Here is a 288,358-nt window from a genome sequence, read left to right on the forward strand (position 1 = left end):
CACCGCGTCAGGGGTTAGTCCCACCCCCTGATCGAGGTCCTTCAGCAGATCTGCCTGGTAGGCTTGTAACACTCCCATCGTGTGTAAAGCCGCCCCAGCATGACCCGCCGACATGTATGCCCTGCCGTTCAGACGTGATGTTGTCCTAAGGGGATCTGACGGCAGGGTGGGAGCCCTTAGTGTCGATGGCCGCCCGGAAGCGAGGTAGTTTGCAAACGTCTCGTCAACGGGCGGCAGCGACACATATCCAGCTTCCGGTAATCCCTCGACGTCAGCAAAATTAGCCCGCTGACGCCGATGGACTCGCGCTGAATAGGGCTTCTTCCATCCTCTCGCAATCTCATAATGGAGATCAGGAAAGAATGGAAGACTCCCGAGAGCTGGCTGGTCATGGGCGGGGAGATAACGGTCATCCAGTCTACTCAGACGAACGTCATCTCCCCTAGCGCGCCGCCAAGGCAGCTGCAATCTGCCCACGGCGCGCTCCATAACCTCCACCAGCTCCCCATACATGGGACAAGGTGGTTGAGAAGCCTCAAACACTTCACTCGACTCCTCAACCATCCTCTGCTCCACTGGAAGAGCCACAGACGAGGAGGAGGAGCTTAGATCCTGCTCCGCCTCCAAAGTCTGCCCCTCGCGATCTGGCTCGTTGTCCACAAGCACTACACCAGTCTCTAGACGACGAGCCAGATCCAGCTGGGAGCCCCAGGATTGAAGGCGCCGCTCGGCCTCGGCGCGAGCGGGGCCGCTCCCAGCTGCTGAACTCTCTCCCCTCGAGAAGAGAGCCAAACGAGAGCGGAGCGTTCTCAACGGAAAACGCTCGCAGTTCGCACAGGAGGCTCCCTCGAGAACCTCCCGTGCATGCTCTTCCCCCAGACAGTATACACAGAGCGTGTGAGTGTCGTCAGGTGTAAGATACCTGGTACACGGCTCTGCGCACCTGCGGAAGTGGCGCTGTTTCTCTGCACACTTCATAGCTTGGTATTTGCTTGACGTTCAGGATCCAGGCAAAACAGTCACTGAAGACGAAGAGATACTGTCATGTTGGCAAGGCGCCCTTATATACTTCCTGGTCGCACCTTGATGACATCAGAGGCTGTCGCCGGTCAGTGGAATTGACGTGATTCAATGTGATTTCAGGCACCTGTCACGCCGGAGGCGTTCCCCGTAGCGTCGAAGCTGACGCAGCGCGAGTTCCCTTTCGAAAGGGAACTATGAAAACAGTTAATGGTAAGCTAACCATTGTAAATAAGCAGTTAAAAACAATATTTTAACATGACTTAACAAAAACACATTACAAAAATAAAACATAAATATGATAAATAAAACTATTCAACAAATATTGTAACATTTTATAATTGTATTTAAGTTTATACTACTGTATATAAATTACTTTTTTAACTTCAAAAGTTTTGTTACGTTTATGCTTGAAAATAATTCTTAATATCCTCAATTGGTCTTGTTATTTTGCATTTTAGGCTTATTTTAAGCAGAAAGTATATGTATTCTGCACATGTATTGGTTGCAAGTGTAATTGTTTGAGTTTTTTTATATTTAAGTTATAGTTCAGATGTGTGGTAATCACTGCGTTGTGACTGCGGAACTTTTGGGGACAAAACAATCCGTACCTTGTTGAGGCTCTGTTATAAAGCACATACAAACAATATTACTTTAAATTAAAAACAAATAGTTAGTATGTTACTACCTTGAAAGTGATAACGAGGTTTCTTTTGATATTTGACGATAATGGCGCTCTGTCTGTTCTCGACTCGGTACGTTCTTCATGAAGTAGCGGTGCGCGCGCGCGACCAAGTAGAGTCAACGTCAAGTCAAGTCAAGTCAAGTCAACTTTATTTATATAGCGCTTTTAACAATGCAGATTGTTTCAAAGCAGCTTTACAGTGTTAAACAGGAAAATAATGCAGCATCATTTAATTCAGCCGTCTAGCCATTCTGGAGAAAACCGTTATGTCATCAGTTCATTTCAATTATCATACAGTGACAGTGAGGGCTTTAGATCAGTAATTAGATCAGTAATTTAGTTTATATGGTTAATTTAGTTTAATAATTAGATTTATTTCGATATTTAGTTGAAAAATTTAGAAAAATTTAGTGTCCCCAACTGAGCACGCCAAGCCAGAAGGCAACAGTGGCAAGGAAACCAAAACCCCAACAGGTGACCTAATGGAGAAAAATAAACCTTGGGAGAAACCAGGCTCAGTGGGGGTGCCAGTTCTCCTCTAGCCACGTAGCTCACAGCACCATCTGCTGGTGAAAATAATCACGACACGATTGCTCCTAAAACCAGCAGCTGCAGTATGATGTTGGTTGGGCGCTTTTTTTCCAATATATCTGCGGTTTGTTTGTAGCGAGCTGTAAAACGGGGACATTTCAGGGGACAACTCCAGTCGGGGACAGAACATTAAAATCGGGACTGTCCCCGGGAAACGGGGACGTCTGGTCACCCTATCGTTGATCCAAGTGACTGACAGGTTGGGTCAAATCATCCTGGTATGGGGGAGACTCTGGGTTTTTAGGATAATGAAATTGAATAGCCTACTCAATATAAAATTCATTTTATGAACTTATACTTATATATTTCCTGAAATATTTATTAAATAATTATTTTTAAAGGATTTTTGCATGGATGCTACTTTTTAAATATATGTAGGCTATATTTTAAAACACTGCCTTTTAAAGTATTTTTGACAGAAAGGGTAGATTTGAGATTGGCCTGTACTTGACTAATTTTGTAGGATCAAGTTGTGTTTTTTTAATAAGTGGTTTAATAATAGCCAACTTAAAAGTTTTCGGTACATATCCTAATGACAAAGATGAATTAATGATATTAAGAAGAGGATCTAAGACCTCTGGTAGCATCTCTTTTAATAGTCTAGTCGGTATAGCGTTGAGCATACATGTTGTTGATTTTGATGATTTAACGAGTTTAGCCAATTCTTCTTCTCCTATAGCAGTGAATGAGTGTCATCAGAGACACTACAATGCTCTGTCTGATGTGATACTGTAGTAGACGGCTGCATGGTTAAAATTTTCTTCCTAATGTTATCAATCTTACATGTAAAGAAGTTCATCAAGTCATTACTGCTGTGCTGTTTACAAACATCAGAAGTTGAAGCTTTATTTTTGGTTAATTTAGCTACTGTATCGAATAAATACAGTGTTTGTTTTCTTCTAAGAGAGTCAAGAAATAAGCAGATCTAGCAGTTCCCTTTCAGTCGGTCACTACGACGTACGTCGGTATTACCGACGAATTGGGATCACTTTAGAGAGCCCCTATCAGCTTCGAGATTTAGAGAACAGGCCAATGGACCATTGGCGTGCGAGATTTGCATCTCGCGCTCCGCCCCACGCCGCGGGTATAAACAGGAAGCGAGAGCATCGCACTGACGTCATTCACTTCGGAGCCGAACGCCGTTGATGAAGCAAGCCTGCTTTTCTAAAAGAAAGCCTATCTGCAAGAGAGATGCTCCAGAGAACGAGAAGGACGCTCTGTGTTGGCGAAAAGGCACAATCAGTGCGACCGCATGTTCACCGCTGCATCAGCATAACAAACTGCTGTTCTCACAGCAACTGTCGGTCTGGTGAGGGCGTTTGTTTCAGTGAGTGCACCACAGGACTGCACTTACCACCTGTGTGTTGCCGCGGTCTTCCCCTGGGTGCTTCAGCACTGTTTAAAGAGCGTTTCCTCACAAAAGAGCAACACGGGTGTGACACTGCGTCTTTTTCAAGACGTCATTCCACTTGTGCGTTTCTGGATGCGGTTGTTTCCTGTCCTGACGGCCACGATCCCTCTCGCATAAACATGTTGAGACTGTTCGTGGGTGATCCGTGTTCTCTTAGGGGAACGGGATCACGTCGACGCGCTGGTCATCTCGCCTTCCGCGTGAGGGTTTGAGTGTTCAGCGCGCCGTGTGCCGTCTAGCTGCCGAGTGACAGCGCGGGTTGCCACGGCAGCTCAGCGCGCGTCACTCGGCGGCTACGCATGTTGAGACTGTGTTTGTGGGTGGTCTATGCTCTCTAATGAGAGCATAGCCACGTCGGCGCGCTGTTCGTCTTGCCTTTTTCATAAGGGCTTGAGTGTTCAGCGCGCCGTGTGCCGTCTCACGGCCACGCCCACTGTCTCACATGTCTGCTGGTAGCTTACAGATGGGATTGCTGGTCCTAAAAAATAAATAAATAAAATTAAAAAAAAAAGGACCTAGCGTTTCGTTTGGGGCTCTAGCAGAGGACAGATGTCAATCGCTGCATCGGAGAGAGGGCTGTTATGTGTTGAAAATGAAGATGATGCTGAGATTCCCACTATAATAGTGGGCGCTCGTGCTGAATCCGATTCATGCTCGACAGCCATGCTTTCCCGGGTGGCTGAGGCATAGTGCAACGCATAAATCGCCTTGCCTGCCCCTTTCCTTTCCCGGATGTGCGTTGGAAGGCTTTTGCATTATGGAACTATTGGTGCCAAAATATGGAACACCAATAGGGCCATAATCTGTATAAAGTTTTCCTCTCTCTCACTACCTTCATCGGTGGGGTGGCAGTGCCACTGGCAGGCCACCTCCGCCCTGCTTAGGGCATGAGGGTAGTTCTCAGCCGAGGTTGAGCTGCGCACAGCGCTGGCCCTTGGCTAGACGATGTCCAGAAACACCATTGACCCGGATTTGGTTCGGGACTGTTCTTCCCCCGGAGGAGGGCCGGGTAAAAACTATTAGTAATTCTGTTCCGCCACTGGGGTTAAAAACAGCCAGTGGTACCCAAAAATATATATATATTAAAAAAAAAAGAAGAAAAAAAAGAGAAGAACAGTTCCAATATCTCTGGGTCTCGGGAGTTCAGGAATGGCAGCGTGTGACGCTACAAGCCTCGCCGCCCTCATTCCCCTCCCCACAAGAGGGCGAGAATGGCAGTGTGTGACGCTACAAGCCTCGCCACTCTCATTCCCCTCTTCTCAGCGGTGTGTGGACGACAGTGCGCGACGCTATGCCTCGCCGCTCTTGTTCCCCGCTGAGGAAGGAGGTGAGGCAGACCGTGTGCAACGCCACAAAGCCTTGCCACGCTCAGCCCCTCCTTCATTTGGAGAGCGCGCTGGGCGGTGTACAACGCTCCCATGCCTTGTCAGCCTCTGGTGCCTCTCCAAATCGCCAGCAGGGGGTGCCGGCTGTGGGAACGCACTCAAGCGGCACTCGCACTCGCGCACCCCCTCAGCGGATACAGGTTGTGTGTCAGACCCAGACCCCTACACGGACCACTCCCATGTCGTCCTGGGGTCCCTGCATTCCGCCTCGCTGCCCTGCTGCGGGTACGTCTGTGGTACCGATGGCCCCGCTTGTTCGGTCTCTGGGGGCCTGGCTAGCGCTCCCCAGCCCGTCTCGCTGGGTCATCTGTACCATCAGACTCGGCTTGCGATTCAGTTCGCCCGGCGTCCGCCCAGGTTCGGGGGCGTTCACTTCACGTCTATTGCGTGGGTGGATGCCCCCGTGCTTCAGGCGGAGATCGCTGTCCTACTGGCGAAGGACGCGATAAAGCCGGTCCCTCCAGCCGATATGAAGTCCGGGTTCTACAGCCCGTACTTCATTGTACCCAAGAAAGGCGGCGGGTTACGGCCAATCTTGGACCTGCCTTACTTGAACCGTTCCCTCCACAGGATGCCGTTCAGAATGTTAACGCAGAAACGCATCTTCAGGTGCGTCCGTCCCCAGGATTGGTTTGCAGCGATCGACCTGAAGGATGCGTACTTTCATGTCTCGATTCTCCCTCGACGTTTCTACGCTTTGCTTTCGACGGACGGGCATGTCAGTACAAAGTCCTGCCCTTCGGGCTGTCCCTGTCGCCCCGTGACTTCACGAAAGTCGCGGAGGCGGCCATTGCTCCCATGAGAGAGCGTGGTGTTCGTCTTCTCAACTATCTCGACGACTGGCTGATTCTTGCCCAGTCGCGGGAACAGTTGTGCGAACACAGGGACATGGTGCTTCGGCACCTCAGCCGGTTGGATCTTCGGGTCAACTGGGAGAAGAGCAAACTCTGTCCCGTACAGAGGATCTCTTTTCTCGGGATGGAGATCGACTCGGTCGCCATGACAGCGCGCCTCACCGAGGAGCGCGTCCAGTCGGTGTTGAGCTGCTTGAATACGATCAAACGCAGTACAGCGGTTCCACTGAAATAATTTCAGAGGCTCCTGGGGCATATGGCAGCAGCAGCCGCAGTAACGCCGCTAGGGCTGCTCCATATGAGACCGCTTCAACACTGGCTACACGACCGAGTCCCGAGATGGGCGTGGCACAGCGGGTTCCTCCGTGTCCAAGTGACGCCGAGATGCCGCCAAACCTTCAGCCCGTGGTCGGACCCTTCATTTCTACGGGCAGGAGTGCCTCTAGAACAAGTGTCCAGGCATTCTGTTGTCTCCACGGATGCCTCATCCACGGGCTGGGGTGCCACGTACAACGGGCTTGCAGTATCGGGTCTGTGGACGGGGCCCCAACTGCAATGGCATATCAATTGCCTGGAGTTGCTGGCAGTTTGTCTTGCTCTCAGCCACCTCAAAGGGTCGCTCAAAGACAAGCACGTTCTGATCCGGACGGACAGCACTGCGGCTGTTGCGTACATCATCAAACAGGGTGGTCTACGCTCCCGCCGCATGTCCCAACTCGCCCGCCATCTCCTTCTGTGGAGTCCGAAGCATCTGAGGTCCTTTCGTGCCATCCACATTCCGGGCCCGCTCAATCGTGCGGCCGACGAGCTGTCACGGTTGCCCGTGCTGCCCGGGGAGTGGAGACTCCACCCCCAGGTGGTCCAGCTGATTTGGAGTCGCTTGGGTCCGCACAGATCGATCTGTTTGCCGCCCCGACACAACCCACTGCCAGTGGTACTATTCCCTGCCCGGGGGAACCCTCGGCACGGATGCCCTGGCACACAGCTAGCCCCAGGGCCTACGCAAATATGTGTTCCCCCCCAGTGAGCCTTCTTGCACAGACACGGTGCAAGGTCAGGGAGGACGAGGAGCAGCTCCTCTTGGTAGCTCCGTACTGGCCCAACAGGACTTGGTTCCCGGAACTAGTGCTCCTCGCGACAGCACCTCCTTGGCCCATTCCTCTGAGGAAGGACCTCCTGACTCAGAGACGCGGCACCCTGTGGCACCCGCGTCCGGACCTCTGGAAACTCCATGTCTGGTCCCTGGACGGGATGCGGAGGTTCTAGGTGACCTACCACAAGCGGTAGTTGACACCATCACTTCCGCCAGAGCCCCCTCTACGAGACGGCTATATGCTTTGAAGTGGAACCTGTTCGTCGACTGGTGCTCTTCTCACCGAGAAGACCCCCGAAAGTGTTCGGTCAGATCTGTGCTCTCTTTTCTTCAAGACGGGTTGGTCTCCACCCTCAAGGTGTATGTTGCCGCTATAGCGCAATCATGACCTGGTTAATGGTTAATTCATTAGGCAAGCACGATCTGATCGTCAGGTTCCTGGGGGGGGGGCGAGGAGATTAAATCTGCCTCGTCCTCCCTTTATACCCTCTTGGGACTTGACTCTGGTGCTGACGCACTTCAGAGGGCGCCCTTTGAGCCTTTACAGTCAGCGGAGCTTAAGATCTTGTCTCTAAAGACAATACTCCTGATTGCATTGGCCTCAGTTGAGAGGGTAGGGGATCTGCAGGCATTTTCGGTCGACGAATCGTGCCCGGGATTCGGGCCAGGTGACTCTCAGGTAACCCTGAGACCCCGGCCTGGATATGTGCCAAGGTTCCCACTACTCCCTTCCGGGACCAAGTGGTGAGCCTGCAAGCGCTGCCTTGGGAGGAGGCAGACCCAGCCCTGGCTTTTCTCTGTCCAGTTCGCGCCCTGCGCGTCTATGTTGACAGAACGCAAAGCTTAGGACCTCAGAGCAGCTCTTCATCTGTTACGGAGGACAGCAGAAGGGAAAGGCTGTCTCCAAGCTGAGGATGGCCCACTGGATAGTGGACGCCATCGTCTTGGCTTATGAAGCCCAAGACGTGCCCTGCCCGCTCGGGTTAAGAGCCCACTCCACTAGGGGTGTTGCTTCTTCCTGGGCGCTGGCTCGTGGCGCCTCGCTGACAGATATTGTAGAGCTGCGGGCTGGGCGACACCTAACACGTTCGCTAGGTTTTATAGCCTACGTGTAGAACCGGTGGCTTCTCGTGTGCTCGCTTCCCATAGTCAGCAGCTGAAGTGCCCGTCCTAAGTGTCGGCTTGCTGCGCCATTCCCTTCCCCATGGAACGGATATGTGCGCTTATTTCTCCAGTCGAGTTCCCCAGGATTGGCGAACCCTGTTGAGTCCTCCGCACCCCTCGGCAGTCGGATGTGGCGGAGCGTCTGACGCCAGGTCTGGCACTTGTATGCATTGGTGGAACTTGTGTCGGACTGGGGTCCGTATGTCGTGACCCCTACGGCGGTCCCATACGTGTATTCTCCACGGTACAGCTCCCTACGGTGAGCTCGTGTCTTTCCCTTGGCAGAGTTCCTCTGCCGTCTCAGTTCGGTGTCGTCCCCCGCCTGTATAGGCCGGGGCCACCTCTGGGACTTCCGTATGTTGTGCTGCCCACGGCCAGCCCATACGTGTTCTCTCCACATGGTAACTCCCTCCGGGCATGATGTGGCTCCCGCAGCGTCCTTCGGGCACGCTTTCCCAGTGTTATCCAATAAGTCTGCTGAATGGGTCTTGCGGAACAGCAGTATGACTCTCCCTGCGTGAATTTCCCCGCCCGCATCAGAACGGGGTCTGAGGGGCTCTCGCTGGGCGCTGGAAGTGGTAGTAACTGTGGCGTTTTCCATAGGGATCCCAATTCGTCGGTAATACCGACGTACGTCGTAGTGACCGACTGAAAGGGAACGTCTCGGTTACGTATGGTAACCCTCGTTCCCTGAAGGAGGGAACGGAGACGTACGTCCCGTCGCCACAGTTCCTTACCATCACTGCATGGCCGAGTCACTAGTTCGGCTCCTCAGTGAAAAACGTCAGTGCGATGCTCTCGCTTCCTGTTTATACCCGCGGCGCGGGGCGGAGGCCCATTGGCCTGTTCTCTAAATCTCGAAGCTGATAGGGGCTCTCTAAAGTGATCCCAATTCGTTGGTAATACCGACGTACGTCTCCGTTCCCTCCTTCAGGGAACGAGGGTTACCATACGTAACCGAGACGTTTTTACGGCCTTTCTGTATGCGATCATGCTTTCTTTCCACAAATAAAGAAAGACCTCTAGTTTTGTTTTCTTCCAGCTGCGCTCCACTTTTCTGGCTGCTGTTTTAACCCTTAATCGTCCCTCAAGTAGGGTTTGCGTTTGAGTCCCTTGGGGTCATATAGACCCCAAACATTTACAGAGCGATTGCATAAGGAAATATAAATTTTTTACATGGAAAACTATATATCATTTTTTTTATTTACTTCTCAACTATACATTTATGCTGTGTTTTTGTGGGTATTTTGTAGTTTTTTACCTATTTACTGCACAAATACTTAACTATGTCATAAACTGGCTCATTAAAAATTATTTTTTTATGAAAAAATCACTTGATCACTTGATGATCTTAAATAAATATAAATAGTTTTTTGACATTGCTCTATGTGTTAGGGATAGAATACCGCCATCTGTAGGTTTGTGGAAAAACTTTAGGAATTATAGTTAAAGAGAAAGAGTGCAATGACCACATTATCCACTAGAGGTCCATAGGGAAGTTATGCAAAAGTTAAGCTGCCTTTAATCTTTCTTTTATTTGCCCTTTTCCCTCTCTTTCTCATGATTGTTCCATGTTGCATTTGTGCTCTTGTATTTGTCCTTCATTTATGTATGGAATTTTTTCAGATTTATGCCAGTTTTGTTGATTTTATTTGCCAGTTTCTATAAAAATGCTCTCTGTTGCAGTCACACACATGTGTGTGTTTGTGTGTGTGTGTGTGTGTGTGTGTGTGTGTGTGTGTGTGTGTGTGTGTGTGTGTGTGTGTGTGTGTGTGTGTGTGTGTGTGTGTGTGTGTGTGTGTGTGTGTGTGTGTGTGTGTGTGTGTGTGTGTGTGTGTGAGTGTGCGTGTGTGTATGAGACAGAAAGTTCGTTCCACTTTGAGTTTATGCTCTAGGACCAGATCTTGATATAAATGTAGACATTTTCAGATTGATATTGGATTTAGTTTATTTTTTTTTTACAAACAAAGTGAAAAAAAAAGCATTTTTAAAATTTTCCCATTCATTGCCAAAATCAAAAAAATGCTCCAGACACCTGTGTTTGTGTGTGTGTGTGTGTGTGTGTGTGTGTGTGTGTGTGTGTGTGTGTGTGAGAGAGAGAGTGAACATGCTTGTTCCATATTGCATTTGTGCTCTAGTATTAGTCCTTCATTTATGTATGAAAATCTTTCAGATTTATGCCAGTTTTGTTGATTTTATTTGCCAATTTCAATAAAAAATACTCTCTGTTGCAGTCACACACATGTGTGAGTTTGTGTGTGTGTGTGTGTGTACGTGTGTACGTCTGTGTGTATGAGATAGAAAGTTCGTTCTACTTTGTGTTTATGCTCTAGGACCAGACCTTGATATAAATGTAGAAATTTTCAGATTTATACTGGATTTAGTTAATTTTTTTTGACAAAAAAAGTGGGAAAAAAAATGTTTTTTTTACACTTTCCCATTCATTTTCAATGTGGGGTCAATCTGACCCCGAGGGACTTAAACGGTAAAAAAAATTTACACACCACAACCAAATCAAGCCCAGATTTTTTGTGCATGTTTAGATAGATTATTTAGGAACAGTCAGAGAGTCTCATGGCCCTGAGATGAAGGGAACACTTTTTAAAAATGGAGGAAAAGTCCTGTGGTGTCAGCTGGACCCCAAGGGACGATTAAGGGTTAAGGGTCAGAGTGTGCTCGTTGTACCACGCCGTTGGACTATTTTCTTTAATCTTCTTTAAGCGCAGGGGAGCAACTGTGTCTAAAGTGCTGGAAAAGAGAGAGTCAATAGTTTCTGTTGCAACATTCTTCTTCTAAGCTATCTGGGATGCTGAGGAGATGAAACTGATGAGGAAGTTTATTTACAAAGCAATCTTTAGTGCCGGCAGTGATAGTCCTGCCATATTTGAAGCGAGGGGACAGCTTTGCAGCCTTAGCTAAATGAAGTGTACATGATACTAGGTAATGATCTGAGATGTCATCGCTCTGCTGCAGAATTTCAATGGTATCAACATTTATTCCATGTGACAATATTAGGTCTAAAGTATGATTATGGTGATGATTGGGTCCTGACACGTGTTGCCTAACACCAATAGAGTTTAGAATGTTAGAATCCCAATGCTTCTTTTTCATTGTCTACATGGATATTAAAATCACCAACCTTCAGTGCTTTATCTGCAGACAGAACTAACTCTGATAGAATATCAGCAAATTCTTTGGTAAAGTCTATATTGTGCCCTGGTGGCCTGTATACAGTAGCCAAAACAAATGTTAAACAGGATTTATCATTTATACTACATAGCGTTACATAAAGCACCAAGACGTCAAAGGAATTATATTTGAAACTAGACTTCTGAGTAATACTGAAGATATTATTATAAATTACAGCAACCCCTCCCTCATTTAAGTAATGTAGTCGTCAGGTTTTAGCCAGGTTTCTGTCAAACACAGCACATCTAGATTATTATCTGTAATCATATCATTAACAATAAGTGCTTTTGGGGAGAGGGATCAAATATTCAGCAACCCGAGCTTTATCATTTGTTCATCTGTACTATATCTATTGTTTATTTGTTGGACATCAATTAAATTTTTTTACTGTTGAATGGTTTTTATGTTTTTTTGTATTTGTTAATTCGGGGAACAGACACCATGTCTATGTGATAATGTCTAGGTAAAAGAGTCTCTATGTGCTGGGATTTATCTGACTCCAGTGACGTAAGACAGCTAGCAGACGGTCGGTTTAGTCAGTTTGTCTGCTTCCTGACCTGGGCCCTAGTCAGTAAAGGTTTAGCTCTAAGACTATGTGCCAAATTACTAGAGAGAAGAGCAACACCACCCCAAGAAGGATGGATGCCATCCTTCTTCAACAGGTCAGGTCTGCCCCAAAAGCTTTTCCAATTGTCTATGAACCCTGTGTTATTTTGCGGACACCACTTAGACAACCAGCCATTGAGTGATGATAGTCTGCTAAGTATATCATCACTCCTTTTAACGGGGAGGGTTCCGGAGTAAAAAACGGCATTTGTAACATCGTACTTGTGAGTTCACACACCTCTTTAACCCCTAGGAGTATGAGCTGTTTTGGGGCCCTTTAGAAGTTTTGACATGCTCTGACATTTGTGTTTTTTTCAGTTGCTTATAAACACATTAATGGCAAAAGTGTAATTACACTGTATTCAGCACAAACTGGGCTACCAGAATATGTGAGCAACTTGTATGTACATGCTTGTATTTTTGAGAGAAAAATGTTTATGCACAGATAAAAAAAATAAAAAAAAATTTTTTTTTAAATTAAGCCCTCAAAACACACAATAGATATCTGTTCCCAATACTTTTGACTCCTGTCTGTATTTAAAGTGTTTTTTCTTTATACTGATGTTAGAATCATTGAGCCTACTCATTCACATAAAACAATACACTGATTTAAAATTTGTAAGACAGTTTCTCTTCACAAAGCCAATATGCGAGGAGGCGTGGTATCTAATGAATAATGATGAGATAGCACCTGAGATAACAAAGGGCTCGCATTAATGAGCTGCATAATGAATGAGCTGCAGGTAAGTCTGTGACAGAGAGCAACAGAGCAAAGGAAATATATTCTCTGCCATAACAATTTATGATTTATTAAACTATAATTTATGATTTATTACACCAATTGTTTTAAATAACCTTATGTGATCTCATTTGGCTTTGGATCAAAAAATCTGACAGAAAATATATTTTACAATATTCTGCATAATTATAAATAGAGTAGAATTGCATTATAAATATAATCTATTATGAAAACACCCAACATGGTATAAATAACACAGATAAGCCATATATTGTCGCGATTGTGTTTATTATCTTCAAACTTATCTATCTGCATGTTAGTCTAACATTGTTAGAGCGATTTCTGGAAGCTGTTTAAGTCAATGTCACATGGTGATACCATGTGACATTGACATAAACAACTTCCAGAAATCGATCAATGAATATGAAAACCGTTGGTACCTTCTAAAGATTTTAATACGATCGTCAGCTGCTCTCATTCATAAAAAACTCTTCAAAAACATATGCACGGAGCGCCCTCCGGCTGCCAGTATGAAGTATGAAGAGTTTTTTTATGAATGAGAGCAGCTGACGCTCGTATTTCAATCTTTAGAAGGTACCAACGGTTTTCATATTCATAACTCCTGACACATATTAACAAATTACGGTCACTATATGACTTTAGAATAAAACAGAGGTCAAAAATGGAAGCTTGAGTCTTAGATCTTTTAAATGATGTATAGTTTGTCATGGTAATTACTTACATCTGACAGTAATTTTGAGCTAATTTAAGCAAAGAAAGCTTCAGTGTGCCTCGTAGCACGATGTGTTTGTTTGAGTTGATGTCTGAATGAACGTCTTTGACAGAGAGGCTGCAGATTGCGCATCATGTTTGATTTCTTTATTTTGCAAAAAGGACAACCATTTGTTTTTATTGGGACTGTACTAAAAAAAATAGAAACTTAACAAATTATAATGATGTATAACACTTGCCTGAATGATAAAAAACGACAGAGTTATTTGAATCTCTTTGGCACTGATAAGAAAAAAAGCAAGCCAATCATGCCGGCGTGATTGCCGACTCGAGAGGGTTAATGTTAATTTTGGTGATCTCCGACTGGCGAAGTCGAACATCATTAGTGCCAACGTGAATAATAATCTTAGAGAATTTACGATTAGCTTTAGCCAGCACTTTTAAATTTGCTTTGATGTCAGGCACTCTGGTAAACATGTGACTATGGTGGTTGGTGTCTCGGAACGGAATAGCGGTTTTTAGATCCGCGACTCTCACAGTGACCCAGTTGCCCTGCTGCACGGGCCCTGCAGCCTGAACTGAACAATGTACAGAGTTCAATAAGCTATTCGCATCCAAATCAGTGTCTAAAGCTGTTACATTCTCACTACTCTCAGATAAAGTCTGGATGCGTGTCTCCAACAGGTCTCCAAAGTCTCCAACTCACCACCGTTGTTTAATGAACTCAGAAAACACGAAATGCTAGCGAAATGCTAACATGTGATGGTGATTTAGATTAAAAGCTAGCGATGTCAAATTTAGCATGATAGGCAATATTTAAACAATATATGGTGATGAGTAAGTTATATTTAGCAGTAGAACAAAGAAAATATATCAAATAGAGATTCAAAAGCAAGACTGTACAGAGCTACAAACACTAGCTGCAGCAGGAGGCAGACAGGAGACAGGAGTCTCTTAAAATCGATCTTAAAAACTACGCTGAGCATATTACCATATTTAATTCAGCTTTAGTGATCTCATAACACTGAGCCAATGCGGTTTCAGCTTAACTCAGTTAATCATGAAGCCCCGATTAACTGAGTGCATGTTGCTTTAAAACCCATGTTTAAGGTTTCCTTGCATTCGTGGGGAGAATGATAGCAAAATACTATCATTAACGGTAACCGGTGTCATGCGAATCATTTACGAGGCACTATGGTTAGTTTACGACACAAACAAGCAACAACAACGAGCGATCACATTGCATAAGCAGGTGCTGCGTCTCATACAATGCTTGCGTCTGCTCTATGCAGACATGTTTGCGACAAAATTGAGAAACAGAGTAAAATACTACACCCAATCGACATCAGAAATGCATAATCATATACATATCATTGCGATGAATGCTGATGTAGTGATGAAGATCGCACCAGAATAGTAATGAAGATCAGTTGGTGGCGCTATGAAAGTGACTCACAATATCACTTACATGTGATCAGACTCCTCCACCGAACATACAGGTAAAGTTTGTTCAAAATCAGTCAATGTATGTGAAAGTTATAACAAACTTCCTGTTTCTGCTTTTTTAGCTATTTTATTGCCTTTCCACAGCCAATCAGGGGTGCGTTTCCCGTACAACAACGTAACTCACTGCTTAACTAACATAGTACAATCATTGAAGAAATCAACTAGCTAGTCACGACTGTTTCCCAAAAACATATTGTCAAATTTGTCGTTCAATCACATTGGTTAATGATGTCACGCTGTATTAACTTATTTTATTTAATTAGTTTGAGATCGAATTTATGCTAGAATTTTTGCTATATATTACAGACATGACATCCGAGGAGTAATTATTATTTAGAAATAGTTATTTTGCTTTATTTCCAGATTCAATCATAGGCTAGTTTTTAAGTACTAGAGAATGTACGCACATGTGCACTCTTCAAAAATGTGCTTTAAACTAAAAGACATAAAAAATTGTTATGTATTCGAAATAAAATATATAGATTGTCCTTAATGTCAGCTTGCTCAAGATAAGGATTTATTAAGTCCACATGACAAGCAAACAAGAAACAAAGCTTCTAACCACAGGTCGAGAGCTGTCGTTCCAACCACACAACTTTGCAATGTTGTTTGCGAATGTTCGTTGGAACGATGATTTCGAGAAACAGCAACTCGTTGTACTATGTTGATAACGACGGAACTTGCGACCATAGTTGGCTAACGATTCTTTTGGGAAACTCAATGTCTTGGCATCATGTTGAGCAAGTTTGGTGGCGATCGCTTAAATCACCTAGAAGGTGTATTTAAAAGTGCGTTTCACAAAACCCAGAGTAGCCCTAGTGTTTTGTACATTTAAGTGCAATGGACAAAGTTTTTGAGCTGCTTTAAAGGGGGCACTGTTTGAGCCGCACCACCACCCCAATGTGCCCGGCACTAATAGCCAGTGTTGGGGAAAGTTACTTTGAAAAGTAATGCATTATATTGCTCCCTTAAAAAGTAACTAATTGTGTTCTTAGTTACTTTTTAAGAAAAGTAATGCATTGCGTTACTTTTGCATTACTTTTTCTCACCTGGGGTGGGCTGGGCTTGTTTTTTTTTTTTAAAGTTCTATTTTTGGGCAAAATTAAAATAATTAGACCAAATAATAATAAGCAAATAATAAGCTGAAGGAAATGCAAATTCAAACCAACCTTTCAGGTGTGCTGCCATTCTGGATAAGGGAAGAATAGGACATAGGACTTTTTTTGTTTTTTACTTCACCTATAAAAACAGAAAACTCTAAAGTAATTTATGTTTATCGTTTCACTGAATCATTGAAGGTCAGCAGCAAGACATTGGTCAATAAAGTGAGATTAAATTCATAAAAATATTTGTTTTATTTAACATATTACATTTTTGGAGGTATGCATAGTATTCTGATTTTGCATTTGATTGATTTCATTCATTTTGAGGAATACTGAATCTTTTTATTGTGCAAGTGAGCTTATTAAATGCATGCTCACATTTAGTCTAGAACTAATAACCATCATGTTTACACACAATGCACCTACAATTTTTATTAACATGGGGACAAGAGAGCTGTCAGTCAATAAATGGGAAATCATAGTAACTTGCGTTACTAATTTGAAAAAGTAACTCAGATATTTTGTTGTAAATTTCAAAAGTAATGCGTTACTTTACTAGTTACTTGAAAAAGTAAACTGATTACGTAACTCAAGTTACTTGTAATGTGTTACCCCCAACACTGCTAAGCCAGTGATTCCAGAGTGTGTGCAAAGAGTTTTTGAGAATTTAAGGGCTTCAAAATGCCCAGACACATTGAGAAGTTACTTAAAGTTGTTTGAGAAAAAATTATAGCCTCCAGGACCTAAAATATTGGAGACTGCAAATCGCACTCTTTGCACAACAGGACACATTGATTAAATTAGAGTTAAAATATATGCTACTATCTGCAATGAAAAGTTATGTTCAATAAACTGTAGGTGTCAGAATATTACAGAATAGAACATGAATACACACACACGCTCGCTCTCACGCACGCACGCACGCACACGCATGAACGAACACGCACACACACACACACACACACACACACACACACACACATAGACACTCTCTCTCTCTCTCTCTCTCTCTCTCTCTCTCTCTCTCTCTCTCTCTCTCTCTAGATTTAGTGACAAACCTGTGAGCCTTTTGTTGAAATGTTAGCCAATAGAGACGGATTACGCCACTAGGCAGCAGCTATATAAAGGGGGCTTTTAGACGCATTTGTACAGTTGAAAAAGACGTGCTTTCAACAGTGAAACAGGAAGCTGATAAAAAGATAAAAAACAACAACAATAACAACACACAAATTGGAATGCCTTAAGGAACGTTCTTTAAAATGGTCCGATTATAGACATCGCTTTGTACGTATAAGATGGAATACATCTTCTGCTGAAAAACGTCTTTATTCCTTTTTTAGATAGCTAATTCGTTGCTCGAATAAATTTTCTCAAGATAAGAACAACAGTATCTTGCAAAGCCAAGAGGAAACCATTTGGTCCTGACCATTTAACATCATGACAAGGTATAACTTTTTATTGTGCTTAACGGTTCTTATTTCTTTGGGACTGTCCGGGAGCGACGAGCCGGACCTCTTTCTGGCCCAAGTAAGCGAGATGTCCTCGGATGCTGGAGTCTCTCTTTTTGATGTGGATGATTTGGACTCTCCTGAGTGTTCCGCGTGCGTTTGGAGAGAACAGAGTAAAGTCTTACGGCTGGAAACAATCAAATCACAAATTCTTAGCAAACTGCGTTTAAAACAAGCGCCCAATATCAGCAGAGAGGTGGTTAATCAGCTTCTTCCTAAAGCACCTCCGCTGCAACAGCTCCTGGACCATCATGACTTCCAGGGGGACGCATCCTCCCTAGAGGATTTCATGGACGCCGATGAGTATCACGCCACCACCGAGTCTGTCATCACCATGGCCTCAGAGCGTGAGTTACAAAACTTTTTTTAATTTATTTAGTTGTTTAATAAGTTATACCGCTTAAGATGATCGTATAATCGAAAACACCCTCACCCACAGTATTCTTTGTTTCCTTTAACTGCATTCATAAGCAAATATTTAAAAGTAGGCCTAGTGTCAAAATGCCTTTTATTTATTTAAATATGATATAAGCGACAGTTGCCTAAGGGTGGTCATGAAAGACCAAAGATTCATTAAAAAATACAGTGCATAAAAGTAGCCTATTTTTAATAGCCTATTATATAGGCCTAGCCTATAAATATGTATAGTAGTCTAAATATTTTTAAGTAGTCTATTTTATTATTTATACAAAGATAGGCCCTATTCACAAATATAGCCTACAATAATAAACGTAATCTATGAGTGACCGCGAATCATTTTGAAAGCCGTCTTCACTTGGTTGCGCCGTGTCCGTGTAATAATTCAATAATGACAGTGTAATTTAAGACATGACAGACAGATGCGCTGAATGTGGCTTCGAACACATTATACTAGCCTATGTTAAAATCAACGAGCAGTATTTCAGCAGATGATTAATTGGAGAGTTGCATTATAAATGCTGCGCTTTAAAAGCAGTTGTGTCAGAACCGTCTTGCACAAGCAGGTTCTCTTGCCGTTAGACTCTGCTATAAAAAGTGTCCCAAAAACCATTGTTTCCCCCAAAGAAGCAGCAGTGCCTTACGACTGCACTTGCCTTTTAAATGTGAAGTTTATAGGCATAGTCCGTTTTTTCACCTCAGTGGGGACACAAAGCCGTGGAGGAGTTTGGGTCGAGGGGAGTGTGTGACCTTTTCCGCTGAGAATAGCCAGGGTTCAACAACATTTACACACATAATGTATTCCGCACAAGGCAGATGAAAAGCCGAGCAAATAATCCGTTTTTTTTCCTGACCACAGTGAACAAAGATAGGTTTGTGTTCCCCTAACTAACCTCTGCGTTGATTGTCACACAGCCCACGTTCCCGCTGGCACAATGAACACGCTTGACATTCAGGGGACGAATCACATAAATGATCATTTAACGGCTGCAAAGCTCATGGATGCCTTTTATAAATAGCTTTTTGTTATCAAAGATTATTGTTGTAGAGGTCCAGTATGAGAGCAGCATGAAAAACTGACTTATTAGTAATTTATACCAGGATGGTTCAAAGAGTGCATTTGCCCATGTAGGCCTATTTAAAAGCAAGTGCTTACTTTTTGAAATTTTAACTTACATTTTAAGTTATTATACGTTTCGTGTAGTTACATCATTCTGTTCTTTAAAAAAAAAAAAAATGATATAGTGCGTTCTTATTGGTTCTTATTTTAAAAGTTCTATTGGATATTGTAGTGTAATCTTTAACAGTAGGCCTAGTCTTGTTATGGTGGAATAATGTTTTGCTACTGATGAATTCAAGGAAGTCTCAATAGGAACTATTAGAGTTTTAAAGTTTTTTAAATTCCTTTTACCTTTCAACTTCTTTTGATGTCCTACAGGGATAATACCTTTCTAACCATAATAGTTCTATTTAGAATTGTCATATATAAAATACCAACATATTTGTTTATAGGATACTTTGTTAAACAAATATTTGTTAAAGGTTATATTAAATATCATAAAAAATAAACCATTACTCTAATCTTCCCAGTTTTGATTTTACCATTTTGATTCTTTGCAGTTTTTTCCCCAGTTTATCTTTACCTCTCCTTTTTTCATTATTTCTCAGCAATCCTTGTTTCTTCTGCTTCCCTCTCCCATCATTGTATTCTTGATCGTCCCCCATTCACTTTGTTTAAAACACGTGTACTCAAACCACCCAAAAATAAGTGACTAATAAAATAGTCCATATCAAGTTTACGATATTCAATTGTGAAATAGCCATGTACCCAAAACATTGCTGCTCTAAGTGTAAGTGCAATGGAAAGTGCCATGTATTAACATAAGATTTTCCCACTGTTACCAGCTTATATTTTGGGTGCCAGATATTGTGGTGGATTTTGTGTTTAGATGTTGCACAGGTAGGTTTTGCTCTGCCTCTGTTTTGAATTTGACTGTGTACTGGCAAGAGTAGAAAATTGATCCTTGGAACTCATTTGTCAATTGTCATATATTAAGAACAGACCTTCCTCCCTTATCAGTGTGCTTTCATAACAGTCAGAGGTTTTTGTTTTTTGCCAGTAATTTGTCGGCTTACACCCTCAACCCCCCTCCTACAGAATCACCCACCAACCTCCCTTCGACATTGATTTCACTGACTTGTTTAACTTATTTCAATGTGCTAGAATACGTTTTCAAATAGTGCTCACTATGCTCTGCTAATGGCCTGAATGTTACAAGAAATAAAATTTAAATTGCCATAACTTCTCTTTTTGTTCCCCCAAAAATTTACTCTGTAGTACACTCCCAAAAAAAACACATTCATCAAGTCAGAGAGGAAAAGGCCTCCTATTGACAAGAAGGGTCAGAGAGTTCACAGCAATGTGATATATTGGTTGAGGAGCCAATTAACCTCTTCAGGTCTTTTTCTTTGACTGCAAAAGAGAACTAGTAGATTAAACACTACTACCCCCACCTAAAATGTCAAAAAGGGATGGGTAGGAGATTAAACAACACTACCAAATGCTGCCTCCCCCACCTAAAATCTCTCTCACACACACAGTCACATAAAGACTTATATACACACACATTTACAAACACTAACCTTCTAACCACTCCCAACTAGAAAAAAACCCAAAGGTCTTTTATTGTGTTGACCCTATAAAAGGGTAATTTCCTGAAGGTTCAGGAACCATAAACATTAGGAGAGAGAATGCTAAAAAGACAAGACGGTTGTCCGACCATCCTCTGATCAATGGGAAGTGTGTGGGAAGTTTTTTAGTATTAATTAACCGTGTGAACACCTGTGTCTGAGACTACTTTCATTCTTTCCTGCTCATCTGAGGAGGATGAAAGAGGAATAGAATAAAGGAAGAAAGCTTTTTTTCTTGTTTTGTAAACATGAAATAAAAAGTGAAAAAGTTAAAGGGCTGTAGAAATAACACTACATGTAGCCCATTTTTTTGGGGCTAATAAACGTTCAATGGAACTGAAGTCCATTATACCCTGGGTACAATTTCACTGCTCTCTCAAGAATGCCTCTCTTTCTTTCATTCATTCTCTTTCCTCTTCCCACGGTTCAATGCTTCTCCTCCCCTACTGGAGCAATTCCAGACCCAGACAAGCAGGTACTGAAGTCATCACATGCGACAAATAAAACTGTATATTGAACATAATAAATACAGCTCTTTAAAGTAAAAAATATTATACATATTTATTGACAACTTATTTATTGACAACAGTTGTATCTATCTTTCCCCCCAATCAAACTACATTTAAAGACAAGGTTTAAAGGTTGCACACAGAACACAATACACCTGAACGTGGTATATAATTTGATGGTGATGAAATTAAGCACTATTATATTGACATTTGGAGAAATTCTTTTGCTATATATTTCACTCTACGTTTCTCTTGCCTTGGGATTGTTGAGGATAAGGACATTTTGGGTATTGTCTGGTAATTCGCAACCAGAAATCATAGTCCACCAGAGAGTATCCATAAACTGCAGACTTTGCAGGAATGTTTTTAAATATGCGGTTAAATATTAAATACTAAAAGTAAAAATTTTAGCACTTTCTCTCATTACAATTGTTAACAGTCTTGTTGTGTAATAAAACAAAGCAGACTATTTGTCCAATTTTCAAAATACTATTATTTAAATCAAAGTTTGTAAAGTTGTGATTCATCTCCTAGCTGGATGGTTTGGTTCAGGGCTTATGACACTTAAACAAAGTCTTTTTAAAACGTCTCGGTTACGGATGTAACCCTCGTTCCCTGAGGAGGGAACGGAGACGTAACGTTAGTGACTAACGAATGGGGGTTTCGCTTAGAAGCCTATCATCTTCGAGCATTTAGAAAACGCCCAATGGCGTGTCAATGCCATGGGGCATGCGAATTTGCATACGTAACTCCGCCTCACCACGTGAGTATAAAAGGAAGTACGTGGCAATATCGCATTATGTTACCTGCTGAGGAGCCAAGACTGAACTCTTGCGTTCCAGGTAGCACAGCTGATGTGGCAACGGGATGTTACGTCTCCGTTCCCTCCTCAGGGACGTTCCCTTTCTTTCAGTCACTATGATGTAACGTTAGTGACTAACGAATGGGGGTCCCAATATAATCCCGCCACTCAGCTGTCTTCCAGTGCCCTGCGTAAGTGTGAGTACCCTGTCGTAAGACTAGTACGGACGAAGGACTCCCACTTATCACAGGAATACCAAGGTACACTGGGATGCATATTCCAGTGAGGAAATGCCAAGATGCCTACCCGTAGGGAGGACTTAAGAGTACACATATGACCCGCTAAGGGCTGCATATGGGAAAACTTTAGGGTACCAGCCGAAGGTGGATTTTTAACCATAGGGGTGGCAGGGACTTGCCAAGGGAAAGACACCTGCTCACTGCGGAGGCTTACGGTGGAAATACACGTGTGGGGGTCGCCGGAGGGGAACCATGCACACGGGGCACCTGGCCGGACAAGAGGGTCTGGGCTCGCTAGAGGGCAGACACACAGGTATCGGCGTAAGCAGTGCTGGAGGGACTCAGGGCTCTCGGGGAGCTCACCTGAGGAAGATAATCGCACGTATCCAGTCCGTGGAGTGGAATGGCGAGCAAGCAGAGACATCCGAGCCTGGCCCATTACCGGCCCCGGGGAGGGTCGAGTACATAGTCGGACACTGGCTCCACTCGGAGATTATAGAATCTGGCGAATGTGTTTGGTGTCGCCCAGCCTGCAGCTCTGCAGATGTCTGTTAGCAAGGCGCCATGCGCTAAAGCCCAAGAGGAGGAGACACTCCGAGTGGAGTGCCCGAACCCCAAGGGGACATGGTCGACCTTGCTGCTGGTAAGCCAAAACAATGGTGTCCACTATCCAGTGAGACAGCCTTTGCTTTGAGAGAGCTCTTCCCTTCTGCTCTCCACCATAACAGACAAGAGCTGGTCTGAGGTCCTGAAACACTACGTCCTGTCTACGTAGGCGCGGAGAGCGCGTACTGGACAGAGCAGTGCCAAGGCTGGGTCTGCCCCCTCCATGGGCAGCGTTTGCAGGTTCACCACCTGGTCTTTGAACGGAGTGGTGGGAACCTTGGGCACATATCCAGGCCGGGGTCTCAGGATCACGTGAGAGTTGGCCGGCCCGAATTCCAGGCACGCTTCGTCAACCGAAAATGCCTGCAGGTCCCCGACCCTCTTGACGGAGGCCAATGCAGTCAGGATCGCTGTCTTCATTGACAAATGGGCATTTCCAGGGGTCTTCTTGGCGAGAAGAGCACCAGGTGACGAAGAGGTTCCACTTCAACGCATAGGCATGCCGAGGTTGGACTCTGCCCTAGCGGAAGTGATGGTGGCGACCACCGTAGGTGGCAGGCCACTCAAACCTGCCACGTCCCATCGAGGAGCCACACGTGGAGGTTCCACAGATCGGGATGCGGGTGCCATAGGGTGCCCCGTCTCTGAGTGAGGAGGTCTGGTCTCAGAGGAATAGGCCAGGGAGGGGCTGTCGCAAGGAGTATGAGTTCGGGGAACCGGGTCCGGCCGTGCCAGTACGGGGCGACCAGAAGGACCTGCTCCTTGACCTCCCTGATCTTGCACAAGAGCTGTGCGAGTAAGCTCACTGGGGGGAACGCATATTTGCGTAGGCCCCGCGGACAGCAGTGCACCAGTGCATCCGTGCCGAGCGTGCCCTCGGTCACGGAATAAAACAGGCTGCAGTGGGAAGAGTCGTGGGAGGCAAACAGATCTACCTGCGTGTCCCCGAACTGTTCCCAAATCAGCTGGACCGTCTGGGGATGGAGTCTCCATTCTCCCGGGAGAGGCTGAAACCGCGAGAGCTCGTCGGCTGCGTGGTTCAGGACTCCCGGAATATGGACAGCACGAAGGGACCTCAGGCGCTTCTGACTCCATAGAACGAGATGGCGGGCGATTGACATGCAGAAGGCGCTGGGGTCCTGTCCAGGAGCCCGCGGCTGCTTGTCCATTGCACATGGCACCCCAACCCGTGGCAGCGGCAACCGTCGATATGACAATATGCCTGGAAACTCATCCTAAGGGCCACCGGCCCGTAGAAATTAGGTTCGGCCACGGGGTGAGGGTCTGCAGGCAGGCCCGAGTCACTGGGACCCGGAGTGTGCCCGAATGCCATGCCCATCTCGGGACTCGATCGCGAAGCCAAAGCTGAAGCGGTCTCATATGAAACAATCCGAGCGGCGTTTTACCGTGGCTGCAGATGCCATATGCCCCAGGAGCCTCTGAAATAACTTCAGTGGACCGCACTCTTGCTCTCGAATTAACGAAGGCAAGTCAGCAGTGACTGTGCACGCTTGCTGGTGCAGCACGCACATGGCGACCGAGTCGGAAACCATACTGAGAAAAGAGATCCTCTGCACGGGGCAGAGTCGCTCTTCTCCCAGTTAACCCGAAAGCCCAGACGGGCTAAGTGCCGGAGCACTTAGACTCTGTGTTCGAACACCTGCTCTCAAGAGTGACCCAGTATGAGCCAGTCGTCGAGGTAGTTCAGGATGCGAACCCCGTGCTGCCTGAGTGGCACAAGGGCTGCCTCGATAGACTACGTGGAGTCACGAGGGGACAGAGCTGGCCCTAATGAGAGGACCGCATACTGAATGTCTGCCCCTCGAAGCAAACCGTAGGAACGGTCCGCGACGAGGAAGGAGACATGGAAGTAAGCGTCCTTCAGGTTGATCGCTGCAACCAATATACCGGATGAACGCGTCCGAGGAGGTGTTTGCTACCAACATCCTGAACGGAAGCCTGAGAAGGGATCGGTTCAGGACGGGCAGGTCCAGGATTGGCCGTAACCCACCGGTTTCCTAGGGTACAATGAAGTAAGGGCTGAGGAAGCCGGACTTCATTTCGGCTGGAGGGACAGGCTCGATTGCACCCTTCGCCAGTAGGGTGGCAACCTCCGCACGCATCGCTGGGGCCTTTTATTGGGCCCCACCATGGAGCGCGGACTCCCCGGAAGCGGGGAGGAGCCTGCGCGAACTGAATCACGCAGCCGAGCCTGATGGCCTTCGCGACCCAGCGGACAGTCCCTGAAGCTGTAGCCAGGCTCCCAGGAACTGACTAGCGGGGTCACTCGAACCACAGACGTACCCCGGGTGGGGCAGCGAGGCAGCGTGACTGGCCCGGACGTGGGGGCACAGTCAGCAGCTGCGTCTTGACAGAGGAAACCAGGGAAGGACGCACGTTCCACTGGGGTCTGCTCTGAGAGGAGGCTGGCGACAGAGAGGGACGAGAGCGGCGCGGCCCGGGGGGCGGCACACACTGCCATCACCAGTCTCTGGGACCTCAGAGATGGGGACACCAGTTCTTTCCAAGTGCCGCCAGCCCGGGGGCCAGCAGCAGAAGGATTTCCCCCCCCGGCCCTCCACCGGGGGAAGGAGAGGCCCTGCTACCATCCCCTGGAAAGAACTGGGACCCATCTCTGAGTTGTCCACCTCCAGCCTGGCATTTAACCAGGCTGGGGAGCGGACTGGCCGTCATCCTGCAACCACCTCCACCCCTCGGCGGCGAGCGGACTGAGGCAACTGAGCTGGCGGCTAAGTGCAGCAGCTGGCTGCCGGGGCAGTACGTGTTACAGCCTCAGTCCGCTCTAGGGCGGCCGAGAACCGTTGGGCGCAGTTCTCAGTCGCGCCGCTGAAGAGGCCAGCCTGGGATATGGGCGAGTTGAGGAGGCGGGCTCACGCAACCCCCCCACATAACCAGGTAAGGCCAGGTGCTTCCTTCCCCCGGACCACAGCTGTGGACATCACCCGACCGAGGGAGCATGTGGCCACCTTCACCGCCCAGAGGGCGGTAACAGTGGCGGCACGCAGCTCATAGAAGAGCCCTGGCTCGGCTCCACCCTTGTGCATGTGCAAAGGGGCGGCAGCCTGCTCCGTAGCTCTGCAGGACCACGCCACCGAAGTAGGCGAGCCCACAGGCTTTGGGTGGGTGCTTAGGACAGCCACGCCACGTCAAAGCCCTCCGTGGACACCGTAGTGCGCAACAGAGAGTTCAACAGTGGGGGGGGGGGGACTTCTGGGACCGCGTGATCTCCCCATGCAACTCGGGAGTGAAAGGCATTGGGAGCGGGGCCCAACAGCTGTCGGGTGCCGCCCCCAAAAAACAATTACGCAACCACGAGCACTCACGACAGGGCGGAGTTCCACACCAGTGCGAGGCTCGCGGCTGCCCGAGATAACATGGCTGTCAACTTTAGGTCGGATCAGGCAGCGCTGAAAAACCCGGAGGCGGAGCACAACCTAATCGTCATCCGCAAAGGACTCCAGCCCACCTTGGGATGCGGCGATCGACATCTCACTGCTATCTGGAGTGTGAACGAAACGAACAAGGCGACAGAGACGGGCCGCTGTTTCAGTCCAACACTTGTGGGAAGCGATGTGCGAGAGGGGGGCGTGGCCCGAGGAACGTATCGTCGGGGTTCTTAATACCACAGCATCGCCCTCAGGTCACCCTGGCCACCAGCCAAAGCACCACCTCACTGAGAGATGGTAGATTGGGGGGTGGCAGAGGGGACTCTCTCTCTTCACGGAGATCATTGAGTCTCGACCGCGACATCGCGATGGTCACATTCCCGCAATGGGAACATGACACATCCACAAACACTGCCCGAAGGTGCTGATGCCCAAACACGTCGAGCAGTGAATGTGCCCATAGACAGCAACGGAGATCGATCGCACCCGGAAGTGCACGGGCGAGCCGTCTTGAAAAAGATGTGCCACGCGCAAGCTCTTTTTGTGAGAGGAAGCCTCGCAGTCGATGCCGAAGCGCCCAGGGAAACACACACCAGCCGTCTAGCAGACCACTGCGCAGATCAGCAGGCAGGAAGTATGCGATCACTGGAACGCGCCGTCACACCAACACCGACTGAAAAGCCGCTCGTCTCGAAGAGGCTGACAGAGTCTCAGAAGGCTTGTGAGGAGTGAAGAGGTAGGTACTCTTGGCTCCGAAAGCAGAAACATAATGCGATATTGCCACGTACTTCCTTTTATACTCACGCGGTGAGGCGGAGTTACGTATGCAAATTCTGCATGCCCCATTGCATTGGCACGCCATTGGGCGTTTTCTAAATGCTCGAAGATGATAGGCTTCTAAGCGAAACCCCCATTCGTTAGTTACTAACGTTATGTCGTAGTGACTGAACGAAAGGGAACTAAATGCATATTTAAAAAAAAAAACTTATAGAAAAAATGCTGTTGCAGCTGCACTCTACTATGGTGCCAGAGGTTTACGTGTGTAAAACGATGTGGTATAAGAATGCAATGACTAGTTGTTTAACAACCATTAACTGATTATAAACTGAACAACAATTGCATCATTAAATATACATTGTACATTCACAGAAACTTTCACATGCGTTTCATTTCTGCATTTGAGTGAAAAATAAAAAATATCAAACAGTAATGAACATACATTCATTAAACTGAAGAAGAGAGAAGACACGGCTAATGCCTATAAACAGGATGTGTGCTTTGTTCATCCAGTCAGTGATACTGACATGCATAGATGTATGCAAATGCATGATCTCATGAGTTTTCGTGAGTATTTGTACGAAAAGTGTGGTTCTACCCCACGTACATTTATTTACATTTTCACACACACTGAAACTTACAATATTGATGAATTGGCAGCACTAAAGCATAAATTATTTACCTTTTAACTTTTAGACGTACAAATTCAATTGTCATATAAATGCAGTTTACTCATCTACTTTATATGAAATGATAACATTTTGCTCTGTTCTGTGACTTTTTCTACCAACTTGTTTGACATGATAATGTTCAACAAGACCACACTTTAAACCCTTAAAATGAATAGCATTTCTTTAATCATTTTAACCATTGTTTATCATACTATTTATTTATCTTTTTGCCGTGGGACACAAAAGACATTTTCTCAGTATATTCCAATGCTGTGACTGACAATAGAACCTTAAATAGAACCCTAATGTACTGTTTTTGTGAAGAAAAAGTACATACTTTTGAGTGTGTAGCAGAAGAGTAGACAAGCTTTGGGACATACTACTTCGTCATCCTTGCATCTTTAACGGACAGCTCTGTTGCTTAGTTACATGTATCCTGTCACCATTTAAACTGTAGTGTCAATCATCTTGTCACAGTTAAAATCCTCCACATTTAAAGTTAATGGCCAAACGTATCATGCTGGTAAAATTCACAAGGCTGTTGCAGTTGAAATATAATGTGGATAATATTGAATAAATATATTTTTGTCTGGTTAGATACACTCATTTCACAATACTACGATTTGGGACACACTAATTCTAATCTCGAATACTCTATAGGACAGATAGTGTGCGAATTGGGGCGCAGCAGCTCTTTGGCTGCCACCTGCTTTGTCGCAGATTGCGACATGCCATGTGTTGGGTGATGTGCATTTGAATGATAAATGCGTGCCTTCACAAAGTGGATCAGGATAAGATTTTCAGCCATTACTTAAATTCTGCACTGTCCTGCATAAAAACGATTTTATTCCGCTAGAGAAGGATGCGTCTGCAAAACATCATCATCACCAACTACTTTTGGTACTGCTTTTGACATTTTTGCAATCAATACATTCCACTTGATTGTCTGTTAGGCCTATGTTTTTCTTTATAACTAAATATTTTGAGAAATGGTTATGGGTAGGTTCAGAGGTAGGAATGGGATTAGTGGTTAAAAAATACTGTTGCAGCTACGTATTAACAATAAGACCAGGCTGGCAAAAAAGTGCATTATACCAGATGTATAAAGCAAACCCTGGATAAACCAAGGATTTACAGTGGGCTGTGGAAAACCATTTTAAGTGTGAATATAGCCAGTTTAAAAATTTCTCATTCCATTGTTCTGTTCATGAAGAACCACATGATAAACGAAACAGCTGCCAGAGAAATGTGAATAGCAGCTATTATTATCATTATAAAAAAAAAAAAAAAAAAAAAACACACACACACACTTTAGGGCTGGGGTAATTCAACAATGCTGAGCATATCTGTTGAGTAATATCAGCAATATATGCACCATCACATATGGGATATACAGAGAGAAAAAAAAAGAGCACAGAGGTCAGAAGATGCCCCCTTTTTCATTGTCAGTCATCTCATTTTCAGTGCCAAAAAGAAAAATAATGTCAGCAAACATGAATATAAATTAATTCATTTCATGAATTATTTATTTGGACAGATTGCCATTTAAAATTAGGCCACAACAATGATCTGCGTGCCAAAGGGGAACCAAAAAAAAAAAAAAAGGTTATGGCTCAGATGTTCTTTTTTAAAATGGAAACTGAAATGGAGGCACACATACAAATACTAAGCTTTAGTCTTATCAGCAGTCTTTAGACAGATTTACGATTTAGATTTATTATTTTAGAAACATTGCATATTAATGTCCTGACCAAAACAAAAAAGTAAATGTTGAACAAACTATATTAGGATATATCTACATTTGTAATACAAATAGTCAGAATTTAATAGATTATACATGTTTTTATTCATTAAGTTGCAGCAAAATAAAATTTTAATGTTTGTGGGCACATTTTTATGTTTTTTGTCAACTCTAAATACATCTAGGTTATTGTATGGTACCATATTGCTCAGATGGCTCAGTTTAATAAATCAGTCAAATAAGTTAGCATGTGAAACTAAAACTACATGTAGCTCTTGTATACAAGTGCACAGCTATAAACCATGTTTTTCTTTTTCTGATTTTAGGTAATACACAGTGAAAAGTACTGTACAAAATAAAACTGACTACTGTTGTATGTAATGGTAAACCTTTAAAACACACATTATTGCATTTTAATTATGTTTATAGTTTAGGGAAACTATAGTCTACTCAGTGCTCTTACCATTTTTATTGTGACAAATCTGCAAGATTTGCATATAGTTTTGGAGCCTATGGATCAGCCATCTGTCAAGATATTGCCCTTTTATACTGCTGATGTGGATTTGCTATTTAATATCAGAAATAGTCCTGTATCAAGACCGTTTTTCTCCACTAAGTTTTGTGTGTGTGTGTAGTTTTTAAAAATTGTATATTTTCTAGTTTCATGTACAATCAACTGTTAGATTGTTCTCTTAATTACCTTAATCACTGTTTCTTGATCCTGGTGTGTCCCTAAATGCATGCTGAGTCTGCATGAGCATGCTCATAAGCATTCTCATATCTGCACCTTTGTGTATTATTTTTGTTCTTGTTTAATGTATGCAGTTTGCACTTTTACACTTTTAGTACACTAGCTAAATACCCCATTATTATGGGGAGCATGTAGCATGTCTGCTTTTGTTGAGCATGGGGGGCTGCGCTGCTAAAACTGTGATAGGAGTCTTGTGCCTCGCTCTGTCCCCCAGGAGTATTCTGAATGAGGGTGTCACTTGCGGTCTGTACCCCCCATTTTCCCAACACACACCAATCCTCTGTCCTGTCCTCCCCCACTTCTGCTCTTCGATCTCCTGGGATAAGGGGGCCAAACAAAGACGGGAGCGAGGCAGCATAGGCTGGGATGGTGGGGTGGGGAGCTCTGTGGCCCCTGTCTTATTAGAAGGGTCGTGAATGTGTCAGAATGATTAATTTGCAGAGGTGCACAGGGATACCCTTGAGCCACATTTATCCTGAGCTCTACCACATACATCCCCTGATATGTTTAGTTGATATTTGGAAAATTAAGAAAAGAAAATATGTAATAATATAATGAATGCAAACAAAATTACAAAATGTATAAAACATTTGACCTAGCTATACCACTCAATAACTACAACAACAGGTGATAAGATTACTGAATTTTTAACAACATTCTCACATTCAGTCATTTAAACATTAAGATCTGTACTTTCTGTCCGTTTTCTTTACAATTTCATATAACTCAAGAATAATCTAATTGGAATAGTTTTAAATATAATAAATATATATATCATGCATTGCCTACAAAAGAAAAACAAAATACATCTTATCAACGATTGGAGCTTTAATAGATCAGAAGGCAATGTAGATATCTTTAATGAATTATCAATCTTCATGACTTAAAGGGTTAGTTCACCCAAAAATGAAAATTCTGTCGTCATTTACTACACTCATGTCGTACCAAACCCGTAATACTTTCGTACATCTTTGGAACACAAATTAAGATAATTTAGTGATTTCTGTCCCTCCAAAAATCTGAGAAAAATCGGTCCCTCCCCTTTGATGCTTAAAAAAGCTCATAAAAAGATTGTAAAACTAATCCATATGAATTGAGTGGTTTAGTCCATATTTTCTGAAGAGACATGAGTGCTTTATATGCGGAACAGATTTTTATTTAGGTTTTTATTCACATATAAACATTCATCAATGCACACATCATTTATAGTAAATGGAAGCTCAAGAAACGTTTGACGTGCGAGAACCAATGAGGTTCATTCTCGTGTGTTTGACGCAGCATGTTTGAGCTTTCGCAGGTGTTGTTGTTTGTTCTCGTTCGAACTGTTTATGTTCGCTGATCAATGTTTAAATGTCAATAACGGCCTAAATTCAATCTGTTAATCATATAAAGTGATTGTGTCTCTTCAGAAAATGTTGACTAAACCGCTCAATTCATATGGATTCGTTTTATGATCTCTTTATGAACAGTTTGAAGTCTCAAAGTGGCAGTTGCATAGCTGACAATGGAGGGACAGAAATAGTTTAGATTTCATTACAAATATCTTCATTTGTGTTCCGAAGATGAACAGAAGTCTTATGGGTTTGAAACAACATGAGGGTGAGTAAATGATGACAGAATTTACATTTTTGGGTAAACTTTCCCTTTAACTGTGACCCCCTGACCACTGGGGGTGTCCGTGAATAATCTGAGACAGGCAGCATGGTACATTTGCCATGGTCTCTGTCACTCTGTTGACAGAATCTCTGAACTTGTTGCTAAGAGCTTATAGCAAGGCCTGTGAAAAAGGTATGGTTTTGCAAAAAGCTGGCAGAATTATTGAATACTACAAATAATTGAGAGGACTGACTGAAGCTGAATAAAAAAATTGTATCTGTAGAGCTACTTAAGATTAACTGACTTTACACAAAAATGATTCAGTTTTTACAGAACTGAATCAACACTGAACGGGCTTGAGTAATGACACTATTGTCTTTTTAGAGCTGCTTAATTTGAATCTCATATTTGTTTCCCACAATACCTCATTATTCTCTGAAGAGTTGAATGTAAATTTTTTGTTTTCTTTTTGACAGAGGAACATGTATCCTTTTCTTTGAAACTCCTAAAAGGCTAGCATACCAGAGTATTCTCTTCTCTGTTGCAGATGAAGCTGTTTAGTAAAAATGAATCTGCTAGATGAGAACTACTGAGAAGTTGTACATTTTTAAAAATTCATACTCTAGTGTTTAGATGTTGTTTTAATTTGTGCCATTCAATTTCTTTCTTTATCTTGGTTAGATCCAGATTGTTTTCTTCTTTTGAGACAGCAGTGAATGACATAGCCTTCATCTCGCAAAAGAACATAATGAAAGGTTAAAGAGCATAAACAACGTTAGCTGAAAGACTAAAACTAAGTTTCTATAGAGATGTGTTTGGTCTTTTTTAAAACCAAAATTTGACTTTAAACTGTGCAAAACATACATAAAGTCATCGTAAAAGTAATCCATATCAAGTGTTCTATTCCAATTCTTCTGAAGATACATGATTGATTTTACAGATATAAAAAAAATAAAAAAAATAAATCACACATAAACATTTCTGTCAGGTCCATTAAGTCAAGAACACACATGACAATAAAAATGATTTAGAATTTTTTTATTGAATAAATTGCAATCAGTTGATGAATCTGAATAAATGCCGGTATGGCTCTGAAACAAAATTTCTTGCCACACTAAATTTTACCTCACTACCTTTATTTACTATTCAACTGAAGTACTTCATACAGAAAATTTTGCAGACTTTTCAAATGAAACAAGCCTAAACTTGCTAAAGCTGATGAAGAGTCAGAGCATATCAAAGCTTTATGCTGTCCTGCCGTTTCCACCCACCTTGATGCAGTTAATATAGTCAACATTTCTACTGTATACACCCCTAATTTATCAGATGTTCTATTTATTATTATTTTTTTAATCCTGGTATTGCAACCCCATACCCTGTTGCCTCTGTCTCTGTTTTTAGCACTGTCCGTATAAATCTGTATAAATTCACCATAGTCTGCTCCTACTCAATTATTAAAAACTTTTATCAAATTAATTTCCAACTTTGCTGTCCTTTTTTCCTCTACCACAAACCAGTCTACCTCAGGCCACACCTTCTTCCATGAAGCAATAACTGGAAAAACCACCGTAGGGCTTAATCTCAAATTCAACACTTTTATATATATATATATATATATATATATATATATATATATATATATATATATATATATATATATATATATATATATATATATATATATATATATATATATATATATATATATATATATATATATATATATATTTAAAACATGACAAGTAAATTACAAATAAATTCTTAGAGTTGAACCTGGACTAACTGTGGCCCAGGTCAGGAAGCAGACGGACTGGCTTAACCGAATTAGTAAATACAAAAAACCATGAAAACCATTTAACAGTAAAAATGTAATTGATGTCCAACAAATAAAAAACAGATATAATACAGATGACCAAATGATAAAGCTTGGGCTGCTGAATATTCGATTCCTTCCCCCAAAAGCACTTAGTGTTAATGATATGATTACAGATCATAACCTAGATGTGCTGTGTTTGACAGAAACCTGGCTAAAAACTGACGATTACTTTACTTTAAATGAGTCCACCCCTCAAGACTATTGTTATAAACACGAGCCACGTCTGAAAGGCAAAGGGGGAGGGGTTGCTGTAATTTACAGTATAATAATATCTTCAGTATTACTCAGAAGTCTAGTTTCAAATATAATTATTTTGAAGTTTTGGTGCTTTGGTGCTTTACGTAATGTTATGTAGTGTAAATGATTAATCCCTTTTGACATTTGTGCTGGCTACTGTATACAGGCCACCAAGGCACAATACAGACTTTACCAAAGAATTTGCTGATTTTATATCAGAGTTAGTACTGGCTACAGATAAAATCCTAATTGTTGGTGATTTTAATATACATGTAGACAATGAAAAAGACGCATTGGGATTGGCATTTAGAGACATTCTAAACTCTATTGGAGTTAGGCAACACATGTCAGGACCCACTCATCGCTGTAATCATACTTTAGACCTAATACTGTCACATGGAATAAATGTTGATACTGTTGAAATTCTGCCGCAGAGTGATGACATCTCAGATTATTACCTAGTATACTTAATTTAGCAAAGGCTGCAAAGCCGTCCCCTCGTTTCAAATGTGGCAGGACTATCACCGCTGCCACTAAAGATTGCTTTGTAAATAATCTTCCTCATCAGTTTCATCTCCTCAGCATCCCAGATAGCCTAGAGGAACTCGATGTTGAAACAGAAACTATTGACTCTCTCTTTTCCAGCAATTTAGACACTCTTGCTCCTCTGCGCTTAACTGTTCAAGAGGGAAATGGCCTGTGGGAAGAAACTGTTCCTGTGCCTAGATGTTCTAGTGGCCAGTGATCGGAGTCGCCGTCCTGATGGTAACAGTTCAAACAGGAGGTGTCCAGGGTGAGCGGAGTCTGTGATGATTTTCCCTGCTCTCTTCCTCACCCTGGAAGAGTACAGGTCCTGGAGGGTTGGCAGGGGGGCACCAATAATCCTTTCTGCAGTCCGGATTGTGCGTTGTAGTCTCTTGATGTCAGATTTGGTAGCTGAACCAAACCAGACAGTGATGGAAGTGCATAAGACAGACTCAATGACAGCCGAGTAGAACTGAATCAGCAGCTCCTGTGGGAGGTTGAACTTCCTCAGCTGACGAAGGAAGTACAGTCTCTGCTGGGCCTTTTTCACAATGGAGTCAATGTGATTGTCCCACTTCAGGTCCTGAGAGATGGTAGTGCCGAGGAACCTGAATGACTCCACTGCTTCCACAGTGCTGTTCATGATGGTGAGTGAGGGGAGAGCTGGGCTGTTCCTCCTGATGTCCACTATCATCTCCACCGTTTTGAGCGTGTTGAGCTCAAGGTTGTTATAACTGCACCAGACAGCCAGCTGTTCAACCTCCAGTCTGTAAGCAGACTCATCACCGTTTTGGATGAGGCCGATGACAGTGGTGTCGTCTGCAAATTTCAGGAGCTTCACAGAGGGGTCTTTAGAAGTGCAGTCATTGGTGTACAGGGAGAAGAGCAGTGGAGTTTCCCCAGTCTCACTCGCTGTTGTCGGTCTGTCAGGAAGCTGGAGATCCACTGACAGATTGAGGATGGCATAGAGAGCTGGGTCAGTTTAGCTGAGAGAAGATCAGGCATTGATCAGGCATGATGGTATTGAAGGCCGAACTGAAGTCCTGGTAGGAATGCATGTATCCTCACAGAAACTGATGTATGATGTAACAGACTCTGTGAGCTCGTCCAGATCGGTGGTAGCAGCTTCAAAAACAGTCCAATCAGTGCAATCGAAGCAGGCTTGTAAGTCCAGCTTTGCTTCATTAGTCCATCTTTTTACAGTCTTTATTACAGGTTTAGCTGATTTCAGTTTCTGCCTGTAGGTCAGTATAAGATGAACCACACAGGGATCAGAGAGCCCCAAAGCTGCCCATGGGACGGAGTGATATGCATTCTTTATTGTTGTGTAACAGTATATTACTGTCTCTGGTGGGACATGTAATGTGCTGTCTGTATTTTGGCAGTTCCAGGAGAGATTTGCTTTATTTAAATCCCCAAAAATGATTAAAAGAGAGTCTGGATACCTTTGTTCAGTCTCAGCTATTTGTTCAGCCAGCAGTTGTAGCGCCGTGCTCACACACACATTCACGAGAATGAACGAGGAAAACTCCCGCAGTGAGTAGAAAGGTTTACAGTTTATGAAGTGCGCCTCTAGATTAGGAGAGCACATCTTCTTCAGCGTTGTTACATCTGAACACCAACTTTCGTTAATGTAGAAACACAATCCACCACCTCTCGTTTTCCCTGTTAGTTCCGCGATGCGATCCGCTCGGAACAGCTGGAAGCCCGGCAGATATAGTGCGTTGTCCGGGATGGCTTCACTCAGCCAGGTTTCAGTGAAGCACAGTGCAGCAGAGTTTGAAAAATCCTTGTTAATGCAGGTGAGGAGAAGAAGTTTGTCCGTTTTGTTAGGAAGTGATCGGAGATTCGCAAGATGAATACTAGGGAGTGCGGTGCGGAGGCCGCACGCATAGAGTTTAACCAGCGCGCCTGCTCGCTTTCCCCGCTTGCATCTGGCCGCGCATTTTAAACACAGCTGCGGCTCCGACGAGAAAATCAAACAAAACGTCAGACTAATCAAAAACTGCAGAAATGTTGTCTGGTGTGTGTTTCCTAATGTCCAGTAGTTCGTCTTTGGTGAAACTGATCGGAAAAGAAGGTCTAAACGCAGAACAAACGAACAAAAACTACACAATAGCTGAAGAGCTCCATACCGAGGCTGCCATCCGCTGCGCCATCTTGTATATGTAATCTCTGGAACAGTCTTCCTAGCATTTCTCAGGAAGCAGACACACTCTAACTCACTCTGTCAGTTTAAATCTAGACTAAATCTAGACTAAAAACACATCTCTTTTCTATGGCTTACACATAGAACATTATCAATTTATATTATTTAAATCAGTTAAATGATTGTTTTAGGCAGCAATAACTAGGTCAGCCAGAACCGGGAACACTTCCCACAACACCTGATGTACTCGTTACAATATATATACATAGAGTTTGGCTTGGGCCTTTCAGGGCTTGGGCCCTAATAATCTTTAGGGGAACAATAGGGCTCTTCGCCCTTTCAGGGCTTGGGCCCTAATAATAATAATAATAATAATAAACGGAGCAATTCCAATAGGGTCCTCACACCATCGGTGCTCAGGCCCTAATAATAATAAACGAGGCAATTCCAATAGGGTTCTCACACCATCGGTGCTCGGGCCCTAATAAACTATAAGAGTGCTATGTTCACTTAAAGAAAACCTACAAATATACTTGCGTTATAAAACTACTAAACTAGTAGTTTACTGAGAGTGCACTTCAAAGTATATTTTCATAAACTACAAAAAATGTACTACAAATATTAAAATAGTAAACTACTAGTATAATAATAAGTTCACTTGTAGTACAGATGCAGTACAAATGAAAAACGTAGTTGTGAACTAGTTGTGCACTTAAAGTTTACTACGGTTACACTTTTACATACTAAAAAGTGGGCCAAATTTAGTCCCAGGCAGTATTGAAATAATACAGTAGTATTGAAATAGTTTACTACTAGTACATTGATATTAGTATACTTATTACATAAAGTATACTTAAAAATATACTTTAACTTAAGTATACTGATGGTGTGCTATTAGTATACTTCTTTTAAACTAAAAAATAAGACTGTATACTTTCAGTCTACTACTACTTTCAACTACATCGTTTTGAGACGCGTTTAATAATCCTGGAATAATTCTCCATGAAAAGCTGTTCATTTCTGAAAGCAACGGATTCCACCGCTGTGTGTAAGTAGGCTAAGTTTACTCTGTAAGCATCTCCCAGCAAACATGCTCCTTTGGGGCCCGTACGGGGCCCTTGCGGGCAGCCCACTGTGGGCCCAGATACCGGCGTGAAATGCGGGGCACGTGTGGGCCCCACACTATGGGACCCAGGTGGGGCCCTAGTGGGACAGCCCACAGTGTGGGCTGACTGTGGGCTGACCCACATGGGCCCCCAACGGGGCCCGTTGCGGGCCCACAGCAAGCCCCTTAGGGGCCCGTGTGGGCCCATTGCGGGTTGCCCACTGTGGGCCCAGATACCGGCGTGAAATGCGGGGCACGTGTGGGCCCCACGCTATGGGACCCAGGTGGGGCCCTAGTGGGACAGCCCACTGTGGGCTGACTGTGGGCTGGCCCACATGGGCCCCCGTTGGGGCCAGTTGTGGGCCCACAGCAAGCCCCTTAAGGGCCAGCGTGGGCCCATTGCGGGTTACCCACTGTGGGTCCAGATACCGGCGTGAAATGTGGGGCACGTGTGGGGCCATAGTGGGTCAGCCCAAAGTGTGGGCTGGCCCACACTAAGTAGAGTGGGCCCCAGTTGATGCCATTTGTGGGCCCACAGCAAGCCCACACTCTGGGCAAAGTGTGGGTATTCTGTGGGCAATGCACAGATGTGTCAGAATAGACCTGTAGCCATATCAAACAACAAGATTAGTTTGGTTCTACTTTGCATTTGCCACAATACACACACAAATTCACTTGTTTAAAGTAGAACAAATAAATTATAAATCATGTTTCAAATAATTTCATTTATTCACAGTCATGTAAAAAATTTAAATATACAATATATTGACATTCAAAAGTTTGGGGTCAGTAATATTTTTTAAATGCTTTTGAAAGAAGTCCTTTCTGCTCATCAAGGCTGCATTTATTTGATAAAAAGAAAATACATTAAAGAGTGTAATATTATTGCAACTTAAAATAACTGTTTTCTGTTTTAATATATTTTACAAAGTAACAATTTTTCGAGTAACTATGTAAAAGTCTTTACTGTCACTTTGATCAATTTCATACATCCTTGCAAAGAATTCTCTCTCAAAACAATAAAAAAAATTATAAAACAGAAAATTATAACCACATCACAACACATTAAGTGGATTATGAATTCTCTAAAAAAAATATATCAATCCCCACGGATACCAGTAGATCTTTGCCTCATCTCCAGTCTTCTGGTTCTTCCGCTACTTCCACCATCCCGGTCTCTTGCGTTATGGAGCCATGATTTTACAGGAGTTTCCACTTCAGATGCTCCGGCCTGGCCGCTTTTTGTGCCAGCATCTAAAGTGAAGGGGAAAAAAAGAATTGTTAAAATGATTAAAATGTTAACCTTTAAAAAAACTTAGGCTGTGTTGTTGAGAGCGAAAGATAAAGAGGGCAAACAAATTGAGGGCATAATGAACGGAGAACAATTTACTAAAATTGTCAACACAATGTAAAGAAATTGTCAACTTAAGCTTGGTATAAAATCCGCAAGAACAAAGAAATGAGTTAAGGGTGCAACATACTCCGCAAGAACAGAGAAAAAAGTTCTCGCTCCCAGGGCTCCGAGAACAAAATGACGTCATTTTGTTCTCTGAGCCCTGGTTTGGGAGTTCTCGCAGCTTGTTCTCGACACATCGTCTGAGCAGAACTTTTTTCTTGTGGGTGTCCGAGAACTATTGTGTGATTGGTCAGAATTTTAAAGTGAGGGGGGTTAATGCGGAGAAACGGAGAAGTTGGGCACCTGATTTTCTCGTGAAGTATGGAATGTCCTGGCCAGAACGAACTTTGTTCTTGTTCTTGCCACCTTGAGAAAACGAACAAATTTCTTTGTTCTTGCAGAGTATGTTCCAAGCTTTAGTTTTCTCGAGGTGGCAAGAACAAGAACAAAGTTCGTTATGGCCTGGACATTCCATACTTCAGGAGAAAATCAGGTGCCGAACAGGTGTCGTTTCTCCGCATTCCACGTCCACTTCAAATTTCTGACCAATCACACAATAGTTCTCAAAGCGAGAACTTTTTTCTTTGCTCTTGCGGAAAAAAAAAACCCACGGCATCATGAAGCTTCGAAGCGTTATGAATCAGCGAGTCGATTCAGCGGTTTGAATCGCCAAATTTCAGCAGTTTGGCGGTTTGACACACGATCCGAATCATGATTCGGCTCACTGATTCATAACGCTTCGAAGCTTCATGATGCTTTGTTTTGAAATTGTCATCACTATGTAAGACGTTATTTAGGGGTTTTTTGCGCACAAAAACTATTCTCGCCGATTTATAAAGTTATTTTAGAACCACTGTAGTGAGATGGACTTTGTAACGACGTCTTTAGTACCTTTTAAGGGTCTTGACAGTGAAGAGTACCATTGAGCCAATGGAGAACTTTCAGAGACATCAGATTTACACTAAAATATCTTAATTTCTGTTCCGAAGATGAACGGAGGTCTTACTGGTGTCGAACGACATGAGGGTAAGTAATTAATGACAGAATTTTCATTTTTGGGTGAACTAACCCTTTAACATAACATTAAAAAGTATAAAAATCACAGTTTTTTATAAAGGAACACTGTCCAACAGCGACACCCGCAGGTAAAGTTACAGCGGTTGCCTGAGCCCATTGAATTTTAATAGACCCGTGAAAGTCACGCTATGATTGGACGTCAGACAGCGTAGTGTGGCATGGGGACGTAATGACGTGCCATTAATCAAGCTATGTTCTATAACATGTAAAATGGGAACATAAACAGAATATTCTCAAAAGCAACTCATGTAAACACCTTAATCAGAATATAGTCTTATTCAGAATAAGGTCAATAATTACTGCTGTCCATGTAAACGTAGTCAGTGACTGCTAGATCGGTCCTTACAACAGTGGTGTCCAGTCCTGATCATGGAGGACCAACACCTGCAGAGTTTAGCTCCAGCCTGCCTGTAGAACTGCTGGTCCTGAAGACCTTGATCAACTGGTTCAGGTCTGCTTAACTGGGATTGGAGCTCAATTCTGCAATCAGGACTAGATGGCAATAAATACTGGAAAGAGAGAGGACAAACAACATTTAATGGTATAAATCCAGTTTAAAACTTTTATTCATAAATATGTACAACAACATCTGAGAATGTACGACACCACTGTACTGATAAATACAGTATGTTATTAAGCAATATGAAAATAATTATGAAAATTATGAAAATACAGTTATATGGTGCAAAGAAAGTTTGTCGTCTATGACAAATCTACAATGCAAAAACTGGGAACGTGTCAACTAGAAGAATACTTACAAAGCAGAACCAATGATTTGATCACACACAAGGGAAAGAGAGAAAACAAACAAGAATTAATATCTCAGTCCAATATTGCTCTGTACGAGTGAACGTGCTGATGAACTGTATTCAAGAGAAATGATTACATTCATATTTAGCCAGAATATTATTTAATGGCCTAAATGTTTTATTTGCGCTGAAGTTGTATCTTTTCATAATTGATTAAATATTACAGACAGGTGATTTCATTTGACAGTTTTCAATCATGTTCTCGGATAATATATAACGTTAGGCCAATGAGTCCTCTCTCCACTCTTTCACTCTCTCTCCCCGTGCACGCGCCAGCTTGTCTGTCTGTGTGTGTGTGTGCGTGTGCGTGTGAGACACAACGCGTACAAAGTAATAATTATACAATCTGTTATTTTTAGGTCACGTTAACATGATAGCAATATGACCGTAACTTTATAAAAATACAAATCACATGTAACGTTAGGCTATGTAAATAAGTTAACTTAACGTTATATGGTTTGCCGTCTGAACTGCGCGCAGTGTTTGTCTATCAATTATGGCATAATCATATGTAATGAGGTTTAATAAGAGTGTGTAACTTGTGTATTGTATTTACGCTGCATGAATCCTCGTTTACGTCACTTTTTAAATCTTTAAAACACAACCATGACTGACTCAGCCCCCTGGCCATATGACTAAAGTTAACTTTAGTCTAAAATAGCAACTGAAAACAACAATAAATCAAATTAACACCAAAATGGACGTAAAACAATTCAAGGTAATGAATTCAAGCAGTTTTAAAGTATATATTACCTCAGAGATTAACAGAAAATGGCCTAGTTGACCGTTATAACCGTTAGTCGTTTAAACTTTAAACAGCAGGAGAGTAAGTTATAACATTAATCAGATAAACCACTAAAATGAGAGAGTGTAGTTTAATATCAATTAATTCGTTACCACTTTGGCCTGTTTCTCTGATTAAAATATGAAACTCACATATTATTAATATGGAAACTTAAAAAGCTTACCTGTTTGGAGCAGAGTTTGGCGGTAACTTACCAGTCGATTCCGGAATGACAGCTGAGCTCATTAGCGGTGCAGTTCCAGCAGTCTCATTGGTTAGAATTGATCACGTGATGACGCCAACTAGCGTATTACTTATATGTTAACTTTTTTTTGTTGCCATTTCAGAAATGTAATAGTATATAAAAATATAACATGCATCAGTGATATTTTTATTATAATAAAAATTTAATTAAAACGGTATATAAAAATATAAATGTAAAAATATAAAAAATAATGTTATAAATAACCACTGATGAATGCCAACAATAATAATGAACAAAACAGTGAATGATCAACCATTTGCATTGTTTTATTGTGACAAATATGTTTCTTTAATTTAATTAATTTAATTATTATTTAATAAATTAATCATGGACTTCATAGAAAGTTTTGCATTACAAGATACAATTTATAGTATTATAATAATTTAGTGTTATTTATGAATGTATTCTTATATAAGTGCTGTGATTTATTGAAATCTAATGGTCTAATGGAGTTTAAACTACTATAATATGGTCCCTCTGACTTTAACAGTCTGTCTGGGAACAGCTGCAATGGAGGGTTCCCTCATGGTGGCCCCACAGTGGAAAACTACTGGTTGCCCACAGTAAACCCTCATTGGGGCTCAAAAGTGCAAAACTGCAATGGGCCCCACAAGGGCTAACCCACTAGGGGCCCGTATGGGTTTTCTGTGGGCAAGCCCACAGTGGGTTGCCCACACTAAACCCTTATTGGGGCCCAAACGGGCATAACCGTTTTGGGCCCCACATGGGCTAACACACTGGGGGCCCGTGTGGGTTTTCTGTGGGCAAGCCCACAGTGGGTTGCCCACACTAAACCCTCATTGGGGCCCAAATGGGCAAATCCACTATGGGCCCCACATGGGCTAACCCTCTGGGGGCCCGTGTGGGTTTTCTGTGGGCAAGCCCACAGTGGGTTGCCCACACTAAACCCTCATTGGGGCCCAAATGGGCAAATCCACTATGGGCCCCACATGGGCTAACCCTCTGGGGGCCCGTGTGGGTTTTCTGTGGGCACGCCCATCTGAGGGCTTGCCCACAGTAATCCCACATGGGCCCCCAAAGGGTTTGCCCTTGCCCACACTGTCCCACAGAAAACCCACACTTACCCACAGTGAGCCCACACTTGCGTGTTTGCTGGGCTGTGAATATTAAACGCAAAAACCTGCGCGAGGACGCATTGAAGCTTTCTTTGTTTAAATTAGCTCAAAATTACTGTCAGATGTAAGTAATTATCTTGACAAACTATACATCATTCAAAAGATCTAAGACCATTTTTGACCTCTGTTTTATTCTCAAAGTCATATAGTGACCGTAATTTGTTAATATGTGTCAGGAGTTACGAATATGAAAACCGCGTTGGTACTTTAGATTGTAATATGAGCGTCAGCTGGTCTCATTCATAAAAAACTCCTATATGCTCGTCAGGAAGACAACATCCCTCAGGACTTTTAGTTCAAAAGTGTGCAGATGAGGAAAAATATTGATAGATTCTCATATGTCTGTGTCACATTTCTATACAGAGTGTTATTTATTCAATCGCAGATGTAATCATTATGAGCGCTGGATACTCTGTTGTGCTGTGTTTTCAGTTCTTACTGGCAGCCGGAGGGCGCTCCGTGCACATGTCAAGTCAAGTCAACTTTATTTATATAGCGCTTTTAACAATGCAGATTGTTTCAAAGCAGCTTTACAATGTTAAACAGGAAAATAATGCAGCATAATTTTATTCAGCCGTCTAGCCATTCTGGAGAAAAAATGTCATCAGTTAATTTCAATTATCATACAGTGACAGTGTGGGCTTTAGATCAGTAATTAGAGCAGTAATTTAGTTTATATGGTTCATTTAGTTTAATAATTAGATTTATTTCGATATTAAGTTGAAAAGCTTAGTGTCCCCAACTGAGCACGCCAAGCCAGAGGCAACAGTGGCAAGGAAACCAAAACCCCATCAGGTGACCTAATGGAGAAAAATAAACCTTGGGAGAAACCAGGCCAGTTCTCCTGTGGCCAATTAACAAACAGCGTATGATTATTATTCTGGAAACTTTACAGGTCAGAGGTCATAATAGATCGGAATATTCGAAGGATCGGAGGCAACACGCCGGAGACGGGTTTATTGAGGATGACATATCGATTTAAGTATTATTAAATTGCAATATTCCAACAATCGGAGTCATCACGCCGGAGACGGGTTTATTGAGGATGCCGTGTCGACGATGTAATTTCAGGGGAGTCTAATTGACACGGTCTCTGCAGACACTTCAGGGTCCTGCGTTGGTCATGTCTGGGTGCAGGTCCACCATCTGATCTGGATACGGCCTGGATCCGGCTGACTGCAGTAAACCTCGGGATAAAACAGAGAGACTATCATTAGCGTAGATGCCATTCTTCTGATGATGTAACGAGTACATCAGGTGTTATGGGAAGTGTTCCCGGTTCAGGCTGACCTAGTTAATGCAGCCTAACAATCATTTAATTGAAAAAGTGTTTTATGTGTATGCCATAGTAAAGAGATGTGTTTTTAGTCTAGATTTAAACTGACAGAGTGTGTCTGCTTCCCGTACAATGTTAGGAAGACTATTCCAGAGTTTAGGTGCTAAATAGGAAAAGGATCGACCGCCTGCAGTTGATTTGGATATTCTCTGTATTATCAACTTGCCAGAATTTTGAGACCGCAGTAGACGTGATGGAGTATAATATGTTAAGAGCTCACTCAAGTATTGGGGAGCTAAACCATTTAGTGCTTTGTAAGTAATAAGCAAGATTTTAAAATGTATGCTATGTTTAACAGGCAGCCAGTGCAGTGTTGACAGAACTGGGCTAATATGTTCATACTTCCTGGTTCTAGTAAGAACTCGAGCTGCTGCATTTTGGACCAGCTGGAGTTTATTTATTAAGCGAGCAGGTCAACCACCCAGTAGAGCATAACAATAATCTAACCTTGAGGTCATGAACGCATGAACTAACTGTTCAGTATTTTGCATTGAGAGCATGTGCCGTAATTTAGATATATTTTTAAGATGGTAGAAGGCACTTTTACAGATGCTAGAAACGTGGCTTTTAAAACGAAAGATTGGTATCAAAGAGCACACCCAGGTTCCTCACTGATGACGAGGACTTGACAGAGCAGCCATCAAGTGTTAGACAGTATTCTATGTTACTACTCGTGGAGCTTTTTTGTCCAATAAAAAAAAATTCAGTTTTTTCTGAATTGAGTTGCAGGAAATTACTGGTCATCCAATGTTTTATATCAGCTATGCATTCCGTTAATCTTGTGAATTGGTAAGTTTCTTCAGGGCATGAAGAAATATAGAGCTGAGTATCGTCAGCATAACAATGAAAACTAACGCCATGCTTCCTAATGATATCTCCCAGTGGTAGCATGTACAGGGTGAAGAGCAGCGGTCCTAGCACTGAGCCCTGCGATACTCCATACTGAACTTGTGATCGGTGTGACATCTCTTCATTTACTGCTACAAACTGATAACGGTCACATAGGTATGATTTAAACCATGACAAAGCAATTCCACTAATACCTACATCATTTTCGAGTCTATTCAAAAGAATTTTGTGGTCGATAGTATCAAATGCAGCGCTAAGATCGAGTAACACTAATAGAGAGATACAGCCACGATCGGATGATAAGAGTAAATCGTTTGTAACTCTGATGAGAGCAGTCTCAGTACTATGATACGGTCTAAATCCTGACTGGAAATCCTCACAGATACCATTTCTTTCTAAAAAGGAACATAATTGTGAAGACACTGCCTTTTCAAGTATTTTTGACAGAAAGGGTAGATTTGAGATTGGTCTATAATTGACTAATTCTGTAGGATCAAGTTGCGTTTTTTTAATAAGTGGTTTAATAATAGCCAACTTAAAAGCTTTCGGTACATATCCTAATGACAAAGATGAATTAATGATATTAAGAAGATGATCTATGACCTCTGGTAGCATCTCTTTTAATAGCCTAGTCGGTAAAGGGTCGAGCATACATGTTGTTGATTTTGATGATTTAACGTCTGATGTGATACTGTAGTAGACGGCTGCATGGTTAACATTTTCTTCCTAATATTATCAATCTTACATGTAAAGAAGTTCATAACGTCATTACTGCTGTGCTGTTTACAAACATCAGAAGTTGAAGCTTTATTTTTGGTTAATTTAGCCACTGTATCAAATAAATACCTAGGGTTGTGTTTGTTTTCTTCCAAGAGAGTCGAGAAATAAGCAGATCTAGCCGTTTTTACGGCCTTTCTGTATGCGATCATGTGCTCTTTCCACGAAGTACGAAAGACCTCTAGTTTTGTTTTCTTCCAGCTGCGCTCCATTTTTCTGGCTGCTGTTTTAAGGGCCCGAGTGTGCTCGTTGTACCACGGCGTTGGACTATTTTCTTTAATCTTCTTTAAGCGCAGGGGAGCAACTGTGTCTAAAGTACTGGAAAAGTCAAGTCAACTTTATTTATATAGCGCTTTTAACAATGCAGATTGTTTCAAAGCAGCTTTACAATGTTAAACAGGAAAATAATGCAGCATAATTTTATTCAGCCGTCTAGCCATTCTGGAGAAAAAATGTCATCAGTTAATTTCAATTATCATACAGTGACAGTGTGGGCTTTAGATCAGTAATTAGAGCAGTAATTTAGTTTATATGGTTCATTTAGTTTAATAATTAGATTTATTTCGATATTAAGTTGAAAAGCTTAGTGTCCCCAACTGAGCACGCCAAGCCAGAGGCAACAGTGGCAAGGAAACCAAAACCCCATCAGGTGACCTAATGGAGAAAAATAAACCTTGGGAGAAACCAGGCCAGTTCTCCTGTGGCCAATTAACAAACAGCGTATGATTATTATTCTGGAAACTTTACAGGTCAGAGGTCATAATAGATCGGAATATTCGAAGGATCGGAGGCAACACGCCGGAGACGGGTTTATTGAGGATGACATATCGATTTAAGTATTATTAAATTGCAATATTCCAACAATCGGAGTCATCACGCCGGAGACGGGTTTATTGAGGATGCCGTGTCGACGATGTAATTTCAGGGGAGTCTAATTGACACGGTCTCTGCAGACACTTCAGGGTCCTGCGTTGGTCATGTCTGGGTGCAGGTCCACCATCTGATCTGGATACGGCCTGGATCCGGCTGACTGCAGTAAACCTCGGGATAAAACAGAGAGACTATCATTAGCGTAGATGCCAATCTTCTTTAAGCGCAGGGGAGCAACTGTGTCTAAAGTACTGGAAAAGAGAGAGTCAATAGTTTCTGTTGCAACATCGAGTTCTTCTAAGCTATCTGGGATGCTGAGGAGATGATACTGATGAGGAAGATTATTTAAAAAACAATCTTTAGTGGCGGCAGTGATTGTCCTGCCATTTTTGAAGCGAGGGGACGGCTTTGTAGCCTTAGCTAAATTAAGTATACATGATACTAGGTAATGATCTGAGATGTCATCGCTCTGCTGCAGAATTTCAACGGTATCAACATTTATTCCATCTGACAATATTAGCTCTAAAGTATGATTATGACGATGAGTGGGTCCTGACACGTGTTGCCTAACTCCAATAGAGTTTAGAATGTCTTTAAATGCTAATCCCAATGCATCTTTTTCGTTGTCTACATGGATATTAAAATCACCAACAATTAGAAATTTATCTACGGCCAGTACTAACTCAGATAGAAAATCAACAAATTCTTTGATAAAGTCTGTATTATGCCCTGGTGGCCTGTATACAGTAGCTAACACAAATGTTAAACAGGGTTTATCATGTACACTACATAACGTTACATAAAGCACCAAAACTTCGAAGGAATTATATTTGAAACTAGACTTCTGAGTAATACTGAAGATATTATTTTTAAATTACAGCAACCCCTCCCCTTTTTTACCTTTCAGACGCGGCTCATGTTTATAACAATAATCTTGGGGGGTGGACTCATTTAAAGTAATGTAGTCGTCAGGTTTTAGCCAGGTTTCTGTCAAACACAGCACATCTAAATTATTATCTGTAATGATATCATTAACAATAAGCGCTTTTGGGGAAATAATAAAGTTGACTTGACTTGACTTGACTTGACATGTGCACGGAGCGCCCTCCGGCTGCCAGTAAGAACTGAAAACACAGCACAACAGAGTATCCAGCGCTCATAATGATTACATCTGCGATTGAAAGGGATTGAATATTCAGCAACCCGAGCTTTATCAATTGTTCATCTGTATTATATCTGTTGTTTATTTGTTGGACATCAATTAAATTTTTACTGTTGAATGGTGTTTTTTTGTATTTACTAATTCGGGGAAAAGACACAGTTTCTATATGATAATATCTAGGTGAAAGAGTCTCTATGTGCTGTGATTTATATGACTCCGGTGACGAGAGACAGCTAGCAGACGGTCGGTTTAGCCAGTTTGTCTGCTTCCTGACCTGGGCCCTAGTGAGTCAAGGTTTAGCTCTAAGACTATGTGCCAAATTACTAGAGAGAAGAGCGGAACCACCCCAGGAGGGATGGATGCCATCCTTCTTCAACAGGTCAGGTCTGCCCCAAAAACGTTTCCAATTGTCTATGTTATTTTGCGGACACCACTTAGACAACCAGCCATTGAGTGATGATAGTCTGCTAACTATCTCATCACTCCTTTTTACAGGGAGCAGTCCAGAACAATAAACAGCCTCTGACATCGTACTAGCGAGTTCACACACATCTTTAATGTAAATTTTTAGGGATGCCCCGATCCGATTATGTGATCGGAAATTGGGCCCGATCACGTGGTTTGAGACTCGATCGGAATCAGACGTTACCTCCCAATCAGGACTCGGATGTATATATGTACAGGGCTGTTGCAAAATAATTGCCTAATAGAGTATTAACACTACTTTAGTGCTGCAAGGATATATTCTTGTCTGAGCTGCCCTGCCTGCGGTCGGTCACCGTCATCGCTCATCAATATCAAAATATTTGAGATGACCAATCAAATTAAAGTATGCAGGCTTTATATGCAGAAGCTGCTGTGCGAGTAACATGCTTCAGTAAACGGTGCGAGATGCAAGTAGCCAAACTTAACATTTCATATTTGACAGCTGTTTTAATATATAAAATGTTAAACAATGAAAAGACTATCAACCAGAGCTCAGCTTTAGGAGGGGAAGAGACAGGGCAAGAGAAGGAGACAAAAATAAAGAGTGATGTAAATGAGGAGGCTTATAGAAATGAGAGAATGATGAAAAAAGGAGAGAGGAGGTATGACAGATAATCTACTGCCCACTAACATATAGAAGTATATACTTAGAGAAGTATCGGATCGGGACTCGGTATCGGTAGATACTCAAAATCAAATGACTCGGACTCGGACTCGAGGGCAAAAAAAACAGATCCCTATTAATTTTGGTGATCTCCGACTGGCAAAGTCGAACATCATTAGCGCCGACGTGAATAATAATCTTAGAGAATTTACGATTAGCTTTAGCCAGCACTTTTAAATTTGCTTTGATGTCAGGCGCTCTGGCTCCCGGTAAACATGTGACTATGGTGGCTGGTGTCTCTATTTTCACGTTCCGTGTGATAGAATCGCCAATGACTAGGGCACTTTCAACAGGATTCTCAGTGGGTGCTTCACTGAGAGGGGAGAACCTGTTTGATGTTCTAACTAGAACGGAAAAGTGATTTTTTGATCTGCCACTATGCCGTCTTACTGTCACCCAGTTTCCCTGCTGCGGGGGCGCTGCAGCCGGAACCGAAGAATGTACAGAGTTCACTAAGCGATTCGCATCCAAATCAGTGTCTAAAGCTGTTACATCCTCACTACTCTCAGTATGGATGCGTGTTTCTAATTCTGAAATCTTCTCCGTCAGCCTAACTATCTCCTTACATTTATCACATGTGAAGCCCTGTTCGCCAACGGAGAAGCCTATACTAAACATACAGCATGTGGTGCAAGTAACATTGACAGGAGATGACATGACTTACCGTGTTTGTTGATTAATCAAACTTACCACAATTGTTTGCTGGACACTATTTACTAATCCAACTAATGAACTCAGAGAACAGGAGACCCGGTTCCATAGATGACAAGCTAACAGGCTAGCGAAATGCTAACGTGTGATGGTGATTTAGATTAAAAGCTAGCAATGTCAAATTTAACGTGATAGGCAATATTTAAACAATGTATGGTGATGAGTAAGTTATATTTAGCAGTAGAACAAAGAAGATACATCAAAATAGAGATTCAAACACAAGCAAGGCTTGCAGAGCTACACACAGGCAGGAGGCAAACAGGCAGACAGGAGCAATCGATCAGGAGACAGGAGCAATCCTATGGATTGTAGTCCATATACGGTAGACGAAGAAGATACCATGTGACATTGACATAAACAGCTTCCAGAAATCACTATAACATGCAGATAAACATGTTTGAAGATCATAAACACACAATTGCGACAATATATGGCTTATCTGTGTTATTTATACCATGTTGAGTGTTTTCATAATAGATTATATTTATAATGCAATGCTATTCAAGCTTTTATAATTATGCAGAATATTGTTCAGATTTTTTGATCCAAAGCCAAATGAGATCACATAATGTTATTTAAAACATTTGACATGTGATATAAAGTAAGTTTGGAGTAAAAACATGGTTTTAATCTCATTAATTGTTGTGTTTTAATAAATTGGTGTAATAAATCATAAATTATGGTTTAATAAATCATAAATTGTTGTGGCAGATAATATAGATTGTTTTAAGCAAAAACTCACTTCATTTTGATTTCCCCCCCAGAAATTTTAATATTTGGACTGGAAACAGGAAAAAACACCAAATAAGAAGAGCATTTTTTGCAGTGTAGTCAAATATTTTGATCATTTAAAATATAATAGGCCTTTTTTGACTACATTCCAAATAAAATAAACTACAAAAAATATATTTCCTTTGCTCTGTTGCTCTCTGTCACATAGGCCTACCTGAAGCTCATTCATTATGCAGCTCATTATGTGGGCCATTATGTTCTTTTGTCCTCTCAAGTGATCTCCAGCATTATTCATTAGCTATCAAGCCTCCTCACATATTGGCTTTGTGAAGAAAAACAGTCTTACGAATTGTAAATGAATATATTGTTTTATGTGAATGAGTAGGCTCAATGATTCTCACATCAGTTTAAAGAAAAAAGTCTATGCAAATACACCATGGAGTCAAAAGTCTTGTGAACACATATCTATTGTGTTTTGAGGCCTTAATTTTAAAACACATTTTTTTGTTTTTTCAAAAACCGTGCATAAACATTTTTCTCTCGAAAATACAAGCATATACCTGTACATTACATTTACATTTACATTTTACATTTAGTCATTTAGCAGACGCATTTATCCAAAGCGACTTACAAATGAGAGCAATAGAAGCAACTAGAACAGTCAAGGGCAACAGTAAGCAAGTGCTGTAACAAGTCTCAGTTAATCTAGCACAGAACACACAGAACAGATTTTTTTTATTTATTTTTTTATAAATAAATTAGACGGACAGAAAATGAATAGAATGATAAGTCCTATTCTTGATTGGTCAGGTGCTGCTGGAAGAGATGTGTCTTTAGGTGTTTTTTGAAAATGGCTACAGACTCGGCCGCACAAATTGAGATAGGCAGGTCATTCCACCAGGTGGGAACGGTCCAGAAAAAGGTCAGTGAGAGCGATTTCATGCCTCTTTGGTATGGCACCAAAAGGCGTCGTTCACTGGCAGAACGTAAGCTCCTGGTGGGTGTGTAAGTCTGAACGAGCGAGTTTAGGTATATTGGTGCAGAGCCAGTGGTTGCTTTGAAAGCGAGCACTAGTGCCTTGAATTTGATGCGAGCAGCTATTGGCAGCCAGTGCAGACTGATGAAGAGAGGGAGAAGAGAGACTGAAGAGAGACTGATGCGCTCTCTTTGGCTCGTTAAAGACCACCCTCTCCGCTGCATTCTGGATCAGTTGCAAGGGTTTGATAGTGCATGCCGGAAGGCCCGCTAGAAGAGCATTACAGTAGTCCAGTCTGGAGAGAATAAGAGCTTGGACCAGGAGCAGTGATGCGCGGGTCAATGTATAAACAACCCGCACCCGACCGACGTTTTCAACTAACCCGCCCGCAACTCGGACCGCAAAAAAAAAAGAAGAAAATATTGTACCCGACCCGCTTCCTGACCCGCATTTTTTAAAAGTAGTAAATGCTCATCGTAGCTCATTGGGCCATTGAGAAAATGTTTCAGGCCCTGGCGTGGTGCGCTCAGAGGTGCAGCGGCGAGAGCAGGCAGTTCTTGAGGCGGCCCATCATTTTCCATTTCAGCTCCAGATGCATATTATTGATGAACGCGATGTTTATGTTTCGACCCGGCTTGAAGAATTCATCAGCCCACATTTGGAAAACATTTGGAAAAGTGTGAAAGCCCTTAGGAGCGCAAACTGTTATTTTTCTGAATGCTGTATGATATAGCCTAGTGTTATGTAATACAGGCTTGATTTATTCATTTATTTCGTTTAATTTTCTTAACAATTAAGATGCTGCATGTGTTTATCCAGTCTAATCGAAGTGTGCGTCTCTCCCCCGACTTTCCCAACAAAAATCCCGCCCCCTCTCAGAAAATACATAAAACTGACTTTAAATGCGTTTAAAAGTAGCCTATTAAAATGGTACAATGGCATTGCTCAGTTCAACGTTTTGGGAAATCGGGCATTTTGTCCCGCGTCAGCATTTATTCAAAAGTTAATAACGCTCAACATTCAAAAGGTAAATAAGGATTTATTGACGATCCGACCGACCGTGACCCGAATATCATTAAAAATATTTTTGGATGACTCGTAACCGCGGGTAACCGCGGGTGGCCGCGGGCACCCGCTCATTTTGGATCAACCCGCGCATCACTGACCAGGAGTTGTGTGGCCTGCTCTGATAGGAAGGGTCTAATCTTCCTAATGTTGTATAACGCAAATCTGCAGGACCGGGTTGTTGCAGTGATGTGGTCAGTGAATTTTAGCTGATCAATCACAACTCCAAGGTTCCTGGCTGTCCTGGACGGAGTTATGGTTGATGATCCTAGCTGAATGGAGAGATTGTGGTGAAGTGCTGGGTTGGCTGAGACCACAAGCAGTTCTGTCTTTGCAAGGTTGAGTTGAAGGTGATGTTCCTTCATCCAGGCAGAAATGTCTGTTAGGCAGGCAGCGATACGCACACCAACCGTGGGATCATCTGGTTGAAATGAGAAGTAGAGTTGAGTGTCGTCGGCATAGCAGTGATAGGAAAAGCCATGTTTCTGAATGACAGATCCCAGTGATGACATGTAGATGGAGAAGAGGAGTGGTCCAAGCACTGAGCCCTGGGGAAATCCAGTAGCTAGATGATGTGACTTAGACACTTCACCTCTCCATGACACCCTGAAGGACCTACCTGAGAGGTAAGACTTGAACCACTGGAGAGCAGTTCCTGAGATGCCCATCTTCATGAGAGTTGACAGGAGGATCTGGTGGTTAACTGTGTCAAAAGCAGCAGACAAATCCAGTAAGATAAGTACTTTGGATTTGGAAGCTGCTCTTGCCTGTCTCAGTGCCTCCGTAACCGAGAGCAGGACAGTCTCAGTTGAGTGGCCGCTTTTGAAGCCGGATTGGTGGATGTCCAGGAGGTTGTTCTGTTCAAGAAACGTAGAGAGCTGGTTAAACACCACTCGCTCAAGTGTCTTTGCAATGAAAGGCAGAAGGTATACCGGTCTGTAGTTTTCTAAAAGTGCTGGGTTCAGAGAGGGTTTTTTAAGCAGTGGGGTTACCCGAGCCTGCTTAAAGGGCATATTGCAGGTAAAAATATTTTCGAGATTAATATATAACCTTGTATGAAAATACCATATGAAAAGGTAGTGCAGGATTTAAAATGTTTTAAAAAGACATAAGAGCACAAATTTAGTAGATAAAGTGGCCATTTCGTTGGCCGCTTGGAAAAAGCGTTTTTTTTTTCAACATCGCGTCATATTACGTCACGAGAGGGAGTGGTTCACCGAGCTCTGCGTTGGCTCAGTGCAGAATAGGTTGGTTTTCAGTAGAGTCTGTGTATTTTCGGTAGTTTTTCTAGTCCAATTTATCATTGTCATGGTAAATTATTATCCAGCCTGTCAGGGCATCGAGTCCACAGGTTTCCTATAAAAAAAAAAAGTTAGGAATTCTGCATGGTGGCGTTTTGTGCAGGTGAAGAAACGGGACTTCCCTTCGCGCATCTGCTTCAAAACACACGGTGGTGTGTATAGTGCTTTAGACCGGAGGATTATCATCCCAGCGATATGATGGAGTCAAACATTGTTATACTCATGTAAGGCCGGCTACACACTGGCTGCGTGACGTGAGCGTGGCGTTTTCTATCTGTAGACCGGCTACACACTGCAAGCGTGGCGTTTCTGTTGCGTTTCAGCTGCGTGGCGTTTTCTGTGTCTTTGCACACCAGAAGCGTGTCTGACGCGGCGCCGCTGCTGCTAGGTGACGTAGTGGAAGGCCTATACTTCATGTTAAACATAAAATATATAAATAAATATTTATATAAATATATAGCCTACTGATACAGCAAAGACAATGTCAGCACTCGGCAGTATTGACGGCCGAATAGGCTACAAAATATTTTGTTCTGCATTGGCAGGTGCAATATTTGAAAATCGATTTTATATACATTTTTTTTAATTACAATTATATCTGCATTTATGTCAAAACCTAGAGACTTTCACACATAAAAATGTCATTTATTAATATGTATTCGTGTCAAAATGACAAACAGCTTTTCCTATTCTATTTTGCCTGGAAACGCTTCCAACACACTTGCGTTTCGCATCGGTTCTATTTCTAGGATTTGCTTTCGGCATGGCTCGAGCCGTGTCACGCAGCCAGTGTGTACCTTGCCTAAAGGATGAATAAACATCTACACGCGATGCTTCTTTGCCGTCGTGTTTACATTAATGAATACAAAGTATGTACATTAACACAAATGAATACAATCTCACACTTTTTCGAAAAAAAGTTCTGAATTATGTGATATTTTATTCATGCCATTTATGCACATTCAAGTTCACTCAAATACATTCTCATAACGTCATATACATCCTCACACTAGCGGTGAATCGGCACGAAATAAACCCATAATACAGAATTAATGAATAAAGGATAAACACAATAACAAAACGTTACTGTCTGTGGTTCGGCGGCCGGCGGGAGATGTGACGGTCCCGGATCCGGCGGGAGATGTGACGGTCCCGGATCCGTCAGAGATGTAGCTCGGAGAAAACGTGAACTGTGCACCGTGGCGTGAATCTTGTAAGTTACCGAATCAGTCGTGATGAGAAACCGCTAACGTTATATCACATAACGTTTAGTGTGGACGGATATTAACGAGTGTGACTTTTCCTGATGGTCAAAGCCTATAAGTTTCTGTTATTGGTAAGTAAATCAATAACTTACTAGATGACAATAACGTTACCAGCTTTGCTATTGCCTGATACATGATAATAATCAGTACAGTGTTGTGATCTGAGCACAGTGATCATATCGTTAGCTAGCTTTATCTAGCTAACACTGGTCTCTCTCCGAGACACCTGCCGCTGTTCTCCACTGTTTCTCCTCACATAAATACTCAATCTGTCTCCTGTAATCGTTGTTCTGTCTAATCCTGGTCTGTCCCTAATTGTGTGTCATAATTGTATGGCTGTGGTCTGCCATATGAGTATTAATAAACATATAGATACAGGGTTAGGTCAGTAGCGTTTTTATTTTTACGCCACTTTCTCTCTGCCGCCCGGAGTCCAGAGCGATGTTCACTGAGAACATCAGACAGCCAGGGGGCAGAGGGGGTGGTGCGGTCTGGCCTGGATGAAACGGGACAGAAGTTGTCTAAGCAAGATGTTAGAGTGGAGCAAAGAGTGTCAGTAGCACTGTTAGTGTCTAGTGCTGAGAACTGAGCAGGTGGAGGGAGTGAGGATGAAACCATAGTGGATAGACGAGAGGGAGAGAGCGAGCGTAGATTACGCCGAAAGGTGATCTGCGGAGGAGTGCGTGTTGTGTCAGGAGTCAGTATGAGGTTAAGAGTGATGAGAAAGTGATCTAAGGTGTGCAGTGTTGTCTGTCTAAAGTGTTGTCTGTGGAGCAGTAGCGTGTGTAGATAAGGTCCAGATGGTTACCTGATTTGTGAGTAGCTGTGGTGGAAACTCGCTTAAGGTCAAATGAGGTCAGAAGAGGTGAAGTCAGCAGCCTGGGGTTTATCAAGGTGGATATTGAAGACACCAAGCAGTACCAGAGGAGTGCCATCCTCAGGGAAGTGAGAGAGTAAAATATCCAATTCCTCCAAGAAGTTACCCAGTTGACCTGGAGGGCGATAAATAACTACAACATGGATTTTAGCAGGATGAGTGATAGTGATTGAGTGTGATTCAAATGAGCGGTTGCCAGATAGAGATGGAATGGGCTTGAATTTCCAATCATTTGAGATGAGCAAACCAGTACCTCCACCCCTCCCAATCGGGTGAGGGGTGTGTGAAAAAGTGAAATTAAAAAAAAGTGAAAAAAAAGTGAGAGCCGCAGGAGTGGCAGTGTCTTCTGGTTTGATCCAGGTTTCAGTTAGAGCCATGAGACTGAGATGTGAATGAGTGGAAATAGATGAAATAAAGTCTGCTTTGTTTACAGCAGACTGGCAGTTCCAGAGACCAATTGGAATGGACATTAATGTAGCAGAGGAAATAGGTACAATACACAGATTATTAGGATTACGGCGTCTAGAGTGTACTGAGCGTGACTTACGCGTGTATGTGGTAATAGTAGCGATTTGGAAGCAGATAGTGAATACGGGTCAGAGAAACAAACAGATAAAAACAAGCAAAACACAGAAGTGGACAAAGTAGAAGGAAAGCTTTACTCAGGTGCCTTGTCGGTGTCCTTGCTCGAGTGGAGTCGCGCAGAGTAGAGTCGAACGGTCTTCACACGAGGAGGGCTTCACACCAGGGCTGCCGCTTTCAACTACTCAAGGTGGTGATTTGTGCTTTAGCCAGGTGTGTACTGGACTGTACTGGAATGTACTGGACTGACCACAGGAACTAGAGACCCACAAACGCTCAAAGTTAAAGGATAGATTTCTGTCTGCTGGCCAGGAGGAGGGACCTGAGCAACTGTCTCTCCCTTTCTTTGAAGACGAATTAACTCGTTCATGGGGGAAACTAAATACATATAGTTGTGAGACTGATGGGCCTTCTTCACATGAGACCACTTCAGTTGTGGCTCAAAGCCAGGGGATTTCATCCAAGGGCCAATCCCAAAAGCATTCCCTTTCTATGTGGCTCGGACCAAGGTGCGTGTTGTCGTCGCAAGATGCTAAAGACAGACGCTTCCCGTTCGGGCTGGGGAGCGGTCTTAGCCCAAGGGATCTGGAGAGGTCATCATCTTGATTGGCACATCAATTGCCTCAAATTGATGGCTGTATTTCTGGCCCTGGAGTTCTTACTCCGGAAGGGGCTACAATGTTCTAATACTGGTGGACAACACTATGGTAGTCGCCTACATCACCAGGGCGGACTGCTTTCGTGCCGTCTGAACAGGCTAGCACAGCAGGTTCTGCTTTGGGCTCAGGGCAAGTTCCTGTCTCTCAGGGTGGTTTACATCTCTGGATATTTGAATGTAGGAGCAGATTTATTATCCAGACTGACACACAATGAATGAAAACTCCACCCCAAGAAGCAGAAGTGGACCAATGTACCCTCTACTTCTATCTGAGATACCCAGCCCCCCTGGGTCGGGATGCAATGAATTGATAGTGCCTCGTGAGTTTGGTTCTCGGAGATAATATCCCTCCTCGACGGCTCACACTGGGTGATAACGAACAGGAGGGACCTTCTGCACAGGGGATCATATTTCATTCCCGGCCCGAGCTGTGGAACCTTCACATTTGCCCCTTGAGGGGGAACAACTGAGGGATGCTGGACTTTCAGCTAACGTTGTACAAACATTGCTACACTGGGTGAGGTATGCCATTGCCCTAGCCTATGAGGCGTGCGGTCAAACATCACCTTTAGGAGTTAGGGCTCATTCTACCAGGGGGGTTGCTTCCTTCAAGGCTTTGGCAAGGGGCGCCCCCTTGCAACAAATATATGATGTGGTAGGCTGGTCCTCTCCACACACATTCATCAGATTTTGTAGTTTGGATGTTCATGCTACTCCGGGCTCACATGTCCTTGAGTCGACATCCTCAAGCTCATGTCTGAGACCTTTCTTGTGCTTGTGATGTCATCGTCAGAGGTTATTTAAAGCCAAGTTTCTTGGCATGTTTGCCACACATACTTCACAACCGGTCAAACAAAGAAGTTTTCGTATAGCGCTATGAGCGCAGCATTTTCATAATACAAATTTAATTCCTCAAAATGATGAAACCATAACAAAACACTAAAATATTCAATGAACACAAACCTGACAAATTTTTAACCATATTTTCAAATTTTACTTAAACTGTGCAAAAGTAAGGCGCTGTCTAATATTAATTAGGGGAGGGAGACAAAAAGTTGGGAGCATGATAATTTCATGCTCCCAACTTTGTTGCTCCCAACTTTGTGGAGTTTGGGGATAACAGTTTGGGGATGGCCCCTTCCTGCTCCAACATGACTGCGCACCAGTGCACAAAGGAAGGTCTTTATAGACCTTTATAGATATATCTACATGGATGAGCGAGTTTGATGTGGAGGAACTTGACTGGCCTTGAGTTGAGTCCTCACGGTACTTTAGACTGCAGTGGAAACGCAGACAGTAGCAGGTGGGGGGAAAAAGTTCCTGTAAAAAAAGTTCCTGGTACAAATTGTTCCAGGTAATTTCGGTGGAAACGCGGCTTTAGAGACATTTAACTAATCACTCCCCAAAACGAAGTCTTTGTTCAGAATTTTCCATTCGTTTGAAACATTGTGCTGTAGTTCAGCAAAATTCAATCAGTCAATAAGTCATTCCAAAAATGATGCCACGGATGCATAGGTCTATGTCCTGGGCACCGCATCGGAGATATAGGAGTGTTATTAAGCAGTAATGGCAAGAAAAACGCCTTATAGCCTACTTGAGCACCACTTCGTTATTTTGGCTCAGAATTTCGTTTGTTGGAAATATGAACTTAATTTAGAAATGCTTTTGAAATTAAAAACTGTGCATTTAATAAGCAAAATACATTTTTGAAATGGGGAGGCAGCTGCTGCGAGCGCAGACACAGAGCGGGAGAGAAACGGAGGAGCTACTGCTGTAAGGCGTTTGTGCAAAACTGCGGCAAAACTGCATAAAACGTGCAGGTTTTGAACCCTTTCACCGGGAAAAGTGTCCCCACGGGTGCGACGCCCCTGAGCAGGTCGTAGTTTGTCCATTTTATCTTAAACTAAGCCAATTCACCAGCATACGAACGTTCGCCTATCAACTGGTTTTTCTGTTTGGCCGATGACCGCGAGAATCGATTCTGAATCGTTGGATAACGAATCGCGATGCATCAATGCATCAACCTTTCCTCCCTCCCCTAATTAATATTAGACAGCGCCTTACTTTTGCACAGTTTAAGTAACATTTGAAAATATAGTTAAAAATTTGTCAGGTTTGTGATCATTGAATATTTTAGTGTTTTGTTATGGTTTCATAATTTTGAGGAATTAAATTTGTATTATTGTGTGATGTTTTGCGGGGATATTGGGGGATAATTTGTAGTAATTTGGATTGTAGTTTTTTGATGGATTTTATGTAATTTATTTTACATTTCTGGGGGGATTTTATTGTATATGCTATTATATCGATGTTTTGGAATGTAATGTGTTTTGTTAATTTCCTGCTCAGGGACAGCAGATGAAATTTAGCTCTGTTGCTAATTCTAGGGCAGTTTCTTACTGTCCATTGTCCCTGTCAAATAAAGAATTAAATAAATAAAATAAAACAAAGAGCGGACTGAGCAGAATCTTCGGAATGGAACTCTCTGCTCAGGAGGAAATATTACCGCTTTGCTCACATACTCCGTTTTCTCATTAAATATGGTTTTAGTGGCCTTCCGATTTTGAGTGCCCCATCATGATGACATCATCATATAACCTAAATCACAGATATCGCAAGGTTTATCCCTGATCGAAAGTGTGTTAGGTCATTGAATACTTTTAATATTGCATTACTGTTACTGTGGCAAAAGAGCATTTAGAAACACACAGATATCAAGAATCAGCATATGAATTTCATGGTGACATGTTTCATGCTGCAATGCATTCTGGGAGCCATGGTGGAGTTTTATTCTATGACGATTCCCAGCATGCATTGCAACATAAAGCATGTCACCATTCATATACTGATTCTTTATGTCTGTGTGTGTCTAAATGCTGCTGAAGTTTATAATGTTTTAAGTCAAGTCACCTTTATTTATATAGCGCTTTTTACAATGCCGATTGTTTCAAAGCAGCTTCACGGTCTTAAACAGGAAAATAATGCAACAGAATTTGATTCGGCTGTACAGTTTCTCTGGAGAAAACGGTGATGTCATCCAGCTCATTTCAATTATCATATAGTGTCAATGCGGGCGGATCAGTAATATAGTGTAATATTTAGTGTCCCCAACTGAGCAAGCCAAAAGCCAAAGGCGACGGTGGCAAGGAACCAAAACTCCATCAGGAAACCGAATGAAGAAAAAAACCTTGGGAGAAACCAGGCTCAGTTGGGGTGCCAGTTCTCCTCTGGCCAACGAACAAACAGTGTATGATTATGCTTCTGGCAACAATAAAGGTCGGAAGTCATATTAGATATGAATATTCGAAAGATCGGAGTCATCATGCCGGAGACGGGTTTATTGAGGATGTTGTGTCGATGAGGCATTTACAGGGGGGAGTCTAATTTACACGGTCTCTGCAGACATTTCAGGGATGCGTTGGTCATGTCTAGGTGCAGGTCCGCCATCTGTACTCACCAAACTCGGTATATATATTGTTCTCATCGAGCCAGACAACTTTCTAATTTACAGTCATTAGCTCCGACCAACAGGAAGTCTTTGGAATATTTTGGTTTGAACGTGAGTTTTTGGATTAATCAGGCTCTGAGTTTTTACGTTCTCCTCGTAGGTGATTTATTTAATCTCCACCAAACTCGGTCAACATGAAACAAAGATACGGAAGATGCTAAAATGCTAACGGATATTGGATAACTCAAATGGTGTTGCCATGGCGATGGATTAAATAAGGACAAAAAAGGGGAACAGAAATTCTCTCATATCTTGTAAAATCATATTTTGATTTCAATTAAATTAAGATTGTATGTTCAGTAATTGAAATTGGATTAATTTAAAATGACTGTACTATTTTTCAGATCAATATATTTATTTATTTAAAATATTTCTTTGAATAATCTATTCTGTGTCTGTGTGTGCTGCCCTCCCCTCAATGAACAGAAGATGGCAGCATTGTGTTAGTTTTGAAACAGGAAAAACATTGCATCTCTCTTTCTCTCTGCCACTCTCTCTTAGGCTATCACAAATAACTATCACTTGAAACAAAAACAACGTCATGTGCTGTGTTTGCCAAAATCACGTATGATGCATATGTCTTTAAAGGAATTATTTACTGATATAATTTAAATGTATTAAAAGTAAATTTCACATGGTTTTCTAAAAGTGGCTGTTTATAATAAACTTCCATAAAATGTAGACACGTATCTTACTCTTACCTGACACTGATATTAAAATCATCTTTGCAGTTTCTGTGATTTGGCTCCATTTATTAATTTTTTTATTAACATTTTTTTTTATTGGACCACCCGTATTAAAATGAAAGCATGCTTTATGGTGCATAAGATTGGTGCACAAACGGTAGCTAAGGTAGCTCAAAAAACACATGAAGAGAAGTGTTAGAATAAAACAACATCAGCATTAGTACGATATTCTGCACTCATTTGAAATTGACCATTAACATCATCTGACATGAAATTAAATAATTTAATTTAACTGATCTCATAAATATGACCTTTGTGGTTCACGGCCATAGCAACACCAACTGCTGCAGTTAATTTGGTGAATTCAGATGACTTTGACATAGTCCTTTTATGTTTTCCCATTTTAAATACCTGTTGCCTGCCGTGCACAGATAAGCTGATGCCACCGGCGTGGCGGTGCCACCGGCTGGGCCCGTCATCGCTGCTCGCAGCTTTAATTAGGGCCCAAGCCCTGAAAGGGCGCAGAGCCCTATTGTTCTTCCTCAGATTATTCTTTGTTTTTTTTTAGGGCCCAAGCCCTGAAAGGGCGCAGAGCCCTATTGTTCTTCCTCAGATTATTCTTTGTTTTTTTTTTTTTTTTTTTTTTTTTTTTTTTCGACTTCTCGGGTACTTTTGGGGCACTTAACATGCTCGAAAACTCTTGAAACTTCGCACAGGCGTCGGAATGCGCGGCCATCAGAGCCGGGCTGAAGCTGGTACCCGGGCGTGGCAGGGGGACTCGACAGCGCCCCCTAGAACGCACTTAGAAACTTGGTCCATGTATCAAACACACTTGCACGTACATGTATGAAACTCGGTACACATATAGACCTCATCGGGCCAAACAACTTTCGTGCTCATAGTTATGCGTCAGCCCAACAGGAAGTGAGCTATAATGGGTTGTTCGGAAAACCCATGCTCTGGAATTTAATATACTCCTCCGAGGCCATTGTTTCAATCAGTGCCAAACTCGGTCAGCATGAAGTCAAGACACAGAGGATGCTAAATTGCGAGCGGATTTTTGATATCTCAAATGGTTTGGCCGTGGCGAAGCAACGAATTTATGGCGAGAAAAGGGAAACAGGAAGTGTGTTATAACGTCAGCAAACATTGACTGATTTGGATGAAACTTCAGCTGTGTGTTCGTTGTAAGAGGCCGATCACATGGATATGACTTTTGTGAGTCAAAGTTATAGCGCCACCAACTGGCAGCAGGAAGTGTGTCACTTTCAAAAATGCTTTGAATCACCATCTTATTTTCACCCCATTTACTTCAAACTTCATCAGTATAATGTGAAAACATGACAGATAGAGACGTATGAAATGGATTCCTGAAATTTCAAATACTGTTGCCATGGCAACGTGTCAAAGTTTAATAATCTTTTGGCTGTTTTGAGGCTCTTAGCATGCTTGAAATTGCTTGAAACTGCTTGAAACTCAACACACACATCAGAGATGTCAGTCAGTACACATTGGTAAAGCATCAGAAATGGGCGGGGATGAGGGGCTCTCTAGCGCCACCTTTTGAAAAAAAGTGGGGGGGCTAGTTTTATCTTCAGTCACCAAACTCGGTACATATATTGTTCTCTTCGAGCCGGACAACTTTCTAATTTACAGTCATTAGCTCCGACCAACAGGAAGTCAGATATTTTGGTTTTAAGGTGAATATTTATGTAATTCAGGGTCTGAGTTTTTACGTTCTCCTCGTAGGCGATTTATTCAATCTCCACCAAACTCGGTCAACATGAAACAAAGATACGGAAGATGCTAAAATGCGAACGAATATTGGATATTTCAAATAATGTTGCCATGGTAACATGTCAAAGTTTAATAATGTTTTTGGCTGTGTGTGTGCCCTCCCCTCTATCACCAAAAGGGGGCAGTGTTGTATTATTTTTGAAACTCCCTTTCTCTCTCTCTCTGTGCTTATGTGATTTATGAGGACACAAATGTGTATGATGACATGGGTATTACACTGGTATTACAACGTAGTGGTTAATGTGGACATGAACTATGACACTATATCACTAATAATACAGGACTAATTTTCTAAATGACATTTGAGTTATAATTCTTATCACCTGACAGCCGTGATTTCATGTACTCATTCAGACAGAACTCTTTTTTAAAACAGAGGAGTGTGAGTGTGTTTTCTATACATGTGCTTTAAGGTCATGTGCTGTGTTTGCAAAGATCACTTTTGACACATTTGTCTTTAAATTCATTATTTACTGACATAATGTGAATTTTGTTTTAAAATAAATTTGAACTATTTTCTACAAGTGTCTGTTTATAAGTGTCTTTTTTTCACATAAAGTTTTTGTTTGAACGGGAATATTTGTATAATTCAGGGTCTGAGTTTTTACGTTCTCCTCGTAGGTGATTTATTCAATCTCCACCAAACTCGGTCAACGTGAAACGGAAGCTTAACGCATTAAAAATATTTAACGCAAATAACACAGCGTCCGTTTTTATTTCCATTTTTGCTTAGCGTTACATGATCACGCTCCTATTCATGTAAATGCTTCCAAGCGCGACAAGACACAAGAGAGCGCGCTGTATGCCAGTGTCCTGTCTGTGTGTGTGTGTGTGTGTCAGTGTCCTGTCTGTGTGTGTGTGTGTGTGTGTGTGTGTGTGTGTGTGTGTGTGTGTGTGTGTGTGTGTGTGTGTGTCAGTGTCAGTGTCCTGTCTGTGTGGATGCGTCTCATGTCAGCTAATCAAGGGACACTCACACACACACACACACACACACACACACACACACACACACACACACACACACACACACACACACACACACACACACACACACACACACACACACACACACACACACCAGGCCCGTCGCGACAAGGCAGGCAAACCAAGCAATTGCTTGGGGCCCCGAGCTGGCCTGGGGCCCCAAGACAGCGACAGGTTAAGAATAAAATGAAACGACAAACTGTGTGAGCGCCCCATTGATAGTCAATGCAGTAAAGTGCAATGACACTGTTATCGGGATCCCCCTTAAAAGGCCCCCTCTCAGTAGTCGCTGACAGCAGCCAGCCAACCACGCGATCTCTGCTGCGGCAAAATACAAAACATCCTCGGATTTGAAGCGGAATTTTATGCTTCAGGAAGCCAGAAAAGAAAAAAGAGAAAGGAAGAGGAGGATAAGAAAAAAAACAAGATAGTGGTATGTGATAAATTACACTGGATAAAATAGCTCTACTTGTCTTGTACAAAAATGGTGTACGTTTGCAGCAGGTAGGCTAGCAAAAATATGTTTATGTTAGCTATCGCTACCTGCCTGACGGCAAATGCTGCTTGTAACGAACAGTTAGAGCAACTTTTTTTTTCGAACAGACGAAATTACATGAGATTGCTATAGCTTTGTAATATGTTTTGATGAAAGTGGCATAGCATGCTATACTAACTATTATTTATGCTATGCATAAATAACCTGGAATAGTTAATATAGCATGCTATATTAACAATTATTATAAACATTATTTAACCAGAAAGAGGCAGAGGAACATTATTTTTTTTTTGTCGGGATATATACGGTAGTGACAGTTTGCAAATATGACATTATTTTTTATAAGTTACCAATGGATCTTGAACAATTACTTTATTCTGTGGCAATTTTTACACTGTTACATTTTGAAGTACAGTATCAGGACAACCCACATGTTTTACTGGTACTGTTTATTAACTATTTATCAAGGTATTATAGTCATCTGTTGCAACTTTATAATAACCATCTAGATAATGTTTATAGACAGTTTACAAACCAACTAGTAACCCTTAAGGATTCCCAAAGTGTTAGGAATATCTGGTCCGTCTATCTATGTAATGTTTATAGATGTTTTAAAAAAGGTTAAAGGTTTACACATTTTTTTTTAATGATACAGTGGTGTTTTTTGCAAATGTTTTCAAATTTTATGGACAGTATATGCAACAACAGTATTTGCACTGTCTCTATGTCCATTTTGCTTGGGGCCCCCAAATTTCTTCAAACGGCCCTGTGTGTGTGTGTGTGTGTGTGTGTGTGTGATATGTAGGTTTAGGAGTAGTGTAGGGGGATAGAATGTACAGTTTGTACAGTATAAAAACGGGGTGTAACGATTCATCTACTACATCGATGTATCGATTTATTTTCCTATGATCTAACTACATCGATCTGTGCTCGGCAAGTTGGCCTTCCGGACGACATATATCGATCTAACATCGTTTTAAAAGGTAATCAATCGATTGTATCGATCATAAGAAATAACGCATTGGATTTAAGCACGTCAGACTTTATATGGATGTTTTTTCTTAGCACTTTTAATGATAAAGGCGTTAAACGTTACTCGATTCAGTCTGCCTATCTGTGACATCATCGCAACGCACCAGCAGCAGCGCTCATTGAAATGAATGGGATCGTGTCGCTTTGTCGCTGCGTGTTGCTGGCGGTGTGAACGGGGCTTGAGAAAACAAAACATAGCATGGCGCATGGCAGAGGAGAAGCCAACGAGCGAGAAATTATCAAGCCACCAGGAGAAAGCGCTACCTGTACTTTCAACCCTTGCTTGTTACCTGTGCATTCCTGACACCAGTGTGCCAGCAGAGCGAGTTTTTAGTACTGCTGGCGACATAGTGAACGCACAGAGAAGTGTTCTGAGGTCAGATCATGGTGATATTTTTGAAAAAGAAATCTGTAGAGTCATTGAAGAGTAGTTGGTTACATTTTATCTTTTGTTAAATATTGTTTGTTTATTAAACTGAGAGTAGTAGCAGGTTCAGCCAGTTTATTCAATCTGTCAATCTGTCAATCTGTCAATTCAATCTCTATCACTGTGTGTGTGTGTGTGTGTGTGTGTGTGTGTGTGTGTGTGTGTGTGTGTGTGTGTGTGTGTGTGTGTGTGTGTGTGTGACTTTCTCTCTTGATGATGATAATTTAACCCTTTTTATATAGGCTATCACAAATAACTTTCACTTGAAATAAAAACGTCATGTGATGTGTTTGCCAAGATCACGGATGATGCATATGTCTTTAAATTAATTATTTACTGATATAATATAAATGTATTAAAACATAAATTTCACATGATTTTATAAAAGTGGCTATTTATAATAAACTTCCATAAAATGTAGACACGCATCTTACTCTTACCTAACACTGATATTAAAATCATCTTTGCTGTTTCTGTGATTTGGTTCCATTTATTAATTTTGTCATTTATTTTTTATATTGGACCACACATATTGATTTCAAATATATTCAAAATAATTTTTTCAGAGAGTGAAATAAAAAAAACTTTCTCCCACCATTTAGATTTTATTTCTTTTTGTTGTTAAAATCTTGTGAATCTTGTTCAATGTGCAGATTGCCTCTCTCTCAGTCCTTCCCCTCCCCCCTCACTCTCAGGCTCACCCTGTGTGTGTGTTTGAGTGTGTGTGCGCGCACGTGTGTGTGTGGGGGGGAGGGGGGGTGTCTCTCTCACCCTGTGAGTTTGTGTGTGTGCCTTTCTCTCTGGGAATGATAATTTAACCCTTTCGTATCATAGACTATCACAAAAAACTATCACTTTAGTGTGAATTAGTAAAAAAGAACTACAAACACCTTGAATTAAATACTGGCCTTCTGGACTTACAAAATTTTGAGCAGGAAAAGATAACTTTTATCTATTTTATCCTATGACATTAAAATTAATCTAGATTTAAATTACATCCTGGGTGTGGCTTGTGGTGATAGTGGCACCAGTTGCTGCGGTAAATGTGGCATATTCGAGCGATTCTAAAATATTCTCCTGTTTAAATGCATATTGCCTGCCGTGCACAGTTAAGCTGATGCCACCGGCGTGGCGTGCCACCGGCTTGGGCCCGTCATCGCTGCTCGCAGCTTTAATTATTATTACTTTTATTTATTTTTTCGACTTCTCTGGTACTTCTGGGGCACTTAACATGCTCGAAAACTCTTGAAACTTTGCACACGCGTCGGAATGCGCGGCCATCAGGGCCGGGCTGAAGCGGGTACACGGGCGTGGCAGGGGGGCTCGACAGCGCCCCCTAGAATGCGTTTAGAAACTTGGTCCATGTATCAAACACACTTGCATGTACATGTATGAAACTCGGTACACATATAGACCTCATTGGGCCAAACAACTTTCGTGCTCATAGTTATGCGTCAGCCCAACAGGAAGTGAGCTATAATGGGTTGTTCGGAAAACGCATTCTCTGGAATTTAATATACTCTTCCGAGGCCATTGTTTTGATCGTTGCCAAACTCGGTCAGCATGAAGTGAACATATTCAGGATGCTAAATTGCGAGCGGATTTTTGATATCTCGAATGGTTTGGCCATGGCGAAGCAATGAATTTATGGCGAGAAAAGGGAAACAGGAAGTGTGTTATAACTTGGGCAAACATTGACTGATTTGGATGAAACTTCAGCTGTGTGTTTGTTGTAAGAGGCCAATCACATGGATATGACTTTTGTGAGTCAAAGTTATAGCGCCACCAACTGGCAGCAGGAAGTGTGTCACTTTCAAAAATGCTTTGAATCATTATCTTATTTTCACCCGATTTACTTCAAACTTCATCAGTATAATGTGAAAACATGACAGATAGAGACGTATGAAATGGATTCCTGAAATTTTAAATACTGTTGCCATGGCAATGTGTCAAAGTTTAATAATCTTTTGGCTGTTTTGAGGCTCTTAGCATGCTTGAAATTGCTTGAAACTGCTTGAAACTCAACACACACATCACAGATGTCAGTCAGTACACATTGGCAAAGCCTCAGAAACGGGCAGGGATGAGGGGCTCTCTAGCGCCACTTTTTGACAAAAGTGGGGGGGTTAGTTTTATCTTCAGTCACCAAACTCGGCACATATATTGTTCTCTTCGAGCCGGACAACTTTCTAATTTACAGTCATTAGCTCCGACCAACAGGAAGTCAGATATTTTGGTTTGAAGGTGAATATTTGTATAATTCAGGGTCTGAGTTTTTACGTTCTCCTCGTAGGCGATTTATTCAATGTCCACCAAACTCGGTCAACATGAAACAAAGATACGGAAGATGCTAAAATGTGAACGGATATTGGATATCTCAAACGGTGTTGCCATGGCGAGGGATTAAATAAGGACAAAAAAAATCTTGTAAAATCATATTTTGATTTCAATTAAATTAAGATTGTATGTTTGGTAATTGAACTTAGATTAATTTAAAATTACTATACTATTTTTCAGATGAATATATATATATATATTTTATAAATATTTCTTTGAATAATCTATTGTGCCTGTGTGTGCTGCCCTTCCCTCAATGAACACAAGATGGCATTATTGTGTTAGTTTTGAAGCAGGATAAAAAAAAACCTTGTTTCTCTCTCTCTCTCTCTCTCTCTCTCTCTCTCTCTCTCTCTCTCTCTCTCTCTCTCTCTCTCTCTCTCTCTCTCTGTGTGTGCTTATGTGATTTATTCGTGATCTTATGTGAAATATGAGGACGTTCCCCATGTCCTCACTTTTCAAAATGCTTATAAATCACACAGAATGAGGTTTTTTTCACAGAAAGTAAACTGCAGTCTCCTGTGATGGGTAGGTTTAGGGGCAGGTGCAGGTGCAGTGTAAGGGGATAGAAAATACGGTTTGTACGGTATAAAAACCATTACGCCAATGGAATGTCCTCACATTTCACAAAAACAAACATGTGTGTGTGTGTGTGTGTTTGGACTGGTAATCCCTACATTATGGGGACAAAATGTCCCCACAAAGATGGCAATATCCGAAATCCTCATCCTTGTGGGGACATTTTTAGGTCCCCATGAGGAAAACATCTTATAAATTAGACTAAGTGATGTTTTTTGAAAATGTAAAAATGCAGAATGTCTCCTGTGATGGGTAGGTTTAGGGGCAGGGGCAGTGTAGGGGGATAGAATATACGGAATGTACGGTATAAAAACCATTACGCCTATGGAAAGTCCCCATAAAACATGAAAACCCAACGTATTTGATATAGTTATTTTACATTTAACGGGTTTGACTTTATATTACAGCAAATGATAACTTTACATTTGAAATTAAACTATGACATATCACTATTCAGACAGGACTAGTTTTCTAAATTATATTTGAGTTACAATTCTCATCACCCAACATCTGTGATTTCAAATATATTCAAAATAATGTTTTCAGAGAGTGAAGTAAAAAAACTTTCTCCCACCATTAAGATTTTATTAATTTTTGTTGTTAAAATCTTGTGATTCTTGTTCAATGTGCAGATTGCCTCTCTCTCAGTCCATCCCCTCCCCCCTCACTCTCAGGCTCACCCTGGGTGTGTGTGTGTGTGGGGTCCCTCTCTCACCCTGTGAGTTTGTGTGTGTGCCTTTCTCTCTTGATGATGATAATTTACCCCTTTCATATCATAGACTATCACAAATAACTTGTGAATAAGTAAAAAAAGAACTATACAAATACCTTGAATTAAATACTGGCCTTCTGGACTTATAACATTTTGAGCAGGAAAATATAACTTTTCACATATTTGAAAGTGATCTATTTCATCCTATGACATTAAAAATCATCTACATTTAAATGACTTCATGGGTGTGGCTTGTGGTGATAGTGGCACCAGCTGCTGCGGTAAATGTGACATATTCGAGCGATTAAAAAAAATGATCCTGTTTAAATGCATATTGCCTGCCATGCACAGTTAAGCTGATGCCACCGGGGTGGCGGTGCCACCGGCTTGGGCCCGTCATCACTGCTCACAGCTTTAATTATTATTTATAACACAAGATGGCAGCATTGTGTTAGTTTTGAAGCAGGATTAAAAAAACCTTGTTTCTCTCTCTCTCTCTCTCTCTCTCTCTCTCTCTCTCTGTGTGTGTGCTTATGTGATTTATTCGTGATGTTATGTGAAATATGAGGACGTTCCCCATGTCCTCACTTTTCAAAATGCTTATAAATCACACAGAATGAGGTTTTTTTCACAGAAAGTAAACTGCAGTCTCCTGTGATGGGTAGGTTTAGGGGCAGGTGCAGGTGCAGTGTAAGGGGATAGAAAATACGGTTTGTACGGTATAAAAACCATTACGCCTATGGAATGTCCTCACATTTCACAAAAACAAACATGTGTGTGTGTGTGTGTGTTTATGTATGTATGTGTGTGTGTGTGTGTGTGTGTGTGTGGCCACCAACTGGCAGCAGGAAGTGTGTCACTGTTAAAATCTTGTGAATCTTGTTCAATGTGCAGATTGCCTCTCTCTCAGTCCTTCCCCTCCCCCCTCACTCTCAGGCTCACCCTGGGTGTGTGTGTGTGTGTGTGGAGGGTCTCTCTCTCACCCTGTGAGTTTGTGTGTGTGCCTTTCTCTCTTGATGATGATAATTTACCCCTTTCATATCATAGACTATCACAAATAACTTTCTCTTTAGTGTGAATAAGTAAAAAAAGAACTATACAAATAGCTTGAATTAAATACTGGCCTTCTGGACTTACACAATTTTGAGCAGGAAAAGATAACTTTCACATATTTGAAAGTGATCTATTTTATCCTATGACATTAAAATTAATCTACATTTAAATTACATCATGGGTGTGGCTTGTGGTGATGTGTGGCACCATCTGCTGCGGTAAATGTGGCATATTCGAACAATTGTAAAATATTCTCCTGTTTAAATGCCTATTGCCTGCCGTGCACAGTTATGCTGATGTCACCGGCGTGGCGGTGCCACCGTTTTGGGCCCGTCATCGCTGCTCGCAGCTTTAATTATTATTATTATTATTTTATCGACTTCTCAGGCACTTTTGGGGCTCTTACCATGCTCAAAAACTCTTAAAACTTTGCACAGGCATCGGAATGCGCTGCCATCAGGGCCGGGCTGAAGCGGGTACCTGGGCATGGCAGGGGGACTCGACAGCGCCCCCTTAGGTGGGGTCTGAAAACTTGGTCCATATATCAAACACACTTGCACGTACATGTATGAAACTCGGTACACATATAGACCTCATCGGGCCGAACAACTTTCGTGCTCATAGTTGTACATCAGCCCAACAGGAAGTGAGCTATTATGTTAGTTTATTATTACAAGGACAATGCATATTAACATGACAAGTCAAAATATGCCAGAGTTAGCCAAAAGGCTAGTTTTCATCTGCAGTCCTAGGCCAGATGTACAACAGGCAACCTAAAAATACAATGCAAATACAACAATTTAATCAAAACATAACAAAATATAACATAATAAAACAAAACCTATAATTTCCAAAAACAAAAAAAAATAAAAAAAAATAAAAAAAAAATAAATAAAAAAAAATAAAATAAATAAATAAAAATAAATAAATAAAAAAGAATTTTTTTTAATGTTGACAAATTTGCATGCTAAAAAGCCAAGTTTTAAAAGAAGAACGAAATTCATTATAACTATTTAATTCTCTAACTGACGTTGGGATGTCATTCCATTCTTTCGCGGCTTTAATCGAGAAGGCAGACTGACTAAAAGCAGTTTTTCTGAAATTAATAACACAGTCCCTTCTAAAGGTTCCTCTAGTGAGACAACTGTTTTCTGATCTTAAACTCAGAAACTCACTAAGAGGTGGTGGGGCCAGGCCATTGAGAATTTTATAAGCTAAACAGCCATTAGAAAACTTAACCAAGTTTTCCCAACTCAACAGATTATATTTTGATAAAATCTTACAATGATGAAAGTGACGTGGTTTCTTATCAAAAAATTTTAACGTTTGTTTATATAAAGTCTGTATTGGGAGCAAGGCGGAGTGGTTGGCCTGCGACCAAGTAGTTAAACAATAATTTATATGCGAAAATATCATAGAGTGCATAAACATTTTGGCAGCTTGGGTAGACATTAAATTCCTGATATATCGAAAATTAGATAAATTAAATTTTATTTTCTTAACAGTATTTGAAATCTGAGAATTAAACTTAAGTTTAGAGTCAATGATAATACCAAGATATTTAAATTCTGAGACAATTAGAATTTTTTCACCGGTAATAAAAATATCCGGATCAACTGCAGAGTTGGTGGTTTTACTAAAAAACATACCAACTGTTTTAGAAAGATTTAACTGCAGGCTACAGTGATTTAACCATTCACTAATTTTAACCATAGCCTTCGTAAGTTTGGCTGCCACTGCTGCTTTTGATGTTCCATGTATATATAAAACAGTGTCATCTGCATACATTTGAACTCTCACTTCTGGGCACGCACTTGGCAAGTCATTAATATACATGCAAAACAAAAGGGGGCCCAATATAGACCCTTGAGGCACTCCAGTGGACAACTGAAGAGGTTCAGACAGATAGCTGCCAATACGTACAGTTTGTGCTCGTTGAAAAAGATAAGATGCTACCCACTTTAGAGCATTATCTGAAAAATTAAAATGAGATAGTTTAGACAGTAAAATATTGTGATTTACAGTGTCAAAGGCTTTCCTAAGATCTAAAAAAATAGCTCCAACAACCTTGTTCCGATCAAGCAATGATTTATTATTTTCGATAAAAAAACAGTTTGCTGTCTCGGTGGAGTGATTTGTCCTAAATCCAAATTGTAATGGATGAAGGGAAAAGACTGAGTTATTCAAGTGATTCCTAATTTGTTGAGACACCCATTTTTCTAAAACCTTGGATATTACTGGCAAAATGCTAATAGGTCTATAATTGGAAATAATTTGTCTGTCTCCTGATTTAAATAAAGGGGAAACAATAGATAATTTCCAAGCATTTGGGAATTCCCCCAGAGAAATCGATTGATTAATAATTTTTGTGATGGGGATAAGCAAGGACGAACCTAATTCTTTCAACATTGTATTGTCCATACCAAAGACATCTTTCGCTTTAGAAGTATTAAGTGAACTGATTAAGGATTCTATGTTTCTTTCAGAAGCGCTAGCAAACACAAGGCTGTTCTCTGACGACAAGATAGGGCACTTACTAATATCTATGTGTGAGAAACCCTGTGCAATAGATGCAACAGAGTCTACAAAATAGTTGTTAAAAGCTGTAGCAACCACAGTTGGATCAGAAATACTTTTCCCATCCAACACGAGATCAACAGGTTTTCTGTCTTTATGTTCCTGCCCCAGCAATTTGTTTAATTGATCCCAAATCAATTTTGAATTGCCCCCTGCATTGTTTATAATGGTTAGAAAAAAGTCAGCCCTTGACTTTCTTAACTGAGATGTAACTTTATTCCTCAACATTGCAAAACGGTGTTTATCAGTACTTAATTTTGAATTGTTAGCCTTTTTTTTTTGCAAGATCACGTTCTTTCATCATATTAAGAATGTCAGCATTAATCCATGGGAGACTATTCTTATAATTTCTGTTTCTAAATTTTTGGGTAAACTCCTTAATAAAATACTGTAGTCTACTTGTAAGCACTGTACGTCCATCATGTAGATCTTTCCCAGCTAGCAAATCACTCCAGTTAAACCTATTTATTTTATCTATGAACTGATCCCATACTTTGTTGGGTATTCTAGATACTTCTTTCTCCTTAACAGTTGAAACACAAAACCTTCTGCTAGTTAACTTTCTTGTCACCAGAACTAAATTATGGTCCGATAGTCCAGTGATCAAATTAAAGGATTTTGTAATTCTTTCTGGTTTATTGCAAAAGATTAAATCAATCTGCGTTTCAGTATTATGAGTTTTTCTTGTTGGACCCTTGACTACCTGTGTTAAATCAAAATTATCACATATTTGTTTAAGATTTTTCCTGGCTACTCTGTCTTCCCAATTAACATTAAAATCCCCCATTATTAATTCCTCTTTTTCAAAGTTGCATCTAAGAAGCATACTACGAAAATTTTCATAAAAATCTACCTTGGCAGAGGGAGGGCGATAAATTACAATCAAACTAAAAAACATTTGTGGCGATACTATAATTTTCAAACCAATACATTCCAAGTCACTATTTGACAAGTTAATTTCCTCACATTGAATGCTATTTTTTATATACACCAAAACACCACCACCTTTAGATCTCACTCTATCATTTCTATAAATTTGATAACCTGGTATGGTGATGGCTGCGTAAGGTGAATTCTCATGAAGCCAAGTTTCGGACAGACATAAGAAATTATGGGTTGTTTGGACAACGCATGCTCTGAAATTTGATATACTCCTCCTAGGACATTGTTTCAATCAACGCCATACCCGGTCAGCATTAAGAAAAGACATTGAGGATGCTAAATTGCAAGCGGATTTTTGATATTTCGAATGGTTTGGCCGTGGCGAAGCAACAAATTTATGGCGAGAAAAGGGAAACAGGAAGTGTGTTATAACTTGTGCAAACATTGACTGATTTGGTTGAAACTTCAGCTGTGTGTTTGTTGTAAGAGGGCGATCACATGGATATGACTTTTGTGAGTCAAAGTTATAGCGCCACCAACTGGCAGCAGGAAGTGTTTCACTTTCAAAAATGCTTTGAATCATTATCTTATTTTCACCGATTTACTTCAAACTTCATCAGTATAATGGGAAAACATGACAGATATAGACATACAAATCAATTCCTGATATTTTAAATACTTTTGCCATGGCAATGTGTCAAAGTTTAATAATCTTTTTGGCTGTTTTTGAGGCTCTTAGCATGCTTGAAATTGCTTGAAACTCGACACACACATCAGAGATGTCAGTCAGTGGAAATGGGCAAAGCCTCAGAAACGGGTGTGTTGGGGGGCTCTATAGCGCCACCTTTTGACAAAAGTGGGGGGCTTAGTTTCATCTACAGTCACTAAACTTGGTATATATATTAGTCTCATCAAGCCGGAAAACTTTCTAATTTACAGTCATTAGCTCCGACCAACAGGAAGTTAGATATTTTGGTTTGAACGTGAATTTTTGGATAAATCAGGCTCTGAGTTTTTACGTTCTCCTCGTAGGTGATCTATTCAATCTCCAGCAAACTCTGTCAACATAAAACAAAGATACGGAAGATGCTAAAATGCGAACCAATATTAGATATCTCAAACGGTGTTGCCATGGCGAGGGATTAAATAAGGACAAAATAGGGGAACAGAAATGGTCTCATATCTTGTAAAATCATATTTTGATTTCAATTAAATTAAGATTGTATGTTCGGTAATTGAACTTGGATTAATTTAAAATAATTATACTATTTTTCAGATCAATATATTTATTTATTTAAAATATTTCTATGAATAATCTATTCTGTGTCTGTGTGTGCTGCCCTCCCCTCAATGAACAGAAGATGGCAGCATTGTGTTAGTTTTGAAACAGGATAAAAAAACATTCCATCTCTCTTTCTCTGCAATCCCTCTTTGTGTGTGTGTTTGTGTCACAGGGTGTTTTGGTGTTGGTTCATGTTCATTGTTCTTGGTTATGTTTTTAGTTTATCATGTTTGTTATGTTTGAGTATCATGTTCACAGTCTTGTCATGCACTTCCTGGTTTTGTCATGTTTCATTGTCATGTGATTCCCATGCCCTCATGTGATCTTGTGTCTTGTCCTGTCATTCGTTCATTGTTTAATCACGGTTCACAGGTGTCACTTGTCTTGTCATTAGTCTCAGTGTATTTAAGCCCTCATGTTTGCCGTGTGTCCTTGTCTGTTATTGTCATTGTAACCTGCTGTGCTGGTGAGTGTTTCTTTGTCAAGTCACGTCAAGTTAGTTTGCAACATCTTTGTTTTATGTTTGTATTTGTAAATAAAGAACTGCACTTGGGTCCAACAACTTGCCTCGTCAGTAGAAATCGTTACAGTTTGCTTGTTTGTGATTTATGAGGACACACATTTGTATAATGACATGGGTATTTCACTGGTATTACAACGTGTGTGTTTAAAAACATACTAAACAATGTTTTATTAAAATGTAACCAAATAGCTTTAAAAATATACTACACATTACAACGTAAACATGGTTTATGAGGAGATTTCCTGTCTCCCATAAAACAAATAGCTTTAAGGGGTTTGTCTGTGTGTGTGTGGCCACCAACTGGCAGCAGGAAGTGTGTCACTTTCAAAAATGCTTTAAATCACTGTCTAGCTTTAAAAACATACTAAACAATGTTTTATTCAAAATGTAAAAATGCAGAATGTTTTCTGTGGTGTTAGGTTTAGGGGTAGTGTAGGGGGATAGAATGTACAGTTTGTGCAGTATAAAAACCATTAAGTCTATGAAATGTCCTCTGCCTTTCCTTTTAACTAAGGAAGGAATGGCAGGGGGGGTGTCTCTCTCACTCTGTGTGTGAGTTTCTCTCTTGATAATGATAATTTAACCCTTTCATATAGGCTATCACAAATAACTATCACTTGAAATAAAAACGTCATGTGATGTGTTTGCCAAGATCACGTATGATGCATTTGTCTTTAAATTAATTATTTACTGATATAATATACATTTATTAAACATAAATTTCACATGATTTTATAAAAGTGGCTGTTTATAATAAACTTAAATAAAATGTAGACACGCATCTTACTCTCACCTGACAATGATATTAAAATCATCTTTGCTGTATCTGTGATTTGGCTCCATTTATAAATTTTGTAATTATTTTTTTTTATTGGACTTATTGAAATAAAAGCACACTTTATGGTGCATAAGATTGGTGCAGAAACGGTAGCTAAGGTAGGGCAATAACATGTTTAGGTATTAAAATGTAACCAAATAGCTTTAAAAATATACTACATATTACAACGTAAACATGGTTTATGAGGACATTTCCTGTGTCCCATAAACCAAATAGCTTTAGTGTGTGTGTGTGTGGCCACCAACTGGCAGCAGGAAGTGTCACTTTCAAAAATGCTTTAAATCACTGTCTAGTTTTCACCCGAATTACTTCAAACTTCATCAGTATAATGATAAAACATGGCAGATATAGACATACAAATGGATTCCTGATGTTTTAAATACTGTTGCCATGACAATGTGTCAAAGTTTAATAATCTTTTTGGCTCTCTCTCTGTGTGCCCTCCCCTCTTTCAACAAAAGATGGCAGTGTTGTGTTATTTTTGAAACTCTCTTTCTCTCTTTCTCAATTCAATTCAATTCAATTAAATTGTGCTTTATTGGCATGACAATTGTTGCAATGTATTGCCAAAGCACTTCTAATTCTTACAGAGAATCAACATATGTACATACATTAGATAAATATAATAATAAATAATAATAATATACATACATATATATAAACATATACACATACATAGATTTTTTTTATTTTTTTTTAAGTAAAAACAATCAACAATCAAACATTTAGAATTCTAGGAACAGTTTAGAATTTGGTGTGTGTGTGTGTGTGTGTGTGTGTGTGTGTGTTGCTGCGAGTGTGTGTGAGTGTGAGTGTGTGTGTGAGCGCATCACTGATTGGTCGACTCCTCCCTCTTTTTGTGGCAGGCATTAATATATCTTGCTGCTAGTGGGATACAATCTCTTTTTTCACCTAATAAATATTGAAGTTTTATTTTATAGTTTAATTTTACGAAGTCGGGGCAAAGTATTTCGAATTCTGGATAAAAAGTGTTTCTGATTTGTTGATAGTTTGGGCAGCTGGTGAGGAAGTGTGTCTCTGTCTCCACTTCTCCAGTGGTGCAGTACGGGCAGATGCCTTTGTCGAATTCATGATTTAATTGAGGACCCCAAACTTCACTGCCATATAGGGCAATAGGTTCAATCACTGATTGGAATATTTTGAGCCAGATTCTGATTGGTATTTCAAATTTAATGGATTTTTTGATGGCATAGAAAGCCCTTCTTGCTTTCTCTTTCAGTTCATTCACGGCCAAGCTGAAGTTTCCGTTTGCACTGAATTTCAACCCAAGGTATGTGTAGTCGGTGGCATGATCTACTTTGGTCATACCAAGGATGAAATTGTGCCTCTTTCCCTGACATCTGGGTCTTTTCTGGAACGTTATTATTTTAGTTTTAGTTGTGTTAATGGTCAGGGCCCAGGTCTGACAGAACTGATGCAGGACGTCCAGGTTCTGCTGTAGACCCTCTTCTGTTGGAGACAGCAGCACCAGATCATCCGCATACAGGAGGAACTTTATAGAGGAGTCATGTAGTGTGAGGCCAGGAGCTGCTGATTGGTCTAGAAGATTTGCTAATTCATTGATATATATATTGAAGAGGGTCGGTGATAGTGGGCAGCCCTGTCTCACACCACGCCCTTGAGTGAAGAACGCCGTTTGTTTTTTTTCCAATTTTAATTGAGCATTGATTGTTTGAGTACATTGTTTTAATGATGTTGTATGTTTTGCCCCCAATACCTGATTCTAGAAGTTTTGACAGAAGACCTTCATGCCAAATTGAATCAAAGGCCTTCTGGAAATCTACAAAGCAAGCAAAAATTTTGGTTTTGTTTTGGTTAATTTGTTGGTCGATCAGGGTATGAAGGGTGAAGATGTGGTCTGATGTTCTGTAATTTGGTAAGAATCCAATCTGACTTTTGTTCAGGACATTGTGCTCTGTGAGGAAGTGAACGAGTCTTGTGTTGATGATGCTGCAGAACATCTTCCCCAGGTTACTGCTCACACAGATGCCTCTGTAATTGCTCGGATCTGATTTGTCTCCACTCTTGAATATGGGCGTTATGACTCCTCTATTTCAAGGTGTCAGGGAAATGACCAACACTCAGAACCAAGTTAAACAGTTTTAGCAAAGCCAATCTGAATTTGTGTTCTGTGTTCTTCAGCATTTCATTGAGGATGCCGTCTGGTCCACTTGATTTTTTAATTTTTAGTGCCTGGATTTTATCAATCAGTTCATTTTCTGTGATGGGGTAGTCTAATGGGTTTTGGTATTTACCAATTGTATGTTCCATATTGATAATTTTTTCATAAATTTGGGTTTGTTCTGGGTTCATTTTTAGCTTGCTATAAAGTTGTTCAAAGTGATTTTTCCAGGCGTCTCCATTTTGTATGGCTGTTTGTTCATGCTGTTTTTTATTCAGAGAATTCCAGTGGTCCCAGAATTTGTTTGAATGTATAGATTCTTCAATGGTTTTGAGTTGGTTTTGCATGAACTGTTCTCTCTTCTTTCTGAGTGTATTTTTATACTGTTTAAGTTCCTCACAATATTGATGACGCAAATCTACATCGTTTGGTTGTCTGTGTTTTTGATTTGATAATTGTCTTAAATTTTTCCTCATTGTTTTACAATCTAAATCAAACCATTTTTCATTCTCTTCTATGGTTTTGTAGATTTTCCTAGAGGATTTGAGATTAGATAAAGTTGCCAAATAATCAAATATATAATTTATGTTCTCCACGGCCAGATTTACACCATCTCCATCGGGAGGATAAACTCTGCAGAGGAAGTTGTCAATGAGTGAGCACACTTTTGGATGGTCCATTGCTGCCACATATTTTTCTGTGCTGTTTTGTGCCCATCTGTATTTCTCTCTAATGTTGTACAGCTTACTGGGTTGTAGATGTATGTTTGTATTTTCTGTCCTTTTTAGATACACAGTAATTTGGCTGTGATCTGACAGGGGTGTTAGTGGTTTGACCGTGAATGCTCTGAAAGAGAATAGATCTAAATCTGTGATCATGTAGTCAACTGTTGATCAACCATGAAATGAACTGTAGGTGTATCTCCCCAGAGAATCCCCTCTCACCCTACCATTGACGAGGTACAGACCGAGGCTTCGACAGAGTTCAAGTAGAACTTTCCCGTTCTTATTTACTTGGGCATCAGAATTATATCTTGGGAAATTTACAATGTTTTGTGGGAAGTTCTGTCCAAAAATATAGTTATTCCCATTATCTGTAGTGTAGTCAGGGAGGGATCCCGTTCTGGCATTTAGATCCCCACAGATTAACACACTTCCCTGGGCCTGGAAGTGGTTAATTTGACTGTGGAGGGTTTCAAAGATGTCTTCATTATAGTTTGGAGATTCAGAGGGAGGGATATAGAGAGCACATAAGAATACATCTTTTGTTGTTTGGATAAGGTGCTTGTTGATTTTGAGCCAGATGTGTGATTCTTCTTTTTTAACTGTTTGGATGTATTCATCAATTTCTTGTTTGTGCCAGATTATAATGCCCCCTGAATCTCTCCCCCGTGTGATGCTTTCGTGCTTTCTAGAGGATAGAGATGTTTCACAGTATCCTGAGGGACAAAGAGTGACGTTATCAGTTCTGCGCCAAGTTTCCTGTAGTATAATTATGTCCATGTTTGATATGCTTTTTTTGAAATCTAAAGTATGGGGTTTGTAACCAAAACTGGATGAATTACCCTGTATGTTCCACATTGTAATAATTAATGATCTCATTTTGTCAACAAGTTTAACAATTCTACAATCTTAATAGTGCTCTAGAGTAAAACAAACCTAAGTCTAACATAGTGTCAAAATATACATGTGTGAAGGTGTTTTTTTTTGTTTTTTTTGTTTGTTTAGTTTTTACTCACGACTACTGTTCCAGCCGTGTGCATATGAGTTTGAGAAGGTCCTTAATCTCTGCTAGGCTGGTGTGGCTCGGCCCTTGCAGGGCTGCAGCATAACTCCGCTGCTCTTGTTGCTCAGGCCGGTGGGGGTGTGGATGAGGACCAGGCCGCTGTTCCGCTGAGATGCTGTTGTTCCTCACTGGAGCTGCTTTGGATCTTCTGGGGTTGTGGGGCCTGGAGATAGGGTCCTGTGGCGCATGGTGATGCTGCAGTGGTGTTAGCTGATGATGGTAGAGAGCAGGGTGTGGAGGTCCAGGCCAAGGGTGGTGGGGTCTAGGATGCAGGTGTGGAGGGGCAGGATGTGGGTGTTGAGGTCCAAGGCGGCGGTGTGGAGGTGCAGTGAGTTGGCGATAGGGTACAGGCCTCTGGGTAGGGGCTGTATTGTAGGGCTCAGCTGAGTGTGGAGAGATGATGTTTTGTGGTGCTGCGTGAAGAAAGCGTCTCGCTGGCTGAGGGGTAGATGCTGCTCTGGTGTTCTTTAGGAGGCTGCCAGGGGTTCGGCCCAGGGCCACGTCTTTAAGTGTTTTAGCAAACACATGAACACAGTCTTTATGGGGGTGGATGTGGTCATGTAGGTGGTGGACGTCCAGTGTGGGATGATGTGCCAGGTGAACATTTGGCATTCCAGCACATCTACGTGAGATGTCCATGTTTGCTTTTTGTATGGTAAAAGGATGGAAGTCTGATCTTGGTAGGATGGTGGAGATGATTACTTTTGAGGTTGGGAAGGTTTGTGTAGCTTTAATGGCCACCCGTGTCACTGATTCTGCCACTCGCTCTTGTTGTGCCCTTAGGTCATTCGTGCCTACATGGATGATGATTTGGCTAGGTTCACCCAAATTTTCCCTGTTCAGTTGTTGTAGGGCATTATCTGTTTTTGGGCACCAGAGTTTTAATGTTTTGTGGCTTGGAAAGAGCTGTTTTTTGTTGATGAACTTGCCATTTGAGTCAATTAAGATGATGACTTCTGCATTCTGTTGGTCATTTTCTTGCTCTTGGGGGCCGTGTGACATCAGTGATGCTGCTGGAGCGCTGGACTGTGGTGTCAGAGTGTGGGATTCTGCTGCTGTTGCTGCTGCTGTCTGGGTGAAGGGAGAGCTGGGCTGCTGCTGCTGCTGCGTGCAGGTGTGTGTGAGGCGTTCTGCCTGTTCTCTCAGGTTTTGTATCTCTTCTTCTCTGAGCAGCAGCTCCTCTTTGACTGTTTTTATTTCTTTACTCAGGATCTCTCTGTCCTGCTGCAGTTTTCTTATCTCTCCTCTCATCTCCTTAACATTTGCTTCGAAGTCTTGTGTGAGGTGACTGAGTTTATTTTCCAGGTGTTGTTAGCGCTCACTGGATGATGAATAGGAGAGTGTTAGTTCCTTGAGCTCCACCAGCTCCACCTCTTGTAGGGAGAGACTGTTTCTGATCTGAGTGACAGATTGTTCCAGCTGTGAGTCGCAGTTGGCAGGGTTAGGCTCCGCCTCCTCCAGCCCCTCTCTTGAGCTCTGGGCTTCACTGTCTCCTGGAGCTCCTTGTGTTTGTCTCTCAGCCTCTGCCAGAGCTTTTAGGCTGGGGAAGTTTGCCTGGACAGAGCTGAGACATGGCTCAGTCCCCTGGAACATTATGGTTCCATTATGATAGATGTTCACAGTTAAATATGCCTTGTTAGTGTCATCTTCTTCATAAATTTGAATTTGTCTGCCATTACAGATGCCTAGTTTTCTGTAGCTTTTGTAATATTTACAGATCACCTTGTGCCAAAGGTTGCAGTCTGCTGTGTAGAGGAGCAGATTAGTGATGATGGCTCTGTCCCCTTTTTGTGAAACGTCTGCCATCAGAGTCTCTGGGTTGTTCTTCAGCAGGCTGTATTTATAGGCTTTCTTATCCTTTGCACTGATAATGATGATTGATGATGATTGATGATGATAATTTACCTCCTGAACCTGGATGAATTTAAAATGAATATACTATTTTTCAGATCAATTTATTTATTTATTTAAAATATTTAATCTAAATACCCCTCTCTGTATGCCCTCCCCTCAATGAACAGAAAATGGCAGGATTGTGTTAGTTTTGAAGCAGGATAAAAAATAAAAAAAAAACTTGTTTCTCTCTCTCTCACTCTCTCTCTCTCTCTCTCTCTCTCTCTCTCTCTCTCTCTCTCTCTCTCTCTCTCTCTCTCTCTCTCTCTCTCTCTCTCTCTCTCTCTCTCTCTCTCTCTCTCTCTCTCTCTCTCTCTCTCTCTCTCTCTCTCTCTCTGTGTGTGCTTATGTGATTTATGAGGACACAAATTTGTATACTGACATGGGTATTACACTGGTATTACAACGTACACGTGGTTTATGAGGACATTTCATGTGTCCACATAATAAAAATAGCTTTAAAAACATACTAAACAATGTTTTATTCAAAATGTAAAAATGCAGAATGTTTTCTGTGATGGTAGGTTTAGGGGTACGGGTAGTGTATGAGGATAGAATGTACAGTTTTTTGTACAGTATAAAAAACATTAAGTCTATGGAATGTCCTCTGCCTTTCCTTCCCCTCACTCTCACTTTCTCACTCTGTGTGTGTGTGTGTGTGTGTGTCTCTCTGTGTGTGTGCCCTCCCCTCAATGGACAGCAGATGGCAGCATTGTGGTAGTTTTGAAATAGGATAAAAAAAATCTCTCTTTCTCTCTGCCAATCCCTCTTTTTGTGTGTGTGTGTGCTTGTTTATGTGATTTATGAGGACACACATTTATATAATGACATGGGTATTACACTGGTATTACAACGTGTGTGTGTTTAAAAACATACTAAACAATGTTTTATTAAAATGTAACCAAATAGCTTTAAAAATATACTACATATTACAACGTAAACATGGTTTATGAGAACATTTCATGTGTCCACATAATAAAAATTGCTTTAAAAACATGCTAAACAATGTTTTATTTAAAATGTAAAAATGCAGAATGTTTTCTGCGATGGGTAGGTTTAGGGGTAGGGCTAGTGTAGGGGGATAGAATGTACAGTTTGTACAGTAACCATTAAGTCTATGGGTTAAGTATAAATTACCATTAACTATAATGTAGTTGCACCAACGTGTGTGTGTGTGTGTGGTGTGTGTGTGTGTGTGTGTGTGTGTGTGTGTGTGTGTGTGTGTGTGTGTGTGTGTGTGTGTGTGTGTGTGTAAACCAAATACCTTTAAAAACACACTTAACAATGTTTTATCAAAATATAAAAAAAGCAGAATGTTTGCGTGTGTGTGTGTGTGTGTGTGTGTGCGTGTGTGTGTGTGCGTGTGTGTGTGTGTGTGTGACTTTCTCTGTTGATGATGATAATTTACCTCCTGAACCTGGATGAATTTAAAATGAATATACTATTTTTCAGATAAATTTATTTATTTATTTAAAATATTTAATCTAAATACCCCTCTCTGTATGCACTCCCCTCAATGAACAGAAAATGGCAGGATTGTGTTAGTTTTGAAGCAGGATAAAAATAAAAATAAAACTTGTTTCTCTCTCTCTCTCTCTCTCTCTCTCTCTCTCTCTCTCTCTCTCTCTCTCTCTGTCTCTCTGTCTCTCTGTCTCTCTGTCTGTCTGTCTGTCTGTCTGTGTGTGTGTGTGTGTGTGTGTGTGTTTGTGTATATGTGTGGAGGGGGATGGCTGGATATCCGTTGCATTTACATTTTACATTTAGTCATTTAGCAGACGCTTTTATCCAAAGCGACTTACAAATGAGAGCAAAAAAAGCAACTAGAACAGTCAAGGGCAACAGTATGCAAGTGCTGTAGCAAGTCTCAGTTAATCTAGCTCAGAACGCACAGGACAGTTTTTTTATTTTATTTTTATTTTTATTTTATAAATTAGACAGACAGAAAATGAATAGAATGATAAGTGCTATTCTTGATTGGTCAGGTGCTGCTGGAAGAGATGTGTCTTTAGGTGTTTTTTGAAAATGGCTACAGACTCAGCCGCAGGAAAAGGTCCGTGACAGCGATTTCATGCCTCTCTGGTATGGCACCACAAGGCGTCGTTCACTAGCAGAACGTAAGTTCCTGGAGGGTGTGTAAGTCTGAACAAGCGAGTTTAGGTATATTGGTGCAGAGCCAGTGGTTGCTTTGAAGGCGAGCACCAGTGCCTTGAATTTGATGCGAGCAGCTATTGGCAGCCAGTGCAGACTGATGAAGAGAGGCGTGACGTGCGCTCTCTTCGGCTCGTTAAAGACCACCCTCGCTGCTGCATTCTGGATCAGTTGCAAGGGTTTGATAGTGCATGCCGGAAGGCCCGCTTGAAGAGCATTACAGTAGTCCAGTCTGGAGAGAACAAGAGCTTGGACCAGTAGTTGTGTGGCATGCTCTGATAGGAAGGGTCTAATCTTCCTAATGTTGTATAATGCAAATCTACAGGACCGGGTTGTTGCAGTGATGTGGTCAGTGAATTTTAGCTGATCATCAATCACAACTCCAAGGTTCCTGACTGTCCTGGACGGAGTTATGGTTGATGAACCTAGCTGAATGGAGAGATTGTGGTGAAGTGCTGGGTTGGCAGAGACAACAAGAAGTTCTGTCTTTGCAAGGTTAAGTGCAAGGTGATGTTCCTTCATCCAGGCAGAGGAGTGCCATCCTCAGGGAAGTGAGAGAGTAAAATATCCAATCTAAGAAGTTACCCAGTTGACCTGGAGGGCGATAAATAACTACAACATGGATTTTAGCAGGATGAGTGATAGTGATTGAGTGTGATTCAAATGAGCGGTTGCCAGATAGAGATGTAATGGGCTCAAATTTCCAATCATTTGAGATGAGCAAACCAGTACCTCCACCCCTCCCAATCGGGCGAGGGGTGTGTGAAAAAGTGAAATTATTTGAGAGAGCTGCAGGAGTGGCAGTGTCTTCTGGTTTGATCCAGGTTTCAGTTAGAGCCATGAGACTGAGATGTGAATTAGTGGAAAAAGATAAAATAAAGTCTGCTTTGTTTACAGCAGACTGGCAATTCCACAGACCAATTGGAATGGACATTAATGTAGTAGAGGAAATCGGTACACTGCGCAGATTATTAGGATTACGGTGTCTAGAACGTGCTGAGCGTGACTTGCGGGTGTTTGAGGTAATGGTAGCGATTTGGAAGCACATAGTGAATACGGGTCAGAGAAACAAACAGATAACAACAAGCAAAACACAAAAGTGGACAAAGTAGAAGGAAAGCTATACTCAAGTGCCTTGTTGTGTCCTTGCTCGAGTGGAGTCATGCAGAGTAGAGTCGAATGGTCTTTACACTCCTCGGTCTTCACACGATGAGGGCTTCACACGAGGGCTGTCGCTTCCGCTGCCGCGGAGAACCGCGGCATACGCGGAACCGTTGCCTGCAGCATACGACAGCATTCTGATGGTGTAAAGTTTAACTCATACATTTGTAGGCATAAATGTGGCGTATTTAGATGACTTTGATATAGTTATTTTACATTTAGTGGGTTTAACTTTATATTGCAGCAAATGATAACTTCACATTTGAAATTAAACTATGGCATATCACTACTCAGACAGGACTAGTTTTTTAAATGATTTTTGAGTTACAATTCTCATCACCCAACATCCGTGATTTCAAATATATTCAATATATTCAAAATAATGTTTTCAGAGAGTGAAATAAATAAATCTTTCTCCCACCATTTAGATTTTATTTCTTTTTGTTGTTAAAATCTTGTGAATCTTGTTCAATGTGCAGAGTGCCTCTCTCTAAGTCCTTCCCCTCCCCTCCAGATTGTGTGAGTTTCTCTCTTGATGATGATAATTTAACCCTTATAATAACTATGACTTGAAATAAAAACGTCATGTGATGTGTTTGCCAAGATCACGTATGATGCATATGTCTTTAAATTAATGATTTACTGATATAATATAAATTTATTAAACATAAATTTCACATGATTTTATAAAAGTGGCTGTTTATAATAAACTTCCATAAAATGTAGAAACGCATCTTACTCTTACCTGACACTGATATTAAAATCATCTTTGCTGTATCTGTGATTTGGCTCCATTTATTACATTTTTTTATTAAAATTGTTTTTTTGGACCACCCATATTGAAATGAAAGCACGCTTTATGGTGCATAAGATTGGTGCACAAACGGTAGCTAAGGTAGGTAAAAAAAAAAACACATGAAGAGAAGTGTTAGCATAATACAACATCAGCATTCGAACAGTATTCTGAACTCATTACAATTGGAACTTTGACATCATCTGACATGAAATTAAATAATTTAATCTAACTGATCTCATAAATATGACCTTTGTGGTTCACAGCCATAGCAGCACCAACTGCTGCAGTTAATTTGGTGAATTCAGATGACTTTGACATAGTCCTTTTATGTTTTCCCATTTTAAATGCCTGTTGCCTGCCGTGCACAGTTAAGCTGATGCCACCGGCGTGGCGGTGCCACCGGCTTGGGCCCGTCATCGCTGCTCGCAGCTTTAATTATTATTATTCTCCCAAATGAATCGCTTTTTTGGGGGCCTAAACATGCTCGGAAACTCACAAAACTTTGCACACGCGTCAGAAGTGGCGAAAATGTACGTCTGTTATGGGATTCAGAATTAGGCGTGGCAAAATGGCTTGACAGCGCCACCTAACATAGTGCCCCTCCCGCTACGTTTCACGTACAGCTATGAAATTCGGTATATACATGTAACAGCCCAATACCTACAAAAAAGTCTCTTAGTGCAAAATCTGAAAACCAACAGGAAGTCAGATATTTTTTATTTTCTTTGCAAAATTGTTGCAAATTTTGCCATTTCCAGACGTTGTACTTTAATCAACTCCACCTAGAGATTTAATCAGATCAACATCATATTTGGTCAGTCTAATCTAAAGGCCTTTGCAACGTTAAATTGCGAAGATCTTGAGTTTTCACTGAAGGGCGTGTCCGTGGCGGCCTCGCAAAATCTGATGTTTCGCCATGAAACAGGAAGTTGTTGTAACTCGGACATACAATGTCCTATCTGCCCCAAACTTCACATGTTTTATTAGAGTCCTTGCTTGAAGACATCAACATGCCAATATTCAGTGACAGTCATAGCGCCACCTGCTGGCAACAGGAAATGGCATGTTTTACGCTGTGATTAACTCCTCATTGACATGTTACAAGATCAACATCATATTTGGTCAGTCTAATCTAAAGGCTTTTGCAATGTTACCTTGCGAAGATCTTGAGTTTTTCCTGAAGGGCGTGTCCATGGCGGCCTCACAAAATCTGATGTTTCGCCATAACACAGGAAGCTGTTGTAAGTCAGGCATACAATGTCCGATCTGCCCCAAACTTCACATGTTTGATAAGAGTCCTGACCTAAACACATCCACCTGCCAATATTCAGTTAGTCATAGCACCACCTGCTGGCAACAGGAAATGGCATGCTTTATCCTATAATTCACTCCCAGAAACACTTTTAAATATGCCATGAAATCCCAAACATGCTAGAAACACATTAAATCTTGCAACACGTGGCTACGGGCTAATGTATGTGATTTACGCCATTAAACAGGAAGTTGTTGTGACTCAGGCATATGTTACAACATCTGATCTGATCTGCCTCAAACTTCACAACTCACGAAACTTTGCACATGCATCAGAAGTGGCGAAAATGTACGTTTGTAATGGGATTCAGAATTAGACATGGCAAAATGGCTTGACAGCGCCACCTACACAATTTCAAAGAAGTGCCCCTCCCGCTATGTTTCACGTACAGCTATGAAATTTGGTAGACACATGTAACAGCCCAATACCTACAAAAAAGTCTCTTGGTATGAAATATGAAAACCAACAGGAAGTGAGATATTTTTCTTTTTCTTTGCAAAATTGTTGCAAATTTTGCGATTTCCAGACGATGTACTTTAATCAACTCCGCCTAGAGATTTAATCAGATCAACATAATATTTGGTCAGTCTAATCTAAAGGCCTTTGCAACGTTAAATTGCGAAGATCTTGAGTTTTCACTGAAGGGCGTGTCCATGGCAGCCTCACAGATTTCGTAGTTTCGCCATGAAAGAGGAAATTGTTGTAACTCAGGCATACAATGTCTGATTTGCCTCAAACTTCACATGTTTGATAATAGACCTGACCTGAAGACATCTACATGTCAATATTCAGTTATGGTCAGTGCCACCTGCTGGCAGAAGGAAGTGTGGCACATTTAAGTGAGTTTGCCATATTTCTCCTATATTTACCCACTTAAATGCATGTCACCCACTATTCACTGTTTTCCTGAGGCCACCGGGTGGCGGTGCATGTGTGAGGGCCCTTTCATCGCTGCTAGCAGCTTTAATTTATATATTATTTTTGCACTTTAAGTTTACTACTATGTTCTTATTTAGGTATTACATTTATACTTGAAATTTACCTTTAACTGTACTTTCCATTTTAAAAACTAACTCTCTCTAACATTTTATTCTAGCTTCATGGATCCTTTTTTACTCACACTTGAATGTGGGCAAGTTTCATAAAAAAAAAAAAAACAATTTAAACAAAAAGCTGAGAAAATCGCATTTTTGTCAGACTACGTCCAGATTGGATTTAGAATGGTGATCAAAACATAGATGGAGTAGATCGCATCCATCAGCTTCACAGTCGTTTCCTCTTCATGGGTTCGACATTTCATTCTGTAACATTTGGCAGTTTTGATTTATATGCTTTTTAACCCTCTGAGCCCTGAGCTGTTTTCTGGGCCCTGTTTTGACATGCCCTGACATTTGTGCTTATTTATGTTACTTGCAACATTTTCATGGCTAAAGTCTGATTACACTGTATTCAGCACAAACTCTGCTACAATAATACAGTGAGGAAAATAAGTATTTGAACACCCTACTATTTTGCAAGTTCTCCCACTTAGAAATCATGGAGGGGTCTGAAATTGACATCGTAGGTGCATGTCCACTGTGAGGGACATAATCTAAAAAAAAAAAATCCAGAAATCACAATGTATGATTTTTTAAACTATTTATTTGTATGATACAGCTGCAAATAAGTATTTGAACACCTGAGAAAATCAATGCTAATATTTGGTACAGTAGCCTTGGTTTGCAATTACAGAGGTCAAACGTTTCCAGTAGTTTTTCACCAGGTTTGCACACACTGCAGGAGGGATTTTGGCCCACTCCTCCACACAGATCTTCTCTAGATCAGTCAGGTTTCTGGCCTGTCGCTGAGAAACACAGAGTTTGAGCTCCCTCCAAATATTCTCTATTGGGTTTAGGTCTGGAGACTGGCTAGGCCACGCCAGAACCTTAATATGCTTCTTACAGAGCCACTCCTTGGTTATCCTGGCTGTGTGATTCGGGTCATTGTCATGGTGGAAGATCCAGCCTCGACCCATCTTCAATGCTCTAACTGAGGGAAGGAGGTTGTTCCCCAAAATCTCGCAATACATGGCTCCGGTCATTCTCTCCTTAATACAGTGCAGTCGCCCTGTCCCATGTGCAGAAAAACACCCCCAAAGCATGATGCTACCACCCCCATGCTTCACAGTAGGGATGGTGTTCTTGGGATGGTACTCATCATTCTTCTTCCTCCAAACACGTTTAGTGGAATTATGACCAAAAAGTTATATTTTGGTCTCATCTGACCAGATGACTTTCTCCCATGACTCCTCTGGATCATCCAAATGGTCATTGGCAAATTTAAGACGGGCCTGGACATGTGCTGGTTTAAGCAGGGGAACCTTCCGTGCCATGCATGATTTCAAACCATGACGTCTTAGTGTATTACCAACAGTAACCTTGGAAACGGTGGTCCCAGCTCTTTTCAGGTCATTGACCAGCTCCTCCCGTGTAGTTCTGGGCTGATTTCTCACCTTTCTTAGGATCATTGAGACCCCACGAGGTGAGATCTTGCATGGAGCCCCAGTCCGAGGGAGATTGACAGTCATGTTTAGCTTCTTCCATTTTCTAATGATTGCTCCAACAGTGGACCTTCTTTCATCAGGCTGCTTGGCAATTTCCCCGTAGCCCTTTCCAGCCTTGTGGAGGTGAACAATTTTGTCTCTAGTGTCTTTGGACAGCTCTTTGGTCTTGGCCATGTTAGTAGTTTGCTTCTTACTGATTGTATGGGGTGGACAGGTGTCTTTATGCAGCTAGCGACCTCAAACTGGTGCATCTAATTTAGGATAATAAATGGAGTGGAGGTGGAAATTTTAAAGGCAGACTAACAGGTCTTTGAGGGTCAGAATTCTAGCTGATAGACAGGTGTTCAAATATTTATTTGCAGCTGTATCATACAAATAAATAATATAGTAAATAGTAGGATTTTTTTTTTTTTAGATTATGTCTCGCACAGTGGACATGCACCTACGATGACAATTTCAGACCCCTCCATGATTTCTAAGTGGGAGAACTTGCAAAATAGCAGGGTGTTCAAATACTTATTTTCCTCACTGTATGTGAGCAGCATGTATGTAAAAGTTTGTAGTTTTGAGAAAATTACGTTTATGCGTGGTTTGTGAAAAATAAATAAAAAATGTAGTCACTGAAACAAGGCCATACTGAATATTTGTTCACAAGACTTTTAAAAACTGGATCACGTAGGCTAGAATTGTTTTCTTCAAGGCGATGTAAAAATCACTCTGGCCTCTCATTCACATTAAACAATATATTGATTTAAAACTTGGGTAACACTTTATGGTAAGGGTACATGAATTATCATGAATTCATGCATTAATTCATGCATGACTTATGCATTACTACATGCATTAATATCTCATGAATCATCAGGAACTAACAGGAGTTCAATGTCTTTCATTCATGACTTCATGGATGAACAACACCTTAATTAAAACATTAACTAAGGTGAGTACATCATCATGAATTATGGTTTATTACGCATGATCATGATGCTTTCTATGTTCACAAAAAAACATTGGTCTAATTCATGAATGTAAGACTACTTGAAATTAGGTTTTATTTATTTTATTTATCGGGAGGAGCACATTCATATAATTAACCTAATTAATAGGCTACTCTGGGTTCAGGCCAAAATTCCGAGCTCGGAGCCCTCCCCGGACAGCACGCCAAATACGCATAATCTTTACTCTATTTAATGTAATGTAAGTGTAAACTCGTGAATTATTAAAGGAATATACAAAAATCCACATTACTTTATGCATGCACAGGCTAGACCAGTATATTAATTAATTAATGAGAGAACTAAAGTTTTACATGAATCATTATCTCTGAATTAAGCATGTTCATGTCTTCTTCATAGTAGCCTGTAGGTAAATGGACAGACCCCAAAATTGTCTCAGTACACAGCACATGAAATCTATTGACATTCAAATACAGTAGTCATCATTAACTAAGCATTAGCTTCTCATGACTTCATCATGTGTGTGGCCCCTCAAGTAAAGTGGTGACGACTTGGTCCTTTGAAACACTGATGAACAATGTGTTATGGCATAATTGTGAAATGATATGAATTATGAACATGAAAGTTCAAGCCTTTATACACCGCTTTCTTAAGATTTTTCACAGTTTAACGTTAGGTACAGATGAATATTTACATTGTGAAATTAAAGTTCATATAAACTCTTCCACCCTCCGCTGTCACTCAGTCATTCTCCATTCAGAACTGTGTGTCACATTTGGTTATGACAGTCAACACGATGATGATTCAAGATGATTCAATATTACTATTGTTATACTTGATCTGTAGATAAAGTTCTATGGTTTTGCATAAAGGACTTTATCTTGCTTAAGTGTATTGCGGTTTCTAAATCCTGTTAGATCACAATGGAGTAGAGAGCACTATAATTGTTCATCACATGCACAGTAACAAAACTTTTAAACTGTTTACAGAAAAGGCTCAACAAACTATTGCAGAAACAGTCTATATTAGGCCTACAGTACGCTCATCAATATATCTTCCCTTTGTGCTTCGAACATTGCAAGCTATGACTCGATGTTGCTTCAAGCACATCATTCTGCGCACGGGATGCGCATTGGCACACATGTGCTTTGTGCCGCTCTATATTGAAGTCTTTCATATTACAATACTTTCGCGCAATGAAAGATTGTTATCCTTTCTTCTTCTGTCCTATCTATCATATGTTGCTGCCTTATTAAAAAGCTGCGCTATAAAATGTCTTTTAATTTTATAGTATATATATATATATATATATATATATACATACATACATACACACAGGTGCTGGTCAAATAATTAGAATATCATCAAAAAGTTAATTTGTGCCACACAATCAGCTAATTAACTCAAAACACCTGCAAAGGCCTTTAAATGGTCTCTCAGTCTAGTTCTACCAGAAAGACTCGGGAGAATAAATACTGTGACAATTATCCATTTATTAACAACCCAGCAAGCAATAAAGTACTTTGGCATAGTACTCGCAATCTGAGGGTCCGGACTCTGCATATCCTGCCTGAAGACGAAGGCAGAGGCGCAGCCGACCCCCCAGTGAGGTATGGAAGGGACCATCCTGGTGGTGGTGGGGTGGATGTAGGGAAGGATTTGACTTGGAGGTGGTGGGGAGGATGGCGGTGAATTGGAGCGTCAGCATCTGCGAACTCAGACATGAGTAAGTACCGATCTTTTATACCCAAGTATTAGAATGTGATTGGATAGATAAAAAAGTTGAAGTGACATGACCATTAAGTCTTCCCGGCAGAACTTATGCTAAAGCTTTCATTTCTGTAGGCTACACAATCATGGGGAAGACTGTTGACTTGACAGTTGTCCAAAAGACGACCATTGACACCTTGCACAAGGAGGGCAAGACACAAAAGGTCATTGCAAAAGAGGCTGGCTGTTCACAGAGCTCTGTGTCCAAGCACATTGATAGAGAGGCGAAGGGAAGGAAAATATATTGTAGAAAAAAGTGTACATGCAATAGGGATAACCACACCCTGGAGAGGATTGTGAAACAAAAACCATTCAAAAATGTGGGGGAGATTCACAAAGAGTGGACTGCAGCTGGAGTCAGTGCTTCAAGAACCACTACGCACAGACGTATGCAAGACAAGGGTTTCAGCTGTCGCATTCCTTGTGTCAAGCCACTCTTGAACAACAGACAGCGTCAGAAGCGTCTCGCCTGGGCTAAAGACAAAAAGGACTGGACTGCTGCTGAATGGTCCAAAGTTATGTTCTCTGATGAAAGTCAATTTTTCACTTCCTTTGGAAATCAGGGTCCCAGAGTCTGGAGGAAGAGAGTAGAGGGACACAATCCACGTTGCTTGAGGTTCAGTGTAAAGTTTCCACAGTCAGTGATGTTTTGGGGTTCCATGTCATCTGCTGGTGTTGGTCCACTTTGTTTTCAGAGGTCCAAAGGTCAACGCAGCCGTATACCAGGAACCAGCACTTCATGCTTCCTGCTGCTGACCAACTTTATGGAGATGCAGATTTAATTTTCTAACAGGACTTGCCACCTGCACACAGTGCCAAAGCAACCAGTACCTGGTTTAAGGACCATGGTATCCCTGTTCTTAATTGGCCAGCAAACTCGCCTGACCTTAACCCCATAGAAAATATATGGGGTATTGTGAAGAGGAAGATGCGATATGCCAGACCCAACAATGCAGAAGAGCTGAAGGCCACTATCAAAGCAACCTGGGCTCTCATAACACCTGAGCAGTGCCACAGACTGATCGACTCCATGCCATGCCGCATTGCTGCAGTAATTCAGGCAAAAGGAGCCCCAACTAAGTATTGAGTGCTGTACATGTTCATACTTTTCAGTTGGCCAAGATTTCTAAAAATCCTTTCTTTGTATTGGTCTTAAGTAATATTCTAATTTTCTGAGATATTGAATTTGGGATTTTCCTTAGTTGTCAGTTATAATCATCAGAATTAAAAGAAATAAACATTGGAAATATATCAGTCTGTGTGTAATGAATGAATACAAGTTTCACTTTTTGAATGGAATTAGTGAAATAAATCAACTTTTTGATGATATTCTAATTATATGACCAGCACCTGTGTATATATATATATATATATATATATATTATATATATATATATATATATATATATATATATATATATATATATATATATATAATATATATATATATATATATATATATATATATATATATACACAGGTGCTGGTCATATAATTAGAATTATAATATAATTATGATTATAATATATATAATATATATATATATATATATATATATATATATATATATATATATATATATATATATATATATATATATATATATATATATATATATATATATATATATATATATATATATATATTTACTTGTTTTTCATGAATGTAGCCTATTTTGTTTTACAAAGTTAGGAAAGTAATTAAGTCAAGCCTGATGCTTTGTACAAAAGAATGATCCAGGTATCTTCCACACAGTGAGACATCATTTAATTCAGCACTTTTATTATTTTAACTTTGGATCGGTACTCTGTATCAGCCAATACTGAATCCCAGATATCGGTATTGGAGGCAAAAAAAAAAAAAAAACGGATCGGAGCATCCCTACTTTTTATGCCAGCAATTTTGGGGTCTGACCATTTACCTGCAGGCTACTATAAAGAAGACATGAACATGCTTAACTCAGAGATCATGATTAATGAAAAACATTTGTTCTCACATTAATTGATATATACTGGTCTAGCCAGTACATGCATAAGGTAATGTGGATTTTTAATAATTCAAGTAGTCTTACATGACTGAATTAATGCTTTTTTCATGCATGAATTCATGATGATTCATGTACCATAACAATAGCTTTATCCATAGATAGTAAAGATAAATGTTTTTTGTGAACATAGAAAGCATCATGATCACGCGTTATAAACCATCATTCATGATGATGTACTCACCTTAGTTAATGTTTTAATTAAGGTGTTGTTCATCCATGAAGTCATGAATGAAAGACTTTGAACTCCTGTTAGTTCCTGATGATTCATGATATATTAAGGCATGTAGTAATGCATAAGTCATGCATGAATTAATGCTTGAATTCATGATAATTCATGTACCCTTACCGTAAAGTGTTACCCAAATTTTAAATGAATATATTGTATAATGTGAATGAGTGGCCAGAGTGATTTTTACATCGCCATTAAAGCAAAAATTCTAGCCTACTTGATCCAGTTTTTATAAGTCTTGTGAACAAATATTCAGTATGAAAACTACAGCAGTCTCAAAACTACAAACTTTTACATACATGCTGCTCACATATTATTGTAGCAGAGTTTGTGCTGAATACAGTGTAATCAGACTTAAGCCATGAAAATGTTACAAGTAACAGAAATAAGCACAAATGTCAGGGCATGTCAAAACAGGGCCCAGAAAACAGCTCAGGGCTCAGAGGGTTAAACAGCATATAAATCAAAACTGCCAAATGTTACAGAATGAAATGTCGAACCCATGAAGAGGAAACGACTGTGAAGCTGATGGATGCGATCTACTCCATCTATGTTTTGATCATCGTTCTGAATCCAATCTGGACGTAGTCTGACAAAAAAGCGATTTTCTCAGCTTTTTGTTTTAATTGTTGCTTTTTTTTAATGAAACTTGCCCACATTTCAAGTGTGAATAAAAAAGGATCCATGAAGCTAGAATAAAATGTTTGAGAGAGTTCGTTTTTAAAATGGAAAGTACAGTTAAAGGTATATTTCAAGTATGTAATGTAATACCTAAATAAGAACATAGTAGTAAACTTAAAGTGCAAAAATAATATATAAATAAACTACGAAGTGTGATATGTTTACTTAACCATCTGGGGCTCTCCGTTTCTGATCCAAATTTTTTAAAATATATATTTTTTTAAATCGTAGCTTCATCGGAATGGCCCGAAACTTGGTGACTTTATTGGTACTTGGTTAATGAACACCCAAAAATATTGGGGACAGGATTTGAAAAAATAGTCGTAAAAAAAATAGTCACACTCAGAACCTTCAGGTCAACAATGACCCCCATAGGAAATGAATGGGAAATTGGCAAAAATATGAAAATACAGAGTTTTTTTGTGCATACAATCTACAAATCAGCCAGGATGCAGAAAAAAAGGACTCAACAGTGAAGGGGTGAATCTCTAAAACATCAAGAGTGCAAAACAGACAAAAAAAACTCACACACACAAACACAATTAGCTTTTGGTTAATTTGTGTGTGCGTGTGTTTTTGTTTGTATACGTGTGTGTGAGTTTTTTTGTCTGTTTTGCACTCTTGATGTTTTAGAGATTCACCCCTTCGCTGTTGAGTCCTTTTTTTCTGCATCCTGGCTGATTTTTAGATTGTATGCACAAAAAAACTAATTTCCCATTAATTTCCTATGGGGGTCATTTTTGATCCGAAGGTCCGGAGTGTGACTATTTTTTTTACGACCACTTAGACTTTTAAAATCCTGTCCCCAATTTTTTTGGGTGTTCATATACCAAGTACGAATAAAGTCACCAAGTTTCGGACCATTCCAATGAAGCTACGATTTTAATTTTTTTTATATAAAACGCAAGATCCACTATAGTGGTAAAAATGTGCTATTGCGTGATAAAAATGCTCAATGTGTCCACCGGATGGCACCGATCTCACTTAAAAAATTGCTTTCATGAGGCCTAGGCTTATATACAGTATATCAATTTTTTATTATATTCAATGGGAAAAAATGGGTCATAATTATTGCATAAATATTAATTATAAAACATAAAATGATCTCAAAACACCAAAAAAGAAAAGGAAAAATATTATTGAACAAAAATATATTTCATTGATTTTACTCAAATCTTTTTTTATCTTAATCCCGCCCTCCGGGTCATTTTTGATCCGAAGGTCCTGAGTGTGACCCATAAATGAAGAACCCCAGAGGTTTAAAGAAAACCTACAAATACACAATTTAATCCTAAAAATAATTTCAACATCATATAAATGAATGTCAACAAACCATCTAAAGCTTTTGTAGCATTATACGCCGCCGTTCAAAAGTTTGGATTCAGTAAGAATTTGTTTTAAATTAATAGTTTTATTAATAATTAATAATCTTTAAGAAATAGTTTTATTCAGCAAGAATGCATTACATGTGTCAAAATTTACAAAAGCTCTCTATTTCAGATTAATGCTGTTTTTTTTTAACTTTCTATTCATCAAAGAATTCTGAAAAAAATTTATACAACTGTTTTCAACATGGATTTCTCATTAGTGTATCACCGTGCAAGTCAAGTCAAGTCAACTTTATTTATATAGCTCTGTTTACCATGTAGATTGTTTCAAAGCAGCTTTACAGTGTTAAACAGGAAAATAATGCAACAGAATTTTATTCGGCCGTACAGCCGCTCCGGAGAAAATGGTGATGTCACAATTTGACAGTAACAATGTGGCCTTTAGATTTGTAATTATATCAGTAATTTAGTTTATATGGTTAATTCATTTACTGATTCATTTTATTTGGATATAAAATAAATCCAAATTGGGATTTATTGCAACAGTGGCAAGGAAACCAAAACCCCATCAGGTTGAATGGAGAAAAATAAACCTTGGGAGAAACCAGGCTCAGTCGGGGTGCCAATTCTCCTCTGGCCAATTAACAAACAGCGTATGACTATTACTCTGGCAAGTTTACAGGACAGGGGTCATATTAGATCAGTTGATCGATTGATCTATTCATATTAGATTCATCGGTCATATTAGATCGGAATATTCAAAAGATCGGAGGCAACACGCCAGGGACAGGTTTATTGAGGATGCTGTAGTGATTAAACAATTATTAAAGTGCAATATTCGAAAGATCTGAGTCATCATGCCAGAGATGGGTTTATTGAGGATGCCGTATTGATTAAACAATTATTAAATAGGAATATTCGAACGATCGGAGTTATCACGCCGGAGGTTTATTGAGGATGCCGTGTCGATGAGGTAATTTCAGGGAGAGTCTAATTGACACGGTCTCTGCAGACACTCCAGGGTCATGCGTTGGTCATGTCTGGGCGCAGGTCCACCATCTGATCTGGATACGGCCCGGATCCAGCTGACTGCAGTAAACCTCTGGATAAAACAGAGAGACTAACATTAGCGTAGATGCCATTCTTCTGATGATGTAACGAGTACATCAGGTGTTATGGGAAGTGTTCCCGGTTTCGGCTGACCTAGTTAATGCAGCCTAACAATCATTTCATTGAAAAAGTGTTTTATGTGTATACCATAGTAAAGAGATGTGTTTTTAGTCTAGATTTAAACTGACAGAGTGTGTCTGCTTCCGGAACAATGCTAGGAAGACTGTTCCAGAGTTTAGCAGTTAAATAGGAAAAGGAGACCGCCTGCAGTTGATTTCGATATTCTCTGTATTATCAACTGGCCAGAATTTTGAGACCGCAGTAGACGTAATGGAGTATAATGTGTTAAGAGCTCGCTCAAGTACTGGGGAGCTAAACCATTTAGTGCTTTGTAAGAAATGAGCAAGATTTTAAAATGTATGCAATGTTTAATAGGGAGCCAGTGCAGTGTTGACAGAACTGGGCTAATATGGTCATACTTCCTGGTTCTAGTAAGAACTCGAGCTGCTGCGTTTTGGACCAGCTGGAGTTTGTTTATTAAGCAAGCAGGGCAACCACCCAGTAGAGCATTACAATAATCTAGCCTTGAGGTCATGAACACATGAACTAACTGTTCAGCATTTTGCATTGAGAGCATGTGCCGTAATTTAGATATACTTTTAAGATGGTAGAATGCAGTTTTACAGATGCTAGAAACGTGGCTTTCAAATGAGAGATTGGTATCAAAGAGCAGACCCAGGGTTCCTCATTGACAACGAGGACTTGACAGAGCAGCCATCAAGTGTTAGACAGCATTCTAGGTTACTACTTGTGGAGCTTTTTTGTCCAATAATTAAAAAATATTTTTTTTTCTGAATTGAGTTGCAGGAAATGACTAGTCATCCAATTTTTTTATTTCAGCTATGCATTCCGTTAAACTTGTGAATTGGTAAATTTCGTCACGGCGTGAAGAAATATAGAGCCTAATGATATCTCCCAGTGGTAGCATGTACAGGGTGAAGAGCAACGGTCCTAGCACTGAGCCCTGTGGTACTCCATACTGAACTTGTGATCGGTGTGACATCTCTTCATTTACTTCTACATACTGATAACGGTCAGATAGGTATGATTTAAACCATGCCGATGCAATTCCACTAATGCCTACATCATTTTCGAGTCTATTCAAAAGAATGTTGTGATCGATAATCGATAATCAAATGCAGCGCTAAGATCGAGTAACACTAATAGAGAGATACAACCTATACACTAAAAGAGTAAATAATTTATAACTCTGATGAGAGCAGTCTCAGTGCTATGATACGGTCTAAATCCTGACTGGAAATCCTCACAGATACCATTTCTTTCTAAAAATGAACATAATTGTGAGGACACTGCCTTTTCAAGTATTTTTGACAGAAAGGGTAGATTTGAGATTGGCCTGTACTTGACTAATTCTGTAGGATCAAGTTGCGTTTTTTTAAAAGGTGGTTTAATAATAGCCAACTTAAAAGTTTTCGGTACATATCTTAATGACAAAGATGAATTACTGATGGAAGAGGATCTATGACCTCTGGTAGCATCTCTTTTAATAGCCTAGTCGGTATAGGGTCGAGCATACATGTTGTTGATTTTGATGTTTTAACGAGTTTAGCCAATTCTTCTTCTCCTATAGCAGTGAATGAGTGTAATTTTTCCTCAGTGACATTACAATGCTCTGTCTGATGTGATACTGTAGTAGACGGCTGCATGGTTAAAATTTTCCTCCTAATATTGTCAATCTTACATGTAAAGAAGTTCATAAAGTCATTACTGTTGTGCTGTTTACAAACATCAGAAGTTGAAGCTTTATTTTTGGTTAATTTAGCTACTGTATCGAATAAATACCTAGGGTTGTGTTTGTTTTGTTCTAAGAGAGTTGAGAAATAAGCAGATCTAGCAGTTTCTATGCGCTCTTTCCACAAATTACGCTTAGTTTACGTTTTAGTAATTACTCTAGTTTTGTTCTCTTCAAGCTGCGTGCCATTTTTCTGGCTGCTGTTTAACCTGTTAGCCTGCACCCCCGCTTTTGAAAAAATCCTAAGAAATGGCATAATCAGACTAAAACTGTTACAGTTAATGATTCCTTTGCACTAAAATCATAAGTATGGCGTCATTTGAAAGCAGACACTTGGCAGTTTACTGTAAATTCAAAATAATATAATTATTTTCATAATCAAAAATTGCTATAATAAGCTTCAAAGTTTTGTAAAGTTATTAGAAATATATTTGTATGAAATATCAAAGTTGGCATTTTAGCAATCTAGAAGTGCACTACAGCTGAATCCACATGTCTGACCATGTTATATTTCAAATCTGAAGATGATAAGTTTTAAGATCATGTCATATGATTTTATTTTGAGATTTCTCTAAAATGTTAACTTATGTTTATTGCAATCTCTTCTGAGCTACCATTCAGTTTATTGTCTCTATTGTTTTGAGGTTCAAACTGCCCATTCAGTTTCAGTCTCCCCAGAACACTTTCACACCCCTCTGGCCAGGTTATGGCTCTTATTAACTTTATATTATATTATATTTATATTTATAATATTATTATATTATATATAATTTTACAATATTCTGCATTTTGATAAAAGCTATGTCAAATAGCATTGCATTATAAATATAATCTATTATGAATACACCCAACGTGGTATAAAGAACACAGACAAACCATACATCGTCGCGATTGTGTATTTATTGTCTTCAAATGTCTCTATTTGCATCTTTAGCGATCTCAGGAAGCTTTTATTATGGACTTCTATTTTGGCATATGGTATCTTCTTCGTCTGTCTGTACCATATATGGACTACATGTGCACAGAGCGCCCTCCGGCTGCCAGTAAGAATTGAAAACAACACATAAATATGTATATGCATACGTATATGCCTCCACGACGCATGCGCGAGAATATGACGTATGGCCGGCTTTCGGGAATCCATGAAATGCACACTTAAGCCCCATTTTGAGCACTACGCCGAGACCTAAAGCACGATCAACGTAGAATTCAACAGCTTAGATACGCGCGTCTTCCTCGGCTTGTAAACAAATCACTTCTGGGTCATGTGTCCGAAAGCCGGATCTGCGTAATATTCTCGCGCATGCGTCGTGGAGGCCTACACGGAAGACAAGAAGAGGTTGAATAAAGTCGTTATTTCGATTTTTGTTGCGCACAAAAACTATTGTCGTCGCATCGTAAAATTATTGTAGAGCCACTGTGGTGAGATCTTTTATGGGTTTTGTGAGTGTGAATGTACTGAATGCCAATGGAGGCCTATCTGAGGCCTGTCTCAGCCATCAGCTTTCAACAAAAATATCTTCATTTGTGTTCCGAAGATGAACGGAGGTCTTACGGGTGTTGAACGACATGAGGGTGAGTAATTAATGACATAATTTTCATTTTTGGGTGAACTAACCCTTTAAGTACTATGTACTTACATCGAAAAATAAGTACAATGTACTTACTGTGTTCAAATTGTATTGCAAAACACCTTTTATGTTTGAGGTGGGATACGGGTAGGGTTAGAGACAGGTGTGGTGGTATGGGTAAGTTTAAGGGTAGGGTTAGGTGTAAGGGAAGTGTCAACTGTGTAATTACAAATGTAACTACAGAAATTAATTACAGACGTAATTACATGCAGGTATTTTTTTAAATGTAAGTACAATGTAAGTACATGTATGTACACAATAAGTGCATTGTATCAAATTATTAATTAAAATGTTAGTACATAGTTGTTAAGGCCACCTAATATAAAGTGGGTCCATCTTCTTTAAGCGCAGGGGAGCAACTGTGTCTAAAGTGCTGGAAAAGAGAGAGTTAATAGTTTCTGTTGCAACATCGAGTTCTTCTAAGCTATCTGGGATACTAAGGAGATGAAACTGATGAGGAAGATTATTTAAAAAGCAATCTTTAGTGCCGGCAGTGATATTCCTGCCATATTTGAAGCAAGGGGACAGCTTTGCAGCCTTAGCTAAATTAAGTGTACATGACACTAGGTAATGATCTGAGATGTCATCGCTCTGCTGCAGAATTTAAATGGTATCACCATTTATTCCATGTGACAATATTAGGTCTAAAGTATAATTATGGTGATGAGTGGGTCCTGACATGTGTTGCCTAACTCCAATAGAGTTTAGAATGTCTTTAAATGCTAATCCCAATGCGCTTTTCATTGTCTACATGGATATTAAAATCAACATCAATTAGTGCTTTATCTGCAGCCAGAACTAACTCAGAAAATTCTTTGGTAAAGTCTGTATTGTGCCCTGTATACAGATACAGTAGTACACAAATGTTAAACGGGATTTATCATTTACATTACATAGCATTAGATAAAACACCAAGACTTCAAAGGAATTATATTTGAAACTAGACTTCTGAGTAATACTGAAGATATTATTATAAATTACAGCAACCCCTCCCCCTTAACCTTTCAGACGCGGCTCGTGTTTATAACAATAATCTTGGGGGGTGGACTCATTTAAAGTAATGTAGTCATCATGTTTTAGCCAGGTTTCTGTCAAACACAGCACATCTAGATTATTATCTGTAATCATATCATTAACAATAAGCGCTTTTGGGGAGAGGGATCGAATATTCAGCAACCCAAGCTTTATTATTTGTTCATCTGTATTATATCTATTGTTTATTTGTTGGACATCAATTACATTTTTACTGTTGAATGTTTTTTTTTTTTTTTGTATTTGTTAATTCGGGGAACAGACACAGTCTCTATGTCATAAAATCTAGGTGAAAGAGCCTCTAAGTGCTGGGATTTATCTAACTCCAGTGACGTGAGACAGCTAGCAGATGGTCGGTTTAGCCAGTTTGTCTGCTTCCTGACCTGGGCCCTAGTCAGTCAAGGTTTAGCTCTAAGACTATGTGCCAAATTACTAGAGAGAAGAGCAGCACCACCCCAAGAAGGATAGATGCCATCCTTCTTCAACAGGTCAGGTCTGCCCCAAAAGCTTTTCCAATTGTCTATGAACCCTGTTATTTTGCGGACACCACAAGACAACCATTGAGTGATGATAGTCTGCTAAGTATTTCATCACTCCTTTTAACAGGGAGGGGTCTGGAGCAAAAAATTGCATTTGACATCGTACTTGCGAGTTCACCAGGGGCGGATCTAGACTTTTTTTATGGGGTGACCGGAGAACTATGAGGGGTGGCAAGACTGAAGCAAGCATCCTTGCATGGTTCTTGTGGATTCAAGTAATAATATACATATTCAGTGTATATACACAGGCACACACATGGTCTATAAAGATTGAAGACTGTTGTGTGATAGATTTTGCCTGATAGCTGGACTGAAAACTTAAACTTAAACTTGTGAGTACAAGTTCATATCAATATTAATTTACAAAGCATGACAAACAATACAGATTAGCCTATATGGATATAAGCCTCAATGCATAAAGTACTGTTCCCTTTCGAAAGGGAACTCGCGCTGCGTCAGCTTGACGCTACGGGGAACGCCTCCAGAGTGACTGGTGCCTGCAATCACAATGAAAAAACTTCAATCCTATTGACCGGCGACAGCCTATGATGTCATCAAGGTGCGACCAGGAAGTATATAAGGGCGCCTTGCCAGCATGACAGTATCTTTTCGTCTTCAGGGACTGTTTTGCCTGTCTTCACGTGAAACGTCTACAAGAAGGATAACATTGAAGTGTGCTGAGGCCACTTCTGCAGAAGTGTGTTTTGAATGTGTAGCTTGCGCTTTTGATACACACACACTTTGTGTTTACTGTCTGGGAGAAGAGCATACAACTCGGCTGGACCTCTTCTCGAGGGGAGAGGTTTCAGCATCTGGGAAAGACCACGCTCAAGCTGAGGCTGAGCGGCGTCTGAAATGCGCTTCCCAGATGGATCTGGCTCGTCGCTTGGAGACAGTTATGGTTCTTGAGGACGATCCAGATCGCGAGAGGCTCGAGCAGAGGATGGGTGAGTCAGTTAAAGATGCTGAAGCTTTTCAAACCATCCTGTCCCATGTACGGGGAGTTGCTGGAGGTCATGGAACGCGCTGCGGGTAGACTGCAGCTGCCTTTGCGGTGCGTGAGGAGAAAGGCTGAGCGTCCAAACAGTTCGGACGATCGGTTTCTCTCCACCCATGACCTCCCAACTCCTGGGAGTCTTCCATTCCTTCCAGATCTCCATCAGCAGATCTCGAGTGGATGGAAGAGACCATACTCAGCCCTGCATCTGTCGACATCAGCGAGCTAAATTTCGCTGATGTCGAGGGACTGCCTGGCTGGGTATGTGTCGGGGCTGCCCGTGGACGAGATGTTATGTTTATCTCGCCTCTGGGCGGCCGGCTACACTGTGGCTCCCACCCTGCCGGTCTAATGCCTGAATGGCAGGGCGTACATGTCAGTGGGTCACGCTGCGGCGGCTTTGCACACCACAGCTGTGTTGCAGGCGTACCAGGCAGACCTGCTGAGGGACCTCGATCAGGGGGAGGGACCCCCTGAGGCAGTAGTCGAGTCGCGCCGGACCGCGGTTTTCGCTCTCCGGGCCACCGTACAGATTGCGCCGATGGCGGCGACGGTGGCCACGGAGAGACATCTGTGACAAAGGCGTGCTCGGCAGCATTTAGAACATGCATCCCGCTGAGGTCCGGGACCGCGCCCAGGCAGTCGGGTGTCCCCGGCCCGTTCCAGTCTGAGGGCTGGAGACGGGAACAGCAAGCCAGCGTCGCCCCCCGAGCGCCCCCGCCGCGGAGGACTGGGGCGCAGGGGAGGCGGGACACCCGCAACAGGAAGAGGAAGGAAGCCGGGGCTGGTAACCGGAACCAGCGCAGGCAGCGGACACCGCCCTCGAGGACGCGGAGATGAACGCTGCCTTTTTCCCTTCCTCTGGCTTTCCCCCGGGCGCTTTACATCAGGCCGGTGGGCCTATGATGAGCAGAAAATGTAAGATTCTGCCGGCCCGCCTGGTTTGTTTGTTAAAAGCGTCCCCCTCAGGATGGCGGGCGGATACTAGCTCGATGGCTGGGTTGAAGCACCGTGAGGAGCGATTGGTAAGTCCCCCTCTATGAGGGCGAAACATTTTCAAAACTATGTTTTTCAGGACTTTTTGACCGTCGCTCCCCTGAGGGGTTTCTTGGGGAAATTTTGGATCATCTAGGGATTTCGCAGGGCCTGCAGCTCCCCGTGAGTAAGCTAAGAACGATCTTCTTTGCAACATTATGTGGTTGTCTGTGAATGCCTCACTTTTGCTAGTAGAGTCTTGCTGCCTCTCCGTGTTATTTTTCCTACTATGTGGGTGATTAATTTGCGCTCTTGCCTGAGGGCTTGTAGTGTAGAGGGCGAGCTGTGTTTTTCCTAGCGTAAAAGTGGGAAGTAGTTGAAGACCGGGTACGCGCTAATGCGCGAGCTGTAGTAAGATCTGCGCCCAGCTCTGCGGGGCTTTAGGAAAAGGGGTTTCGGGGCCTCAGTGTGTAATATTAGAGGTAATAATGTTCTTTCCCGAGCCCTGAGTAGATCTAGTGCGGTCTTATGTCGCACCACTTGGCCTAGGCTTTGTCAAGGATGGGGGCGTTCCCTTTTAATGAAGGTTGTTCGCCCCTGGCCTGTCTTTTGATATAAGAACATGGCGTGGTTTATGCATCCTTGTTTCAGCCTCCTCTTGTTACAGAGTCGTCCGGCCAAGGCCCGCCCCCTTCTCTGCGTTCCGGGGTTACGAGTAACGCAGTCGGGGTGTTGCAGCAGACAGCGACTTTGCCAGTGGTCGTGGGGCGGAGTGAAGCGTCTTTCGCTGGTTTGCGATTAGACTTTATCTGCCGTTTCCGCCTTTCAGAGCTTGGTGGCCGCCATCTTTTGGCGGCCCTCGGCCTCTTCCTGGAGGAGGTTCGGCCGGTGGGTTCGGTGACCATGAAGTGCTATGAGTAGCACATTCTGGCTATTGGCGGCACGCTCTGCTATCAGGTGGAGGCATTGCGCCTCCCTGAAATCGTTCCCCGGTCCCCAGGTTCGGTAACGGACCGTAGCATGGGATGCTATCAGGCAAGCTGCACGGGGCTTCCCTGAGGGGATTCGCTTGGAGTAATAGGCCCACGTGGCCTCCTCTGAGGGCACGCTCTGGTGAGCGTAAAGTGCCGTGAGCGGCACGTTCGGCTGTCAGATGGTAGGCATGGTACCTCCCTGAGAGCGAGCTCCCGGTCCCCAGCCGCTGTGCTGAGCATGAAGTGCTACGAGTAGCACGTTCAGCTAGGCTGTGAGTGCCCGATATCTTTGCAGTTGGTAGGCCCGCTTGGCCTCCCTGATGAAGCGAGTCCCTGGTCTTCCCAGCTACCTCGAGGGCTAGCACGACTGCGATCAGGTTTCAGGCCCGTATGGCCTTCCTGAGGGCGAGCGCCGCTGTTGGACACGCGAGCAGTCGGCACGGGTTACCAGTTGGAGGCTCCTCTCGGCCTCCATGGGGAACGAGTTCCCCTGGCGGGAACGCACAACTGGCCCTACGCTGACAGCTAGTGGTCACCCGCTATCAGGCGCCGGTCTCTGGCCGTTCGTGAGACCTGGAAGCGGTGTTCTTACCCTAGCACGACGAGACGTTACTGCTGCTATGCGGTCCCCACGGGAGGGGACTTTCATAGTTTGCCTACTGCATGGCTACCTACCAGGCAGGCTTATGAGCTCCTCTCGAATGAGGGTCTACTATGAGCTTACGGCCGCTTGGCGCTGGTTAAGGGTTGTAGGCCCCTCGGGGCCTCCCTGGCATAATCAGCCTGTAAGGCCTCTGGCCTCCTAAGCACGTTTTAAAGTAGGTGCTTGGTAGATCCGAGGATCGAGCGGCTAAACTCCCCTCGCTAGCAAGGGTTATATAGCACTTCGCTGAGAGCTGCTCTCCGGGATAACCCGTCTCTGAGATCCGGCTAGTGGATGTTACTGCCTTTCTTGCAGCACCCTAGCGGGATGCCTCTTCGGAGGCGAGTACCAGAGGCTCTGTACTGTACAGACAGGGTTGACCGTATTACGTGTCCCACATTAGTCTGGGTCACCTGGTCAGGTCTCCCTGGTGGCATTCGGTGAGAACCTCCCGAATAGTGACTAGCATAGGGTTCCCTTGTAGTTCCCTTGCCACGTTCCCTTAAAGGGACCCCTTCTAAGTCGAATGGGTGGTTCCAGGCCTTCGAGCAGGGCCTGGGAAGGACCTCATGTGTGTGAAGGTTCCTTCTTGGGCGATAGCTTGGGCTATGACCGTAGGGAGCGCTGTCACTGACAGCCTAATGTGACCAGAAGGGGAGTGGTTCAGGCATCTCAGTAGAATTTGCTTGTCTTGACAGTTGTCACTGCCAGTGGGCATGCACTCCCGTCGGCATGGCGGCGTTGGTATATCGTTCCCCGTAGCGTCAAGCTGACGCAGCGCGAGTTCCCTTTCGAAAGGGAACGTCTCAGGTTACGAATGTGACCATTGTTCCCTGAGAACAGGGAACGAGACGCTGCGTCGCTGTGCCATGCCGCAGGGCCTGCCTGCCGAAAACAGTCCCTTCAGACGATTAGATACTGTCATGCTGGCAAGGCGCCCTTATATACTTCCTGGTCGCACCTTGATGACATCATAGGCTGTCGCCGGTCAATAGGATTGAAGTTTTTTCATTGTGATTTCAGGCACCAGTCACGCTGGAGGCGTTCCCCGTAGCGTCATGCTGACGCAGCGTCTCGTTCCCTGTTCTCAGGGAACAATGGTTACATTCGTAACCTGAGACGATTATTTAATCACCAACACATAGCAAATACATATAAACCACAAGTTGTAGTGCATCTAGATTAAGATGTGGTACATTCAATCACCAACAAATATTTTCAAAAATGAATCTCAGGTTTTAGTGCAACAAGAGCAACAAAATGCCCATCTAAAGTCATCAAATATCTTGTGTCACCAGTATCTAATAACAAAAGCACTGATTGTAACCATTAAATATGGTTTACAAGGTAAACATATATTGACATATGGGGCCCTATTTTAACGATCTGAAACGCAAGTGTCAAAGCGCAAAGCGCAAGTAACTTTGTGGGCGGGTCTCGGCGCTGTTGCTATTTTCCCGGCGGGATAAATGGCTCTTGCGCCCGGCGCAAATCTAAAATGGGTTGGTCTGAAGTAGCTTCATTATTCATAGGTGTGGTTTGGGCGTAACGTGAATAAACCATTCAGAGCGTTATCCAACATTCCCTGTAAAAGCAGGTGCGCAAGTTCCATTATGGATTGCTATTATTATGGCGTATTTACCAGGCGCACGCCAGGAGCGGTTCACAGCCGAGGAGACTGATGTGCTTGTAAGAGCAGTGAAAGACAGAGAAGTTGTGTTGTATGGGGATGGGAGAAACCCACCCAAAATAGCGTCGGTTAAACAGGCGTGGGAGGAAATAGCACAATTGTTTCATCAGCTGGCATCCCCAGGACGTCGCACCAGTGCCGCAAGCGCTACAATGACATCAGAAGACGGGGAAAGTCCAAGCTTGCCAGCATCAATCGGGCACGCCGTGTAACGGGAGGTGGATCTGCCTCTACTCAGGACCTGACGCCAGCAGAGGACATCGCTGCGTCCACCCTCACCGATTTTTTTTCCTGGTTCTTGACGGACAAACCAATTTGTTAGATGTCCTTATATACATATATGTCTTGCCAGAAGTTGCCACTATTGGGCAAACAGGTCTCCTTAATTATTAGACTACAATTAGCCTGAATAATTTGTAAGCTAGATTTATGCCTATTTTTTCACATCTTCGTGGCACACCACAATGATTACCGTCATCTCATGTGTTAATATTTTTTAGTGTAATAATTTATGATTTGCAAAAATAACTGTTGCATCTGTGTAGATTACATGAGCAAAGTGTATGCGCGTTGTGCACGCTATACATTATGGTCAAGCATGCGCCCTTAAAATAGCATAATGAACAACGCGCAACGCGCCACTGACTTTAGACTAGGTTTTTTCTGGTCAGTGGCGCAATTGTTTAATGGAACAGCAAAATAGCACCAGGGATTGTTTGCGCCGGAACACGCCTCCTTTTTTGCGCTGAACCGCCCAGGTAGCGCAAGTTCATTCACTAGTTTAGCGACGTGCTTCTGTGGAGGGAAAAGCGCGCTTTGCGCGGGTGCAAAATAGGAATGACACATGCGTCGGTGTACAAAGTCAATTGCGCTGGGTGCAAGATAGGGCCCATGGTCCTTTAAATCATAACTTATAGGTTATAAAAATAAATAGATTTTGACTATTTTGTGGTAAAAAATATTTGAAAAGGCTCACTGAACACAACATACCATGGGCAGCTGACACACAGGGTGCTGGTGTTTCAAGCTCTCCCTCTTCTCTTTCAATGTCTGAGCTCTCTTCCTCCCTTAGCCCTCTCTCTTCCACCTCTTCACTCACTTCATGCTGTATTTCTTCTGTCTCATCACCTCTATCCAGCTCTTTGTCATACATTTCTATCTTTCTTTCTTCCACCTCTCCATCTTCTCCTCTGCTGCCTTCCACAACTTAATTTGTACGTATACCTTTTTCTGTGTTATCTGCACCTTCCACTCCAAACATTATCTGACTCTGATTTTCCTTTTCTTTTTGGTTTAAAAAAACTCTGGATTTCAGCCTTTCTTTTCATAGTATCCCGCAAGACGTAACAACAGGTACAAAGTTTAGACTTTCTAGCTTTCTAAATGTACACTACACTTAATAGTTTAATCTCCTTAACCCTCTCGAGTCGGCAATCACGCCAGCGTGATTGGCTTGCTTTTTTCTTATCAGTGCCAAAGAGACTCAAATAACTCTGTTGTTTTTTATCATTCAGGCAAGTGTTATACATCATTATAATCTGTTAAATTTCTTTTTTTTTTGGTCCAGTCACAATAAAAACAAATTGTTGTGCTTTCTGCAAAATAAAGAAATGAAACATGATGTGCGATCTGCAGCCTCTCTGTCAAAGACGTTCATTCAGATAGTCTTCAGAAAATGACCTCTAGCTTAGTGAATTCTCGTCTTACAAACTGTTGTATTGTAGTTATTAATACGAAGCCAGGCACAGCAGATGAACGGTTACATGTTTTCTTTATTTCTCGTCATTAACACACACGCACACACCTCGTGCTCATCCTTCTTTTTCTACTCTCCTTTTTTCGTATTTCCCTCTTCATACCTACTTCCCCCTAGTGGTCTCAGTAAGTATTACACTGCATCACAGGACACCACATCTTCCCCATTACGTAAAACAATTTCACGTATTACCAATTAACGCAACAATTCTAGATTTCCAATCTGAACAAATAAACGTAAGCTTTCGTCTTATTACAACTAAGTTCCTTTACAGTAGTTAACAACTGTAATTACATCCGTTCACATCTTCATTCATAATTCCAACAGAATTACGGAATCATAACATGACTATATTCAATCTCCCTCTGCGCTATACAGTCAGTAATTCAAACCACTGCATGCTCTTATTTAGTCTCATAATCTTTCAACCAAAACGGTGGTTTGCACTGTCGAACCGAACGTCTTTCTGTGCTCTGTTCAGTGTTGGGAACATTTGCAACTGAAGCCTCAACAGCAGTCTGATCTGAGGTCGGCTTCAAGACCTCTGGAACCAAAGACAAGTGAGAAGAGTGCCACAGTCTTCCATCTGACAATCTGTAAGTGCTTGGGCCCACTTGCTTCTCTATTTCCACTGGCTGTGTGAACTTTGAATGTCCTTTGGGAACATGCGTTGGTTTGCGTACACGCACTCTATTCCCCACCTGAAATGTAGGCACTCGAGCCCCACGTTTCGCATCAGAGTATTGCTTCATTTTGTTTTGACGAATTGACACTCGTTGTCTGACTTCCTGGTCCCGTGTGTAGCTGGAGTGAGATGTGAACACAGTAAGTTTGGTTCTCATTTTCCTACCGTACAACAGTTCAAATGGTGAAACACCAGTCATTGCATGTGGAGTAGAACGATACGTTTGCAAAAAGTCCAAGACTGCTTGTTTCCACGGTTGCTTTTGCAAAATGGCCATTTGCACACAGTCCTTAAGAACCTTATTGAATCTTTCCACAGCCCCATTGGCCGCAGGATGGTATACAGAAGTTCTGATGTGTGCAATGTTTCGTTCGTCCAAGAAAGCGGTAAAGGCTGAAGAAATAAGTTGTGGTCCATTATCTGTTACCAGACATTCAGGGTTTCCATGCCTACTGAAAACAGAATTCAGGAATCCAATGACTACAGGTGTTGTAATGGAAGGCGTAAACGCAACTTCAGGCCATTTTGAGTAATAGTCAGTCAACGTAATAGCATATCTACAGTCATGAGCAGCTGTCTCAAAAGGTCCTACTATGTCCAAACCCAACTTCAACCATGGACCGTCAGGAAGAGGCACCGGCTGTAATGGAGAAGCATTAGTCTTTGCTGTCCTGTCTGACTCCTGGCACAACGAACATGCTGCAATCTGAGTTTGAACCATAGCGTCGATTCCTGGAAACCAATACAGCTCACGCAACCGCTGCTTGGTCCTTACTATGCCCTGATGATTCTCATGTGCTAAAGTAACCATGGTTCTGCGCAATGTCACTGGCACCACCAATCTTGAACCCCGGAACACTAGATTGTTCGTCACACAAAGTTCATGTCTCATTTTGAAGTACGGTTGCAGCGGGGAATCCAGAGCTTTTGCTGAAGCTGGCCAACCCCTTTCAATCTGATCACGCAGGGCAGAAATCTCTGAACATGCCATAGAAGCAGACTCAAACTCCTTTGGCGTAACTGACGTAAGAGACATTGACAGCAACGCAACTAACTCAGGTTCTGCGTCCGAGTCCATGTCTGTGGTAGATGGCAAGGGCAGTCTTGAAAGACAATCAGCTGTACAGTTCAACGAACCTGCACGATAGACCACGTCATAATTAAAGCATAACAGGCGCGCAGCCCATCTAGCTATGCGCATTCCCGCCCTGTCTGCTCCTTTCGTACAGAGAAGTGTCGTTAGTGCCTGATGGTCAGTTCGTAGTGTAAACTTACGCCCCCAAAGGTAGGTCCTCCACTTCTCCACCGCCCACACGCATGCCAAAGCCTCTTTCTCCACTGTTGCATACTTCCTTTCAGTCTGAGTTAAGGATCTGGAGGCAAAAGCGACTGTCCGCTCTGTGTTGTCTGGGTGAATCTGGGTGAACACTGCACCAAGACCATAATCTGATGCATCGGTAGAGATAATGGATGGTAAATTAGGGTCGTACAATGCTAATGCTGAACTTGCAACCAACAATTGCTTCACAGTGACAAAGCAGTTCTCCGTTTCCTCACTCCACTGAAATGGTCCCTCTTGGCGGATACATGCACGTAAGGGTTCAACTACGGTAGCATAATTGGGTATAAATTTATTATACCATGACAGCATACCCAGGAACGAACGTAGGGTTGGCGCATCCTTAGGAGCTGGAGCTTGTACAATTGCTTGTAAGTGCTCCGTATCTGGCTGAATTCCTTGAGCTGTAACCAAGTGTCCCAAAAAGCGCAGGCTCTTTTGCCTAATTTGACACTTTTGTTCGTTCAGCCTTAAACCAGCCTGCTTTAGTCGGCTCAGTACAGTGTTCAGCGCAACATCGTGTTCCGCTTCTGTGCATCCAAAGCAAATGACATCATCGAGGTAGTTCTGCACGTTTGGTACACCTTTGAGTATGCACTCCATCATCTTTTGGAATGCCGACGGTGCTGAAGCCAAACCGTATGGTACCCTGCAAAACCGGAACAGTCCTTCATGCGTGATAAACGCTGTCAAATCACGGCTCTCAGGATGTAAAGGCACTTGATGATACGCACTCTCAAGATCGATTGTGGAGAAAACTGTAGATCCAGCTAAAGCAGTCAATAATTCCTCCATGTGAGGCAGGGGGTAACTGTCTATTATTACAGCTTTATTTGGTTCCCTGAGATCTACACACATTCTTATGCCACCAGTCTTTTTCATTGTAACCACAATCGGTGACACCCATGGAGATGCATCTATTCGCTCTATAACTCCAGCAGAAAGTAATCTGTCCAACTCAGTGGACACGGCTTTTCTCACAGAAAAGGGAAGGCGTCGTAATTTCTGTCTTACTGGCATGGCTGAAGCTGACACTTTGACTTTATGCATAAACCCTGCAACACATCCAACTGAGGGTGAATCCACTTGAGTAGAAAGCTGCAACACTGGTTCCGAAGAGCAAGATGTGGAGGTTGTAGCAGGATCTGGCAGTATTGTATCTCCTTTAATGCACAGTTTAAGAGCTGTTATGAGATCCATGCCCATTAATGCAGTTCCTTTATCCACCACATAGAAGTTCACTGAGCATTCGCGGCAGTCTTTTACTACGGTTGCGTGCAAGCAGCCGATCACATGAATTGGAGTACGCGAATAAGTGACTAAACATGCTACAGGTGGCTGTAAAGGTACTTCCCCGAAGTAATCATCATACATGCTCTTTGGCAGAACTGAGACAGAAGCACCAGTATCAACAGTCAGTGTAACAGGCCTCCGAACCGCGCCAGCTTCGACTTGAACAGTACAATGGAGTTTAGCGCTTACATCCCTATCTTGTAATAACAGTAGCGTGTACTCAGGCATTACTACTTCGTGCACTGTGTGAGTTTGCGTCGATCTACAGACACGTGCAAAATGTCCTTTTTTCTTGCAATTTTTACAGGTTACCTTGGCTGCTGGACATTCAACCGCATTTGCAAGATGTTTATCTGATCCGCAGCGAAAGCAGGTACGTGAAGTCACCGTCCGAGGCGATGTGAATGAAGCAGTGGAGCGCGCGCCAGCCGTTCTATTTTTAGATCCCCCAGCGCCGCGTCCATGTACTTTTGCGTTTCTTTGCACATTCACAGTCTGAACGGAAAAGTTTGTTATTGCTTTAGCATACTCTCCAGCAGATTCGACTTGTTGTGCAATTGTAATAGCATCCGCTAATGTTAACTTATCATGCAGCAAAAGTTTCTCTCTGATACGCGGATTAGTGACGCATTCCACCAGCTGGTCACGAATCATATCATCTTCATTTGTAAACTCACAGGTAGACGAAAGTTCTCTCAGTGCAGCAACATACTGGATTATAGGCTCACCAGCTTGTTGAGTTCTTTTCCGGAATGTGTGTCTCTCCATAACCACGTTCAACTTGGGTGTAAAATGAGCATGTAAAGCAGTAATAGCAGCGGCCATTGTATCGCCCGTTTCTGGTAAAGTGTAGAATATTCTCTGCCCCTCCGTGCCCAGGCAATGTAACAGAAGGGCTCTTTTCCTGGCTTCCGACCATTCCTGTCCTTCAACGTCGATCACTAGAAGATAATTCTGGAACATCCGCTCCCATGTCTTTAAGGGAATCGCAGGATCGCCCGGAGCAGGTAAGAAGAAGTTAGGAAATGGTGCAGACGATGCCATCTTTCAGCAATAGTGGGTCGCCTCGTCGCCAATTTGTTGTATTGTAGTTATTAATACGAAGCCAGGCACAGCAGATGAACGGTTACATGTTTTCTTTATTTCTCGTCATTAACACACACGCACACACCTCGTGCTCATCCTTCTTTTTCTACTCTCCTTTTTTCGTATTTCCCTCTTCATACCTACTTCCCCCTAGTGGTCTCAGTAAGTATTACACTGCATCACAGGACACCACACAAACATGAGACATGTGTCTGAAGAAACGCTGAAATGTCAGGTTTTAAACACTGTAAACCAAATCAAAAACAAATATTCTGTGTTTATGTAATCCGTTTGAAAGCAGAGCGTTGTCAGTCGTTCCTGAGCGGCTCATTATACGTTAATGCGACCACGCCCACGAAGCGTGCGCTCTATTGAGATTCAAATACTGAGGCGACGCCCACACACACATCAGCTCAAACAAACACATCGTGCAACGAGGCGCACTGAAGCTTTCTTTGTTTAAATTAGCTCAAAATTACTGTCAGATGTAAGTAATTACCAAGACAAACTATACATCATTTAAAAGATCTAAGACTCAAGCTTCCATTTTTGACCTCTGTTTTATTCTCAAAGACATATAGTGACCGTAATTTGTTAACATGTGTCAGGAGTTATGAATACGAAAACCGTCGGTACCTTCTAAAGATAGTAATACGAGCGTCAGCTGCTCTCATTCATAAAAAACTCTCCATACTGACAGCCGGAGGGCGCTCCAAGCACATGTAGTCCATATATAGCACTCATGAAGAAGATATCTTAGTAAAGTAAAAGTAAAGTAAGTTTGGAGTAAAAACATGGTTTTAATCTCATTAGCTAATTGTTGTGTTTTAATAAATTGGTTTAATAAATCATAAATTATAGTTTAATAAAACATAAATTGTTGTGGCAGAGAATATAGATTGCTTTAAGTTATCTGGTCTACCTTTATGAAGCAACTCTGCACTGTGCCCAAGCAGAATTTCCCCTTGGGGACAATAAAGTTAACTAACTAACTAACTAACTAACAAAAACTCACTTCATTTTGATTTTCCGCCCAGAAATTTGTACTTATCTAGTAAATTAATCTTGATTTAAGAATTTTAAATATTTGGACTGGAAACAAGAAAAAATACCAAATAAGAAGAGCATTTTTTTGCAGTGTAGTCAAATCTTCTGATCATTTAAAATATAATAGGCCTTTGTTGATTACATTCCAAATATAATAAACTACAAAAAATATATATTTCCTTTGCCCTGTTGCTCTCTGTCACAGACTTACCTGAAGCTCATTCATTATGCAGCTCATTAATGCGAGTCCTTTGTTATCTCAGGTGCTATCTCATCATTATTCATTACATATCACGCCTCCTCACATATTGGCTTTCAGAAGAGAAACTGTCTTACAAATTTTAAATCAGTGTATTGTTTTATGTGAATGAGTAGGCTCAATGATTCTCACATCAGTTTAAAGAAAAAACTCAATGGAAATACAAGATGGAGTCAAAAGTCTTGTGAACACATATCTATTGTGTGTTTTGAGGCCTTAATTTAAAAAATTTTTTTTTTGTTTTTTTTTCAAAATCCGTGCATAAACATTTTTCTCTCAAAAATACAAGCATGTACATACATGTTGCTCACATATTATGGTAGCCCAGTTTGTGCTGAATACAGTAGAGCTCCAACTAACGATTATTTTTTCTGTCGACTAATCTAACGATTATTTTTTCGATTAGTCGACTAATCTAACGATTATTTTTCCGGATTAATCTTATGATTCTTTTTTACTGATTATTGTACTTCAAAGAGGGTAGTGAATTTGTATATTATTTTAACATGAAATCAATGAATGATGACAATATTAATTGTATTTCAGGAAGGGTAGTGTACATAGTAGGCTATGCCATTTTATAAAGAAATATATGAACACAAGAAGCTTTTTAAACATAATATATAATGATACTATTCATCATAAAATGTATACAGAGTAGGCCTAATTAGGAAAAGTTGTTTACTATAGTAGTTGAGTATGATTTACTTATTGATTTGTGTCAATAGTAAACGAAAATGCACTTGTATTTATCTGCAAAAGGTTCACATACAGGAGCTTTCAGCATAGTTTTAATATAGTATAACTAGTTGTCTATTTTGAAGATACATGTGCATAAACAACGACTAAAGCTGCCAGAAGTTTTAGCCCAAACTTCAAAGACACATTTAAATGATTAAAGCTAGAGGCATATCTTAACTTTAATGTTACTTTAATCATGCAAACTACCTATATACAGCATGTTATCATGCATATGTGTTTGGGACAGAGCGGAACCAGGTCGCATTAACAGGAGATATATGCAGCCCATAATAAATAAAAGCACGAGACGTACTGGGGTCGGAGAAGAACCCCGGAAAATGTGACCGTCTGTTGCAATACACGCGCCACGGTTCAGCTGCGCGAGAGAACACTGGCAGCAGGGTTGCCAGGTTTACACAACAAAACCCACCCATTCGTTACTCAAAACTAGTCCAAAACAAGCCCAATCGCGTTTCGGGGAGGTTCTCTGGTAAACATCGCGTTCGGGGGGTTAAATATGTGTGTTTTTTTGCAGGGCTGCCGGCTAAAATTCTCATTTCCGGGGCTAAATATCACATAATTGGGATCGCTTCAACCCGCGGACATGAGACACAGCCCGCGGCAACAGTGTAGAAGTAACGTTAGCCCAATTCCGCTGGAAAAACCGGGACTTGGCAACACTGACTGGCAGTGTGAAAGCTCCCGCTCTCCACGCGCACAGCACCTGCTCTGCCACCGCGCGCAATGTGAAACCGGCATTACAGAGCGAACAAAGCACAGTTTTATTCGGCTTCTGTTTAAAGTACTCCCACACTTTTGAATGTCGCGGTCTGGCTTTATATGATAAATGATCATTTTCACTATGCCCGGGAGCAGAAGCTGCCATTATTCTAGATCTTCTGTTCCATTCTAGAACGTAAATAATGTGCCGCCGACGCGTCGACGCATTTCACGCACGTCGACGTATTTTCGTAGTCGACGTCATCGACGACGTCGACGCGTCGTTGCAGCCCTAGAATACAGTGTAATTACACTTTTGCCATTAATGTGTTAATAAGTGAAAAAAACACAAATGTCAGAGCATGTCAAAACGTCTAAAGGGCCCCAAAACAGCTCAGACTCCAAGGGGTTAATGAATACAAATTTAAACATTGCGCCTGTTTCTCACATACTCCGTCTGCAGTCCGTATGTTATAGCCTATGTTAAAATCAAAAACATTTTACATTAAAACTTACAATAGACAAAAAATCTCGTCTTTTCTTTCATTTTTAAATCTTTTTACAAGAAATCCTGCAGGTCATAAAGAACTTTGTTTTTCCACCTCCAAAAAAAGACGAGTGCTCTCCATTATGTCTCCTTGTTTACCTTAAGGTGTCGTTTTCCTTGCTTTACCCGAGGCAAAAAAGCCATGTGTTGACTTTGAAACAGTGTACTTTAAGTTATATGACGCCTGGGAAAAATGCTCGCTTGCTGTGCCTGGGAAAAACGAGTGCACTGCACCGCATTGAGCGTCAAGCCGGCGTTGCTCTTTTTGAGCTCCGAAGGAGGAACTGTACCTCTCGCTGTTTTCATACGGATTACATAAACAGAGAATATTTGTTTATTTATATTAAATTACTTAATTTAAAAGACATTCCAAGCTTTATAAAGAGATATCTGTCGTTTCTGTGTGGTAAGTATTCGCTGAGTTACATTTTCAGACACATTTCAGAGTGGACTTCACAGGGAGACAGACGGGAGAACGCGCATCCTGTTTGTATTCTTTATTTAGCAAAAAGCACAACATTTAGTTTTTATTTTGAGTGTACATAAATAAAAGTAGACACTTTAAGCTTTGTAAAGACAGAGTATTTTAAGTTGTTTTACACTGTCACGTGGAAAAATCCAGCAAAATGAGGGGGCGCGTTCATCGGGATCAGAGGGTTACTATTTGATGATCATGTTATTTTACATTTGCCATCACTTGTCTCTGCTTCTTCACTTGTGTTTTGATCTAGAGATTCTGTACTAGAAGATGCATAATAGCCCTGATACTCAGAATTAGGAACATATCTGTTTTCTTTATAATTATATATTTTTAAACAACTTAAGTTTATATGTATATAAAACTATGTGAAAAAAGTATTTATTAGGCTACTCAATCAAAAAAAATTAACACAACTACAAGCCAAGTATATGTAGAATACTTAATTATACTTTTAAGTATATCCCGATCAAATGATTGAGTGCATGTATTGTACAAATATTTAGACCTGTCACAATGTCAAGTATATTTAAGTGCAATTTTAGGTACATTTCTGAGAAGTACATAAAGTATATTTCTGAGAGGTACATAAAAAGTAGACTGAATGTATATTTTTTTACTTTTAGTTTAAAAGTGTACACTTCAAGCACACTTGAATAAACTTTTTTAAAATGGCAGGCACTAGCAGAATAAATTCCTCAGATATGGCTTCTAAAAGTTGTTACTACTGTGGATTAACATTTAACTTCTTAACTTTGATCTGACTGTAGCATGGACTGGTGGATGTTAAAATGTTTGATGTGGATGTTGTCATTGTTATAATCATTACTTAATCAATTAGTGATTCGTTTTGATACATATGCTTACATGCAATACCAATAGCTGTAAGTGAAGAAATATTACCATTTTGTCACTTCAATGTTATATATTTTGATAAGTGACAGTGAAGTGACTTGGCATACAGATCCAGGTTTGAGGTGCTCCCTTTTGTGTTTCACTCAGGTTAAATAATGGATACTTTGTCTACATATCACAACCTTAAAGGGTTAGTTCACCCAAAAATGAAAATTCTGTCATTAATTACTCACCCTTATGTCGTTCGAGACCCGTAAGACCTCCGTTCATATTCGGAACACAAATGAAGATATTTTTGTTGAAAGCTGATGCTGAGAAAGGCTTCAGTTAGGCCTCCATTGGCATTCAGTACATTAATACTCCCAAGACCGATAAAAGGCACTTAAAATGTCATTACAAAGTCCATCTCACCACAGTGACTCTACAATAATCTTACGATGCGACGACAATAGTTTTTGTGCGCAAAAAAAAATCAAAAGAACACCTTTATCCAGCTTGTTATTGCCTTCCGCGTGTGCCTCCACGACGCATGCGCGAGAAAATGACGTAGCGCCGGGGCTCGGGATTCCATGAAATGCACACTTTAACCCCATTTTGAGCACTACGCCGAGACCTAAAGCACGATCAATGTAGAATCCAACAGCTGAGATACGCGCGTCTTCCTCTGATTGTAAACAAATCACTTCTGGGTCATCTGTCCGAACGCCGGATCTGCGTCATATTCTCGCGCATGCGTCGTGGAGACACACACGGAAGGCAGTAACAAGTTGGAAAAAGGTGTTATTTTGATTTTTTTTGCGCACAAAAACTATTGTCGTCGCATAGTAAGATTATTGTAGAGTCACTGTGGTGAGATGGACTTTGTAACGATGTTTTGAGTGCCTTTTATCCGTCTTGGGAGTATAAGTGTACTGAATGCCAATGGAGGCCTTTCTCAGCCATCAGCTTTCAACAAAAATATCTTCATTTGTGTTCCGAATATGAACGGAGGTCTTACGGGTCTCGAACGACGTGAGGGTGAGTAATTAATGACAGAATTTTCATTTTTGGGTGAACTAACCCTTTAAGCCAGGTGCACACAGTATGATTTATAATAGTCCTTCACATTTAAAATTCTGTTGCATTATTTTCCTGTTTAACTATGTGAAGCTGCTTAGAAACAATCTGCCTTGTTAAAAGCGCTATATAAATAAAGTTGACTTGACTTGACTTGACTTCACGATTGTTCCTCGTCAGACTTTACGAACATGATCCCGCTGTAAGGCATATCACACTGTAAGATCTAAGTTGTCATTAATGTAAGACTGTACGATAGTCAAGGTGCATTAAAAACGGACGCACGCAAGAAAACTCGGAGTTTCATATCATCAATCAATGGCGCGTTGGGTGACAGTGAGCTGCATTACACGCAGGACTGAAATGGTGGCTACAAAGAAATCTCAAGCGCTCATTTTGGTCATAGTTTTTCTTGTCGTTGTAGGAGTCACACTGCAGGATTGTGTGCCAAATCTTCTGACACTGCCAGAATTTCGTCTGAGGTGAAATTTGATCGCAACGGTCATTAATCGCCAGCCTGTGAACATGTCAAACTAAATATCAAAGACTTCAGATTTTATTCTAGGATCAGAAAAATCTTTTAGGATTTGCAAAATTTGTCTCAGACGGCCAAATCGTGGCCAAAATTGCACAGTGTGTACAAATTTGTTTAAACGTTTTTGGAGATGTAAGCTCCATCAGCAGCTGTTCAGCACTGTACCCGCCGAGAACAGCTTTATCTCGGCCAGTCCTTCGGGAATTTGCTGCTGGCTCTTATGTTGGTAGCTTAACCTAGTGGTTAGTAGTTAAACATTAGATATAATTTGTTTGGGGTATATCAAACGGGCAAATTGGTCTTATGAATCTTATACTTGTTTCAGAGCAAATCAATTTGGCTAAGGGCAAAGTTAAGTTTCATAACTTCATATTTTTATTTAAATCCTGTACTAACTAGAGTGCTGCTCTTGTACTTTTGACTGCATAGTTTGGTTGTGTTTATTTCCTATTGTACACACTTATCATTTTATAATGGTAATTATTGTTCATTTAAATATTATTGTTCAGTAAATAATATGCCGTATTTGCTATTGAGAATAGTTAATGATTGTGATTTCGACTTCAGGGAAAGTTACATTATTATTGGCAAAAAACACTGTTTTTATGAGTAAAGACATAAATATGAAAGGGACAAGGTTGTAAACAAGGCCATTATTTTTACTATAAACAACACCTTATTAGATGCAACTGACTATGTATTGACTAGCGCCGTCATGGGAAATCCCCTTAAGTGTTAAAAGGATACTAAGACAAAGATAGACATTTAAACAGATTTTTATTATGATTATAAGATGGACCTGAAGAATAAATGCTATATTATACACTCGCTTAGTCTATCTCTCTCTCATTATACAATAAGCTTCAATGAAGCAACTCTGCGTTCCTTTATTGATAGTTCTAAAGTGACATTTTAGAATTAGTAATGGAGGCTTGGGCTGATCTGTTAAACTGTCAACTTGAGATTTGAATGCATCGGCGATACGAAGTAGTTCCACACAAAAGAGGGATTTTAAAGACACTTCATTGTTATTTCTTATTTGTTTAGACACTTGTGCTGTCGAACTGTTATATAAAATCAATATCACACTCGTATAGTCTTGCGAAATGGCTCTATATCAGCATGGCTGTGATTGGCTCCAATCTATCAGCTGTGCAGATATAGACCCATATCATACTCCTACCCAAGTGAAAAATAAATATACAAAAATATATTTAAAATACATTTATTTTATGCTAAGTACACTACAAAAACATTTACATATTATGTACGTAATATAAATACTCTGCAATTGTACCTTTTGTATACTAAATTGGTATTCTTAAACTCTGCTAAATTGGAACTAATTGTGTACTAAATGCACTTTAGTTATCCGGAAACAGTGCTGAGGTCCAACTAAAGATATACTTAAGTATAGCTGATTGTGTTAAAGTGGAACTATTGCAAGTACACTTTAGGTACGCTTTAAATATCTTGCATTTAAAGACTGATATTATACAGAGATCACACTATCCTTACTAAAACACATTTTTAGGATTAATATGCATTGTACAATAAAGAAGTACTCCAAATTAAGTTTAATTATATTTTTTATATAAGTACGTCTCAAGTGATATGTCAGTAAATATGCTAATGGATTTTTTAAAGCAGGTTACTATGTGATATTGCTCATATAAACTCAGCAAAAAAAAAAAAAAAATTCAGGATACTGTATTTTAAGGATAATTTTGTAAAATCCAAATAAGCTTTACAGATCTTTATTTGAAAAGGTTTGAACAAACCTTTTTTCAGTGAATCATAAACAGTTTTTGCATATGCCCTTGTGGAATGAATTTAAAGACACTAACAGTTTACAGGCAGTAGACAAAGTAACAGTTACAATAACAATAACTTAGGACAGTACTAAATACACCTTTCTATGGACTCTGAAAAACACAAGGAGAAAGATGCCTAGGGTCCCTGATCACCTGCATGTACATGCCATAGTCCTGCTCCTAGCTCAAAGTCTAATGCCCTGCAGAGTTTAGCTCATACCTGCCTCAGCACACTTGCATGGAAGTTCTTGGGCTGCGTTTAAGTCAAAAAATTTTATTCCCTTCCCTCACTAACTTCCCTTCATCTCATTCACTCGAATGTACGTCATTGCTTAGTTTGCACGAGTGCCCACTACTGGCGGATCCCTTGAAATGTGTTTAAATGTAAAGCCCCTGATCACTTGGAATCTGCTATGGAGCTGTTTTATTGTTTACAGTTTTTCTCCATATGAATTTGTTTTATACACTATTCTTTAGGCATGTAAGCCGGCCGAACACTACTTCCAACCACTCAAGGTGCTCTTCAAAAGTGCTAGAGAAGATAATTATGTCATTGAGGTAGATAAGGAGGCTCTCAAAGTTCAGATCACCAAAGCAGCAGCTCATCAATCTTTGGAAGGTTGACGGGGCATTCTGCAGCCCAAACGGCATCCTGTTGGCCTCATATAACCCCATGGGAGTGCTGAAAGCAGTTTTGTGCTTGTTGTGTTCAGCCACCTCAACTTGCCAGTAACCAGATGTAAGATTGAGAGTTGAGAAGAACCTTGCCTGTCCCAGCGTCTCCAATGCATCCTATATTCTTGGTTCTGCGCTCTGAAAGCTGCCACAGTTCACACCAATGCAACGAGACGCAGTGCGTCATCTTGATAGCACAACGACTCTTTGTACTTCTGTCCAACTTCCGACTTTTCGGCAATTTTTTTGTAGCTGGATATATATCATTTGTTGCGTCTAAATATGAATGAGGATACAGTTATTGATAAATTGTTATTGTTGTTCTTATTATCATTTAGGGGGGCTTAGGAACATTTTGGGGTAGCTTCAGCCCCCTTAAAATAGGCCTAACGACGTCCCTGCATTCAACACTGGTAGTCTGCTGTTGACTTTGACAAGATGCTGCGATAACATCCTGCTCCTTACCAACTGGTATTCTTATTTTGTGGCCAGCATACTGTACTTAACCCACTTTACCCTTAGCTCAATCTGATTCGCTTTTACTCACAGCCACCAGTGCAGAGTGCCACTCAGGATTAGTCAACTTCACTTTGGCCAGATATTTTCTGCCATATAATGCATGGAGTTAATTTCTGGAAACTCTTACATTAGTCCAATGAGCAATGGAACACTGGATCGGTACTCTGGGACAACAAAAGCAGGAACATTTAAGTAGACCCTTCACAAAAACTTGAGGTTGAAACAAAGCACACAAACAAAAGATACGGGCTGGCCAGCGGCACCTTCAATGGGGAGTACATAGGGCAGTGTGTCGGCACCAGAACTCATCAGTAATTGTGGTTACTTGAGAGCCAGAGTCAATGAGAGCCCTACACATCTCTCCATTCACTTCGACCATCCCTTCATTACAGGGACCTACCAGCAGGGTATAAGCTGGTTTAGACTCACCCGTTCCATGTTGCTTGGGACTCTGTTGCCCCGGTAACCACAGGCCCTACACATTTAAATCCTGCCTGGACTCTGCTCCATTTTCAGCTTAGGCTGCCTCATCAGTAATCACTGTCCGACAGAGATGTGCAATGTGTCCCGGCTTTCCACAACGATAGCACACTACGCCCCTTATTGCAGTGTCACTACTCTCTTAAGAACTCTGGATCTGAGGAATGATCCAACTCTAGCTTCCAGCTGTGTCAACCTATTGATTACGAAGTTCCGCTTGAAGTTCACGAAAGCTAAGAAGTCTAGGCTTCATCGGTGCTATCCTGTGATAAACATCTTCGTCACTCAATCCTCTCATGAACTGGCGAGTCAGTTTGCCATCCCGGTCTGGAAAAGGTTGGCCTCCATACTGTACCTCTTCCACTGATCGTAAAGTGGCCTCCATAGCAATGGCATATTTCTCCAGGGCGCTTCGTTCAATGCTGATTCTCCAGGGCGCTGGTATCTCTCATAGAAATCAGCTAATGGGTCCAGAGATGTCTGCATATCACTTTACTCAGCTTGTAGTTCTTCAAAAGCTCTGCCGGTGGTCTGCTCATTAGGAGGGAGATTCAGAACTAGCCTTCTGGCTTCACCACTCAAATGTCGCACTACAGTAGCAAAGGACAGATTTGCGGGGCATTCCTCCAGCATCAAGGAGCAACTAGAAAGGCCAGTCAATTGGACTCAATCTTTATTAACATTTCATCCATGTATCAGCCACCAGAGCACCTGCCTCCTGTTGGCTCTTCTGACCATGAGACTATCTTGCTCAAGGCTGGAAGCTGGCCTTCCAAGCCTATCAAGCATTTTTTTTTGCCGAAAACGCACTTCAGAAACAAATAGGCAACTGGGCCTTCTCATGAATACTACAGATTTTTATCATATCAATGAGGCTAAGAACCCTGAGAGTAAGGTTAGTGCCTTTACTTCCACTATAAGGTCTATCTTGGATAAAACAGTTCCATTTAAGAAAGTTTCAATCACAAACAATGATAAGCCTTGGATGACTGTTCAGATTAAAGATCTGATAAAAGATAGACAGCGTGCATTCTGTTCTGGCAATAAAACCTCTTACAGGAACTTAAAATCAATTATTGCCAAAAAAATTAAGGATGCGAAGAAACAACACTATAAGCATGAGGTGGAGGAATTGCGAGGAACTAAGCCTAAACAGTGGTTTAAGTCTGTGAAGGCACTAATGGGGATGGAAGGAGATGAGAATGATGTGGTGTCTCAGTATCATAACATAATGCAACATGAGTGTGACACCTTGGCTAAGCACTTCGCCTCTGTGTGGGATTATGCAAATCACACTTCTCTGTCCGAGGAAGAAGTTACCTATAAATTGTCCAATTGCAGTACATCACCTCTGAGTATTGGACAAGTTAAGGCTAGACTCCGTAAAGTGAATGCAGCAAAGGCTACTGGTCCTGATGGCATCCCTTCTTGGGTTTTAAAGACCTTTCATGAGGAGCTGTCGCCAGTGTTATGCAATATTTTTAACTCCTACATGAAATATAATATTTTTCCAAAACAATGGAAGGAGGCCATAGTCAAGGCTGTTCCCAAAAAAGCAAAGCCCAGTTTTCCAGCAGATTACTGCCCAGATTTCATTACTCAGCTGTGTTGGAAAAGTGTATGAAGGAATACTCAGAGATGCCATTCTGGAGGATATACTTGCCAAAATTGAACCATCGCAACACGGCTTTATGGCAAACAGATCTACTGACACTGCTCTGATTCAAATTTTGCAACACTGGCATGAAGCACTCAATAGCAACCCTAAATTGGATATTCATGCTGTCTTTGTTGATTTTACTCGAGCTTTTGACACTATTGGTTGCTGTAAATTGCTTCATGTTTTAGCTGACTTGAATATCAGACGACCCCTCTGGCTCACTGTAAGAAGCTATCTGAGTAACAGAGAGCAAAAGGTGAAGTGGGGGCACCTGTGTGTCTAACTCTTGCTTAATTCCAGCTTGTGTTCCTCAGGGGGGACTTCTAACCCCCCTGCTTTTTGTCATCTGCGTAAACAGCTTGGATTCTTGTCTGCCTCCTTCAGTAATTCCTGTGAAACATGCCGATGATCTAACAATCACTGAGCTTCGAATGGGATCTCTTCCTGGGCTAACCCAGAAGGCCTTGGATTCAGTGTCGGAATGGGGACAGGAATTTACATTGGCAATGAATGGTACTTAGACAGTGGACATGATCATCAGTGCTAGGAGTGAGGAAAACATTCCCTGTCCTTCTTCTCCTGTTATTTCAGGACATGTAATTAGTAGAGTTTCCACCTTTAAACTGCTTGGAGTTCATATCTCTTCTGATCTGTCATGGGACGCCCACATTAAGTACATGATTATGAAAGTACGTCCTAGAATCTATTATCTTTGTGTTGCTAAAAAAGTGGGTCTCCCTTGTGATGTTCTAACACAAATATATTGAAGTTTTATAAGGCCAGTTCTGGAGTACACTAGCCCAGTATGGGGTGGACTACCTAACGGTCTCTCTGATGAGTTAGAGAGGGTGCAAAATCATTGCTGCCGGATAATAGGTATCCCGACTTCAACACTCCCATCACTGAGTGAGAGACGTGATGAAGCCACATTGCGTACTTTTACTAAATCAATTAAGGACAGCTCATCACCACTGCATTGCTTCCTGTCTGTGGCTCCAACACCTACTTATTGCGGCAGCGCAGGAATTTTGTCATGCCCAGGAGTAAAACAAAAAGACATGAACTTTCTTTTATCCCACGTGCTCTTAAACTGCTTTACAAATAACTTTTAGGTGTTTGATTGTATGAAGTCTATTTCTGCTGTTCTTTTTTTCCTGTGTATTTATGTTGTATTACCAGAATTATTTGATTTTATGTTTTTTAGCTTGTTTTAAACCAGGTGTATAATGGTTGTTTCTGAGTATGTGTTATGTTTGACACATTTCAGGGTTTTGTACTGCAATACCCTGCCTTGTCAAACCTTAAATAAACCTAAACCTAAACCAGGCAAGTTGGTTTGGGGTGTAACAGTCATTGCAGCAGGAGAGTGCAGGCCATATGAAGAAGTGCACATAGGTGGCGCAGTCGGCGCCGGGGGCAGGCATGGGTTATTTGGAGAAGGTGACATGTCAGCTGGCATTCTTTTGGCCACGTTTGGTGAGCCTGAGTGGAAGTTACATTGCCATGCATGTTAGGTCGGGATGAAATAGTTGGCACATTAGATGGCCGTTGGATAACAGAAGACATGTGCATGGTGGTTGGAAGTCCATAGAAGGAGTTATATGGGACTTGGGCATGAGCTAAGGGCTGATGTTGCACAGAAGTGCTGGAGAAGGTGCCAAACTTGTGCCAGCTCACTGCCGAGGGATGCACATTCTCTGTGTGTGCTGCTTGCTGTGGCAATTTTGGCCTGACAGACTGTTGGGGGTTATCGTCTGGCTGGGATACAGTTTCAATACTCACATCGACAGGCATGCTTATTTCATACTGTTGGATTTTGTCCTGCTCTTCTGGAAAACCATGGGGTGGCTTGGAAGGGCTGCCTTAGTGGTACTCAGGGATGAGGAATTTAAACAAAATTAAATTCATCAACTAAATAACTGATCTGCCGACATTGTCACTGTATGATAATTGAAATGAGCTAGATGACATCACCGTTTTCTCCAGAGTGGCTGTACAGCCAAATCAAATGCTGTTGCATTATTTTCCTGTTTAACACTGTGAAGCTGCTTTGAAACAATCTGCATTGTAAAAAGCGCTATATAAATAAAGTTGACTTGACTTGTCTTCCACTACTTTTAATTTTCTAGTCTGTGTAACACACAATGTGCATGTAGTGTGCAATACACTGTGTAGTATTTGTAAATGTAAATATAAATATATAAAAAATGTAGCAAAGTGCAAATTAATGCAGTAAATTAATGTGTTATATATTACTTATGTTTCCTATATTCACCAAAGCACAATGAAAGCACAAAAAAACTAATTTCAAGAGATTTGAATACACTTAAATACTAAACCAGGCGCGCAAAAAAGAATATGGTTTCAAAAAGCTCTGCAATCAGAAATGTGTTACTCAAATCAGCAAATTAACACTCTTATAGCACCATGTCAAAAGGTCAGAAACAGAGGGGGGGGGGGGAGGGAAATCCTCCTTAAGCAAACTCAGTTCAGTCCGACAATATATTTAACACAGCCATTTTAAGACAAAAGAAAGGATGGGGAATACTGTTCTTTACCTCTTTTTCTTTTCTTGCTTCTTTTGCTTTAGCTTTTTTTTTCTCTTGCTTTTTTCTTGCTTCTTTTTTCTTTTTTTCTTTAACTTCTTTTTTCTCTTTTGCTTCTTTTTTCTCTCTTTTTTTGCTTCTTTTTTTCACTCTACTCACACTGCTTATTTGTCAGAAAGCTTACTTCTGTTGACCAAAGAAACCAACGATCCGGGTCACGGCACCAAATATGTAACCCTCTTCGTTAGTGTGCTCCCCCAAATGTCTCTGCGTTGTGTGATGTATGCTGTATGATTTATGAGTAGGGCACCAAGATCATTGTCGTCACAGCAGTGAAGCTTTTTATTCTGCTTTCTGTCTTCTCATCCACCCCTTTTCACAGGGATAGAGAATTATATTGTGTTAATGCAATGTAACACCATAGCTGTAGCTGCAGCTAATCAAACGTGGTTGCAAACTAAGATAAACTAACATGAATAAAGAGAGATGTAAAATATAACCAAAATACAAAGATAAAAAGCCCAAAATACACAAATAAACCTTGAACACAATACAATATACAGAAAAATATAATCCACCGCATGGAATCTTAACCCTTTAGGCGCCAAAAAGAGTTTTTTTCCTAAAATGTTTGATTTTGACATCTTAATTTCAAAAGGCTATATCTTAAAAGTGATAAAAGATAGAGACATTCTGTAAATTAGAGAAATATTAAGGATGACCCAAAGTTTATGTATGGATTACATTTTCCCATATAATTAGCATATTATGACGTCATATGGTGGTGGTCACCTTGGATTATAGAATTTTCATGAAAAGTCACATGTTTAAATGATAAAATGCAGCACTTCTTTCCCCCCAAAATGTCCCTCACCTTTTGTATGCTATATTGCACAATACTGAATGCTCAAGTAAATGGTAAATAGTAAACAAACTGTGTAAATCGTTACTAAAAAATGGTAGAAACAAACCACCTGCATGTAACGGTTGGCCTTTTGCTGTAGAGACTTTCCATTTACTACATACAGTAGGCACTCTGATTCCAAGTATGGGGCACATATATATTATTCATATGACACAAGTAGACAAGACCTGTTTAGTTCAAAAGATCAACCATGCACATATCGCACGCACTTATCGCCAGCGTTTTTCGTGACGTTTTTCGGCGCGTCTTGAGTGTTCACACCCAAGCGATTTCCACTGGCGATGCGGCGAGTGAACGTGCACATTCAGTAGATAGCGCTCCCGGTACACAAGGTGGTGCTGCGGCACTTTACGCTTCTGACACTCGCTTGTCACACAGAAGAAAAGGAGAGACAGTATTTACGTGCTTGACAAAACCACAGATATATTATGTCTATGGCAAAACCATTCACACACTTTTTGCTAACTGGCAAGCAGCATTAGCAGCCCATCTTCTTCTTTGTCTACTTACTACTTCTTCTTCGTATCAATGTGTGCTCGGCAAGACCGATTTTGTGCTTGAGCGCCACCAAGTCGTGTTTTACTGTCACTTCAGCAGCTCCAGGCACGTGAACAAAAGCGCTGATCTCATTGGTCGGCCAGTTTTTAACGCGCCGCGTCAAAATAAAAAAACGAACCCGAGGCGTTTTTTTTAAATGACGCTTTTACGCCTGGCGTTTTACGCGTCGGTGTGAACACTCACATTGGCGCCCATTGTTTAGTCACGAGGCGTTAAACGTCGGCGATAAACGCGCGCAAAAATCGTCCCGGTGTGAACAGGCCTTGACATTGGGCAAAGGACCAACTACATTGGGCAAAGGATTCACCGTTTGTGCTTGGTGTAGGGCTATACTTTCACTTTCAGAATCACGTCATCTTCTGAAGGCAGATATTCCCCTTCAGAATCAGGGTCCGCGAATAGAAGACCCAACACTTCATTGCGGGTAAGCTTTATTGATGCCATTAGAAAATAATAATAATAATAATAATAATCTAATGCAAATACTCACTGACATTGACAATATTGCTCTGATAAAATGGCTCACTCGCACACTAGCTCCGGTTTTGTTCGCACTGATTCAATGCGCTCTTGCTCGAAGATTTTGTATAGAAGCATGACATTTTTTTGAGTCTGGGATGAAGTATGGTATGTCTGAAATCTAGTGGAGGGGAGGTCGAACGAAATGTAATACACCATTTTTGACAAAATCGGCCATTTTATTCAGTGCCGTATCTCGTCGAGTAAACTCGACCGTGGCGCCTAGAGGGTTAAAGACATTAAATAATGTCAAAAACACAAAACCATCGAACGAAAATACACTCACCTAAAGGATTATTAGGAACACCATACTAATACTGTGTTTGACCCACTTTCGCCTTCAGAACTGCCTTAAATCTACGTGGCATTGATTCAACAAGGTGCTGAAAGCATTCTTTAGAAATGTTGGCCCATATTGATAGGATAGCATCTTGCAGTTGATGGATATTTGTGGGATGCACATCCAGGGCACGAAGCTCCCGTTCCACCACATCCCAAAGTACATTTTAGTACAGTGAACTCATTGTCATGTTCAAGAAACCAATTTGAAATGATTCGAGCTTTGTGACATGGTGCATTATCCTGCTGGAAGTAGCCATCAGAGGATGGGTACATGGTGGTCATAAAGGGATGGACATGGTCAGAAACAATGCTCAGGTAGGCTGTGGCATTTAAACGATGCCCAATTGGCACTAAGGGGCCTAAAGTGTCCCCCACATCATTACACCACCACCACCAGCCTGCTCAGTGGTAACAAGGCATGATGGATCCATGTTCTCATTCTGTTTACGCCAAATTCTGACTCTACCATCTGAATGTCTCAACATAAATCGAGACTCATCAGACCAGGCAACATTTTTCCAGTCTTCAACTGTCCAATTTTGGTGAGCTTGTGCAAATTGTAGCCTCTTTTTCCTATTTGTAGTGGAGATGAGTGGTACCCGGTGGGGTCTTCTGCTGTTGTAGCCCATCCGCCTCAAGGTTGTGCATGTTGTGGCTTCACAAATGCTTTGCTGCATACCTCGTTTGTAACGAGTGGTTATTTCAGTCAAAGTTGCTCTTCTATCAGCTTGAATCAGTCGGCCCATTCTCCTCTGACCTCTGGTATCAACAATGCATTTTCGCCCACAGGACTGCCGCATACTGGATGTTTTTCCCTTTTCACACCATTCTTTGTAAACCCTAGAAATGGTTGTGCGTGAAAATCCCAGTAACTGAGCAGATTGTGAAATACTCAGACCGGCCCGTCTGGCACCAACAACCATGCCATGCTCAAAATTGCTTAAATCACCTTTCTTTCCCATTCTGACATTCAGTTTGGAGTTCAGGAGATTGTCTTGACCAGGGCCACACCCCTAAATGCATTGAAGCAACTGCCATGTGATTGGTTGATTAGATAATTGCATTAATGAGAAATTGAACAGGTGTTCCTAATAATCCTTTAGGTGAGTGTATATGCACATATACATTTGTAAACATCTTTAAAATCAATATATGTCTTCAAATAACATGGATGGACAAAGTAACCAAATAAATGTAACAGATGACAGAGAACACTTCCTACCTTTTCACAGGGATAGAGAATTATGAAGTAACAAAAGCTCTACCCATGTAAAGAAGGGCACACTCCTACAATGAAACACAGCTCCCCCCAAAGGCAAGGAGAACATATTACATCTTCCCTTCATCTACATGTTGAGTTGACTCACTCAATCGGTCAGAATCGAGGGGTTGAGGGTCTGTTAAAATCCCTTGTCCACTTGAACGCACTTCAAAATGCATCAGAAATTTAGTTTTCGGCCTATTCTATTTGGTCCACTTCAAGTTGAAAACCAAAACATCAAAAGCATACATATATGTTTTTTTTTTTTTTTTTTTTAAGAAAAGCACAAGTATCTCACAACACAAGCATTACATTGTTACAGAATTAAGTGGGGAAAAAAGCAAAAAATAAAATACGCGGCAGAGCGGCGTAACTGTGTGAACCAATGGATGCGGAGCCCGCTGAGCTGAGTGCAGAGCCTGCCAGAATGGGCGGGGCATCTGCCTATAAAAGACGCTCGGATTGCCATGGATTCAGGTTTAATTCAACTGAAGCGACGATCACTATTCGTATGCACCATAGCACGACCGTCTACGCAATACTCGTTCCCTTATCTCAGGTTACGTCAGTAACTGAGTATGTTCCCTTTCAAACAGTCAGTCATTTTGCATCTTGCTAGATGCAGTGAGAACCTATTCAATCATGCCATCCTATGATAAGCGCAACAACATGTACCTCTACTCAAGCTGAGATGCTAGTATAAGGGTCCCAAGCCAGAGTGTATTGACATATCGTGTAAGGAGCAAAGACCCTAATATGAAAGACCAGGCTCACAGAGGCCTGACACCATCATAATGAAGGGGCCTATGTACTTGCAGCACAGGGACATATGAGTTCTAGACCCCTAAGCGCTAACTGTGAAGGGCCAGGCTCATAGAGGCCACTTTCCTGCAGAGCAGTGACTTCCAAACTGTAAAATCTGGTAACAGTAGACGGCAACGACCAGCCAGCCGCTCTACAAATATTGCCAATAAATACTCGGCTTGACCTCGCCCAGGAAGAAGCCATGCCTTGTGGAGTGAGTCTTGACGCCTATGGGGCACTGCAGGCCCATAGAAGCGCAGGCCAAAACGATAGCATCCACCAACCATCTGGATAGTCTTTGCTTTGTGACCCTTTGGTGCGGCCACCGACGCTTACAAAAAGTTGCTCCGACTGGGTGGAGAGCTCAATATATGTTCTTAGAGCCCTGACTGGGCAGAGCAGGTGCAACTGCTGCTCATCCTCCGTGGAGGGTAGAGCAGAGAGCATGATTACTTGTGCTTTGAACAGGGTCGAAAGCACTTTCGGCACATAGCCATGTCTTGGTTTGAGGGTGACTTTAGAGTCAGCCGGGCCAAACTCCACACAGGAAGAACTCACGGAGAGTGCATCTAGGTCACCAACTCGCTTTACTGATGCTAATGCTAGCAGTAGTGCAGTTTTCAGCAAGAATGTTTGTAACAGTTCGAATGGGGCCTCTTTCAGAGCTCGAAGGACCAATGATAGGTCCAAGGAGGGCACCGTAGGAGGCTGTGGGGGGTTAAGCCTTTTGACTCCTTTTAGGAAACGAACAATCATGTCGTTCCTGCCCACTGACTGGCCAGCCATCAGTGCATGAAAAACGGCGATGGCTGCCACATAGACTTTGAGCGTGGATGGAGTACGGCCTGCATCCAACAGCTCTTGTAGGAAAGAAAGTATCAGTGATACTTCACACAAAGCTGGGTCCTGGTTCCTGGCTGAGCACCAGCTAGAGAACACAGACCATTTAAGAGCATAGAGGCGTCTAGTAGACAAAGCTCTAGCCTCGCTGATAGTGCATGCCCAGTGGGAGTACTGAGGAGGCTGAGGCCATGAGGCCTAGCATTCTCTGAAAGGTTCTGAGGGGTCTGTTGGTTCCCGTTTCGAACGGCAGCAATGCCCTCATCTGGGCTGAGTCTAATATCGTGCCCAGGAAAGGGATAATTTGCCTGGGGAGCAGCAAATTCTTGGCTGTGTTTATTCTGAGAGCCAGGCATTCTAGATGGCTGAAGAGCACAGATTTGTGGAATTCTAGTTCTGCCTCTGACCGGGCTGTATGAGCCCGTCGTCGAGGTAATTCAGAATGTGCATTACCATTTGTCTTAAATGGGAAAGTGATGCATCCATGCACTTTGTAAAAGTGTGAGGTGCCAAGGACAGTCCGAATGGTAGGACTGTATACTTGTAGACCTTCCCATCGAACGCGAATCTCAAGAATGGCCTGTGAAGAGGAATTATATGGATATGAAAGTAAGACACACCAGGGATTTCTTTCCAAGCCTCTGCCTGATTGGCCAGGGGTTTGAGTGTCGAGTGGCGGTGCGCTTAGTGCCGACCCTAATGTGGTGCGGAAGAGGAATAATGCTCTTTTGTTGAGTATTTACGTTTTTGGGTTCGCTATAACACTATTTTGGAGGGCGGTCCGGCCTCGGCAAGACTTGGCCCTCCCCTCTTTATTCTCTGCAGATCAGGGCTGCTTCTTCTGTTCAGGGTTCAGTGTTATTTTTGGCCGGGGTCCCTGACACTTGGATGCGAAGCATTTTGCCTGACTGGGGCGCTGCTGCTGCTCAGGTGCTGGGTGTGGCTGAGTGAACTGGAGCATTTTGGCAAAAAGTGTCACATAGCCTGGGACGCCTTTTGTGCCATGGTGAAGCGCTCTGAGAAACCATCCACAGCAGGGCTGAAGAGGCCAGTGGGGGAGATTGGTGCATCAAGGAAGGCGATTCCCACTGACCAGCCAAGAGCATGCGAGTAAGCTTCAGCACTGTTATGGCTGTGCAGTAGCACTGCATTATTTTATAAAAGGCTTCAGTATTTTCGAGAAAAGGAATTCCCTTTCGAGGAACAATGAATTTGGGAATGCTCCCTTAGCAACAGCGTATCTGAAGTCTGAATGAAACTATTCCAATCCTGAGTGGTGTTGCTTCATGACGTAGTATGTGACGGCATACCCGTGTAACAATCGGTCTTCCTGGTTGAAGTTACATGTATTAAAATGGGGTCAGATTCTACTGTGTGAGATAATGAAGTGTTTAAAAGGATTAGACAAACAACAGTAGTAAAGTGGAAAACCAACGGTGTATTTACAATGTACACAAGAGACTTAAAACAACACAGTAAAACTAGGAAACTTCAGTCTGTTAAAAGCATAGAATCCATAATACCCTACCCTAAAACAGTCCGAATGAGTCCCAGTGTGCTGATAGTCCTTATGCAAGTGTCCAACCGTGTATATACAATCCAAGTGAGAGTGAATCCAAATGCGTGGAACTGGAAAGGTGAGACAATAAGAACTCCACAGTCCAGGTTAGGTGATCACCAGTGCATTTGTAGCCCCCTTTGGTTTTCCATGCTGCCACCTTTATGCTGGTCTACTTCCTGTTTCCTGTCATGGGATCAGTCACATGACAGGTGGACCCCGTAACATTTAAAGACATACACACATTAAAACAGATAAGAGGACTAAAATGGACTAAAATGACTAAGACAACATGTAAACCTATTAAAACTCTAATATACATAAAATCATTATAATATATAGAGTGGTAAAACAAGCGTCTTGTGTGACAGTGTCACATAGTCCCCCCCCCCTAGCCTACGGCTCCCCGGGGAAGGTACTAGTCCCTGGAAGGTACTGTCAGCCATTGTCCATGTAGTGGGTATCCTCTTGAATGTGTGTCTTAAAATGTCTTTGTAATAAATTAGATAAAACTAGGCCGTCCCACACAGGCACTAGTCTGCCGGAGGAATCTACTGGAATGCTCGAAAGAGGTGAAAGTCGATACCAGCCTGGGTGCCCTAAGATCGGTGGCGCCACGCCTCCCAGGGTCGTGTTGCACCCAGCCTTGCTGGCCCGCCAGCCCCCCTGGCATTTCCTCCTTACCGGCTTGAAGGTCTCTTTGATGGATGATGTTGCTGCTGATGAACGGTGATGTAAATGATGAGATGGTTTCTTGTGAGGGTTGATAACAGCACACTCCCTTGTCTCCACTCCACACGCCTTGCAGTCACTGACGAATTGCCAGATGTCTCTGCGGATCGAGGGCCACCAGGCAACTTCCAGGATCTGCAGGAGTGTCTTTAGCCGCCCATGATGTCTCTCTGCTGTTCTCTGATGGAAGGGCTGTAGCGTCTGCTGGACCAGGGTCTGCGGAATGAGGAGCTGGACCTTGACCCGTCCGTCATCCTTCTGGATCCGACGATACAGCAAGCCCTGGTGTTCTTGGATCTCGATACCCTGGGTCGGTGGAGTAGAGGGTGAGATGATAAGTTGCTGGAGCTTGACGTCATCCGCCTGCATGCTGCGGAGTTCCTCTCTGGAGAAGGGAAGGATGGAGAACACAGTGATGAAATCTGGCCCTGCTGGAATGGTGGCGCAGAAATCTCCATCGGTCGCTCTGTTGTTAGTCTGTGAAGTGGGAGAGGCAGTGGGATCATTGGCTGGTGGAAAGCCAGGGGCCGATGTGGGAGGCACTGGGCTGATTGTCGCAGCAGGAGGGGAGATGGCAGTTTCTGGATCCCTTGTTTGTTCCAGCTGTTTCGCCCATTTCTTGTCTCTCCTCTTGAAACATTCAATGACCTCTCTCTCCAGTGTCGCCACGGCATCCTTTATAGAGTCCTCCATTTTGCCAAATTTAAAATCCACAGCATCTCTAAAACACACTTCACGATTAAGAGAACTTTCAACAGAGTCTTTAAAATCCTTCTCCAGTCTTAAAACAATGTTTTTAAGATCAGCAACCTCAGTGCATAGCTGTTTACACTCACAATATTGTAACCCCCGTTCATCATTCATACCAGCTGATGTATTAAAAGAAGCAGCATTAACTTGTTGTGTTGTCATCCTTAAAACACTCTTCTCAACACAGCGTAACAATCTTTAAACGTTCCCCGTACGGGCCACCATATGTAACAATCGGTCTTCCTGGTTGAAGTTACATGTATTAACCTCTTCCCTGTCACCGTCCCGCTGGCGGGACACCTGGCACTCTTTTTTTGATCGGCTTTTTTTGTATCATATATTTGAGTAATTATCATAAATTAGGTATCATTCGAAAGCTTACGAACTCAAAATTCATCCTGTGAAAACCGTTTTGAAATTGGACATTGCGTTACCATGGAAACGGTACTTTAAATTATTCTAGCGGGCTCCTCCCCTAGTGGGCATCGTCATGTTTTATATTACAACATTTATTTTAATTACTTTATAATAAAAATCTTTTCTAATCTTGACAAAACACATATCGTCGGAAAGGTCTGAGTCTCAGGGTTCCATATTTGGTGACCATTTTGTGATGGAAGGGATATTTGGACAGAAATGTACAGAAAAATGCATCAAAAAAACTATCAATGGAATATGTGTGACACCCGGTGGCTATTTGTGGTACAGCGCCTAAACAAAATCTCATGGGAACTTCAATTTTTGTGATATCAACTTCAAATTTGGAACACAACTTGGTTAGACATATGGCTTTGATTTTATAGTAATTTTAGATTAAAACATTTTTGTAAAATATATATTTTATATAAAATAAAAATATTTAGTACAGTATTTTTTATTTACAGTAAATTTAAATTTCCATAACTTTTTCATACTTTCATATTTTGAATTGTGTTCACTTCAGCAATAATCTGCCGAGTGTCTGCTTTAAAACAAGACCAAACTTAGGTCTATATTCCAAAGCATTCTTGAATTACAGCCCTTTAAGTTTGGATAGTGCATTTTCATGTTTATTCTCAAAAAGGGGGGTGACAGGTAAGGGGTTAAAATGGGGTCAGATTCTACTGTGTGAGATAATGAAGTGTTTAAAAGGATTAGACAAACAACAGTAGTAAAGTGGAAAACCAACGGTGTATTTACAATGTACACAAGAGACTTAAAACAACACAGTAAAACTAGGAAACTTCAGTCTGTTAAAAGCATAGAATACATAATACCCTACCCTAAAACAGTCCGAATGAGTCCCAGTGCGCTGATAGTCCTTATGCAAGTGTCCAACCGTGTATATACAATCCAAGTGAGAGTGAATCCAAATGCGTGGAACTGGAAAGGTGAGACAATAAGAACTCCACAGTCCAGGTTAGGTGATCACCAGTGCATTTGTAGCCCCCTTTGGTTTTCCATGCTGCCACCTTTATGCTGGTCTACTTCCTGTTTCCTGTCATGGGATCAGTCACATGACAGGTGGACCCCGTAACATTTAAAAACATACACACATTAAAACAGATAAGAGGACTAAAATGGACTAAAATGACTAAGACAACATGTAAACCTATTAAAACTCTAATATACATAAAATCATTATAATATATAGAGTGGTAAAACAAGCGTCTTGTGTGACAGTGTCACACCCGGAAGCTACATAAGGGGGGCCGGCGCATAGTAATGGAAGTTATCGCTCTTCAGCATAGCGCTCTGTGTCAAACTGTTTTGTCTATTTATTGTTGTCTGTCAAAAGAAATATATATTGTGTGAGAATGGTGACTGTGAAAGAGTTTAAGAAATGTGTGCACCCGTGTTCCCGGTTCATGTCGGGCTCGGACACACATTTGCTGTGTGTGGAGTTCCTGGGCGTTAAGCATGTAATGGCGGCTCTCGCTGACGCTCAGGGTGCTTCGCTCTTGGCTGGCCGTGTTTAATGAGGCCGGCCAGCCCCGTGAGCCCCGTGGTTCTGGACCCGCGGTCGCTGAGGCGGCTCGGTGTCACAGATCATGGGGCTCACAAATGGATCGGGACTGCTGAGGCACTTTCCCAATCCTCGTCTGACAGTTCAGATATTCTCCCTCCCCGTGTGGAAGCCCGCGCTGCGGCTTCTTCCCCCGGGATGGAGAATCCGATGTTTACGCTCTCCGGTTCCGAGGAGCCGGATGAGTTTGACATTGAGGCGGGTGGTGAAGCACAAAGTGTGTCGCCACTTCATCCACCCGCTCAAGAGGAGCTAGTTGAGGTGAATATATTTGGAGAAGTCTACGCAGTGGAGGAAATCAGAACAGCTGTTAGTGTGCTTTGGTTCACCCAAGAAAGAGCTGCCTGCTTCTACTCAGACAATCAGCAACTGGATTGTCCAGGCTATAGCCACGGCTTATCAGGTGCGCAATTTGCCTTTCGCCAATGGCCGTTAGGACTCATTCCACCAGGGGCATGGCCCCCCCTTATCATGGCCTAGCTTCCGGGTATGCCGTCACAAACTATGTCATGACCCAACATCAATCAGGATTGGAATGGTTTCATTCAGACTTCAGATTCGCTGTTGCTAAGGGAGCATCCCCAAATTCGTCGTTCCGACGCAGTGCTCGTTCCCTTTCTCAGGGAACAAGGGTTATAGACATAACCCGAGCCGTTTTCCCTCTGCGTCTAGCAAGACGCAATACGACCGTTCGAAAGGGAACACTATTTATTAGCAAGGTAACAAGATCAGCAGTTTAAGACATTAAATTTGTAAGCACATAACACAAGACTCTTCCCTTTTTAAAATATAAACAAGACTTTATTGATTATTCTTACGCATAAACTAATATCTAACACATAAACACGCACACACATTCACATGAGTTGCAGAAAAAAAGAAAGTGAGGAAAGAAACTTTATAAACATTATAAAGATAACCTGAACGATCAATCATTAATTAATTTGACCCTTCTATCGTTTTTTAGGCAAGGTTACAATGCGCCTGAACACATCTCGTTTTCAGACCAGCACACCCATGGGCGCACAAAGGGGCGCAAATGCATTTGCTATTTAAACAATGTGTGCATTGGGGTGAATTACCAAAACTAGCAAAAAACACTTGCAGGTGACCTGGCGCCGTATTGTGCCAGGTGTATGATAAGGCCCGGAGTCTTTCTCATGGCTGAAGCTTGAAGTTTTGAGGTGATTACAGCCTGTAGAGTCAGTCGTTGCTAAACTTTGCGCCTTATAAAACTTGACTTATAACACAAGACTCAACAAAAAAGATACTTAAGTAAAAGGAAGAAGAGTAAGTGAGACGAGAATAGTTAGCTGTTCGTTCTTAACCCATTTTCCTTTCCCAAATCTGTCGTCTTTCAGAATCTGACTCTTTTAACCTGAGGTATCTGTCCTTTTTGAGAGTTCTTTGATTAAGAGGTGGCTGTTTCTCCTCCCCTCACATAAATTACATGTTATCACATTGCCTCTTAACTTTCCTGCTCTTAGCAGAGTTTAGACATGTTCCCTTTTTCACTGCGTCGAAAGACACTTTAGGGAATAACACCTCAGCGTGACGTGTCTGAAATCACTATCGAATCATGGTGATCCCATTAATTATAATTATCTGGGATAGGTGAAACTGTGTATCTCTTTAATTTCATACAGATTACATTGCAGGATAATATTTGTTATAAATTAGAATTGTTTTATTAATTTCTTTAGACATACTATATTTCATGTTTGTGTGATATAGGCCATTCGTTGAAAGTTTCAGAAAGATTCTCGCGGATACAAAGACAGTTTAAAGCTCTTTATTTTAAAAAAGCACAAGGTTTTGGTGTTTTTGTGAATGTACACAAATAAAAGACCCTTTGTAGTTGTCTTACACTAATCTGTATGGCCAAAAATTGACAGAGTTGCTTCCGCTGTCATTAAGGAAAAATCCATCAGAACGCATGGGCGTTGTACAGGGTTAGAGAAAACGTAGCTAATTTAGTTTCATATTTATGTTTAAATATTCTATTTTTCCATTTTTAATTTAATCTGTGTTGATTATGAAAAGTAAACAGCATGAGTAAGATGCGCAATGTCGGGAGAACCCATGTTTCCGCCCTTAAATTGAGGCAGAAACAATAGGCCTACGTCTTTCTGTTTAAATACATTTCTTGAATACATGTCTCAATCACAGTACGCCTATAGATAGTTATGATGTGTGTGGCTTTAAAGCAATTGACTAGGCCTATATTGTATAAAGTCATAGGCTATAAATAAACGCGACGTTACTTGACTGGATAGTGCTGAATTACAGAGCTGGTGCAAACATATCCACATCGCTAAGATCAGATCAGATGCTTTCTTACTATCCCCCCCCCCCCCCCCATATTTGTAGGGTGTTTTTGTTGTTGAGAGGAAAGTGCGCATAGCATATTAATGTAAACGGCGCTCTCTGCAGCATGTGTCGGGATGTTCATTAACATGATGCTGTAAAGGTATTTCCAGTGCCGTCGCTCCCACCATGCACATCACGCGCTGTGCGTAGGGCACCAAGTGCTCAAGGGGGCACCACAAGAAAATGCTCCACCCAGGATTAATGAAAGAGAGTGAAGGTGAGGTATACGTGACAAAATAAGAGGTGTTAAAGGTAACATCATCATCATTTGGAGAGAGATAAAAAAAATATATAGGCCTATACTTGTGAAACCTAATTAGCTATACAAGGCACAGTAAGTACATAGAAGCATGAAAAAAAAAACACAAAAGAGCAATGGCCCAATCTTGTGCTCTTGAGATAAACAAAGAAATGAGGAACATATTAACCCCCAGAAGTCTGAGCGGTTTTGGGGCCCTTTAGAAGTTTTGACATGCTCTGACGTCTGTGCTTTTTTTCAGTTGCTTATAAAAATATTAATGGCAAAAGTGTAATTGCACTCTATTCAGCACAAACTGGGCTACCATAATATGTGAGCAACATGGACTGTATGTACATGGTTGTACTTTTGAGAGAATAATGTTTATGCATGGTTTTTTAAAAAAACTAAAAAATAGTTTTAAAATTAAGGCCTCAAAACACACAATCGATATGTGTCCACAAGACTTTTGACTAATGGGTGTTGTTGCTTCAAACTGATGTGAGAATCATTGAGCCTACTCATTCACATAAAACAATATATTAATTTACATTTTGTAAGACACTTTTTATTTACAAAGGCAGTATGCAAGGAGGCGTGAACGTTAATGAATAATGCTGGGTATCACACCTGAGAGAACAAAAGAATGCATAATGGGCCGCATAATGACCTGCATAATGAATGAGCTTCAGGTATGTTACTGAGAGGGAGCTAAGCAACAGGACAATATATTTTGTTGTAGTTTATTTAGAATGAAGTCAACAAAGGCCTATTATATTTTATATTATCAAAAGATTTGACTACATTGCAAAAAATGCTCTTCTTATTTAGTATTTTTAAATCATACTTCAAGAACCCTTGGCAATCTCAGGTGGAAAGTCCGGCAAGACAAACACAGTTTTGTCTCTGAACTTAAGCTGCCCACCCTGGCTCACTTTTTGCTAAATATCCTCCTTAATGTGAGTGGAGGCTAGCACCGCCTAAGATATAAAATATGTATTGTAAATGTTCGAAAATGGAAAGAAAATGGAAAGAACAAGCAGAGGGGTCATTCTATAACTGTGGGTACAGCTCATGTCCGTGATGTTTTTATATATATATATATATATATATATTTATATATATATATATATATATATATTTATATATATATATATATATATATATATATATATATATATATATATATATATATATATATATATATATATATATATATATATAAATATAAAGCCCCAGTGCTTATTTTCATGGTACAACATTATATTTTCCCCAGTCATACTACCACAGGTTGAAAAACCCATATATTTTGTTCATATCACATATAACCCTGTTATTCAACTGTCCGATTTTGTAAAGTTGCTCATTCTAATCTGCATTTAAGCAGGAAAATGATCTCAAACATAAATTAATTTCATAGTTTTACCTTCAATTAGATTACATAATCAAGACATTAGGTTGTGCTCTTCAAAAATAATAAGTGTTTATTGTGATATACCTTATTTTATGTGTCCGAAAAAACATTGTGAACTCACTAGGAAAACCCCCTTCAAAAAGAAATGAATTGTCCCAATCCCTCATAATTTGCATAGTGTGATGTAATTTCCTCTTGAAGCACATGGATGAAAGACTAAAAGTTGAGTCCTCTCTCTTTCCCATAATATTAGTTAAAAAAGCAAACCTGTGTCAAGAGTGGATTAATTGACTGTCCACAGTGTAACATAGGTATTCTTGCTGCAAATTTTAACAACATTTTACAAAACTTTATGTTATTTTTATGAAAATATATTTCTAAACATACCATGTGCTCAGTGGTTCTAGGCTTCCATGTTGAATATAGGCCAAAATGCTAAAAAAAAACGTAAACTAAGTTACTGTCAACTGTGTTACCCAGTAAAGGTAGCATAGTGGACAGTAGCAAACTGTTACGCGTGGGGAAACTCAGGGACCAAGGCGAGAGGATCCAAATGCAGATGAGTTTTAATAATAGAATTAACAGGAACCAAAACAACAGAAACCGTGAACAGGAGAGAACGAAACACATAACAGCCATCACAAGACAAGACAAGACTAGACCTAGAACATGAGCAAACACTGGGGGATTTATACACAAGTTAACCAGGGGCTGACGAGGGACAGGTGTCGATGATTTGTTTACCCTGAAAGGGTTAGTTCACTCAAAAAGGAAAATTCTGTCATTAATTACTTACCCTCATGTTGTTCGACACCCGTAAGACCTCCGTTCATCTTTGGAACACAAATGAAGATATTTTAGTTGAAATCCGATGGCTCAGAAAGGCCTCCATTGGCACAATGCACTGTACACTCTCAAGACCCATAAAAGGCACTAAAGACGTCGTTACAAAGTCCATCTCACTACAGTGGTTCTACAATAACGTTATAAAGCGATGAGAATAGTTTTTGTGCGCAAAAAAAACCCTTAATAACGACTTATATAGTGATGACCGATTTCAAAACACGGCATCATGAAGCTTCGAAGCGTTATGAATCAGCGAGTTGAATCATGATTCGGATCGCGTGTCAAACCGCCAAACTGCTGAAATACGTGACTTTGGCGATCCAAACCGCTGAATCGACTCACTGATCCATAACGCTTCAAAGTTTCATGATGCTGTGTTTTGAAATAGGTCATCACTATAAGTCATTATTTAGGTTTTTTTTGCACACAAAATACAAAATTTTATATAAAACCTACCTGCAGCACAATTGACTGGCCCTTGGTAAGTGTGGTGAACAACCCACCACTACTGCCTGGATCACGCTAAATAAACAAGCCACCATTAATAAACGGCATTACTAAAAATAATGCAGCAACATAATTCAATGCAGTAACATACCCTGAAATGCGTTAATGCGGTTGAACACCCTCAGGCCCACACCCAGGGTTAGACAGGAATTTCAGCCTTATACAGGTTCACGGCGCTTAATATGAGCTCAATGCTTAACGCAAACCAGACAGCTCTCGTGACACATGAATGCAGCCTGCATACCATGCCAGGGAAAAAAACGGAAGTAAAAGGGAAATCCCTGCGTTTTTTAAAGGGACTTTGAGCTTAACTTCAGCCCAGCTCCATTCACCCATGCAAGACAGAAAACCCACCTAAGGGGTCACCCCATTACATTAACATCATAGCGATGGAAGCAAATAACGAAGGCTCGCAGACGGCTAGCCTCTGCAGATTTCGGTGCAAGTGTACAATGAGTGCGAGCAAGGAGTGCAGGTTCAGTAAGATAACATTTTTCCTCCAAAGCATCTGCCACAAACTTCGTTAGTTGTGGGCCTTCCAAACCTCCCGGAATTCCCACCAGGTGAAGATTGGATCTGCGGAAACGACACATTTAAAATTGAAGCACTTAGCTTGCAGTCAAGCAATCTCTTTCTGAAGAGAAAAGACCGTAGGCTCAAGTGATTGAAGACTGGTCGTCCATTCTGAGGTAGCGGTCTCTAGGCTTGTTAAACACTCACTCTGGGTTCTTTTTTCAAAGATGAAAATGTGCTGTGCTTTTTATTTCGTACCAGGGAAATTTTGCCTCGAATTTCAGCAGTGTGCGTGTAAAATTTTGTGTGAATTCCACTTTCAAGCCTGCTGATGGCAGCCATAATCACCCTCAGGAGGTGATAGTTCATTACACTTAGCCGTTTCCAGAAACGAGCTGCTGGCAACAGCCGAATCTGCCTTCTTTTGTTGTTGTGCTTTTGAAGACATCATTGAAAATCAGATAAGATTATAATAATTGTTAGAAGTGACCAAAACAAATAGCTGGTTTGCGGAGACATGGCTGACTATAAAAATATCTATATTTTAACTATAAAAATCAGCTTCATTGTAAAAATGTGCCTCTACCAAAATTTTTGCAAAACTCCAAAAAATGTACATATACATACAATTCACTGCAGTTTCCAACTGTAAATAAACATTAGAGACAGTACAATACCAACAACTTTTATTTCTTTACTACGATTACAGTAACAAAATATTGATTAATAATGACTTATTTTCAGGCAGGTCTTTTACACAATACTATGTTGTGACCTCAAAACACTTAGTGCCACATAGTGCATGATTTGTAAACTGTATTTTGTATTTTGATATGTTAACTTATCACATAACCAGCTCCAAATGTTTGGCTTTTCTGTTGTAAAAAGCTTGCCTTATCGCTTTGTCGTACACTTGTGGAGCGCTTGGGTACGAGTGACATGAAACATGAATCATGATAAAAGAGCTCAAAGACTAGCAAATGCGTCTTTTTTTTTAATGTTTGCTTTTGTCAACACCATTGTTTAGGTTTAAGGTCAGGCATTTCGTTAGGCCAGACATTTCTTTTGCAAACTGCTGTGAAACATACAACAACCAACATAAAAAAACGCTGTCATATTCACATCTGTTTCTGATAAACTGAAAATGCTTTTTGCACCACTCACTGGACATTTTAGTTTGAAAATGACACGAGCCGTGCAAGAAGCAATGTAATATCATTTTGCACAAATGTCGCCCCAGGCAAGTTATTCCAATGAGCCAGGGTTGATGAAAATCATTTGAGCTCAATTACAACCATATATTAGAAACATTCACGGGTTCACGGTGACCATAAAATTTCTTAAACGTTTTGAAAACAGTATTACACAACAAAGACTTGATTGCTGAAATCAAGTGACTTGCCCCGTTTGATACTCGCTCTCAAACACATATTTAAATTAAATATTAATAATGAATTAATAAATAAAAGCTTTATGAAGCAGTGTTTCACAATGTGTTTTCATCCCTACCCATCAAAAAAATATTCCTAATAGAAGCTGGAAAGAATTAATCAAACCATTTTTGTTTGGATCATTTTGATACAATCAACTAGTCAGCAGTATGGTTTTGGGGCAGTTCTGGAGAAAACAGATATCATTGCCACAGAGCTGACCTTGACCTTCAAACTAAATCTGGTTGCACCACCAGGAATGTAAAAGGCTGCCAGTGTTGACCCTTGACCCATTTCTTAACTGGACCCACATCTCTATATAACCCCTTGACCCTTGGAGTCTGTTCAGGTTGCCTAAGTAACCTCTAATTTACCTATGAGTGACAGTCCATGTTATTTGTTCATGCAGAGGGAGGGAGACACAATCCCCTTTGTGGATGGACAATAATAAAATAAATTTTGAGCATTATATGCTTGGAGCCTAATAAGCAATAAGCAATGTACCGGTGTTTCCCTTTTAGGTTATTTCTATGGATAATATGGATCCAATTTTGCAAGCTTTTGCTGATATTTGCTGTTATAGTTCTGGTCCTAGCATGCAAAACACACCTTATGCTGGTGACCAGCAATACTAGATTTTTTAACTTCATACATTATTAGTTTTGAATAATTACTAACAAGCATTTACCTTTACTTAAGATACCTTTTCTAAACTCTTAAAACAGAAACACACCCACAACTAATTTATTAAAACACAACAAACTTGACTTAACTTGACAAAATAGTAATACATTTTCTATCCAAAAGGAACATATAGACAATCATAATTGAACATATAGACTTTCAAAATACTAAACAGTTCATGGCATTACAAAATGTATAACTTATGTGTTAGTTCTACCTATATACAATATATAATATAAAATATTGAAAATATTATAGAAATTGTAATAATTCATTTTCCCTTTACTATAATCCACTGTACATTATTGTCAGATGTGTGCATTTTTGGCAACACAATCTAAAAGTGATCAGTCATCATTACTTTATAAAATGTACAGTAGTAAAAATAGTAATTGACAGAACTGCTGAAAGTAAAAGTTTTATTAACAACATGAAATTGCTGCCAGTGATTAACAAAACAATCCAACATACAGGACCTGTGGTTCCAAATGTGAAAAAAATAAAACACAATTACAGTTATAAAAAAAACAACACAGAAGAGAAAAATTCCCTTGTTATAATCTATATGAGCTTCAGCATTTGGCCACATGTTCTCGTCTACATCACATCTTGTGTCCTCTTTTACCTCTTTTCACCTTGAAAAGGAATGCTTTTCATGACTTGATCAGTCTTCAGCTAGGATGTTTTTTTGTTTTGTTTCTTGTTTGTTTTTTATGCTCCAAACAATACACAAGTAATAACACATAACAGAATAATAAAAAAAAAACAATGGGGGAATAATATAAATGAAACATATTGATAAATTATGAGAATTACATGACACTGAAAAAAAGGAAAATAATTTGTGAACAGATAATGTTTTTATGGCTTTTTTGTTCTCAGATAATTTAATTGAAACATTTTCAAGTTCTTTCACAAATATAAGAAAGAGAGGTTTAGCATTTAGATTTATGAATGTGGAATTTAGCGAGTAACAAGATCAGATTCATTCAGCTAAGATGTCTCTGCAGTTGACATCCATTGCATCCAGCAGGGCATTTGAACATGTGGCAGATGATCACTGCCACCTTCAGGCAGAAAAAATATTCCTCAATAGGGTTGAGGAAAGGCAAGGAGGGGGGAAGGAAATTGAAAACCTTTCTTGAATGGACTACAAACTTGTTTGTGTTTTCATGTGAAAGGTGGAATGCATTGTATATTGAACATTGTACAACTACTGTATCTAAACCTAATCAGCATCATAATCATCATCGGTGGTCACTCGAAGCGAACATGAATGTGTTCCCAGTTGCTTGATGTGATATGGAATTTCTTCAGAATGGCCTTGATATTGTCCTTTGTAACATTTATTTTGCCTGCCAGTTGCTCGTCTACCTGCCTTCAGCTGGGAGTACAGGATCTGTTTAGGGGGACATGTATTGGACATGCGGATGACATGGTCTGTCCATTGAAGTTGGTACTGCATTATTGTAATGGTGATGCTGGTCATGTTGGCTTCCTCCAAGACGCTATGTTGGTGTGTCTGTCCCTTGTTAAAGAGGGCAAGATTTACCATTAAAATTAACTGTGTGCATGTATTTTAGACACTTACATTGTTTTTGCTCCATCCATGCAATAACTGCATCCTTGTATGAGCCGAGTTTTCTATTTACTTCAACTGCTCAGTGCTCTGGTAATATTAATGGTATGATCCATTTCAGAAGTAACATCCACATGGATGGCAGGACCCAAGGTTTCCCAGCAGAACATTGCCCAAAGCATCACACTGCCTCTGCCGGCTTGCCTTCCAATAGTGCATCCTGGTGCCATGTGTTCCCCAGGTAAGAGACGCACACGCACCCGGCCATCCATGTGATGTAAAGGAAAACGTAATTCATCAGACCAGGCCACCTTCTTCTATTACTCCGTGGTCCAGTTCTGATCCTCACATGCCACTGCTGGCTCTTTCGGTGATGGACAGGGGTCAGCATGGGCACCCTGACTGGTCTGAGGCTATGCAGCCCCATACGCAACAAACTGCGATGAACTGTATATTCTGACACCTTTCTTTCAGAACAAGCATTAACTTCTTGAGCAATTTGAGCTACATTAGCGCCTCTGTTTGATCGAACCACATGGGCCAGTGTAACGGATGTGGAAGGACACATTCACAAATGGGGGTTCAACTTGAGTTTATCTTTTTGGACAGACAAGAAGAAAGTATTTCACTTTGGCTGAAGACTGCAGACATTCATAAAAAAGACAGCAGCATCGACACTCAAATCTGCTGCCATACAGCTAAACTCATATTCTTATTAAACACAATATACAATTTGTTAAACGTGACAATATACCTGTAACTCTTCATTATTTGCTAAGTACCATTTGTTAACATTTATAACAGAATACACACAAAAGCTACCATACCTTTTTGGACAGACAAGAAGAAAGTATTTCACTTTGGCTGAAGACTGCAGACATTCATAAAAGACTAGAAAGATAGGAATTACACTCTTCACTCAATACAATTCACACAACTCATAATACAAATAATTGTCAGATTGTTTAGACCGACGCAATCATCACAATAAATTAACTTGTGCTCACACGTGTGACGCACATGGAAATTCAGTACATTTTATAACTCTCTCAACAACCATGTTAAAGTGTTAAATGCATTATATATATATATATGTTCAAATACATGTATGAAATATATTGAATCGAAAAGATTCACTTAAAATATATAATTTTTACATTTAATCTGTTAATGAGTTGGAGCGTGTAAAAATCGCACATACCCGCAGCATCGACACTCAAATCTGCTGCGGTACGGCGAGAGAAGAGTGACAAAATACAACATCTGCAGTACCATTAATAGCCACAGGAGGGGAGCCTTCGAACACCAATGCACACCAATACCTTATTTTATGAAATTCACACAATATTACTATATAAATGAAATGTTCTTTTTAACCCTGTTACATCCACCCCCACTGAATTACATAAAATAAATGCATGACCAGGGGAGTATCAACAACAGAACACTTTTCCTTCAGTTCACAGTAGTAAACGTAACAATGAGAAAGATCTCCTATCAAAGGACAGTAAAAAAAAAAACAATTATCCCTTAAGGATGAAGTGATGAGAGAGTAGCGCTAAGCTCTCTCACCTGCTACTGACAGCAGAACATCTACATACATTCCACAATATCCTTCCATACTCTTCTTTCCACTACAATACTCAAACAAGAAAAAGTACAAGTACACAAGGTGTACACAAGGTTTTGAAGGCACCCCATTTCTTCAGGTATGTGCTTAAAATCTGAACTGCTGCTTATAGACTATAAAACAGCCTTAACACACTTTTAAACAATATGCCAAGAGACATGAACCCAAATGTCTTCTTCTAGGCAGAGAAAGCCCTAAACATTGACTTGCAAACAGCTTGAACATTATGTTTTGTATCTTGAACCACAGCCTGTGGTGACATTACATGTATTAATCTGTCAACAGGTCTAATGATGCGACCAAAACGTGACCTGACCAGTGGGACTGGGCTAGAACTTTGTAGTATATTCACAGTGTCAGCTACATGTGTGTTGGTAGGTGCCTGAGGGTGTGGCGGAGCGGACAGGACTGACTCAGAATCTGTCTCATGCGTATCTGAACCGTCTCTTGTATCTCCATCAGAAACAGGTGTTTTTGCATCCCTTGACGTTTCAAGTACATTACTTTTTGGAGAGGCCTCAGTCATAGGATCTACCAGAACTCCACTTGAGGTATGATCAGACAAATGATGGGATCTTTCAGGCAACTCTGAAACCCAACTTATAGTTCTGTTTCTGTTATCAGATTCCTGAACTGACATAGAATCATCCTTACAGTCAACGTCAGCATCATCACATGTGGTTATCACCTCGCCTCTCATCATCACTGAGCCATCCATTGTAACACTGCTGTAGCTGTCTTCCATGTGCTCAGACACTTCTGAATCTCCTCCTAAAGACTCATCCTCCACGCAAGAGGTGGGTACGTCAGAAAGTTTATCAGACCACATTCACTGGTAGGAAATTCACCAACATCAACAGGTTTCGATGAACCACTTTTTCCCGACCTGTGGCTGGATTACAGATCCTGTAAGTATGAGTGTCTGGTTTACGGTCCACAACAGTGTAAACTGTCGACTCCCACCTGTCAGCGACTTTCTTCTTACCCCTTTCGGTTTTATTTGCCAGGAGCACCTGATCACCTATTTCAATGAGCAGTCCTTTTACCCTTCGGTTGTACAACTCTGCATGTCTTTTCTGCTCTTTCGTTGCATGCTCTTGTGCAATCAGTAATGCTTCTTTCAGATCTTTGACCAGAGTGGTTACAAACTTATCACAGCAGGTTACAGCTGAATCATTCAAGACAGAACGAAAAAGAATGTCAATGGGCAGACGGGGAACACGCCCGAACATCAGATAAAAAGGAGCATAACCTGTCATTTCATGTATTGTGCAATTATACAGAAATGTCAGTGTCTGCAACCTTCTCGGCCAATCTCTCTTCACGTCTGGTGATAAAGCTTGTATCATGTTCCCAGGGTTCTATTAAAGCGCTCCACGCTTCCATTACCCATTGGGTGATACGGTGTTGTGTGTGGCTTGTTCACCCCAGAGACCCTTAGAAGCTCTCGGATCAGTTTACTTTCGAAGCTTGGACCCTGGTCACTATGGATTCGTTCTGGGAGGCCATAAATGCAAAAATACCGGTCCCATAGGATCCTGGCAACCTGTTTGGCAGACTGATCTTTACACACGAAGGCTTGTGCTAGTCTCGTAAAATGATCGGTTACCACCAAGACATCTACAGACTTGTTAATAGAGTGCTGACCAGAAGTCTATGCAGACAAGCTCTAACGGTCTACTTGTTGAAATGCTCTCCAGGGGAGCTCTACCAGAGGGATCAGTTGTTTTGCTCACAGTGCAGCGGTGACATTGGCGCACATAGTCCCTCACATTTAGATCCATATTCAGCCAAAAGAAGCGCTGCCGTGCAAGGTTAACACTCCTCGACTGACCTTGGTGCCCACAATCGTCATGGATTCCTCTCAAGATCACACTTACTAAAGACTCTGGGACAACAAACTGATAGCGATTTGTTCTTGATAGTTGGTCACGAGACACTCTGTACAAGATACCATTTCTGACAACAAGTTTCTCCCAGTGCTTCAGTTATCGAATAACAACCATCGATTCCTTCGACCTTTCTCTTCTTGAAGGCCTACGCTGACGCTCGACATAATACAAGACTCTTGACAACATTTTGTCTGCCAGCTGTTTTTCACGTAGCTCCTGTTCTGAATATGCTGGCAATGTGTCCTGCCCTTCCGACAACAACTGAGGTAAGTGATCAATGACAGACATTGCTCGTGCCCTGGCACCAATGTTCCACTCAACATGTGAGTTTAATATAGCAGAGACATCTGCATTTGGGACAGTCAGAAGTTCTTTGGTTTATTGTATGTCTGATTTGCATGACTGGCCTAGATTAAGGACACTCTGCCTCCTATCTGAATCACATGACCGTCTAAAGGCATCTTGCACTGAATCTGTGGACATTCCTCTGGAACCAGCCAGAAGTGCTCCATATGGCTCTTTGAGCAGTCTCTGTGTGACATCAGTTTTGACAAATGGAACCCGGCTCAGGGCATCGGCGACTGTGTTTTGGGGACCAGGCACGTACTTTATGTCAAAGTTGTAGCTAGCTAATTTAGCCACCCAACGCTGTTCGCAGCAATCAAGTTTGGGTTTTGTAAGTATATGGGCCAAAGGATTATTGTCAGTTAAGACAGTGAATTCATGTCCTTTGAGCCAATGACTGAATGTATCGCATACTGACCATTTCAAGGCCAAAAACTCCAAACGATGTGCTGGATAATTTTGCTGCGACCGAGAAAGGGACTTACTGGCGAAGGCTACAGGCCTGGCTTTTGTCTCCCCCTCTGGGACCTGTGAGAGCACCGCTCCAATGCCGTCTAAGGAGGCATCTGTTGCCAGTATGAAAGGGCGATCAAAATCTGGATGGGCAAGGACAACGCTCTCGACCAATGATGTTTTCAGCCTCTCAACTGCCAGATCCTGCGCTTGTGTCCAGTCACTAGGTTTCAGTTTCCTATTCTGGCGAGAGTGATTCTGCTTCCTCAGATTCTTCGCTCTTGCTTTTTGACCCTTCAGAAGATTAAAAAGTGGCTTGGCTGTGGCAGAATAGTTTGGAATAAAGTGCTGGTAGTAATTCACCATTCCCAAGAATGATCTTATTTTCTTCTGAGAAGGAGTTGTTCCATCGAAGTCCATCAAATCCAAACTGCTCATCTGAGAGATGCTTTCAACTTTGCTTGGGTCCGTGGAAACACCCGATTGATCAATCATATGCCCAAGGAACTTCACTGATTTTCTCATAAGGTGACATTTTTTTGGAGCAAGCTTAAGATTGTGTGAGCGAAGCCTGCCAAACACCATTTCCAAGCGATCAAGAGCGGTTTTCTCATCTGGGCCGAAGACAATCAGGTCGTCCAGATAACACAGGAGACTGAGAAAGTATTCGTCCCCGAATATGTTGGTCATCATACGCATGAAGCTGCCAGGACTGTTGCAGAGGCCTTGGGGTAATTGATTGTACTCGAAAAGGCCCATAGGCATTGTAAAGGCTGTAAACTTGCGGTCCTCTACATGCAGCGGCATATTGTAAAATCCGGATGTCAAATCCATTGTGCTAAAGAGGCCGTTACCGCCAAGTGCTGCCAAACAATCTGCCTGATGAGGAAGAGGGTGTGCGTCTTTCATCGTTCTCCTGTTCAACCAACGAAAGTCAGTGCATACATGCAGGTCCCCATTCTTCTTCCAGACCAAAACGAGAGGAGAAGCATACTCGCTGGTAGATCGCCGAATTATCTCCTTCTCCTCCATTTCAGTCAGCACCTGTTGCAGTTTTTGATATTGACTGGGTGCTACTCGTCTGAATGGAAGCCTGAATGGTCTGGTGTCTGAGAGGTGTATTCTATGGACGAAACCCCTTGCTTCTCCACAATCAAGATGGCTACGTGAAAAGATGTCCTCATAACTCAGTATCAGGTTCAGCAACTGTTGCTTGCATGCATCCGAGATATCGCACGAGTCAATGTTAAGACTGTCCAGACCAACTGACTCAAGTCGCTCTTTTACAGGTGACACTTCAGCCACATCTGACAAACATGTGGGGCAGTTTACCAGAAAAGGATTGTCTGCACTGGTGTGATCAATATCTTCAAGAGCAATGCACGGATAGAGGTCGGCAATTTTTGCATTCCGTCTAAATAACACTGGACTTCCTGATGTGTTGACAAGTTTCAAGGGGACCCATCCATCTCCCACAGAGACGTGATTAATCTAGCCACCATAACACCTCTGGGAGCCGAGTGAGGAGACGTAGGTTCAGTCATGACTGCACTTCCCGGGGACACAACAGCATATTTTGGCAGCTTCCCCCATACTAAATACTCACAGCACGGCTCGAGATAGACAGCAGAGTTGCATCTGACTGTTCCTATCTTCCCAGTTATCTCTTCTCCTCTCCAGCAGTTCAATCCAGCAAGCATCGACAAGAAGCTTTCACACTCAGGGTCTGCTGAAGTTGGACTAGACAGAGCTTGCCAAAATGCATCGCACAATTTGAAGTATCTGAGAATGTGTTTAATGACATTAGTCCCAAGTATCAGCTCATCATGTTGTCCAGGAACCACTAAGGTGGGTACTACCATCTTTATACCATACACTTCCATGGTGAGATTGAATGATGATTTAGGTTTCACACGCAGCCCTCCACAGCCTACAAGGGTGACATCAGTTTTGAACTCACCACATTCATCCACTGCACCAGCTGATCTCAGTTTCATCTCGGCAGACTCATTTATAGTGCAGGCCATCGAACCACTGTCCAACATTGCACTCAGTGTCACCGTCTCTCCAATCTTCACTGCCATATAAAAGAGGCTGTCACGTCCACCCACAACATGCGTGTTCTGATAAATGATTTCTGAATGATCAAGACTTCCTTTGGCTAAAAGGTATGCATTCTCAGACTCACAATCATCAACGGCTTGGGAGTTACTATGAGGACCCGCACTGCCTCCCTCCAAATACGGGTCTGCTAGTTTCCCTCATGTTGTGTCTGGGCAGAGGAGTTTTTGGGACAGTCCTTCTTTGTGTGCCCTGGGGAGAAGCATGCGAAACACAGTTTGTCTGTCATGCAGTGTGTCACTGTGTTTGCTGTCATTACAGACTCGACAGGCATTTCTGACAAAACTGCGCCGCTGTCTAGAGCCACGTCTGGGGTTGGAAACATCACAAAATTGCACCCTGCCCTTGAGCTGCTCCATCATCTCCATCATACGAGTGAGCAAATGACTCAGCCTGTTGTGTATGTTGAGATATCGCTGGGGCTGGAGTTGAGCAGGAGGAGGGCTGAAGCTGTGCCTGACTGGGTGCTGGTGTAGGCTCTGGCTGGCGACATGCCGTGTCAGGCAAAGAACTGAATGATTGGACTGGAATAGAAGGTGACTCAGTCTTGGGGCGATCGTGCATAACATGTTCACTGCTGAACACCGCAGTAGTGTGACTCGCTGTACAGTTTCCCCGGCTCCTAAATTCCCCCTGATAATCATCAATCCTGCTCTGTATTTCCTTTGCACTCCATTCTTGAACAGGCTTGCATCTGAACATACTCGCCAAACTGGGGTCAGGACAGAATTTAACAAACATCCGTGTTACCTCCTCTCCTATGTTGTCAAAACGCTTGCCTTGTCTTCGCAGTCCTTCATCTGCCAGATCAGCCGCCTTGTTAATACGAATCCAGTAGTCCACAGGGTTCTCTTTGGCTCTGGGGAGAGTGGCATAAAAATCTGCGAGTGGCAGGCAAGAGGAGCTTCACTGAAGTACTGCATAAGAATGCCATAAATTAACTCAGGGTCCTGTCTGACGTTGAGCATATTATCGCTGCGAAGGCTGACTTTGACAACATCCCTTGCCTTTCCAGCCAGTCTACTCATTATCTCTTCGGCTTGCTCTTGAACAGGGCACATGTGCTTTCTTAAGTAAGCTTTTGTCCTCTCCACCCACTCCTCAATGCCATACTTATCAGAGCCATCACCCCTAAATGTGTCATGCTCAGACTTCATGTGCACTGTAACTTGTGGTGCCATCATTTGTGTATGCGTACACTGTTCTGTACGTGCTGGTTTTTGAATGTCACTGAGTGAATGGGTTTGGCCATCAGCATTAGCACTAACTAAGCCAGCAGACACTAGTTTTGCAACTATTGACTCGCCAATTTGCGATCCTAACTGGCCTACCATGTCTGTGAGGTGGTCGAAAGTGACTCTATCAACACCGGGTGTTGCGGTGTATGGACCCTCACCAGGAACCCGACCAACAGGAGTACCACCCAGGGTCTGACTCAACCCAATACCCCTACCATTGTCAGCATGTAACTGTGGTCGTCCAACCCCCCGGCTAACATCTTCACTGAAAATATCACCCTACTAAGTAACCATGTACCCCTTCCTCTAGGGAAACCCATGTTGCCATAACATGATGCATCCAGGTCACCATCATATTCATGTTTTTCAGCCGTAATGATTTAAAAAAAAAAAATGGTGCAAGAAAAATTGTAAAAAAGAAAAATATCAACAATATTGATAACGAGAAAACTCACTACTTCAAATTAAATCTTGAACGTGATGACAGTCAAAGAAGAACTGCATTCCATGTGTCCATGCGTTGTGTATGTGATAGACTAATGCACAGTCCCAATAAAAATGTGTGAGTATGTATATACTGTCCTCATCCAAACCATCAAAAACTTGACCCACTGACGAACTTGACCTGCTCACAGCATTGAAGACTCGATCCACCGATGAACTTGACCTGCGCACAGCATTGAAGACTCGATCCACCGATGAATCTGGCCTGCGCACAGCAACCGCGGTCGATCTGCATCAAGCTGATCCAAGGAGTCACGGCACCAGTGTAACGGATGTGGAAGGACACACTCACAAATGGGGGTTCAACTTGAGTTTATCTTTTTGGACAGACAAGAAGAAAGTATTTCACTTTGGCTGAAGACTGCAGACATTCATAAAAGACCGCAGCATCGACACTCAAATCTGCTGCCATACAGCTAAACTCATATTCTTATTAAACACAATATACAATGTGTTAAATGTGACAATATACCTGTAACTCTTCATTATTTGCTAAGTACCATTTGTTAACATTTATAACAGAATAAACACAAAAGCTACATACCTTTTTGGACAGACAAGAAGAAAGTATTTCACTTTGGCTGAAGACGGCAGACATTCATAAAAGACTAGAAAGATAGAAATTACACTCTTCACTCAATACAATTCACTCAACTCATAATACAAATAATTGTCAGATTGTTTAGACCGACGCAATCATCACAATAAATGAACTCGTGCTCACACGTGTGACGCACATGGAAATTCAGTACATTTTATAACTCTCTCAACAACCGTGTTAAAGTGTTAAATGCATTATATATATGTTCAAATACTTGTATGAAATATATTGCATCGAAAAGATTCACTTAAAATATATAATTTTTACATTTAATCTGTTATTGAGTTGGAGCGTGTAAAAATCGCACATACCCACAGCATCGACACTCAAATCTGCTGCGGTACGGCGAGAGAATAGTGACAAAATACAACATCTGCAGTACCATTAATAGCCACAGGAGGGGAGCCTTCGAACACCAATGCATACACACCAATGCCTTATTGTATGAAATTCACACAATATTACTATATAAATTAAATGTTCTTTTTAACCCTGTTACACCAGCCTTCGCTCCCCATGTGCTCCCCATATATATATATATATATTAGGCATGTGCCGGTATCAAATTTTCATGTTGCGATTAATTGCTGAAGCTTTTTTCACGGTATACGGTATTATCACGATATTTAAAAAAAAGTTGCAAAAAAGTGTTGTCATACTATAACAGGTTTAAAAACTTTCTTATAACAAAAGAACCAAATGTTTAAATACAATAAAGAAATACACAAAAATGTATAAAGTAAACAAATATTTGAAACAGATTAAAGTGCTAAAGAATTATAAAGAACAATAGGTAACACTTTACAATAATGTCTCGCCAGTTAATGCATTAACATTAACAAAGAGTGAATAGCTACATTTTTACAGAAGTTATTCTTCTTTGATAATGTTAGTTTAAAAAAGCAACTGTTAGTGTAAGCTCAGGTCCATTAAATAATACAGTTACAACTTTTGATTTTAATAATGTGTTATTAAATGCTGAAATGTACATTTAACTAAGATTAATACATGCTTTAGAAGTATTTTTCATTGTCAGTTTGTTAATGAATGAACTAATGTTAAATAATGGAGCCATATTGTAAAATGTGTGATTGAACAACAGTCAGAACATATTCAAACAATATCTAGGGCATGTAATTTAAAACTTAAAGTCATTTTCAAACTTAATTTTTTTTTTTAAGTCTTTAAGTATTAGGTTATGTTATGACGAGCACCGGATTGTGGTTACTGGGGAAACGGCTGTATTTCTGCTGTTCCATCAGCGCCCTCTGCTGTCTGAAAGTGAATGTGCACTTCAGTGCGTCTTCACGCCTTCCGCCATGTGCTCGGCTCATGAACGGTCTGTTTACATTAGTGCGCGTTCCTCTTTGACGCGTTGTTCATTTTAAACGGTTGATGGGTAAAGTATTCTTAAAATACATTCTAAAAATCTGAATAATTCTTAATAAATAATTATTCACGGTATTTTGAAGTGCTCACGATAACAATATTGTGCATGTTCATTATTGCGGTATATCGTATTACCGTTTACCGGCACATGTCTAATATATATATAATTTTATCCTTCTTCCTATATATTATTCTCATCTCACACATCAGTGATCTGCATTCAGACGTGTTTTTTATACAGGATGTTTTCTATGCTATAATGAATTTCAATGATAAAAAACATAGGTCTATGATATATCTTACCTATCAAGCAATGTGGAAGTAAAATGACTAAACAAAAAATAAACTTTTACAGCCATGATATATTTGTAAGCACAGACAGTTATTTCGTTTAATCAGTCATTCTTTTTTTTATTATATATTTAGCATCAAAAAAACTATATGGTTCTTATTCACAGTGATTAAAGATTATTATTAAAGATTTTCATTATTATTAAATGAAAAGATTGAAAAATTACTGCACAACCACCAAATAGGTGGTGATATGCACTAAGTATGTAAATATCTATTAAACAAAAGAAGAAGAAAGAAGTAGTATGGCGCGCTTTTTCTTAGTGTCCATTTCCATGGTGAGTCGTCGATTCGTTGCTCTTTTCAGAATGTCTTGTGTGTTAACAGTAACATACTCTGGGTTGGCTTTGCCTTACTCCCGGATGCGTTTTTGGAACCAGCATACAACAAATTGGTAAGCAACAGTAAGCAATAGTAAGCAACAAATTGTCCCAGGAACTTTTTTCCCAGGAGCTCTTTTTCCCCCAGACCTGCTGCTGTCTGCGTTTTCATTGCGATCTAAAGTAATGTGAAGATTAGTCCAGTGACATAGGACTGTGCGCGACTTTCCAGAGCCCACTGGATTTCGTCCTTTGCATATAAGCTTAATAAAGCCTGAACCTTGTCGTTGGATAATCAGTCGTATTTAGGGCTGTGCCGGTAAACGTGACAACCGCACCACCTGAGTAGCTGAGTAGCACCGGCGGTGGTCGAGTAGAACCGGTGGTGGTCGGCCAAAACACTTTTTTTGTATGTGAATGCTGTTTTACGTGAATATTATGACACGAGTGAAGCACAAAACTTTATTTACAAAATAAATAATAGGTTCGCAATTAATGGTTACATCACAGCCATGGAAACCGAAAGCCGTACGAGGTAGGCTTTGTGAGGTGAGCCAAATTTAAGCTTTGCGTTATGCGATCTAGTCACCCAATTTTCAATGAATTTAGCAATAGGCTTACTCCATTTTATTCTACTGGACATGGAATCTCATATTTATTTTCCCAAATCTTAATTTTCGTCTTTCACTGGGGATTATAAATGTTTCTTTCCTTTTGTTTGCTTTTAATTAGGATATTCCCATCATTTACTGTGGTAAAGTAGAAAACGTTGTAGGACAGAGACATTTTACTTCAAATTCTTTTTTACACAATTTGCACTTGATATTAGACTTAATGTGCGTCAAGTTTATGTGTATAGCGCATTTCACACACGCCGGAGATTTTTAGTTTAGCTTTCTCTCGCAGTGCATAATCAAACAAAGCCTAAAGTTCTTGACCCTGTGGAAGATAAATTCGCTGTTCACACCTTTTACTACAATCCATTTACTAATCTAGTTTTGGAACATTAAGAGAAAACATGAAGACATTAGAAAAGCGATGCTCTCTTTCCTGCTCGTGTCCCACGTCCCTTTCAGCACAAAGCGGCATGCACCTCTGTGGGGAAATATAAAATTAATATTTTATAACTAATATTTAACTTTCTTAAATGATTTATATTACCATTATTTACTGATATTTATTTAAATGTTTTACAGGTTGTGGTATGTTGTTTCACAGACGGAAGTACTAAAATAAACACGCCTTGTTTATATTTTTTTCTTTTCAAAATGTAGGCTATTTAATTTAATATAATATAATATATGTGTGTGTGTGTACCCCCCCTCCCAACTGCCGTGCCACCGCTGGTAGTTGGTCCGTTATTACCATGGTGGTAAAAAACTGCCACCGTCACAGGCCTAGTCGTATTTTTTAAACTCCATTGCTGATTCAAATAGTAAACAACTCTTACTGCACTCACCGCAACAGACTTTTAGGTTGAAATAAAATGCTGCGTGACTTCAACCAATCAGCATGTTCAGCGCCCAAGTCCCACCCCCGAAAGTTCCTGAACTTTGTAAAAGTACTACCTGGCGAGCAGGGCCGTTTTGAGGGGGAATTTTTTACCCGGAACTTTATTTAGACCCTGGTTCCTGCGGTCGAAACACACCAAGTACCACCCCAAAGTCCCTATTTCCTGGGGAAAGTTCCCACGGTGGAAACGTGGCTTAAGATTACCTTGCTTTCTGGAATACCCCCTGGAGTCATACTAGCACCAAAACGACAACATATGCTGGTCTACCAGCACACCAGAGGCCTGGTGTAAACATTCTCTGTCAACTCAGGTTTGATCCAGAGTTTGCGATTAACGTGTGTACCAGGGGGGCAATTCCAGAAAGCAGGTTATGCGACATCTCAGTTAATATATGTCACTTTGCTCACAGCTGTGTTGTCCAGTTTTGGTTTGCACTAACCCAGAATAAAACCTGCTCTGGAGCAGGTTAGCCATGTAGCGTAAGTTACCATGGCGATGAACCTCGCTAAAAACCAATCCACCTTCTTGAGCCTGAAAAAACAGAGTTTGCTCAAACTAATCTAAAATGTACCTGGGTTGCAACTGAAACCGGCTTCATGCAATAGGCCACTGAATCCCATCACAAAACATTTGTGTTTGCTGAGGGAAATGCTTATATAAGATGTGAGCACTAGGGCTTTTAAAGAAGCTCATTTGTCCTGCCCAATCAACTGCCTCCGATATATTCTAACACAACAGAAGTGTATTTTCAGTTGGACAAAGGAAAATTTAACAGGGAGCCGAATCACTGCAACCATTAACACCTGAGGTTTTCAGCTGAAAATTGGCTTAAAAGTCGAGAGTGACTTAGGGACAACTCTGTCAATGTCCATGAGTGGCCCAGTCAGAGCTTGGACCCATTCTAGCATCTCTGGAGAAACCTTAAAGGTCCCGTTTTTCGTGTTTTTTTGAAGCTTTGATTGTGTTTACAGTGTGCAATATAACGTGTTCATGTTTCATGTGTAAAAAAACACAGAATTTTTCACACAATTTACTTATCTGTATACTGCTGTTTTCACTGTCCTCAAAACGGCTTGAGGATTTCCTCGTTCTATGAAGTCCCTCCTTCAGAAATACGTAACGAGTTCTGATTGTGCCAGCGGTTCCCGTGTTGTGATTCGACAGCAGCTTAGCTCACGTTGCCCGAGAAGGTCACGCCTCTTACCATAACGGGGAGATGAATGCACTCAAACTACAGCCCCTGAAGGCCAAACAAAGGTGATTTGACTCCGGGATGAAAATAACAGCGTCTGATGGCAACAAACGCAACCGAACCGAACCGAACGCAACACTCCCTCTTCTCCACGAGGGAGCAACAAGACCACGCCCCCTTTTTCGCGTATTCTTGTGGGCGGAGGTTAGTCAACAAACTGCTCTACTGACGTAATTAAAGCAGGAAATACCAGGATGTAGTCCAAACCGGCCGTTCGCTGTAGGCTTTGAAAGGGAACTTCTGTTAAATAAAATATCTCGCTTGGCATTGAACTTTGAGCTTTATAATTTTACAGGTATTATTTATGCTCTAACAGCAACATTACACACTAACTAAAGTTTGAAAAATGGGATCACGAAGAACAGGACCTTTAAAAATGGCTATTATTTAATATATAATTAAATAAATTATATATAGTTACTTTTACTGCAATACATAACACATGGAACAATTTTGACAGTATATTGATTGTTTATGTTGCTACGGCTGGGCATTCACTGTGTGATTTTTTTCTGATTTTGGGCAGAATTCTGACTGTCCGACTTTTTTAGCATCAGGACGATTTTCAGCTTTGTCGTGCGTTGTTTGTCGTGCAGTGTTCGTGCAGTGCACAGGGGGAAACGAAACGGAAGTGTAAGAGTGGACTCCTGCAGATGGTTCAATCTGCAGGGTTGCCAGAAGACTAAAGAAACGTTAACAGAAAGATGGAAGAAAACTGTACATTTCTCGTCTATTTCCACCCACTGCAACTTATACCAACGACGGAGATAAGCGCAGTTACAATAGCAAAATATGTGGGAGAGAGTTGCTATAAGGTGACTATATTGTATTGCAATAGGAAGCACTTCAAAGTCAAAACTAAATCAAAACTAGTTAGCACAGTATTCGTAATAGAAAGGATTTAATGACAAAATCTGGTTATGGTTACACTTAAAATAGTTTCAAAATGGATGTATGAGATGATAAACTTATACCATTGAGAGAGAGAGAGAGCGAGAGAGAGAGCGAGAGAGAGCACGCGCGAGAGAGAGAGAGAGAGAGAGAGAGAGAAGAAGAGAGCAAAGAAGAGGAGCTCCAATGTTCCTCTTATTTTTTATCCTTGCCACAGATTAATCTTAAGAAAGAATCCCATATCTCTAGCTAATATTCTGTATTATGTAACTGTTACACTGAAAATAGAGTGCAATCCTCCCTGGCTCTTCCAGCTAATTGAAGAGACAGCAGAGGACTATGTGAAGCTAGCAAGAGGAATGTAGCTAAAGTTAATGATAAGAGTAAATAAATAGTAAATAGGCGATATGGCCCTGTTCTAAATTCCCCTTCATTATCATGGGGAGCTTTATGAAATCCAAAGCAGGGAACAGCAGCAGCTTCTAGGGGCAATCCTCCTATTTTATAGACTGGAGAGTGGCATAAAGCTTGCATTATGCATAGCAGCGGAGACAGGAGGCAAGCCAGGCTCTGGACACAAGCTTTCTCTACTCCAAGGCAAATAATTGATCCTGCTGACCAGCTTGTGGATGACTCCTCAGGTAGGCTAACATAGATGACATAAAAAGCAGAGTCAGATTCAGAGATAAAACGCAGTTCATCCCCTTTTCCTAACAGTTTAATATAAATGAATACATAAGAAATGTGAGGTCATGTGATCGCGAGTAAAACGTATCTTAGCAATATATCAGGATAAGGCCCAAAAAACACCTCTATCAGCTTTAATAATATCAAATTCCCATAGTGCCTATGGCTTTAAGAAAAGCATATTCCCAGTAGTGCCTATAGCTTTAAGAAAAAGCATATTCCAAATTCCAATAGTGACTATAGCTTGAAGAAAGCATTTCCAATTTTATTTATTTATTTAATTTAATTTATTTCCCAAGTCTAAGGGTGAATGAGTAATCTGTGCAAGTTGATACACCGTAAAAATAGTGCCATGGTAATCTTTAATCAAATCTGGAAAGTAACTTCTAACTCTAAAGTTAGTTATAACTTAAGAACAAGTGTGTTTCCACAGGGGCGGGGCCAGAGGGGGGCCTGGGGTGGCACAGGCCACCCCCAAAATGTAATTGGCCACCCCAAGTGCCCCCCCACCCATCAGAGTCGGAAGGTAATATGTTGTTGGACATGTCAGTTTGAATTCTTTACAAGTAGTTCCAGCGGTTTTCTTAACTAAAACTAATATTTTACAGAGCATTGATTTATTTATATTTTATTGTATGCATGCAAGTGGCCACTGTACTCCTCGCCCTGTTGTTGTTGTGGAGCGCCTCCGCACTGGAGAGGAACCACTCTACCATGACGTGCTGTTATCGGAGTAAATAGTGGGCGCAAACGGACGGCGAAGTGCGGTGGTTGGTTTCTCTACTTTAAAGCTTATAAAAAAACATTTGAGCACAAACATAAACTAAAACTAAGCCAATTCAGGAGTTAGAAAACGCGAATGAGAAGTTGTGCACGCTGTGAGAAGTGTGTGTGTGTGTGTGTGTGTGTGTGTGTGTGTGTTTGTGCTCATCCGAAGCGCGCAAACTCGCGTCTCGAGCAAATATTGAGTTCTCTTTAAAGTCTTGCGCTTAAACGGACAAATTCACACAAAAATTGTCAACATGATCGTCTTGAGTATTCTAGCAAACTAATATTCCTGCTGTCTGTGTTTTTAATGTTAATCAAACTACAAAAGACAAGTAAATCACTCACTGCTTTAGCTTTTATAACTTTAATAACAGTCTTTAATTTATACAGTCAAATATGCAATGTAATTTTACATTTGATTACTGATATTCCATTTCTGAGAACTAATGTTAGACCTACCAGAAAAACCTGAAAAGCACTGTTTATTTTATAAGTATCTTTGCTCTGATTGTATTTATTTTTGCTTTTGCATAGTTAGATTATTTGTTTTTATTTTCTTTATTTTTATTTGACAGTAGTTCTTTTTTCCCTGAATATAGCACATACAGACTGAACCATGAGTAATTTGAACAGTTAGACCCTATAGCCTAAATATTCACATAAAAAATATGTATTACAGGCCCCCACTAATTATTCTAGAAATAAGTTAACTCAACGAAGGTAACCTCTTTTACTGTATTTTTTTGATGGTTTGAATGCATACTCTCCATGTTTTACCATTTATGAACTATCATTTATGTGCCCTATACCATCACCATTCATATCTATGCAACCAATAAATAAATTACTACTAAAGTACAAAATTGTTTACAAAAAACAAATTTCTTTATGGATCTAGTCACTTAATTTTTCTCTCAAAATGCACCAGATTTATGCATTTAAATTTAAAATGAACACAATTTTCTTTTGGGGAGCAACCCCTAGCCTAGAGGGACCAATGTCTACCCAGCACAGTCTCAAAAAATCCTGTGGGAAACAAAAATAATATATTTATAATGTAATATGAATATGAATAAACACTGCTACAGCTTCTTGTTGAGCTCAAAAGCCTTTCTACTGTTGTCTAATGTTGGTCCATCTTGTTTACAACTATATATGATGGAAAAAATCATGCTTGCATTGCATTTACTACAACCAATGTTCTTCTACTACTGTTGAGTTATTTGTTATTTCATATCACATTTGAAGTTGCTCATTTTTAATTCCTTTTCACTCATTATAATACGTTTTGTTATCAATAATATACAGTGTTATTACCTCCAGTGTAGGGCTATTTATACTGGTTCACTGTTTACATGTATTTAAATGTGCCACCCCTCTCTGAGTCTGTGCCCCAGCCTGGCCCCCCCACGAAAAATTGTCTAGACCCGCCCCTGTGTTTCCAATAGCACCTACAGCTTTAAAAACAAGCACGTTTCCAACCTCTACTATAGCTTACGATATCACTTGAAGACAAGCACATTTCCAACATCTATAGCTTAAGAAAAAGTAGTTTTCCAGTAGGTTTATAGCTTTAAGATAAGCATGTATCCGACTCTATAGCTTTAACAACAAGCACTTCCAATATTAATTATAGCTTTAAGACAAGCATATTTTCAATTTCATATATTAATTATAGCTTTAAGGACAACACTTCCAATATTAATTATAGCTTTAAGAACGAGCACTTCCAATATTAGTTATAGCTTTAATATTGAATTATAGCTTTAAGAACACGCATATTTCCAATATTAACTATAGCTTTAAGAACAAGCACTTCCAATATTAATTATAGCTTTAAGAACAAACATTCCCAATATTAGCTATAGCTTTAAGAACAAGCACTTCCAATATTAATTATAGATTTAATAACAAGCATTTCCAATATTAATTATAGCTTTAATACAAGCACTTCCGGTATTATTTATAGCTTTAAGAACAAGCACTTCTGATATTAATTATAGATTTAATAACAAGCATTTCCAATATTAGCTATAGCTTTAAGAACAAGCGCTTCCAATATTAATTATAGCTTTAAGAACAAGTACTTCTAATATTAATTATAGCTTTAAGAACAAGCACTTCTGATATTAATTATAGCTTTAAGAACAAGTACTTCCAATATTAATTATAGCTTTAAGAACAAGCATTTCCAATATTAATTATAGCTTTAAGAACAAGCATTTCCAATATTAATTATAGCTTTAAGAACAAGCACTTCTGATATTAATTATAGCTTTAAGAACAAGCACTTCCAATATTAGCTATAGCTTTAAGACAAGCGCTTCCAATATTAATTATAGCTTTAATAACAAGCACTTCCGATATTAGCTATAGCTTTAATACAAGCTTCCAATATTAATTATAGCTTTAATGTAATAAAAAGCACTTCCGATATTAATTATAGCTTTAAGAACAAGCACTTCCAATATTAATTATAGCTTTTAGAACAAGCACTTCCAATATTAGCTATAGCTTTAATACAAGCTTCCAATATTAATTATAGCTTTAACCCTCTGGAGTCTGAGCTCTTTTGGGGCCCTTTAGAAGTTTTGACATGCTCTGACATTTGTGTTTTTTTCCGTTGCTTATAAACAAATGAATGGCAAAAGTGTAATTACACTGTATTCAGCACAAACTGGGCTACCAGAATATGTGAGCAACATGTATGTACATGCTTGTATTTTTGAGAGAAAAATGTTTATGCACGGATTTTGAAAAAAACTAAAAACTTTGTTTTAAAATTAAGGCCTCAAAACACACAATAGATATGTGTTCACAATACTTTTGACTCCATCTTGTATTTCCATAGAGTTTTTTCTTTAAACTGATGTGAGAATCATTGAGCCTATTCATTCACATAAAACAATGATTTAAAATTTGTAAGACAGTTTCTCTTCTCAAAGCCAATATGCGAGGAGGCGTGATATCTAATGAATAATGATGAGATAGCACCTGAGATAACAAAGGACTCGCATTAATGAGCTGCATAATGAATGAGCTGCAGGTAAGTCTGTGACAGAGAGCAACAGAGCAAAGGAAATATATATTTTTGTAGTTTATTATATTTGGAATGTAATCAACAAAGGCCTATTATATTTTAAATGATCAGAAGATTTGACTACACTGCAAAAAATGCTCTTCTTATTTGGTATTTTTTCTTGTTTCCAGTCCAAATATTTAAAATTCTTAAATCAAGATTAATTTACTAGGTAAGTACAAATTTCTGGGCGGAAAATAAAAATCATAAATTCATAAATTCATAAATATAAAATTCATAAAAAACTCTTCATACTGGCAGCCGGAGGGCGCTCCGTGCACATGTAGTCCATATAGAATGCATAAAGAAAATGTCCCTCCAGCTGCCAGTATGAAGTATGAAGAGTTTTTTATGAATAAGAGCAGCTGACGCTTGTATTACTATCTTTAGAAGGTACCGACAAGGAAAGCTTCAGTGCGCCTCACTGCACGATGTGTTTGTTTGAGCTGATGTGTGTGTGGGCGTCGCCTCAGTATTTGAATCTCAATGAAGCGCGTGCTTGGTGGGCATGGTCGCATTAACGTATAATGAGCCGCTCAGACACAGACATTTTTTTATATTTGGTTTACAGTGTTTAAAACCTGACATTTCAGCGTTTCTTCAGACACATTTCTCTTGTTTGTAAGACAAGAATTTACTAAGCTAGAGGTCATTTTCTGAATGAACGTCTTTGACAGAGAGGCTGCAGATCGCACATCATGTTTGATTTCTTTATTTTGCAAAAAGCACAACAATTCGTTTTTATTGTGACTGTACTAAAAAAAAATAGAAACTTAACAGATTATAATGATGTATAACACTTGCCTGAATGATAAAAAACGACAGTTATTTGAGTCTCTTTGGCACTGATAAGAAAAAAAGCAAGCCAATCGCCGGCGTGATTGCCGACTCGAGAGGGTTAATAACAAGCACTTCCGACATTAATCATAGCTTTAAGAACAAGCAATTCCAATATTAATTATAGCTTTAAGAACAAGTGCGTTCCCAATCTCAACTATAGCTTAAGACAATATTTCCAATAGCAATTTTAGCTTAAAACAAGTTACACATTTTACAAATACCAACTACAGAGACAAGAACAATATCCATAAGCCTAGCATTTTACTGAAAACGACTAAGCTTAAGCAATGCAGATACCATTGTCAATTACGTTGCCAATGACCTGATAGTTTTAAAACGGTGTTAAAATTAACTTAGCTTCGTGAATACAGAGATGAATGAGAGTGAAAATTGCCAGCTGAGACATATGCTTGATATACTTAACTTGTAGAGTGCAGATTTCTCTGAAATTGTTCTTGAGGCAGTCACATAACGTTATTAGTATAACTTCAGAGAGTCCATGAAAATAAATGCAGCGATGCAAACTCCAAATAGACAGTTAATGAACCATGCGACTAAATCGCGAGTTCAAGTTTACAACCTGAATGAATGCGAGGTGAACCGTGTGGGGGCGAATTGCTCTCCCTATATTTCGCACTTGCACAATTCCTTGTGATATGATTCTGTTTTGCCTGCCGAATTCCCCATTTAATTAGCTCCTGACAAATCTTGTATTAAAGCAAAACATGCATTTGAACAGTGAGTGATTTTAACTAATAAATACTTCTCTGACGGCCACCTCTCAGGAACACGTCCGTGACGATCGGCCGCCGCCCGTTGCTGCTAAACACGCTGCAAAATGGAACACCCGACGTATCCCAGAGCCCGAGACAAAGAACCCAGTGAAACGTTTGCCAAATGATAAAATTACAGCCTCGCTCATCAAGCAAGGTTGCTTTCGTTGAGAAAATAGCTTGTAACGTTAGAACTTGAACCACCACACTCGGGTAAGCTGGAAAAAAAAAAAAAAAAAATAATATATATATATATATATATATATATATATATATATATATATATATATATATATATATATATATCATTCTTACGAGACAGCAGTTCGTCTAGTAATAAGCTGACGAAAGTATCCTACACATGGTCATAATTGTTGCTGCTCCCATAGTATAAATAGTATATGTCCTGATATAATTCTGCTGAAAATGCAGCTGCTCGTGTTCGTTTGTACATAAATATTGAATACATTATTTGCAAAAATAATGCTCACATTGCGTGATTGAATCATTAGCCGACACATACTTATAGGGTTGGGTTTCGTTTGTTTTTTTTTCAATTCCGGTGCCAAACCGATACTTTTTTTTTTTTTAAAAAGGCCACAAAACGAGGTGGATGACATTAAATGGCTTTTTATTATTATTTTTTTTATTTAAATTGAACCATTTATTAAAAGTTTAATGTAAATAAATAAATACAAAACACAATTTACTTATTTACAAATTATAATTGACTTATTTACAAATTCACAGTAAAACTTAAGTCACCTAACCCAACTACAGGCCTAATATAACTCTATAAATAACAGTTACAGTAATAACAGCAGTAGTCTGTATTCTTGGTATGCTACTAACCAGCTTCGAGCTTCAGCTTTATTTTGAAATATGATTGTAGTAAAGGTTGTTTGTACGGGAAGAAGGAGGCGGGAACCGGCGGACAATCAAAAGAACTTTTAATAAATAAACACAAAATAATAATGGTGGCGACAGCCCCTCGCGGTCGACTGCCGCCTACACACAAACACCCACAAAATGAAAATAAAAAGCTGCAGCCCCTCACGGACGACTGCAGCGAACACAAAATAAAACATAACACAAAATCCAGGCCTGGTCCTCTCTCGTCCCTCACTGTCGTCGCTCCTCCTTTATAGTCCCTCACTCCTCCGCGAGGGCCGAGATCGCTGCGGCGCGCAGCTGGCGCTCATCCTCCCTGATGAGCGCCGCCTCGTCCCGCCCTCACGGTCCCTCGGCCTCGCTGTTCGCCACATACCCCCAACGCCCTTCGCAGGCCGGGGGGTACTCCCGAGCCTGCGCTCTACTCCCCCCCCCCCCCCCCCTCCGCGGGGGGGGGGCGATCACGGCGGCAGCAGGACCTGGGGGTAAGAACAGCGAGGTGAGAGAACGGAGCGAGGAACATGAGGAGCGACAGAGACGAGAGAGTGGAGAGAGGAGAAAAAAAAAAAACAATTCTGGTCCGGTTCCCAGACACACTGCCGCTCGGTCCTCAGCCAGCCGAGAGGCTCTTCCTCGCGGTGCCATGCGGTGGTACTGGACGGCCGGTGGACGGCTCGACACTCCTCCGCCCCCTGGCGGCCGGCGGTGGCTCCTCCTTCTGAGAGCGGCCGGAAGCGAGTCCCCGTCCTGCGCTCCCTGCTCCTCCCCAACCTGGCGGACGGCAGCGCTCCGGCTCCTCCCCAATATGGCGGACGGCAGCAGGCTTCGGCTCCGGGCAAGCGCTGGGGACTCCTTCGCCCCCTCGCGGACGGCAGCCACCCCACCTCGACCCAGGGGCACGGCAGCGAGCTCTTCGTCCCACCGACCTTCATCCGCTCCAGCACCACCGCTTCGGGCAGCCGCTCGCGGACTTCTCTCCTCCGCGCTGCCCGAACTCCGCGATCCCCCTCAGCTGCGAGGGCTTTTCGACAGCGTGTCCCTCCTTCCTCCCGGGCTTCGGCACCACTGTAGTAAAGGTTGTTTGTACGGGAAGAAGGAGGCGGGAACCGGCGGACAATCAAAAGAACTTTTAATAAATAAACACAAAATAATAATGGTGGCGACAGCCCCTCGCGGTCGACTGCCGCCTACACACAAACACCCACAAAATGAAAATAAAAAGCTGCAGCCCCACACGGACGACTGCAGCGAACACAAAATAAAACATAACACAAAATCCAGGCCTGGTCCTCTCTCGTCCCTCACTGTTGTCGCTCCTCCTTTATAGTCCCTCACTCCTCCGCGAGGGCGGAGATCGCTGCGGCGCGCAGCTGGCGCTCATCCTCCCTGATGAGCGCCGCCTCGTCCCACCCTCACGGTCCCTCGGCCTGGCTAAATATTTTAGAACGCATCGCCTTAATGTTTCCATGGCGACGCATCGTGCTTCTCACATGACACACAGCAGCCGCAATAGCGCTGTATGACAGCTCAGCTCTATCGGGTTGATTTCATTTTTTCTTTTTATTCAAAATATTCACAAACTTCTTAACTGTGTCACGAACTATCTGATGTTCAAATGTGTAAGTGAGTGTGTGTTAGTTGATCTATAAAGCGCAATGGGCGGCGCCATGTTAGTCTCAGAATCGGATCTGTCGGATTTACAACACTTGAGTGCATTCTCGTCTCACGAAATACATGAAAGTAAGTGACCAGTGAACTGGAAGAAGAATAGAGTAAACTATATATTTACTATATAATGTGCATATTAGTCAAATTATAACCGTCTGAAAGGATTGTCATTGCCGCTTTCATAGACATCACTCTGTGTTTTTTGCTAGTAGCCTAACTTATATGAGCATTTAAATGTCTGAAACCTGAAATTAACCTGATGTGGTTGAGAACACTGAATAGTTGTCATGAGTTGTGATGTGACCAGCGCTGAGCGTCTGTCTCTGGCTCGGTGCCAGTCAAAGCACGAAAGCACGTTTGAATTTTGGCACCGAAATGAGGAACCGAAATCTGCGTTCTGATTCGGTCCGGTACATACCGGTTATATAATATGGCACCGGGTTTCGGTACCCAACCCTACATATTTATCTTACTCAAATATACAAAGTGAAAGGCAATTGCACTTTAAAGAGCCTTGTGTATGGTTCGATGATTTGATAAAGCAGACTGCACAAAATGCATAGTGATAAAGCATAAGAAAACCAATAAATTCTTATCCTGATTGCAAAGCAGCGAGCAGCAAGTAGTAAGAGCTAACTGAATCTGCTTTAAATAGGCGCCCTGTTTTTAGCGTAGCCATTAGCAGCGAGGGGAGTTGAAACAGCTGATGCAAATCAGCGGTGTTGTTGCCAATATCGTTAGCAGCGTCTTGACTACTTGGTCTGCCAGAACTGACGCTGACGCTCAATTTCTTCATATGAACACAGAAAAATAAAGAATCTCTGCTAATGAAAACTCGTTTGGGTTCCTAAAAGTTGAAGCATCAAACAGCACATACAGCAATAACTACAGTAATCCATCCCAATGGATGAATAGATGTCTTCTGAAGTGAAACGATAAGAAAAATAACAATATCTAAAAAAAAAAAAAACTGTAGACTATCGATTCCGACCAGCAGTCATCTGCGTGTGCATGCAAGGGTTGAGTTCACGTTTGATGTAACTTGAAGCGTGACGTGAGCGCGCCAAGAAACTCTGGTCATGCGGATGTTGGATGCTGTCGGTTTTTATTTTTTTAATGCTCACAACAGTATACAAACAATAACATAATATATATTAATAGCAATGAGAAACAAACAAGACTAGAAGACAGAGACACCAGTTCTTGCGTGTGTTTCAGATGAAACTTGTGCGAGAACGTCATGAAAGCTTGAAGCTTCTTTACTCATGCAAGCTGGTAACAGTTGTCTTGGTGTACTTTTTCTTTTAATAAATAATAATACAAAATATCAAAAGACATGGGATTCCTCTTAAGATCCATCAGTGGAAATAACGAAAAGAAGAAGAGGGACAAGCAAGAGAAACAAAAAAAGGGACAAACGTGCCTCTTTCTGTCCGGACGTTATTATTTAAAATGAAAAGTTTATTTTTCAAAAAAATGATTAATAAGTGTCATAAATCTGTTTTGAATTTTTCAAATAAATAATTCCAAGTGATATCAGATTTTGTATGTGTTGTTTATTGTATTTCTGGGGAAAAAGCACAACTTTAATTTACAGCCCATAGATTCATACTTACCCTGTAACTACATGAAACGAGGGGAACAAGCACCACTTTAATTTACAGCCTGTAGATTCATACTTACCCTGTAACTACACGGATAATTACTCCTTAATTAAAATATACTTACAGTATAAATAATGTGTTAATTTTCCTGATAGTTACCCCTTTATTCCCCCAATATTACATATTATTCCCTTATACCTACTCAGATGTGCGTCATTTCTTACGTTGCATGAGTACCAACTACTGGTGGAACCTTTGCAATGGGCTGAATTGGAACGTCTTAAGCCCTTGATCACATACTTTACAGTTACACTATAATTATCGAAAGTTATGCTGTAAATTCACTTCACTTACGTAGTACTTTCCGGGCCGTAATCTAAAGCGTTACCAAAGTAGGCCTACCCTGATAATAATAATAATAATAATAATAATAATAATAATAATAATAATAATAATAATAATTGCATACATAAATTGGAAATGCTAAATCCTCTTGATATCGATAGCTGATGCTTTTGATGATATCTCGGGACAGGGGTTTATCGTGCATATTTCACACATATAGTGTGAGCAGTCAAGTCGCAGCTCAACGATCGAACTGTATAGTATGAGCACATAAATCATGAGCTTTGGCTTTACATAGCATGTGATCTACTCAGAAATCGCACAGTGTATGCCCGGCTTAAGGGTGGTTGGTAAAGGTGTTGCGCAGTGATACCCAGATCTGTTCAGTAAAGCGGTCATAGCTGTGCTTTATTGTAAACCCAGCTATTGTCCAATCAGCGCCATGGACTGGAATAAATTTGCAAAAGTACCACAAATCAGTTTTTTTTTCTTTGTCATTTTGGGGAAATGTACGGTGGTGACACAGTAGTGCACAACACAATGGAAATGCTCGTACGCTCTAGTTTTCAGGGTGTGGATGTGGGATGTGGCGAGGAATCAGACTCAGGCGCAGCGATTGCTTACATTGCATGAGTTCCCACTACTGGCGGAACTCTTGCATAAGGTTTAAAACTCCTTAACGTTCATGAGCACGTGCACGGGTTGAAGCGCTATTTTTAGCACGAGTGTAATGTTTGTTAATAGATTTAACGCAAAAAAACATCATTAATCTTGACAAACTATATATCATTCTAAAGGTCTAAACCTCAAGCATCGAGGACAGACCACTGTTTTTCAATGAAAAGCTTATAACGGCTGTATTTTTGCATGAATGTAAGCAATACACATCAAATCAAGCATAATTAAAAACAGAGCACCTACCTTTAATGTCCTAATTACGAGCCACACACGAATCCTCTGCTAAAAATTCCAGAATGAATGGAAAGGTGAAGGTCCACTGAATAACATCCCATAGAGCATTTTAATCCAACGAAACAATAACGGTGTAATATTGATGGTTAATCCTTTGTTTACATCGCATTTCCGCGGAGCGAAGTATCATACTAGACTGTTATGCAATAAAATAATGCACCAAAAACAGTCTCCCGGTAGCATAAAGTGGCATGGGTTTATACCTTAGAATGTTACGAACAAAATACAACTAACCCCACTCAAAAACATGCAAAGATAGCCGCGATATAGTCAAAAATATCCAACCATGGCACTCGTTTTATCTGATGTCATGACGTGCTCATCCAATGATAATGTCTGTTTATCTGGAGCCAATAAAAGCATTGAATCGTCATGACTGACAGAAAATGTAGCCAATGAGCACACGATTCCAACGAGATCTTGCATGTGTATATTTGTCACATGGGCGTGAATATTTATTCATTTGAATGTGCCAATGTGGCGCAATCTCCCCACGAGATGCTGCGAGCCTGACACCCCCCACTGACAGCATAAAGCTAACGGGCTAGTAAACAAACAGACGGTCTCTTTGTAGTAACTGTTTGCTAATCTTACTAACTGGACGGAATGTATTATCCAATGGATCGTCAAAAGAAGTTTTTATTGTGTTGAAGATGCTTTATTTGAGCTCACTCGAAGCAGCGGTGTGGAAAACCATTGAGAAGAGTCAAGACAGCGATGGCGGTGCTTGTTGACAGAGCTGATCCAATAACATACCGGTGAGTTGCTGTGTAGTTGTTTATGTATATTGAGAATGTGTGTGAGAATGTATTTATTTTATTGTTTCTGTGTGTTAGAAAAAATGCAATATACCAGTATGCATTATACATATGCTGATATTTTGCATTTTTCCTAGCACACATGGGGAAAAAGTATATATAATTTTTCCCCATGTGTATGTAAATAAAACATATATATATATATATAACACATGTAATTGTTTATATATATATATATATATATATATATATATATATATATATATATATATATATATATATATATATATATATATATATATATATTGAGACTGTATTTATTTTATGTTTTTCCTGTGTGCTAGAAAAATTACAATATACCAGTATGCATTATACATATGCTGATATTTTGCATTTTTCCTAGCACACATGGGGAAAAAGTATATATATTTTTTCCCCATGTGTGTGTAAATAAAACATATATATATATAACACCAGTAATTGTTTATATATATATATATATATATATATATATATATATATATATATATATATATATATATATATATATATATATATATATATATATATATATATATTGAGACTGTATTTATTTTATGTTTTTCCTGTGTGCTAGAAAAATTACAATATACCAGTATAGATTATACATATACTGATATTTAGCATTTTTTCTAGCACACACAGACGGCCGACCATCTGTGTGATTGTTGAATGCTCACTGTATCACCGGCCATTATATTGATTGTAGGACTGTGTGCGAATGTATGGGCCGCCGTCAATATGAATGCTCACTGTATAGCCGGCCGTTAGATTGATGCCTGGGCTGTGTGAGAATGTATAGGTGGCCGTCAATATGAATGCTGTCTAACCGACTGCCCATCAGTTTCATTGTTCATGGGATGGCCTGTAATTAGAGTGAATGATGACAGTGTGATTGTTGATTGAATGGGCAAACTATACAGAAATAGGACATGCAGTGCTAATTCTCTTTCCTTTCCTTGCCATTCTACAGGCATCAGGTTGAGTCTTCAGATGAGCTATGGCATCCAAGCACCAGCCAACCAGCAGAAAAGAGAAGAACGCTTTCAGATTCTTCAAGATCTGCACTTGCTGTTGTAGACCTGAATCCGACAGTAAAAGGCCAGTAAATGTTTTTTTTTTTTACATTTGCAAATTGTGTGTGTTTTTATAGCTATATATTTATATTATATTGTTATTTATATTACTAGTTATATTTATAGTTATTATACTTATATTACTTGTTGTATTTTCAGATGCAAAGAAGTTTAGCTCTTTTTTTATTAATATTTCATTTTTATTATATTTTTATAAGTTCTGTTGTACAAATAAATCACTAATACAAAGTCTTATGGTTCTGCCTATTATTTTATAGTTGAAAAAGCATTCAAGCATCATATATGATGGCTAAAACAGCTTGCAGTACACTTCATAACATTAGGTTATCAAGTCTCCTTTAGGTTTCTTGGCACCTGGACATATTCTTAGAAAAAAGCATGCAGGAACCCCATTTTTCATGATATCTTCGTCAAATTTTAAATATAAACTGATGAGACTTGTGCCTTTCAATTCATTAACTAACTGGATTCCTCCAGGCTTATTTTCATATATTTTTACATCAAATAATAAAGTGTTCATTGTAGCACAAATCATCTTCAAGACACTTCAACTTCTATAACTGTTTGTCTTTCTAAGTTTTTTCTACTTTAATGTTTGGGTAATAAACTCTAAAGTGTCTTCTTTTTAAAGATGTCTAAATTGTGCATGTAGTGCAAATTGTTCAGCAACTGCAATTGTTTTAGTTGGGAGATGTCATTTCTGGGGATGTGCCTCAAGCAGGCGGAGGGAGAAATGGAACAGACATAGTCTTGGAAAAAAGCTTGCAGGAACCACATTTTTCATTATATCTTCCTCAAACTTGAAATATAAACTGATAAGTCGTGTGGCTTTCAATCCATAACTGAACTGGATTCCTCCAGGTCTATTTTCATATATTTTTACATGAAATAATACAACATTCTGTGTAGTGCAAATAATTTTTGAGGCATTTCAACTATTATAATTTTTTATCTGTTTGAGAATTATCAACTCTGATTGCTTTTTAGTAGAGTCCCAAGTGTCTTCTTTCCAAAGATACCTTAATTGTGCCTGTAGCACACTGTTCTCAGGAGCTATAATTGTTTTAATTCAGGTAGGTCGTTTTCAGCTGTGAGCCCCAAAGTGGGGTTGCAGTTTAACAGGTTAAATGAAACGCTTGGAATTCACCATGGAGCTTATTTATTATTTAAACCCCTTTTTTACTTACAAATTTGTTTTATGCATCATTATGCACAAAATATATAAAATCCTATAGGTAAATGAGCTGTATGAGAGAAACAAAATTACACAAACGAAAAAAAAAAAAAAAATCAATACTACAAGTATTATGCGCTTAATTCTCAAAATAATTAATATATCATACACTTTAGTTAAGAGCGATCTGCTGTGACGTCCCAATCAAGTTGAATTATGGGATATAGAGCTGCTTGAAGTGTCCCTCGGAGTAAGGCAAGGCAAGGCAAGGCAAGTTTATTTGTATAGCACATTTCATACACAGTGGCAATTCAAAGTGCTTTACACAGAAATTAAGTTAAAATATTCGTAAGTGAATAAAAATAAAATATATCTAGTATAACAGTTATAATAGGAATGAAAAGAAATAAAAAATAAAGATGAAATCCCCTATCTGGGGTGGAAGAAAATGGAGAGTCAGGTTTACTTTGGGGCAGTCGTGGCCTAATGGTTAGAGAGTCGGACTTGCAACCCAAAGTTTGCGGGTTCGAGTCTTAGGTCCGGCAGGAATTGTCGGTGGGGGGAGTGAATACCAGCGCTTTCCTCCACCCTCAATACCACGACTGAGGTGACCCTTGAGCAAGGCACCAGACCCCCAATCGATCCCCGGGCGCCGCAGCAATATGGCTGCTCACTGCTCCGGGTGTGTGTTCACGGGGTGTGTGTTCACTACTGTGTGTGTGCACTTGGATGGGTTAAATGCAGAGCACAAATTCCAAGTATGGGTCACCATACTTGGCCACACGTCACTTCACTTCACTTCACTTTAAAAATATTTGTCAGGTAACTGTGCGTTTAGACAGTACCCTTACAGACAAATCTTCTTGGCCTAACTTGAGGGTATTCTCTAGATGTTTTACCCGTCAGAGCAGATCTAAACGGGTCTTCCTCGCACCGGTGGGAGTACTCAAAACAATATTTGTCAGGTAACTGTGCATTTAAACATTACCCTTACAGAGAAATCTTCCTGGACAGGAACACCAGGGCTATCTCTACTTTGTTCGACCGTCAGAGCGGATCTACAAGGTCCTTCCTCTTTCCACCAAGGCTATACAAAATCAAGGAAATGAGGGTCTGTCCATATAAACTTTCCTCATCCACTTCACAAAGTGGAACACACCTTAAAGGGTTAGTTCACCCAAAAATGAAAAATCTGTCATTAATTACTTACCCTCATGTCGTTCGACACCCGTAAGACCTCCGTTCATCTTCAGAACACAAATTAAGATATTATAGTTGAAATCTGATGGCTCTGAAAGGCCTCCATTGGCACAATGCATGGTACACTCTCAAGACTCTTAAAAGGTACTAAAGACGTTGTTACAAAGTCCATCTCACTACAGTGGTTCTACAATAACTTTATGGAGTGACGAGAATGGTTTTTGTGCGCAAAAAAACCCTAAATAACAACTTATATAGTGATGACGATTTCAAAACACTGATTCATAACGCTTCGAAGCTTCATGATGCCGTTATCACATCACTATTCTGTCATTTTTCATTGTCAGTCATTTTACTGTATGTTATAAACATGTGAATGCCCAAAACGCTTAATTAAAGGTCCCATGGCATGAAATTTTAATTTTATGAGGTATTTCAACATTAATATGAGTTCCCCTAGCCTGAATATTGTCCCCAAGTGGATAGAAATGTTGATCGGTGTAAAACCGAGTTCTGGCTGTCTTTCTCTGCCTTTGAGAAAATGACAGGCCAGACTAGCCAATTCTGAAGTCTCCTGGTTTGACGTCCAAGCAGGAACGGTTACCTCCCTTTCCTCCGCCCAGAGAATCTGGCACGCCCATGCAAGCGCTCGAGAGATCATGGGTTGTGAACGAGTGAATGCTGGCAGTTTCTCAGTGTTTGGATGTACAAATGAAAACAGAAGTCTTTTTTCAGTTCCTTCTGATCTGTGATCAGTGATTTCTTATGTGTAGCTAATTATTTATTATTCGTGCACACACTGCGGCTTCTCTCTCTCCCGACAGAACGGTGTTTTCGTACGTCCTCGTCGCGTCTATCTGTTCTTAAACGTGCATACAGTCGGGAGTTTCTGCTTAACATCGGCAGAGCCACATCTTTAGAGATAAACCTCACGCACGCCGAAGCTCGGCCTTCAACATCCCCGACCCCCAGTACTGCATCTGGCCCACAGCGGAGGCACCAAACGCGGCGTGGGATTAAGCAGAAGGGGGGTAAGCGTGAGGGTATCCGGCTAGGCTAGCCAGCTATCCCCACAATAAACTGGATTACATTCAATTACTGCTGTTGTGTCTTTGTTTGCGCTGTGTAAGTTACTCAATGCGCGTCACTGACGCTTTTCATATGATTGGAACATATCTAGAAATAATGCTTTAATCAAACTTACTAACTCGTTCATCTCGCTGTAATGGTACATTGCATGTGTTACAAAGTTGGTAATAATGATGAAGACGGACTCGGCGTGACTGGGACTGGTGTTTATTCAGAACTCTCAGATACAAACACAATAAACTCGCGCTGACAGACAGCGCTCTCACAACTCAGTAGTTACTATAAATAACTTTGTTAGCAATCGCTCCGTCTCCGTGATGTCCGGTTCGCGAACGAATCATTCTTTTGAATCGGTTCTTTTTAGTGAACCGAACCAGTTCACCAAATCGGACTGAATCGTTCTAAATGGTTCGCGTCTCGAGTCAGCGCTGATCCATAATTTACTAAAGTTACTAACTTTCTGACATGAGTGACAGCCCCTCCGACTAGAAATAAACTAATAACCTGAAGTATATTCTAGTAACTACAACAGTTCACCCTGAACTGAGACATGCTGAGAGAACTGATGTGAAGTGAACTCAGGTCCATCCGTCTCTCTGGCAGCAGCTTGTGCCTCGTAGACCTCGTTAAACCACGCCCCCTCCGCTCATTTCAAATGCAAAGATGTCAGCCAATCACAACAGTGGGCGTTTTTACTGAAGTCTCACAGCAGACACGCCTCTTGAAACAGGGCAGTCAGCCACAGGGCAAACAGCAGTATAGACAAAATGCCTTTTATTTCTAAATTATGACATTTTATAATGTAAAAATCATACTAACAATATAAGTACACCTCAGGAAACACTATAAAATAATAGAAAAATGCCATGCCATGGGACCTTTAATATTCAAGGTAGGCCTTGACTGTCATTTTCCTCTACTGTGTGCATCACTGTTTAAGATTAATTCAATATTTAACATTGTAAACGTTACATTCATTTAAGGCACGTACCGAGCATTCATTCTACTTAAGAAGGCTGGAATAAAAGCACCAGCACACACAACGATCATTTTAATTCTTAGTCAAATTCATTTAAAAATGTAAACTCAACAGGTATAAAATATGATCAGTAAGACAAAAACACTGCTAATGAGGACGAGCACTGGACTGCTGCAGGATAGTGGGGAGATATATTTATTTATTATTCAGAATGCACAGGAAATATATTTATATAAACATTTCAGTGCAAGGTGGTAAAGAGTTCCGAGTTCTGCAGCGGCAGCTCGTACGGGTCAACGTTTTTGATATCAGCCAGCTTCTCTAAATACCTCAGCTTGGCGCTGGTAGTAAATTTCTCCCTGTAAGAGACCTCTTCTTCTCCATTTCTTCTAAGTTTTCTTGTAATTTCTTCGCTTAAACGCCGCGATGATAATTCCTCGAGCCATCTTTCCTGCTCTGATCTCTGTATCGCTCTTACAATGTTGCCCCTGACAACCGATAGCGCGGGATCCCAGAATGGTGGACGGGCTCACACTCCGCCCAATTTGTCACGTGACAGCAAGCGACCATGACGTATCTCCTCATTCTTTTTTTAAAATGTATTTATTTATTTTTTATTGAAAATAACAAGATTTACAAACAAACATGGCTGCATAGAAACCGTTTCTTCAGAATAGAATACAGAAAATAAATATCCTGAGGGAGCAGCTCTTAATACAAACAGGAAAATATAAGCAGTCTTAGTGACAAAAATAAGGATGATTTATGAGGAAGAGAAAGAAAACCAAAATAAAAAACAAAACAAAAAACAAAGATTATAATATGACATTAGGAGATTTCAGTCATTGTTCAGTTACAAACCTCAGTTGGGAAGTGTTTTAGGGTATCAAATATTTTTGTGCTTTAGGATCTTTTAAGATTTTCAAAGATTTCATATACATTTTCAATTAATTTAAAAAAACAACAAATTTGGGAGATGATTTCACAATTCTACATTTGTGAATGAAAAATTTAGCTAGACATACGATTGTATTAATACAAAGCTCATCACCCTTGTTTTGTAATATCAATCCAAATGTTATGTCGTCTCTAGAGAAAGAGGTTGGGAGTGAAGACATCTTTAGCTTAACCCAATTATACATATCACACCAAAATGTCTGAATAATGAGAAAAATACATGGTCCGTAGTTTCAACATCATTTTCACAGAATGTACATACATTATCAACTATACCAAAGCGAAAATTCAGTAAATCTTTAGAAGGGTAAATATTGTTCATTACTTTGAAGTGTGTTTCTTTCACTTTAGGAGGTATAGGAAGTGTTAGATACATTGTTCTCAGCTTAATGATTGAAACTCTATCAAATTTTTGTAGGATGCTATTTTTATTTTGGCTGTTAGGGTAAAGATAATCAATAAAACATTTTCTAATAAAGTGATTAGTGCATTTTTTATCCAGAATATAGATCCCTTGAATTGATAGTGGGGCCAATTGTGGTTGAATCGTATAATATGTCAAAATGCTTCTTGTTAGAAGGACAAAACCTTGGGGTATTGCTTTATGTAATTTTAAAAAGTCTGATTTTGAGGGATTGAATTTATGTTTGATGCAAAATTGTTCATAATTAAAAAAATGTCCATTGGTATCCATTAAGTCGGAAATGGACCATATGTTTTTCCCATACCAATCCTCAAAGAACAGAGATCGGTTGCGGTGCAAAATATACCTGTTGTTCCAGAGTACACATGTATGGGGTGAGAAGTTATGTATGTATAGCATTTTCCAATACAAGAGTATTTGTTTGTGAAACTCTGACAATGATATAGGTAATTTATTAACATTAAAGTCCGCTCTAAGAAGAAATTCTAATCCTCCAATTTTCTTGAATAAGGTCTTTGGAATACAATACCAGAAGGAGTTGCTATGTTTGATCCAAGATTTTAGCCAATTTATTTTTAAGGTTCCATTAAGGCAATCAAAATCAATAACTTTTTGTCCTCTTTCTTTTGTGTCTTTAACCATATTGCTTTTTTTTCATATAATGTGGTCTGTTTCTCCAAATGAAGTTTAGGTTGATTTGGTTGATAGATTTAATCAATTTGTTTGGAATGGCATTGGAATAGGCTGGGTAAATACATCTTGATAAACATTCCATTTTAGTTAGGTAAATACAACCTATTATTGATAAGTCCCTCTGTAGCCATCTATTTAATCTTGATTTGCATTCTTTAATTTTATTTTCTACATTCAGTAGTTGGCTTTGCTTTTGGTCTTTGGAAAGGTAAATTCCCAGGTATTTGATTTCTGATTTAATAGGGATATTACAGATGTTTTTCAGTGAAGTGTTGTATACAGCAAGCAATTCACATTTTTTTAGGTTTAATGTTAGACGAGAGGCTTTTGAGAATTTTTCAATTTTGGCAATAGTTGTTGAAATTTGGTATCTATCTTTTAAGAATATCGTTGTGTCATCCGCTAGTTGGCTGATTACTATGTCTGTGCCAAGTACATTACGTTTTTTAATATCATTACAGTTTTTAATATAGATTGCTAGCATTTCTGTGGCTAGGATGAATAGGTATGGTGAGATGGGGCAACCTTGAGGGATACTCACATTAATCTTGAAGTTTGGGGTGGTACCACTAGGTAATAGGACACAGCTACTAATATCTCGATATAAGCCACCAACCCATTCTCTAAATTTGATTCCAAACCCAAAGTGTTTGAGCACCGAAAGAATAAATGGGTGTTCCACGGAGTCAAATGCTTTATAGAAGTCTAGAAATAGAAGGAAACCATCATCTTCTATTTGGCTTCTATACTCAATAATGTCCATTACCAATCTTATATTGTTATGAATTGACCTTCCTTTTAAGAATCCTGACTGTGTATCTGCAATAATATCTGAAATCCCTGTTTGAAGACGAGAAGCAAAGATGTAAGTTAGGAGTTTGTAAACTGAATTTCTGAGTGTAATGGGTCTTCGGTTATCTATAATTCTGGGATCTTTTCCAGGTTTTGGGATAGAAATGATAACTCCATGTCTCATTGTTGGTGGAAGCACACGTTTCGAATATTTCAGTAAAGACTTGTAGCAGCAGGACTCTTAAATCAACCCAAAAATGTCTGTAAAAGTCTCCTGTGAGACCATCGGATCCGGGAGCTTTGTTAAGAGAGAGACGTCCAATTACTGCGTCTAGTTCTGTAATTGTTATTTGATTATCACATGTTTGTTCGAAGCCATCCTCTATTTTTGGAATATGTTTTGCTATATTCTGAAAGAAATTCTGACAGTCCATGCTAGAGAATTTAGAGCTATAGAGTTGGCTATAGAATTTCCAGATTTCTGAAGAGATTACTCTTTCATTTGTGACCTCATTATTATCAACCATCAGGGATCTGATGCTATTTTTTTCTTGTCTTCTTTTTTCAAGACCACAGAAATATGATTTTTTTTTTTCCCCTCCTCAATCCACTTAGCTCTGGATCTAATAAACGCCCCTTGGGCCTTACGACTGTAAATTTCATCTAGTTTAGGTTGGAGGCTTAATATCTTCTGTTTATCGTCTTCAGTTGGGTTTGGTTTATTGCAGTACATATTTAACTGATTAATAATATCTACTTGTTGTTTTTCACTTTTGTTGATCTTTTTTAAGCATTTTACTGAATGAGATGGTAAATTGGCATATTTTATATTTTAGGAATTCCCATTTTTTGGTACCAGTTGTTAGCTCCTCAGAATTGGCATATTCTTTCACTAATAATTTTATTTTTTGGCAGTAGTCATTATTTTTGAGCAGACTGGAATTGAACTTCCAATATGTGTGTGTGTGGACATTGTTATCATTGGGTTTGATCTGTAGTAGAATAACAATATAATCTGTTAGTGGTGCAGCAGAAATATCAGAACTAATATTATAAACTAGCAAATTATTTGCAATTAAACCAGTGATCAATTCTGGATTTATAATTGTGGCTTGAACTAAACCAGGAGTATTTAGATATTTCTGGATTTAAGTGTCTCCAAGCATCAACCAAATTGTGTTTTTCGCAGAAGTTCATGAATATGGTGTTTGGATGACTTACAGAGTATCTACAAGGATATTTATCAAGAAAATCATCATGAACTAGATTTAGGTCGCCACCAATGATAATGTTATCAGTCGAGTGTGTTAATTTAAGATTGTCTAACTCTAAACCAATTTGCTCAAGTAGGTTTCGGTTTTGTCTACTGATGTTATATCCATAAATGTTGACTAAAATACATTTCAGACCATCTATGTTTATGATAAGAATCAACCAGTGACCAAAATCATCTGCCATATGGGACACAATATGACCTTTGAAATTATTTAGGAGGATGGCGACACCTGCTGATCTTGAAGTGCCATGGCTAAAGTAAGCTTCATCTCCCCATTGTTTAGACCAAAATATAACATCATCAATCTTAGAATGCGTTTCCTGCAAAAAAATTATATTTGATTTCTTCCGTTTACAAAATAAACAAAATACTTTTTCTTTTTGTCATGTCTCTTAAACCCCTTGCATTAACAGAAATTAATGAAATGTTACTCTTTAAACTGAACATAGAAAAAGAAAAATATATATTAATTAAAAAAAAATATGTATAAAATCTAAAACAAAGGATTACTGAACTTACTTAGAACAACAGTAGAAGCTTCCTATCAGGAACATATAGTAGCAAAACCCTGAGAATAAGTATTAATTTAAACTCACTTGTTTTTGGGAATCAAAAAAACCCTGGACAGTTGTGACTATGGTGAGACTCTGTCCATTAATGAAAGCATCTTGAATCAAAAAAACCCTGGACAGTTGTGACTACTGTCTATGGTGAGACTCTTTGTCCATTAATGAAAGCATGAGGGCCCCGGAACACTGTCTTTAGACCTGCCTTCCTTGCTTGTTCAACTTTTGGCCATACAGCACTCCGTGCCTCTCTGTCTTCCTTGGTGAGGTCTTCTGCGAAGCGGATGTTGAGATCCTTGCAGACGCGGTGAAGTTTGGTGATCCGCCAGAGTTCATCCCTGAAGTGGCGTCCTGTGAACTGCATGATTATTTGACGAGGGCGGTTGGTGTTACTCTGCCCCAGTCGGTGCACCGAATCCAGGATGAAATCTATCTTCTCCCTCCAGTGTGGCGCAATCTTCCCGATGATATCAGAGATGATTTGTCGTGTGTTTTCGTCTTTTTCCTCCTGTAATCCATTTAAATGCAGGTTCCATCTTCTCTCATAACGCTCCAACTCTACAGCTCTTTTTCCCACTTCTGTTACTTTTTTCTCCAGAACTGTGTTCTCCTCTTTCAGTTGTTTCACCTCGGCGTGCAGTTTTTGGCACTGTTCTTTACAATCTTTGATCTCGGCAGAGTTAAACTCTACCGCTTTCGCGATGTTGGCTATGGTCAGCGTGTTCTGCTTTAGCTCCGCTTTGAAGTCCTGCATCATGTTTTGAAGAGTTCAGATAGCAGCCAATATCGCAGCGTTAGAGGCGTCTTCAACATGAGCGCCAGCAGTCATAACTTCCTCTGGTTTGGACTTTTTCTGTGGTGCTGGTGTTTTGGAAGGGGATGTTAAGGTGTTTTTAGTACCTCTGGTGTTAGTTTCCATCCTTTCTGGTCCACCATAGTCGTGTTCTTGGAGAGCTTTCAATTTAGCATTAGCTTTCGTGCTAGACATGTTATGGTCTGCAATATCGTACTCCAGGAGGTGCGCAGGGTCATTTACAGGATTCTGAATTATTATGGTGAGTTCTCTACAGTTCTCTATCTGATATTTCAGGGTTTGGTTAAGTTAAAAGTTAATTCCATTGATTTACAAGGCTTTGCTACTCTGAGCTATTCACAGTGAGTCCGCTCTCTCCGCCATCTTGTCACCGCCTCTATCTCCTCATTCTCAATACAGAGAAGTGTTATTTCAATCTGTTGTGTTTTCAGTTCATACTGGCAGCCGGAGGGCGCTCCGTGCACATGTAGTCCATATATAGCACGCATGAAGAAGACACCTTGTGACATTCTCTCTGACATAAACAGCTTCCAGAAATCGCTCTTAACATGCAGATAGACACGTTTGAAGATAATAAACACACAATTGCGAGAATATTTGGCTCATCTGTGTTATTTATACCATGTTGGCTTGGCTATTTATAACATTTGACTTGTGATATAAAGTAAGTTTGGAGTAAAAACATGGTTTTATTCTCATTTATTGTTGTGTTTTAATCAGGGCTCTGAACCGGTTCAAGGAACGAAAACGGAAACCGGAAACAAACGTAATTTTAAGAGGAACAAAAACGAAATCAAAATCAATTTGAATCGTTCTGAACAGAAACGTTAATTTGAAATGGCCATTAACCGGTTAATAACGTTATTTTATCGTTCTTTTAATATTTTAATTTGGCAGTGACCAATCATGAATAGAGTAGCTACAGCATGTGACGTTGACGGATCAAGCGTGAGTGAAATGCGCACCATCATCTATGAATCTACCAGTAACGCAAGTCAGTGCAGAGCGCGCATTTACATGGCTCAAGTACATTTCTTTCCCCGCTGAGGTCTACAATGAATGTGCAGGTATTGGAGGACATTCTTTTCGTACGTTTAAATAAGCAGTACGGACTTTAAGCTCAAATAGACTGATTTAGGCTAGTTTATGGATTCCGTTTAAGCCTATCCAAGTAGGTTACTAGCATCTATCAAACATTTTTCCTATAGTCTTTCAGATTGCCAATACAGAACAGGTCAATGTTTTCTATTTAGACGAATGATGCTTCTTATTAAATGGTATATTGCATTAAATGATCAAGCTTTATTAGCTGACTGAATTTGATTATGGGATGCAAGGACGTGTTGCGCAGTGTTTGCTTTGAAATTAGCAGTTGACGGTGCATTAAAAGAGCAATGGTTATCCAGTTTATTTATTCTTTATTCATGCGATTTTTAAAACTAGTCGTGTTGAAAAAAAGTTATGTACAAAGAATGTTATCACTCTTCTGAAAAGAATTAGGCATAAGAGCCACTTTCGATTGTCTAACGCTCCATTAAAACAGGTCCCGCTGTTTATGCTTTGTAATTAATGCATGTATTTCTGTTGTGGTTTTAAAAATGTTATGAAATAAATATTCAAGTTTAATTACCATGCGTATTATTATTATTGAGTGAAAAATAAGTCTATTTATATATATTTGTATAGGCTAAATAAAAATAACGTTATTAACCGGTATTTTTTCAAATCAAACCGTTTTCGGAACAGTAATGTTTATTGAGGAACGCAAAAACGGAAACGCTATAATATCGATTCTGCTCGGAGTGAACCGATTGTTATTTTTTTCCGTTTTTAAGCCCTGGTTTTAATAAATTGGTGTAATAAATCATAAATTATGGTTTAATAAATCATAAATTATTGTGGCAGATAATACAGATAATATGTTTTAAGTTATCTGGTCTACCTTTATGAAGCAAATCTGCACTGTGCCCAAGCAGAATTTCCCCTTGGGGACAATAAAGTTAACTAACTAACTAAGCAAAAACTCACTTCATTTTGATCACCCCCCCCCCCCCCCCCCAGCAATTTTTACTTGGGCTATCTAGTAAATTAATCTTGAGTTAAGAATTTTAAATATTTGGACTGGAAACAAAAAAAAATACCAAATAAGAAGAGCATTTTTTGCAGTGTAGTCAAATATTTTGTTGATTTAAAATATAATAGGCCTTTGTTGACTACATTCCAAATAAAATAAACTACAAAAAAAATATATTTCCTTTGCTCTGTTGCTCTCTGTCATAGGCCTACCTGAAGCTCATTCCTTATGCAGCTCATTAATGCGGGCTATTATGTCCTTTGTTATCTCAGGTGCTATCTCATCATTATTCATTAGCCATCACGCCTCCTCGCATATTGGCTTTGTGAAGAAAAACTGTCTTACAAATTTTAAATCAGTGTATTGTTTTATGTGAATGAGTAGGCTCAATGATTCTCACATCAGTATAAAGAAAACACTCTATGGAAATACAAGATGGAGTCAAAAGTCTTGTGAACACATATCTATTGTTTGTTTTGAGACCTTCATTTTAAAACAAAGTTTTTTGTTTTTTCAAAAACCGTGCATAAACATTTTTCTCTCAAAAATACAAGCATGTACATACATGTTGCTCACATATTATGGTAGCCCAGTTTGTGCTGAATACAATGTAATTACACTTTTGCCATTAATGTGTTTATAAGCAACTGAAAAAAACACAAATGTAAGAGCATGTCAAAACTTCTAAAGGGCCCCAAAAGAGCTCAGACTCCAAAGGGTTAAATAATGTTTGTAACAAAACAGTTGATGGGCCTCATTGGATTCCTTAGTATGGAAAAAAAAAATTCTATGGAAGTCAATGGGGCCCATCAACTGTTTGGTTACAGACATTCTTCAAAATATCTTCTTTTTTGTTCAGCAGAAGAAAGAAATTCATAAAGGTTTGGAACAACTTGAGGGTGAGTAAATGATGACAGAATTTTCCTTTTTGGGCGAACTATCCCTTTAACATTAATTAATGCACTGTGAACATTTTATTAAATAAGGGAATATGCTGTTCTCACAGAATAAACCACAGAATAAGCTCTAAACAGGGTGATCAAGTCCCCGACACAAAGCCTTTTCAATGCAATCGATAAATATAACAGCGATGCAAGAATGCAGCACCTTTGTTTGTATGAAACAAAGCGAAAGTGTGTGTAATATGAGAGACATAAAAGACGCTTCAGATACCCAATGGGCGGTATGTTATTCAGCATTGCTATTGATGACGGTTGTTATCAGGGAATCAAGTATTCCAGAGAGCTGTGTAATAACTAACATTAACAATAAAAGCTGTAAAATATTGCCCATTATTAGTTCATGTTGGTTAATGTATTAACTAATATTAACAAATGAGACCTTATTGTAAAGTGTTACCATTATCTTTAATCTTAAAATTTGCTGTTTTCCCTGATCCTTTTTTCTTCCATCCAAAAAGTGTGCTATTTTATTTTAATGACACAGATAAAGGCCAACTGTAAGGTAAACGTGTCCTTAGTAGATTATTTCTGAAACAGGGACTGGTAAGTGCCAATATCCTATTACAAGAGCAGATTTCATTACATGCCTTTAATGAGGGGCATAATTTGGCCTAGCCGTTACAATTTCAGTTTTATTCTATTTTAGTTTTTAGTTTTTTTGTATCATACTGCTTTATTTCAGTGATTAATAGCATTTTATTTTGTTTCCTTTAGCTGAACCTCTGGTGCAGGTGGATGGGAAACCCAGCTGTTGTTTTTTCAAGTTCAGTCCAAAACTGATGTTTACCAAGGTCTTGAAAGCCCAGCTGTGGGTTTATCTGCGGCCACTACAGCAAACTTCCACTGTTTACCTGCAGATTCTTCGCCTTAAACCTATCACTGAGCAAGGAAGTAGACACATACGCATCCGGTCGCTCAAGATCGAGCTCAATTCTCAAGCGGGTCATTGGCAGAGCATTGATTTCAAACACGTGTTGCAGAACTGGTTCAAGCAGCCACATACAAACTGGGGAATTGATATAAACGCCTATGACGAGAGTGGCAATGACCTGGCTGTGACATCTCTGCGGCCTGGAGAGGAAGGACTGGTAAGGACCCTTAGACCTGCGAAACTATTCAAAATGCTGTAGTCTTAATATTTTTGTTCATCAAAGAATCCTCCATGCAAATAAATGACAGCTTTGGCATTCCTAATAATTCTACCAGTTAGTTTTCTTATTTCAGAAGTTTAAAAACGATCTTTGTAAGACTACTCAATTAAATATAAATTAAATTGTTAAATAAGGACAATTTTTTCATACTACTTCTCGTCGCTGTTTCCTGTATTTTAGGATTATTTTAAGAGTAACAAGTGATGTTAAAACTTTGAATACTAAGTCCACAACAAATTTCCCCACTGGGGACAATAAAATATATTTAATTTCATTCACCTATCCATAACAAGGATCCAATGAGAGAGGATGATGATTTTTATCAAACTCTAAAATGACAATAAAATATATCAAATTTGTCCATACCAGTGTTGGGGGTAACGAGTTACAAAATAACGGATTACAGTAACGATATTACTTTTTTGGGTAACGAAGTAAAGTAACGCATTACACTAAAAATATTGGTAACTACACTACTTTACTAGACTATAGGAACGCGCTTTCCTGCGTTACTCAAGCGTTACACTTTTGTGTAAAGTGTGTAAAGTTCTGATATGTTTAAGTGCTGCGTGCACCGTTGCCATAGATCAGTGTTTCCCACAAGAGCAGGGGTGCCGTGTAAAAGTCCTTCAAATTCTCTCTTTGTAAACTTTGTTCATTGCATGCGAGTGCAGCAGTATGTTCGAATATGAACAGTCATTTTCGCCGTCATCACAAATGAGAAGTCGCGCGCGCTGTGAGAAGATTTTGTGTCTGTGCACTCATCCGAAAGCGCGCACACGTCTCACAGCGGGCAAATATTGAGTTTTCTTTCAAGTTTTGCTCTTGAACGGACAAACTCACACAAAAACGATGTCAACATGCCCATCTTGATGGGTATCCTAGCAGATATAGTCTGTATATGACGACGCATATCCGAGCATTAGGTCTTAAAGGGGCAGTAGCCTTTACTGCTGTCTGTTTAATGTCAAACAACAAAAGACAAGGACATCACTCACTGCTCTTGATTGAATAGATTTGTAAAAAAATAATTGGATTAATCTTAAATTTATACAGTCAAATATGCATTGTTATTTTACATTTGATTAATTTCTGTACCTGAAAACTAATGTTAGACGTGCCTGAAAAACCTGAATATTTTAATAGTGTCTTTGCTCAATAGTATTTCTTTGTGCTGCTGCTTGTATTTCAATTATTTGTTCTTATTATTTTCTTTATCTTTATTTGACAGTAGTCCTTTTTTCTCTGAACATAGCAAATACTGAACCGTACCGAAACTATGTGAGGTGCCACAAAATGTAGAAAATTTTCAAAGGGTGCCATGACACTGCCATAGAGCCATATGATGTTTGTCCATATCTACACGGTAAATTAAGAAATGGGAAAGTAAAGTAATAAGTAGTGAAGTTACTTTTCAAATACAGTAACTAGTAAAGTAATCTCATGACAATTTACAGATGTAACTAGTAACTAATTACTTTTTTTGAGTAACTACCCCAACACTGGTCCATACACATGCTCAGTTTTCCAAATTCTTCTGAAGCCATACATTTCCACTGTGTTAGGAAAATACCTTTTCTCTCAAATCTCATCACACAACCTGATCACAAGCTGTCATTTACAGCTCTCAAGTACTGTTAGTACCCTAACCTGATTCAAATGCTAATGAGGCCAAAGTGCTGATGAAACCTGATTCAAATTTAAATTGACTCAAATTAATTATTTCAAATAAAGTTTTGGAGTTACAGCCATTCATGTAAACATTTCCATGTTTTTTTTTTTTTTTTGTACCAGCGGCTTGACCCATTTCTGTATGTATTCTTCCTCCCCTAATCTCTAGCAGCCATTCCTGGAGGTCAAGGTTCTTGAAACAACCAAGCGATCACGGAGGAATCTGGGTCTTGACTGTGATGAACACTCCACAGAATCCCGCTGTTGTCGCTACCCGCTCACAGTGGACTTTGAAGCTTTTGGCTGGGACTGGATTATTGCACCTAAGCGTTATAAGGCAAACTACTGCTCAGGCCAGTGTGAGTACATGTTTATGCAGAAGTACCCACATACTCATCTGGTGCAGCATGCCAATCCCAGAGGCTCAGCAGGGCCATGCTGCACACCCACGAAGATGTCACCAATAAACATGCTCTACTTCAATGATAAACAGCAGATAATCCATGGCAAAATCCCAGGAATGGTGGTGGACCGTTGTGGCTGTTCATAGAATTGTGAGTTTTGGTTGAGCTAAAGGGGAAGTGATGGATTCGTCAGAGATGCAGTCTAAAATCTACATGTCTTTACAATTTCCTTATATTTTCATTACATTCTTTGGAAAGAATACTTCATAATGTACAGAGAACAAAAACACATTTGTAGTTTCTTTCGCAAGTCCAGCAGAACAGTCCAGGATAAAACCTAATACGATTTCTCACTATATTATTTGAATCTGAATTTTTGTTCTACAAACAATTTTACACACAACAAGACTTAGTTTTTTACTTTTGATGCATTACGCTGGGTAGCTCTGACCACATTCAAAGAGATTCATAGTTCCAAAATCCTGCTCTGCAGTATTGTCATTGGCTGTAATTTTTTTACTTTGTGCAGTATTTCACATTCAGAGAGAATAGAAGAAAAAAATACTTGCTGGAAACTTTTTGAATTACAGCTGGTTATGACAGTGTAAGAATGAAAGATGACAGACACACACACACACACACACACACACACACACACACACACAGACACGGCACACACAATCTTCTTTCAGTTGTGAAAAATATTTTGAAATTTTAAGACAGCAGACTAATACTTATTCTAGGTTTCCTACATGCCTTTTTATTGTACTTCAATGCAAATGTTATGCATTGAAGAAATTACAGAAGACACACGCACCCCGCCCCCTCCACTAATGCTGCTACCACTATGGTGCAACATTCTCAATAATCTAGGCACCCTTTCATGACTACTTTGATCCTCTTTTTACTCTTTATCTTGTTAAAAGGAAAAGGGAAGAGAATTTTTGTACTTTTAAGGAGAAAAGGAACATAACTATGCTTGTAACACTATTAATGTGTTTCAGCATCTGCGATGGACAGAATCATCTTAACAGAAATAAATAACAAAAATAGCTTATTTAAAAAGATAATATCACACATATTTAGAGTGTCACACATTAATTTAATAGTAATTTGTGTAAAGATAATGTTTCCCATGAACTATAAATTTACATGAATGCTATTTTCAGAAATTTCTTCTCTGCTTATAAACTAAAACAAAATAATATACGTTCATGGCTATATTCACTTGTACTGAATACAGCTGAGTTTTCAGCTGTACTGAATACAGTTGAATATATGTTCCTATGCTGGCACAGGTATTTACATTAATATAAAAGAACAAATGTCACTGTGGATCACAACTATAATACTCTATCCTGTGTAGATAAGACACTTTTGTAATTTCATTTAACTTTTGCTGTATTTAATCAAATATCATTCCTGCCCTTTACCAACCTTACTGGTACAGTAAACTTATTTGGGAGTGCTGAAAAGCAAAGGATGGGGAGGGGGAGAGGTAGAATAGAAATCATCTCAGGTTACGCATGTAACCATGGTTCCCTGAGAAGAATAACGAGACATTGCGTCCTCTAGAGGACACAATGGGAAATGCCTCCGGCATGAGCGGTGTCTGAAGCACGTATCTAAATGCAGCAATTGCATTAGCTGGCTATAGCCTATGACGTTTTTTATCAGTGCGACGTGAGTATAAAAGGCCACCTGAGGAACATGTCATCCACTTCTTTGTCTGAAGGAGACGTAGCAGGCATCCCAGAAGCCTGGCAACGAGACGCAGTGTCTCGTTCCTCTTCTTAGGGAACCAGGGTTAGATGTGTGACCTAAAACATTCCCTTTAGAATGGGAACTTGCACTGTATCCTCCAGAGCAGTGGTTCTCAACCCTGTCCTGGGGACCCCCCCACCACTGCACATTTTGTGTGTCTCCCTCATTTATCACACCTGATTCAACTCATCAGCTCGTTTGTAGAGACTGGAAGAACTAAATTGGGTGTGTCTGATAAGGGAAACATACAAATTGTGCAGGGCTGGGGTGCCTCCAGGACAGGTTTGAAAACCACTGCTCTAGAGGACACTATTGGGAAAAATACCCACTCCGATATGCTGATGCATGCCTTTGTGACATAAGCACTCAATATTGACTCTACCAACCTGAGGGAGTCAAAATTCCCCAAAGGACGCACCAGCTAGCTGTCTGTGACACTATTCCCTACAGCCACTGCCCAAGCCAGAGACAGTCTTATCCAAAGAGCCATACACCTAAACAATACTGTCTGTGCAGATCCCTTGGGAGTGGAGGCCTCAGCAGAATGACTCTCTAGAACGAGAGGAGGCCTAACAACACTCATCCCTTAAAACAGTCAACCAAGGAGGCTTCACAAAGATCCTACACCTTTTTTTGCTACTGTCTATACGGAGCGGAGTGGAGGCCTCAGGAACACGACTCTCTAAAACGAAAGGAGGCCAAACAACACCCTACACCAGAGACAATCTCTTTCAAGAGGCTCACAAAGAGCCAAGCTCTGAAGAGAGCGGAGGCCTCAGCAAAACAACCCCCTTATAACGAGAGGAGGCTGAACAACCCTCAACTCTATAGACAGTTAACCGAGGAGGCTCCCAGAGCCTATAACTCTAGTACTACTGTTTGTACAAAGCTCGCAGGTCCCACACTCGGAGCTGATATCCAGGCAGAGCTCTAGGGAGTGGAGGCCTCAGAAGGACAACACCAAGCAACGCCTTTTTTCAGCCTGAAAACTTGGCACCACTGCCTGCCAACCCTACCAGCCCTCCCCGGAGGTCCTGCCATTCAGGAGTGATGTAGTATCATAAAGATATAAATGGCAGGATCAGAGCCTTCAATGAGGACGCCTCAACCTATGAAAAATAGTACAGAGGCATCGACACATCTAGGATAAATGCAGGACAAATTTGGTTTCTCTTATGATCTCTCTGCCTCAACTTAGAGATCAAAGGGGAAACTCAATCTGATCTCAATCTGTTCATGGCGCAGGCCATAACCTCCCACACCCCCTAAATTTATATAATAATGACTACTACACTCTTTCTGCCTCTAATTCATCAGAATTAGAAACAACACATTGAGCAGTAGTAATATTTGAGCCAACAAGAGGAATCCAAAAAGGAAAAGTTCTTGTTTGATTCCTCCCGTGCTCTGTCCACAACCCCCACGCTCGATCCCGCCTACTGTGGTGGCGGCCGCGGAACCCGAACCACAGAGTGCAGGCTCAACTCATCTTTTTAAGAGGGTGTCAAGTCTGGCTGGAACCAATTACTGTGACCACATCGCAATACTACGCATTTAATCCATTTGAGAGTGAAGCGCGCTTAGTTCAAACATCAGATTTTATCAATCTATAAAGAACCATACGAGAACAGGCATAAATGCATCTCTATGAATGCCTTCAACTCCCTCGAGAGCTGAATGTGCATGTCCAAACGTCAACTACAATACCTCAGGAGAGAACAGAAAGAAAAAGCTTCTTACCAGTCTCATTTAGTCAGTTTCGTGAATGTATACCTTGCACATCCAGCTTCTTCAAAGAGTCAAAGACATTCCACCTAAATGCGCATCCCACATCCCTCGAGAATAGGGATGGCGTAAACAGAGCTTTTCATTGAGAAATCCTCACAATGCGCGCAGTCAGCTCCCTCGAGAACTAAACGTGTATGCTCCTTCACATGTGTGAAGCACCGGTCATGCCGGAAGCATTTCCCATAGTGTCCTCTAGAGGACGCAGTGCATGTTCTTCAAAGATGTCCCTTTGTTGAAAACAAAAGCACTATGATGTTGGATAAAAGAGGAGCCTTCTTTACACTAAATCTAAGTAATATATGTATATAACAGAAAATAAAAAAGGGGGGGTGGGGAGTGTGTGTGGGATGGGGGGGGGGGGGGGGTTGCGGGGGCGAGGTGGGTCGGTGGGATGGTGCTGAAGGGTAAAAGATTATTTTGGGCACTCTACTTACCAACAATAAATTTTGCACTATGGGAAGTAAATGGCAAGAGGAATCATATTGTTGTCTCCAATTGTATTTGACCTTTTCAAGCACAAGAATTTGTAGATGGATTTTAATAACTGAAAAATGTCTAAGGAGTTTACGGTCCATCCATTAAACTGTATCTGTTTTCATCCCTCTATGAAATCATTCTGCCCAAGCAACGACTAGTAGTTGGTCCCCTCTAAGACAAAACATATCGAAAATGTCAAAACTGGTCTATGCCTGGAGTTTAAAAAGGTTCTGTTTTGTAATCCTATAAAATCCACAAAACTGAACTCTAAAGTCTTAACATACTAGATAACATCTAATTAAGTTCTAACGTTTCAGCAACTATTGCTTGCGGCTTGAAACAAAAAGTGGCCATGCACCATGAGAATGCAGGTAACAAAAGTGACTAACAATGAACATGTTTTTAAACAGAAAAGAAACAAGGTTATATGGGCCAATAATTATCACGAGTAGTTTTCAGTTAGTAATTACCTCTACTGAAAACGAAATCAATCACAAAATAAGTAAAAACTACCTCATCAAAAGGTTTGAAGTCTTGCTATAAAATTAAAATTGACAAATTTTATATCTCAAGAGCCAAAATCCTTTAAATGTATGGTCAAAATACAAATGCATGTAATCACATCATCAAATTTTTACTCTTGCCATTTCAGTTCTGTCAATGTTGTTTAAAACATTATGACTACTCTGTCAATGTTTTTTTAGAACAATATTATTTGAACAATGTAAGTCTTCTAAAATGCCACAGGGTCTCTATATTAAAGTCCTTTAAGGACACAAAGAACGTATGGTACGTATATGGAGATCACAAGCCATCACCCTAAGTTTTACGATTTAAAACCTCTGTATAATATAATGTTGTCAATGTTTTTTTTTTGTCATAGAATATGTGGGGGGAAAAGAATTGTGATCTGTTAATGTGAAAAAAAAAAATCAAAATGAAAACATTTTACATTACATAGTTTTGAAAGACTCTCGGATTTGAAGATTTACCTACTCTTTTCAGTCGTGTTCAGCCACTCTTTATATTGTGTAGAGAAATTAATTATAAAGTAGTTTGGTTTTCATGCAAAGAAGAAAACTTGTTTATCATTATTTCTGTCCTTGTTTGTTGTTTGATCATTTTTTGTACAATAAATACTTTATTTAGCTTACAAAAGGACTGCTCCTTTTTTAATAAACATTGCCATAATTTATGGTGCATCTGACAAGTTAGGAAAAGACATCCAGAGGATTATGTGTCTTTTCAATAAGCAATTCATTTATTACAGTATTTATTAATCATTTTAATGTTTATTTAATAAAAATACAACTGTTTATTGTTCGTTCTTGTCATCTCATGTCCATTAAATAATGTTAACAAACGCAACTTTTAATTTTAGTAATGTATTAGTAAATGCTGAAATTAACATTAACCATGATTAATAAATGTTTTAGAATTACTTTTTAATTGTTAGTTCATATTAACTAATGTAATTATCTAATGTTAACAAAAAAACTTGTTGTAAAGTGTTACCACTGTTTTAAAAAGTTGTCACCTTTATTTATATAGCGCTTTTTACAATGCAGATTGTTTCAAAGCAGTGGGGGCAGTCGTGGCCTAATGGTTAGAGAGTTAAACTTGTAACCGGAAGGTTGCGGGTTCGAGTCTCAGGTCCGGCAGGAATTATTGGTGGGGGGAGTGAATAACCAGCGCCCTCCTCCACCCTCAATACCACGACTGAAGTGAGACCCTTGAGCAAGGCACCCCAACTGCTCCCCGGGCGCCGCAGCAATATGGCTGCCCACTGCTCCGGGTGTGTGTTCACAGTGTGTGTGTGTTCACTATTGTGTGTGTGTGCACTTGGATGGGTTAAATGCAGAGCACAAATTCCAAGTATGGGTCACCATACTAAAACGACCGTCTGCTAGCTGTCTCACGTCACCGGAGTCAGATAAATCCCAGCACATAGAGACTCTTTCACCTAGATATTATCACATAGAGACAGTGTCTGTTCCCCGAATTAACAAATACAAAAACCATCAAAACCATTCAACAGTAAAAATGTAATTGATGTCCAACAAATAAACAATAGATTTAATACAGATGAACAAATTATAAAGATATGATTACAGATAATAATCAGATGTGCTGTGTTTGACAGAAACCTGGCTAAAACCTGACGACTACATTACTTTAAATGAGTCCACCCCCCAAGATTATTGTTATAATCACGAGCCGCGTCTGAAAGTTAAAGGGGGAGGGGTTGCTGTAATTTATAATAATATTTTCAGTATTACTTAGAAGTCTAGTTTCAAATATAATTCCTTTGAAGTGCTGGTGCTTTAAGTAACGTTATGTAGTGTAAATGATAAATCCCGTTTAACGTCTGTGCTGGCTACTGTATACAGGCCACCAGGACACAATACAGACTTTACCAAAGAATTTGCTGATTTTCTATCAGAGTTAGTTCTGGCTGCAGATAAAGTCCTAATTGTTGGCGATTTTAATAGCCACGTAGACAATGAAAAAGATACATTGGGATTAGCATTTAAAGACATTCTAAACTCTATTGGAGTTAGGCAACACATGTCAGGACCCACTCATCGCAATAATCATACTTTAGACCTATTATTGTCACATGGAATAAATGTTGATACCGTTGAAATTCTGCAGCAGAGCGATGACATCTCAGATCATTACCTAGTATCATCTATACTTAATTTAGCTAAGGCTGCAAAGCCGTCCATTTGCTTCAATTATGGCAGGACTATCATTGCTGCCACAAAAGATTGCTTCCTAAATAACCTTCCTAATCAGTTTCATCTCCTCAGCATCCCAGATAGCTTAGAAGAACTCGATGTTGCAACAGAAACTATTGACTCTCTCTTTTCCAGCACTTTAGACACAGTTGCTCCCCTGCGCTTAAAGAAGATTAAAGAAAATAGTCCAACGCCGTGGTACAACGAGCACACTCGGGCCCTTAAAGCAGCAGCCAGAAAAATGGAGTGCAGCTGGAAGAAAACAAAACTAGAAATTTTTCGTAATTCGTGGAGAGCATGATTGCATACAGAAAGGCCGTAAAAACTACTAGATCTGCTTATTTCTCGACTCTCTTAGAACAAAAAAAACACGACCCTAGGTACCCATACAGAAATGAAATATATATGTACATATGAAATATACATATATTAAATATATCCACATAGAAAGTGAAAACATATATGTACATATATATCTGCCCATATATAAAACCTATTAGAAAATGGAACAATTTCATATATTGACATATAAAACTAGCCCATATATTTTATGTATGTATAATACAGTATTTTATATATATGTAACATATAATATAATTATTAATATACATGACATATACTTCTTTGTATATATGTTCAATATACAAACTACACATATATATGAATAGCATATTGCTTGCATACATGTTACATATATGTCCCTAACATATGTTTTTATATAGTCTTATTGTATATTTTACATTTAAAATGAAATATATAAAATATATTTTTGATAAATGTATATGGAATATATAAATGACATTATATATATATATATATATAAACAGTGTGCACATATATTTTAAATATATGTTATGTTCTTATATTATGTATATCAATTGCTAAATATTTTGAATTAATAGTGTAAACTAAACAAATGTAAAAAAAACATGTTTTCATTAATTTCGTAAATATTTTTTAAATATAGGTTATGGATGTGTACTTACACACTTGCAATGCAATACATATGACATGCCTAAGCCTTAAATGTTAAACGGTGCAGTTAGCAAAAAATAAGTAATACAGTAAAACATTTAAACTTTATTAAAACAGTTTTAATATAAAAAGAAAAATTAAGCTGCGCAAAATTAGAAAACTACTGAACACACAACTTACATTTACATTTAGTCATTTAGCAGACGCTTTTATCCAAAGCGACTTACAAATGAGGGCAATAGAAGCAGCTAGAGCAGTCGAAGGGCAACAATATCAGCAATATGCAAGTGCTATAACAAGTCTGTTAGTCTAGCACAGAATTTTTTTTTTTTTTTTTTTTATAAATTAGACAGACAGACAATGAACAGAATGATAAGTGCTATTCTCGATCGGTCAGGTGTTGCTGGAAAAGATGTGTCTTTAGACGTTTTTTGAAAATGGCTACAGACTCGGCCGCACGAATTGAGATAGGCAGGTCATTCCACCAGGTGGGAACGGTCCAGGAAAAGGTCCAGGAAAAGGTCCGTGACAGCGATTTCATGCCTCTCTGGTATGGCACCACAAGGCGTCGTTCACTGGCAGAACGCAAGTTCCTGGAGGGTGTGTAAGTCTGAACGAGCGAGTTTAGGTATATTGGTGCAGAGCCAATGGATGTTTTGTAGGCGAGCACCAGTGCCTTGAATTTAATGCGAGCGGCTATTGGTAGCCAGTGCAGACTGATGAGGAGAGGCGTGACGTGTGCTCTCTTCGGCTCACCAAAGACCAACCTCGCCGCTGCATTCTGGATCAGTTGCAAGGGTTTGGTAGTGCATGCCGGAAGGCCCGCAAGAAGAGCATTACAGTAGTCCAGTCTGGAGAGAACGAGAGCTTGGACCAGTAGTTGTGTGGCATGATCTGATAGGAAGGGTCTAACCTTCCTAATGTTGAATAGTGCAAATCTGCAGGACCGGGGTGTTGCAGTGATGTGGTCAGTGAATTTTAGCTGATCATCAATCACAACCCCAAGGTTCCTGGCTGTCCTGGACGGAGTTATGGTTGATGAACCTAGCTGAATGGAGAGATTGGGGTGAAGTGCTGGGTTGGCTGAGACTACAAGCAGTTCTGTCTTTGCAAGGTTGAGTTGCAGGTGATGTTCCTTCATCCAGGCTGAAATGTCTGTTAGGCAGGCAGCGATACGAACACCAACCGATGGATCATCAGGTTGAAATGAGAAGTAGAGTTGAGTGTCGTCGGCATAGCAGTGATAGGAAAAGCCATGTTTCTGAATGACCGATCCCAATGATGACATGTAGATGGAGAAGAGAAGTGGTCCAAGCACTGAGCCCTGGGGAACTCCAGTAGCTAGATGATGTGACTTAGACACTTCACCTCTCCATGACACCCTGAAGGACCTACCTGAGAGGTAAGACTTGAACCACTGGAGAGCGGTTCCTGAGATGCCCATCTTCATGAGAGTTGCCAGGAGGATCTGGTGATTAACTGTGTCAAAAGGAGCAGACAAATCCAGTAAGATAAGTACTGTGGATTTGGAGGCTGCTCTTGCCTGTCTCAGTGCCTCCGTAACTGAGAGCAGGGCAGTTTCAGTTGAGTGGCCGCTTTTGAAACCGGATTGGTTGATGTCCAGGAGATTGTTCTGTTCAAGAAACGTAGAGAGCTGATTAAACACAGCCCGCTCAAGTGTCTTTGCAATGAAAGGTAGAAGGGATACCGGTCTGTAGTTTTCTAAAAGTGCTGGGTTTAGAGAGGGTTTTTTAAGCAGTGGGGTTACCCGAGCCAGCTTAAATGCTGTGGGGAAAGTCCCGGTGTGAAGAGAGGTGTTGACAATGTGAGTGAGTGCAGGAGTAACAGAAGAAGAAATGGCCTGAAGGAGGTGAGTGGGGATAGGATCAAGCGGACATGTAGTGGGATGATTGGAAAGGATGAGTTTGGAGACATCTGCTTCAGAGAGCAGAGAGAAGGAGTGGAGTGTGGGTGTGATGGTCGTTGAGATGTGTGTGTCGGTTTGTGGTGTGGAGAATTGGCTGCTGATGGAAGAGGTTTTGTTTGTAAAGAATGATGCAAAGTCATCAGCTGTAAGGTTTGACGAAGGAGGGGGGGGGGGGGGAAGGAGCGAGGAGAATGTTTTGAAAAGTGCACGAGAGTTGGAGCAGTTGTTGATTTTGTTGTGGTAGTATGTAGTTTTAGCAGTGGAGACATTAGTAGAGAAAGAAGTGTAAAACCCCGCCCACTGGTCCAATTCTCGGCGTCCAATGGCAGGGAGAAGGTGTTTCTGCGTATCGCTGTCTTTCCTTTTATACAATAAAACAGTTCAATTTAAACACATTCGTTTGTATGTATTTACCTTGTTGTTTCATCTGACTCCATTAAATGAAAAGGTGTTAAATGATTTTGTTAACCATTAACTTTAGATTTATATTTTGTCTTTCAATTTAAATCGTTTACCTTATGTTATACTCAGCATTCAAGATTCCAGTAACGGTTTAGAGTTTCGCAACGGCCGGGTTTATGATCTCTGTTACGGACTAGTCAATCTTGGTCATCAAGGCAGAGGCGACACACTGATATTCTGGACGCCCGTGCAATACGTTGATCATTCCAGAATATTTTTATTCAGTTCCCTTAGATCTGAATTCACTTAATTAATGCAAAACTGTTTCTAATCAGAGGCCATGACCATTATCACAGAATCAAGCGACCAACTTGCTAATTCTAATGATAACTTTTTATAATCATGCCGTGGTTTCCCACGTATACATTAATTAGAACAATATTGCAATAATCAGGAATTGAGGTTGCCCTATTTAGATTGGTCTAACAATTTACTATTGTTCTAAACGGAAAGACTTTTTTAGCCTATCAACCTCTACAGTCCAAGTATACGTACCTAGCGCCAATGTGTTAGTCGGAGCTCTAAAACATCAATCCGGTGTGCTCTTTAAACTTCACCAAAACCGTGCCTTAGTCCGTGTTAAACTAACCTGAGCAGATATCCGTACTGTTATGGTTATAACATGAAATACTGAGTTAATAACACAAAACGAGTTGCAGTAAGTTTAAAGCATACCGATTTATTAACCAGGTAAGAAACATCAATCAAAAGTCAACTCAAAGAGTAAAAAAGCATCAATCAATCATATACAGAAACAATAATTCAAGAATCAAGGATTCTAGAAATCTTTACCTGGTCATGAAAAACTACACACAAGCAGTGTGGGAAATCTCAATACAGACTCCACGATTCTTGTATCACCTTCCCTTAAATACCCAGATAATTCAATCAATCCACAAATGGTGGTGTTTGAGGTTATAATTAGATTTTGGTCCCTCATCCAGGGGGGTCACAAATGGGCAATCAGGATCTGTGTTTGAATGGGTTCTAGACATCTGCAAAGGAGGGCATTTATTTACATACAGGAGGCACTTGAGTAGATGATCTGTGGGGGGTCACCTTTTGGTGAGACATAGTATTTTTATCAACTTACATAACTTCTTGGAGGTTTGCATTATGATTAGGAGAATGAGACCATTTTACCAGACGCACTGATACGTTTCAAATGATACTAAACATGCATAGTTACACATTGTATACATTTAACGTTGGATAGATTTTGAATGAGTTTTCAGTGTGGGTGAGAGTGAGTTATACAGAGGGTGCTGTGCAGAGTGTGGATGTGTGGTGTGTGTGTCTCAGTGTGATGCGCCTCGGGTGCGGCTGTTGTGTATTTGGGTAAGTGTTCGAATGGTAATCTTTGGGAAAATCCTTTGTTTCCGGGAAATCACAGTTTCTCTGTTCAGACTGAACGGCATCTCTCGGCCCAGAACGATCGGCACCACCTTACAGAAGCGAGAAGAGACTGATACAGGGTTAGGTCAGTAGCGTTTTTAGTTTTGCGCCACTTCCTCTCTGCCGCCCGGAGTCCAGAGCGATGTTCACGAAGAACATCGGACAGCCAGGGGGCAGAGGGGGTGGTGCGGGCTGGCCTGGATGAAAGGGGACAGAGGTTGTCTAAGCAAGATGTTAGAGTGGAGCAAAGAGTGTCAGTGGCACTGTCAGTGTCTAGTGCTGAGAACTGAGCAGGTGGAGGGAGTGAGGATGAAACCATAGTGGATAGACGGGAGGGAGAGAGCGAGCGTAGATTACGCCGAAAGGTGATCTGCGGAGGAGTGTGTGTTGTGTCCGGAGTCAGTATGAGGTTAAGAGTGATGAGAAAGTGATCTGAGGTGTGCAGTGGAGTAACTAAAGTGTTGTCTGTGGAGCAGCAGCGTGTGTAGATCAGGTCCAGATGGTTACCTGATTTGTGAGTAGCTGTAGTAGATACTCGCTTAAGGTCAAATGAGGTCAAAAGAGTGGTGAAGTCAGCAGCCTGGGGTTTATCAAGGTGGATGTTGAAGTCACCAAGCAGTACCAGAGGAGTGCCATCCTCAGGGAAGTGAGAGAGTAAAATATCCAACTCCTCCAAGAAGTTCCCCAGTTGACCTGGAGGGCGATAAATAACTACAACATGGATTTTAGCCGGGTGAGTGATAGTGATTGAGTGTGATTCAAATGAGCAGTTGCCAGATAGAGAAGGAATGGGCTCAAATTTCCAATCATTTGAGATGAGCAAACCAGTACCTCCACCCCTCCCAATCGGGCGTGGGGTGTGTGAAAAAGTGAAATTATTTGAGAGAGCTGCAGGAGTGGCAGTGTCTTCTGGTTTGATCCAGGTTTCAGTTAGAGCCATGAGACTGAGACATGAATGAGCGGAAATAGATGGAATAAAGTCTGCTTTGTTTACAGCAGACTGGCAATTCCACAGACCAATTGGAATGGACATTAATGTAGCAGAGGAAATAGGTACACTTTGCAGATTATTCGGATTGCTTCGCCTAGAATGTAACGAGCGTGACTTACGGGTGTATGTGATAATGGTAGCAATTTGGAAGCACATAGTGAATAGGGGTTAGAGAAATAAACAGATGAAAACACAAAGTGGACAAAGTAGAAGGAAAGCTATACTCAAGTGCCTTGTCGTGTCCTTGCTCGAGTGGAGTCGCGCAGAGTAGAGTCGATGGTCTTTACACTCTTCGGTCTTCACACGAGGAGGCTGAACGCTCCCGCTGACGCTTCCGCACCAGCGTTAACGAGTGTATTAAATAGATGCTAATCACTACACTCACACCAGGTGAGGACACTTTTGTAATTCGCTCAGACAATCAAGGTAACAGCCTGTCAATGGCTCAGCTCCAAAACGAAACTATCACTTACTTGTGCGAATATCCAGAAATAATATTTGAGTGCCGACGGCTAAAACAGCACTGGTTTAAATTCAAATACAATTATCTTAGCCAGTAAAATTATAAATCCAAAAATAACTACAGAATCGAAATATATCCACTTGATAGAGTGTACTACGCTGAGCAAATCCAGCAAACTGAGTAATTTGAAAAAACACTTACACACGGCTTCAATGCGTTCCTTCACTCTCTGTGCGCTTCTCCTAGCAAACTAACTGATCGACCTGAGCTTATATATGTTCTGTCCACCTTTGTAATTCGCTCAGACAATCAAGGTAACAGCCTGTCAATGGCTCAGCTCCAAAACGAAACTATCACTTACTCGTGCGAATATCCAGAAATAATATTTGAGTGCCGACGGCTAAAACAGCACTGGTTTAAATTCAAATACAATTATCTTAGCCAGTAAAATTATAAATCCCAAAATAACTACAGAATCTAAATATATCCACTTGATAGAGTGTACTACGCTGAGCAAATCCAGCAAACTGAGTAATTTGAAAAAACACTTACACACGGCTTCAATGCGTTCCTTCACTCTCTGTGCGCTTCTCCTATATCTATAATATAACTTTATTATATATAAATACAATATTACAACAAAACAAGTAACAAATAAAACAGCACAGAACATGAAAATCCACCAACAGGTATATGATACAGCCTGCAATTTTTTTTAAGTTAGAGTCTTTTTGGATGTCCTCAGCTCAGTGATCTTTTGATTTATAGCTACCCCTAGTTGGCCCCTTGTGGTTCCAGGAAATTTCTGGATCACCGATCACGGTTGTTCAGCTTAGGCTTGCGCCCTTGTCCTTTACGCACTGAAATTCCTCCAGATTCCTTGAATCTTTTAATTATGTTATGCACTGTTGAATGTGAAATATCCAAATCTCTTCCTATCTTTCTTTGAGGAACATTGTTTTTAAACATTTCAATAATTTTCTCACGTATTTGTTGGCAAACTGGCGATCCTCGGCCCATCTTTGCTCCTAAAGGATTAGACCTTTCTTGGATGCTGCTTTTGTACCAAATCATAATTACAATCACCTGTTGACATCACCTGTTTCAAATCACATTATTATTTAACCATTTTACCTCATTACTAGCCCTAAATTGCTCCTGTTCCAACTTTTTTTAAATGTGTTGCAGGTCTGAATGACATGAAGTTGACCAGACAAAACATGAAATATTTTGTGTTCATATTGTCTGCAATGAAATACAAGTCAAAGTAAATTTAGAAATCACTTCTTTTTTTCTTTTTTTTTTTTGCGTTTTCCATACTGTCCCAACTTAATTTGGGGTTGTATATATGTATATAAAAAAACTTTTTAATGAAATGTGGATTGTGTAGACTTGTTAAAAGTTCAAGCTGTTCAAATAAGGAAAGTTTCTTCAGGGCGTGAAGAAATATAGAGCTGAGTCTCGTCAGCATAACAATGAAAACTAACCCATGCTTCCTAATGATATCTCCCAGTGGTAGCATGTACAGGGTGAAGAGTAGCGGTCCTAGCACTGAGCCTTGTGGTACTCCATACTGAACTTGCGATCAGTGTGACATCTCTTCATTTACTGCTACAAACTGATAACGGTCGCATAGGTATGATTTAAACCATGATAAAGCAATTCCACTAATACCTACATAATTTTCAAGTCTATTCAAAAGAATGTTGTGGTCGATAGTATCAAATGCAGCGCTAAGATCGAGTAACACTAATAGAGAGATACAGCCACGATCGGATGATAAGAGTAAATCATTTGTAACTCTGATGAGAGCAGTCTCAGTGCTATGATACGGTCTAAATCCTGACTGGAAATCCTCACAGATACCATTTCTTTCTAAAAAGGAACATAATTGTGAAGACACTGCCTTTTCAAGTATTTTTGACAGAAAGGGTAGATTTGAGATTGGCCTAGAATTGACTAATTCTGTAGGATCAAGTTGCGTTTTTTTAATAAGTGGTTTAATAATAGCCAACTTAAAAGTTTTCGGTACATATCCTAATGACAAAGATGAATTAATGATATTAAGAAGAGGATCTATGACCTCTGGTAGCATCTCTTTTAATAGCCTAGTCGGTATAGGGTCGAGCATACATGTTGTCGATTTTGATGATTTAACGAGTTTAGCCAATTCTTCTTCTCCTATAGCAGTGAATGAGTGTAATTTTTCCTCAGTGACACTACAATACTCTGTCTGATGTGATACTGTAATAGACGGCTGCATGGTTAATATTTTTTTCCTAATATTATCAATCTTACATGTGAAGAAGTTCATAAAGTCATTACTGCTGTGCTGTTTACAATCATCAGAAGTTGAAGCTTTATTTTTGGTTAATTTAGCCACTGTATCGAATAAATACCTTGGGTTGTGTTTGTTTTCTTCCAAGAGAGTTGAGAAATAAGCAGATCTAGCAGTTTTTACGGCCTTTCTGTATGTGATCATGTGCTCTTTCCACGAATTACGAAATACCTCTAATTTTGTTTTCTTCCAGCTGTGCTCCATTTTTCTGGCTGCTGTTTTAAGGGCCCGGGTGTGCTCGTTGTACCATGGCGTTGGACTATTTTCTTTGATCTTCTTTAAGCGCAGAGGAGCAACTGTGTCTAAAGTACTGGAAAAGAGAGAGTCAATAGTTTCTGTTGCAACATCGAGTTCTTCTATACTATCTGGGATGCTGAGGAGATGATACTGATGAGGAAGATTATTTAAAAAGCAATCTTTAGTAGCGGCAGTGATTGTCCTGCCATTTTTGAAGCGAGGGGGCGGCTTTGCAACCTTAGCTAAATTAAGTATACATGATACTAAGTAATGATCTGAGATGTCATCGCTGTGCTGCAGAATTTCAACGGTATCAACATTTATTCCATGTGACAATATTAGGTCTAAAGAATGATTATGGCGATGAGTGGCTCCTGACACGTGTTGCCTAACTCCAATAGAGTTTAGTGTGTCTTTAAATGCTAATCCCAATACGTCTTTTCCGTTGTCTACATGGATATTAAAATCACCAACAATTAGTACTTTATCTACGGCCAGTACTAACTCTGATAGAAAATCAGCAAATTCTTTGATAAAGTCTGTATTATGCCCTGGTGGCCTGTATACAGTAGCTAACACAAATGTTGAACAGGTTTTATCATGTACACTACATAGCGTTACATAAAGCACCAAAACTTCGAAGGAATTATATTTGAAACTAGACTTCTGAGTAATACTGAAGATATTATTATAAATTACCGCAACCCCTCCCCCTTTACCTTTCAGACGCGGCTCATGTTTATAACAATAATCTTGGGGGGTGGACTCATTTAAGGTAATGTAGTCATCAGGTTTTAGCCATGTTTCTGTCAAACAGAGCACATCTAGATTATTATCTGTAATAATATCATTAAAAATAAGCGCTTTTGGGGAAAGGGATCTAATATTCAGCAACCCAAGCTTTATCAATTGTTCATCTGTATTATATCTTTTAGTTATTTGTTGGACATCAATAACATTTTTACTGTTGAATGGTTTTGATGTTTTTTTGTATTTACTAATTCGGGGAACAGACACAGTCTCTATATGATAATATCTAGGTGAAAGAGTCTCTATGTGCTGGGATTTATCTGACTTCGGTAACGTGAGACAGCTAGCAGACGGTCGGTTTAGCCAGTTTGTCTGCTTCCTGACCTGGGCCCTAGTGAGTCAAGGTTTAGCTCTAAGACTATGTGCCAAATTACTAGAGAGAAGAGCGGCACCACCCCAAGAGGGATGGATGCCATCCTTCTTCAACAGGTCAGGTCTGCCCCAAAAACTTTTCCAATTGTCTATGAACCCTATGATATTTTTTCACTGAGACTGCTCTCATCAGAGTTACAAATTATTTACTCTTATCATCCGATTGTTGCTGCATCTCTCTATTAGTTTTACTCGATCTTAGTCAAGTCAAGTCAAGTCAACTTTATTTATATAGCGCTATTAACAATGTAGATTGTTTCAAAGCAGCTTTACAGTGTTAAACAGGAAAATAATGCAGCATAATTTTATTCAGCTGTATAGCCATTCTGGAAAAAACGCTGATGTCATCAGTTCATTTCAGTTATCATACAGTGACAGTGTGGGCTTTAGATCAATAATTCGATCAGTAATTTAGTTTATTAATTAGATTTATTTCGATGTTTAATTGAAAAATTTAGTGTCCCCAACTGAGCACGCCAAGCCAGAGGCAACAGTGGCAAGGAAACCAAAACCCCATCAGGTGACCTAATGGAGAAAAATAAACCTTGGGAGAAACCAGGCTCATTCGGGGTGCCAGTTCTCCTCTGGCCAATTAACAAACAGCGTATTATTATTATTATTATTATTCTGGCAGCTTTACAGCTCAGAGGTCATAATAGATCAGAATGTTCGAGGGACCGGGGGCAACATGCTGGAGACGGGTTTATTGAGGATGATGTTGATTAAATAATTATTAAAGTGCAATATTCGAATGATCGGAGGCAACACGCTGGAGACGGGTTTATTGAGGATGACATATCGATTTAAGTATTATTTAATTGTAATATTTGAACAATCTGAGTCAACACGCCGGAGACGGGTTTATTGAGATGCCGTGTCGATGAGGCAGTTGCAGGGGGAGTCTAATCACGGTCTCTGCAGACACTTCGGGGTCCTGTGTTGGTCTTCTCTGGGCGCAGGTCCACCATCTGAACTGGATACGGCCCGGATCCGGCTGACTGCAGTAAACCTCGGGGTAAAACAGAGAGACTATCATTAGCGTAGATGCCATTCTTCTGATGATGTAACAAGTACATCAGGTGTTATGGGAAGTGTTCCCGGTTCCGGCTGACCTAGTTAATGCAGCCTAACAATCATTTCATTGAAAAAGTGTTTTATGTGTATGCCATAGTAAAGAGATGTGTTTTTAGTCTAGATTTAAACTGACAGAGTGTGTCTGCTTCCCGAACAATGTTAGGAAGACTGTTCCAGAGTTTCGGAGCTAAATAGGAAAAGGATCGACCGCCTGCAGTTGATATGGATATTCTAGGTATTATCAACTGGCCAGAATTTTGAGACCGCAGTAGACGTGATGGAGTATAATATGTTAAGAGCTCGCTCAAGTATTGGGGAGCTAAACCATTTAGTCCTTTGTAAGTAATAAGTAAGATTTTAAAATGTATGCGATGTTTAATAGGCAGCCAGTGCAGTGTTGACAGAACTGGGCTAATATGGTCATACTTCCTGGTTCTAGTAAGAACTCGAGCTGCTGCGTTTTGGACCAGCTGGAGTTTATTTATTAAGCGAGCAGGGCAACCACCCAGTAGAGCATTACAATAATCTAGCCTTGAGGTCATGAATGCATGAACTAACTGTTCAGCATTTTGCATTGAGAGCATGTGCCGTAATTTATATATATTTTTAACATGGTAGAAAGCAGTTTTACAGATGCTAGAAACGTGGCTTTCAAACAAAAGATTGGTATCAAAGAGCACACCCAGGTTCCTCAATGACGACGAGGACTTGACAGAACAGCCATCAAGTGTTAGACAGTATTCTAGGTTACTACTTGTGGAGCTTTTTTGTCCAATAATAAAAAATTAATTTTTTTCTGAATTGAGTTGCAGGAAATTACCAGTCATCCAATGTTTTATATCAGCTATGCATTCCGTTAATCTTGTGAATTGGTAAGTTTCTTCAGGGCGTGAAGAAATATAGAGCTGAGTATCGTCAGCATAACAATGAAAACTAACCCATGCTTCCTAATGATATCTCCCAGTGGTAGCATGTACAGGGTGAAGAGTAGCGGTCCTAGCACTGAGCCTTGTGGTACTCCATACTGAACTTGCGATCGGTGTGACATCTCTTCATTTACTACTACAAACTGATAACGGTCGCATAGGTATGATTTAAACCATGATAAAGCAATTCCACTAATACCTACATTATTTTCGAGTCTATTCAAAAGAATGTTGTGGTCGATAGTATCAAATGCAGCGCTAAGATCGAGTAACACTAATAGAGAGATACAGCCACGATCGGATGATAAGAGTAAATCATTTGTAACTCTGATGAGAGCAGTCTCAGTGCTATGATACGGTCTAAATCCTGACTGGAAATCCTCACAGATACCATTTCTTTCTAAAAAGGAACATAATTGTGAAGACACTGCCTTTTCAAGTATTTTTGACAGAAAGGGTAGATTTGAGATTGGTCTATAATTGACTAATTCTGTAGGATCAAGTTGCGGTTTTTTAATAAGTGGTTTAATAATAGCCAACTTAAAGGTTTTCGGTACATATCCTAATGACAAAGATTAATTAATGATATTAAGAAGAGGATCTATGACCTCTGGTAGCATCTCTTTTAATAGCCTAGTCGGTATAGGGTCGAGCATACATGTTGTCGATTTTGATGATTTAACGAGTTTAGCCAATTCTTCTTCACCTATAGCAGTGAATGAGTGTAATTTTTCCTCAGTGACACTACAATGCTCTGTCTGATGTGATACTGTAGTAGACGGCTGCATGGTTAAACATTTTTTCCTAATATTATCAATCTTACATGTGAAGAAGTTCATAAAGTCATTACTGCTGTGCTGTTTACAATCATCAGAAGTTGAAGCTTTATTTTTGGTTAATTTAGCCACTGTATCGAATAAATACCTTGGGTTGTGTTTGTTTTCTTCCAAGAGAGTTGAGAAATAAGCAGATCTAGCAGTTTTTACGGCCTTTCTGTATGTGATCATGTGCTCTTTCCACGAATTACGAAATACCTCTAATTTTGTTTTCTTCCAGCTGCGCTCCATTTTTCTGGCTGCTGTTTTAAGGGCCCGGGTGTGCTCGTTGTACCACGGCGTTGGACTATTTTCTTTAATCTTCTTTAAGCGCAGAGGAGCAACTGTGTTTAAAGTACTGGAAAAGAGAGAGTCAATAGTTTCTGTTGCAACATCGAGATCTTCTATACTATCTGGGATGCTGAGCAGATGATACTGATGAGGAAGATTATTTAAAAAGCAATCTTTAGTAGCGGCAGTGATTGTCCTGCCATTTTTGAAGCGAGGGGGCGGCTTTGCAACCTTAGCTAAATTAAGTATACATGATACTAAGTAATGATCTGAGATATCATCGCTCTGCTGCAGAATTTCAACGGTATCAACATTTATTCCATGTGATAATATTAGGTCTAAAGTATGATTATGGCGATGAGTGGCTCCTGACACGTGTTGCCTAACTCCAATAGAGTTTAGTGTGTCTTTAAATGCTAATCCCAATACGTCTTTTCCGTTGTCTACATGGATATTAAAATCACCAACAATTAGTACTTTATCTACGGCCAGTACTAACTCTGATAGAAAATCAGCAAATTCTTTGATAAAGTCTGTATTATGCCCTGGTGGCCTGTATACAGTAGCTAACACAAATGTTGAAGGGGTTTTATCATGTACACTACATAGCGTTACATAAAGCACCAAAACTTCGAAGGAATTATATTTGAAACTAGACTTCTGAGTAATACTGAAGATATTATTATAAATTAGAGAATAAGATTAAGATTAGCTTTAGCCGATCTTAGCGCTGCATTCGATACTATCGACCACAACATTCTTTTGAAAAGACTCGAAAATTATGTAGGCATTAGTGGAATTGCATTGGCATGGTTTAAATCATACCTACACAGTAAATTTTGCAGTGTTAAATTAACTCTATAAGAGTTAAATTTAACACTGGGTCCGAGTGTATTTGGTCCCACTCAGAATTGGTGATAAAATGACTCTTGTGATAGTGTTACATTTTCAGAGTAAAACTAACTCTATTTTGAGTAAAATTTTAACACTGCTCAACACTGCATAGTGTTACCACCGTTTAACACTGAGGGGAAATTAACTCTTATTAGTGTTAATATATCACTAGTGTAGAGTTTATTTACATATTTTATTAGTGTTAATATTTCACTAGTGTAGAGTTTGACATCTTTAATAGTGAAAAATCTCACTCAAAAACGCATTTGGTGTTGCAACAGCTTACTAAGTGTAAGTATTTATCTTTGTGGCTCAAGTACAGTAAAGCAATTAGCCTACTCATCTACAATGTCAAATGAACTCTTAAAACAAGTTTTTAAAACAAAGAAAACTGCTCGGGTTATGTATATAACCCTTGTTCCCTGAGAAGGGGAACGAGCACTGCATCGGAACGACGCTTTGGGGATGCTCCCTTAGCATCAGCGAATCTGAAACCAGAATGCCAACTAGGCCAATCCGATTGGCGTGCGTGATGACGTCATTGTGACGGCATACCCGGAAGTATAAAAGGGGAGCTGGAACGTAATGGCGGTAGTAATTGCTCTGAAGCATGCGCTCCAGGCGCGCCGAGGTGTGGCGTCGGGATGCAGTGCTCGTTCCCCTTCTCAGGGAACAAGGGTTATATACATAACCCGAGCAGTTCCCTTTCGAGGGAACTCGCACTGCATCGGAACGACGCTTTGGGGAACGAGTACCCACTAGGCCACACCGAAGGGTAGCACCTGCCCTAGTGTGAAGCCGGAGACCGGGCACAGCTAGGACTGGAGCACCCTAGCACCAGGCGTCGTAGGGAGATACAGGCTATAGAACCTGATAAAAGTGTGTGGGGTAGCCCACCCAGCCGCCTCGCAGATATCCTGCAAGGGGACCCCAGAAAGAAGGGCCACCGAAGAGGCCATGCCTCTGGTGGAATGAGCCCTCACGGCCACAGGTGAAGGCAAACTGCACACCTGGTAGGCCATGGTAATCGCCTGGACAATCCAATTACTGATTGTCTGAGTAGACGCAGGCAATCCCTTCTTAGGTGAGCCAAAACACACCAACAGTTGTTGCGATCTCCTCCACTGTGCAGACTTCACCAGATAAACTCTAAGGGCCCTAACCGGGCAGAGTAGGTGAAGCCTCCCCTCTTCCGCCGTCACGTGAGGCGGAGGATGGAATGCCTGCAGGACCAATGACCTGACCACCCTTGAAGGCACCTTAGGCACGTAGCCCGGCCTAGGGTGTAAGATGGCTTTTACTCCTCCCGGGGCAAACTCCAGGCAGGTCGGCGTTACCGCCAAGGCCTGGAGATCTCCCACTCTCCTAAGAGAGGTAATGGCAAGGAGAAAAGCCACCTTAAGGGTCAGGTCCTTTGGTCCAGCCGACTCCAATGGTTCGAAGGGGGCCTCAGCCAATCCTTCAAGAACCACTGCCAGGTCCCAGGTTGGAACTCTGGAATGAGCCGCAGGCCTCATCCTCAGAGCCCCACGGAGGAATTGTACAACCAGATGGTGCCTACCCAGAGGCCCATCACCCATAGGAGCGTGGAAAGCCGCAATGGCAGCCACGTACACCTTGAGTGTGGACGGGGTAAGCCCTGCAAAGAAGCGATCTTGGAGGAACTCCAGCACTGAAGCCACTGGGCAGTTAACTGGGTCCACCTCACGCTCCCTGCACCAAGTGGAAAATACATTCCACTTGAGGCTGTACAGTCTCCTCGTAGACGGAGCCCTGGAACTGAGAAAGGTCTCTATCACCTCCGCCGATAGGCCAGCCTCTAGGTACCTGGTCCCCTCAGGGGCCAGACCCACAGGTTCCGGGCGGGGGTAAAATATCGTACCCGCCGCCTGAGATAGGAGATCCCTCCTCAGAGGAATCTCCCACGGCTGACCTGTTAGCAGAGCTATGATATCCGAGAACCAAACTCGAGTCGGCCAACGGGGTGATACCAGAAGTAGACTGACCCCCTGTCGCCTGACCCTCTCCAGGACTCCCGGAAGCAGAGCAATCGGGGGAAATGCGCACAGACACAGCCTCGGCTACCTCTGAACCATGGCATCCAACCCCAGCGAGGCTGGATGCGTGAGGAAAAACCACAGTGGGTAGTGGGACGTCTCTCGAGACGCAAATAATCCACTTCCACTGGGCCGAACCTCTTGCATATGGCCTCCACCACCTCTGGGTGGAGTCGCCACTCCCCGGGCCTCAGCCCCTGCCTCAGCAGGATGTCTGCTCCCTGATTTTGGACCCCCGGGACATACATTGCCCTGATGGACAACAGTTTCCCTTGGGACCACAGGAGGATGTGATGCGCCAGTCTGCAAAGAGGGCGCAACCTCAAACCCCCCTGCCGTGCCCCAACCAGTGAGGGAGGCGTCTGTTGAAACGGATTTCCGGCAACAGGACGCTCCCAACACTGGCCCTTGGGACAGAAACCAAGGTTTCTTCCATATGACTAGGGAACGAAGGCCACTGCGCGTAACCCTGATCATACAGAATGGATTTCCCCTCAAGGAAAGCCACCTGGTTTACTTCCATATCAGGACATGGTGGCCGCGGAGGTCCGGAAAAAAGCTCCTCAGAGCTTTGTAGACCGCCAGCATTTCCAGGCAGTAGATGTGCCAGGAGAAATGCCTGGTCTCCCACAGACCTCTCGCAAAGTGGCCGCCATGACCACGTCCCAGCCAGTGAGGGAGGCGTCTGTTGAAACAGATTCCCGGCAACAGAACGCTCCCAACACTGGCCCTTGGGACAGAAACCAAGGTTTCTTCCATATGACTAGGGAACGAAGGCCACTGCGCGTTACCCTGATCATACAGAATGGATTTCCCCTCAAGGAAAGCCACCTGGTTTACTTCCCATAACCACGTCCCAGCCAGTGAGGGAGGCGCCTGTTGAAACGGATTACCGGCAACAGAACGCTCCCAACACTGGCCCCTGGGACAGAAACCAAGGTTTCTTCCATATAATTATAATAATAATTAATTAATAATTTGTTACATTTATATAGCGCTTTTCTAGGCACTCAAAGCGCTTTACATATAGAATGGGGATTCTCCTCAACCACCACCAATGTGCAGCATCCACCTGGATGATGCGACGGCAGCCATATTGCGCCAGAACGCCCACCACACACCAGCTGATTGGTGGAGAGGAGACAGAGTGATGAAGCCAATCTGTATATGGGGATGATTAGGAGGCCATGATGGAGAGGGGCCAATGGGCAAATTTGGCCAGGATGCCGGGGTTACACCCCTACTCTTTATCGAAGGACATCCTGGGATTTTTAATGACCACAGAGAGTCAGGACCTCGGTTTAACGTCTCATCCGAAGGACGGGTCCTATGACTAGGGAACGAAGGCATCTGCGCGTTACCCTGATCATACAGAATGGTTTTCCCCCCGAGGAAAACCCCTTGATTCCCAGCTACCACTGTAAGGGTCTCATGCAGCAGGCCAAGAGATATTCTGTTGGACGCAGCCGCAATGAGCCCCAGCAGACCTTAAACTGCTTCACAGTGATGCTGTGGCCTAGCTTCATTTTAGAGACCACCGCCCGTATGGACTCAATACGTTCGGGAGACAATTGTGCCCACAACGTAGAGAATCCCATACAACTCCCAGGAACACAGTTCTCTGAGAAGGCGTCAACACGCTACTGCGTGTAGAGTCTCAAAGGGCTAGGCCGCCTGGAAGAACCCGATATTGGTACGCTTTGCCCCAAAAAGCGAACCTCAGGAACTTCCTGTGACACAGAAGGATGGATACAGGGAAGTATGCGTCCTCTTCAGACCCATCGTGACAGACCAGTCCTCAGACTGGATCTGAATCACAATGGAGGAATTGCTAAGCATCTTGAATCTGAATCTCCTCAGAGAACGATTCAAGTACCTCCGGTCTAAAGTTGGATGCAACTCGCCATCCCTCTTAGGAACTATGAAGTACTGGCTGTAGAACCCGTACTCCCTGTCTGGCGGAGGAGCACATTCTGTGGCCTCCTTACCAACAGGGAGTGAACTTCCTGTTCCATTACCCGAACCTGCCCAGGGACCACTGCCGTCCAGACCACCCCACTGAACTTCAGGGGAAGGTAACCGGACTGCAGTCTGTATGCCCCTTCCTACAGTCGTAGGCCCCAAGCTGATATATTCGGAGGCATAACCATGCGCCGAGATAATCTGCTAAGGGAACCAGCCTCTCGAGGCCGGTCTCAGGTGTCAACCGAGCCTCCACCCCGACCCCCTGAAGCGGCTAACTGGCAGGGCGAAATCGAGGAAGATTTTCGGTGTGCGTACGCGTTTGCTGGACCACCGCAAGTCTTGCTAGAGGCGGCTGGTGCAGCACGCGTGCACGGGGAAACGATGTGGCCCGAAGCGTACTAGACGGCGGGAACACAGCATCGACTCCCGAAAAACTCCACAGGGGAGACGACCTCGATCGCTTCTACCCGGGAGAGGGGGCTGGCCAGCAGGGACCTCATCTAAGGGAGCAGCTCAACAGGGCCACAACACTAGAGCGGACACTGCGATTAGCAATTGCCTGAAACTGATGTGTCCCGCAGGCCACAAGGCGGCGAGAACGACATCAACTTCAGGAGGGCTCCATCTTAGATGAATATCCAGTTCACAAGTTAAACATGCTTGGGTGACAGAATTAAAGTATCCAACTTATCAAAGTCGGATAACATGACACTCAATTCCTCGGAATTAAATGCCATCATAATCACCAAACCCGTGCAACCTGATCTGAATAATAGGCTGAATAAAAAATATATCTAACTCCTCAAAGTCAGATAATATTTTAATCTAATTCCTCAGAATTAAATGCAGCCACAATTAAGGTGAAACATAGTCTGAATGATAGGCTAAATATCTAACTCCTCAAAGTCAGATTATATTTTATTTAATTCCTTAGAATTAAATGTAGCCGTAATTAATCAGACAACACTGTTTTATTTGTATTATATGGACTCATAGACCCCGCGTTGCCTCAGCAACGTGGTTCAAGCCGTCATAATACAATTGGTTTTCATCCCTCGAGAAAAAAGCCAAACAGTGTCACACAATACAGTGAAACATGGTCTGAATACCTAACTCCTCAGAGTCAGATCATATCTCATTTAAATCCTCAGACTTAAATGCAGCCATATCAGACAATACTGATTTAACGTACTATACGGACTCGCCGTTAAGCCAACCAGTATCTCATGCACACCGATCGCGTGTGTTCACTTTAATTGCAGACCCATAACCTGCGCGCTGCCTTTTTTTTTCTGCAATCGCGAGATGGAATCTTGCATATTTAAGAAGTGCTTATAATTTTGACTGCCACGATGCTGAGCACGTCTAATTCCTCAGAATCAGACCGCTCACACATCGGGTCCTCCGCCCCGGGGGAAGAAGCCGCAGCGTGGGCTTCCACACGGGGAAGGAGAACATCTGAACTGTCAGATAAAGACTGGGAAGATGCCTCAGCAGTCCCAGTCCCGCTGACAGTCCATCCGTGAGCCCCATGACCAGCCTCGCCGCACAGCCTCGGCGGATGCGGGACCGATCCACGGGGCTCACGAGGCTGGCCGGCCTCATCGAGCACGGCCAGCCGAGAGCGGAGCACCCTGAGCGTCAGCTTCTTGTAATGCTCACAAGCGGCTCCCTCGAGAGGTGTGTATCCGAGCCCGACATGAAACGGGGACACGGATGCACACACTGCTTAAACTCTCTCACATTCTCACATTTTTCCATTTTTGCAATCACACACACTTTCACTGACATACAACAGTAAATAGACAAACAGTTTGACAGATAGCGCTTGCTGAAGAGCAATAACTACCGCCATTACGTTCCAGCTCCCCTTTTATACTTCCGGGTATGCCGTCACAATGACGTCATCATGCACGCCAATCGGATTGGCCTAGTTGGCATTCTGGTTTCAGATTCGCTGATGCTAAGGGAGCATCCCCAAAGCGTCGTTCCGATGCAGTGCGAGTTCCCTCGAAAGGGAACTATTTCAACAATGTCATGTTTAAAACATTTATTAAAACATGAGTCAGTCTCAAGAAAACAATCATTAACAAAAATAAAATCACATCTGCATTAAATGGCAATATGGCACTATTTGCAGTGCAGCATCTGTTGTTCCATATTTCATCTGAAGATCAAATGGTTTGAAATAACACAGCTCATTAACATTCACTACCTTAAAACCTCTGTCTGGATGCAGTCTGACTGTAAATGCATAGTAATGGTCATCAAAACAAACAGTTTCCATCAGTGTTCCACACAACAGCACATTTTCATCTTTCACAGCAATAGTCTTGATCTTACAAAATACTGGCATCTCGCATGCTACGTCTGTACAAATAATGAAGTCAGGGCGATACTCTGTACCATGATGCTTAATCCACTTTACAGAATGGACAACTTCTGATATTACCACTCCTAGTTTGGAAGCAATCTCTTGGCCACCTTTAAGTTCACTGAGTTCTACCATCTTTCCTGGGCCAAGGGACAATCTGTACTGGCTAAAAGACTCCCAGTGCATTGCGGTACAAAATTGGTGCTTTTTGGCTAGAGTTTTGGTGATATTTTTGAAGCTTTTTAATTGCGTTTTAAAAAATTTGTGTTTAGCTTCATAACGCATACACCACATGTGCAGAATTGGTCCAATTTTTCTTATACACTGCGGGTAATGTATCATGATGTGATGCTTTGGTAAAAGATTTTTTCAGGAAATAATTTTTTGAATAGCTGGTGATGTTCAATTATTAAATGTTTAAGATAAATGGTCATGCCTTCAGTTACGAATGGTGAAAATACAATATTAACAATTTGCACAAGTAAAATCAAAAGATGCCAGTGTTTATCATCTCTTTACACTAAATCACCAAATAATAGGGGCATATTACGCAACAAGCACCAAGATTGGATGGCATTTAAACCCAAATCGTTGCTCCCATCAAACAATTTGACCATTGGAGGACGGTTTCTCTGCTGATTGTAACCATAGTCAAAAGCATGCACTCTACCAGCAAAATCATCAGTGCACAGAAAATTCTGTTGAATGTACTGCAGAACAAGTTTTACCTCTAGCTGAGCAACTCCTTCTAGAATGTCGTGCATTATATCCACAGCGAAATTGTTGGCTGTGTTGAAATATTTGAGTGAATTTAACAAACATGTCCGTTTGACACCATAAACATGAGATAGTGTAGAATCAGTTTGTAAAGTTTCACAGTGCAGAGCATGCATCTCAGCTGTTCTTAGTACAACCTCAGGCTCATCTTCACAGAACACAGACTGAAAGTGATGTTTCTCAAGAAGACAGAAACGACAGCAATATCGAGCCACAAATGACTCCAGAAACCCAAACAAGTGTGCAAGCCAAGATTATCCCCAGTGACTTGAACAACAGTACCCCGAATACAATTTCCAGATACTATATTCTTAACCCCCTCAATCTCGAGTACTTTCAAATCATTAACTAGAGGTTCAAGTATAGAATTAAAACCATAGCGCTTAATATCTGGTGCATGAAAGAGGGCACATAAATGAATATTCACCAATGAGGAGTTAAAAACTGGGGGGAAATTCCTTAATATAAAATAGATTGCACCCAATTTGTGTATACCTTTTTTGGATCCCAAAGGATTAGCGGTCTCAAAATCATCATAAAATAGCTGAATATGTAAGGCATCCTTTTCTGTATAAAATAAGGGATTACTTTTAAAATATGCCCCATCACTTAAGTCAACATAAATTCCTTCCTTTGGAACATGCCTGGGTTTGAACAAATCAGTAAGTAGCGGATTTTGTAAAATTTCCTTCAGTGTTTCTAAAATGGGAATATATCAGTTACAACAACTTGATCGAACGTCCCTGTGGTTTTATTTCTCCTGCTGTCAAATCTTGTGCCAAGCACTATTTCTCTTGGTTCAACTGTTCCCCATTTTTCTGTAAAAAGTCTCTTTCGTTTGGTTTCAGAATTTAACATGGTAAATGGATTTTCCAAGTATTGAAACGAATGTTCTATCTTTCTTTTAGTAGCAGTGTCCTGTGAAGGCAGACAGAGCAAAGCTGCATCCTGGGCCTGACTATGAATCTCAGAAACCATTTCCTCCATAGATGAAACAAAACCATTTAAAGCAGATTGACTTAATCCAGCAACTTTTAGTTGTGCAACAGCAAACGCACACATATCTAAAGTGCTCTTACTTGACTTTAACAACACAGATGTTGTGGCCACCTCTCCGCCACTGCCAATCTGATCAACTATTTCAGTACTACTTTGTTCATCTGCCTTGGCAGTCTCACGGCTGTCAATGGTGTCATAATTCTGTGCACTGTCACTTTGCTCAGCATGTTTTACTTGCAGATGTTTCCTAAAACCTGAAAAAGTACCGAACACAGAACCACAACCTGCTTCAATGCATTTAAGGCAAAGATTCTTTCCAGGAACAAAACCATGAACTAATCTGAAGTGCCTAAGAAGCATTTTTGAACCAATTCAACCCGACAAACTAAACACTTCATGGGGGCAAAAAACTTGAGACCTAGCTAAGCAGCCTTGCTCTGACCTCAGCAACACGAGGACACTCTTTCACTTTGCCAACTTCTATGTTGTACACAGTGGTCTGAATGAAAGTGTACATGTTGTGTTGCATAGTGTTGTAAGAGGTGCCGAAAACAAAGTGTGCCTTAAACAGCTCGTCAAAGGCACCAAGAGAAGAGGTTGACTTGCATGGAATGGCATGCTGATCAAGAATGATGAAAAACTGTCGAACTGAATTCTTCTGAGGTCCCACAGCTAGGAGATAGGGCTGAGCGCTAGTGATGTCTCGAAGATGCTCCTCAATGTTTGTTCCACTCTGAGAAAACCAAGCAAATTGTAAAAGACTGCTCGGGTTATGTATACCCATACGGAAATGTAATATATGACATATATGTCCCTATATCACAAATGACGCCGTCATATATGCTAAATATAAGACAATATATTGCTATCACATATATACATATCTCTAGATATATGTTGATATAAGTTTATAACATATATACATTTTCCATATTAAATTAGTAAATATTCATATATTAATACGATATATATGACTATTGTTTATATAATATTGTATGTTATGACCATATATGTCACTGATATGTTTAATTTATATATGCCCATTTATTTAAGCAACATACATACATTTTATATGCCTATGGTTTCCTTATTAATTTATTCCTTCTTTTCCTTATTTGAACAGCTTGAACTTTTAACAAGTCTACACAATCCACATTTTATTAAAAACGTTTTTTTATATACATATATACAACCCCAAATCAGAAAAAGTTGGGACAGTATGGAAAACGCAAATAATAAAAAAAAGAAGTGATTTCTAAATTTACTTTGACTTGTATTTCATTGCAGACAATATGAACACAAAATATTTCATGTTTTGTCTGGTCAACTTCATGTCATTCAGACCTGCAACACATTAAAAAAAAAGTTGGGACAGGAGCAATTTAGGGCTAGTAATGAGGTAAAATGGTTAAATAATGATGTGATTTGAAACAGGTGATGTCAACAGGTGATTGTAATTATGATTTGGTACAAAAGCAGCATCCAAGAAAGGTCTAATCCTTTAGGAGCAAAGATGGGCCGAGGATCGCCAGTTTGCCAACAAATACGTGAGAAAATTATTGAAATGTTTAAAAACAATGTTCCTCAAAGAAAGATAGGAAGAGATTTGGATATTTCACATTCAACAGTGCATAACATAATTAAAAGATTCAAGGAATCTGGAGGAATTTCAGTGAATTTCAGTAAGCTGAACAACCGTGATCAGTGATCCAGAAATTTCCTGGAACCACCAGGGGCCAACTAGGGGTAGCTCTAAATCAAAAGATCACTGAGCTGAGGACATCCAATAAGACTCTAACTTAAAAAAAATTACAGGCTGTATCATTGTCAAAATCACAAGTGAGAGTGCCCCTGATTACCACCTGAGGGCACTCCACCCCGGACTGTCACTCAATCACAAACTACATTACCCATAATCCTTTGCCCGGACTCATCATCATTCATTGTTTGCACCTGTGTCTTTTCACCTCATTACCCCATTACCCCAGCCTATATAAACCATGTTCAGTCTATCATCAACTGCGAAGTCTTGTTTGTTGTATATACTGCATTTCTGAGCGTTTCCCTGGTTTCATGTCTCTGGTTTTTGGATTTCTTGCCTGTCTCTCGGATTAACCTTTTGCCTGTCTCTCCTGCCTTGTTTGCCTGTGTGGACTGCTTGCCTGTGTATGACCTTTTGCTTGTTTTTGAGTACGATTGTGGATTACCTTCTCAATAAAGCTGGGTTTGGATCCTCACCCCTCTGACTCAGAGCAGTACGTTACAGAAGACTTCGCCACACCATGGATCCAGCAGTTCGTCTCATGTGTCTCTATTACGCCCCGCAGTCTAGGGGAAGGAAACAATCACGCTAACCGGGCATAATAAGAAAATGGGTTGTGGTTTGGAATCCCAGCACCGAATCACTCCGGTCGATAATCAAACATATACAACCAACTATAAGTAAATATAAATTTATTAAGTAATTGTACATAAAAGGGCGAGCATCTCATCAGGGTGTCCAAAGGCCAAAATAACAAACAGAACAAACCTAAAAAGAAACAGATACACTAAATAACCTAATGGAAGCAAAAAGAAAATACATTTAACTAACCTAACTGCCTAACATAATCAGAACCCAAACAAGTTGCAAAATAAATAGCAGGACACCCCTACGCTCTGGTGATGGTTTCGTTTACATGCCCAAACATCAAACAGAACAGTTAAACATTGATCATCGGCCGGAGGAGGGATCCAGGAGCTCTCAACCCGTTTGCGGTCGAACCAACAATGAGCTCCCGGTCGAATGCGGACGGCGTCCTTTTATCATCCACGCCTCAGCTGGATGGCCAATAGTGATCCTCCAGCCAATCACTGGTAAACCTATCAGAGCAAGGATAGAGAAGAGGAAAGGAGAGAAAGAAAACACGGCATGGCAATACAAGTGCAAGATGGGTCGTAACACCCTTACACACAAAGAATCTTCATACAGTGGATTCACTCAGAATTGAACGACCGCGATCAGCCAATACATTGTCTTTGCCTTTCTTATAAAAAATTTCCAGGTTAAAATCCTGGACAAAGAGAGACCAACGCATAATTCGTTGGTTTGAATTCTTCATACGGGACATGAACACTAATGGGTTGTGATCGGTAAATACGACGATCGACAAGGAACTAGAGCCAACATATACCTCAAAGTGTTGTAACGCCATTAGCAGAGCTAGTGCTTCCTTCTCGATGGTACTGTAATTTAATTGGTGTTTTAGAAATTTCTTTGAAAAATATCCAATAGGATGTTCAACCCCGTTTTCATCATCCTGCAAAAGGACAGCGCCGGCACCTGTAGCACTAGCATCAACGTCCAGCTTAAATGAACGTGAATAATTTGGAGCTGTTAAAACAGGGGCACTGCACAGAAGTGATTTAACAGACTCGAAGGCAGTCTGACATTCATCAGTCCACTCACTTGGGACACACAAAGCATATTTGTTAGAGGCAACACGACATCCGAGAATTTTTTACAAAATCCCCGATAATAACCAGACATTCCTAGGAATCTTATGAGTTCACATTTCGTACGGGGCACCGCGAATTCTGCAATAGCTTGCACTTTCAAAGCGACAGGTCGAACTTGTCCCTGCCCCACCTGTTTCCCTAGGTAGGTAACAGTCGCTTTGCCAAACTCACACTTAACCAAATTAAGAGTGAGAGATGCCTTTAACAAACTGTCAAACACTGTACCCAAACTTGACAGGTGCTCCTCCCAAGTGTTCGATTAAACCACGATATCGTCTAGGTATGCTTTACAGTTCAGAACCCCGCCCAGCACCTTATTCATTAAACGCTGGAACGTAGCCGGGGCGTTGCGCAACCCGAACGCCATCACCCTGTAATTGAGGAAATCATCCGGCATAACAAAAGCAGATATCTCGGCTGCGCGCTCCGTCAAGGGAACTTGCCAGTATCCCTTTAGAAGATCTAATTTTGTGACGAAGCGTGCAGAGCCTACTTTATCAATGCAATCCTCCATGAGCGGGAGGGGAAACGAATCAGGTTTCGTCACGGCATTTACTTTCCTATAATCCGTGCAGAACCTTTGCGTGCCGTCAGATTTCGGAACCAATAAACACGGTGAACTCCAGGCGCTGGAACTCGGAACTGCAAGACCATTCTCAACCAGATTTTTAACCTCAGCCTCCATAACTTTACGTTTAACAGGGTTCACTCTATATGCCCTTTGTTTAATAGGTTGATGATCACCCACATTTATGTCATGTTTCAGCACTTGAGTGCGGGTGGGAATATCCGAAAATAAACCCGTAAAAGAATGGATCAGCTGTACGATATCAATTCGTTGAGGATCAGTTAAATGCACCAAATGAGAGGTTAAATTTTCCAAAACTTTGGAATTATTCAGTCTACCACCCGACACTAGGGTACTCTGCAGGCTCAACCCATCCTCATCAGCGTCGCTGTCAGAAGTAACCACAATCGAAGCTACAGGAGTGATAGTTGAGCTTTCTGACTCAATATCTTCCTCGCGACTCACGTACAGCTTCAGCATATTAATGTGACACGCGCGTTTTTCTCTGTCGATCAGGAATTTGAACCACATAATTTGTTTCACTCAGCTTCTTGTCAATGACGTACGGTCCAGAGAATCTAGCCTGCAATGCAGCACCTTGTACGGGCAATAAAACCAAAACCTTGTCCCCAGCGGCCAAAAAGGTATCCGCAAGATCAATCGAATCGCCAAACCTACGCGCTTGAGCCCGCGTAACTACGCACGCAGAGAACACTGCCGGGAATTCCGACACTAACTCACCGGTTGTAACAGAGTCGTACACAGGATTTTCAATAACCTCGGGGAATGGAAGTACTTTCCCTCCAGCTAGGTCATTACCTATTATTAAGGCAACACCCTTCACCGGCAGCATATGACGTACTGCCAATCTTACAAAGCCTGTTACTAAACCGGATCGAATGTACACATCATGTAATGGTACTTTCAAAACGCCCAACTCAATCCCTTGAATAAGGACATCAGATCCACAATAACTATCGTCAGAAAACGGCAGCACACTAGCTAACACAAACGATTGATTGGCACCTGTATCACGCAGCATCGTAACAGGGACCAAATCTCCTTCTAATCCACTAAGAGAAATCATTCCCTGACACACGAAAGGATCATAGGCGGCGTCAATATTCGAACAGAGTTGGTTGCCAATTTTCTGAACGAAACCAACGCTTTTGGCGGACTTCTTTCTATCTTTATTTTTCAGTGAAGGGCACATCGCAATCAAATGGCCGAGCTCGTGGCAGTAAAAACATTCACGAGCTTCGGGAAGCACTTGCTTAGAAGGTTTCGCAACTTTAACATTTCTCTCGGAGGATGAAGCCAAATTCGATTCGCGGCGTGCAACAAATGCACTTCTGTGAGTCAAAGAAAACTCATCTGCGCAAACGCCCGCCTCGGCGAGGGTCAACACTTTCTTTTCGTTCAAATAAACAACAATTCTATCGGGCAACGAATTCTTGAAATCTTCGATCAAAATTAATTCACGAAGTTGCTCAAAACTAGCAATTCCGCTGGAGTGACACCACTTATCAAAAAGCACATTCTTTTCCCGTGCATATTCAACATAAGTTTGAGTGGCATTTTTAACATGGGACCAAAACTTCTGCCTATACGCTTCTGGCACAAGCTCATACGCCCTAAGCACAGCGTTTTTTAATTTATCATAGTCCAAACTGTCACCTACAGATAAAGTGGAACAAACCTCCAGGGCTTTCCCAGTTAATTTGCACTGGATCAAGAGAGGCCACGCATCTCTCGGCCAGCGCAACGCAGCAGCTATACGCTCGAACGCGCCGAAATACGAATTCACCTCGTCATCCCTAAATACAGGAACAAGGGTAAGGTGACGACTAATATCAAAATCGGGAGGGTTACCTAGAGGCACAGATAAAGGTGCAGAGGGCGAACGATGGTCAACATTAGAGGTCAGTACAGCAGATGGAGTTTCAGCTGCACTAGAACGGCGATCAGCCTCTAACTCACATTGCCTGAAACGCAAAAGTTGAGTAGTATGTTCCTGCCGTTTAATTTCAAGATCCAACTGCTTTAACTGAATAGCTAACTTTAAATCCTCCGAGTTTACGCCACTAAGCGAGCGCAACCTAGGATTACCTGAAGCATCAATATCTATCTCAACCTCACTGTCAGAAGAAGGCTTTAAAATGTCTAGCCGTATTAACGCCGATCGAATTACGTCTCGCACTTCACTCTTCCTAGCAGCTTTTGCCACTGGAATATTATAGTGATCGGCGATTAAATACAAATCAGTTTTCCGACATGACCCTAGGACTTCACATGAAGGAGCCTGTTTAAACGCTTCTATACTAAAGTCCATCCGTATCGACCCACCACTTCCCCACAACCCAAGAAAAAACTGCCACTCAAAACAGAAAAAATAAGTGGTACTCACCAGCAAAGCCGCAAGCTTCCAAATTAGCATCGAAGGATTTCTAAATCAAAGAATTGGACGAGCCCCCAATTATTACGCCCCGCGGTCTAGGGGAAGGAAACAATCACGCTAACCGGGCATAATAAGAAAATGGGTTGTGGTTTGGAATCCCAGCACCGAATCACTCCGGTCGATAATCAAACATATACAACCAACTATAAGTAAATATAAATGTATTAAGTAATTGTACATAAAAGGGCGGGCATCTCATCAGGGTGTCCAAAGGCCAAAATAACAAACAGAACAAACTAAAAAGAAACAGATACACTAAATAACCTAATGGAAGCAAAAAGAAAATACATTTAACTAACCTAACTGCCTAACATAAACAGAACCCAAACAAGTTGCAAAATAAATAGCAGGACACCCCTACGCTCTGGTGATTGTTTCGTTTACATGCCCAAACATCAAACAGAACAGTTAAACATTGATCATCGGCCGGAGGAGGGATCCAGGAGCTCTCAACCCGTTCGCGGTCGAACCAACAATGAGCTCCCGGTCGAATGCGGACGGCGTCCTTTTATCATCCACGCATCAGCTGGATGGCCAATAGTGATCCTCCAGCCAATCACTGGTAAACCTATCAGAGCAAGGATAGAGAAGAGGAAAGGAGAGAAAGAAAACACGGCACGGCAATACAAGTGCAAGATGGGTCGTAACAGTCTCCGACAAGGTACACGTAGTATTGAGGACTATGTAGCTGAGTTTTTGGAACTCACCCCTCAAGTGGGCTTTGAGGAGGTGTCTCTTAGAGACTTTTTTTGAGGGGGACTGAGTGAACCACTATATTCAGTGATGCCACTCAATGGCCTTGAATGGACTCTGGAGAGTTTCATTGACTGTGCCCTACTTCTCAGTGGCTCTGCGTTTACTGTGGGTGTCATGGAGGAGGATCGTGACATTTCCACTACATCTGCCAAGATGGCCACCACCATGCCAGCACCTTCTGCCAAGGCAGCCACAGACCTGCGTCCAGAGATGGCTCCAGCCACAGACCTGCGTCCAGAGATGGCTTCAGCCACTGACCAGCGTCTACAGATGGCTCCAGCCACTGACCAGCGTCTACAGATGGCTCCCGCCACTGACCTGGGTCCAGAGATGGCTCCAGCCACTGACCAGCGTCTACAGATGGCGCCCGCCACTGACCTGCGTCCAGAGAAGGCTCCCGCCACTGACCAGAGTCCAGAGATGGCTCCAGCCACAGACCAACGTCCAGAGATGGCTCCAGCCACTGACCAGCGTCCAGAGATGGCTCCGGCCACTGACCAGCGTCCAGAGATGGCTCCGGCCACTGACCAGCGTCTAGAGATGGCTCCAGCCACAGACCAGCGTCCAGAGATGGCTCCGGCCACTGACCTGCATCCAGAGATGGCTCCGGCCACTGACCTGCATCCAGAGATGGCTCCGGCCACTGACCAGCATCCAGAGATGGCTCTGGCCACTGACCAGCGTCTAGAGATGGCTCCAGCCACTGACCAGCGTCCAGAGATGGCTCCAGCCACTGACCAGCGTCTAGAGATGGCTCCAGCCACTGACCTGCGTCCAGAGATGGCTCCCGCCACTGACTAGCGTCTAGAGATGGCTCCAGCCACTGACCTGCGTCCAGAGATGGCTCCAGCCACTGACCAGCGTCCAGAGATGGCTCCAGCCACTGACCAGCGTCTAGAGATGGCTCCAGCCACTGACCTGCATCCAGAGATGGCTCCCGCCACTGACTAGCGTCTAGAGATGGCTCCAGCCACTGACCTGCGTCCAGAGATGGCTCCCGCCACTGACCAACATCCAGAGATGGCTCCAGCCACTTACCAACGTCCAGAGAGGGCTCCGGCCCGTGTCCCTAGTCCAGAGAGGGCTCCGGCCCGTGTCCCGAGTCCAGAGAGGGCTCCGGCCCGTGTCCCGAGTCCAGAGAGGGCTCCGGCCCGTGTCCCAAGTCCAGTGAGGGCTCCGGCCCGTGTCCCGAGTCCAGTGAGGGCTCCGGCACGTGTCCCGAGTCCAGAGAGGGCTCCGCCTCCAGTCACTCTGCCTCCAGTCACGAGTCCAGAGAGGGCTCCGCCTCCAGTCACGAGTCTAGAGAGGACTCCGACCGGGACACCTTCTGCTCCACCGTGGGGGTCTTCAAACCCGTCTCCGCTGCTGTGGTGGTCATCTGCTCCGCAGTGGGGGTTTTCAACCTCGTCTGCGCTGTGGTGGTCATCTGCTCCGCCTTGGGGGTCTTCAACCTCGTCTGCTCCGCCATGGGGGTCTTCAACCTCATCTGCGCTGCTATGGTGGTCGTCTGCTCCGCCCTGGCTGCATGCGCCACCCTGGTCATCAGTCCAGCCTGCTTCTTCCTGGCATTCTACGGTGCCTGAGTCTCCAGGCCCTTTTCCGCAACACGGTCCTGGCCCTCCATCCCGCCCCCGGGTCCGCCTCCGCTCCACCTCCCTCCTTGACAATTTTAGGAGCGTCTGGAAGCCGCTCCTTTGAGGGGGGGCTATGTCACAATCACAAGTGAGAGTGCCCCTGATTCCCACCTGAGGCCACTCCACCCCGGACTGTCACTCCATCACAAACTACATTACCCATAATCCTTTGCCCGGACTCATCATCATTCATTGTTTGCACCTGTGTCTTTTCACCTCATTACCCCATTACCCCAGCCTATATAAACCATTTTCAGTCTATCATCAACTGCGAAGTCTTGTTTGTTGTATATACTGCATTTCTGAGCGTTTCCCTGGTTTCATGTCTTTGGTTTTTGGATTTCTTGCCTGTCTCTCAGATTACCCTTTTGCCTGTCTCTCCTGCCTTGTTTGCCTGTGTGGACTGCTTGCCTGTGTATGACCTTTTGCTTGTTTTTGAGTACGATTGTGGATTACCTTCTTAATAAAGCTGCGTTTGGATCGTCAACCTTCTGACTCAGAGCAGTACGTTACAATCATATACCTGTTGGTGGATTTTCATGTTCTGTGCTGTTTTATTTGTTTCTTGTTTTGTTGTAATATTGTATTTATATATGATAAAGTTGTGTCATTTAAATGTCATTTATATATTCCATATACATTTATCAAAAATATATTTTATATATTTCATTTTAAATGTAAAATATATAATAAGACTACATAAAAACATATATTAGGGACATATATGTAACATGTATGCAAGCAATATGCTATGCATATATGTGTAGTTTGTATATTGAACATATATACAAAGAAATATGTCATGTATATTGATAATAATATATGTGACATATATATAAAATACTGTATTATACATACATAAAATATATGGGCTAGTTTTATATGTCAATATATGAAATTGTTCCATTTTCTAATAGGTTTTATATATGGGCAGATATATATGTACATATATGTTTTCACTTTCTATGTGGATATATTTAATATATGTATATTTCATATATGTACATATATTACATTTCCGTATGGGTATAACCCTTGTTCCCTGAGAAGGGGAACGAGCACTGCATTGAGACGACACTTTGGGGATACTCCCTTAGCACCAGCGAATCTGAAGTCAGAATGACAACTAGGCCAATCCGATTGGCGTCCGTGATGACGTAACTGTGACGGCATACTCGGAAGTATAAAAGGGGATCTGGACATAATGTCGGCAGTAATTGCTCTGAAGCATGCGCTCCAGGCGCGCCGAGGTGTGGCGTCGGGATGCAGTGCTCGTTCCCCTTCTCAGGGAACAAGGGTTATATACATAACCCGAGCAGTTCCCTTTCGAGGGAACTCGCACTGCATCGAGATGACACTTTGGGGAACGAGTCCCCACTAGGCCACACCGAGGGTAGCGCCTGCCCTAGTGTGAAGCCGGAGACCGGGCACAACTAGTACTGGAGCACCCTAGCACCAGGCGTCGTAGGGAGATCCAGGCTATAGAACCTGATAAAGGTGTGTGGGGTAGCCCACCTGGCCGCCTCGCAGAAATCCTGCAAGGGGACCCCAGAAAGAAGGGCCACCGAAGAGGCCATGCCTCTGGTGGAATGAGCCCTCACGGCCACAGGTGAAGGCAAACTGCGCACCTGGTAGGCCATGGTAATTGCCTGGACAATCCAATTTCTGATTGTCTGAGTAGACGCAGGCAATCCCTTCCTGGGTGAGCCAAACACACCAAAAGTTGTTGCAATCTCCTAGATCTCAGAGTAGGTGAAGTCTCCCCTCTTCCGCCGTCACGTGAGGCGGAGGATGGAATGCCTGCAGAACCAATGACCTGACCACCCTTGATGGCACCTTAGGCACATAGCCCGGCCTAGGGTGTAAGATGGCCTTTACTCCTCCCGGGGCAAACTCCAGGCAGGTTGGCGATATCGCCAAGGCCTGGAGATCTCCCACTCTCCTGAGAGAGGTAATGGCGAGGAGAAAAGCCACCTTAAGGGTCAGGTTCTTTGGTTCAGCTGACTCCAATGGCTCGAAGGGGGCCTCAGCCAAGCCTTCGAGAACCACTGCCAGGTCCCAGGTTGGAACTCTGGAACGAGCCGCAGGCCTCATCCTCCGAGCCCCATGGAGGAATTGTACAACCAGCTGGTGCCTACCCAGAGGCCCATCACCCATAGGAGTGTGGAAAGCCGCAATGGCAGCCACGTACACCTTGAGTGTGGACGGGTAAGCCCTGCAGAGAAGCGATCTTGGAGGAACTCCAGCACTGAAGCCACTGGGCAGTTAACTGGGTCCACCTCACGCTCCCTGCACCAAGTGAAAAATACATTCCATTGAGGCTGTACAGTCTCCTCGTAGATGGAGCCCTGGAACTGAGTAAGGTCTCTATCACCACTGCCGATAGGCCAGCCTCTAGGTACCTGGTCCCCTCAGGGGCCAGACCCACAGGTTCCAAATCTCCGGGCGGGGGTAAAATATTGTACCCGCCACCTGAGATAGGAGATCCCTCCTCAGAGGAATCTCCCACGGCTGACCTGCTAGCAGAGCTATGATATACGAGAACCAGACTCGAGTCGGCCAACGGGGTGCTACCAGAAGTAGACTGACCCCCTGTCGCCGGACCCTCTCCAGGACTCCCGGGAGCAGAGCAATCGGGGGAAATGCGTACAGACGCAGCCTCGGCCACGTCTGAACCATGGCATCCAACCCCAGCGGGGCTGGATGCGTGAGGGAAAACCACAGTGGGCAGTGGGAAGTCTCTCGAGACGCAAATAATCCACTTCCACTGGGCCGAACCTCTTGCATATGGCCTCCACCACCTCTGGGTGGAGTCGCCACTCCCCGGGCCTCAGCCCCTGCCTCGACAGGATGTCTGCTCCCTGATTTTGGACCCCCGGGACATACATTGCCCTGATGGACAACAGTTTCCCTTGGGACCACAGGAGGATGTGATGCGCCAGTCTGCAAAGAGGGCGCGACCTCAAACCCCCCTGCCGTGCCCCAACCAGTGAGGGAGGCGTCTGTTGAAACGGATTTCCGGCAACAGGACGCTCCCAACACTGGCCCTTGGGACAGAAACCAAGGTTTCTTCCATATGACTAGGGAACGAAGGCCACTGCCCGTTACCCTGATCATATAGAATGGATTTCCCCTCAAGGAAAGCCACCTGGTTTACTTCCGTATCAGGACATGGTGGCCGCGGACGTCCGGGAAAAAGCTCCTCAGAGCTTTGTAGACCGCCAGCATTTCCAGGCAGTAGATGTGCCAGGAGAAATGCCGGGTCTCCCACAGACCTCTCGCAAAGCGGCCGCCATGACCACGTCAAGGCCAGTGAGGGAGGCGTCTGTTGAAATGGATTTCCGGCAACAGGACGCTCCCAACACTGGCCCTTGGGACAGAAACCAAGGTTTCTTCCATATGACTAGGGAATGAAGGCATCTGCGCGTTACCCTGATCATACAGAATGGTTTTCCCCTCGAGAAAAAACCCTTGATTCCCAGTCACCACTGTAAGGGTCTCATGCAGCAGGCCAAGAGATATTCTGTTGGACGCAGCCGCAATGAGCCCCAGCAGTCCTAAAACTGCTTCACAGTGATGCTGTGGCCTAACTTCATTTTAGAGACCACCGCCCGTATGGACTCGATACGTTCGGGAGACAATTGTGCCCACAACGTAGAGAATCCCATACGACTCCCAGGAACACAGTTCTCTGAGAAGGCGTCAACTGCGTGTAGAGTCTCAAAGGGCTAGGCCGCCTGGAAGAACCCGATATTGGTACGCTTTGCCCCCAAAAGCGAACCTCAGGAACTTCCTGTGACACAGAAGGATGGATACAGGGAAGTATGCGTCCTCTTTAGACCTATCGTGACAGACCAGTCCTCAGACTGGATCTGAATCACAATGGAGGATTGGCTAAGCATCTTGAATCTGAATCTCCTCAGAGAACGATTCAAGTACCTCAGGTCTAAAGTTGGATGCAACTCGCCATCCCTCTTAGGAACTATGAAGTACCGGCTGTTGAACCCGGACTCCCTGTCTGGCGGAGGAGCACATTCTGTGGCCTCCCTACCAACAGGGAGTGAACTTCCTGTTCCATTACCCGAACCTGCCCAGGGACCACTGCCGTCCAGACCACCCCACTGAACTTCAGGGGAAGGTAACCGGACTGCAGTCTGTATGCCCTTTTCTACAGTCGCAGGCCCCAAGCTGATATATTCGGAGGCATAACCATGTGCCGAGATAATCTGCAAAGGAAACCAGCCTCTAGAGGCCGGCCTCGGGTGTCAACCGAGCCTCCTCCCCGACCCCCTGAAGTGGCTAACCGGCAGGGCGAAATTGAGGAAGATTTTCGGGTGCGTACGCGTTTGCTGGAACGCCGCAAGTCTTGGTAGAGGCGGCTGGTGCAGCGCGCGTGCGCTGGGAAACGATGTGGCCCGAAGCGTACTAGACGGCGGGAGCACAGCATCGATTCCCGAAAACTCCACAGGGGAGGTGACCTCGATCGCTCCTACCCGGGAGAGGGGGCTGGCCAGCAGGGGCCTCATCTAAGGGAGCAGCTCGACAGGGCCGCAACACTAGGGCGGACACTGCGATTAGCAATTGCCTGAAGCTGATGTGTCCCGCAGGCCACAAGGCGGCGAGAACGACATCAACTTCTGGAGGGCTCCATCTTAGATGAATATCCAGTTCACAAGTTAACACGCTTGGGTGACAGAATTAAAGTATCCAACTTATCAAAGTCGGATAACATGACCCTAAATTCCTCGGAATTAAATGTCATCATTATTTTACTATTATTATAATAATTATTATTTTTATTTTTTTTGGTATGTTCTTTTTTCCTCTTTTTTCTCTCGTTGTTTTTCTTATTTTATTTTATTTTATTTTGTGGTTTATAATTGCTGTTCTTCTGTATATTGTATGTACTTCGGCTGCTATTTTATTTTCTCCATCCCTTTATTTGTAGGTCATATATGAATGCTGTTTGAACGCAATTCTCATTATATGACAGATTCATAATTGTATATCTCTTTTTTATTTGTATTTATTTATTATTTATTTTTACTTAGAATTATCCTTGTTCTGTTTCCACTGTCTTTTTTATTAACGAGAGCTAGACTGTAAAACATATATGGGATATTTCAATGGTATCTGTAATTGTGTGATGTATTCTGTTTATGTGGAGAAAATCAAAATAAAGTAAGGAAAAAAAAAAAAAAAGGAATTAAATGCCATCATAATCACCAAACCCGTGCAACCTGATCTGAATGACAGGCTGAATAAAAAATACATCTAACTCCTCAAAGTCAGATAATATTTTAATTTAATTTCTCAGAATTAAATGTAGCCACAATAAGGTGAAACATAGTCTGAATGATAGGCTGTATATCTAACTCCTCAAAGTCAGATTATATTTTATTTAATTTCTTAGAATTAAATGTAGCCGTTATCATCAGACGACACTGTTTATTGTATTTATACGGACCTCATAAACCCCGCGTTGCCTCAGCAACGTGGTTCAAGCCATCATAATACAATTGGCTTTCATCCCTCGAGAAAAAAGCCAAACAGTATCACACAATACGGTGAAACATGGTCTGAATGACAGGCTGAATATCTAACTCCTCAGAGTCAGATCATATTTCATTTAAATCCTCAGACTTAAATGCAGCCATAATCATCAGACGATACTGTTTTATCGTACTATACGGACTCGAAACCCACACGTTGCCTCAGCAACGTGGCTCAAGCCGTTAAGCCAACCAGTATCTCATGCACACCGATCGCGTGTGTTCACTTTAATTGCAGACCCATAACCTGCGCGCTGCCTCGGCAATCGCGAGCATGAATCTTGCATGTATACAGAAGTGCTTATAACTTCGACTGCCTCGATGCTGAGCACGTCTATTTCCTCAGAATCAGACCGCTCACGCATCGGGTCCTCCGCCCCGGGGGAAGAAGCCGCAGCGCGGGCTTCCACACGGGGAAATAGAACATCTGAACTGTCAGACAAAGACTAGGAAGATGCCTCAGCAGTCCCAAGTCCCGCTGACAGTCCATCCGTGAGCCCCATGACCGGCCTCGCCGCACCGCCTCGGCGGATGCTGGACCGATCCTGGGGGCTCACGAGGCTGGCCGGCCTCATCGAACACGGCCAGCCGAGAACGGAGCAGCCTGAGTGTCAGCTTCATGAACACCCAGACACTGCACACACAGCAGGTGTGCATCCGAGCCCAACATGTAACGGGGACATGGATGCACACACTGCTTAAACTCTCTTATCTTCATCATTCACACACTTTTGCTTTCACTCTGACAGAACAACAGTAAATAGACAGACAATTGTTTCCAACAGAGAGCGCTATGCTGAAGAGCATTAACTGCCGACATTACGTTCCAGATCCCCTTTTATACTTCCGGGTATGCCGTCACAGTTACGTCATCACGCACGCCAATCGGATTGGCCTAGTTGTCATTCTGACTTCAGATTCGCTAGTGCTAAGGGAGTATCCCCAAAGGGTCGTCTCGATGCAGTGCGAGTTCCCTCGAAAGGGAACCATCACAGACATGTTAAATAATAGAAAACTATGACAAAAACAAATAAACAAACCTTCTTGAAGACAACAAGTCGTTTCTCTGCTTGAGAAGCAGAAACCTTTCCGGGTCTTTTCCGGCCTTGGGCAGAAGGTGGGATCAGATGCAGCAGTAGTAGTATAGAAGAGAGGTCGGTGTCACAAACTGTTTAGACCATAATAGATATGTTAGCAAAACTTAAATTAAGAAAACAAACTAAAGAAAAAATATTTAAAAAATGCACGGGGGCTAAATATTTCACACTTATGTTCCTTACAATATTACTAAAATTATCTAAGTATTAAATTAATTTGAAACATCTTACCAAAATCAACACCCTCTTCTGAGTCATCAGGGGATTCAGCTGCTAGCAGGAGTTCTTCTATATCACTAGTGGTTGGAAGTTTTTTGCACTTCTTAATCACTTTTTTCTTGAATGCAGTCCACTTCTCAAGAAGCTTGCCTGACACGCCTTCTCCAAACATCAGAATAAAGTCTTGCTCAATCATTATTAGCTATTAACCCCTGCAAGCACTGAAAAATTTTATTTTTAGACCACAGCAATGCATTTTTTTTTAATCCTGAAGAATATGATCATAAAAACCTTACCAAGCTGTCACGGGGTGACAAAACAAACCTAACGGGACTAAGATCCTGGTGAATGCAGTTGTTCAGGATTTTCCAGTGAACCTCCGGTCTATGCCCTGTGAATCTGTTGCCATGGCAGCGGGGCGGATTGCCTGAGTGACAGCAGGTGTGGGGCAATTATAGAGAACGCTGTGAGAGGGACACCTATTGAGATGAGGCTTTAAAAACAGAGAGAAAACAGACTGTTGGGTGGATCTCCTCCCGTATGATGCTGTGTTTGTCAGCGGGTTGCTCTTTTTATTGAGGCTGGGCTGTGGAGTGGGGAAGATTGGAGTTGTGGAAGAGGAAAGGAAGGAGTGAAGTATTTGGCAGCGAAGACTTGAGGAATATCGTCCGTAGTGAGAAAGACGCAAGTGATGAGTATTTGATCCGTTGTTTATATGCACTAACACTGAAGTGGTGTGGAGAGTTTGGAAAACGTTTGGCACGAGTGAACTATTACACCGAGTGAATTAATGATCTGTCTCCAACTTCTGTCCTCTCCTTGCCGAATGTGGTGATCGCTGCATCATTCTTCTGCTTTCCCGGAGCAAAGTCAAGCCCTGATCGAGGACGAGATCCGATCTGGTGGGAGAAAAGACCGGTGGGTGAGTGCTTGCCCGAATGCACGGTGTGCGAGTGGAATTGCAGTGCCTGAAGTGAAGATTTACACGGTTTGTGCTGTGAAGTGAAATTTGTGTGTGGAGAAGTAATAGAAGTCTGCCGTGCACTCCTCTCCTACAGTCTTCCACCCGCTGTCTCTAACGAAGGGTCTTGATAAAGCAACTGCCCAACTTCCGGCTTGAAAAGACCCGGCCCCGCTAGTGCTGAGTGCTTCATATATCATGTACTGTTGAAACTGTGCTGTGTCTGTTCTAGTGCTCAGCCGAAGTGAGCGTCCCGCTCAAAGTGCCCTCCCCGCCTGGTGGTCTCCACACGCCCCTATTGGAAGCCTTGACCCTGTTCAGAAGAAGAAAAGGTATATCAGTTGCAAGCTTCATGTACTGTTGAACCGTTGAAACTGTGCTGTGTCTATCCCAGTGTTCAGCCGACGCGAGCGCCCCGCTCTAAGTGTCCTCCCCGCCTGGTGGTCTCCACACGCCCTATTGGAAGCCTTTACCCTGTTCAGAAGAAGAAAAGGTATATCAGTTGCAAGCTTCGTGTACTGTTGAACCGTTGAAACTGTGCTGTGCCTATCCCAGTGTTCAGCCGACGTGAGCGCCCCGCTCTAAGTGTCCTCCCCGCCTGGTGGTCTCCACACGCCCTTATTGGAAGCCTTGATCCTGTTCAAAGGAGGGAAGGTATATCAGTTGCAAAGCTTCACACACTGTTGAACCGTTGAGACCTTGCTGTACTGTTCCAGTGCTCAGCTGAAGTGGAGTGCTCCGCCCAAAGTGTCCTTCCCGCCTGGTGGTCTCCACACGCCCCTATTGGAAGCCTTTACCCTGTTCAAAAGGAGAGAAGGTATATCAGTTGAAAAGCTTCCCATACTGTTGAACCGTTGAGACTTTGCTATACTGTTCCAGTGCTCAGCGGAAGTGGAGTGTTCCGTCCAAAGTGTCCTCCCCGCCTGGTGGTCGAGTGTTCCGTCCAAAGTGTCCTTCCCGCCTGGTGGTCTCCACACGCCCCTATTGGAAGCCTTGACCCTGTTCGAAAGGAGAGAAGGTATATCAGTTGAAAAGCTTCACATACTGTTGAACCGTTGAGACCTTGCTGTACTGTTCCAGTGCTCAGCTGAAGTGGAGCGTTCTGCCCAAAGTGTCCTCCCCGCCTGGTGGTCTCCACACGCCCCTATTGGAAGTCTTGACCCCGTTTGAAAGGAGAGAAGGTATATCAGTTGAAAAGCTTCACATATTGTTGAACCGTCGAAACTGTGCTGTGTCTGTCCCAGTGTTCAGCTGACGTGAGCGCCCCGCTAAAAGTGTCCCCCCCCCGCCTGGTGGTCCCCACACGCCCTATTTGGAAGCCTTTACCCTGCTCAGAAGAAGAGAGTGGCTCGCTTGCCCCCACCTCTGAGTACCTCCCTCCGGAGTAACCCCAGTGACTCGCTTCGCCCTCGCATCGGCATACTTACCTGGTTCCAGTCTGAATGGGGTTCGTCTGACCACGGCCTCCCCTCTTGAGTCCCGTAGAGGAATACTTACCCTGTGACCTACCTGGACGGCGCGGGGATTCCCCCCCGATTCCCCTCCGGTCCGCCACGAACGTCCCTCCCCTCCCGTCCCGGGAGGTCGGTAGACTCTTGAACTGTCCTGGTGGCAAGAAGATTTTAATTAGGACTTATCCAATTCATCGACCTTTTAACAATAATAAATAAACTGTATTTTATTCCCTTGTCTGTCTGGTCCTTGACACGTTCCTCGGGGTGGTTCCCGGGTTTCCAGGGGTGGGTGCAGTCTGGTTTGGCCCGCCCCGACCTGTGACAAAGCCTTTAATGTCTTTGAAACGTGGAAAGACGGTCAATATATCACTTGACTGGATAGGGTCAATAACCATGTTGTGGGGATAGTCAAATGTCAATTTCATCTTTTTCTTGACTGCATCCTCATCAGCAGAATGGTTCTTGAATGCAATTGCTTCCTTGCATTCATCCTCACTCAAGACAGTCTCCGGAGTAAACTCTGACTCTCGTCTTACAGTTGGTCCACCAGACATTCCCTCAGCAAACGATCCTGGTCCTGATGAAAAAAGCATTTTATGAGCTTCAACACTGCTATATGCAGTTAATGCGGTTAAAAGGGTAAAAGATGTCTAATCTTTGTACAAATAAAAATGTCACAGTTAAGACAACCCAGTAACAACAAAACTGCTGTGAAAGATGGCATAATGAGCTATGAAAACATTTATTAAAAAAAGGAGATTTCTAAATTTTATTTTGTACCTTCAAATGATGCTCGTCGTTCTTTAGCCAGGCCTCTCTGTATAGTTTTGATTCTCCATGCCAAGTACCCAGTGCCACTCTCACCATCATAGTAATGCTCCTTAGAAAGGAAGAGGAGAAAAAAAAAAAAACATCAAGCCAAGTCTTAAAGTTCCAAAGAAAACTACACCACCTGTATCATAGCAATGTGATCATCAGCATTTAACACATCAACACAGAATATAAATTCAAAAACAGTGTGATACTTACGTAGCCATTTTTGGAAAAGGGGTCACTGAGGTAAGGGAACAAAGATACAATTCCTCTGGCATATTTTTCTTTAACCTGCCTTGGTGGTGATATGCTGAATAATAAAAAAATTAAAATAAAAAAACAACTTTATATAACTCATTTATAAACAATTTAAATGATATGCAGATTACCCATTCTTTTCTGTCATGTCAGCTGCCAGGATGTTCACCATTTTTCTCCTCATTTCATCCCCCAAACTCTTAGTTCGGCTGTATTCATTTATTATACTCTCTCCACCTGGTTTCTGGACAAGAATTGATTCCACCAACTTAAAAAATAAAATAAAATAATAATAATATATATATATTAATATGGCATGTCAAGTACGAAACATTACCTGAAATGAGATGTGTAATTTAAAAATATAAATATTTCTTCAATATATTGATTCAATTTCAACAACTTGACGGCCACCTTTTTAGCTTCATCATCAAGCCTCATTCGTTTACTTGAAGAGATTTCTTCAATAATGAGTGTATCCTGCGAGTCAGTCGAGTCAATGGATGAAGACAGGGACTGATTTAACGGCACAGGAGAGGCTTGTGGAGAGGCAGATTCCAAGTCTAGTTGCATATAGGGTGGGAAAAATGTCTTCATGATACTAATAAATAAGCACTGAAAATTTCTAGCAAGTAATATAATAAATACAAACCTGCACCATGTTTTATGGTAAGAACTCCAACTGAGGGATCTTTAACTACATCCTCAAAAACATCATCATCCACCTCGGTCCCTGATTCATCAACAACCTTCACATTCTCAGGTACATGCGGGACACCGAACTTTAAAAAAGCTGGAAAAAGGGTATACAAATTAATGAGTAAGTGTATTGCATATTACAAGATTGATTAGTTACTTGCTAGTAACTCTGAACATCAGAGCAAATGCAACATGTTACAGAAAAGTATTAGAATTTTTTATATTTTATTTTTTAATAAAAAAAAAAAAAAATACATTTAAAGGGTTAGTTCACCCAAAAATGAAATTTCTTCCATTAATGAATCACCCCAATGTTGTTCCATACCCGTAAGACCTCCGTTCATCCTCGGAACACAGTTTAATATATTTTAGATTTAGTCCGAGGGCTTTCAGTCCTTTGAATGTAAGTGTGTGCACACTTTGCTGTCCACGTCCAGAAAGGTAATGAAAAAATCATCAAAGTAGTCCATATGTGACATCATTTGGTTAGTTAGACTCTTTTGAAGCGTCGACAATACATTTTGGTCCAAAAATAACAAAAACTAAGACTTTATTAAGCACTTCCGGTTATGTTGGAATCCGCGTTCACAAGGCCACAGTGACGCTGCTGATGTAAGATGCTGTGACGTGTTATCCCAGATGGACAGCAAAGTGTGCACACACTTACATTCAAAGGACTGAAAGCCCTCGGACTAAATCTAAAATATCTTAAACTGTGTTCTGAGGATGAACGGAGGTCTTACGGGTTTGGAACAACATTGGGGTGAGTCATTAATGGAAGAAATTTCATTTTTGGGCAAACTAACCCTTTAATATATGTAGGGTTTTAGGGTTACATATTATATTTAAATCAAAAATTAGCTCAATAGGGAATTGTGGGTATTAATATTTAGGGATTTATGATTAATCATAACGGGTTATAATCTAATCACCAATCTCCAAGATGGGAATACCTCACCTCGGTATTTATGCAATATAATATATATTAGATTAGATTAGATTAGATTCAACTTTATTGTCATTACACAAGTACAAGTACAAGGCAACGAAATGCAGTTTAGGTCTAACCAGAAGTGCAATAGCAGCAAGTGCAGGATATACAATGGATGCGTAAGTGCAGGACATGGATATGTACTGAATATGTATACATATGTATAAATAGAGAGACGTTATTACTATAAACAGAACTGAATTTACAGGTGAATATGTACAGTGAATAAATATACAGATGGCTATTACTATAAACAGAATTTACAGGTGAATATGTACTATGAATACAATATACAGATGGCTATTACTATAAACAGAATTTTACAGATAGAGGTATACTATAATATGTTAGGCTAATATGAGGAATAGCAGTGGATTAGGGTAGTGCAATAAATTATGGACAGAGCTATCCGGAAAAAAAAGTGTAAAGTGTAGTGGAAAGTGGTTGCATATTACATTTAGAAGTACATTGGTACTATAAATACAGTCGGCAGTGCAAATGAGCATAATCCAGTTAAGATATGGCAGTGTAAGATGCATATGTAAACAGTTGTTACTGTGATAAACAGTCGGTAGTGCAAATAACAAAGTGAAGGAAGATGTGAGGTAGGAGAGTTATCAGTTTATGAGGGAAGTGGATCAACGGGGGTTTGAGTTCAATAAAGAGACAGCTCTGGGGAAAAAACTGTTCTTTAGTCTGCTGGTCCTGGTCCGGTGGATCCTGAAACGCCTGCCGGAGGGCAGGAGAGAAAACAGTCTGTGGGCTGGGTGAGAGGAGTCCTTGAGGATGCTGCGAGCTCGATGCAGACAGCGTTTCCTCTGGATGTGTTCGATGGCAGGCAGTGGAGTCCCTGTGATGCGCTGGGCAGTTTTCACCACCTGCTGCAGTGCCTTGCGCTCCGCAACAGAGCAGCTCCCATACCACACTGCCACACAGTTGGTCAGGATGCTTTCTATTGCGCAGCGGTAGAAGTTCACCAGGATAGCCGAGGAGAGCTGATTCTTCCTCAGTGTCCTCAGGAAGAAGAGGCGCTGGTGAGCCTTCTTGACCAGGCTGGAGGTGTTGGTCGTCCACGACATGTCCGCCGAGATGTGGATCCCCAGGAACTTGAAACTGGAGACACGCTCAACAGCCATTCCATTGATGTGGATGGTGTCGTGTGTGTATATATATATATATATATATATATATATATATATATATATATATATATATATATATATATATATATATATATATGGTTAACAATAATTTATTGTAATTAACTACAGATATATCTATATTAAATAATCACAGAATAACCTCAAGGGAGTTGATTCAAAATTCCTCTCCGTTCCGGACGAGCGACGAGCGGAGATTCCTTATCCACTCACCAGGTCTATTCTTCCTACCCAATTTTCGGGAAGTTTGTCCCTCTGGCCACAAAGGACAAACTTTCCGAGTTATGGTATTAATTAAAGCATTCAACGATGCTTATAAGAGCTCGTAGCTTAGATCTGACATTAAAGGGACTCGTGTTCCGTGAGCAAACAATGACAATCAAAACGTGAATATCATGGTTTTAATAAAGATTAATACTACGATTACATATGACTACATAAAGAATACATGTATTTACAGAATAGTGGAAAGTAAAGAGGAGGATGAGGGGAAGGGAAAGGAAAGGAAGGAGGGTAAGATCGTGTCCGATCCGACACCTTCCCAGACAAAACCATTGGAGCCAGCAAGAAATATCACCTTAAACAGGGGTACAATCTTTAAAACGCATCTAAATTTCGGTAGAATTGATACTTGCATGGTTTCTTGGTGTTGTGTAAAGCAAGATGCGTGCGTTGGCGTTTCTCAGAGAGTTTGCGCGATGAAGCGTTCTCTCCGTTTGGTTCTTCCAGAGCTTCGTTGGTCCGCGGGATTTTTAAAGGTGTCGTCTTGGAAGGGAAGTTCATCTCGTCCAGCTAAGTGCGTCCGCTGACTGCGCCGCGGAGCGCGTCGATCTTCAAAGGAAACATCAGCTTGGCTGGACCGCGCCGGCTCGCAGGTCGAAAACCCACGAGCCGCGCTGATGAGATGGGAGGAAAAGGAAATTTGTCTCGTCCGGGGTTCTTGCAAGATGACTGAGCCACAATGTGTAGGTGTTTCTGTCCTTTAACGTCCATTAACTACGCCCACTTTCCCGGCGGCAACCAATCGTTGGTGTGAATTTCAGGCGGGAGAGAGTTTCTTTGTTCGGACTTTATTACTCAATGGAATGTTCTCGCTGGGAGCCAGAATTAGTAAAGTTTCACTCCAAAGACCTAACCATACTAGTGGTACATCTCATAATCATATACTTTGTACCATTGACTGAGACAGAGAAAGAGGAGCATTTAGACATCAGACATGCCTGGGTTTACAGACATGAAGGCAGTGCATCTTCTATACAGAGCGATTTGGAGCGTTTAAGATTAACATCACACAACTACATAAATATATACTTTGTGGTCAACATACATACAACAAAAGGGGTCATCACATATATTTCTGGGATGGTTTAATTAAAATAGTTCAAGCCACATGGCACAGGCTGTCTGTGTGTGTGGAGGTCAGTTCTCGGCCCCTCTGCAGGTGTGAGCTAGTGGCCCGGGGTGTGTGTGTGTGTGTGTGTGTGTGATAGGGATCTTTTGAAGTTCCCCCCCCAGAGCAATTGTCGTAGGCCTGGCCATTCTCTGGTGGGTCGTCAGCCTGGCATTGAGGGCCATTCGCCCCAGACGTATGGGTGCCGGGATCTGACTTCCCTGCAGAGCTTGGTAGCGAAAGGCATCCCTGCTGTTTCGCATCACTTTGATCCCATGAGAGAGAAACGGAGAGAGAGACGGAGAGACTCCAGACGCTACAGCTCCCCCTTTGCCATGTGACGACGTCCGGTTGACCTCGTCGGATGGCAGTTGTCGTTTTGATCGGATGGTGGTCGAGTGGGATCATGACGGTCGGATGACAGGTGGTTTCTAATTGTTCTCAGCCTTTGGTTCCTCAGGCTGAGAGTCCATCTCGATGAAATTTGGCATTGTCTCTGTCTTGGTACCTCCCTTCCGTGGGTTTCGTTTGAATCCCAGGAGGAGAGAGGCTGTGTTCTTGGTCATGGACTCTCGCATCTCGTGGACCCTCTTGACTAGGATGAAAGCCAGGCCCAGTGTCAGGGTGTGGCATGATGCTGTAGCAAGGTAAAGAGCTGTGTCGATGAGAGTGATGTCAATTGGCTAGGACCCCCTTTCTTAATCTTTAGTTCCAGTTCTGGATCTAGAGTGAAGTTGTGATTCTTGAAGAAGGATGGGGTTTCCAGCTCTGACCAGTACTCTTCACTTGGGAGGTATTACGATGCCAGATCATCAAGGTGGAGGATGGTACCCTTTGGTACGTGAATCCACACACTCTGGTCGTTTGTGTCCCCTGGAGTGATGGTCACTCCACGGCAGATAAGGCAGGCAGTAGCCAAGTTCAGGTCTCTGACCTTGTGCAACAGGTGTCGAGGCAGCAGGTGCCATGACGGTGCGTCACCTGTCATCCTGAAGTCCGTCTGTGTGGCGCAGGGTTCTCTTGTGGTCTCAGGAAGTGGTAAGGGGTCTATGTGGCCTGAAGAGGGTTTCAGACTGACCTAGTGCTGGTGACAGGAGGGAAGCAGGTAGTTGTTAGCCTCTCAGTCACGAGAAGTCCGAAGGATCGGAGTTCTGCTCTGCTTCTTGTAGCAGTGCTGTTGTGAGCTTGCCTGAGCTGTGTGTTGCAAGGAGTTGGAAGCTTGTCCTTTGCAGTCCTCATCTGGTGAGTCCTGTTCAGGGGCTATTTTGCCGGTGTCAGCAGCTCCTGTGACCCTGAGATAGTAGTGTCCAGCTGTCCTTGTGCCGCCTCCGCTTGACAGCTGCGTGAAGGGTTTGGCAGAGGGCGTTGTTGTCGAGGGACATCCTGTGGTGTGCGCAGGGTGGACGCGCTGTCTTCCGTGGCTCCGCCCAGTGGCTTGTCTGGTACTTGACGTTTGCCATAGTGACAGTTCTGCATGTGTTTGATCTGTCCAGCTGCTCTCATGGTTCAACAGCTGTCTGAGCCACTTCAGGTGTAGTTTGTCAATGTGCTGGTGAGCAGTGTAAGTTCTGACAAAACTAGAGTCTCTTGTTTGATGCAGCAGGGTCGTCTGACACCCAGTCACAAGTTCCAAAGTAGACACATGAGTTGATTCATGCGGGGTGGCTCTGATGGTCATGAGCACCAATGGACGTTTCACATCCCAGTCTTTCTGGTTGGCAGACACATACTTTCTCAGCATGCTGGCCCCAGCTCAATTGGTTCGTTCAACTTGGTGTCGTTGGGTGCTCAAAGACATTCTACTCACTTGGAGAACTGGCATGCAACTGTGAGGAAGTACTTGTGGTCCCTCGTCGATCTGGGAAGGGATCCCGCCCAGTCTATTTGAAGGTATGACCACGGGACTGTGACTCTTCTGCGTTGCAGGGGCTCTGGGGTTTGGGTTTGCCGGTTAGAATTGTCAGCAAACCAGACACTTCTCTGACATACTCTGACACGACTTGCTGCATGCCAGGCCAATATTTCACTTGCTTCTGTGTCTTGTGGCTCTGGTACCGTGGTGTCCGGCACATGGTGCGTTGTGGGCATACATTTAGCATTACCCCCCTTTTGACACTGTGGCATCACAAGCTTTAGCGCTGTGAGGGCGTCAGAGGCATAAACCAGAATGTTTGTTTTCTCACACAGCATGTGTTTGCCGTCATGTGGTCGTCTGAGGCCTGTGGTAGCGGTGAAGTCAGACATCGTGACAGGGTGGTTTGAGGGGTCTGAGAGGTGGTTACTCATAGCTTTTATGGCAGTGTCAGAGGCTTGCATGTCAGCTGTGTCATTTATGGAAATTGTAGAGCCAGCGTAAGCGGCTGTGATGTTGGAATCGCCGCAGGAATAGTCAGTTTGCTGCGGGTTATTGCAGCGCCATCACGGGTGGTTGCGTGGGTGGGAGGTGACCATGGATTGCCGTGAAGTGTGCCAGTCTTGGCCAGGGAATCAGTTTGGACATTCAAGTCTTTGTCAAGGCCGGGTTGCCTTGAGTGTCCTGTCACCTTTTCCCAGTGGACAGTCATGTCGTGTGTTCTTGTGATGTCATCACACGCGTCGAACAGGTGTTGGGCATGCTTCGTTTCGGAAGATGTTAAACTCGGCTGGTGAGTTGGCATAGCCGATTGGGCACCTGGTGAAAGTACGCTGTCGGTTGTAGAAGGTGAAAGACAGCTGGTGCTGCAGTATCCTGTTCGTTGATTAAAGTACAGACTCTTGGGATGGTCTGGCCTGGCAGGAGGTTTTCAGGCTTGGCAGGAACCACAGGGGGCTGTGATGTCAGTGGGGCTCACACTACCTCATTGGTAAAGTCCACATGAGCCTTGAGGCGAATCAAGGGGTCTGCTTCTATGTAGACGTTATGCAGTGGATCTTGAAGGACCAGGATGTGGTGTGTGAGGCACTGATCGTTCCATTTCAAGTTCAAAGTGCAGGTGCCCTTGACAGTTACCATGGTTGTTAGGCAGGAGTCCAACGGGCAGTGGGTGCACTTGCTTGCAGATGGAAGGTTGGATGTGTCTTTCATGAGGGCTTTGAACAGTGCTCGACTGATGGCTGAGTTGTCTGCCCATAGTGAGAGTATGATGTCTGTAGTTGTTACATCATTCAGCTGGAGGTCAGTCATGACCTTGGGGCAGTGAAAGTCAAAGTCTATGGTGAGTTGAAAAGTGCAGAGTAGCGAGCTTGAACTTTGCTCTGGTGCTGAGACAGTGTTCTCGCGGCGGGTTGCAAGATTTCTCGTGACCTCTGTGACCTGACAGTCTGGCTCAGGTGATCTGGGTGGCTGGAGAGGCAGAGGTTCTCGTACTTGAGCCCAAATCTTTAGCTGTTTGAAGTCTAGTAGGGGCTCAAAACGATCTAGCAGATCTTTGCCGACGAGAAAGGGGTACGTGTCCATTGGTTAGATGTACACTGGGTGTACCAGACTCATTAGGCCCATCGTTAGCTGGATGGGAGCTATCTGTTCAAGTTGGATCTCATTTTGGCTGTATGACTGCACATTCAACTCACATTTTGGGATTTCAGAGTTCGATTGTTCAGGAAGTGCAGCTGTCAGCTAAGGGAGTTGAGCGACGCTGTCACTTGGTGATGAAGTCTCTGGATCTTTGGACTGTGGTTTGTGCGGTGCTTGGTTCCGTCGGAGAGCAGTCAGGAAGGACGTTGGGTGCCGGTCTTGGTCACAGTCGTAAGCTGTCTGGCCTGTCCTTCTTGTCTCCCTTGCGAGAAGTTCTTTCAGAATCCTCAGGATCTCTGCTGACTCAGATGAAGCTGCACCGTCTGGCTCTGGTGAGTGCTCAGACTTGGGTTCGTTTGGGGCGAGCCGTTCCGTCGCTGGCTGTTTGGGCTAGGGGTGCTGCCATTTCTGGGCTGTCGGCTGGCATCTCACGCGGCTCCACCTTTGGGTGGTTAGACAGACGTGGCTTGTCTCAGAGTCTTTCAGAGTGCTCGGACAGGTGCTTAAGACGGGCACCGTGCCAGTTGCGCTGCTCTCTGCTGGCTTGGAACGGTCTTGCCGGTTACAAAGTCTGTCACTGCGTTGTTGCAGGGCGCCCCCTGGAGCCAGCTCTGAACGGTGATCAGAGACAGGGTAAACCATTAGATTTCTCACAGTCTTTTCAGAAACAGTCTTTTTGTTCGGCAGTCCCGTAGCTGTTGGTAGTCCAGCTTTACGGTCTCATGTTGTAAGTGAAAGTTCATACCCTGCAGTGTTTGGGGTGAGAGTTGGGATGTTTCTGGCCAGCTTGTAGAGTTCTTGGGAAGCCATGATGTGCCTGAGCATGATTCTCTGGATTGGCTCCCACCCCCTTTGCTGCTGGTGGGGGCTCGTGGCTGCTGGCTGGTGACAACCTGGGCAGTGGGCTTTCACCTTTTTTTTTTGAGCTTGGAACTCTTGGCTGGGGGTTTCTTGTCCCACTTGTCAGGGGAAACTGTGTGGTGCGTGTTTCCCCTTGCTGTTCACTGTGCGATGTACATGTGAACTTCAGTTCTCTGTGAACAGTTTCAAGTTCTTTGTCTTGAATAGTCTTTTTTTTTTTTTTTTTTTTTGAACCAAATCTTGGACCTTGGCATGGGCGTTTGCAAGTGGGTTTCACAAGCTTTGGCCTTGCTGTTTCTTTCTTTTAGTTCAATCTTTGCTCTTGTTAGGAGAGCTTCACCTCGTTGGAGTTTTTCTTTTGGTTCCTCTTCGGATTCTTTCTCCAACTGCTCTCTGTGCTTTTCTCTACACGAAGTTCTGCCGGGGCATTTTGGAGTCTCTCAACTTCCTCCCGAAGTTGTAGGTCCGTTCCGTCCTTCCGTCCGCGTCGGTCCTGGGTCTCGAGGAGTAGCTGATCTAATCGACTCTGCGCGTGGTCCTGGTTCCTACGGGCCTCCTCGGCATGGAGCTTCAACGCTGCCGTTCTTGGCTCAGGGACTGCAGGTCACCGTGGCTTTAGGCAGGAACGCAGTCGTCCTGGTGCTCGATCAGGTCTCGACGTGATCCCAGCGGCGGTGGGGCTGGATGAACGGGACACACCGCTTACTGTGGGCAAGAGAGAGACAACACAAAAGAGGCCAATGCAAGTCCGTATAGGGTGTAGTGCTTATGGCCATATGTGACTATTTAATTGTGTGTGCAATTTTGGACTAACTGGTGCAGACAGTTAGTGGAATCTAGGCCGTGCACCTGTTGTCTTGGCCGTGAGCGGCCAGGTGGGGCCGATTTGTGTGGGTGAGTGCCGGATTTAAATAACAATTTTGACAGTGCGGTAGCCTAGTGGGTCATTTACTGACACTGGCTGCTGATCGTCAATCTATTATTCAGCTTTCCTTGATGGCTCTCATAGGTTCTGTCTTTAGGTGAACTGGAAGAAACTAAACAACAGAATAGTAGAGTAGAAAAGAAAAGAAAAGGGCGAAATATCCAAGAATACTAAGAAGGCACGAAATAAAACAGAATGAGAACATGAGAAGAGATATATATGGGAAGGCTCTAAGCTTAATACCAATGCTAGGGTTTATGACAGGGCCAACGAGTGAGGGGGCGCTGTTGAGCTATAAAGCCTAGGGGAAAGGTATGGCTTACAAAAAAAAGAAAGGTGTGGCCAAACACTTAAGTGACCGGGAATATGTATATTCTAGGGCTTGCAATAAGTGAATGGGCTTATTTAACTTACTATGCCTGGGGTGAATCGGGGTCGCCTCAGGTGAGAACCGATGGTGAGGTCAATCTCGCCGGCGGTCCCTGGACACTCGACCGCGGTGTTCCCAGATCCTTGTCCCTTGGTACCACGGTGCGCCCAATCAAACAGCGTGTGACTTTTAGCATGACTGGGCAGCACTCAGGTAAGTTTGGTCAACGGCCAGACTGAAGGGTTGAAATTGGGTTTCCTCTGAAATCCCTTTGGAGTCCAAACGGAGGATCAGAGTAATTAACCAAGATGCCCTTGAGCGGTTCAGTTGGACTCGTTGACTTCTCCCTGGAGTGCCCGAAATGCTTAGTCTGCTGCGTGCCGCCGCCAATGGTACGGAGACAGGTGTCTGCGATTCACACACGACCGATGTCAGTTACGCAGACCAGGTGACTCCACTCACCGGAACCCAGCCAGAAGACAACCGGAAATTCACCACAAGCACTAGGGGAGGTACTACCTGTAAATATATAAATGGCTAACAAGGAAAACGTGACATCAGCTTAGCTTAAACTTGTTTGAACCAAATTCAAATAATTCTGTAAAGTGAGTGAGGTAAAAGACTATTCAATAAATAGTACTAAAACATAAAATGATGATAATGTTGGTAATTATCAGAACAACCTTGAAAAAGGGAGAAATAGAATTAATTAAATTAATCTATTCAGAAATGGAGCCAAAGGAGAAGAGAGAGAGGAGAGCCAACTTATGAGAGTGCCCAACAGTGCTACTGATAAGTGGCTGTCGCAGGCTGAAAAGAGAAGGCTTAATTTAAATTCAGGTTCAAACTTGCTTAAACCAAAATTTAAATAAGTGCAGGGTATCAGACTGGTATGAAATGGAAGAAACCAATTGATAAACAAATAACAATAAAAAGGAAAGAAAAGAACAGACAAGCAAAAATAACTCAAATTGAAACAATGAGAAAGAAAGGGAAACTGACTTAGCAGGAGATGTCACAAAAGGGGCCCATTCCCCTTAGGTAGCATCACTGGCTGAAAGGAAAACTTAATTTAAATTCAAATTCAAACTTTGTTTAAACCAAATTTAAATAAGTGTGAGAAGTCATTGAACCCGAAAGATTGAATGATACCAAACAATAGCAATAACAGGAAATAAATGAAAATAATTATAATAGTAAACAAATAAAATAACGAGAGTTCGCTTGAGAGAGTTTAATAAGGCAAACATCTGCAGACGTCCACAAGATGGCGTAGTGGAGTCAGGCGTGGGTAATTTGAGAGGTGCAGCACACCTAGCGGGCTGCCCCCTTGTGTTACTCGGAGGTATTACACTACCCAAAATTAGGTGATTATGAAGCTTGAGCGTCCGACAATGGGGAGGGTCCAGCTTCCTAACGCAGCAATTTAACTGCAATCACAAGTGTGAAGAGAATTTGTTTTCAAATTTCCTTTGTGCCAATTTTGAAGCACAGAGTGTGTGGACGGATTTATTTACCGCATATACACACAAATGTAGAACAGAGCATTTTCTCTGCAACAAATTTTAATGTGATCAAGGTTAAAATAAAATACTCCCATTCACACATCAAGCAGATACTGGCCAGCAGTTTTTTTCTGGTTGATTTGTGCAAGGTGTGCGTTCTGGTTAGCTATGCCAAAACTCCACCTAAGGGGGTAAGATCGCTAGCGATTTATAAGGCCTTTTACAAAACGAATAAGAGGAATACGCTCAAATCGTCATCACGCTGGGAGAAGATTTCTTCGTTCTAACAGGTGGCATCACGCACAGGTGGCATCACGCACAGGTGGCATCACGTTGAAAGAAGATTTCTTCGTTCTAACAGGTGGCATCACGCACAGGTGGCATCACGCACAGGTGGCATCACGCTGAAAGAAGATTTCTTCGTTCTAACAGGTGGAATTGATAATATTAAAATGTTCTGCAAAATAAGTTTTTTTCCCTTTACAGAGACAGTTTTAATATTATGAACTGCAGTTTCTTTTTAACAATTAACAGTGACCAAAATGTTTGACCAAAATAGACGCTGTTAACATAGGACTAACTGAAATGAGCTTTGGGCTTTTCAGTTACAGATACGTGAGTTCGCGATTGCGACTTGTCTCACTGAAGCGCGCATACAAGACAACAATTAACACAAATGATATACGCATAAAATTGACAAAGTTGCTCACAAAACAGAGTTTAGAATGTGCTCGAAATATTCTCCACCAAAAATATGTAGGGTTTTAGGGTTACATATTATATTTAAATAAAAAATTAGCTCAATAGGGAATTGTGGGTATTAATATTTAGGGATTTATGATTAATCATAACGGGTTATAATCTAATCACCAATCTCCAAGATGGGAATACCTCACCTCGGTATTTATGCAATATAATATATATATATATGGTTAACAATAATTTATTGTAATTAACTACAGATATATCTATATTAAATAATCACAGAATAACCTCAAGGGAGTTGATTCAAAATTCCTCTCCGTTCCGTTTAAAGGACGAGCGGAGATTCCTTATCCACTCACCAGGTCTATTCTTCCTACCCAATTTTCGGGAAGTTTGTCCCTCTGGCCACAAAGGACAAACTTTCCGAGTTATGGTATTAATTAAAGCATTCAACGATGCTTATAAGAGCTCGTAGCTTAGATCTGACATTAAAGGGACTCGTGTTCCGTGAGCAAACAATGACAATCAAAACGTGAATATCATGGTTTTAATAAAGATTAATACTACGATTACATATGACTACATAAAGAATACATGTATTTACAGAATAGTGGAAAGTAAAGAGGAGGATGAGGGGAAGGGAAAGGAAAGGAAGGAGGGTAAGATCGTGTCCGATCCGACACCTTCCCAGACAAAACCATTGGAGCCAGCAAGAAATATCACCTTAAACAGGGGTACAATCTTTAAAACGCATCTAAATTTCGGTAGAATTGATACTTGCATGGTTTCTTGGTGTTGTGTAAAGCAAGATGCGTGCGTTGGCGTTTCTCAGAGAGTTTGCGCGATGAAGCGTTCTCTCCGTTTGGTTCTTCCAGAGCTTCGTTGGTCCGCGGGATTTTTAAAGGTGTCGTCTTGGAAGGGAAGTTCATCTCGTCCAGCTAAGTGCGTCCGCTGACTGCGCCGCGGAGCGCGTCGATCTTCAAAGGAAACATCAGCTTGGCTGGACCGCGCCGGCTCGCAGGTCGAAAACCCGCGAGCCGCGCTGATGAGATGGGAGGAAAAGGAAATTTGTCTCGTCCGGGGTTCTTGCAAGATGACTGAGCCACAATGTGTAGGTGTTTCTGTCCTTTAACGTCCATTAACTACGCCCACTTTCCCGGCGGCAACCAATCGTTGGTGTGAATTTCAGGCGGGAGAGAGTTTCTTTGTTCGGACTTTATTACTCAATGGAATGTTCTCGCTGGGAGCCAGAATTAGTAAAGTTTCACTCCAAAGACCTAACCATACTAGTGGTACATCTCATAATCATATACTTTGTACCATTGACTGAGACAGAGAAAGAGGAGCATTTAGACATCAGACATGCCTGGGTTTACAGACATGAAGGCAGTGCATCTTCTATACAGAGCGATTTGGAGCGTTTAAGATTAACATCACACAACTACATAAATATATACTTTGTGGTCAACATACATACAACAAAAGGGGTCATCACATATATTTCTGGGATGGTTTAATTAAAATAGTTCAAGCCACATGGCACAGGCTGTCTGTGTGTGTGGAGGTCAGTTCTCGGCCCCTCTGCAGGTGTGAGCTAGTGGCCCGGGGTGTGTGTGTGTGTGTGTGTGTGTGTGTGATAGGGATCTTTTGAAGTTCCCCCCCCAGAGCAATTGTCGTAGGCCTGGCCGTTCTCTGGTGGGTCGTCAGCCTGGCATTGAGGGCCATTCGCCCCAGACGTATGGGTGCCGGGATTTGACTTCCCTGCAGAGCTTGGTAGCGAAAGGCATCCCTGCTGTTTCGCATCACTTTGATCCCATGAGAGAGAAACGGAGAGAGAGAGACGGAGAGACTCCAGACGCTACATATATAAATAACAGAGCTGCACGATCCTGGATAAGTTGAGAATCATGATTTTTGTTTTGTAGATCACGTTTTCTCCCACGATTCTGAATTGACAACTACACATTGTTATTTACTAGTCTCTTTTAAAAAAAATGCTAATTGCAGCAGTCTATTTAAAAAAAAATATATTTACTTGAATGAATAATGCTAACAAATTAAATGTTTCATTACTGGATGAATCAGCATTGAACGATATTGATCTTTTGAACGAGTGATTCAATAACAAAACCATTTTTACAGTATATTGGTGCCACCTAGTGGCGTAACGGTGTAATCGATACAATCGTTATTTGAAGCTCCAAGTTATATATTTATTTTAAGGTGATTTGCTCCATTTAGATCGCTACCGTAGACAGTATTTATATCCAGGCTATAAACTTTTACCCCAGTATGTCTGTGATTATTTTAATATTCGCAATACAGAAACATAGATTATGTGTGGTTGAAAAGACTGTGAAGCTGCTTCAGATCTATGACATTATATGAAAATCGCTTCCTCTCTAGGTCAGCAGCAGCACAAACACATATTTGAATGTTCTGGTCTGATTTTGTCAAACACTTAACAGACACAGGCGAATCGTTGTCGTTTAGAAATGAGATTGCGTGGTGCTCGAATCCAGAATGCAAAATTTAAACGATTATAACGTTCATCTTGCAGCACTATACAATTATATACACACACACACACATATTCTTACCAGCAGACAAAAAGTCCTTCAGGCTCAGCTCGTTTATCTTAACAAATTTTTGGCCATCCCCCAGTTTCACCTTAATCAGCATGTCCTGTAATGTGTGACAGAGTTTTACACACATGACAGTAAAGGTTTTGTGCCTAACAAATAAATAAGTAACAGTTACAGAAATTCTGATGCAACAGTTTGTATAGTTACCACAGGGCTTTTAACAATTGGTTTGAGCATCGCAATTTCAAACGTCCATTAACGTTAATTTACATGCCTCAATTTTTGGACGTTTAAAAACAGCAATATACAAATGAACGGGATATAACAAAGCTAATTGCAACAGAAATACATATAAAAATAAGATTTTTTCATATTATTCAAGGTTTATCTTTATCTTTTGTGACGAAAAAAAGGTTTCTCCATATGAACTCCATATGGTTAACATTAGGCCTAAATTTCATTCGGAGTTTGAACCTATGAAATTACACAAATTTCATCAATTTACAACCTATGCAGTAACAATAGCACATTTATTCATATAACATCAAAATTAAGCTTTAATATGGAACTTAATAAGAGCTTACCTTTCTCTGCGAGGTGGAAGAAAATGGCGATCAGCAACAACGAGAAACTTTTCTGTTAAGATTAGATCGAGGGGCGGGGCTTAAAAGAGTAAAGTTAACGAGGCAGAATTAACTCTGATAATTTTCACCAACACTAGGGGGTATCTTTCACTATTTGTTGTTAAATCAACTCCTTAAGAGTAAATGCAGAGTAACACTGCTTGATTAACACTGCCAGTTTTACTGTGTATCTGACCGTTATCAGTTTGTAGCAGTAAATGAAGAGATGTCACACCGATCACAAGTTCAGTATGGAGTACCGCAAGGCTCAGTGCTAAGACCGTTACTTTTCACCCTGTACATGCTACCACTGGGAGATATCATTAGAAAGCATGACGTTAGCTTTCATTGTTATGCTGACGATACTCAGCTCTATACTTCTTCACGCCCTGACGAAATTTACCAATTCACAAGATTAACGGAATGCATAAGCTTATATAAAATATTGGATGACTAGTAATTTCCTGCAACTCAATTCAGAAAAAAAATGCATTTTTAATTATTGGACAAAAAAGCTCCACAAGTAGTAACCTAGAATACTGTCTAACACTTGATGGCTGCTCTGTCAAGTTCTCGTCGTCAGTGAGGAAACTGGGTGTTCTCTTTGATACCAATCTCTCATTTGAAAGCCACGTTTCTATCATCTGTAAAACTGCATTCTACCATCTTAAAAATATATCTAAATTAAGGCACATGCTCTCAATGCCAAATGCTGAACAGTTAGTTCATGCGTTCATGACCTCAAGGCTAGATTATTGTAATGCTCTACTGGGTGGTTGCCCTGCTCCCCTAATAAACAAACTTCAGCTGGTCCAAAACGCAGCTGCTTGAGTTCCCCTTCGAGGTGAAGCACGTATGTCATCAGTCCAACAGAGAGACGGAACGTCATAGGTGGGTAACTTCATCGACCGGAAAGTATAAAGCATCCCCGGAAACACACGCCCTTAGCTTCTGTTGTCTTCAGCAAGCGCTCTGTGTCTATTGTCAAAGTGTCAGCTCTGTGTTTGTGTCTGAGTTCAGACTTTCTTGTTTTTCTTCAAAGTACATATACACTGACATTTAGAGAGAAATGGCGAGCGAACAGCAGTTCACTAGGTGTGTTCCTCCCTGCTCAAGTTTCATCACGAGCAGGGATACACATCTAATGTGTGTTGTTTGTTTGGGTGAGCAGCACGCGCAGTCGGCACTCGAGGGTGCCGGCTGCGAGCATTGTGAGGCTTTGCCTTTGCGTGTGCTGCGATCCCGCCGGGCGCTCTTCGAGGAGGGCGTCCCGGTTTGCGCTCCCCGCGGCACGGGCCCCGCTGCTGCCGAGGCACAGTGGCAGTTTTTGACGTGAGGTTTGCAAATGGATCTGACGTCGGGTTTGAGACGGGCCCCGCCCTATCTCAGCCTTCTCCCGTCAGATCCGCGGCCGCTTCTCTGGGTTCGGGAGCCAGCGCTGCGGTTTCTCCTGCCTTGGGGGTGGCCTCGGTGCTGCAGTTATCTTCCTCCGAGGAGGCTGATATCTGCAGTATCGATGCGGGGGTTGAAGACTCGCCACTTCAAACCCCCGCGAGTGAGGAGCTTGTGGAGGTCCTGAGCAGAGCGGTGGCCAGATTGAACATCAACTGGTAGGCACCAGTTAATATTAAGACATTAATCAGGAGCGCGCCTCAGTAAAAAGCAGGCTTGATGAGCGCTTCCTGCCAGCCCGTTCTGCTCAGCCTCTGCGGCGGAGCCTTCCATTCTTCACTGATCTCCACACCGAGGTGTTGAGATCATGGAGGCGGCCCAGGTCAGCGAGAGTTTTCAGTCCCCATACATCAGTGTGACAGAGTGACCTGTCCCTATGCCCGTTGGTCGACACACACACACACACACACACACACACACACACCCAATCATCCCCTGCTTACCTCGTCCTCCGTTCCTGCTGTGGCGGGCGGGTGCACACGCACGCCGATAGCACGCTGGTTTGGTCATCATACACGCATACATATCCACTCCATCTCCATCCCCAAACTGTATTCACACTGTCCTAACATACATACCCATTAGCTTTGTCTTTTGTTTGATGTTTTGTCCTGTTGTTGTGTTTGTACCGTCATGAGTGTTTGTCAGCGTCTGTGTTGCCGGTCTTTCGCGTTGCTTCTCCACCATCGGCCGGTCGAACCCGAGCGCCACCCTGCGGCCTGGATAAGTAGTGCCAGGTCCGCTGTGGGTGGGCGTGTCGGCGTGAAGCAGCCGGAAGCCGGCTCGTCTATTGTAGTGTTCGTTACGGGGGGGGGGTAAAGGAAGTTTGGTGTTATTATTATGTGTTTATTAATTTTATGTTTATCTTTTGGGTTTGTTATTTTGATTACATTTTGGTTTCCATAAATATTTCGTTAATCTATGTGTTTACATATTGATGTTGTGTGGTGTAAATGTATATACTTACCTGTTAACTTACCTGTATGTTGTTAATGGGGTTAACCGGAAAGGGGGCGGGGCTTGGCCTATAAAAAGGAGCCCACAGAGAAATCTGGGTCAGTTTACCTGGCGAGCGAGCGTGCAAGTGTGGTGCCGTGAGCGATCTTTATTGTCTGTCCTGAAGTAGTTGGCGTGTGTATATTTATATATATATTTTTCTTTTCTTTGTTCTTTTGCACAGTTTTGTTTCTTTGTTACTTTTGTATATAGCGTTGGGTCTGTTTTCCACTTCTCGAGCACTGTAAAATAAACATCACTTTTACACTTTTACATCTCTGCGAGTATTGCCATCTTTTTTTTTTGTGAGTTATTTTTTTTGGCAACCCAGTTTCGCCTAACAGCGGGCCTGCGAAGACCCGTTGTCTCACATTTGGTGTCAGAAGTGGGATGGCTACTCGCAAGTCTGCGCCGAGAGGTAGAAAGCCGAGAGCGGGGCTTCGCTCACAGAGCAAGGCTATGGCTGAGTCTGATGTGGCCTGGGACACGGCTGAGTCTACGGAGGAGGAGAGAGAGAGAGATCTTCCACCAGTGCGTCCCAAGTCCACGTCACCCCGACGATCCGATTCCCCTGCGGCGACATCTAGAGGTGAGATGTATGCTGTGATGCGTGACTTCCTGAACGCACAGGAGCAGAGGGAGAAACGCTATGTGAAGGAGATACAGAGTCTACGAGAGTCGATTCTGCAAGCTGTACGGCCAGCTGAGGAGTTGAGTGAGAGCGACAGCCCACGGATGGAGCTCCCTACACCAGCCCAGCGGAGGAGCACGGCATTACAGAGAGACAGAGACTCACCGACTGACACAAGGTACGGCCAGCCGGCACCACGAACGGAGCCAAGGTTGCCAGTCTTCCAACAAGGGGAGGACGTGGAGAGCTTCCTACACCGTTTCGAGCGGCTCGCTAGGACATGGAGATGGCCAGAGACGGAGTGGAGCTATCATCTGGTTCCACTACTGACTGGGCAAGCGCTGGAAGCCTACCTGGCTATGGATGAGGACAGAGCGGAGGTTTATGCTGAGCTGAAGGAGGCGCTGTTGGAAAAATTCAACATTTCCCCTGAGACTTACCGCCAGCGGTTCCGAGCCACGTCGACTCCAGCTGGAGAATCGCCAACAGAGACCTACAACAGACTGAGGAACTTGTACCGTCGCTGGGTGAGACCTGAGCTGCACACAAAGGAGGAGATCGGTGAGACCGTGGTCCTGGAGCAGTTTCTGCGGGTCCTACCCTACGAGATTCGGGTATGGGTCAAGGAACATGAGCCAGCAACTGGACTGGATGCTGCTAAACTGGCGCAGCAGTATCTCAATGCTCACCGTAGTAGTCAGCGCTCTCAACCCGTAAAAGGTAACTTTAAAAACACTTCCAATAGGTCTGGGGAACCTAGCAATGACTCTAATGCAACTCAAGCACAGAGAGAGGTGCCTGAGAAAAGACTTGTGTGTTTTTACTGCCAACAACTGGGTCACAAGGCATCAGTGTGTCCAGTTCGTAAGGCAAAATTGACTGGCTTTTGTTATGTCCCAAGGGAGGAGGACAATATGAACAATATGCGCAAAACACAACATGTGCAAGTGACTGTGAACGGACAATGTCTGAATGCTTTGTTGGACACTGGTAGCTCCTTGTCATTACTAAAGAAATGTCATATGTCACATGTTCCTTTTGCTCAGGTGGTCAGTGTACAGTGTGTTCACGGGGATGTTAAGCAGTATCCTCAAACTGAGGTGAATGTATGTGTGCAGGACCAAACGTACCTGTTAAATGTGGCAATTGTAGATGACTTGCCTGCTGACATGATTTTAGGGAGAGACTTACCAGTGCTCACTGAATTACTGCATTCTGTTGAACCGTGCATAACTACCTCGAAGGCTGTCAGTGTTTCTTGTCCGGTAATAACACGGGCACAGGTTAAAACCGGTCTGCAGCCCTTGCCAGACTTACACCATAGTCTGCTGCAGGGCGGGACTAAAGGCCCCAGAAAGTCACGTCGTCAACGGCGACTGGAAAAAGGTTTGGGTACACCAGCTCCCACGATCCAAACTGAAGGGCTGGGAAGTCATGACTGGCAGGTCCCAGAGAACATTGCAGAGTTGCAAAAAGCTGACGAATCATTGAAACCACTGTTTACCAAGGTGTTCGAGGGGAAAAAAGCTGACTTGTGTGGGGAAAAGTATGTTGTTATCAATGATATATTGTACATGCAAAACCATGAATCTACCCGTCTGGTTGTTCCTACATGTTGTCGCCCCCTTGTGTTACATCTAGGTCACAGTGTTCCATGGGCAGGGCATATGGCACTCCAGAAAACCTATGCACGCATTAGCGCACGATTTGTTTGGCCTTCCATGTATACTGATGTACAAACATACTGCACCACATGCCACACATGCCAGAAGACCAGTGCTGTGCGCCAACGGGATCGGGCACCCTTACACCCTTTGCCTGTCATATCTGTCCCCTTTAAGCGCATTGCCATGGACATTGTGGGGCCACTGGAAAGGAGCAGTGCGGGGCATCAGTATATCCTGGTCATCAGTGACTACGCGACAAGGTATCCGGAGGCTTTCCCTCTTCGTTCCATCACAACCCCAAAGATCATCAATGCCCTCGTCCAGTTGTTCTCCAGGGTGGGGATACCTGAGGAGATCCTCACAGACCAGGGGACTAACTTCACGTCAAGGCTGATGAAGTTGCTGCACCGGCAGTTAGGCATCACCGCCTTAAAGACAAGCCCATACCACCCACAGACTGATGGACTGGTGGAGCGCTTCAACCAAACGCTCAAGAACATGCTTCGCAAGTTCGTGTCAGACACTGGAAAGGACTGGGATAGATGGCTACCATTCTTACTGTTCGCCTACCGGGAGGTACCTCAAGCATCGACGGGCTTCTCTCCATTCGAGCTACTGTATGGCTGGCGGGTACAAGGACCTCTGGATCTCCTACGGAAAGGGTGGGAGGCCACTTCGTCTGGAGACGGGGCGAAGTCTGAGAAGGGCATAGTTCGGTACGTCCTTGAAATGAGAGACCGCCTGGAGAGCTACAGGGAGAAGGCCCAAGAGAACCTCCGACAGGCACAAAAAGCACAGAAGACCTGGTACGACCAACATGCCAGATCCCGAGAGCTGCAACCTGGACAGAAGGTATTGTTACTGCTTCCCACGTCGGCAAACAAGCTGTTGATGAAGTGGCAAGGCCCATACAGTGTCATCCGTAGAGTGGGACCAGTAACGTACGAAGTTCATCACCCCGACAAGGGTAAGACGGTGCAGACCTACCACATTAACCTACTGAAGGAGTGGAAAGAAGCACCCAGCAAACCAGAGACTGTATTGTTGATTCGTAAGGTGGAGGATGATCTGGAGGACGAACAACCCGAGCCGAAGGTGAGAGAGCCAGCAGAAGTTGATCTCCGTCATCTGATTGAGGACAAGCAGGCTGAGCTGCACCTTCTGCTGAGCCGATATCCCTCGTTGTTCCGTCAGAGGCCTGGACGGACCAACTTGGTACAACACCAGATCCACCTGCTCAACCAGACACCCTCACGACAACGACCATACCGCGTTCCTGAGAGGCTGGTGGCACCACTGCAAGCAGAGATTGGGACAATGCTAGATTTGGGAGTCATTGAACCCTCGAAGAGCGAGTGGAGCAGCCCCATTGTGATTGTCCCAAAGAAAGATGGTACATTACGTATCTGTATTGACTTTCGAAAGCTGAACGCCCAGTCAAGATTTGATGCTTACCCCATGCCACGCATCGACGACCTGCTGGAGCGTATTGGTCAAGCCAGATACATCACAACTCTGGACCTATGTAAAGGCTACTGGCAAGTCCCTCTGGAGGAGGCGTCCAGACCCTACACAGCGTTTCGGACCCCACTAGGGCTATACCACTTTACGGTCCTACCTTTCGGGCTACATGGGGCCCCCGCAACATTCCAGCGGCTCATGGATCAAGTCCTCAGAGGCTGCGAAGAATGGTCGGCTGCATATCTGGATGATGTGGTCATCTACAGTGCAACCTGGGAGGATCATCTTCGGCACCTCAGAGACACGCTGACCAAGATCCAGGAGGCTGGTCTATCCCTAAATGTGGCAAAGTGTGAGTGGGCGAAGGCAGAGACAAACTACCTGGGGTACCATCTGGGAAACGGTGAGCTGAGGCCACAGGTGGACAAGGTAGAAGCCGTCCGTCATAGCCCAAGACCACGGACAAAGAAAGAGGTCAGATCCTTCTTGGGACTGGTGGGGTGGTATCGACGGTTCATTCCCAACTTCTCAACCACTGCCGTCCCATTGACCAACCTGCTCTGCAAAAGTGTGAGGAACCCGATAGTCTGGACTGAGGATTGTGAGCTGGCCTTCACCACCTTGAAGAGGCAGATGTGTTCAGGCCCCGTCCTCCTAAGTCCAGACTTCAACAAGGCGTTCACTGTTCAAGTAGATGCTTCGGATGTGGGGATTGGAGCAGTCCTGGCCCAAGGCGAGATGGGTGAAGAAAGGCCCATAGCGTTCCTGAGCAGGAAACTGTTACCCCGAGAGAGCAGATACTCTACCGTGGAGAAAGAAGGGTTGGCGATCAAGTGGGCATTGGAGAGCCTCCGGTATTACCTGCTGGGTAGGGAATTCACCTTAGAGACTGACCACCGAGCTCTGACATGGATCCATACCATGAAGGACCACAACTCTCGGGTGACTAGGTGGTACCTTTCCCTACAACCATACCAATTCAAGGTCCGACATCGACCTGGGGTCCAGAACAGGATTGCCGACTACCTGTCACGGAATCCGGTCAGTTCGCGGCCTGGAGAGGGAGGAGGTGATGTGACAGAGTGACCTGTCCCTATGCCCGTTGGTCGACACACACACACACACACACACACACACACACACACACCCAATCATCCCCTGCTTACCTCGTCCTCCGTTCCTGCTGTGGCGGGCGGGTGCACACGCACGCCGATAGCACGCTGGTTTGGTCATCATACACGCATACATATCCACTCCATCTCCATCCCCAAACTGTATTCACACTGTCCTAACATACATACCCATTAGCTTTGTCTTTTGTTTGATGTTTTGTCCTGTTGTTGTGTTTGTACCGTCATGAGTGTTTGTCAGCGTCTGTGTTGCCGGTCTTTCGCGTTGCTTCTCCACCATCGGCCGGTCGAACCCGAGCGCCACCCTGCGGCCTGGATAAGTAGTGCCAGGTCCGCTGTGGGTGGGCGTGTCGGCGTGAAGCAGCCGGAAGCCGGCTCGTCTATTGTAGTGTTCGTTACGGGGGGGGGTAAAGGAAGTTTGGTGTTATTATTATGTGTTTATTAATTTTATGTTTATCTTTTGGGTTTGTTATTTTGATTACATTTTGGTTTCCATAAATATTTCGTTAATCTATGTGTTTACATATTGATGTTGTGTGGTGTAAATGTATATACTTACCTGTTAACTTACCTGTATGTTGTTAATGGGGTTAACCGGAAAGGGGGCGGGGCTTGGCCTATAAAAAGGAGCCCACAGAGAAATCTGGGTCAGTTTACCTGGCGAGCGAGCGTGCAAGTGTGGTGCCGTGAGCGATCTTTATTGTCTGTCCTGAAGTAGTTGGCGTGTGTATATTTATATATATATTTTTCTTTTCTTTGTTCTTTTGCACAGTTTTGTTTCTTTGTTACTTTTGTATATAGCGTTGGGTCTGTTTTCCACTTCTCGAGCACTGTAAAATAAACATCACTTTTACACTTTTACATCTCTGCGAGTATTGCCATCTTTTTTTTTGTGAGTTATTTTTTTTGGCAACCCAGTTTCGCCTAACAGCGGGCCTGCGAAGACCCGTTGTCTCACACATTTCATACACAGTGGCAATTCAAAGTGCTTTACACAGAAATGAAGTTAAAATATTCATAAGTGAATAAAATAAAAATATATATAGTATAACAGTTATAATAGGAATTAAAATAAAATGAAAAATAAAGATGAAATCCCCTATCTGGGGTGGAAGAAAATGGAGAGTCAGGTTTACTTTAAAAATATTTGTCAGGTAACTGTGACAAATCTTCCTGGACAGGAACACCAGGGCTATCTCTACTTTGTTCGACCGTCAGACAGATCTACACAGTCCTTCCTCTTACTACCAAGGCTATACAGATCTATCCGTCAGAGCAGATCTAAATGGATCGTCCTCACACTGGAGGGATTTCGATTTATTGCTCCCCCGTCTCTCAACCTCTTCCACCCAGTCAGCCTTAACAAAAAAAATGAATAAATAAATAAAAAATATAATTAAAACAAAAAATAAAAACTGGGTTAAATTGAAACACATAATTGAAGTGCATACAGTTCGGACAAAGCACAGAGCTCATTCAGTAAATGCATAAGATAAGGTGCAATCAGTCGGACGTACAGTTGCACAGTGCTCATTCAGTAAATGCACAGCTAAACAGATGTGTTTTTAGTCTGGATTTGAAAGTGGCTACTGTTGGAGCACATCTGATCTGTTCAGGAAGCTGGTTCCAGCTACGGCTGGCATAATAGCTAAAAGCAGACTCTCCTTGGTTTGAGTGAACCCTTGGTGTCACAGGTTCAGGGTGACACCGGCTCTTCCTGTTGTTTGTCCTGTCATTTTTCTGCAGCTCGTGATTGGATTATCAGTTTGATCACGGGCTGATCTCCCGCACCTGTCGCTCGTTCCCTTTACCCTTTATATGCCCAGCTGTGTCTACCTCTTGTTGTCAGTTGATCACTTCATGTCGCGTGAATTTTACGTGTCTGCTCTGCATTTCTGCTCTGCATTTCTGCTCTGTGTCTTACCTGTTTGGTTTTGTACCCAGGACCCGTAGACGAGGAGTTTTCAGCAAGCCGTATTCCCTTGCTGGGCTCGGTCTTGTCTTCTGCTGGGTCAACCTGTCCCCCGTTCTCTCGGTGGTCTCTCCAGCCTGTGTGTCTGCTGTAGAGTGCGCAGATACAGCGGGAGCCACCAAACAGTTCCGTAGACTGTCACCTCCTCACTTTGTTTGACTGTTCACATTGTTTATTCCCCGAATAAACCACTTCCTTGTTCACTGCACTTTGAGTCCTCCTTTAATCCACAGTCCCGACACTTGGTATTTCTAATTGACTTGATCCTGATGATCTGAGTGATCTGTTGGGTTTGTACTTCATCAGCATATCTGCAATGTATTTAGGTCCAAGGTCATTGAGTGATTTATGTACAAGTAATAGTACTTTAAAATCGATCCTGAATGTAACTGGAAGCCAGTGTAAAGACCTGAGGACTGGTGTGATATGGTCATATTTTCTGGTTCTGCTCAGAATCCTGGCAGCAGCGTTCTGAATGAGCTGCAGCTGTCTAATGGTCTTTTTGGGAAGGCCAGTGAGAAGGCCAGTGAGAAGACCATTACAATAGTCCAACCTGCTGGTGATAAAAGCATGAACGAGTTTCTCTAAGTCTTGCCTGGAAACAAAGCATCTAATTCTTGCAATATTTTTCAGATGATAGTAAGCTGATTTAGTTATTTTTTGACATGACTACTGAAACTCAGGTCTGACTCCAAAATCGCACCAAGATTCCTGACTTGATTTTTTGATTTTAGACCTTTAGCCTCAAGATATGCGTTCACATTGAGAATTTCATCTTTGTTTCCAAATGTAGTGATTTCAGTTTTGTCTTTGTTTAACTGAAGAAAGTTTTGGCACATGCAACTGTTAACTTCATCAATGCATTTACATAGAGAGTCAATGGGGCTGTAGTCATTAGGTGATAGGGCTAAGTAGATCTGGGTGTCGTCAGCATAGCTGTGGTAAGCCATTTTGTTATTTTTCATTATTTGGCTCAGTGGCAGCATATACAGGTTGAATAGGAGTGGTGCAAGAATTGACCCTTGTGGGACTCCGCATGTCATGGATGTCCACTCAGACTTATGGTCACCTATACTCACATAATAACCTCTCCCTTCTAAGTATGACCTGAACCATTTGAGGACCATTCCAGAAAGCCCAACCCAATTTTCTAGCCTGTCAAGAAGTATGTTGTGGTCAACAGTGTCGAATGCAGCACTGAGGTTGAGTAGTACCAGAATTGATGTTTTGCCTGTATCTGTATTGAGGCGAATATCATTTATTATCTTTATGAGCGCTGTCTCTGTGCTGTGATGCGGTCGGAAACCAGATTGAAAATTGTCAAAGTATTCGTTTGAGTTCAAGAATTTGTTAAGCTGACTGAAAACAACTTTTTCAATGATCTTGCCTATGAAGGGGAGATTTGAGATTGGTCTGTAGTTGCTCAGGATGGAGTTATCCAGATTTCTCTTTTTCAGGAGAGGCTTAACTACTGTGGTTTTAAGGGAGTTTGGAAAAGTCCCAGAAAGAAGTGAGGCGTTTACCACTTCTAGGAGATCTGCTTCTAAACAGTTAAACACACTTTTGAAAAAAAAAGTGGGGAGTGTGTCAAGGGCGCAGGTTGATGTTTTAAGGTGCTGTACCGTTTCTTCTAAACTTTTACCATCAATAGCTTCGAAATCAGTCATAGTAACTTTCTGAGGTTGTGGTCTGATCTGTCTCACCCCAGAGCAACTCAAGGATGTGCTGATCGCATTTCTGATATTATTGATTTTCTCGGAGAAGAAGAAAGCAAACTCACTACATTTGCTGTCTTAGAGCATTTCATTGGGAATGTGACTCGGAGGGTTTGTTAGTCTCTCTACAGTAGCGAAAAGAGTGCGCGTGTTGTTTATGTTTCTGTTTATAATATTTGAAAAGAAGGTCTGTCTAGCTTTGCCTAGTTCCACATTGAAAGCACGAAGACTGTCTTTATAGATGTTGTAATGGACTACAAGTTTTGTCTTTCGCCACATGCGTTCAGATTTCCTGTATTGTCTTTTCATTAATTGCACTGCTGTTGAGTTTCACCAAGGTGCTTTTTGTTTGCCACTCTTTTTTCTGACTTTCACAGGAGCAATATCATCAATTACACTCTTAACTTTTGAGTTAAAAGAGTCAAGGAGAAAATCAACAGAGTCTGCAGATATGCTTGGTGTTAGAGATATAGCTTTCATAAACAGCACACTAGTGTTCTAATTTAAGCATCTCTTTTTGACAGAGACAGATCTAGTTTCAATGGCAGGAGAGATTGATATATCAAAGAAAATACAGAAATGATCAGACAGTGCCACATCTTTAATAACTATCGATGAAATGTTTAGACCATTACTGATAAGTAAATCTAGAGTGTGTCCACGATCATGTGTGGGTCCGTGTACATGTTGTGTCAAATCAAAAGTGTTAAGAACAGTCATGAGATCTTTTGTTGTACTGGATTCAGCATTGACAATGTGAATGTTAAAATCCCCAGCAATAGCAAAACAGTCATACTCAGATGTGATTGCTGATAACAGCTCTGTAAAGTCATCAATAAAGGCTATATTTTGGAGGCCTGTAAATAATGAAAAGCAGGATGCGTGGAGCACCTTTTAGCACAATGCCCAGATATTCTAGAGACAAATAGTCACCAAATGATACTTGCTTACATTGATAGACATTTTAAAAACGGCAGCAACTCCTCCACCCCTCCTGACTACTCTGCAGACACTCATAAAAGTAAAGTTAGGAGGGGCTGTTTCATTGAGGACTGTTGCACTGCAGCTGTCTTCTAGCCACGTTTCATTTAGAAGCAAAAAATCTAGGTTGTTTGTGGTTATTAAGTCGTTGATTAGAAATGATTTGTTTTTAAGTGAACAGATTTTTAAAAGTGCCAACTTAACAGTATTAATTTAATTTTTTTCCCCCACAGTAATCTTAGTTTGACAAGTAACAGGCAGCAGATTAGATGGGGTTGCCATACGGCCTGAGAAAGCCTTAGACTTTCTATCATGTAACAGAACAGAAATAGAGAAAGAGACAGGCACACTGGGTTCCCGCTTGTTTTGTAAACATTTGATAAGGTTGCTGTTGACGTTGCGAGGAACCAGGACACATCACTGAGAGCTGGTATCAGTTGTTTTTGGTGCAGATGGAGGAGGGTGTGTGCCCTGGCGTTGTGACCGAAGAAATCTCAGGGACAGAGGGACAGAGCGAGCTGGGCCCACAGTCTTTGGTGGTTGTGGGGCTCGACGCTCTTTGGTTGATATCTGGGGGCTCGCAGCGATCGAGTGTGATTGTCTGGTTCCAGTATAAACAAAGTCCATTTTCTCTGTGAAGCTCAGAAGCGGGGATGCTGTAGAGAGGAATAACATGTCTGTTGAGGGGGGCTGTTGCTCTGGTGTTACCGGAAACTGCAATATGTTGTCGTCCGGTTCATGGAGTGACTTAGACATTTCATCCAGCTTCATGTTCAGACCAGACATAAGGCGTAAAAGTTCACCAGTCTGACCCCTGAAGGTCCCCATTTTTACCAAATGTGTCTCCGCAGTCTGGGCTGAGATGTTACTGTTTAGTGCCTCAATCTGTGTCACTTGGAGCAGTTCTAATCCGTCACAGTGTGTCTGTGGTGAGCTCTGAGGGCGGGGCTCAGCTGGGAGTATGTCCATGAGAAGTGGTTGTTGTGGCTGCGTGGTGTTATCATTGTCCTTGTGGGGTGTATCAACCGCATGTCCATTCAGATGCTGAAATGAAGTCCTGTGATCGTCCATACTCTGTACTGGTGTGTGTGTGTGCCATCCAGGTTGAGTGGGATGGCACACACAGCTGAAGGATGATGAAGGGAAAAATAAATATTGTCCTTTAGCACTCTTGCACCGAGTTTGTTTGGGTGGAGGCCATTTGATGTAAACAGTTGTCTCTGACTCCAGAAGGGATTAAATTTGTCGATAAAGTTCACTCCCTTCATGTTGCAGGTTTTTTGCAGCCATGTATTAAGCCCAAGTAGTCGTGAGAACCTATTTGTTCCTCTTGCTGGAAGTGGTCCACTGATGAATGGCTGAACTTTCAGTTTTCTGAGTGTTTCAAAAAGTTCATTGAAATCCCTCTTAAGGAGTTCTGACTGCTTTCTTTGAATATCGTTCTTCCCCACATGAATGATAAGTCAATTTGCAGTCTTATGTTTCATCGGAATGTCCTTAAGTTCCCTGTTTACATCAGAAACTGTTGCTTGTGGAAGGCAGCATGTGGTATTATCCCTTCTGCTAATGTTTCTGACTGTGGAGTCACCCACTATCAGAGTCCTGGGCTCGGCTGCGCTCTGGCTTGAGGGCCGCTGTCTGCCCAACCTTGAGCGCCTGTTAGCATCAGTGTTAGCTACGGGCTGATTCGATCTGTGTTCGGTCACATTCATCACGTTTGGGGATTCCTCACCCACATTCATTAACATTTCAAATCTGTTTTCAATATGTATATTTGGTGGTAGGAAACTAGTGTTTGCAATCCTTGTGTCTAGGGTAGAGCATGCTACTGCGGCAATATGTGATGCTCGTGACAATATGATGTCTCGAGTGCCTTTGGGTCTTGCTACCTGTTTGTGCCATCAATTAGTGTGTTGATCAGTTACTTGTTTCTCTACCTGTTGAGTAGCACTACATTTATGGGACTCACCGGCAGTGTGCAGAGGGCGTTCATGATGAAGCTCTGCTGTGTGATTCATCTGGTTGGATGGTTCCGCAAAAAACTTTGTTTCAAGAACTGCAATCCTTTGTAAAAGTCTGTGGCAGTTTGTGCAGCAAGTAGATTCTAGAAGAGGCATTTTCTTATCCTTTTGAATGTAGGCAGCTGCGTTTTCCCTTCTCCGGAATGTAAGCTGAAGGCAGTGGGAGGCTGGTCGGTTGAAATATTCCGCTTTTTGTTTAGTAATCCAGTCACCAGAGTTTCTAATTTTATCATTGGAGTCAGGCTTTGTCGTTTGAGCACTGTGCTGATTTGCTAAAGTTGAAATTATGAGATAAAATCTAGAAGCGATAGAGCAAAGAGCGGAGCAGTAAGCAAGAGCATCCAAACAGTAGCGAAGCAGGAAGTCAGAACCCTGCTTGAGGGTAGTATACAGTAACATCGGGGGGCTGAAAAGACATGGGTATGGTTCGGTGCCGAGGGTGGAAGAGACGCTTGCGAGCCATCTCTCTCCCGAGTCGGCATCGACATATTAAGGCTCCGTCATTACCCACTAAGTCAAGTCAAGTCAACTTTATTTATATAGCGCTTTTAACAATGTAGATTGTTTCAAAGCAGCTTTACAGTGTTAAACAGGAAAATAATGCAGCATAATTTTATTCAGCTGTATAGCCATTCTGGAGAAAACGCTGATGTCATCAGTTCATTTCAATTATCATACAGTGACAGTGTGGGCTTTAGATCAATAATTAGATCAGTAATTTAGTTTATGTGGTTAATTTAGTTTATTAATTAGATTTATTTCGATGTTTAGTTGAAAAATGTAGTGTCCCCAACTGAGCACGCCAAGCCAGAGGCAACAGTGGCAAGGAAACCAAAACCCCATTAGGTGACCTAATGGAGAAAAATAAACCTTGGGAGAAACCAGGCTCAGTCGGGGTGCCAGTTCTCCTCTGGCCAATTAACAAACAGCGTATTATTATTATTATTATTATTATTATTATTATTCTGGCAGCTTTACAGGTCAGAGATCATAATAGATCGGAATATTCAAGGGACCGGAGGCAACATGCTGGAGACAGGTTTATTGAGGATGATGTTGATTAAATAATTATTAAAGTGCAATATTCGAATGATCGGAGGCAACATGCTGGAGACGGGTTTATTGAGATGCCACTAAGCCACTAAGGGTTTATTGAGATGCCACTAAGCCTCTCAGACCTACCTCGGCATTAGTGGGTAAATCTTACTCGGCAGCAGGTCAGACCGCCGCGTTTCTGTACACTATGGCTATAGCGCAGGCATATCAGGCTGACCGGCTGAGGGACCTGGGGTAAAACAATGAGATCGGGGCTGATGTTATCAGTGAGCTCCAATCCTCTGCAGATTTAGCCCTCCATGCCACCAAGGAGACAGCCAGATGTATTGGCCGTTCTATGGCAGCCCTGGTGGTCACGGAGAGACATCTCTGGCTAAATCTGACCGAGATCAAGGAAAAAGACAAGAGTTTTCTGCTTTATGCTCCGTTACTACGGTTACCGACAGGTTCCGGGAGGCAAAGAAACAGGCAGCGGCGCTCAAGCAGTTTCTTCCCCGCAAACCCCAGGCCTCGGGGAAGGTAAGGGTAAGACTGATCTGAGGACAGTCATTATCTCGAGGAAGGCTGCGTCGAAGAAGCCCTGACGCTTGCGGGCTCAGGGCTGTGAGGGTGATCCCTTCCTCAGCACCCTCACAGGGTCATTCCACCAACTCCGCCCGAGTGCCGGGGCGAGGAGGGCCCTCACGAGTCATCCAAGGATGGCCCGCCCCCTCCGAGGAGGGAGGTGGCGCTGTCGAGCCAGTTGTTCCCTGCCGGTTCGCCGTTTCAGGGCGCTGCACTCGTGGTGCAGAGTACATCAGAGGCCAGCCTCGAGAGGCTGGTACCTTTAGTAGATTTTGTGTCAGAGTGGGAGAATCTGCCAAATATATCTCGTTGGGTCCTGTGGTTCATAAGATTTGGGTACACCATTCAGTTCAGATGTCGTCCTCCCAGTTTCAACGGGGTTCTGTCCACAGTGTTGGGCCCAGAGCAGGCTCTGGTTATGTCTCAAGAAGTACAGACTCTGCTGAAGAAGGGGGCTATAGAAAAGGTTCCCCCGCCAGACAGGGAGTCAGGCTTTTACAGCCGGTATTTCATAGTGCCAAAGAAGGATGGAGGGCTGCGCCCTATCTTGGATCTTCGCGTCCTGAACTGGGCTGTAGCGAAGCTCAAGTTCAGGATGCTCACACTCAAACAGATCGTGTCTCAGATCAGGTCCGAGGACTGGTTTGTCACGATAGATCTCAAAGATGCATATTTCCATGTCTCCATCCTTCCGCAGCACAGGAAGTACCTGAGGTTCACTTTCAAGGGAGAAGCGTATCAATATCGGGTGCTTCCCTTCGGTCTAGCTCTTTCACCCCGTACGTTCACGAAGTGTGTGGATGCCGCGCTAGTCCCCTTGCATATGCAGGCGATTCGCATTCTCAATTACATCGACGACTGGCTGATCCTAGCACAGTCAGCTCATCTCGCAGTTCAACATCAAGATGGATAACGTATTCAGAGGATAACGTATCTAGGCGTGAGTTGGGATTCGGTCTTTATGCGGAGCTGCTTCTCAGAGCCTCGCATAGGGTCCATCTGCTCAGCCGTGAGAGGGGTGAAGTTAGACCAGTCACTCACTGTAAAGCAGTTTCAGAGATTGCTAGGTCTCATGGCAGGACCATCCAATATCATTCCGTACGGCCTGTTGTACATGAGACCATTACAGTGGTGGCTCAAAACCAGGGGCTTTTCCCCTAGGGGAAATCTCTTTCAGGTGATCAAGTTTTTGCGGCGGTTGTCTCCGCTCCTTGGTCATGTGGAAGGATCCTTGGTTTCTGACCCAAGGCCCGTTACTAGGGGCACCGTGCCAGCGGTTATCTCTGAGCACGGATGCCTCCCTTATGGGTTGGGGGGCGACCATGAGTGGTCGCTCGGCCCAGGGCTTATGGCAGGAACACCATCATCCGTGGCACATAAATTGTCTAGAAATGCTGGCAGTGTTTCAGGCTCTGAAGCACTTCCTGCCGTATCTCAGGGGCCATCATGTGCTTGTTCACACAGACAGCACATTGGTGGTCTCTTATATCAACCATCAGGGGGGTCTGAGGTCTAGCCAGTTATACAAGCTGGCGCGCCTTATTCTCCTCTGGTCCCAGGGGAAACAAGTCTCAGTGAGGGCTATGTACATTCCTGGGCGGTTGAATGTGGAAGCAGACATCCTGTCGAGGCAGGGGCCGAGGCCCGGGGAATGGACACTCCACACCGAGGTGATGGAGCTCCTTTGGGAGAAGTTTGGCAGGGCCCAAGTGGACCTGTTTGCGACTCACAAGAACACCCATTGTCATCTGTGGTTCTCCCTAACGCCTCCATCTCCTCTCGGACTGGAAGCAATGGTTCAGGAGTGGCCGAAGACTGCTCCTGTACGCTTTTCCCCCGATCGCTCTGCTTCCGGGAGTTCTAGAGAGAGTGCGTCGGGACGGGGTCCGTCTTCTGCTAGTAGCCCCGTTCTGGCCGGGCCGAGTTTGGTTCTCGAACGCATGTTCGGGGATCAACGATTCCAAACATTACTGCTGTATTTGGACGATATTATTGTCTTTTCGACCTCAGTAGCCCAACATCTTGAGCGATTGGAGTTGGTGTTCAGCCGTTTGCAGCAGGAGGGTTTAAAGGCCAAACTAGAGAAATGCTGCTTTTTCCGTCAAGAGGTCCACTACTTGGGGCATGTGGTCTCAAAAGAAGGGGTTTCTACTGATCCAGACAAAATTAGTTCAGTAGCAGAGTGGAAGCGGCCTAGCAATGCTGCAGAGTTAAGATCCTTTTTAGGCTTTGTGAGTTATTATCGGCGCTTCGTAGAGGGGTTTGCCAAGCTGGCTGCCCCTCTACATCGCCTGGTAGCAGAGTTGATTGGCACAAAGAAAAAGAGGGGTTCAGGCAGACCCATAGAGAGCTGCTGGACCCCGGAGTGTGAACAAGGGTTCCAGTGTCTCAAGGAGAAATTGGTAGCAGCTCCTGTGTTGACATATGCTGATTTTGCTAAGGCCTTTGTCCTGGACATTGATGCTAGCCATTTGGGACTAGGGGCGGTGCTTAGCCAGGATCAGGGTGGGAGGTTACGGCCAGTGGCTTATGCCAGTCAAGGGCTTAGGCCTACAGAAAAGAATATGGAGAATTATAGCTCCATGAAACTGGAACTTCTCGCTCTTAAATGGGCGATGACAGAAAAGTTTAAGGATTATCTTCTGGGCCATCACTGCACTGTCTATACAGATAACAACCCATTGAGCTACCTGAATTCAGCTAAGCTCGGTGCAACTGAGCAGCGCTGGGTGTCTCAGTTGGCAATTTTTGATTTTGAAATCAAGTATCGCCCTGGTCGTGTTAATGGTAATGCCGACTCATTGTCAAGGCAGTATTCCTCTGGTAATTCGACACAGTCCTCTGGTACACCATTGCCTAAGAGACTCCGCACAGTTGATATCCGCCAGGGGGTGGAAAGTGGGTTGGTAGGGGCAGAGCAGCATGCTATTACCGCCTTTCCATCCCGTTCTAAGGAAGAGCTCAAGCAGATGCAATTGGAGGATCCTACCTTGGGGGTATTTCTTGCATTTTTTTCCAGAAATAGGTACCCATCTAATGTGGAGCGACAGTCAATGTCTAAGTCCGGGCTGGAGCTCTTGCGACAATGGGGCAGATTGTTCGTTAAGGAGGGATTGCTGTACCGCCACCTCCAACTTCCTGATGGTGGGGAGGACGTAGATCAACTGGTATTACCAGAGGTTTTGTGGAATGAGGTTTTTAGGCAGTTACACGATGGGCATGGCCATCAAGGCCGAGAACGAACCTATGAGTTCCTATGCCTACGTTCAAGAGCATTGTCAGAACTGCAGGCAGTGTACTATCTCAAAATCCAGTTTTCCAGTGGCACGTGCTCCCATGGGCCACCTGATGGCATCTAAGCCTAACCAAATATTGGCCGTTGATTTCACCTCCTTAGAACCATCTAGTGATGGACGGGAACACGTCCTAATTATGACAGATGTATTTTCCAATTACACTTTGGCAGTTCCAACTAGGGACCAGAGGGCAACCACCGTAGCCAATGTTCTGGTTCAGGAATGGTTCTATAAGTTGGGTGTGCCGGCCAGGCTTCATTCCGATCAGGGTCGGAACTTTGAGAGTGCAGTGATTGCCCAATTGTGTCAACTTTATGGGATTCAGAAGACCCACACGACCCCATACCACCCTCAGGGCAACGAACAGTGTGAACGCTTCAATCGTACGCTGCACGATCTTCTCCGTTCCCTTCCTCCTGAACAGAAACGTTCCTGGACTCTACACTTGGCACACGTGGTTTTTTCGTATAACACCACTTGCCACCATACTACAGGTGAGTCTCCCCATTTTCTAATGTTTGGACAGACTCCCCGGTTGCCTGTAGATTTTCTTCTGGCAGGTGTTGAAGATCCGGTTAGGGGTAGTGTGGAAGATTGGGTGGCTAGGCATCAGAATAGGCTAAGAGTAACCTATGGAAGGGTAAAAGCCCGTCTTGAAGCAGCTGCAGAACATAGGAAGACCTTGTATGATCAGACAGTAAGGGGTCAACCCTTAATTGAGGGCCAGTTAGTACATTTGCGTGATTATGGAGTTCGAGGCCGGAATAAGATTCAGAATCATTGGTCTACTGTCCTGTATAAAATAGTGCGAGCTCCCCGGGAAGGTGGGCAGGTGTATAGTATATCACCATTGGATGAGCCATCTCGGGTTAAACAGGTACATCGGTCTCTGTTGAAGCTGGCTCCTGAACCAGTACAACAGGCTTATCATATGGATCTGGGGCTACAGGGACAAGATTTTGGGGAACATTTGTGTGATGGGGACCCTGTGATGGTGGTTACTGAGTGTAGTGTATCTTTGTGTGGTGGAGGAAGGAAGAAGACGGGGTCGGCGTGACTGGGACTGTGTCTTTTATTACTCAGAACTGCTATAACACAAAACACGCACGTGGGCGTGGACTCAACACACTCAACAATCCTTGACTCAAAACTTTTCTCTCAGATACTGCTTTCTCTCGACAGGCTCCTCAGACACGTGTGCACAGTCCCAGTCCAGGTCTCTCTCTCCCATCTCTCTCTCTGCTGCAGCTTATAAGCAGTCTCTCCAGCCAATTACTGCAATCAGAGACAGGTGTTACTCATTTGCACTTAACCCACTTACCAACCGCTCGGCTCTGCTCTCTCTCTCCCGTTACAGACCTCGCAAAACCACGCCCCCTCCGCCACACTGAGCCTTTACCGCCTACCCTTATGGATGATGCTGTTGTGGAAATTGTCCCGAATGTGACCTCTAGTTGTACTCTTCCCTTGGCCTCGGTTTCAGATTTGGAGGCTAGAGAGCCCTCTGTTGTAGGGGCAGAGGACTTGCGCAGATCAACTAGGACAACTGCAGGGAAACATTCAAATCGTTATCATTTGCCCAGGACCCTTATTGGTAATGTATCCACTAGTATATCTATTCAGGCCGAGAACACTCTCTCGGAACACGGGGTGGATGGTCATTTTCGCCCTTGGCTGTAGAAGTTTGAATCATTGGGACAATGATTGAAAATCCAGGGGTAGATTGTAGTGGGATTGCCCTTTTAAGAGTGGGGTTTGCGCTAGTAGTAGGATGGCCCCTTTAAGAACGGTGTGTGGATTGCGCGGCGGGTTGTTACGCCAGGCAATCACGCACCTATATAGACACAGGTGTAATTAGTCTTCTCATGGCAGTTCACTGATGTGACCTGTTTGTGTCATGGCATTGCACTGATGTGACCTGTTCGTGTAGGTCTTGTATCTCCTTCACTCCTCTGGAAAGATTAGTCGGGTACGTCCAGGCATTGTTAGTGAGTATGTAAGTGTTGGGTACACAAGAAGTTACCAGCTGCTGCTTTGCTGTCCCTTAAATAGCGGATCCATTGCTGGGACGCTGGATGTTGTGCCTTGCACGCGATATCATTGAATATCTTCAGTGCGTTAGTGCCTGGGCATCGTTACCTCGGATGCGCTGTGAAAGCAAGACCTTTGGTTCTGGCGCCACCTAGTGCTTATTGGTGCAATTTCATTGTGAATTTGCAGTCGTTTAATTGTTGGTGTACGTTGTTTAAGTGTGTGTGTGTGTGTGTGTGTGTGTGTGCATGTGCATTTGAGTTCGATTTAAGTTTTATTTTCTTTGTTTATTGTAATATCCTGATTAGGTTTTGTTAAGTTATTGTTTCATGTTTTGTTTCTATTTTGTTATTTGGGTTGGTTGTATACAATTTCCTTGTCTGGTGTTACATTGATACTCAGGAATTTGTGGTTTATTTGGTTGTTTTGTTTTCTCTTTTCTTCTCCTTTTGATTGGTGTATTGTGTGGAGTGGTTTAAAATAATTATTGTATTTTTGGGTTTGTTTGGTTGGTTTGATTCTTTTCTACATATTTTGGTTCATAATTTGGGTGGTCTGTGTTGTACAACAGACATAATATCAAGGAAAGGAACCACCTTTATTTTGTATTCCCTTGTTTTGTGATTGTTTTGTTGTTTTCATTGATTGTTATTTTGTTTTCATCCTTGTTACCATTTTGTTTGGCCGGCATATGGGTGACCGATCCATGTGGTCCTACTAGACGAAGTCCATTGGACTGATGTATGTACTGTGAGTTAAGGACCTGCATTATCCACATGCGTGTTTTGGCCATAAATGCCAAAGACCGTTGGCTTGGGCTCATGCCTACTGGGTAATTTTTATATGTGAAGTGTTTTAGCATTTTTGATGTTGAGCTCAATGTTTTAGTTATTATTTGACAAAAATAAACTTGTGGTTTGTGGTATTTACGTCTCTGCTTGTCCCTTTTCATTTAGTTGAAAGCTTGTTTTTGGGGAGGCTCGAAATTGGGGAGTTCACTAATATGGGCTTTATTAGTGTAAGTTGATCGGGTCCCGGTCACATTTAGACATATGTCTCATGTTTCTCACTAAGCTACAGGTCATTTTCTGAAGAGAATCAGATTAGACATCATTGAGAGAGAGCCTGAAGATCGCGAATCATGTTTGTTTCCCTTATTTTGCAAAAAGCACAACAATTTGTTTTTATTGTGACTGTACACAAAAAAAAAGAAACTTAACAGAATATAATGATGTATAACACTTGCATGAATGATAAAAAGTTATTTGAGTCTCTTTGGCACTGATAAGAAAAAAAGAGAGCTGATCGCGCCGGCGCGACCACCGACTCGAGGGGGTTAAAACATAAAATGTTGAATAATATTGATATTTGAAATGATTTAAAACATGAAAATATATTTTAACTGTGAAATTAAAACTGCCAGTAGGTGGCAGCAAGTCACGTTTAACGAGTGAGTCATTGAGACTCAAACAATTCATTCAAACAGCTGATTAATTCAAGGAACGAAGCATTTGACTATCTTAATCTATATTAGTCATTGAATCAATGATTCAATTGATTTGTTCAAAAAGCTGAATCATTCAGTATGAAAACACCGCTGTGTTTTGCTCAGAGACGCAGATAGAGTGCTGTGTCTTTGTTTTGAACTATTTTTCGGTGGCGAAATAGAGCGAAAACAGGCAATATGGAAGTCTAAACTGTAAGTCACTTAATATTATAACTTCTTGTATAAAACAAGAACTTGCATAAAATCAATATCACATTTGAAAAACTGCAATCTTTGTGTGATATCTTATTAACTATATTATATGATATAAATATAGCACGCAGTGAAAGCTTGTACTCTAATGTGCACCCGCACTAGTCTAATCAACAAAACTACTTCACGTAGTGTGTGCGTGCACTCTCTGGGTGTGTGTGAGGGATACACTTGATAATGTCAGATCACACAACAATTACGATATTACCGCAGACAATATATATCGCACACCCCTAACTCATCCAATTTTTTTATATCAGCTATATTCATTCTGTTAATCTTTTGACTTGGTAAGTTTCATCAGGGCGTGAAGAAATATAAAACTGAGTATCGTCAGCATAACAGTGAAAACGGCTCGGGTTATGTCTATAACCCTTGTACCCTGAGATAGGGAATGAGCACTGCGTCGGAACAACAAATTTGGGGATGCTCCCTTAGCAACAGCGTGTCTGAAGTATGAATGAAACTATTCCAATCCTGATTGGTGTTGCGTCATGACGTAGTATATGACGGCATACCCAGAAGCAGTAATGTCAGTTATCGCAATGAAGCAAACGCTCCAGGCGTGACGAGGTGTGGCGACAAGACGCAGTGCTCGTTCCCTATCTCAGGGAACAAGGGTTATAGTCATAACCCGAGCCGTTCCCTTTCGAGGGAACTCGCACTGCGTCGGAACGACGAATTTGGGGAACGAGTACCCACTAGGCCACACCGAGGGTCGCGCCTGCCCTAGTGTGAAGCTGAAAACCCAGGTACAACTAGGACTGGAGCACCCAAGCGCCAGGCCTCGTAGGGAGGTGCAAGCTGTAAAATCTAATGAAAGGGTGTGGGGTGGCCCACCCAGCCGCCTCGCAGATCCCCTGCATCGGGACTCCAGAAAGGAGGGCCACCGAGGAGGCCATGCCCCTGGTGGAATGGGCCCTCACGGCCATCGGTGAAGGCAAATTGCGCACCTGATAAGCCGTGGCTATAGCCTGGACAATCCAGTTACTGATTGTCCAAGTCGAAGCAGGCATCCCTTTCTTGGGTGAACCAAAGCACACCAACAGCTGTTCTGATTTCCTCAACTGCGCAGACTTCTCCAAATATATAGAAAGAGCTCTGACCGGCAGAGCAGGTGAAGTCTCCCTTCTTCCGCCGTCACGTGAGGTGGAGGATGGAAAGCCTGAAAAACCAATGACCTGGCCACACTAGATGGCACCTTGGGCACGTAGCCCGGCTTAGAATGTAAGATGGCCTTAACCCCGCCAGGGGCTCAGCCGACTCCAGTGGCTCAAAGGGGGCCTCAGCCAACCCTTCAAGTACCACCGCCAGATCCCAGGTTGGAACTCTGGAACGAGCCGTAGGCCTCATCCTCCGAGCCACGGAAAACACATTCCACTTAAGGCTGTACAGTCTCCTGGAAGGAGCCCTGGAGCGGAGCAAGGTCTCGACCACATCTGCTGACAGTCCAGCCTCTAGGTAGAGGGCCCCCACAGAGGCCAGACCCAGAGGTCCCAAAACTCTGGGCAGGGGTGAAATATTGTGCCCCCGGCCTCAGACAGCAGATCCCTCCTCAGAGGGACCTGCCACGGGAGACCGTCTAGCAGTGCTACATTGTCTGAGAACCATACCCGGGACTCCCGGGAGTAGAGTGATCGGGGGATATGCATACAGCCTCGGCCACGTCTGCATCACTGAGAAAAAAACACTGTGGAACAGTGGGACGTCTCTCGAGACGCAAAAAGATCCACTCCCACTGGGTCGAATCTCTTGCACATGGCGTCCTCCACCTCTGGGTGGAGTCGCCACTCCCCGGGCCTTAGCCCCTGCCTCGACAGGACATCTGCTCCCTGGTTTTGATCCCTTGGGACATACATCGCTCTGAGAGATGACAGTTTCCCCAGGGACCACTGGAGGGTCTGGTGAGCCAATCTGCATAGAGGGCGACACCTCAATGCCGAACTGCTGCTACTCGCGAATGGGCCAATATGAGCCCAGTCGATGTAGTTCAGCACACAAATGCCCCAGAGACTCAGTTGGAGCTAGAGCTGCATCCATGCACCCGAGAACGTGCAAGGGGAAAGCCACGCCATATGGAAGAACCCGATATTGGTACGCTTCGCCCCCGAAAGTGAACCTCAGGAACTTCCTGTGACACAGAAGGATGGATACATGGAAGTATGCATCCTCTTTAGATCCATCGTGACAGACCAGTCCTCAGACTGGATCTGAATCACGATGGAGGAATTGTAAGCATCTTGAATCTGAATCTCCTCAGAGAATGATCCAAGTACCTCAGATCTAAAGTTGGACACAACTCGCCATCCTTCTTAGGAACTATAAAGAACCGGCTATAGAACCCGGACTCCCTGTCTGGCGGAGGAGCACGTTTTGTGGCCTCCTTACCAACAGGGAGGAACTTCCTGTTCCATTACCCGAACCTGCCCAGGGACCACTGCCGTCCAGACCACCCCATTGAACCTCGGGGGAAGGTAATCGAACTGCAGTCTGTATCCCCTTTTCTACAGTCGCAGGCCCAAGCAGATATATTCGGAGGCATAACCATGCACCGAGATAATCTTCTAAGGTAACCAGCCTCTCGAGGCTGGCTTCGGGTGTCCACTGAGCCTCACTCACGACCCCCTGAAGTGGCTGACCGGCAGGGAGCAGTCGAGATTGATTCTCAGTGCGCGGACGCGTTCGCTGCCAGCCACAGGTCTCTCTAGAGGCGAATGGAGCAGCGTGCGTTCGTAGGAAATCGATGTGGCCCGAAGCGTACTAGATGACGGGAGCACAGCATCGATTCCCAAAAGCTCTACAGGGGAGGCGACCTCGATCGCTCCTTCCCGGGAGAGGGGGCTGGCCAACAGAGGCCTCATCTAAGGGAGCAGCTCGACAGGGCCGCAACAACTAGGGCGGACACTGCGATTAGCAATTGCTGGAAACTGATGTGTCCCGCAGCCCACAAGGTGGCGAGAACAACATCAACTTCCTGAGGGCTCCAACAAGGAGCAACCCTAACAATGCATGAAAGCAGCCCCCTCAGGAACTGCCCATGCATGTCATGCTCCCATCTTAGATGAAAAATCAGACAAGTGAAGACGCTTTGGATGACAGGCTGATTTAAAATATCTAATTTATCAAAGTCAGATAATATGCCATTTAATTCCTCAGAATTAAATGACACCATAATCACCCAACACGTGCAACCTGGTCTGAATGATAGGCTGAATAAAAATATCTAACTCCTCAAAGTCAGATAATATTTCATTTTAATTCCTCAGAATTAAATGCAGCCATAAACACCCAACCAGTGAAACATGGTCTGAATAGGCTGAATAAAAATATCGAACTCGTCAAAGTCAGATAATATTCCATTTGAATTCCTCAGAATTAAATGCAGCCCTAATCACCAGACAATACTGATTTAATAAGTATTATACGGTCTCGGCAACGCGAATTTCGAGCAGTTATAATACAATTGGCTTTCCTCCCTCGAGAAGAAAGTCAACAGGCGCGAGGCTGAAACACCCGAAAGGCGCACGGCTGTACGCGTCAAGATATTTCTCAATGAAAACAGCCAGCACCCTCAGGAGCTAACTGCATGCCTCGGACCCAACCAGTATCACATGCACACCGATCGCGTGTGTCACTTTAATTGCAGACCCGTAACCTGCGCGCTGCCTCGGCAATGTGAGATTGAATCTTGCATTAAGAAGTGGCGAGCTCTCTTTATAACTGCAACTGCCATCGGATCCTCTACCCCGGGGGAAGAAGCCGCAGCGCCGGCTTCCACGCAGGGAGGGAGAACATCTGAACTGCCAGACGAAGACTGGGAAGATGCCTCAGCAGTCCCAAGTCTCGCTGACACGTCCATCTGTGAGCCCCATGACCGGCATTGCCCCGATCCACGGGGCTCACGAGGCTGGCCGGCCTCATCGAACAATCACCCTGAGCGGCAGCTTATCACAATCGCTGCAGCCGGCTCCCTCGAAAGCCGCCCTAACGTGCTGCATGCCCTGGCATTGTACACAAAGCATATGCATGTCCGTGCCCGACATATAACAGGGACACAGGTGCACACAACGCTAGTATTGCTCGCCCTGAGTCGCCATACTTTTCACTTTTATATATATATTCTTTTTTGTGACAAACAACACCAAATAGACAGACAGTTTTGAACACAGAGCGCTGTGCTGAAGAGCGAAAGCTGACATTACTATGTGCCAGCCCCCCTTATGTAGCTTCCGGGTATGCCCTCACATACTACGCCATGACGCAACACCAATCAGGATTGGAATAGTTTCATTCATACTTCAGATACGCTGTTGCTAATGGAGCATCCCCAAATTCGTCGTTCCGATGCAGTGCGAGTTCCCTCGATAGGGAACTAACACCATGCTTCCTAATGATATCTCCCAAGGGTAGCATGTACAGGGTGAAAAGCAATGGTCCTAGCACTGAGCCTTGCGGTACTCCATTCTTAACTTGTGATCGGTGTGATATCTCTTCATTTACTGCTACAAAGTGATAACGGTCAGATAAGTATGATTTAAACCATGTCGATGCAATTCCACTAATGCCAACAAGTCTATTCAAAAGAATGTTGTGGTCAATAGTATTAAATGCAGCGCTAAGATCGAGTAACACTAATAGAGAGAAACAACCACGATTGGAAGATAAGAGCAAATCATTTGTAACTCTGATGAGAGCAGTCTCAGTACTATGATACGGTCTAAATCCTGACTGGAAATCCTCACAGATTCCATTTCTTTCTAAAAAAAAAAACAAATTTTTGAGGACACTGCCTTTTCTAGTATTTTTGACAGAAAAGGTAGATTTGAGATTGGCCTGTAATTGACATTCTGTAGGATCAAGTTGTGTTTTTTTAATAAGTGGTTTAATAATAGCCAGATTAAAAATTTCGGTACATATCCTAATGACAAGGATGAATTAATGATATTGAGAAGAGGATCTATGACCTCTGGAAGCATCTCTTTTAGTAGCTTAGTCGGTATTGGGTCAAGCATACATGTTATTGATTTAGATGATTTAACGAGTTTAGCCAATTCTTTTTCTCCTATAGCAGTGAATGAATGGAATTTCTCCTCAGTGACACTACAATGCACTGTCTGATGCGATACTGTAGTAGATGGTTGCATTGTTATAAATGTTTTCCTAATATTATCAATCTTGCACTATATCAATCTTACCACTGTATCAAATAAATTCCTAGGCTTGTGTTTATTTTCTTCTAGGAGGGTCGAGAAATAAGCAGATCTAGCAGTTTGTAAGGCCTTTCTGTACGCAATAATGCTCTTTTTCCACTAAATGCGAAAAACCTCCAGTTTTGTTTTCTTCCAGCTGCGCTCCATTTTTCCGTTGGACTATTTTCTTTCATCTTCTTTAAGTGCAGAGGAGCAACTGTGTCTAAAGTGCTGGAAAAGAGAGAGTTAATAGTTTCTGTTGCAACATCAAGTTCCTCTAGGCCAGGGGTCTTCAACCACTCTTCTTTGAGGGCCAGATTTTAAAAATGTAAATATGATGCGGGCCAAACTTTTACCATTCTCTTATATAACCTATTATATATTATTGTGTTATAACTTTCTATGCTTTTTTTGTTACTTATAGGTCATATATTAAAAAAACATGCACACACATCTTGTATCCAGAATTTTGCCTTTTAATATGTAACTATTTTCTTTTTACGTCATATTTTAAAAAGCAGTTTAACATTGCAAGAGCTTAATGTTAATAGTTCAACTATGAAAATTGTACAAAAAATTCAAAGCAAGTGTAAATAATTAGCTAACACATGTCAATGATCAACATATTTGTAGTACAGCACTGTAACTGTAATGCAGAGCTCTAAAACTTATTTTGTTTATAACTGTTTAACTTTGGTACGTTGTTACAAATGTTAACAAAATATTTACAAGTATTCACAACCTATGCCAGTCTTTTGCTAATGAATAAAATTGCATTTGCTTGATCTTGAAAGAGCAACAAAATTGGGTTCATAAGAAGTTAGCGCGATCCACAAGCACTGATGGAGGTGTTCACTTGAAAGGGAGGAACGAGTGTTGTTTTTTATTACATTCATATGTGAAAAGCTCGACTCACATGTGTAAGTTGTACCAAACATAGTCAAAATGAAAATGGCCAAACTTCTGGTGTTTGGGAACTGGTCCTGGTTCAGATCAACCCAGAACTGTACACATCCTCCAGACAGAAATTAAATCTTTGCATCAGATGACGCCTGGATGTCTATGAGCTCTACTTGCAGCAATCCTTCATCGAGTGAATCGAGCACCTCTTTGGCTTTAGAAGCGAACGCTCCTCCCACGTCAACATGAAACGGGTCCTTGACACACTGCATCACCTCGGGGGTATCTTGAAGTCGTCAAACCTCGCAACAAAATTTAAACGCAGTTTTTCCAGAAAGTCTGTCATACCTCTGGTAGTTTTTGCTGAGGAGTTTTTGCTGAAGTCCCGCAGTGTTGGGAAATGCAGCATTTTCGCACTATTCACACCGGTTACAAACAAGTCCATCTTGCGTTTAAATGCATCAAGTTTTTCCACAATATCGCTCACGGTTTTATCCTTTCCCTGCAACTCCAGATTAAGACTGTTCAAATTAATGAAAATATTGTTCAGAAAACACACGTCTGCCATGAAAGTCTCGTCAAGCATCTGAGAGAGAAATTTGCCAGCTTTCTTGTGATTACTTTCTTGAAGGAAAGCAATAATCTCTTGCCTAAGTTCACAGAACCGTCTTAGTGCATTCCCTTTACTTAGCCACCGTACATCATTATGCAGGAGCAAATCAGTGTGATCAGCAGACATGTCTGATAAGAGTTTGCGAAACAGGCCGTGCTGTAGGCTTGAAGTTGATCGGATTAAATTAATTATAGACATAACACTATCCATTGTGTTTTTAAATTCACCACTTAGTTTAGCGCAAAGAACGCTCTGGTGAATCAAGCAGTGCAGCGATCTCATTTTTGGCGCAACTTCGGCCAGGCGCGCATACAACCCCTGCACCCTACCCACCATGGAAGGAGCGCCATCTGTTACAAGCATATTTACTCGTTTCAAATCTAGTCCGTGCTCAGTAAAAAAAGTAACAATATTATTAAAAAGTATTTCACCACTTGCATGTCCCTCCAATGGAATTAATCCCAGCAATTCTTCACGAAAGCACACCCCATCAAAAAATCTCACATAGAGACACAGCTGTCCCACATCACTACCTTCGGTAGATTCATCCACAGCTAATGACATTACATCTGCCTTTTTTAATTGTTCTAAAAGAGTTTCAAAAACTTCATTTGACAGTACTTCCACTCTTCGTTTGGTTGAAGTGTCAGACATTGGAATTTTCTGAATAGAGGCAATGAGGTTGTTTCTGGTTTTATCCTCAGTCACAATCTCCTGTAGAACTGCTAGCATGCAATCTTTCACAGTCTCCGAATCAGTAAACGTTTTTTTCTTTTCCCTGAGGATCCATGCTACATGGAGAGATGCTGCTGTGGCCTTCTCTTGCTCGGTACACGATCGAAACATGATGGTTCGTCTTTGCTCATAGTCAGCAGTAAGACTTTGCACTTTACATCGACGAGCATCAGAGCCAGACGGCTATTGAGTGTCAAAGTTTTGGTTTTGAAGTGTCTTCTCAAGTTGTACTCCTTTGTAACAGCGATACACTCACTGCATATCAAACATACGGGTTTTGGTAAAACAGGTATTTTTCTGTCCATTCTCCACAAAACTGTCTGTTTTCACTGTCAATTTTTCTTTTCTTCAAGGTAGAGAGTGACATTTTTTCTGTCTAGATTTTTTCTCATTCATCTGGCAAAAAAATAAGCTGACGATGATTGTAAATTGGTTGTTGTAATTTTTAAACATCTTCCGGCAGGGAACAAATCAGATTGGCTAAACACGAATGCGTGGCGGGCTCGATCTTAAAGTAACCACGCTGATTTTAAATGTTTAGGGATCATGTTTTATTCAGTGATTTTATTCTGTACCTTGTTTGTTGATCTGTTTGTAAGTGGTTACAAAAAAAAAACAAGCCAAATGCCAGTCATCTTTATCCGGCCCTCCTAAACATATTTATATTTAGGAGGGCCGGATAAAGATGACTGGCGGGCCGCATGTGGAAGATTATTTACAAAGCAGTCTTTAGTTGCAGTGGTGATAGTCCTGCCATATTTGAAACGAGGGAACAGCTTTGCAGCCTTTGCTAAATTAAGTATACACAATACTAGATAATGATCTAAGATGTCATCGCTCTGCTGCTGAATTTCAATGGTATCAAAATGTATTGTTTTAAAAAGTATTTCACTAACTTCTGTATTTGTTTGTCACACTAAATGATAATTTAAAGGGGTGGTAAACCACGATTTCACTATTCTAACTTTAGCTAGCGTGTAATGTTGCTGCTTGAGCATAAACAACATCTGCAAAGTTACAACGTTCAAAGTTTAAAGCAAAGGGAGATATTTGCTTTTAAAGAAATCAGTTTCTAAGAACTACAGCAAACGGCCAGTAGGCGACTACACACATTCCTC

General features: G+C 42.0%; 1 protein-coding gene across 1 annotated transcript; it reads left to right on the plus strand.

The window, feature by feature from the left end:
- Nucleotides 1-17,515: 17,515 nt before the first annotated feature.
- On the plus strand, nt 17,516-193,730 carry gdf11 (growth differentiation factor 11; the record flags this gene model as incomplete). The annotated part of the gene is made up of 3 exons (XM_079843733.1): nt 17,516-17,933; nt 191,073-191,446; nt 193,350-193,730. The coding sequence occupies 3 exons, from the start codon at nt 17,516-17,518 to the stop codon at nt 193,728-193,730; spliced, it is 1,173 nt and encodes a 390-aa protein (XP_079699859.1).
- Between the last annotated feature and the right edge of the window lie 94,628 nt (nt 193,731-288,358).

The sequence above is a fragment of the Gobio gobio genome (genome assembly GCF_949357685.1).
Source record: "Gobio gobio genome assembly, chromosome: 19".
NCBI lineage: Eukaryota > Metazoa > Chordata > Actinopteri > Cypriniformes > Gobionidae > Gobio > Gobio gobio.